Source organism: Neofelis nebulosa, chromosome 5 (genome assembly GCF_028018385.1).
Source record: "Neofelis nebulosa isolate mNeoNeb1 chromosome 5, mNeoNeb1.pri, whole genome shotgun sequence".
NCBI classification, from domain to species: domain Eukaryota; kingdom Metazoa; phylum Chordata; class Mammalia; order Carnivora; family Felidae; genus Neofelis; species Neofelis nebulosa.
In genome coordinates this window covers 25,171,491-25,413,206 of record NC_080786.1, presented here as the reverse complement: position 1 = coordinate 25,413,206, position 241,716 = coordinate 25,171,491, and the positions used below count along the sequence as shown (strand labels likewise).

General features: G+C 44.8%; 1 protein-coding gene and 1 long non-coding RNA gene across 4 annotated transcripts; one reads left to right on the top strand and one right to left on the bottom strand.

Moving 5' to 3' along the window:
* Window positions 1-10,746: 10,746 nt before the first annotated feature.
* Window positions 10,747-220,548, bottom strand: RFTN1 (raftlin, lipid raft linker 1). Of its 3 annotated transcripts, none has more exons than XM_058729815.1 (10): window positions 220,274-220,548; window positions 200,516-200,668; window positions 139,258-139,444; window positions 111,056-111,164; window positions 75,668-76,007; window positions 67,185-67,388; window positions 55,822-55,937; window positions 24,739-24,842; window positions 22,122-22,203; window positions 10,747-12,104 (listed from the first exon to the last, which is right to left on the bottom strand). In XM_058729815.1, exons 2-10 carry the CDS (start codon window positions 200,658-200,660, stop codon window positions 11,724-11,726), a joined length of 1,668 nt encoding a protein of 555 aa, XP_058585798.1. In that variant the 5' UTR covers window positions 200,661-200,668; window positions 220,274-220,548; the 3' UTR covers window positions 10,747-11,723. The 3 variants fall into 3 exon arrangements, with proteins under 3 accessions (XP_058585798.1, XP_058585796.1, XP_058585797.1); XM_058729813.1 differs by lacking the exon at window positions 220,274-220,548 and adding an exon at window positions 219,916-220,048; XM_058729814.1 differs by lacking the exon at window positions 220,274-220,548 and adding an exon at window positions 219,916-220,048 and having other exon boundaries at window positions 139,258-139,441.
* Window positions 27,203-28,455, top strand: LOC131511789 (uncharacterized). Its single transcript, XR_009261738.1, has 2 exons — window positions 27,203-27,747; window positions 28,296-28,455. It is a non-coding gene; the product is annotated as an uncharacterized LOC131511789 (long non-coding RNA).
* Window positions 220,549-241,716: the final 21,168 nt, after the last annotated feature.

Sequence of the window (241,716 nt, the reverse complement as noted above, 5' to 3'; positions counted from 1 at the left end):
CTCCAAAACTGGTCACCGGTGAGATTTTTAAAAGTATCAATATGAACTCATGGCTTTTTGAACGTTTGATTGTGTCTATTATGGCCAGATTTTTGCTGTTCAGCTTGTTTTGGGTTGGCCCCTGCTGTGTTAGTTGTGGGGGTTGCTGATATTTGCATCTCTGATGGCTCTCGGAGTTGCAAACAGTGCTCTAATAAACGTGAAGGAAGAAAAGGAGATCAGTGCAGTGTGGCGTCAGGACACTACATGAAGAAAGTGTTTCAAGGAGGACAGACTGGCCAGCTGTGTCATGTTGCCGGTAGGACGGGAAAGGTGAGTTCTGACGAGCGACCGTTGATTTAGCAACTGGAAGGTCCCTGGTGACCTCGACAAGATGGATGTTAAGAAAAAAAATGTGGGGGTGCCTGGGTGGCTCAGTCGGTTGAGCGTCTGACTTCGGCTCAGGTCATGATCCCCCAGTTTGTGGGTTCGAGCTCCGCATCAGGCTCTGGGTTGACAGCTCAGAGCCTGGAGCCTGTTTCGGATTCTGTGTCTCCCTCTCTCTGCCCCTTCCCTGCTCATGCTCTGTCTCTCTCTGTCTCTCAAAAATAAATAAACGTTAAAAAAATTTTTTAATAAAAAAGAAAAAAAACATGTGAAGAAGGAAAACCTATTGTAGTGGTTTCCTTTCCACAACTGGGAGGAAAGAAATTGTAATGAATGAGGATAGACAATAGTTTCGAAGAGTTTTACTATGAAGGGGAAAAAAAAGATAGGAAAGGCAAGTAGAGTCCATAGAACTCACCCACCACCACCTTTCTTTTTACTCCTTTTAAAAATTTTGTTTTGTTTTAAAACTTTTTCTTTTGAAATAACTTTAGATTTACAGAAGAGCTGCAAAGGGTTCCCGTATACCTTTTACCCAGCTTCCCTGAATACCGTCTTATAGAACCATGGTGTATTTGTCAAAGCTAAGAAGTCAACAACAGTATAGTTAGGTTGGTACAGTGCTATAAACGAAGCCATAGTTAGTTTTGTTTTTTTTAAGGTGAGAGAAATAACAGCCTGAAAAACTATGAAAGAATCATTCAGTGGGATACCACTTGGGATGCTGAGGTGATGGCGTTTTCTGGAGGGTGAGAAGTTAACTAAGTGTGATTTATTGAGCACCTAGTATGCGCAGTCACTGTGCTAGAGATTGTAGATAGGAAAATATAAGGTTATCCTGAGCAAGTTAAGTATTTGGAAAACAAAGTAGAAATGCTTTAGAGGGCAAAAATGGTTAATTTGCAAGTGTTGCCAATCAAAAGGGAAGCTATAGAAGGTGGCTGGCTGGACAGGTCACTGGAGGCGTGGGTGGAGCTATGGGAAGGGTTGTGCCCACACTGTGCTCGGGAGAGCTGTTACACAGGACGCAGAGCTGCTGTAGGTGTGTTCACATACGCTTGTGTGAGCAGCAATATGTATGCACAAGCCCGGTGATCGCCCAGCGTCACGCACCTCTGTCGGAGAGGTTTTTTTTTTTTTTTTTCTTTCTTTCTGATTGGAAAACAGCAATTTCCTTCATTCCTGGGTACTGCGGATGATCGTATGCTGATAATTTAACCTGAGCGCTGTTATTTCATTTTATTTTAAATGAAACTCCAAGAATTATACCATTCTCATCTTCGAGAAGTAGTGGGATGTCTTGTCTTTAATATTCTTCTTTCCTAATACGTGCCTCGGCAGCAGGCGTGGTGATGACATACGAAGATACCTTCTGACCCACCATCCACTCAAGGCGTGCATTGAAAATTATTTGTGTTCAGGAGTCCTGACTTCCTCGTTACTAAGCAGCCGTCTCCATCCTGTCTGTTCTGGGTTCTTAACTACCCCCCCCCCCCCCGCCGTCCCGTCCCCACCATCCCCCATCCCTGCCCCTGCCCCTGCCCCTACCCCTGCGCCTACCCCTGCCCCTATCCCTGCCCCTGCCCCTGCAGGAGCCCATAAACCTGACCTCCATGTCATCTCCATGTCCCAAGATTTTGTCTATTCCTTTGTTCTTTCTTAATTACCTGATGAATATGATTATAAAAAATCAAATAATATGAAAGCATGTGCATCAAAATGCCAAAGTTTTCTTCTCTCCCATCCCACTCCCTGGCCTAGCTAGCATGAACTTCTATATAAAGAGCTTGCTAGGTATTAGACCTTTTGCAGTGTATTAACCTTGGACACACAGACAGGTACGTGCACTTATGAATTTACTCTTCTTGCCTACTCCCAGCTGTAGATGCATGCCATCATGTACGTAATTACATCTCTATGATGGACGTCTACACTGTTCCCAGTTTGGGCCTATTACAAACAGTACTGCAGGAAACAGACTTGTTTGTGCAATTCTTGTGCATGTATCCTGTCATTTCTGGATCATTTCTGGATCAGAAATTGTCTGGTATTGCCAAATGGCCCTGTAAAATGCACAATCGATTTATATTCTAATGGAGTATGAAAGTACCCATTTCTCTGACGCTAGGTTGTTTAAGTCTTTAAAGTGTGTTTCCTAGTCACATTAATTAAAAAATTAATTTCCTGATTGCTCCCTAGCATTTTTTCCAAAAATGTTTTAGCCATTTTTTTTAGAATGGTGTGTTCACATTTTATGTCCACTTTGATATCTTATGGATTTGTAACTCTTTATAAAATAGAATGCATGCTAATCTTTTGTCTGTATATGCATTGCAAATATTTTCCCCAATGTATTATTTGTCCCTGAATTGTTTGTTATAACTTACACCAGAGTTTTAAATTTATATATAATCACATATTTTCCCTTGGCTTTTATGGGTATACTTTCTTCTGATACTTTGGCAGGTCTTTAATCTATTGGAGATTAATTTTTGTGCTTGATGGGGGATAAGGATCTGACTTTTTCATATGGCTCTCCAGTTGCCCATCACCATTTATCAAATATTCCACACTTTCCCCCAGTGGTTTGAAATGCCTTCTTTATCACATATGAAACTCCCACCTACAGATGGATTTTTTTTTCCCCTAGACTCCCCGTTCCATAGGTCTATTTATTTGTTCCTGCTCTGATTCAACACTGTTCTAATTATTATAGCTTCTTAGTATATTCTGTGTTTTCTTTACCTCCTTTTTTTCCCCCCCAACCTCTAGATTATTTAAACACAAAGGTCTTAGATGTAGCCATAGAGGTTCATTTTCACAGATAAAGTAATAAAGGAAAAGGGATGGGAAATAGTAACTCGGGAGTTCACCTGAATTCACTGGTGGTCTAGATTTTGGCTAGTTCTATTATCAAATGAATACTACAGGAGCACTTGGCATTTGACAGGACATTTGTTTTAGCTCATTGAATTAGCCACAGTGTCTGTGTGAAGTAGGCAGGATGATCAGGGTGAAGATGCTGTTCCATTTTACCAGTAAGGGAAATGAGACTGAGTGGTTGGATGGCTTGCCCAAACTTACATGGCTGACAGTGACAATGCGTGACTTAGGAGTCCTCTCCACAGACTCGGCCCTGACCTTGTTCCAAAATCCTCCCCACTCATTAACGGGGTAGACTTGCCTCCTTTTTTTTTTTTTTTTTTTTTTTAAAGAGAGACTCATTTAACCAGAACACTCCATTCCATTTTAGTGAGATTTAAAAAAAAAAATCCAACCAAGCCTGTCTGTCCTTAGGGACTATAGGCACCTAGAGAGAAGAAAGAAAGAATGGAACAAGTTTAGTTGGCTGTGTAGTAGGGTGGAGAGAACAGGGTGCCAGGCATCGAGAGACCTAAGTCATCCCTGTTGTACAGCTTCCTGCACGACTTACTATGTCCGTGACCTGCTCTCCTGATCTGTCAAGTGGGTAGGACTACACAACCTAGAATCCCTTTTAGCATGATCATTCTGCAATTTTCCTGATGGAAAAAAACGGGCCTTAGAGATCGAGTGGAGCGGAGGTTGGCCATTCTGATGAGAGATGACGAAGGAGGGTCTTAACTGTCTTCAAATACTTGATTCATTGTTGCAATTACTGTTGTTTGCATCTCCAGTGTCGACAGAATAAGAAGAAACTGCCTTGGGCCGAAGCAAGGGAAAAGTTTGGTTTGATATAGAGGACTTCTGCACTGTGGTACTGATTAAATTCTGGAGTTGGGGCTCAGGAGAAATGGTGGATTCACCATTAATAAGAAAGAAAACTGACAACATTTTCCTGTTGGGGCTTAAGGTGGGCTGGACTGAGACAGCGGCTGAATTGATAGCTCCCTGGCTTCGTGAAAAGAAGAGTTTTCTCAACAGTTAGCAACTTAGGCATTTCGGGATCCAGGCCCTGACAGGCTTGCCGGTTGTCCTTCCTTCTCAGATGATTTTCTTGTTCTCTTTGCTGAAGAATCAACAAGAGAAGAGGTACCCAGGATTCACAAACAGAGGTTCATTACAGGAAGCATTTTAATGCTCACCCTGATAAGTGAAATCTATTTCTTACCTTCATTAAACCTTCATATTATTTAGAGGCAGCAGAAAATCCAAAGCCATACTGAACTTTATGTCTAGTGAGCAACACATTTAAATACAGAAGTATTGATTACTAAAGACTGTGTTAGTTACAGCGAGGAAAGCTTGCTTCCTCTTACCCGTCAACCAACGTGGGATCCATGTTTTCAAAACGTCTCTGGATTGAATGAGTCCTTTTACTCCATTTCTAAGACACAGTTCCCACAGTGGACAGCCTTGGCTATAATTGTAGCATTGCCATTACAAATTGTTTTAGGCTCTGTCCTTCTGACCCAAGACAAATAGGTCCCGTTCTACAACCTATGACTTACCCATGGTACCTCCCCACCAGCTGCTTCTGTTTGTCAACAGCTTCCTCCCTCCAGAAATTAAAGACCTATTCTTTGGGTCTTAAGGGAAGTATCCAGACTCATGTTTTAGTGACTTTGTAGAATCATGTTGAGTTAGTCATTCAAATCCTGAAAACTAATCCACAAGAGGGTTTCTAGAAAAGTTTTGAACGATGACAGTATCACTGCAGTATTTGTTATTCCGAGGAAATACTTTTATTTCATTTTATTTTTTTAAAATATTTATTTTGAGCAAGAATGGGCAGAGGAGGGGCAGAGAGTGAGGGAGAGAGAGAATCCCAAGCAGGTTCCGCCATGTCAGCGTGGAGCCTGATGCGGGGCTTGAACACACCAGCTGTGAGATCATGACCTGAGCCAAAATCAGGAGTCAGCTGCTTAACTGAGCCACCCCAGACACCCCTATTCCGAGGAAATACTTTTAATAAGGACAGTCCTCATTGGTTTCTGGTAGGGCTGGTAGCTTCCATACCTCCCTCACCGGTCAGTGCAGAATCCAGTCGATTTTTGCTCCTAAATCACTCTCAAAGCTGACCCTTCCTCTCGCTCTCTACTGAGGGGAAAACCACCCACACTCCCACCTGCACTAATGCACCAGCCCCCCTCTGCATCCTCTCTGGGCCCCCTGCACACCTTTCTCCTTCAGCAGCCAGAGAGATCTTTTAAACATGCAAATTTGACGTCATCTCCCTGTTTAAAACTGATCAATGGCCCCCCATGACTCCTACTGTGAGGACGAGAATCCTTACCAGGGTTCATGAGGCTCAGCTGCCTCAGGCCCTGCCCATCCATCTCTGTCTCGAATCTCATCGTTGCTACTCCCCACCCCTACACACACACACTCTGCGAACCTGCTTCGATTTCTTTCAGTTACGTGGACATAAGCTGCTTCCTTCAGAGCCTGCTCTCACATTCTTCCTGTTCAGTCTTGCTTCCTCGTTGCTAACGTTTGTATATAGCACTTCCCTTGTGCCAGAGGCTCTCTAAGCACTTTGCATACACTCACTTCATTCTCGCTACGGCCTCTACCTCCCTTTTACAGATGAGGCAGCCGAGGCACAGGCGGGTTAAGTGACTTGCCCAAGGCCACCCAGCTGGTAGGCCGCAGAGTCCGGGTTCTAGCGGGGCACCGGGGCTCCAGTCTGTGCCCTGAGCTGCGAGGCACACTGCCACCCTGTGGACTGCTCACCTGACTGCTTATCCTTCGGCGAAGCCTTCCGTAAGCGGGTGACCTCTCCCTGTCGGTGCCTTGGCGGCATCCCGCCCTTGTCCACGCCACTCCCCACAGCTACGGCTGCCGGTGCCGGAACCTAGCGTGTGTCGTAAGCCCCGAGGGAGCCGGGATGGGGGTCGGTCTCGTTCACTGCTCTCTTCCCAGCACCTAGCACTGTGGTGTGGGCCTTAAAACCGCATACGTGGGGGCGTCTTGGGGGCGCGGTCTGTTAAATGTCTGACGTCAGCTCCGGTCACGATCTCTCGGTTATCAAGCTTGGGCCCCGCCTCCCGCTCCCTGCTGTCGGCGCAGAGCCCACTTGGGATCCTCTGTCCCCCTCTCCCTCTGCTCCTACCCGCTCGCTCATTGTCTCTCTCTCTCTCTCAAAAATAAGTAAACATGAAAAACAACAACTACCTGTGTGTGCGGAGAATGATCCCTCGTGCAGTAGAAATGCACCCACAGGGGGGCGCCTGGGTGGCTCAGTGGGCTGAGCGTCTGACTTTAGCTCAGGTCATGATCTCACAGTTCGTGGGTTCGAGCCCCACATCAGGCTCTGTGCTGACAGCTCAGAGCCTGGAGCCTGCTTCGGATTCTGTGTCTCCCTCTCTCTCTACCCCTCCGCCACTCATGCTCTGTCTCTAAAAAATGAATAAACCCTGAAAAGAAAAAGAAAAGAAAAATGCACCCACAGGTCTGCCACGGCCCGGCCGCCTCAGCAGGGAGATGCCACACCCTACTGTGTCGCAGCGGCTAGGGAAGCGAGCACCTGGCAGGTTCAGAGAGCAGCTCTCGACAACCCGGAGTGAGCTTTCTTAGTCTGGCCACAGAAATGATCTCTATCAACAGGAACCTGTGGTAAACATTGGCTTTGCTTCCTTCCCTGGCAACCGTCACCTCAGAAATCCCAGCCAAAGACTTGTTGGGTCCTGTCCTTAGATCTCACGTCCACGTGATTCCCTGTTCCAGACCCTGGGGACCAGGTACAGGAAAACCAGACTCTCCCGAGCTCATTTGGGCAGGTCGCGGAGCCGGCAGAGCGCTCATCACCCGAGGCGCAGCCGGCCCCGCCCACGCAGTCAGCTCCAGCACTTTCGGCGGGACCCTTGGGAGACCCGGCCCGCTGGCACGGCTGGGGAGTCGGCGCCGAGCCACCTCAAGGCTGCCGCCTACGGCCCCCGTCCTTTCTCCTGCCGCCTCCCACCAACCCTTTCCTGAGCCTTCATTCCCAGCTGCCGCTCTGGGCCCACTCGGGGTGGGGGCCCCGGAGCCCAGACTGCTGCCCCGCGGGGTCTCCCGGGGTCAGCCAGGCCCCACCCGCCCGCAGCGTGTTGCCTGAGTGAGGAGTTTTGGGTGAACGTGAACCTCCTGATAAGCACTGCGCCACCCGAGAGCTCTTCCTGAAACATGTCTTGTGGCTTAAAACCGGCCATGATTAATATGTTTGGAGAACTGATAAAATGTGCTTCATAAGAAGTGAATTAGAACGTCTCGTCCTAGTGTTTTCTTGAAGCTGGTCCCATCAAGCACAGCTCAAGTGAAGTACGATCAGCTTGGAGATTTGAAAACATTCAGACAAGGACTGGACCGTGCTGACCGTATTGTTACTTACAAACCACTAACAAATACGTGAAGACTTTGAAAAACGTTATTAGAGTATTTCTGTCAGGATGGGCTATGCTATGCTTCTGTAACAGATAAAACTTACATTGTCAGTGGTTTAGCATAGCTCATTTTTAAAAAATGTTTATTTTTGAAGGAGAGGGACAGAGCAGGAGTAGGGGAGGGGCAGAGAGAAAGGGAGACACAGAGTCTGAAGCAGGCTGCAGGCTCTTACCGTCAGCACAGAGCCCGTTGTGGGGCTCGAACTTACGGGCTGTGAGATCACGACCTGAGCCAAAGTCAAACGCTCAACTGAGCCACCCAGGCACCCCTAGCATAGCTCATTTTGATGTACTCTCACGTCATGGTCCATCTTGAACTACGCCAAGGGTGTTGGGAGGGCAGAGGTGGCATGAGGGGCTTTGTAAAGGTCAGGCCCAGAAGTGGCCTGCATCACATCTGCTCATGTCCTGTTGGCCAGAACCCAGTCACATGGCCCGGAGTGCAGAGAGGTTGGAAGTACGGGAGTCTGTGGGCACCGGCTGGGCATTGACAGCTCTGCCACCTTGTTACCGGCCGGCATTAGGATTCACGGACAACCACACCAAGCACTTTGCACACGTCGTCTGCATACAAAAATCTAACGAGGTGGGGGTTGGCCCCATTTCACACGTGGGGACACTGGTGCTTGGAGATGTGGAGAAATTACCTGGAGATTACATGTGTAGGTTAGCATCCTAACCAGCCGATTCCAAAGCCCAGCCGGGCTTTTCCACCAAGGGGAGCCCGATGTCGAACAGGCTCACTGCTTCATTAACATGGGTGTCCTTAGGCTCTCCGTGTGTCAATTCTTTGACCTTGTGGCCATGTGCACTTGAGAGCACCACACCTGAATGGCACTCCTCCCCACCCCACGACCCTCCCCTGAACCTCTGGAGGTGAAGAAGAGGTCTTGAAAAATACCCTCCTGGACTTCAGCTCAGGTCATGATCTCACAGTTTGTGAGTTCGAGTCCCGCATCGGGCTCTGTGTTGACAGCTCAGACCCTGGAGCCTGCTTCGGATTCTGTGTCTCCCTGTTTCTCTCTCCCTTCCCCTTCTCTCTCTCTCTCGCACAAATAAACATTAAAAAAAATTAAAAAAAAAAAGAAAAATAAAAATACCCTCCTGGCCTAAGACTCAGAATTTAAGCCACAGCTTCAGAAGAACTTCTCATTTGTTCCTGGGAGAGATTTTTTTTTTTCCCCTTCCAAAAACCTCTTTCCACAGGCAAACCAACTGGGCCGAAGAATAAACAGAACCCTCCACGGCACAGTCCCAGTCCTTCCCATGAGGCCAGACTTGGCCTCCCCTTCTCGTGGTGCCTCTGACTCTCTGGAATGTCCCATCGAGCTAGATGGCGGTGGCAGCAAGGCCATCAAAGTCACTTAGGGCCCCACTTAAGTCACCTGATCACCCCCAGAACTCCCCGTTCCTTCCAGACCTGCTGTGACAGATGCAAAGACTGACTGCCATGTGCACAAGCCTCCTACAAGCCTCTGCGGCTTTTCCTGGTCACGAGGCCTCGTCTGGGCCAACGATGGACTTTCACCCTATCGGCAATCATAGGAGAGTAACGTTTCCTTTGGGAATCCCGCTGCTTGAAAGACACATGGAGGATGTCGGGGTGGAGTGTCAGGGTGTTGGTTATTTACTTTTCGTAAAAAGCATTTCATTTCACAAGGAACAAGCTGTGATTCAGCTCACAGCAATCCTGTGGCCAGCGACTCTCACCCTTGGTTGCACCATGGAATCCACAGCGGGGTTGCAAACCCGGTACCCAGGCCACTCCCTGGAGCAGCCACTCCAGTCTCGAGTGGGACCCAGGTATCAGGAATTTTTAAAGCTCCCCCAGTCAGTATGAGAACTGCCTCAGGTAGACTAATATTTTGTCGGATGTCAGCACGAGCGTGGAAAAGCCAGAAAAGACAAGACATTCAGGAATTACTTGTTAGCCTGGCGCTAGGGTCAAACCCCCTGAGGAATTCAAATTAGCTACAGTCACTTTCAATTGTTTTCCCATAACACATGCAGCCAACATACATGTCATTTAATTATTGAAAAACGTACCTACTGCTGAGTGATACAGGCATCCACCTGAAGGGGTGCATGCTGGGACCAAACGCCTTCCAAAGTTGTGAGAGATGGGCATTGTTTTTGTCCCAGGCTCTGCGAACTACTGCATTTTTAAAAAGCCGTGACCCTCGAAGATATAAGCCAAGAGATAATTTTTAATATCAATGCTGTATAGATGTTCTTGGGTATAACTGCGGAAAATGTCATTTTTAAACTGTTGCCTTCTCTTTGAACAGAGCCTTCAACCTTTTTAGGGAAGCTCTGGGCCTCGGTGGTGGAAGTTTGTTCAAAAACCAAGAGGAAAACAACTGGGGCACCTGGGTGGCTCAGCTGGTTAAGCGTCCGACTCTTGGTTTCAGCTCAGGTCACAACCTCACAGTTTCATGGGTTCGAGTCCTGTGTCGGGCTCTGAGCTGGTGGTGCGGAGTCTGCTTGGGATTCCCTCTCTCCCTCTCTCTCTCTGCCCCTCCCCAACTCACGCTGTCTCTGTCTCTGTGAAAATATATAAACTTTATAAAAAAAGAGGAAAACAACTGTACAATATGGCTGTACAGGGTTTTCAATTCTGCCCTACAAAATATAGTGTAAACATGTATTTCAGCAAACTTGCAAACAGGGAAGAGACTTGCTTCATGAAATAATTTACTTAAAAGTCTGGAAACATGCATAGAAGCCGAGGTAGGGCTTTTTGTTTTAAAAGTTGTTTCCACCACCCCAGGCAATGGGGAGTGGCTGTGCCCTGCCTCACCTGGTGACACCTGAATCCCACTTTCCATCTTCTTTCTACAAATGACAGGAAAGCACAGCGTGTTTAGCTGGCTCTGCTGTTTTCTACAGGAGCTTCATTTTCTTCTCCAAAATCATCATGCTGCCAGGAGTCAGAAACTTATATAAAGAATGAATGGGGACTGTGGAGTTGAGTCCTTTGGACTTGAGGCTAGACAGGCTTTTCACTGTGACACAATATTCAATGCTCACAATGCACTAAACTCATAGATGATTTATTGCTTTAAGTAACTAAACAAGAAAGAGAAGAGAAAGGCTGTTGTTTGGGTCAAGACAATCGGCATTCTCTCTCCACGGTTCACCAGTTGCAACTACTTAAAGCCTTAACGATACTTTCTGGACAATATAAACACGTGATAGCATACATGGAAACAACTTGGCCAATGATACACTTATTAAAATAGCACATAACAAGAGCTCCCAACCAGTCGGGTTGCCCTGAAATGAAAGAAGGAACGTGTGTTCAGATAATGTGCTGAGTACAAATTCTTTAAAAAATTTTTTGGCATTGATACTAATACAGAATACCTTCTTGGAAACTCTGCAAGAGCAGGTGTACACACAGAATTACCTCTTCATTTTCAAATTACCAGTATCTATGGGAATACTTTGAGAAAAGCCAGGAGGTGGGGCACCTCCCCTCCCTACTGTCATTTTCCTTGTCAAAGCAGCAGGGCGTGTGGGGCTTAGATGGAGGAGGGCACCTGATGGGCTCCGGGGGTTGTTACATCACCAAAGAGCTGCAGAGAGCAGCAGCGGATGTAAAATGCACCCCCGGCAGGGTGTGGGAATGAACAGTCTTGGTTTGTAGCCAGGGAGGTCCATGGATGGACCTGACTTGAGTGCTCCCTGGGGAACCTGGCGGGGGAGGGGGGGTGTGTGGACACAGGCACTGGATGGGCCACTCCTTCCCATGGGACTGGGAAACAGATGAAGAAACAACCTGACCTCTTGCATTCTAACACTGGGGCATTACGACACATTTCTAATGGATGTGCAGAGACCAAAACTGTCAGGGACCCGGCCCTCAGAGGGCCCGGTGAGCTCACGAGAAGAGGTCAAGCCAAGCCAAAGGGTAACACGTGACGCTGGGGCAAACCAGCCCCCCACCCAGATGGCGGCACGGTGCCTCCGCTTTGCCAGCGCATCAGGCGTGCAACACCAACTGCTCAGGACTCAGTTGTCCCCCACTGTCTCGGGCTCTGCGGCCACTTCCTGGGTGCCTCCCTCCCTGGCATCCTCTCTGGGATGGGACTGCTCAGCGCAGCCCCCTTCCGGGGCCCCGCAATGACCCGCAGGACCGTTTTGCACAGCCCCACCCTCCACACAGAGCTTTCCTTCTGTGATCTCCTGGGCGGGGACCTTCAACTCCTCGGACACCTCGTCCTCCTGATGCAGGCCCGGCACACAGTTTCCCACGTCTCCGGCTTTGGAAAACTGGTCTTCTAAATTCTTCTCATTTTCTTCTGCTTGTCGCTTATCTCTGGCGCTGAGTTTGCCTTTGGACTTCCTCATCTGCCTGTTGTGCATGTCTTCTCGGGAGAATCGCCACTGGAACTAGAAAGCAGAGAGGATGGGGATAAATAAATGTTGTCTCTGTGAACCCAGCGCTTCACCCGACCGTCTGCTTGCGTGCGCAAGCTCTTGTCTGAGCAAGACACGATTCCCAGCATTCCTGGAGCAGAGCGTTACCAGCAGCAAACTTGAATCATGGTCCACACACATCACACCCACCATAAGAGCCTGTTTGATGCCCTCCATGCAGTGTATTTCATTTACTTATTTTTAAATGTTTATTTATTTGCTTATTTTTGACAGAGAGAGTCAGAGAGAGCAAGCATGTACACAGGGAGGGGCAGAAAGAGGGAGGCACAGAGAGTCCCAAGCAGGCTGTGTGTGCTGTCAGCACAGAGCCTGATGAGGGGGCTTGAACCCATGAACTGTGAGAGCATGACCTGAGCCGAGATCAAGAGTCGGACACTTAACCGACTGAGCCACCCAGGCGCCCCCATGCACTGTATCTTAGTTGTGGATTTCAGGGGACTCTGGGGATGAAGGGGTATGTCTTTCAGTTGGCTCTGGGAGAGGAGGTCCTGAAATCCTATTATTTGGAGAAGCAGAATGGGAGAAGACACAGGGGCCTGCCCCTCCTATGAGCCACGGTGCTGGCTACTTGCTTCCCTTCTGAGCAGGCCGTGGGCTACCAAGCACTGGGCCTACACTCTCACCAGATCTCCCGGATTAGAAGGGCATAGAACATGGGGCTGGCCCTGTGCCGTGTGCCCCACCCTCCTGTCCCAACTCAGAACAACTCCAAAAGGCCATCCCAGTTCCAGGGCTCCCCCGGGGGTTGGCTAATAAAGCCACTGCTGTGACTGCATCGTAGCCCGTCTTTCCCCCTGCCCACTCCTGTGCCCTCCTTTCCCCACAGGTGTTCCCCGGGGCACCCCCCCCCCTAAAAATTCCTCCACCCAAATCTATCAAAGGCTGGTTCCTGGGGAGCCTGACCTGCAGCAAAGCATTTCCCCATGTGGCAGGGAAGTCAACAGAGGCTTAGAGAGGACAACGTCGCACAGTCAGTAATAGAGCTGGACAAGAACGGGTCATGTGGAAGATGTGGCGTGAGACTTCCTGAAGAGTCTCTTCGCCATTCAGCAGCCATTCAGTGGCCCAGCGTTCTCATCTATACAATGGGACAGTAACTCTAACCTAAGTCAACGTCAGGCAACTGGGTTTTCTGTAAAAACAACGTTGGCGACTTTTTCTGGGAAAGTCAGATAATAAATATTCTAGGCTCCGCAGGCCATATGGTCTCTGTTGTATCCATTTGGCTCCACTGCTGTATCGTAAAAGCAGTCATAGCTAATATGTCACGAATGTGCGCGACTGTATTCCAGTAAAACTTTATCTACAAAAACAGGCGGTGGGCCACATTTGGCCCGGGAGACACGCCCCCATTTGTCAAGCCCTGCCTTAAAGGGTATTGATGTGGATTCAATCTGTGTGATGCGTCTTAGCACCACGACAATCCATGTAAATCTTAGCACACACCTGGGATATAATATACCAGATACGCTGCTGCCATGACTGACGCTAGAAATCAATTCCATCAGGTCAAGGCTGCCAGCGGTCTTATTTATACCCGTATCCCTGGAATACAGCATAGAGTCGGCACTCAAAACCTACTTGTGGGGTGAATGGATGGAAGGACGACAGAGCCCACAAGCCGAGCTACTCCTATAATTCCAGAGTCAAAACCTCGCTTGGGTGTAGTGAGGAAGCACTGGTGCATCTAGACATTATTTCTGGTCGCTTTCCAGAGAGAGAAACTAATTTAAGGAAGGAAAGAGGGAAAATTTTCAAAGTCCCGCTGAGCCTGCTGACTACACGAACTACCCCAGAGGAAGCCAGTTTGAGAGACTGTGTGCTGGGAATAAATCTGGGCAAATGAGCTTGAGCAGACAGGGAAATACGAAGGGTGTGGAAGAGAATACTTGGGTCACTGTGGTTACAAAAGAGGGATGTGTTCTGTGCGCAAACAGCCCAGCAGAGACTGTGGCCTTCTTCCACACCCCAAACATACGGGGTGCTCTCAGTCTTCCTGAGCAAAGATCCCTGTGACCTCTGCCATCCTGAGGGGTACCTATGCCCAGCATGGCCCCCACCTCAGGGAGGGGCAGTCCACTCAGTGGGCCCTGGGTCCCCAGTGCTCACAGAGTCAGATGCCAGAGACCTGTGCGTGGTAAACACTTAGGAGGGTGACAATCACAAAATCTTGAGCAGGTACCAAGCCCAGTTGTGAAAGACACTAAGGACGTGAGAGAAGCCCCCAAGGGAGCGAGAGCTGGGCAGGTGAGGCCAGAGTCAGGACCCCCAGGGACAGAGTGGTCTCGCCAGGAAGAAGAGCATCATGGGACTAATCTGGGGCAGGCACAGCTCTGTGACAACAGTACCATAGGGTGAGTTTTAGTTTAAGTTCCTACGATGGTCACTGCCTTCTATTTCAGTGGCACCACATAGTGTCACCTAATAGGGAGTTGAGGGTTAGGCACTCTGTGACTGAGAGAAAAGTAAAGGAGTTTCACTGCTGACTCCTTGCTAGGCTGGAGGGGGAGCCCAGGAATGCAGCTGCACCATCAGTGGAAAATGATTTCTTAAGGCTTCGCCACGTTGTAAACAACCTAGTGCTTTGCTAGGAGAAACCAAACATGTGCTACAGGAATTTTTTTTCTTTTTTTTTGTTTTTAATCTGCCACCTTTGTGTAGTTTTCAGTGGTGGAGCCCTATTTCCTCAAAATATCCGCTTACTCGCGGGGTTCTGAGATTGAACACATCATGGGGGTTCTTGGATTTAAGAGTTTGGACAACACTGGTAAATGTGAGTATTTCATCAAAGTAGAGACAACAGAAAGAAGTACCTGTTGAGGTTAGGCTTTAACATCCATCCTGTCCTCCTCGGCCCTGCCCGCCCCCCAAGTCCTCAGATGAGTTCACCTATGGTGTTGGATGCATTTCCCCGGACACTCCTGTTTGGGGGTTCTCTCATATTACACCTGACAGACTGACAGACTTCCCTCTGGGATGGTTTGAGCTTCCTGCACCCAAGCCATGAGCTCCCGCAACGGAGTCCTTTTGCAGGCGGGGTGGCGCCTCGGACCCCTGCCCCAGTGGTGCCCACTTGGGTAGAGACTGCCACGCAGACATCTCAAACCTCATACCCACCAGGGCAGGATGCTGACTCTGGACCTGAGGACCACTGATGCCGCCCCCAATGGCAACCTCCGAGGCTTGTGGGCACGGCACGATCGTGGTTCATAACTGCTGCCTTGTCACAGGCTGCTGCTGCTATGTTTTATTTCCAATCAAAACAGAAGAGCCTTTTTAAAAAATCAATGTCCCCAAATTATTACCTGCATTTTGCATGTTTTAAAAAAAAATTTTTTTTAACATTTACTTTATTTTTTTGAGACAGAGAGAGACAGAGCATGAACGGGGGAGGGTCAGAGAGAGGGAGACACAGAATCCGAAACAGGCTCCAGGCTCTGAGCTGTCAGCACAGAGCCCGATGCGGGGCTCGAACTCACGGACCGCGAGATCATGACCTGAGCCGAAGTCGGCCGCTCAACCGACTGAGCCACCCAGGTGCCCCTGCATTTTGCGTGTTTTTAGAAACAGGCCAGGTAAGCCTGCCTGTATACAGTATTGGAGAGGAAGCCAGCTATCAGGCAAGTCGGAGGAAGCTTCCATCCACGCTATAGTGGATGCCAAGAGCCCCCTCTGCAGCTGAGCAGGGCACAACCCTGGACGATTCTACCTGTGCCACATTCTAGCCTCGACTCTTGTCTTCTAACGCAAACCCAGCTATTCTCTCAGCGCTGCTCTTGGTAACTAAACAGAACTTCCATGCCTCTTCTGGAAGTCCAGCCACATCTAGTTTCCTGTAGAAGATCACATTTTGTTGATTTGCTATAATCCGCCAGGAGAACACCGGCCGCTTTCGCCGGGAACCAGCCGGGGCTGCTGGCATTGAGCTGGCGAGAACTCTCCCAGCCGTTTTCTGTCCTTCTTGGTCATCACAGGGAAATCTGTCAAGCCAAATGCCTTCTAGGACTACACTGTTTTCTGTGTCCCCAGATGGGCTGTGGTGATGTCACTTGTTCCCCAAGCTCCTGGGGGGGGCACCCCTCCACATCTGTCACGGGTGCTGCAGACAAGTCCCGAGGAGGTCCTGACTCAACTTTTCCCTTGTCCTTCTGTCCTTTGTGGGGGCATTCTCATGAAGCGGGGAAGTAGCAGGGGCCAAAACTCAGGGTCTGTATCATCTGAAAGCGAAACGTACCAAGCTGTGAAGGCAGACTGCTGCAGGGTACCTGCGGAGGAAAGTACAAGCACACACCGAGGTGCCTACCGCGTATCTCACGCGGTGGCAAGGTTCCCATTTCCCTGAATTTCCGAAGCACTCCTCTCACTAATCACTGTTAGCACTGTCGTATAGATGAGCACACAGAGGTTCAGAGAGGTTGAGCAACTTGCCCAAAGTCACACAGCTAGAAAAGAGCAGAGCTGGAATTCAAACGCAGGTGTCTCTGGCTCCATCCACACTACCCTTCCAGCTTCTCATTCTTGGCAGACGAGAGGCTTTAGGCTCTTGCTGTAGAGGTCAGGGAGGAGAGGAAACAAAGGGAGAGGACACGCACCTTTGGGATGGTTAGCCCGACACGTAAGGGCCTCAGCTTTCAGACAGTACAATGTTAAGATGCACCTGATGGGTCAGGCACTTGACTCATTAGGCCGAGTGGTTAGCTAATGGAAGTCAGATTTAACTGCCATTAAAGATACTTTGTTTTGACTTACTTAAAAAAAGATCTACACTGAAGCCTCCCTGACAGGCCTATTTCTAAAAAAATCAATAATGATAAAAATTGAATGGCAGTCCACAGGTGAGCCAAGAAAGGACCCTAAACTACTCCCCTAAGACATCGGCCCTCAGACTTGAGCAGACGTCAGAATCATCTGGAGGGCTCCTGAAACCCATCACTCACCCCATCCAGCATTTGCAACCTGGAGAGAGGAGGGAAATTTTGCATTTTTTTCTACCTTGTTTTATTTTTTAAAATTTACATCCAAATTAGTTAGCATATAGTGAAGCAATGATTTCAGGAGTCGATTCCTTAGTGCCCCTTACCCATTTAGCCCATCCCCCCTCCCACAATCCCTCCCATAACCCTCAGTTTGTTCCCATATTTATGAGTCTCTTCTGTTTTGTCCCCCTCCCTGTTTTTATATTATTTTTGTTTCCCTTCCCTTATGTTCATCTGTTTTGTCTCTTAAAGTCTTCATATGAGTGAAGTCATAGGATATTTGTCTTTGACTAATTTTGCTTAGCATCATACCCTCCATTTCCATCTGCATTGTTGCAAATGGCAAGATTTCATTCTTTTTGATTGCTGAGTAACACTCCATTGTGTATATATACCACATCTTCTTTATCCATTCATCCCTCGATGGACATTTAGGCTCTTTCCATACTTTGGCTATTGTTGATTGTGCTGCTATAAACATGGGGGTGCATGTGTCCCTTCGAAACAGCACACCTGTATCCCGTGGATCGATGCCTAGTAGTGCAATTGCTGGGTCGTAGGGTAGTTCTGTTTTTAGTTTTTTCAACGTTTTTTTTATTTTTTTTATTTTTGGGACAGAGAGAGATAGAGCATGAACGGGGGAGGGGCAGAGAGAGAGGGAGACACAGAATCGGAAACAGGCTCCAGGCTCCGAGCCGTCAGCCCAGAGCCTGACGCGGGGCTCGAACTCACGGACTGCGAGATCGTGACCTGGCTGAAGTCGGACGCTTAACCGACTGCGCCACCCAGGCGCCCCTGTTTTTAGTTTTTTGAGGAACCTCCATGCTGTTTTCCAGAGTGGCCGCACCAGCTTGCATTCCCAGGAAATTTTGCATTTTTAACAAACTCCCAGGTAAGGCTGATACTGCTAGTCCACGGGCCACAGTGTGAGAAGCATTGAGCTAAAGAGAAACACAGCCCCCAGCTCTGTCCCCCATGGAGGGGTTTCTTGTCTCCCTCCCATCTTCACCGGGCTCCCTTCCTAACCTGGGCTTCTCCTCCTCCTTTAAGCTGAGGATAATCTCGGGCTTTAACAAACAACTGTTGTTCCAGATCCCAAGGCTCAAAAAGGCCACCCGTGGGACAGTGACAGCTTTATGGGTTGCGGATCTGAGGGGAGGTGTGTAACATTCAGATGCTTAAAGGCAGGCGGCCCAGCCGGGAGGACGGATTCCTTATCTCGAGCAGTAGTGGGAGAGCCTCTGAACAACTTAAGCAGGCTTCCCAAGCCAGCGTGTCTGTGGCACTCTCGCGTGCCGCCTGCTGGTGCCCATACCAAGAAGGATCCAATGAGCCGTCCGTGTCAGCGATAACTGCAGAAGAGAAAAAAATCCCTCACTTTATAGCAGTGTGTGTCCAGAGCTCCGAGTGGCAAGGGCTAATGGATTTAATTCGCACATTTTAAAAACTGTCCGTTATCTGCCTCCACTTCAAGGAGCGTTAGCTGGAAGGAAGACTTCTGGTGTGGCAGAAATCACCTATTACCTTGGAAGGAGTTTAATTATTTGCTTTGAGAGCCACACTCACACACACACAAAGAGGCTTCTTCCAAATGCCGAAAAAGTCCTGATTGGAGAATTTCCTCCACTTTGCTGATTAAAAGAGGACTCAATATGCTGTGTCCTTGCTGTGCCAACCTTATGGTCCCTCTTCTTCGATTTCAACCCATACGTAATAAGAATGTCCTGGGCTCAGACGTTTCATTACTCATTTATTGGTTCAACAGATATCTGTAGAGTACCAACTAAAAGCCAAGTACTGGGCATGTAAAAGTCAGGAAAACAGGGCTTTGCTCCCATGGAGTTAATGTCTGACTCTATCAGCAGAGGATAAACTAATGATCACAAATAATTCTAGACCAAAAGAAGAGTTCTGCAAGACAGGAATGTGGTTATTCCCAACGTATTACAAAGGAAGAGAGCATCTGAAGCAGAGGTAACCGTCAAAGCAAAGGCCCTGTGGCAGGAAGGGACACAGAAGAGCATGAAGGCCACAGTAGGTGGAATGCAGAAAATGGGGGTGATGGCACAAGAATTAAGAAGGGCCAGATCACACACAGTCCTGTGGCTATCGCACTGTAGATTCCCACCTTTATCTTAAGACTCACACAAAGCTTTAAGCAGTGGGGTGACATGATTCAGTATGCTTTTTTCTTTTCATTGATTGATTGATTGATTGATTGATTAAGCGCGAGAGCAAGCAGGGGGTGGGCAGAGAGAGAGGGAGAGAGAGAATCTCAAGCAGGCTCTGTGCTGTCAATGTGGAGCCTGATGCAGAAGCTTGAGCTCAGGACTGTGAGAACGTGACCTGAGCCAAAATCAAGAGTCAGACACTAAAGTGACTGAGCCACCCAGGTGCCCTGCAATATTCTTTCTTAAGGATCACTTTGGCTCCTGATGGAGAATATAGTTGAAGGGGAGACCTGTTACCGAGGATTAGAGTTGTTGAGGTTTGTGATGGCAGAGAGAAGGGGAGGGATTCAAGTTTCTGTCTTGAGGATGGAATGACCACGGCAACAAGGAGACGAGGAGTCAAGGATGAGCCCTGGGTGGGTGGGTGCCTCTGGACAGTGGAGGTGCCCTTGTTCTAGACAGGGGGAGGGGGATAGCCAGATCACAAGTCGCTCTGAGATGCTGAGTAGTGACGGGGCACGTGGAGCTGGGTTTCGGGCAGAAGCGAGTCCTGAAAATGCAGGTGTAGGAGTCATCACCTCGGAGGTGGGGAGTCAGATTTTTCACTCTGGGGATGAGTGAGATTTTCTAAGGAAGAGATTAGGGAGTGAGAGAGAAATGGGGCTGGGTTTGAACCACCTAGTGGAAAACCAGGATGGTGTGGGGTCAGCGCCAAGAGAAAAGGTGCTTCAAGAGGCAGAAGGCAGCCAACAGCATCAGTCCTGCGAGGGCTCGATGGAGTTACTGCCATGAACGTGGGGGCACCCAGACCTCAGTGGGAGTAGGATGCCAACCTGAGTCAGCCGCGGGAAGACTGGCCAGGACGATGAAAGGGGGACAAGCCATCAGGCCGTAAAGTCCCCTCTCTGGGGCTCTGCCCGTGAGACGACCTCTCCAGGTCACACAGAAAACAAGCGCTGGACGTGACCCAACCCTATGAATGGGCAGGAGATAAATAAGTCCTTCAAAAGAGAAAGCAGCCGCCCAGATGATTGCGGCTGATTGGGGCGCAAGTTTCTCCTGATCACAAACTAGATGACTCCATCCTCAGGACTTTCCTGACGGAAGCTGCTCCACTTGTTACAGCAGCTTTAAAACTCTACCTCTAAAATCTCCTGCTTGTCGCCCTCTGTGAGCCCCACAGCCTTTGTACCAAAATCAAACCACACGTCTCTCCTCTGGGATCCAGAAAATGCAGCACCACCTCCCTCTCTTAAGGGCAGAGCTGGCGTGTTTCGGTGTTTGATGGAGGCCTCGCCTGTGCTTTTGTTGGATGTCACTGTGAATGCACGCGGTCCCCAGGAGCCTGGGGCAAAGCTGCAGCTGACAGTGGTCCCGGGAAGATCCATCTTCCAGCCGGCGGCTGACTGCTCCTGGTGGTTAATGGTGGCTTCAGCGGTTGCCTTCTGGTCCTCGGCTGCCGTCACCTGTCACATTAGCATCTTGGAGCGGAGACAGAGACCTTCCTCTGCATTCTACACCATCTGGCTTCAGGTCGCCGTTTCCTTGGCGTTCCTCCCAGGACCCTCCCTCCCGCCCCCCCGGGTTTGCTGGCTGGTGAGGGGCTGCTACAATCTGTCCGTTGCTTGCTGCTCCTGTCCAGGCTCCGTGTCCAAAGGACTCGAGGAACTAACAGGGGAGCACGGGACGGTGCCAAGCGTGAGGAGCGGGGCAGGTCCACCAGGCTCTGCCAGGCAGCGCTGCCTTGGCCAGCAAAGGTGGCTCAAGCTGGCTTCGGGTGACACCTGACTTGGGCTTTGACACACTGACTCGCTCATCTCTTCCTGAGTAAATGGTGAAACGCCCATGGGAGAATCACCCACCGGCTGGGGCTGGGAAGCATCAGAAGTGTCTGACACAGGGGAAAGACTTGGGTTTGACTTCTGGAAACGTGGGAGAATTTCTGAGAGCAGCCACAGGCTCTCAGCACGGCTGTTTCCAGGCCGGTTCACGCGACATCCAGTGAGGGAGAAAGGCCCCTGGCCATCCCCTGGACAGCCTAGCCCGAGGGTCCACTGCCACAGACTGCGGCTGGTCTCTGTCCACACCAGCCGCTGCCACTAAGAGGCCCTCGGGTCGGGCACGCCAAGAAGGAGCCCTGGCAGGGTCCCTCCGCCAAAATCACCAAACTTCTGATGTCCTGACGGATCCAATGGGCTGCGACCAGAGCTTGTAATGAGATTAAGACTCAGAGAAGCTGGGCATGAACTCAAGCCATCCTGCCCCCTGGTCAGATGGCAGCTGACTTCATGCCCCTATTTTTAGTTTACTGGGAATATCTGGCCTACATGAGTGTCCAGCAGAACTGTTCCACCCCACTCTCCAGCCCGACCACAGGACACGACCCTCCAGTGTCCCCATCTGTCCGGCTTTGGCAGCCTCGGGTGTGATTCAGTTTGCCGCAGGGCTCAGGCGTTCCTCTGAGAGCCCCTGGAAGTTGGAGCTGACTGCCTGCTCAACTGCTATAGAAAATTCACTTGAGGGGCGCCTGGGTGGCGCAGTCGGTTAAGCGTCCGACTTCAGCCAGGTCACGATCTCACGGTCTGTGAGTTCGAGCCCCGCGTCGGGCTCTGGGCCGATGGCTCGGAGCCTGGAGCCTGTTTCCGATTCTGTGTCTCCCTCTCTCTCTGCCCCTCCCCCGTTCATGCTCTGTCTCTCTCTGTCCCAAAAATAAATAGAAAACGTTGAAAAAAAAAAATTAAAAAAAAAAAAAAAAAAAGAAAATTCACTTGAGGATGGAGCCCCGCTAAGGAAAACTGGGGAAGGCAATCAAGGTCACTTACCTTTGATTCCTTCTTCTTGATTTTCTGAGGTAGACACGGTCTCTGAAGAAAGACAATCTGCTTGGTGGATACATTCCCCTCCCTGTAACACATGCAGAGTGGAGAATGAGTTGTTACACCTGGTGGCGGTAGGGGGGGGACCCCAAGCCTCACAGATGTTTCTGTCCCTAACTTTGTCAAGGCTGGCCACCCGCAGAAAGGAAAGCTGCCACCAGACAGTGAGAGGTCAGGAATCAAGCAGCAGCCCCCTCCCAGGCCATCCCCGTCTTGCTTCCAGAGGGTTATGCTGGAGGCTCAACAAAAGCTTTGTGGGTGTCCCTGCCATACCAGCTTCGTTGCTGGAAACTCCCCTTCCTTCCCTCGATGTGGAATAACAGCTGGCATCTTGGCCAAATGATGATAAACTGGCGTCTTTAGTGAATCTCAAGAGGTGGGAAGCCTCTTCCAAATCTGTCTTTGGTAATGAGCCATGGAGAGGTCAGATTGGCCCGGGATGGGTGGTGAGCTCTGCCCGCCGGCCAGCCTTTACCGAACAGCAGGCACAGAGCCTGACTGAGCAGAGGGGAGGGCCGTGCGCCCGATTCACCCTCGCTGGCAGCCCTCGCCAAGGCAGCCCGGCTCCTGCAGGCGCAGGTGAGGGGCGCTCAGGAGGGCCACTCTTGTTTAAGGCGCAGTGAGTGCGCGTTCCTCTCGGACCCCACAGAGCTGCCTTCAAAGATGGCAGACGTGTTTGTGAAGGTCACTGTTCTCAGCCCTGCCTCCTTCTTCTGATCACTTTCTTAAATCTCTCTTTGCAAGTGTCTTCTCTGCTGAGGCAAGCGTCACTGCGTGGAATGTCAGAGGGGAAGGTGGGAGGAAACGAACGTATTTTGTGCTGGGGCTGGGCTGGGTGGTTTCACACACCATGGCTCGTTTAAGCCTCACCACAGAGCTCCAAGGAGTGGAAGCCCACCGCCTTCACAGTCAGGACACAGAAGCTCATTTAAGGAGCGGGCTTGGGATCACACAGCGAGGCTTCAAGCTCAAACCTGCCTGGTTCCATGTGCCCCCCACTCCACCGCGAGGTGGCATGTAGGGCACAGGGAAGTAGAGGACTTGGGGGGGGGCGGTGACTGAGCAGGTGTGAGATCTGAGATGGAGACAGAGACACCTGTCAGCACCCTCTGGGTTTAGAGAGCTGGGGCTTTGCGTGCAAGTGCATTCTCATCACGACTCTTGTCCTCTGGAATGGGTGGTGGGGTAGGCATTCTTCCCTCTTACGGACAAGGAAACTGATTCAGAGCAGCTCTGGGACTTGACCAAGACGGACAGTTACCAAGTGGCAGGCTCAGGACTCGGGTTCAAGTTTTCAGGCCACAAATGCAGGGTTCTTTCCACCCCTCTGCATCACCCTATTCCCACAGGAGTCTTGGCCATGAGGCAGCATGGAGGCTCCCAATGGCCCAGGGCCCAAAGATGCTGCAGACTAGCTGCACTGCAGCATGCAGTGCCCCACTGTAGCCCAGTGTCAGGAGGGGGACATGATGAGAGCCCAGATGCGTTCAGGGAGGGACCCTGGAAGGCACTGATCATCACCATCATTCTCACCCTCAGTCTAGGCTCTGCGGCTGCACCGCCCTGCTGTCCCCCCAGATCGCCAGCCTTGCCTCACGCTGGCCATCACCCTGTGAACACGTAGCAGGACTCGGGGAAGGTGGGACACTGATGGTCACAGGAGGGGGCATCCCTACAGGTCAGCAAAGGGGCTGCCTGGCCTAGGAGAAGTGCCTGACTATGCAGACTGAGGTGCTAGTTAGTCCCAGGTTCTGCCACTTACTGTCTGTGTGACCTCAGGTATGTGACAGAGCCTCTCTGAGCCTCAGTTTCTTCATCTGCAAAATGGGAATCCTATCTATGCTTATAATCCCACAGGATAGTTAGGAGGATTAGTTTAGATACACCCAAAATACAGATGGAAGGCCTTTCAGGGTTAGTAACACCAGGACCAGCCCGTGAGCTGAGGGGATGGTGGGCTGAGCTCAGGTGGACAAGTGTCCCTAAATGTGAAACTGTAAGAAGTGCCTCAAGCAAGGGGCAAGACTGCAGGTCTTTACCTCCTCTTTGTGGGACTACTGACCAGGGCCCAGGGCTGTGATCTTGGCTGAGTCCCTTCAACTTCCCTGGTCATGTTGCCTCAGCTGTAAAATGGGTTTAATAAAAGGATTCCACCTTCTGGGAGTTTTCTGAGGACTAAATGAAATTTTACACGCAAGGCACCTATCCAGGCCAGCACAGGGCACACAGTAGGGGCTCAATTTCTTTTGCACCTCAAAGCCCTGGGGCCCCTCAACCCGGGGGCTCATCTTTGACATGCCTGGCAGTAATGATTCACTGGCCAAGGCTCCTCGTGTGGGAAGAGGGGTGCAGGGGAGTGCTCTGTGGGGGTGGTGGTTAAGAATCTGAAATCCTGGTTCTGTCACTTCCTAGCCAGAGAATACGAGTGACCCCACTAGCCTCACAGACTTGTCACAGGATTAGATAAGTTATGTGCATGAAGCACTTACTGGGAACAGTGTGCAGCACAGAGGAAGTGTTGAATAATGATAAGGAGAAGAACAACGATGACTATTATTTTTACCTGGTTGTCTTGACAACGGGAGTAGGTAGCACACAGGTGAGCTGCCAGCCATAGGCCGCCAGGGAGTTCAGCAGGGGCACGTAGTCTGTCTGCACCTCGACACCCTGGGGGAGAAAGGCCACTGTGAGGGCTGCGGTCGCACCATGTCAACACCTGAGTGACTGAGGGGGTGCTGTTCAGTAAAGAGGCGGGGGGCGTCCTGCAGCCTGGAGGGTCGGCTCCAACGATACTTAAAGATTTCCGAGCCAAACTTCCAACATGGGATTTCTTGCTGGGCCGCAACTCAGTCTGTGCAGTCGGCAAGGAATTGGAGCCAAAGGATTAATGCATTCATTTGGGTTTATTCTTGTCTGGACAACTAGCCTCCTGTGAGTTTCACTGGAGAAGTGCAATCACCTTGCCTCAAAGCCATATTCATGACACCACACACTGGTGATTTCGGAGTGTGTCGTGGGGCATTAGACGGCATTTCATAAGTGATCATGTCGTTAGCATCATCCAGTCATGGCAGCAACAACACACACACACACACACACACACACACACACACACACACGTGCTCACGCACACACCTGCACACAGGGAGCTTCACCTGTTATACATCCTGCCATAAAGGGATAAATGAGTGCTGCCTGTGTTTTCCGCGTGTGTCTGAGGGTCTAACTTGCCTCTCAATTTAAAAACTCAGTCCTGCCACCACGGGGTGGGGGGCGCCCTAACTAGAGGCCACTGCCTTGGGTTCCTCATGCTCTCTCAAGGCAGCAGGCCTGATGCCTTACTCCTGGCTCCTCGCTGACACTGGAAGGTCAGCCCCCACCCTGCCCTGTGTGTACAATGGATTCCCCATCCCTGTTAGGCTGGCTTCTTGTAGTTGGCCTCAGAACATCTCAAACTTGTGTCCAGACTCTTTCCAACTGAGGCAGCCGTGTGGATGCATCCAGCTAGTATTTCAGAGTGGTGGGTACAGAGGTGAATGAAGGCATGGTCCCGCTGCTAGAGGTCACAGTTCAGAGGCAACAGCACCCACATGCAAGTAATGGAAATACAGAATGGCCTACTGGCAGGGCCACGAGGCTTCGAAGGTCAGCAGAGAGGAAGGATACCAGCCATAGTCAAGGTGGGCTTCCTGGGGCCCAAGGGCCGGGCAGAGAGTTGACAGATGGAGTGGGGGAAGGGGCATCCGGGGGGAGAAAACTCCAGCATATACTACAGAAGGCCACACCGGGCCTAGAGCACCGAGGAAGGTGGGCTTCACTTGGGGGAGGCACTGCTCAGAAGGGAACCATTGGTGGGAGTGGCTGTCCTGCTGGAGGCCTTTTGGAAATAGGACCACTCATCTGGCTGCTCTGGGCTAGGGGGCTGGAAGACAGATGAGCCCTACCTCTTCAAATGGCTTTTAATTTTTTTTAAATGTTGATTTATTTTTGAGAGAGAGAGAGCGTGTGCGAGCGTGCAGGTGCAAGTGGGGGAGGGGCAGAGAGAGAGGGAGACGCAGAATCCCAAGCAGGATCCAGGCTCCGAGCTGTCAGCACAGAGCCCGACGTGGGGCTCGAAGTCACAAACCACAAGATCATGACCTGAACCGAAGTTGGGGTTCGCTTAACCGACTGAGACACTCAGGCGCCCCTCAAATGTCTTTTAAAACTCCTGTCACTGGGCACCCATCCCACCATGGCTACCAAGCCACCTGAACTCCTGGCAACGAATTTATCCTTTGGGAGCCTGTTTCCTCAACTGTAAAAAATAAGTCTTGGCCTCTGACAGTGGTTCTCAAAGTGCGGTCTCTGAGCCAGCAACATTGGGATCACCTGGGAACTTGTTAGAAATTCAGAGTCTTGCAGACCGCCCCCTCCCCGGAGACCCACCAGATCAGAAACCTGGGGGTCCGCCCTGGAATCTGTTTGAAGGAACCTTCTCAGTAGTTCTGATGTGGCAAGTCAGAGAGGTACTGCCCAGAGAATCAATTAGTTCTCTTCTGATGACAGTGAAGAGACTGCAATTCTATGGCTGAATTCCATCAGTTGTTACCTCTGAGCTAACGTTCCCCATCCTTCTCCTCTTGAGAAGGGAAAGCAGAGGGTTCTGAAAGGACCAGATCTGTAAGGGATTTGGGGTGAGGAAGGAGAGAGAGCAGGGGAGAAGGGGAGTGGAAGGATGGGAGGCTAAGGAAGGGGAAGAAAGGAAGGGCCTTAATAAAGGAGGGGGAGCAGGAAGAGAAGGATGGAAGGGAGGAAAGGAGAGAGGAGCACAGGTATAATCACTTGATGGGGGGAGGCGGTCAGGAGAGAACCCCATTCTGACCCCTTCTCTGAAGCCCCCACCCAGCCAAGGGACGGCAGATGACCCAGTGACACTCCTTTCTGCCCAGCCCCCTGGGCACAGCTAGCTAGCTGCATCCCTCCTGCCAGGCATGGCCCTCACCACCTGCTGTGGCTGCTTTATCCTGACAACCCTGCCCCCATCTCTGCATTCCCGATTTCGAGAGGGGAGGGAAAAAGTGTTAAATCCACACTCTCGAGCTTTGCGAGGTTATGATTACTTGGGCCTATCAAGAATAACCTTCCCACTTTATCAAGCACTGTGACAAACCCGCCACAATCAGACAGTAGCCATGGCAACCAGGACAAGCTTTGGCGCCTCACAAAGCCCTGAGTGGCAGAATGGAGTCCTTTTATTAGTGACTGTGCCCTGGCCGGCCGGGTTCTCTCCGGCGGGCACCCAGCACAGCAAGACAATGGACAAAACCCCTGCTGAAGCCTGCCTGACCTGCTCAGACAGGCCTCGCAGGGCGGCCTCTATTTTGCTCTGTTTTATTTCATTCTGTCACTATCTTAAAGAGAAAGACAGCAGGATTTCTCCCCAACAGTTTTTCCCCTCAGGGTAGGGGATGTCAGCCAGAGGGTGCAGAAGCAGAAAGACTGAAAGGAAAAGAGAAAACACAACAAAACATAACCCTGCTTGACAGAGCTGACGGTTCAATCTCAAGTGTTAATGTCTGGGCGTCACGTGGTGAGTTGAAAAGTAAAATACAAATGGTAGGGGGTGAGGTGTCCCACTCTGCCAGACTCTCCCACTCTATTGGGGATGGTCTTGATTTAATTAATGTTAAATGTGATTTTCTGTAAGCATCTATCAAAGCCTGTTTTCATATTATCAATACTGTACCAAGACGGCGTTTCTAGAATATGACATGAGCCCCATGCAGTCAGTGCAAGAGGCTTTCAAGTCCATTAGCTCAGAAAGGTGGTAGAAAACCTATCCGAATGGAGGCTCCCTTTGATCTGCTTTTCTGTGACACTCCAGTGAGGACAGAAAAGCACAAACAGCACTCCAAAGACAGCCTGCTTATCAAATGGAAAGGCATTTCTTTCTGGAAGTCGGAGCACAAATTTTAATTAACTCTCCACTCTCCTGTGTGGATCCGTAATCTCCGATCACACCTGGAGTGCTAAAAAAAAAAAAAAAATGGAGCATGTCCTGTGGTTTTTCAACGTGTATAAAAGGAATTCATTTGTATTTATGGCTCTTTTTTCCTTTGTTCCCTATAATTTCTCCAGTGGTCGCAAATCAACTAAGGAAACAGACATTGAACACAACCTTCCCTTACCCTCCAAAACTCGTGACAACAGAATGCCGAGTTTACTAAGAAATGCCTCTGTCTTTTAATCATTTTTAAAGACCTTCTGTGCAGGCAAGTAATCAGGAGGTAACACACTGGTCCAGTGAGAAAGTTTGTATCCTGAATGTCAGCCTGCTCTTCTCTTTTCTCCCGTTTCAATCTGTGGAAGCAATCTGGGAGAAACGCAGTTGCAAAGAAAAGACTTGGCCCCTTCTACATGACTGAAAATGAAGAGCGGAATTTAATTTCCCATAACTGAAAAGTGTGCAGGGCCAGCTCTAGGATGCTGTCTGTACCCGAAAACAGTGACTAAGGAATGTTTGCCTTTGTTCCCCAAAGCCTTTGGGCTGGGCCCTCACCTTTCATGGAGAGGGCACGTGAAGGCAGAGCCCTGCAAAAACACGTGTGTGTCTTTTGTAAAATTGCTGCCAAAACACTGATACCCAACGCTTATTGGCATGGTACGTTTATACTACCGTTTCTTATCAGTTTTAGATATCTTTTGATTTCCTACCATGGGAAATAAAGGCTTAGCATTCCCATACACTTCTCTTCCTGTTAGTGCCCCAAATGGTCATAGTGTAATTTTAATCAAATCAAAAGTCAGTGTTTGTGTTATTACAACTTGGCAAATATTGCTCAATGCCGGGTCAGGTAATGCGCTGTGACTATGCCTTCTTTTTCACACGAGCCTTCATTTTTCCTGGAGTTAATCATGTCCTCACTTTTTTTCTTCGTGTGTCTGGTTGTACATGAACCCATCACAAATTTATTCCATATGCTCAACACCTCTATTTTACGCCCATCAACAAATATCCCATGTGTCTAACTAAATACATTAGTTCTATTTTTTTCTCCATCAGAGACATCACTTCTGGAGCTTTCTGAACCTTTGCTCTAATCCTGGTCTGGCTGCTTTCCATGCTGGGTTCTTCTCCTACTGCTATCTAAGGCTCCTTCTTGGTTTCCTTCACATTTTGTTGGAGTTCATCCTCCAGTGGCTAGGAAACAATGTCCTGGAAGTCATTTGAATCCATGAGTTCATAAACATGTCTTTGTCATCACCCTTAACTAACAGTTCAAATACAGAAGTCTGGGTTGAAATCTATTTTTCTGTTCCGATTTTTCAGGGACTGCTCTACTAGCTTCTAGAGATCAGCCCTGCTATTGAGAAATCTCTTTTGATTGCTAATACTTTGTAACCTGTTGTGCTTTGTAAGATTTTAGGATATTTTTCCCCATGAAGTTTCAGCTTTTCACAATGTGCCTTAGTGTGCGTTGTTTATACACAAAGGGCTGTATACACTTGATGGCCTTGCCATCTGAGGATTCTTGTCCTTCAGTTCTGAAAAGTGTTCTTTTATTTCCCCTTGATAATTTTCCCTTTCTCCATTTTCTCCCTTCTTTTTGGATCTTCTAGAGGTCAAAATGGAGGATTGATATTTTCATTTTATTATCCCTCCCCATCTTCTTACTCTTTTTATTTTACCTCCTGAAAGATTTCCTTTACTTTATTTTTCAGCCTTTTTATTACCTTTTTAAATTTCCTGCAGCCCTACTTTTAAGACCCCAAAGCTGCAGAGATGGGAGCTAGGGACCTTACTACCACATGTAAGGACTTTAAACCAATGCCCCAAATTGTCAGCTCTGCAGTTCACTCTGCACCATTCCATGGTCATTTATGCTTTGGAAACCAGAGGCTTTCTCATGTTCTGCAAGAGAAAATGGCTCCTTGTACATTCAGGTTGTGGTTTCTTGTGCTTTGTTAAACAAATTAGCATCCCTCTACCCACCTTCTATTTTCTAAAAATGTGTTGAAATCATTCCTCTTCTACTTCTCTTCTTCCAATCTTTTTGTTCTTATGGATATCTCTATCTGTCTATCTATCTATCTATCTATCTATCTATCATCTATCATCTACAGTCAGTTTTCATTATCCATGGGAGCTTTGTTCTGAAATGCTGCCACAAGAATTACTGAATACTCTGACCCAATGCTCTGGGGGAAATACAGAGTTGGGTTCCTGTGAGATACTGATGACAATATCTCATCACCTGATCAGTGCAGAACCTTGTTTTATGTGTATTTCTGTTTAAAGACACCTTGTTTACTATATCTTGTTGATTACCTTTGAACTCATGGACAACAGTGCTAGAACTCAAGCCTGAACAAAACTTACCTAACACATGTGTTTGTTCTGTAAGCCACATCATAGCCTTCTTGTGCCTAGGAACACCAGATAGCACTTCAACATTAGGCTTGGGGCCACTTTAAACAGCAAAAGTACCCACGAAAAGCACAAAAATGTGAAAAATGTGGCATTAAGCAGACTCCAAAAAGGACACTTGTTTATAGTAAGAGAGCTGAAACAAGAAGGCAGAGATCACCTTAGCTGGGAACATGAATTTTGGCAACGCAAGGTTTTTTGGCACTCTCCATGCCTGCAAATGATAGTGAAAGCACCAGGAGTATTGATTTGGGGATTATAAATAAATTTAAGCAAGTAGGATTTGCAAATATAGAATCCATGAATAATGAGGACTGACTCTATCATCTGTCTACCTACCTATCTACCTATCATTGATCATTTCTTTCGTGTCATTTCACTGGGATTTTTCAGAAGAAAGCAAAATTGGTGCCTGTAGCCAACTCCTCACATTTAACACAATTTTATTATTTTAATTTTAATGGCCCTACTGGAAGTCTTGCTAGCTAGCTTAGAATCTGGAAGCCATAAAGTAAAAATAATAAATTTGGTGACATAAAAACTCTTCTGCATGGCAAAAGACAAACTAGGTAAAGTCAAAAGACAAAAGACAAGATGGGAAAACATTTGTAGCTCATATTACAGACAAAAAAGAAAGAGTTCCTTAAATGTGACAAGAAAAAAAAAATCCGGTAATCCAAGCTTTAAAATGCGTACAGATAGGAAGAGAGTCACAGAAAAGGAAATTCACAGGGCCATTAAGCACACAAAAAACCCACCAAATCTCACAATAAGAGAAATGCAAACTAAAACTACCAAGATAGATATTTTCACCTATCATATTGATAAAAACCCAGAAGTTTGACAACCACTTCGTTGACAAGACTGTGGGGAAGCAGGCATTCTCATACATCGCTGGCAGGAAGGCAAATTGATTCAACCTCATGAAGAACAATTTGACAGTGTCTCTCAAAACTGCAAATACGTTTACCCTTTGACACAACAATCTCACTTCTGGGAATCGATCCTATATGTATAAGACATGACAAATGTACAAAGTTATTCACTGGAGAACTGTCTGCAATAGCAAAACCCCGAAGATTACCCAAGTGTCCATCAATATTAGACTTGGTAAATTAAATTGTGTTTGATCCACATGATGGTTTGGGGGTCTGGGTACGGGCTGATCACGTGTTGAACTAAGGCACGCAGGACAAGGAGGACAATGAGAAGGAGTGAATTCTACTTTAGACATGCTGAGTTCAAGGGAGAATGAAAGGTAGGTTCAGGAGGGAGCTAGATGAGATGGGGCCTGTGGTAGAAAAGAATATGCCTATTCACTCCCCCAAATACGTCCACGTCCTAACCTGTGGGCCTGGGGATATGTCATCTTCCATGATAAAAGAGATTTGGCAGATCTGATGAAGTTAAGGATCTTGAGATGGGAAGATTATCCAGGTGGGTTCAATGTCATCAAAAGGGTCCTATGAAGAGAGAAGCAGGTGAGGGTAAGGGAAGGAGGTGGGGGGTTGGAAGCAGAGGCCAGAGTGACTGGCCTTGAGCAGGATGGATTCTCTAAGTTGAAAAGTCAAGGAACAGATTCCCTCCTACAGTTTCCAGAAACCACGCAGCTCTCCCAACACCTCGATTGCAATCTCTTAAAACCCATTTTGGATTTCTGATCTCCAGAAGTGTAAGAGAATACATCTATGTTGTTTGAAGCCACTACAGCAGCCACAGGAAACTACTAATACATCGTTAAAGGCAGGGAGAGGTAGGATGAAAACAAAGAACAGGAAGGGACACAGCTAACACTCGGATAGTTGCAAACTCAAGGAGCCTTGAGGTTGGCTGAGGACAAGCTCGCCTGGTGAGGAGGTGAGCAGAAAATAAATAAAACACAGACCAGATGGGGAGAAATCAGCTCTTGAGCACCCAGGGTGGGAGACGGGTTTAAGGAGAAAAATTCACACCATCAAACGTCATAAGAGGGCAAGCAACACAAAGCTTGAGAGACTATCTCTGGAGTAGACAGCGAGGTCCTAGGAGACCACAGCCGAGGACATTTCAGGAGGGAAGTGGCAGATGGCGAGAGGTCGAGCATGTGTTTGGTAGTGAAGATGAGACAGGGTGTAACCATGGTCTCAGGAAATGTGGGTTTACCTTGACTGTGCCTGGATGCCGCAGGGACCCCGGCCACAAGGGCGTGTGGGGAAGAGCCATCCCTCAAGTGATGGAAAGCAGCGACCCGAAGGCAGGGCCGGAGGGAAATGCCAAGGGACGGGTCATCTCTGTTTATCCAATGGCAAGTGGGCGCTATTAACATTGGGGGCAGTCTTGCAGAAAACTCAGCGAGTTCTTCAGCATTTCCAAGGGCAAGGCTATTCTCATACCGCTCTTCATTTACGAATCTCCACACTCAGTCAACCTGGTTCTGTGCTGAGCACCTGGGAAGCTATGTGAGCCTCTTCTCCTGCGGCAGGAGATCCTGGGCTAGGGGGCGTGGGGAGAGTAACAAGTTCCCCCACCAGATGGAAGCCACCATGAGCTGTGCTGGAAGGACAGAGGCGGGAATGACTTGCCCCTCCGTTCGCTCTGGAGAAAGTGTAAATCCCTCTGAGGCCAGCTGCAGCAGCCCTGCCTTCCAGGCCCCCATCCTCCCCCGGGGCCTCCTGCAGGACCACAGCCCCTGCCAGCGAGAGGGAGGGACAAGGACGCCAGGGCCGGCTGGAGATGTTGTTTTCCTCTTTGTTTTACACACAATGCCCCAGAAAAACATTTTCCTGATATGTAATTAGGCCAACATAATAGAGTCTAAGAAAGCAGTCGGTCTCATTTTAGACAACTTTGGCTTTCATAACGTTCAAAGAGAATACGTTAAAAAAAAAAAAAAAAAAAGCTTAGTTCTCAGATGTAGAAAAGGGGGCAGATGAAATCCACGCAGTGCAGAGTCGAGTCTTCCCATTCCAAGACTCTTTACCCACGCCTGCTGCTTAATTCACATCTTTGCCCGATTTTCTCCACCATGCAAGAAAGGCAACAAACTCTGGAGCCCTTGGAGAGCCCGACAAAATAATAATAGTCGTTATTGTTGTTTCAGATGCACTGTTTGCAAAAATGGCCTCAATTATTACCTCCCTGCCTCCAGGCCTCTTCACAACATAACTCTGCATAAAGACGTAGAGTCCATTTCTCCACCCCTTGAATCCAGGCTGGTCTTGTGATTTTCTCTGACCAACAGAATACGGTAGACGTGACATTACGGGAGTTCTGAACCTGCGCCTCGAGAGGCCTTGCTGCTTCCACGTGCTCTTGTGGAACCCTGCCTATGCTATGGGGACATGCCCGGGCTAGACTGCTGGATGATGTGAGACAGGTGACCCAACCAGTTGGCAGACATTTGAGAGATGCCATGTTGGACCTGCCAACAGCTGGCGAAGCACGAGTGAGCCCAGGTGGGGTTAGTCAGGCCTCGGCCAGATCACCGGAATCATCTGGCTGATCTGTGGACTCACCCGCAACAATCGTTACCTTACTTCACTAAGCTTTGGGTGTTTTATTCCACGGTAGAAGCTAACTGATCCACTAGTATTATTCTAGGAAGTGCCGAATGCCCAGACAAATCTCTAGAAGGAAGACCGTGGTGAAAGTCTCCTGGTCTAATTTGAGAGAAATAAAATGTAATAGCTGCTACTGAATGGAATTCAGTGCTCTTAATTTTTCGCCACGCTCAAAGCTGGCACACCCAGCCCTCATTTTCTCCATGCCAGACACATTGTGACCTTGCATTACACCTGGAGCCCTGAAGTCTAACTTATGATAACCTACGATGAGGCCCGGCACTGCCACCGGCATATCCTGGGAGGGAGAGATAAAAACCCCCACTGGGGAAGAACATCCCAGCTTGAGACACTGCTCTGGCTTCTCCTAAAGAACAACACACGCCAAGCTGGCAGGAAAACCAAACCTGCATGTACAAGATAACACTCCCCTGGATTCTCAGACCAGCAGGGTGATTTGGTCCTGGTATGTGTGGTTTTCTCTGAAGTCACAAACGCAGAAGGCAGGAAGGGGTTGTGGGGTGGCAGGAGACGGCACGCCGTACCTACTCTCAGAGCTGTGTGCCAACATGCGCCTGCCTGGGCAGAATGAGAACAAGACGCGTGTTACAACGTAGGACTTGGGGATTATGCCGGAGGGGATGAGGCCAGAGGTTTTGAGGTTAAGGGGGTGACAGCTGGGCAAACCCTGGCCGTTAGTGGGGACAGCCGCTGCCACAGTTCTGAGTGCAAACAGTTAAGCATCTACATCCTGTTGGCTGCTCAGCGGGACCTCATACTGTCGCAGCACGGGGCTTACGGCCTCCAGAAGCTGACATTTCACACACATACAGAATGCATCAGGGGTGAGCATATCCTCTCCGGCAGACCTGGAAGCAGCTTTGTTTGATAACAATTAAACGAGAAACGTTTTCTCCATCCAGGGACTTGCCAAGTGCCTCCCACTTGCGTTAATGAGTGAGGAAATTAGGCTTTCAGGAGGTAAATGGGATTTGCCACTTTATTACTCCCTCTTTAGACAATATGAGGTGGATGGAGGGTCATTTTCTAATCCTCTTTCTTTCTTGTTTTTGCACCTTATCTACTACCTCGAAAAGAGAGGATTTAAAAAGAGCTTTCCCACAGTATATCATTAAAGGTATTTACTTTGGAGTTGGGAGCCCCAAAGTTTGTCAGCAAAAACTCAAGAACTTTTAAGACTACATCATTTACCACCTTCCTCCACGGTAGAGTCCCGACACCTGACCAATAATCGTTAAATGCTAACCCAGAAAATGGCCCTGAACAAAGGTTGGTTCAAAATCTTAACAGAGGAGGAAACGGAAGGAAAGGATTATTCCACTGTCACTGTGCAAACTAGCAACAGACAGAGCTACACAAAGCTCCGTGTCTTGGCGTGTTGGGCTATGCTGGCCTTGGGCTCACTCTGAAAAGACGATGCTGCGGAACGCACAACACAACAGATTTTCTCTCCCTGACTATCTCCACCTGGTAAATTCAAGATGCCACATTCCCACTTCGGCATCCGGTCAATATTCTCTTCAGTCAATTTTCTCTTCACAGTGACCCAGTTGTCACCATCTTGTTGCTATGGTTACCATGATTCTAACTCAGCCATCTCTCCCCATGCTCCCCTCTCCCTCGGGCCAAATTATGTTGCACTAATCCCACAGCATGTCCTCTGAGGACCCTGCTCCTGCTAAGGGGACTTCTAATAGAGCTTCCAACAAGAATATACAACCTTCAGGACACGTCAGATCCCTTGACTGTCCACTACCCCCATCCCAGGAGTCCTTCCATTCTCTCTAGCTCCCTGCTCTACTACAGCCTAGAGGTAAATCCACCAGAGGCTGTAACAGCACTCTTGGGTTTCCACCAGCATCTGGGCTGTGACTCACCAAAGGATGAGCTGATGAAGAGCAAACCAAAATAAAAAAAAATTAAAGTGATCTCAGAGAGACTGGCCAACTCTATTTGGTGTCCTCTAAAAAATCCCCTTATCACCCGCTGTCCCCTGCCCATCACTTCATCTTACTTATCACTACTTGGCACAGATTTGTCTATCCATTTATTGCCCTTTCAGTGGAACACAATCTCCACAAAGGCAAGGATTTTATTTATCTCATTACGATGAATCCCAAGCATCTAGGCAAATGTCTGGCACAAACGAGCGCTCAACAAATAGTTGTTGAGTAAATGAACGAACGCATCCGCCGTTGCCTTTTGGGGGTAGATCCTGCTTCCGCTGTCTTATTATGTTCTCAAAGTCTTAGCAAAACATTTAACATTGATGAGATCTGAGTTTACCATGAAAAAATACAAGTCAATTTGCCAGGAGGGTGTTACACCCTTCTTCTGGGCATTCCATATGTGGAAGCTGGAAGTATATTCGTGTATGAAAATGAAACACACAGAGTCATATGCTGGCCACTGGAGTCATTAAGGCCACTGGATGTTTTAGCAAACACTATCTGGTAAATTACTAAAACTGGCCACACACAAATTTGTCCACTTCCTGTATCCGTGCCGCTACAGTGCAGATCGTCCTATCAGGAGATGGTGTCTATTTCCCCACCTTTTGAATCTCAGCCTGGTTTTGTGACTTTCTTTGGCCAAGGAGATATTAACAAATGTGATGCAGACCAAGGCATGAAATAAGGTAGCACACTGGGACTCCTGGAGCCCTGTGACTGGCAGTGAAGAAGCTCAGCTAACCTGGGCGTTAGAATATGCAAGACCCTGCTGCCCCAGCCAACAGCCAGCCAACCATCAGCCATGTGAATGAGGCCACCCTGGATCACCCAGGCATCAGCTGAGGCATGAGAGAGCCCAGGAGAGATCAGCTAAGCTGCTCCAGAGTAGAACTCAGCTGACCCAAAGAATCATGAGCTAAGCAAATGGCTGTCTGAAGCTACAGAGATTGAAATTGCTACACAGCAAAAACTGATCTAGATTAGAAAACAAAACAGCCGACTACCATTTAATAGAGACAAAGTTACCTGCTTCTTTCAAAGTGATTTTGTCCTCATATGGGAAGGGGACTCTACAGAATCTCATGGCCCAAATTAAGTTTTAAGTACAGCAATACTTCTGTGATGAACCGTGAACTTCACCTTCTTGCCCAATGCCCCCTTCTGAACACTATCAAGAACTTTCAAGGTAAAATCAAACGTAAAATTTGTTTCCGGGTGCCTGGGTGGCTCAGTGGGTTAAGCAACTCTTGATTTCAGCTCGGCCCATGATGTCATGGTTTGGGAGTTTGAGCCCCACATCGGGCTTTGTGCTGACAGCACAGAGCCTGCTTGGGATTCTCTCTCTCACTCTCTCTCTCTCTCTGCCCCTTGCCTGCTTGCATGCACATGCTCTCTCTCTCTCTCTCTCTCTCTCTCAAAATAAATAAACTTTGAAAAAGGTAAAATTTATTCCAGTGTGATAAAAATAAAAATTAGCTAGCTTAAAAAGTATGGGCCTTTAAATCAAAAAGTGATATGAAGTATAATGATAAAGCTGAAGAATATTCCTGGTTTACAAGCACAAGAAAATGGAAACCATCTAAAATCCACCAATGGATAACTAATGAAGTACATTAAAATATGATTGTTCATATACTGAAATACTTTTCAGCCATTTAAATTGATGAAGTAGAAACAGTATGAAGAGTACGATCCCAAATATGAAAATATAGACAGAATATCTATGAGAAGAAAATATACCAAGATGTTACGTTGTGATGTGGCTCTTTTCTCAGTGATGAGGAGAGGAGGGTTTTTGCTTTTTCCTTATTTGTATTTTCTAACCTGTCTTCAATTACAAGCACCACTTTTTGAAAACATCTTTACTGAGATGTAATTGGAATATCTAAATATTCACCCATTTAAAGTCTTCGACTCAATGGTATTTAACATATTCAGAGATGTGCAACCACCACCACAGTCTGAATATAGAACATCTTCATCACTCCCCCAAAATTCTTGTACCCATGAGCAACCACTCTCCTTCCTCTCACCTCAAGGAAGCCTCCGATCTAATTTCTGTTTCTACGGACTTACCTAATCTGGACATTTCACGTAAATGGAATCGTAAAACATGTGGCCTTCTGTGTCTGGCTTCTTTCACTCAGCATAATGTTTTCAAGGTTCATCCATGCCACAGCATGGATCAGTACTTCATTCCTTTTTATTGCCAAACAATATTCCATTATACGGATATGTCACGTTTTGCTTATTTTTTCATCACTTGCTGGAAATCTGGATTGTCTCCACCTTTTGGATATTATGAATAATGCTGCTGCGAAGAGCCATATATATAGGTTTCGTTTTGTTTTGTTTTAAGTAGGTTTCACACCCAGCATGGAGAACAACACGGGGCTTGAACTCGTGACCCTGAGATCAAAACCCTAGCTGAGAACAGGAGTCAGACGTGCAACCAACTGAGCCACCTGGGTGCCCCGTGTATAGGTTTTTATGTAGATACGTGTTTACATTTCTCTTGGATACGTGTCTAGGAGCCGTACTGCAGGTCACATGGCAACTGTTAACTATTGACATTTTGAGGAACTGTCCATGCGTCACTTTTGTAAAACGAACAGGCCTCTTGGCTTCATTAGACTATCTCCCGAGCCTTCTTAATCTAATTTGTCAAGTGATGTAAGCAAAGAGACATCCCCTTCTACCTTAGCTGAAGAAGATGTTAAGAATTCTGCCTCGGGGCGCCTGGGTGGCTCAGTCGGTTGTGCGTCCCACTTCGGCTCAGGTCATGATCTCACAGTCCGTGGGTTCGAGCCCCGCACCGGGCTCTGTGCTGACAGCTCAGAGCCTGGAGCCTGCTTTGGATTCTGTGTCTCCCTCTCTCTCTGCCCCTCCCCCAGTCAAGCTCTGTCTCTGTCTCTCTCAAAAATAAATACCCATTGAAAAAAATATATAAAAAAAAATAATAATTCTGCCTCAAAGAGGCCACTAACTTAAAAGCAATGGGCCAACCAAGCATCCCAGCTCGTTGAATCTGGAAGGGATCAGGGGAGTCCTCCAGTCCTGTGGCTCTTGGGCCGGTGGAATGTTTCACATGTGGATCCCTCATTTCCACCTCCAGACCTACTGGCACTGAATCTCCAGGGGTGATGGCTGGGAATGTGTATTTTTAAGTCCCCAGGTGATCGTGAGGGTCAATGTGATCTGGAACCACTGCTGTAGTGCTTCCTGCTGAAGGGAGGAGGCTCACTTACTGGCTGAACATCTGAATCACACTGGCACTTGGTTGTTGACAGCCTGAGGGCCCAGCCACCTCCACTGCGGAATAGGTCCACAGGGGTTCTTCAAAGGGATGGAGTTACTCCCTTGCAATCAAGGAAAACAGAGTCTACCTCCTTTATGACAGGTCAGCCTTTCAAAGATAGGGAGTCGGCTACCTGATTGCCCGTTTTTTTTTTTTTTCCTCTTTCAAGATAGATATGCATATGTCTCCATCCCTAGCCCTTTCTTCTGTGCCCCCTACAGTCTGTCTGTGTTTCTCATCAAATACGGTGGGTGTGGTAGGACACAGAGCTCTAAGTCAGCCAGCATCAGCCAGCATCAGAAGAACAGAAAGACAGGGGCGCCTGGGTGGCGCAGTCGGTTAAGTGTCCGACTTCAGCCAGGTCACGATCTCGCGGTCTGTGAGTTCGAGCCCCGCGTCAGGCTCTGGGCTGATGGCTCGGAGCCTGGAGCCTGTTTCCGATTCTGTGTCTCCCTCTCTCTCTGCCCCTCCCCCGTTCATGCTCAGTCTCTCTCTGTCCCAAAAATAAATAAAAAACGTTGAAAAAAAATTAAAAAAATAAAAAGAAGAACAGAAAGACAGGTACTTCCTGTGGGCATGTTCGTAAATATGGCCAGTCACCTCTTGTTAAATAGCAGCAACCGGATGTTCTGTGTTCATTCAACCAATGTTTGTGGAAAATTTGTAAAACGAGAGAAATTAATTTGGGACCAGGGAACATGGATATCAAGAACAGCTAGTCCTTGAGTCATGGACTGTGTGCAATTTTAAACATTTTAAAAATTTAAAAATTAAATAACTCTAGGGGTACCTGGGTGGCTCAATTGGTTAAGCATCTGACTCTTGATTTTGGCTCAGGTCATGGTATCGTGGTTTGTGGGTTTGAGCCTCATGCTGTTGACATGGAGCTTGATTGGGATTCTTTCTCCCTCTCTTTCTGGCCCTCCCCTGCTCATGCTTGCTCACATGTGCGTGCTTTCTCTCTCTCTCAAAATAAATAAATAAAGTTAAAAAAAATTAAATAACTCTAAAGTAAGATGGAACATATTAAGTGCCAAAAGGAAGGGAAGATGATTCTACAAAGAGCTGGGTCAGGAAAGGTGAGGATCCCCACGGTGAAGACTTGGGATGGGGAAGGGATTCAGCAGAGGAAAGGAGAGAACAAAATGAGGGGACAAAGATCACAGTTATGATCTGGTAAATACCACTTTGTCATAGCTTATAGCATTTGTCATAGAATTTGGAGGGGAGTAGGAGGTATACTGTTGAGCTGTATTAAATTCCTTTTCATTAGAATTGCTGTCAAATCAGGTACTCTCCCTTCTATATTATTTTTTTGAACTTAAATGCAACTGATGTTTTTTATACTTAAATGTATCTCTTTTACATTTTATTGGGATGGTCTGATCCAACAGTGATAAATTAAGAGATAATGAGATTAGAAGGGAATTAAGGAGTCAGGGAGACCTACTCCAAAAAGAAGCAGGATTAGGTAAGTAATTTTCAAGGTTTCTTGTTTGGTTTTTTTTTCCTTTTTTTTAAAGTAATGGGGCACTTTCCACAAACACCAACTGTAACCTAATTTAGACACTCAACGTGTAAAAACAGTCAGAAGAAGCAGCCCTTGTTGACACTGGTGTGGGTGGGTTGTCCAGAACCTTCCCCACGCCCCACTCTCAGACACCCCCTTTATCCTCTTTCTCCCATGCCCAGCCGGAATGTTTTTGGAGAACCCAAGAGCATCCATGTTCTTTATTCTTTAGCTACTCATGGCCACCTGGTATACCCTGGGACTTCCCAGCTTTGGGTCTCTCTCCATAGGCCCACCACCTTGTAAATCTCTACACAAACCATTGAAAAAGCTGCAAAAGAGGACAAAGCACAGGATGGCGTCACAGGGCACACAAGGAAAGATCTTCCTTGAACTAAAGCACACCTTTGCTGAGTATAGCCTCTCAACCAGTCACACTCCACCCATAGACCCTTCCTTTTTATTTAGTTGTATTAAAATACTTGGCCAAGTGAATTTCAAAAGGACAAATTCCAAGAAGTGGCAATGAATGACCACTTAACTACAAGAACACCCCCCAGCCCTCTATACTCACTGATTTAATATACTAAATTCTTCTTGGAGAACCATTTGCCCTGTCCTCATCTGTAGCCTGCAGACTGTCTATGCATCTAAAAAATTCTTATTGGGAGGCCACATGGAAAGCATGAGAAGGAATGTGACAGTCCCCAGGAGCAAAGACCAGCCCTTGGCTGGCAGCCAGCAAGGAAGCAAAGACCTTAGTCCTACAACTGCAAGGAACTGAATTTGGCCAACAATCTGGATGAGCTTGGGGGGGGGGGTGGGGGTGGGCAGATTCCTGTCTTAGAGGCCCCAATAAGTAACATGGCCCTGCTAACATCTGGTTTCAGCCTCCTGTGACCCTAGCAGTTTAACCCACCTGGATTCTGACCCACAGAATTGTCTGACCCATGGTAATTGTCTGTGCATGTGCTTAACATTCTCATAGAATTATCTTCCACCCTTCTAATCTCAAACATCCAAGAAACCTAAAGATCAAGCCTATTTTATCACATTGAGGGTTGCCTCTTTCTTGTCATTCTGTGACATACACTGGAGGTTTTAAGCATATTGTTTTTGTTGTTCTTTTTTTTTTTGATTTTTTTTTAATGTTTATGTATTTTTGACAGAGGGGGAGAGAGACAGAGCATGAGCGGGGTAGGGTCACAGAGAGAGGGAGACACAGAATCCGAAGCAGGCTCCAGGCTCTGAGCTGTCAGCACAGAGCCCGACGCAGGGCTCCAACTCACATACCGCGAGATCATGACCTGAGCCAAAGTCAGACGCTTAACCGACTGAGCCACCCAGGCGCCCCTTAAGCATACTGTTTTTTTCAAAAATGCATTTGTTACAAGATTCTGAAAACGTGCTGACCTCTTTCACCTTTCTCTTTCTCTGCAGCAAAGTTCTAAATTCACCCCATCCTGTGGTCTTTGCCAGAACACACGCTTGCCTCTCCCCTGTCTCCAGCTCTAAAAGGGTCCTGGTGATTTAGCACATTTCACTACTGTCAGGATGTGTGACAGCGAAGAGAAATTATTTATGGGCATGCAAAGGCCAGGGGGTGGGAATTCATTTTTAATGACTGTGCTCCTTCCTTCTAGTTAAAGACATCAATCCTTCCTGCCCAAATTCCCTCCATTCGTCATGTTTTCACAATGGCTGACACACAGTAGGAACTCAATATTTATTTGTTGAATAAATGTTTTAAAAGGTCTACCTTAACTTGTAGAGCTAAATTTTGTACAAGAAATGAAATATGGGTGTCTGAGAGAATAAGACCATTGAGTTTTTGGAAGAAAAACATCAAATTCTTCCTTTTCACCTTCCTGCTATCCAAGCTGTCACCAAGTCTAGTTTTCTTTAAAATGTTTCTAGGAGCATCCCTTGCCTTTCTATTCCCACTCAGTGGCAGACACTGTTGGTGCCAAAACAGTTACTTGTTAGCCCAGGTTCCCTTTCCTAGGTAACACACTCTCCAGCTCCAGCTAACCATGATTCTTGGCAATGATGTGGGTCTGTGACCCACGTCCCAGCTAAGGGGACCCAAGAAAACTCTACTGGAGAGTTTCTGGGAACAGTTTTACTTTCTAATAAAAAAAAGGGCACGTAGCAGGAAATGCCCAGTTCTTCCCAGCTCTTATGACGTTCACATGAGATGCGTGGAGCTGCTGCAGCCACTTTGGGCCTAGCATTCCAAAGAGAGACCTGGCAGGCAGGGTGAGGACCAGAATGCAGAAAGGTGACAGCACCTGGGTCCTCTGTGATGTCCTTAAGCCATTGAAAAAGCTGAGTCTGCAACCCCTGATTTTCCTCCAGACTTCCTGCTTGGTGACATGAGAAGCAACATACCTACTGTAAGTCATTTCTATTCATATGTCCCGCTGTTGACATGGAAAGCATCCTAACCGACACCATGGCCACCACCGTATTCTCTCACATTGGAACCTCTCCTCCAAATGTCTGTCTACCTTTCCCCCATTCTAGTCCATCTCTCCCAACAACACACTGTTTCAGGGCCAACTCTGGACTCCTGGCTCTCTGATGAGATCCCTACTGTAGCCTCCTTCAACCTACTGCAAACCCGGGCTCTTGCCTGGATGGCAGAGTTCTCCGCAGACGCTCTTCCCAAGCAGACATGCTGTCAAGAACATGCCACAGGCCTCCCTTGCAGTTAGGTCTATGTATGTTGTACCTGTTTCCAGGGCTGCTGTAAAAGGGACTGCAAATTTGGTGGCTTACAATAGTAGCTATTCATTCTCTTGCAGTTCTGGAGGTCAGAAGTCCAAAGTCAGTACAACTGTGCCAAACTCAAGGTGAAAGCAGGGCCATGCTCCCTCTGGAGGCTCTAGGGGAAAACCCATTTCTTCAGCAGCTGTGGCTGCCAGCGTCCCTTGGCTGGTAGCTGCATCTCTCCAGTCTTCAAGGCCAGCATTTCCAAATCTCTCTCAACTCTGCCTTCACGTCTTTCTCCTTGTGTGCAAAATCTCCCTCTGCCTCCTTCTCAGAAGGATATACGTGAATGTTTTTAGGACCCATCCATATAATCCAGGATGATCTCCCCATCTCGAGATGCTTATCTTTATAAATTTTTTTAAATGTTTATTCATTTTTGAGAGACAGAGAGAGACAGAGCATGAGTGGGGAAGGGACAGAGAGAGAGGGAGATGCAGAATCCGAAGCAGGTTCCAGGCTCTGAGCTGCCCAATGCGGGGCTCAAACTCACCAGCTGTGAGATCGTGACCTGAGCCGAAGATGGACACTCAACCGACTGAGCCACCCAGGTGCCCCAAGATGCTTATCTTTAATTATATCTGCAAAAATCCTTTTTCCAAATAAGGTAACATTTACAAGTTCCAGGGCTTACTTTTGGAGAGCACCTGTTCAGCCTACTCTCACATGTGTCTGCGTGTGTCACCCAACTCTGTTTATCTCTGGGAAGAGCTCCCTCTTGGAGAGAGCATGGAGGGCCGGTGGGTGGGAGGAAGATTCAGTTTTTAAATATATACACTTTTGGACCATAAGAGTTTTCTTTAAAATTATTATAAAACCCACAACAATTTTTTGTCTCAATTTGCAACATAATTCACATTATCACATGAAATTTTTGTAAAAGACATATTCTATCTTAGGCCAGTTTCCCCAGAAACAGTCCCTGAGAGAAGGATTTACGCGCAAGTAGCTTATTATAAGGCGGTGAGGGGGTGGGGGGAGGCGAACAACAGGCTGAACCCGAGTGAGGACACAGGTTTATGCAACATCCCCTGAGGCTTAGCCTCAGCCCGAGGGAGGCTCTGGGGGGTAAGCTGTACTCAGAGGTCCACACCTCTGACAATGGTTATGCGTGCCTTGGAATGGAAGAGTGGGAGGTAGCTTTATCTGTAACATCTTCATTTTAATAGAGAGAAGTCTTCATTTTACTTGGGTAATTAAAAACTTACATTTAAAAGATAACTAGGGGCACCTGGGTGGCTCAGTCAGTTAAGTGTCCAACTCTTGGTTTCGGTTCAGGTCATAATCTCGTGGTTCGTGGGATTGAGCCCCATGTTGGGCTCTGCACTGACAGCACAGAGTCTGCTTAGGATTCTCTCTCTCCCTCTCTCTCAGCTCCTCCCCTGCTTGCACATGCTCGCTCTCTCCCGCTCTCTCTGCCCCTCCCCCACCCACATGCACATGCTCTCTCCCTCAAAATAAAAAAATAAACTTAAAAAAAAAAAAGATAACTAGTTATGTATCACCATGTCCTTTCTTCTGTTCCGCTTTAGATATACTTGTTTTTTGCTTGTAGAAAAGGAAGCAAAATGAGGGTTGAATAATTCCACTTTCTTGGAAAATGTACAACTTCTTGCTTTAAACATAGTTTAAAAAGGTGTGTGTGTGTGTGTGTGTGTGTGTGTGTGTAGTCACGTACACCCAATCTCATTCTGGGCTTAACCTTCGTTCATTTTTGGAGTTCGCCTCACTCTTGCCTTTCATACACCCACCCTCCTCAGTCACAGGTAAGAGCTACCCCAGGGGCACCTAAACATCCAGGTATTTCCCTGCTCAGCTTTTGCCAAGAGCAACAAAGCAGGCTCCGGAGGCCCAGGTGCAGGTGTCAGCAAAGACACAGGTGCTGGCCTCTGGAAGTGAAAGCACATTGATCAAAAGGGATCCAAGGAGGGGCACCTGGGTGGCTCAGTCGGTTGAGCATCCGACTTCGCCTCAGGTCATGATCTAGAGGGTGGTGAATTTGAGCCCCACAGCGGGCTCACTGCCGTCAGCCAGTCAGCGTGGACCTGCTTTGGATCCTCTGTTCCACTCTCTCTGCCCCTCCCCCACTCACGCTCTCCCAAAACTAAGTATTTTTTTTAAAAATGGGGGATCCGAGGATCTAGAAAAACTCTGACATTAGCCACTAATGTTCTAATTGTGAAACTAAAATGTACAGATGTGCTTTCCCTTCTGGCCTGCCTCGGCTCTTGGCACTTCCCACCGGCAGGAAGCCCCTTTCCCAACCCCCTTGGCTCATCCACACCCTGTCGGAGCCTGTTGGGAGCCCACGGTGTCCAGTGGGCCTTGGTCAGTCTCTACTTTCCCCCAGAGCACTTCCGGTCAGCAGGATGCCATCCAGCACTGAGTGCCTTGCTACTTATTCTGCAGGAAGTCTTCTTCCCTCCTGGATGCTCCTTGCAGGTAGGGGCCTCAGCGAACACCCCTTTACGTTTTCGTCCCAGGGTGGCACTCTTGTCCCAGTCCCTTTCTCTGACCCTCTGGGGCCTCCCAATTCCCTGGGAGTTTTCTGTCTCGTATCCACTAATCCTCTTCCACCAACTGCCAGCCATCCCATGGGAAAGCTGGAGGGCCGATTTCCACCCAAAAGCCCATCATCTATCTCTTCTTGGCAATGCCACAATCCACGTGACATTTCATGACCCCCAAGTCAAGAAGCTGCTGTCCAGAAGGAGACAGAGGGAAAATTCTGCCCGAAAAAGACGAAACAGGGACAGCCAGCCACCCAGGGCCCCACTAACTGAGCACAGGGCCAAAGACTCAGATCAGAAGTCAGGACTCAGTGACCTGATAAAGGCTTTTTGGGGTCACTGTTTTTTAAAAAAAAAATTTTCAATGTTAATTTATTATTTTTGAGAGAGAGAGAGAGAGAGACAGACAGACAGACAGACAGACAGCAGGGGAGAACCAGAAAGAGAGGGAGTCACAGAATCCAAAGCAGGCTCCAGGCTCTAAGCTGTCAGCACAGAGCCTGACGCGGGGCTTGAACTCACAAATTGTGAGATCATGACCTGAGCCAAAGTCAAGACGCTTAACAGACTGAGCCACCCAGGCGCCTCTTGGGGTCACTGTTTTTAAATATGATCTCCATCATTTGGGGAAGAGGAGTGACTTATCTGGTAGAACACATATCATACAAACTAAGCTGTCCTCTGCCAAATTCCTAATAGCCAAGTAGCACTAGAGACCCTCTCCAGGGACAAGAAGAAAAGGAATGTTAAAAGTTCAGGGGAAAGTTCAGGCCAGCCCCGTGGCAAGAAACACCCGAAGAGAAGTTGACTCCTGGTGGAAGTGTCGCTCTAGAAGAAAAGTTGCAGGCACTTAAGGAAATCAATGTCTTGCACAGGTTGATGAGTGTGGATTTACAAGGACAGAACGGAGGTACCTGACCCTCCAGGGATGGTGACTAAAGTGAGGCAAGCTCCAAAAAAGAACAAAAGTTAAGCCCAGAATGAGATTGGGTGTATATGACTATGTACACATATACACAGACACCTTTTTAAGCTATGTTGAAAGCAAGAAGTTGTACACTTTCCAAGAAAGTGGAATTATTCAACCCTCATTTTACTTCCCATTTCTATTTTACTTCCTGCCTATTTTCCATTTTACTTTCTTTTCCGAAGTCTACAGGAAAGGCGTATTTTTAAGGCCCTCAACTGATTGGACAAGGCCCACCCACATTATGAAGGATTAGCAATCTGCTTTACTTGAAGTCTGCAAATTTGAACGTTAATCATATCTAAAAACTCCCTCCACTACAACATCAAACTGGTGCTTGACCAAACAACTGGGCACCATAGCCTAGCCAGGGTGCCACATAAAATTACCCATTACAGCATCATTCTGCAGCTTGTTTTTTCATTTAACATTTCCTGGAGTTCCTTCCCTGCCAGTTTATACAGAATGACTGCATCCATAATAAGGATGTACCATCGTTTATTTAATCATTCTCCTACTGATGGGCATGTATGCAGTTTCCTTTTTTCTAGTACTAATCATGCTGAAATAATGTTCTTGTGTGTGCCTCCTTGTGAACAAATGCATGTGTTTCTCTGCAAGAGGTGGATGTGAGGTACGGGCTTGCTTAGTCATGGGTAGGAGTGGGTATTTAAGTTTTAACATTAAAAAAAATTTTTTTAATGTTTATTTATTTTTGAGAGAGAGAGAGAGAGAGACAGAGCATGAGCAGGGCAGGGACAGAGAAAGAGGGAGACACAGAATCTGAAGCAGGCTCCAGGCTCTGAGCTGTCAGCACAGAGCCTGATGTGAGGCTCAAACCCACAAACTGTGAGATCATGACCTGAGCCAAAGTTGGCTGCTCAACCGATTGAGCCACCCAAGTGCCCCCATTTTTAACATCTTTTATTATTTATTCATTTATTATTTTAAATTATTTATTATTACTGTTTTTAGTTTAGAGAGAGAGAGCGAGCATGAGCGGGGGAGGGGCAGAAGGAGGGGAGAGAGAGAGAGGGAGAGAGAGAGAATCTTAAGCAGGCTTCACGCTCAGTGCTGAGCCCAACTTGGGGTTGGATCATGACCTGAGCCCAAACCAAGAGTTGGACGATCAATTGACTGAGGCACCCAGGAGCCTCTAACATTTTAAATAGAGATTAGCAACCTGCTTTCTAAAGCAAACCCTCAAGCTTTTAAATGATGAATTTATTTTGATGAGGTCCCAACAGTTCATTTTTGCTTTTGTTTCCCTTGCCTCTGGAGACGTGTGGAGTAAGAAGTTGCTGTGGCTAAGATCAAAGAGGCTTTTGCCTCCTTTCTCCTCGAGGATTGTGATAGCTTCCTGAATTACATTTAGGTCTTTCATGCATTTTGAGTTTATTTTTGTGTATGGTGTAAGAAAGTGGTCCAGGTTCCTTCTTCTGCATGTTGCTGTCCAGTTTTCCCAGCACCACTTGCTGACGAGACTGTCTTTATTCCACTGGATGTTCTCTCCTGCTTTGTCAAAGGTTAGTTGGCCATACGTTTGTGGGTCCATTTCTGGGTTCTCTATTCTGTTCCATTGATCTGAGTGTCTGTTCTTGTGCCAGTACCATACTGTCTTGATGACTACAGCCTTGTGGTATAGCTTGAAGTCTGGGATTGTGATGCCTCCTGCTCTGGTTTTCTTTTTCAAGATTGCTTTGGCTATTCGGGGTCTTTTCTGGTTCCATACAAACTTTAGGATTATTTGTTCTAGCTCTGTGAAGAATGCTGGTGTTATTTTGATAGGGATTGCACTGAATATGTAGATTGCTTTGGGTGGTATCGACATTTTAACAGTATTTGTTCTTCCTATCCAGGAGCATGGAATCTTTTTCCATTTTTTGTGTCTTCTTCAATTTCTTTCATAAGCCTTCTATAGTTTTCAGTGTATAGATTTTTCACCTCTTTGGTTAGATTTATTCTTAGGTATTTTATGGTTTTTGGTGCAAGTGTAAATGGGATCAATTCCTTGATTTCTCTTTCTGTTGCTTCATTGTTGGTGTGTAGGAATGCAACTGATTTCTGTGCATTGGTTTTATATCCTGCAACTTTGCTGAATTCACGAATCAGTTCTAGCAGTTTTTTTGTGGAATCTTTAGGGTTTTCCATACAGAGTATCAGGTCATCTGCGAGGAGTGAAAGTTTGACCTCCTCCTGGCCGATTTGGATGCCTTTTATTTCTTTGTGTTGTCTGATTGCAGAGGCTAAGACTTCCAATACTATGTTGAATAACAGTGGCATGAGAGTGGACATCCCTGTCTTGTTCCTGACCTTAGGGGGAAAGCTCTCAGTTTTTCCCCATTAAACGATGAATTTAAAATTCATCAAGTATACATACATTACATTTTAGGGAAAAGATGCTCAGTCATACCACTTAGTGCACTGATGTGTCACTATCAAAACCGAGTGGGACGCGAGGAATCTGACCAAGTGAGAGCACCCAGAGCTGCTAGAACAGACTCAGCGTTGCCCTGAACACCTTGTGGGCCTCCTCTGTGCCGTGATTTGCTCTGGGTTGGAAAAGGGGTGGAGTTACAGCCTGGTAGGGGAAGGGGATGTGTCTGCAGTCAAGGTCATTCAAGGCAGTGGTCACTCATGGGAAAATCTTTTGAATCACAGGAAAAAGACAGAGAACTACTATCTTTGGCACTCAAGGCTATGATCTCAGAACCAAAATAATTATCCTAGAGAAACCGTGGCAATGAAAGAAATGTCAGATGGTTTAATAAGAATAAATACTGGCTCCCTTGTCACAGCAGAAGGTGGTGGATTGTAGATACCACAGAAATTGATGTTACTCCCTTAAAAATCCTGTGTGGATTGTTCAAGAGATGGCTGGGAGCCCCTAGAAACAAAAGATGGATCCCCAGAAGTCTACAGAATACAGAAGTTAGTGCAGAACGAGTGGGGCCTGTGTGTTCCCAGGGTTAGGGGACTGGAGGGGTGGAGGCGTACCCCAGAGTGGATGTCAGTTACAGAAATGCATCTCAGCGAGCCTCTCATGATTCTTTCAGGGATAAAATGGTGACATGTTAGGTGGAACAATAGGGCCATCTGAAACTTCTGGCAAAAGGGTTTGGCGTCGAGTTAGAGACTAGAGGAAAAACCCCCCAAACATGCCAAAGGACCATGTCCTCCATCTAGTGTGTTTGACATTGGACTGGAAAGGAGCCATCCTACAAATGAAACCTTCAGAGAAGCCAAAGCTGAGATGATCCTCCAAAAATGCAGGACGATATAACCATGATCAAAAATGTCTCCATAGGCTGGAAGAATGGGCAGAAATTAATAGGATGAGATGAACTGGGAGTCGGTTCAATAACAGATTGAATACACAGGGAGCGGATGGGGAGAGCTGAGTATGTGCCACCCTACATGATGCAATCTGTCATGGCTGCCCCAAAGTTGATCCAACCACCTGCTGGACGAGCAGAAGCCCAAGTCCAGCTGTCAGAGGACCAAGCGCTCACAGGTGGCAGGCTCCTCTCCAGCTTGCTCACGGCCCCCTGATCCCAGCCACCGAGCACATCAGGCTGAGTCCCACAGGCTCCCAGACCCACGTAGGTCAGTTAGACCCACTGTCATCACTATGTGTCTTCATTTACATTATTTAAACTGATGGTAAAGGCAAAAGAAGTTGTTTCTGGGAAAACTAAGTAGAATGCTTTGAAGAGATTTGACAAAGTGCAGTTGCCTAAAAATAACAACTGTGGCTGACTTAGAAGTGGTGGGGGCTGGAAAAGAGTACGAAAAAAATCATGAAATCGAGGATTCGGCAGTGAGATCCCTTTCCTAGACTTTCAAGACACTGCCCCAGGACACTGGTGATCGCAACACCTTGGGTGTGGTTTACACAAGAAAGGTGAAGTGAAATTCCAATCAGCAGACCTCAAACTCTAAAAGATGGGCAAATGGATGCGTATTTATATATTTTACATTAAAATAAAATGTGTGGGGGTATGAATATGATTTTCTTTGGTTCTTTTTAATTGGCTTTTCAATTAACTCTCTAACCACCATACCAACTGCATCAGCTAAAGAGTTTTTACTGTTATCGCATGGTCAGTTCTGGCAGCAAATTTCACAAGGGGCGCGGAAGGCTCATTCCAAGGAGAGGGGTGAAGACAGAGAAGGCTCTAAGGCCTCAAGGGCACCTGATGGTGTCCATAAGCAGTGATGGGCTCCCAGGCTGAAGGACATGCAACCTCAGAATGAAAAAGAGGGTCCCTGTCTCTCTGTCTTTCTGTCTCTCATCCATATGACCTATTCATCTCTGTAGTTTCCCCCTTTCTTTCCAAGAAGGACCCTTTCTGCTCACACTCTAAATTGTAAACTCAAAGAAAGTAAACAAAATACCCATTACAGATGCTGTGCGGACGGGCTTTCATACTACTCAAAACTGCCACAGGTTTCCAACTGAGAAACACGCAATGCATTTGGCTCCACACTTTTCCCTTGCCCAACCTCTGGTGTGCTTTCAGAGCAAGAGCAAGGCAACTGGGAGAGGATCTTTCTAGCCGATGACACCAGGGGACCAATAAAAGAAAGTACTATTTCCCTACGATATGCCAAGAGCTACACTCACAACTTTTGAATATATCATTTTTTAAATTCTCAACTTTGAGAGGCTGACAGTGTTCCCACTCATACAGCTGAAAGAAGGAAAAACAAAGAGGGGGTACACTCAGTCACTTGGCTGGGAATAAGACAGCCAGGATGCATTCCCAGACCAGACTCCAGAATCTACCTTCTCTTTCCAACACGCTGCGGTGTTTGCAGAGCTGTGAAGAGTTAGGTAGGTTTTTTCATGAAAGCGTCCACGTGTGCACGTGCACATGGGGACAGGGAAGCCGGGAAGATGTGGCTCAACTGGAATGGCACGTGTGTACTGCGAGCTGAGGATACTAATGTGCGCAGGAGGCAGAAAAGGAACAGGGCAGTCCCAACTGTGAGCAAAGAGAACAAGCTGGTCAGCAGTGTTTTGTGGCCAGAGCCCAGGAGTTTATGGGCTGGCCTGGAAGGAGAGAGGTTGCCAGAAAGGCAGGGTCAACCACAAGCCAAGAGGGATCTGCCCAGGGCTTGAACAGGAAAGACCCTTCCCAGAGGCCAAAAGGGTGAAGAGAGGAAGCAGGTGGGTCTCAAGGGTGAAAGGTGAGGCTGCTGGACAAAGGCCCACACACCTGGAGGGGCCAGCAGAAGGGGGGGCCGTCAGTGGGGAGAGGGGGGACTTCTGACACAGCCTCTTCAAAGAGCTGAGCTGTGGGTTCTGCCCTGGACTGGACACCGCTGGGCCATGCTGGGACACTGTATCCATGTGGTTCTGCTAAGGCAGCGATTCCCAAAGTGGGCTTGAGAAGGAACCTCTGTGAGGAGGGCCTGGATACCTGTGTGTTTAAAAGCTCTTGAGGGATTCACGCTTCATTCTGAGAAGTGTATGTGTACCTAACACTGAACCAAAAGGCCTGCAACCCAATTCAGGAAGCATTTACTGGAAGCCTTAGAGAACAAATATGAACGCGCCCACGCCGAGAAACTCGCAGTAAGGAAGGAAAGTGGATAAAGAAATCATAGTGATCATAATAGGAGCTGACAGACTTATGCACAGAGAATTACGGAAACACAAAGGAAGAGTCTTTCACTCTGAAGGAGTCTGAAGGGCTTCCTGAAGGAGGCCACCTATGAGCTGACCTAAAGTCTGCCAATACAGCCGCAAAGAGGAAGAGAAACCCATATGCCCAGGGGTACAGTCTGTCCAGAAGAGATCTCCCCTCCTTTAGTCCTCAAGAGATGGCACTCAGAAGCTGACGCTGCTAAAATGGACGGGGGTCTGTTTCCACTATGGGGAATTTGGGAATGCTCCAAAGGCACCAGAGAAAAGAGTGAGACTGAAGACTTGTGCGGGGGGAGAACTGGCTGAACACCTACATCAAAACCATTAATTCACTTGTCACTATCAGGAAAATTAAGAAAATGTGTTTCTGCCCAACTGGATGCCAGCCACACCTGCCTATCATAATGTCAACATGTGATGGAATAAAGGCCTATCTAGTGATGTGCTGGTAAATGCTTACAACTGGCTCTCTGAGGCGTGGTGGGGGTGGGAGGGTGGAATACTAATTTCTAGGCTTTGCCAGTTTTCATGGTGCGGTACTTCCACAAACACAATTTCAAGCTACTAATGACTGAATCCGTCACTGAATACGGAGTTGGAAAGAGAGGCACAGAACCAGCTTCACAAGCTGGTGCACACCACTGGGCCCATTGTGGGTCTTAAAACCCTACGCCATTTCCCAGGATCTCTGGAGAAAAGCCACAGCATTCCTGAAGTGTGTGTGTGTGTGTGTGCGTGTGCACGTGTGCGTGTGTCCATGAGGGAGAGAAGGGGACGAGGGACAATGAGGACATGACCCAACACCAATAACACCAAATAAATTAATGCACAAAAATAGGAGGTCAAGAGAAAAAAGTTCAAACATCTGAGAAAGAAATAAAATTAACAAATCAACCTAACGGAAACCAATCTGCACAGCCAGGAAAACTTTCTGAATAAATGTTCATCTTTCCTGACCTAGCCTCTTAACCCATAAAATTGACCTCTTCTAATTAAAAAGACAATCATGTCCTTATTTTAGTTTGTAACTTTAACTTCCTCTCACAAACATTTTAGATAGGATGCATTCACTCCAGTTACCCATCAAGGTTACAGTTAATTTCAAAGGCTGAAGAAAGACAAGCCACTGGGGTACTTTTCCTATCACAACTTTCATCAACTAACACACAACCACAGACATCTGGTGAGAGTGGCATCTATCCTGTTCTTTTAGACACTGGCTCTTGAAACCGTGAATCAGGATCTCCCTTGTGAAAAAGGATTGCTGAGGCCCATCCCCAGAGTTTCTAATTCAGTCCATCTGGGGTGGGGTCCAACAATCTGCATTTATAGCAACTTCCCAGGTGACGCCAATGCTGCTGGTCCTAGGACCACACTTGGAGACTTTGGATCAAAGCCATCAAATCACCTTTCTTGAGGAAACCGTGGTGCCCTCCCTTAACAGCCATTTTAATGTGCTGATGGCAAGAGATGTTGCACACGTCCCGTGACCCGTCAATCACTTCCACACATGCACCTGTTTTTGGTGCAGCCACATGTGGCTTGCTGTGAAGGCTAAGTGTGACAGAGCAAACAGAGTTACTGAGTGTTAAAGCCTGTGGGCTGTTTTAATAGGGTCCTTAAGATCCTCAATTGGCACCCTTGTTATTTCATCTTTCATCTGACCACATGAGGTGGGCTGGATGAACAGCATGGCCCCATCTTAAATTCAGGATGTTTAGGGACCCGAGGCGGGGTGTGTGTGTGTGTGTGTGTTGGGGTGGGGGGACATGAGACCAAGGTCAGGCAGGGGGAGCTGGCAGAGCCTGATGGCAAACCAGGTCATGACCCAATTCCTTACTTTCCTTTAGGGCTCCTGGCCCCTCATCTAACTGGGCCCTGGATGCTGTGTTTTTGGAATTCCAACTTCTGATTGATTAGTACAGTTTTCCATTGTACTCTGTCCGCTTCCTGGCAAGCAGTTACTGCACATCACTGCCCAGATGCAGGCATGCCTGCTCAGAACTGCTGCCAGCGTAGAGGACAGGGGACAGACCGCTGGGGTGCCCACCGCCCTCCAGCAACTAGGTGAGGGTGTCGCCTGCCATCAGGCTGCAGAGGGCACAGCCAGAGGGCACAAAGATGTGGCAAGCACCCACTGTCTGGTGGGTCCCGGCACCCCATGCCCCTCACAAAGAGCTGAACCCACACCTGTCTTACTCTGGCACAGAGAGCCCGGTTTGGCAAGGCCCCTCCGAGCGATGCTAACCCTGTGTTTTTCCAGGGCCTCCTCAAGAAATCCTTTCAGAAATCAGTCCCGCATGTTTAAACAGCTTGCCCGTTTACACCCAAGATGCTGGATGGACCAAGAGATGAGTCTGAGAAGCCCACCCTTCTACAGTGCCCTCAAAGTACACACCGGCGAATCTCAGAAAGAAATCAGGTCTTAGAATGTCCCAGTGGGACGTGGCTCAAGGAATTACTCTGCCCACAGCAGTTTGGTGGCTTCAAGGGTCAACATCTCTCAAGGACATCCTTCAGCATTTATTGTGTAACCTTGGGCCAGGGACCTAACCTCAGTTTCCTCATCTGTGAAATAGGGGCAGTCATATACTTGCCTCATGGGCTTTTTGTCAAAGATTGAGTGTGTATGCACCAATTTCTTCCAAGGATACTTGGCAGAGGGAGGCATAAGGTCTAACACCAACAATCATGTTGCTCTCATTCCGGTGGACACAGACTCTATGTTGGCCTCACGTATGTCACTTGGAGTTTCCAGTGATATGCAAATGAATGAAAGAAGAACCTCTTTCCACCCAATGGTCCAGCACGCACACTATTTTTCCTACAGAAAGGGAAAGTGGGGCCCATGCCCCAACTGGAGGGCACAGAAGCATTTGAAAGGGGCCTTGTAGGTCTACCCAGGTCAAACTGCCTTTCAGAGGAAAGCCACAGCAGACACGGTCAGACCCAGCAAGCAGATAAAACAATCATTGTCCAAACAAAGGAAGCACCACTGCCAATCTCACACTTACTTCCAGGACTGTCCATTGTTCGACAACAATAGCATCATAGCCCTGCATGGTTTTGCTATCTTCTGTGGAAACAGCTTCAAAGATGAATACTCCATCTGTCAGGCTGTGCAAGGAATCTGTGGAAAAAGAAAAGAGGCGGGGGGAGTTCTGTAAACCGTCTGTGGCAGAAGCCTTACAAGCAGCAAAAATTTTCACTGCATTCATTAATAATCCCAATCAGAACATCTTTTCAGCATGTTAATTAAAGAAGGCACACACAGCCATAGAGTCTAGCCCCATCAGAATGAATGAGACTAATTTACCTCGCAGTTCTGAATAATATCCTTGATTTTATGAGCCCAAATTTCATTGTTAGCAATCACCATTTGATTTCACGCGTTTACCTTCTTTTTCACGCTCCAACGTCAGGATGCACTGGGGAGAACTTATTCAGGGCAAAACACAGTCATTTAGAGACAGTTTTTAGAAGAAAACTATATTTAGGTGGAAGGTTTTTTTAAAGGGGGGATAGATATAACACAGCAGATCTGAGTTTGTCGGATGCACTCTAGATGCGCTGATTCTTGGAAGTTCTCATCATGTGGACAGCTGTACAGATGATGCTTTAGCTCTTGTCAAGAGGCAGAATTTGAGGGAAAGGGGAATTTTCCCAAATGATTTACCACTGAAAATGTTTCCTTGGGCATTGCTCTGGTCAGCGTGCCAGGTTCTGAGTTCTATATGATTCAATAAATGTACGTTAAACATATAACAGGATTCAAGAAGGATTCATTGTCTTAGGCAGTGAGAGTATAAAGAAAATTACAACAGAGTCCCCGCCACAGCCGAAGACATTAAGGGAGGTGTTTTCTGCCGCTCCTCCTTTTTTTAATATGGCTTTTAAATGCCCTAAATTCATTTAGATAAGAGATTGTGGGAAAGAGGACTAGACAGAGAAGCAGGTGGTTTGGATCCATGCTCTATCATGAAAAGTGACGTGACCCCTTTCAGGGACTGGGTCTCTCATCTGTGACATGGGAATGTGTACACAGAATCACTCCTGGTCCCTAGATTCTAATCTACAAATCAATCACACCATTAGGTACTGAATTGTGTCCTCCCCCCATCCAATTCATACGTGAAGCATTAACTTCCAAAGTGACAGTATTTGGAGGTAGGGCCTTTAGGGAATTAACTAAGGTTAAATGAGGTCATAAGGGTGGGTCCTAATCTGGTAAGACTGATGTCCTTACCAGGAAAACACCAGAGGGACCCCCCTCCCCTCTCCCTGCACAGAGGCAATGCCAGATGAAGAAGAGAGAAGGTGGCTGTCTGCAGGTTAGGAAAAGAGGCCTCAAGTAGAAACTGAATTTGCCAGCACCTTAACCATGGACGACATCTAGCCTCCTCAACTCTGAGAAAATAAATGTCTGTTATTTAAGCTATCCAGCCTGTGGTATTTTGTTATGGCAATTCACATTAAAAATATCTTTAGTGATATACTATTTTTATTTTAGAAGGATAATTCACATAATAATATGATTTTTTTTTTAGAAGAAAGGGAGATAAATTCAGAAAGTCCTTTGTATTACATTGGAGTTCAGGAACTGCCAGCATTTTCCAGAAGCCACAAAGAAAAAGACAGACAGATGTAAATACTTAACAAATATTTAGCTTCTGTCTTCCACTAGACCTCATAAAGACAATTGAAAGGCCATTAAATGAGAAAATTGTTTGCAACAACAAAAATAAATAAATAAATGGCTAAGCTTAACATTCTTTATACGTGTATAAAAAGCTTATGGTGGTTAAGGGAATTTTAACTGTACAATCTTTTAGGAGAGCAATTTCACAAGGTCTAAAGAGCCTGAAACAAAAAAGTCCATCTTCTTTGACCCAGAAATTCTACCTCGTTCAGTCTATTCTAAGGAAATAACCACTAAAGCCATCAAATATTTATCTACCAGCATGACTTATAAATTCCTGAAAAACATAAACAATCTAAATGCTCAACAATTCAAATATTCAACCATGGAAAAGTAGTCGAATAAGTTAGGAGACTTCCATATAATTAAATACTATGTGGCTACAAAAAAATCATGGGAATGTAATGATTCAGAAAAATTCCTTAGAGACAATGTTATAAAGAAGAAGAAAAAAACAGGATACAAGCCTGCGGTATGAGCTGTATGTGAATTTTTTTTATGTTAAGAAGGGTTAGACAAACTTTAAGGAAATACATAAAATCTAGCAGCACTTATGATTGGTGGGATTAGGTATAATTTGAATTTCTTCTTATCCTTTTCTACAAGATTAATGCAAGAGTTAACACAAGCATCATACAAACAGACAACACAGATGAAAATGAATTTTCTTTTTCTCTCCTTTACATGGCTCTTGAAGGCAGAACTCGAATCAAAAAGTTTTAGGAACTATGGGGAGAAAATGTGAGTACAATATAAACAGAAAGTACCTTCCTTAGAGTAGTCTCAAAAACGGAAGGTAAAACCTCAGAAGAGTGAGCACTGTGTTCCTGGAAGCATTTAAGCTTATACTGAAAACACTTCTAGCTGCTCATTCATTCCAATGCCTACCTAGCATCTATTTTGTGCCAGGTACTCCTGTGGTCACCGGAGATCTTGCAGGCAGCAAGACATATGAAGTCTCTGCCCCATGGAGCTTACCTTGCAGTGTGGGGAGGGAGACAGTGACATAATGTTAGAGGTGATAAATGCTATAAAAATATCAAATGGGCTAAGGGGAGAGAGTGCAGGTGGAGGCAGTAGTTGGGTATTTTTCAAAACGGGTCTCCTCATTTTGAGTAGAGATATGTACTTAACCATGCAAGGAAGGCTTTTGGATCTTCAGGGTTTAAGAGTTAGGTAGAGGATACAGCTGGAGTAGGGATGCACAGTTAATGAGGGGTAGCCAAGGACCACAAGAGCAGTGGAATCAGGAGAGAAGAAAGTCAAGACTAAGATGATGGGTGGGACGACCAGCTAACTAGGCACTTATCCATGTGACTTGTTTGGCCAATGGGATATTAGCAGGTATGATGCAACAAGGGCTTCGCAAGCCCTTGTGGTTAAACTTAACCTCTTCTATCTCTGCCACCACTTTGAGAGGACATGCCTCAGCTGCCCAAGAGCAGCTCAGCTTAGATCAGCTGACCCACAGACCTGAGAGTGAGCCCATCTGAGATCAGCAGAACTGCCTCATGGAGTTGCTCCAGCCAACCCACCAATGTGTGAGAATAGTACTGTTTTTAGCCAATGACTCTGGGGTGGCTTGTTACACAGCAGTACTGTGGCAATAGCTGACTAATACAATGCCCAACCTAAACCTAAGAAATATGAGACTGGTGTACTTTGGTTGGCTTGGGGATATTCTTGATTATTCCAGAATGACCAGCTCAATGACTCACAGCCGTGAGACTAATTCCTGGAGCACAGCAGCCTTGTCCAATATGACGAGATAATACTCCATTTTAAGTGAGATCAATCTAAGTTCATCAGCACCATGCTCCAGTTTCTTATTTGTTTCCTAAACTGAGAGTGTGTTATCAAACAGCCTTAGCAAAAGTACTAAGGTTGCCTCTCTCATCTGCTCTGCTAAAAAGTTTTCCCCAAGTGTTTGTTTGCTGCCCTCCTAAGAAACGTTTTACAGAGATAACCAGCGAAGAACAGGGCTTCTCTTTAAACCACATTATAGGTATTTGGGGCCTCAGGACAAGATGAACCATAGTAAAGTTCACTTTTAAAGTTCTGAAGAATAAAGATCCAGCTGGAGCTCCTGCCACAGTAGGAATACCCTATAGAACCACTTTGAATAAAGCTTTCCCAAGTCCTGACCTGGGGATGCTTGAGACCAGAATACATTCAATGATTCCCTCAGGATTAGACCAACACAGCACAAATCCCCACAAGACTCCTACCAAAATATGTTATCTCCAATCTCCAAAGTCTTTACGTACAAATCTCAATGGAAAACCTCCAAGACCTTAAATTGTGCCTATCATTGCTTTAAGTAATAGAGTACCCAATTTGGCATAAATATTACGATGGTATTTAGCCTGCCGACAGTACCGTGCAGTGGAGCTGAGGTCCAGAAGAGGGAATGAGACACCATAGTCCATCCAGACTTCCTTTCCCAGCCGCTGCCTGGCTTTCTCTGCTTCCTCCCTGGTCACAGGCCTGGGAGGAGGGCTGTGTGGTCAGTGGGGAGACGTATGGCCAGACTTGGGGTGTGCAATAGGAATAAACCAGGTCCTTATTTACCAGCTGCTTCAGCCACCGTCTGCCTTCCAGCCCCTCAGCCCACTGCTCTGCTATTCTGAATCCGGAGTGCTGATTCACCTACTTAACTACAAAGCAAGTTCGGAATGGCTGTCAAAATTTGATCATCTGTAACAGCAAAAAAGTCAATGAACCACGGAGAGCAGACAGCTGGGCTTTTAAAGAGCCCCTTGTTTTGGCGGCCTCGTCCACTCCGCGTCTTCTCATTACCTTCCTGGCTCAGCCTTGCTGTGATGCGCACCGAGCTGGGTATAAATAGGTCTTTCTTACAGCGAAGGCTCCCAATGTAAAAGGTTAAATCACCCTACATCTATGGAAAACACTCCATTATCACTGCATTTTTTATTAAAGTAAAGATGCTTCCCTACTGTGCACAGAGAGGTATTTGCCCCAGTACTGTATAAATATTTGATGCCAGTCTTTTGGCAAAAGGCCACCTTAACATTCCAAGCTTATGATTTTATAAAAAGGAGGTGTGAATAGGAGATTTGCCCCATTATTCCAAGAGGTAAATTCTGGGAGGGCAACTGTTCTTTCCCTGCAGCCTCTGAGACCTAGCAAACTAAGCTTCAGGCTTATCCTCGGTGCTGTTCCCCAAAGTCCAGCTGGAAATGTGCACACCATGACAAATGGTCAACGTATGTGGTCTAATTATGCGAGATGAAAAAAGAAAACGTCACCGTTCTCCTTTTAACAAGCTAGATTGGACTAAACCGTCCCCACTGAGGTAGCTGGCCTAACAGATTTCCTTGAGTCTCTGAGAGCCCCTTCTCCCCATCAGAGGCTACATGGTGCTCACGGCACCCTGTATGTGCCAGGAATGGCACGTCCTGATTATATAACCATAACTGCACATGTGACTGCTGTCACGATGACCTATGACCCCACCATAAATGTAATCGCCGTTTAACCAATCCTGGCTAATGGTGCCATGTTGCTCCCCGATCATACCGTGCCTAATTGACTGATATTATCAGAAGAGTGAGCAGGTCTACTGCCTTCTCCTTCCTGAGCACTCACAGCTGCTGTTGGCCTGCCTTCACTCCTGCATTCTAACTTTGAAGTGGTGAGTGACCTAGAGGAGGTACAACCCATCTTCAGTTGCAGCAAGGTGAACCCGCAAGTTCAGAGCCATTTAACCAACCAGACGGGGAAGAAACACTCTGATTGGGTGTTTGCTGGATGTGAGGCACACGCCCAGGCACAGTTCATAGTTTCTCCCTGAATCCCTCCCCCACATCTGCAAGGCTAATCATTCCCTCTTAGTAGGTGAGAAAATGGAGGTCTCAGAAGTTAAATCACGTGTCCATGTTCAAAGGGAATGCAAAGGGCAAAAGAGATCAAAAGTATGATTTGTTCGATTCCGAAGCCTGTGCCCTTTCAGTAACTAACAGGTATTTACTGAGCTAGCACTCTGTGTGCTGGGCGCTGCGGCTCCAGCTAGTGGTGGCGATGAACATCTCAGGTTCCCAGCCTGACCACTACACCATCCTCCATGTCTGGTGTTTTGGGTGCCATCCCAGGGATGTCACAGTGAGACTGGCCTTAGGGCTTCAGTTTGGGGCCAAATCTATGCAGACGCCATGCTTTCCTAGATGGGACAAAAAACACACTTGGAAGCGGAGTAGTTGTATCTATCGACCTAAAGGAGAGTATATAGCAATGAGAAGAAATGATCTGCAACTACATGGAAAACTGTGGATGGATCTCACAAATACAACGAGTGAAAGAAGCCCAACACAAGAAGGGCGTTCATTCACATACTCCATTCATATGAAGTTTACAACTAATCTATGGTGTTTCAAGTTGGGACTATGGTCATCCCCTGGGAACCAGGGACTATGAGGGGCATGAGGGGGCTTTGAGGGGGCTGGTACACTCTGTTTCTTGATCTGGTGCTGGTTACAGAGACGTGCTCACCTTGTGAAAATCTTCTGGGCTATATCCTCATAACGTGCATAGTTTTCTCAATATGTGCTATACTCCAATAAAAGGGTCATTTGAAGATGTGCCATGAATAGAAGGGAAAATGCATCTATGGCATAAGGGAACTCTACCCCCACATTAGTAAGTGGCTCCTCTGAAACAGAGGCCATATCTGTAATCAGTAGGCCAAACATTCCCAGGCAGTGGCTGCTGGAAGCACCTGGGATTGCCTCATCTCTCTTCCTTTCCATTCCGCCTACACCTAGCTCTTCAATTCCCCGGGTTCCTGTGATACACGCCTGAATACCGGCTTTTCCCCTCATTGCCATCGGCACTACCGAGCGTCGTCCAGAAACCTTCATTAGTCACCTTCTGTATACAGCACACGGTGTACAAACACTGGGGTGCTAAGAAGTACAGATGCAGAATCTGCCCGAGGGTTTGTAGTCTCCACGTGAATGTAGCTCTATGTGTATTCTACTTGAAACTGGTACACTTTGAACTTGTGTATTTTGCAAATATAAAGTAATTTAGGTTATGCTGGGCATCAAAAATGATGATATAAATACTGAATGTTATTTGGATTTACATGTGGCTGGGGTATCAGGGACAGTCTCAAGGAAGACAATCTATCAAAAGGATAGGAATGGAGGAACATGTAGGTATAATGTGTCTCCTGATGAGATGCAACTTTAAAACCCAACAGCATCTAGAATGTACTGTGGTCACAGTGCTTAATTTATCAAGGCCTTAGAACTAAATTCCAGTGTACAGGATACAGAGGCTAGAGAAATTAGGTAAATGACATCACAAGGCACCTAACACAGACAAATAATGCAGGACATTCAGCAGTGTACGAGGCTGGGTTTATTTCAAACAGCGAGGCTTATAAAAAAGGACTCTTTTAGGTAAAACTTGAGAAGTGAGGATATGGTCACCATATGCAGTGCATAATGCTGGACTGGATTCTGGTTCAGACCATCAGACCACTTGCTGCCAAGGACATTTTTGAAACAAATGAAAACATGTTTCGTTTTTTAAAAATTTCTTTTGAGAGAGAGAGAGAGAGAGACAGCGAGCGCAGGGGAGGGGCAGAGAGGGAAGGAGAAAGAGGATCCCAAGGAGGCTCCATGCTGTCAGTGCAGAGCCCAACGTGGGGCTCGAGCTCACAAACCATGAGCCAAAATCAAGAGTCAGACGCTTAACCGAACGAGCCACCCAGGCACCCCCAACTGAAAACATTTGAATGTGGGATGGATAAAGACGATACTGCCAGGGGTGTAAGGACTGTGGGGCTAGGAGAGGGTGAGGGGAGGGCCACTGGAGCAGAAGGAGAGCCAGCACAGGGCCAAGGGAGGGAAAAGGGAGGTGGGAACAAGGATAGGGCAAGGGCAGAACAAACGACAAGGCCAGCCAGGGGACACAGGGAAGACCAGGGCAGGCAAGGAGAGTTGATGGTGGCAGCCGTAGCATCGATGGCCAGTGATAGCAGCAGGTACTCTGCAGGCCTGGAGGCCCTTGGTGAGAAATCAGGCTCCTGCTGGGTCTTTAAGAGGCTGGGCACCCAGCTCCACTTTGCCCTTACCTTGGACTCCTGTACCTACTCAACTCCTCACCAACGGCAGAAAGATTCCCCTCCGGGCCTCTCCCATCTGCTGACAACACAGACTCTAGCTTTTGCCTCATCGGGTGGCGTTTCTGTGTGCCTGTCTGCCCTGCTGTCTGACCCACCCCTGGACGCAGCCACACAGGTGGCTGGCAGTCCAGGCCCTGCTACTTTCCTAAGGGTGACTCTGAAGCTCCCCTCCCTTCTCAAGGATCACCCAAGGCCTCACTGGGAGCCTAAACCTCTTGCCAACACGGCCACCTCTTTTACCCCCTCCTCACATCCATTTTCCCTAGCCTGACCCTTCTTTCTTCCTACTGCTTTCTTGCCACTTACTAGCTGGCAACCTTGGCAATGACTTAACCACTCTGTGCCTCAGTTTCCACAGCCGTATCACAGGGATAACGATGGTATCTACCTTACTGAGTTGTGGGGATTAGATGAGTTGCTGTGTTTGAACTGCTCAGACCAGCACCAACCCATAGTAACTGCCACGAGACCATCAGCATCATTATGCTTCTCTTTTATCTGTGCCGCTGCTTGCCAGGGCCCAAGGGCACAGCCACCCCAGCTGAAGACACCTGGTCCTTCTAAGGCTTAATAAAAGGTTCCAGAGGAGGAGCTCTGGAGACTCAGCAGAAGCCCAAACTTGAGGACCGTTAAAGTCTTTCCATGTCCCCGAGGGGTAAAGGCTTGAAAACAGGAGCTGGAGTCTTAACTGAACGATTCAAGCTAAAACATCACCCTGTTTATGGGACAAAGTTCTCATGAGTTTTATGACTCTGTGGAAAATATTTCAGAGTATAAATATCCATTTAAGAAGCAGGACTGGTGTTTTTCCAGGTGGCAAACAGCTTAAAGATGTGCTTCTAGCTCTGCCAGGTTTACTTGTAAGGACACTAATTATCTTATTAGAAACAGGTTCCTTTTTATAATTATGATTAGCTTGCCTCTTTTTTTTTTTTTAATTCTGGGAAAAGAGCATATGTATATTTCATCCCTGCCCAACGGAAACCTTGGGCTTTTCCAGAGCAGAAACACCCTGGCCACTGAGCATTACTCCCAAGTCACATTCCCCCCACATCGAACCAGACAGGGCGAATTGCGCTTGAAGTTTGAGTGGGTTTAAATAAATTTTGTTCTGAGAAATTTTGCAGCCATCCCCGAGACTGAGACGTGCAGCTGCGGCCGAGCCGTAGACATGTCATAGGCTTGGGGCTCGGCTTCAACAGTTGCACTTGCCAGGGGAAATTTCATGTTCTGTCTTCAAGGCAGGAAGGCAGGATTTACTGCAGCTAAAGCCAAGGGAGGATATAACAGCATTTCCGACACTCAAGTCAAATCTGAAGAAAAAACTGTATGAATTCTCTGTGCTTTTGGACTCAAGGTCAGAGAATGGTGTAGGAAGAAGGAATAGGAAATTATCTTGATTGCCAAAGCCATAATGGCCCAAAAGTTCACATGGCATTGTGAACTTTCAAGGTGTCCTCTCTTGAGGCTCAGCTTGCCCCAGACATGCTGGGCAGTAGGACCAGAGAAAACTTCCCTTTTGATACCCTAATTCTCTAAAGTGGGGCCACCTGTGTAGCTGTTACCTTCAGTGCTTTCCTGAACATTTTTAAGATGTTAGTATAACTGGGGCACCTGGGTGGCTCAGTCGGGTAATCGTCTGACTGTTGATTTCAGCTCAGCTCATGATCTCATAGTTCGTGAGTTTGAGCCCCAACATTGGGCTGTCTGCTGTCAGCATAGAGCCTGCTTTGGATCCTCTGTCCCCCTCTCTCTCTGCCCCTCCCCGACTTGCTCTCTCTCTCTCAAAAATAAATAAACATGAAAAAAAAAAAGATGTTAGTGTAACTAACTATAGGTTTCCCAGGGTTAAGGATGTATGGCCACAGAGACCCTAAGAGAAGATAAAAAGTGTGGCTGCCACAACCCAATATGGGTGATGGGGTGTCCTTATAGGAAGCAGGAAGCGAAGGGCTCCTCTCTGGACTCCTCTAATACCAATGAATCAATCAGGGCTGTAAACATCTGCCCCAAGTAAATGCAACTCGTGTTTTATGCTGAATCTCAAAACAGACCGTGATGTTCTCTGGCTTCTGGGACCTCTGCAAGTATGCAGGGCCTCCTCAGGTAGAGGGAGGTTTCCAACCTTGCCGTCAGAGAACTAAATGGACTCTTCATTGGTTGTATTCATGAAATGTATACTCTAGAACTGCATAATACACTACTAGCCCCTAAGCATATATAGTGATTTAAATTTAAATTAATAAAAATCAAATAAATTTTTAAATTCAGGTCCTCAGTCATCCTAGCCACATTTCAAGTGGTCAATAGCCAGGTGTGAGTCGTGGCTACCATACTGGACAGCACGGATAGAGAACATTCCCATCATCACAGAAAGTTCTGCTGGATGGTGCTGCGGGACATGTATTCTTAATGAGCCAACCACCTTTCTTAGGTCATTCATCCATTCTACGAATGGTTGCGACCCCTTACACTATACAATGCCTGCTGCTACTGTATTAACACATTAGCATTAGATATTGATATTTAGACAGGAACAAGGGACTCACATCCAATTTAAGACCCGGCTGTTCTGTACAAAGTTCTATGACTTCCAGATGATTTAAAGTATGTACATTCAGAACTAATACTGATGTCTCCAGTTCTAAAGATGTTTGCTGGCATTTCAAGGATTGAATCCAAACTCCGTTCCTGACTCTGCTAATTCTTGGAGACAGAACTGCTCAACAGCCAAGACGGCGGTGTCAAAGCCCCCTGCCAGGTTTTGCTGGGATCAACAAATTTGGTGTTGTGTTGCACTTAGAAATCCTGCTGACTGGCAGCCTTCAGGATCTTTACGTGCTGGCATGTTAGCCCCACTCCCCAAACCGCCTCCCGGCTTTGACGTACCCTAGTCACTCAACCTGCCGTTGTGTTAACCCCAAACCCTTTCTCCGCTTGACGAGTTTCCCCATTGTGGGCAGACCTTCTGCCTTAGAAGGGCAGCCATCAGCAGTGCTGTACCCCATGTTATCTCCCTCAGAGACGACGCCTTACTGGGGAGGGGGTACCAGTGCCGTGAGACCCAGAAACAGTGTGTATCTCTACAGAGCTTACAGAAACTAGGCAGTTCAATTCATTTCTCAGTGGTTAATTCCAAGGTGCTGCTACTGCTACTTCAAACGGTAATAGTGTCTACAAACAATTTGCACTTTTGGAGCGGCAGGATCCCAGGGGGTAATTAACGAACGGGGAATAATCTTTTTAAAAGTCTTTAAAAGCAACATAGATTGAGGCCACCATCAAAACCAGAATCCCTTTGTTTTCTCTGTCGTGCTAGAAGATACCTGGCCGACTGACTCCTAGAGAGGTTTAGGGAGCACAGGTGGTGGTTTTTGTGGAAAATTCCTCAAGATGTTAATGAGAAATCAAACGCAGCATGTTCATCAGCTGTGGGGCTTTCTGAATGGGGCAGGCTCTAAAGATGGTCTAAGATGAAAAGAGAAGCAGAGTTCGTGAGGGCTGCCCAAGGTTTGTAACTTCCATACCATTGACCATGCCAAGGTAGAAGACTGCATTCACCAGCATGCCTCCTTTCCGGAAGTGGTCACTCATGTGCTCCAACCAGTTGGCATCCAAACCGCTCACCGTCTGGCCATTCTTGGAGACCCGGAGAGGAATAGTGACCGGATAGTATTGCCGGCACTTCTGATGGCTCTTCGGCTTGTTGAAAAGGGCGAGGATCTCCATTTCTGTTGGGATTTGTAAAGAAGGTGGGAGAGAAGAGGTCAAAGAGTGATAAAAACCTGCCTCATCGAGTGTAGTGAATCTCTTAGGAGCCTGAAGAAATGATATCAAAGGTAAACTTTCTGTTGGGTGGCACTATTGCCAAATAATAAAACCTGATTTCAGGTAGTAAGTTAGGGAGCCTTGAAAGTGACATGGACGTCAAAGGTTGAGCTTCCAATGGCGGGCGGGTGGCACATGGGTTTTGAATCTGGCATGTAATGAATAGCTGTTATCTGGGATCAATTTGTATAGTCAGGTGTTTGTAAGGACATGGTAGACATTTCTAGAAATTCATACAAAGGTGTTTTGGAAGAAAAAAGTGGACGTATTTGGGTAAGAGCTGGTCTTTTTTATAAAAAAAAAAAAGGTGAATATACAGAGGCACATAAAAATAAAAATACTACTCTAATTCCAGGAACCTTGTATACCCTTGAACTCACTATTTATAAACTGCAGGGGTGTTTCCTGGGGCCGAACCCATAATACTTAATCAAGTACATCGAAAATACACCACTGATATGTAAAAATAAATATGTTCCCGTAAATGAGGGTTCCTGCCTGGAGTGGTAGGTAGGTGGCACTGGGAGTGGGGCTCTGAGCTTTCCCTTTCCTTCATTTATAGCTCAGTTCTTCAAAAATCAATACTCACTAGCACCCAGAAGCTGACCTGCGCCAGCTGTACGTGCTGCTGGGCCATGAGTGAACAGTATCAGCCTCGAGGAGCAAATACCTGGAATTTCAATCTAAGTCCTGAAGGTCTTTTTTTGTGTTACTCATTTAGTCAAGCAATCAGAGTTTACCCAGCTTAAAAAGCTTTGCTAACACAGGCTAGTCAGGAATAGGCTTTGGTTTCCAAAAATATCTATTGGAATAATAAGAAAATCCCCACCCTTCTTTCAGAGAAATATTTTAAAGGTCGTAAACAATGGCTGACATTAGCAACAAGGACAAAGTATGCTCATGCTCCCCTCAGGAGAGACCTGGCCTAGACCCACGTTCCGGGACCCTGTATCCCCTACTTCAGTACTTCACAATTTTGCAGTGTCCAAACACTTGCTGAATTATTCTTCTTTTAAACAGAATTGCTTTCCTTTATTTAAATAAATGAATTTAAAAAGGAAACTTTGTTTCATGACCATAAGGGAAACAACTACCACTTGCTATAAACAGAAGGGAATGATGAGGCACATTAACACCAAATATGTCCATCCACACAACATCTAAAATTATCCCACACAGGTACTGTATTCCGGGCAAAGGAAGTCTTTTACAGCTCCATCTGAGCAAACACCAGCAGGGATCTCTGGGGAGCAGTGCCAGGCCACGACACTTTGTCATCAACAAGAGTTAAGCTACCAGGGGGGCCATTTCTATCCATCGGATAGAACCAAATAGAAAGAAAGAAAGAAAGAAAGAAAGAAAGAAAGAAAGAGAGAGAGAGAGAGAGAGAGAGAGAGAGAGAGAGAAAGAAAGAAAGAAAGAAAGAAAGAAAGAAAGAAAGAAAGAAAGAAAGAAAGAAAGAAAGAAAGAAAGATGCCCATCTTCAAAGATGGCCACCTGGATTTTAAACAACCAAATCTGGCCTATTTATTATTTCCACCCCAAGTTACCTTTCTCAGTCCATTTGCCTGACTCCCACCAGTAAATGCTTTCCCACAAGAAATTAGGGCTTGGTGTACAGAGGTGGCAATCAGACTATTTCATGACTTTGAAATACACACTTGAGGAATGGAGTCATGCAAAGAAAGGTTTGCCATGGAGGGAAATCAAGCATTGGACTGGAGCTGGCGGGGACAGGATGTGAACTACACGATCAGGCATTTTCCAGCCCAAGGTGCTAGGTGTCCAAATAAAAGCCACACCTACTGAGGACAAGAGGATAAGCAATGCTTTCGTGAATCCCTGACTTCACCTGGATTTCTTCCAAAGCAGACCCTGTAAGTTTTTGAGTGCCAGCAGTTTATTTGGGAAGTGATCCCTGGAAATCCCTCCCAGAGAGGGAGTAGGGGTAGGAAATAGGGAAGAGAGGAAAGCCAGGGAAGGGTGCATTACCGAGCAGGTTACTGCTACGGCCATTGGGGCTCACTTAACTGCACAGAACATACCTCCGATTGCCTTGCCACGGGGCAAGGAAGCCTGGGCATTTCTCTTCAGGGATTGAGGCTACTCCTGAGGTATGAATTCCCTGGGGCAGTGGCCTGCCGGGGCCTGTTCCCATTCCAGACAACGCCTCCAGGCAGAGGCTAAGAAAGCTGTCCTCAGGTGACCCAAGGTGGACCAGAGCACCAGTCACCATAATCTGCTATAGTCAAGCATGAATATATATAGATCAAAAAGAAAAAGAAACCACAACCTCTATATGGAAGAGGTGAGTAGAGAATTTGACAGTGGCCGAAGTCCAAAAATACATGACAACACTTGATCAACCAGAATTCCCCACTTGCATGGTAAGACAGAAACACAACTTTCCCAAATGCGTAAAGAAACAGAAAAAGGGGAAGGCCAAAAGGGGAAGGGAGGGTGCTGGGCGTGAGGTGAAGGGAAGACAGACTGCCGGACGGACGAGGTAGACAGTGCGGTGCTGACGGAGCCCCAGCTCTCACATCAGGATCCTCCCCAGGGAGAAGGGCCGAAGCCAGAGACAGAAATAAATTTTTCAGGAAGGAAACGCTGCTGGAATCAAGAGCCTCCAAAAGATTAGTAGTGGTGAAATATTGGGAGAAACCTGATTTCAGATGTGTAACCCTTTAGTTAACTCCCCTGTCCTGCTGTATCCTTGGCCATGCTCCTCCTTCTCATTACTTACATGGAAACCGGCCAAGAGAAACTGTCCCCAAATGGTGCCTTTTGATGTTTTAATATTCTGATTCTCCAACACACATCATCACATGAGCAAGCACCGAGAGTTCCAAAAAGAAGTCCCAAGTTTGTTTAAATTTTTTCAGCTGCTCTGTGACTCTGCCATGACCCCAGCTGGAAGATTTTTCCAGACATGGGACAGAAAGTCCCAAAGGAGGGGGAAGGCATTGTTTCTGAGAATGTTCTGAGAACAGCCGAAGAATTGGACTGACAGAGCACCCAAGGAGAATCAAGGCTGTCTTGCTTGTATTTTTTAATCTTCTGGTCTTTCTCTTTCTCCCTGACACGGGGGGCTTTGCCTTGTGCCATTTGGATCCCCTCTGTCCAGAAAAGTCCCTGTAATATGATAGGGGATGCAGGTATGTTGCTGGATTGACCTAAGCCAGAAAGTGCAGTAAGCTAGGGGAGGAGAAGGGGGCGCTGGGCTTACTGGGTGCTGCCAGCCTGATAGCCAGACCCACGAAGGCCTTGCTAAGCTCCTCAGGAGCAGGGAAGAAGGAAATAGATGCCCAGTTCTGAGGCCCAGGCCAGGCAGTTGGGATTCAGGCACAGGATGGAAGTCTGTGGTCTGTCTGCAGAGAGACAGTCTCCAGAGAGTCTGTGACTGGCAGGTAGCAGGCAGGCTGGTTGGGTCCTGATGTTCCAAGAGACCTCCAGCCTGGACGGAAGGGAGCGTGCAGCATCTGGCGTAAAGTGTGACTCCCAGGGCTTCACTAGGAGGAGGAGGAGACTGGTGAGTTGGCTGGGGAAGAAACATGTGGGAGTCAGACTTGACCCGGTAGCTGCACTGAGTCGGGGCTAAGTTCTGCTGAGGTGACAGGCAGCGGGTTAAGATGGAAGGTTTGCACTGGGAAGCAGGGCTGTGGGCCCCGTGATGGGATGAGAAGCCAGAAGGGCCTCAGTCCCGTTTGGATTCTTGAATCTGAGAGAAACTGCTTCAGACTTCCGTCAGGCTTGGGTACTAGCAGCAGGACACCTCTGGGCCGGGTGGGGCTTGTTTGTGGAGGCAAAGTGGGGAAATCAGGCATATACAGCGCTCCACGGGAATCCCCTGGTCAGGACAGCAGCAGCTATGGCACTTTCACCTCCACCATCTGATGGGACTCTCCCAACCCCCACACGAAGGGCTGCCTCAGTTCTAAGCCCAGAAGCCTTAAGTGGATCCCCCAAACATCACAAGCTGGAAAGTGGCAAAGCCAAGAGTCTTTCAAACCCCCAGCCCTGGGCTGTTTCCAAATCTAACAAGAGGCTAATTTCATCAGTACACAGAAAGCAGGAGCTGTGGACCACGGGTGGGAGCTCAATAGCTGTTTGTTAATGGACTGAGGGAAAGGCCAAAAGATGGCGGCAGGTGGCAGATTTGGGAGGAGGAGAGCCACAGGGTAGCGCCATTCTGGGGGCGCGGGAAGGCGGGGCCACACCTCAGAAAAGCCAGACTCAGGAGGACACCTCCTCTCTCTCCCCACACAAGGAGCTGGCTGCCAAGGAGGACTTCTGAATAAAACCCCCTCGGCCAAGAAGTACAGTTGAGGTCACTGGCTTGGGTTTCTGGCTGGCATTTCTGAGCATTTTAAGTGACGAGGCACAGGATAGGAAGGGCAGCGCTTGGAAGATGTTTCAGTATTATTCAGTGGCAGAACAATTTGAATTTGTGTGAACCTTCCTGGAAACAGAGACGCCCAGGGAAGGACAGAAAGGAATATTGGAAGCCAGGAGACAAGGGACAGGTGGATGTCTGGGTATACCTTCCTAACCTTTCCCAGCACCGGCCTTCCCCACCTGGCCTGTCCATGCTCCCCATCTGCAGAAATGCATCACGAGGGGCCATTCGGAGCAGAGCTACTGGGGTGCTCTGTGTTCACCATAAGGCAGGGGCAGGAGTGGGAAGGGCAGCGTCCAGGAGTGAGGCATGGGGCTGTCCCTGTACCAGCTCAGGCTGTCTCTGCACAGCAACGACACCAAACCATCAGGGAAATTCTCCCCGACCAGGAAATAAAAGTCAATGATCAGGAAGAGAACCACATGATGGGTCCCCAGAGAGACCTGTATGGGCGAAGGGGAGCATAACCTCTGGATCAGAGAGGCCGTTCAAGAGTCCACGGGGAGGGGGAGGGGCAGCCTGCCCTGTGTCTGGATGGTGAATTCACTGGCAAGCCCCATATGAGCAGTCGCAGCCTAGACCCGGCTCCCCTAGGCCTCCTATAAAGGAAATAAATTAAACGAGGAGAAGGAGGGGGAAAGAGGGTGACTCCCTCTGGATTTTTTTTAATTGTCTTGCTGTGATTGCCTATTTAAGCCCACCTGGCAGAAAGAGGAGTAAAAACACTTCACCCTCCTTAGGGGGCCCTGTGAGAAAGGCAAGCTGAAAGCTGAGCAAGCAAGCAGCAGGGAGGGGAAGCTGGGGGGATTTGGGAGGAAGGGTGATGGTGCAAGGAACTGGTAAGACTTCTCAGGAAAAAGATTTAGGAGAGAGGCTTGGGTCAGGTGAAGGCCATGACCAATGTGGGCAGGGTCCCTACATGTCCGGCCTTCGGGAGGCTGAATGCTCAAGCTAGGAGATAAAATGTCACTACTTGAGAGCATGGAAGGTGACTTTCCTCATCTGTGAAATGGGCTAATAATAGCATCTGCCATCATAAAACTGTTGTTGTGAGGCACCATCAAGATGGCTCATCGGAACTTAGAACAGTTCACCCAGAGAGTTACCACCATCATGACTGTCCATCCCCAGCAAGGCCATATATGTGGCCAATAACCCCTGCGTGTTCATTAACTGATGAAAAAAATCCAAAGGCTCATTTGTTCCACACGACAAAGAACAAAGGATAACAATAAGCTGCCTAAGTTTCAGAGAGACCCATGGCCTCATGAGCAGAGAGATAAGAGCCCAGCTTTGTGTGTAAACAACAGCCAGCCAGCTGCCCACTGAGTGAGATTAAAGTGGGGTACTGTAACACGCCCCTCCCCCATGGCTGAAATTCCCCTCCACTGTTGGCCTGACCACTTCCAGACACATACTAACCCATTATTCTTTAGCAGGATCTGGTTTGCTAGTAAAGAGAAGGGACTTGAAGAAATGAGGCACAGGCCAGGACACCTTGGGTGCTGAGGGGTCTTTATGGGTTCAGCAATGGAGGGGGCTCTTTGGGTGAGGGAGACAAACAGCCATAGGCCAGCGGGAGGCACGTGGGGGAAATGGTCCTAGGACAAGTCTCCCCAGTTTAATTCTCCCTGGAGTCAATCAAAGAGGGCAGGAAGTCGGGAAGGAGTCTTGGAGAAAGGTGGATTCTAGAGCAGGAAATCTCAGAAAAGTCCTGAGGGGAATTTCAGTATTGAATGCCTCCTTTCTCAAAGCCAGGGCTCCATGCAAAGGTGGAGGCCAGTGGTCAGGGCTACTGAGCCTGTGTGCCAATAATAACAGCTCACACTTAAAGTCAAGCAGTGCTGAGTGCTTCAGATGTACATCTCGGGGTGCCTGGGTGGCTCAGTCAGTTAAGCGTGCAACTCTTGATCTCAGCTCAGGTCATGATCTCACGGTTCGTCAGATGGAGCTGCAGGTCAGGCTCTGTGCTGACAGTGTGGAGTCTGCTTGGTATTATCTCTCTCTCTGCCTCTCCTCTGCTTCTCTCTCTCAAAATAAATAAAATGTTTTTAAAAATGTACATCTAACCTTTCAACATGAACCTATTGTTCCATCTCTATTTTCCAGGGTAAGAAACTGAGGCACAGGAGGGTATCTTGTCCAAGACTGCTTAGGTAGAAGGTGGCAAATGGAATGTGAGTGGGGTCTGGTTTCTTAACCACAGTGCTGCCTGTCTCCATGACTCCTGGCCCCTTCTTCGGGGGTGCTGGCTGTGCCTGCCCTGAACTCTCACCCTCACATGCTCCTCCAAGGAGGTCGGTCTTCCTTCTGGGGATTCAGAACAACACATGCAGCCTAACAGCAATGGGAAGATGGGAGGTTTCTGGAATAACACCTGGACAGTCATCAGGAGGCACACACAGGGTCTAAATGTGCTCTCGGCTACTCTGGAGGGAGAAGTCTACCTCAAACAGTGTGAAAAGTTCCATAGCTGAAAAGCCCTACTTTAGAACATATTTAAGAAGGATCCAGCCATAATATTAAACAACAGCCATAATATATCCCAGAATGGAGGCAGTGCCAATCTCTCGCTCTAAATCAACGTTGCAAGTTAAGTCCAGAATGACGACCCACCCCGCAATTTTCTTTCCAGGAAGTACTGACCTAACATAACAAAAGAAACTGTTCCACCTTCTTCTAGATTCTCAGTGCATAAACTGTTCCTCATCATTAAGAAGAGGCTAATTTCAAGAATCAGTAAATGAATAATAACATGAACTAGGAAGATGACCCAGAAGGCCCCCTAAAGCCTGGGGGTCTCCTGGAAGTCTTGTTACCAGTGCACCTTCTGAAGGCTGGAAGAGGCCACGCAGCTCAGACAGGTGCCTGGCTCTTGGGAAATGGCTGGATGCTAGATTTCTTGGAGAAAGAAAAGGAAAGGGAATTACAGGGAAAGGGAGAGAAACTTCACTCACCATAAAGTGAGGGCCTCAGTAAATCTTATTAGTCTATTAGAGTAGAGAGGTATAACAAGATAAGTTCACAGACCAGATCTGCCAATTTCCTAGCCTGGGAGAAGATTTACTCTCTAAATTTCAGTTTACTCAGCTGTAAAATGGGCAATGATACTACAGCTCACCCACATTACACACATCACCACAATTAAGAAATGTTGGCTGCTATTAATAAGTGTTGTTCTTTGAATTTGCCAACTTAAAATGCCTGCTCTAATGGCCGTTACAATGTGATTAGGAGGATTCACGTATTGGTGGCCTCTCTTTGGCAGTGTTCTCTCCACACTGCTGATTTGTCAACTATACACCCTGCCTGAAATCGGGCTGTTTACAGTACCTAGTGAGTTGAATCACCAGTTTCCTGCACAATTTGTCCTTAACTGGTTTTCTTGATTTCTTTCTTTAGGCAGATATTCAAAATGAGGGGACCAAAAGGGAGCACACGTTCAGCATTGGTGCCCAGCATCTTAACACTTTTCCTGTGCTAAGAGCAGGGCAATTCAAGGGTAGCACAAGAGCATGGGGTGAAAATCCCTTAAGTTCTAGAATCTACTTTGAACGTGACATGTCAGAGCGACCAGAAGGCAATTCCGTGTGGTTCTGCTCTCCTGGAAGTCACAACTTCAGTACACAATCAGTCAGAGGGCCCGGAAAAATGCCTGATGAAGAATGCCTGTGTGATGGACTGCTGTCTCTACACTCTAATTCCATTTCTTTTTCCTAAAATGCCATGGGGACTACTGAAAAGCCGTTAGCTTCTCTTTTAAGTGGTTGCTGACATACTTACTTCCCGAGAGTGGCTCCTCACTCACTTCCAGCAGGTCACCCTCCGGCCCATCCAGAGTCTTGCTCACCCCGTGTGGAGAAAATTCTGCTCCGTCCCCCTCTCCTGAGGGCAAGCTGGGTTGCTCAGCGTTGGGCGTCTCCCTTCCTGGGCCCTGGCCTGGCTCCCGGCTGCCGTCCATCACCACGGGAGCACCCGAGTTCTCGTTATTCTCACACCTGCCCGGCTCCTTTTCCGCATCTCTGGCGTCCACTGGGGGGCTGCTGCCTGCCGACCTCGCAGGGCAATGGTACTGAGGTATGACGCCGACAAATTGCAGGCCCTGACTTGCAGCCTCCTGGATCTGTAAGGCAAACAAAATGAAGGGGACTGAGTGAAGGGAACTTTATTCTTTTTTTTTTTTTTTTTAATTTTTTAAATTTATTTTTGGGACAGAGAGAGACAGAGCATGAACGGGGGAGGGGCAGAGAGAGAGAGGGAGACACAGAATCGGAAACAGGCTCCAGGCTCCGAGCCATCAGCCCAGAGCCTGACGCGGGGCTTGAACTCACGGACCGCGAGATCGTGACCTGGCCGAAGTCGGACGCTTAACCGACTGTGCCACCCAGGCACCCCAAGGGAACTTTATTCTATCAAAGGGAGACACGGGCAACATCCAAAACATCTCACCGGAGGATTCTGAGGATGATTCAGTTTGAACACGAAGTCTCTCAAGGTGGCAGGTGTCCCATGTTCCTCTAGGCAGTGGCCTCACCCTAACCCTGGCCCGCCTAGGGACAGACAGCATGGGGCTTGCTCTTTTTAATTATGAAGCATATTGGGGGCGCCTGGGTGGCTCAGTCGGTTAAGCTTCCCACTTCGGCTCAGGTCATGATCTTACAGTTTTGTGGGTTTGAGCCCCACATTGGGCTCTGTGCTGACAGCTCAGAACCTGGAGCCTGCTTTAGATTCTGTGTGTGTGTCTCTCTCTCTGACTCTCCCCTGCTTGTGCTCTCTCTTTCTTTCTCAAAAATAAAACATGAAAAAAATTATGAAGCACGTGGCTAAATAGGGCTGGGGTTACCTCTCTTCGCAATACTGCATTAGTCCCTACTGGTTATTTTTTCTCTAAGAGGCTGAAAGAAGGTTCCAAAGGATGAGTTGAAACAAAGAGTTTGAAAGAGGAAGTTCATTTTGGTAAGAGTTTATTTTTTCGTTATTATTATTATTTTTTTTTCTGGTGAATCGCCTACTTCCTGCCAGTCAGGCTACTGTATAATCCAGTATGTCTATATAGCCATATACTAACTACCAGATGACATTTTATGACCCAAAGAGCTTCCTCTTTTAAACAATTGTTTTGGCAAAGAAGGGCGGAGGTGGGGGAAATCATCACTGCGTGGAGGCTGGTGTGCACATTCCCCACAGCAGGGAAATCTGACGGACAGACACCTGTTCCTTGGTGCTCCGCCTAAGCCAAAGGCACCTGAAAGCCATGCTGGGCCCACAGGTGTTGCTACGGCTGTCTCATGACTCTGCAGGCTACGGGATACAACCATCCAGTCTAGGTAACAGGTAACTTGCTTCTCACTTCTTGAGCCTGCAAGATGGGGGTGGGGGGGGGGTTGGGGAGGCTAATGACCACACAAAGTACTAAGGCACTTTAACTCTACCCTCCCTGACAGATACCCCTGGGCAACTGAATGTAATAGTTGTATGTGAAAGAAAAATTGAAAGTAACAGCCTAATAAAATCAAGCAAGAGCCGACCCAAACTGGAAAATCGGCTTTAAGAGACATCCTGGGCAAGGATGCTCAGGTCATTTTACAGATAAATCAGGAAGTGAAGACCTCAGAGTTGTGTAAGTCTTAGTCACCAGCCTCTGAGTGGATGACCTCAGAAAATCTTGAGGCCTCTGTAGCGATCATCCACTGTCATTTGAGAATTAGTAAGAAACACCAGCATGGAGCTACTCTTTCTAAGGGAGAAGTAAGCCGTGACCACCCTCCTTGGATGAAACGCCCTAACTTTAAGCTGAAGGTCATTTTAGTTCAACAGTGCACACTCTAGAAGGTAATCTACAGCAGTTACAAATATACCATCCAGTCTTTCTATAAAGTCTAGCTTTTTCTAGAAATAATGACAACAACAGTAGGGATTACCATCTACTGTAGACCTACTAAGTCCCAGACACTGTACTAGGCATTTTACATAAATCGTCTGTTTAATCCTTCAAAGACACCACATGGTATCATTATCTCCATTTCAGATGAGGATACTGAGGCCCAGAGACATTACAGTCATAAAGTAAGCAGTGAGTAGCTGAGGTTCAAAGCCAGGTCTGACTCAGACCCAAGTTCATTCTCAATCACTAGACCAAGTGGATGCCTCTCAAGGCATCATCAAGTACATATGTGTTCTCGGACATGTATGTGTCCACACATATGCCCGTGGCTGGCTCAATTCACTCTTCTTTTTTTTTTTTTTTTTTTCATGAAATTTATTGTCAAATTGGTTTCCATACAACACCCAGTGCTCATCCCAAAAGGTGCCCTCCTCAATACCCATCACCCACCCTCCCCTCCCTCCCACCCCCCATCAACCCTCAGTTTGTTCTCAGTTTTTAACAGTCTCTTATGGTTTGGCTCTCTCCCACTCTAACCTCTTTTTTTTTTTTTCCTTCCCCTCCCCCATGGGTTTCTGTTACGTTTCTCAGGATCCACATAAGAGTGAAACCATATGGTATCTGTCTTTCTCTGTATGGCTTATTTCACTTAGCATCACACTCTCCAGTTCCATCCACGTTGCTACAAAAGGCCATATTTCATTTTTTCTCATTGCCACGTAGTATTCCATTGTGTATATGAACCACAATTTCTTTATCCATTCATCAGTTGATGGACATTTAGGCTCTTTCCATCATTTGGCTATTGTTGAGAGTGCTGCTATAAACATTGGGGTACAAGTGCCCCTATGCATCAGTACTCCTGTATCCCTTGGGTAAATTCCTAGCAGTGCTATTGCTGGGTCATAGGGTAGGTCTATTTTTAGTTTTTTGAGGAACCTCCACGCTGTTTTCCAGACCGGCTGCACCAATTTGCATTCCCACCAACAGTGCAAGAGGGTTCCCGTTTCTCCACATCCTCTCCAGCATCTATAGTCTCCTGATTTGTTCATTTTGGCCACTCTGACTGGCGTGAGGTGATATCTGAGTGTGGTTTTGATTTGTATTTCCCTGATAAGGAGCGACGTTGAACATCTTTTCATGTGCCTGTTGGCCATCCGGATGTCTTCTTTAGAGAAGTGTCTATTCATGTTTTCTGCCCATTTCTTCACTGGGTTATTTGTTTTTCGGGTGTGGAGTTTGGTGAGCTCTTTATAGATTTTGGATACTAGCCCTTTGTCCGATATTTCATTTGCAAATATCTTTTCCCATTCCGTTGGTTGCCTTTTAGTTTTGTTGGTTGTTTCCTTTGCTGTGCAGAAGCTTTTTATCTTCATAAGGTCCCAGTAATTCACTTTTGCTTTTAATTCCCTTGCCTTTGGGGATGTGTCGAGTAAGAGATTGCTACGGCTGAGGTCAGAGAGGTCTTTTCCTGCTTTCTCCTCTAAGGTTTTGATGGTTTCCTGTCTCACATTCAGGTCCTTTATCCATTTTGAGTTTATTTTTGTGAATGGTGTGAGAAAGTGATCTAGTTTCAACCTTCTGCATGTTGCTGTCCAGTTCTCCCAGCACCATTTGTTAAAGAGACTGTCTTTTTTCCATTGGATGTTCTTTCCTGCTTTGTCAAAGATGAGTTGGCCATATGTTTGTGGGTCTAGTTCTGGGGTTTCTATTCTATTCCATTGGTCTATGTGTCTGTTTTTGTATCATCAATTCACTCTTCAAAAGTTAAACAAAAAAACTTAAAGTCACTCCATCCCATTCCGAAAATTCATTTTTGACCCATTAATTTGTGATAGCTGCCTGCTTTTAGAAACTGTTTTGGAAAGCTTCTAAAGGAAGACACAGGTACCAAAGTTTTAAGAGAAAAGAGTGAGAGATCATTATTACCAAAGAACCTTAGGTTAAGGGAACCTACTGCATATGAAGGCTTGCTCTGAGCCTCCTGGCAACATAGGGAGAGCCATGGATTTTTATAATCCTTAAATGAAATGAGGAAACATGCCAGGTCAATAAGAGAAGCATAATTTGCTGGTAAGGAACAGAGAAATTTGTCGTATGACTCTTGCAGAGCTATGGAGTCAAATGGGTCTTCCTTAGTTTTACAGAAAACGAAGAGACATTTTTCTTACATCATTTACATATTCTTAACCCTTGATAGAAGGCGAGGACATTGTGCTAAAGCACAGATCTTTGACAGTCCTTCCGTGTGGCACTAACGTGATAGAAGCCAGATAACTGAAGGCAGCTGTGGCCGATGGCAGCCCACTGAGATGTGTCATGCTCGGGGACGGGGCCACTTCAGCACTAACTTCCCCAATTCCCACCGTACTGGAGTCAGGTGGCTTGTTCTCGTCTTAAAAGTTTGTGAAATAATTTCAGAAATCATTTGCCTATGCTTCTTCCCAATGGTTGGGAAAGTGGCTTTTTAAAGTTTTGAATGTGTTATGCACATTCTCAGGGCACTGAATTTATAGTAGAAGTAAACGAAAACCTAATTGCCACAATTTTCATACGTGGGAAAACACCACTAATAACTTCCAGGGGTTGCTCCTACAGGAAGGACAGTGAGCCAGCTCCCCTCAAAGCTGCACACCTCTGTTTCAGCCAGGTGGCGTTCCCTTTCATGAACCGCGAGTCTGAGCCTCTCCATTTGCGACCGTGCTGCAGGAACAGGTGCACTGTTGGCACCGCCTTGCACATGCCCCCCTTGCACACAGCCCCTGCTGCGGGTGTCTCACCACACACAAAACAGCTATGACTGTTGAAGTATTAAAAGCTGGTCCCACCGGGGGCTCAACCACAGGCCAGTCTCGACTTGAGTCATGGGGTTTGGAGGCAGAAAGGCTTGGCTTGGAGCTCCAGATGTACGACTCTGGAACCAGAGTATGTTATATCACTTTCTATGCCTCAGTTTTCTCATCCACAAAAGGAGGGAGATCCTACTTCTCTTGCGGTTGCTATGAAGGTTAGATGTTACATACGGCAGGTGTGCCGAGGGACAGGCACAGAGAAGGCACTCCTGACTACCACTATTGCTCTACCCTCTCTCCTCATTGGTCCCAGGCTTCTGTGACCCTGCTGACTGCTGACAGTCATCCAGAAGAAGGAGGAGAAGACTCTGGACACAGGGTATTATCCCAATCCTCTCTTTCCTTACTGGGACTTGAAATTGTGAGAGGCTTTGCATTAATCAGACATGTCCCTTCCCTCCCAACTAACTGGACAACCATACTCCTTTGCCCTCCTGTACCTCAAACTTATCCTCTATGCCAGGGGTTCTCAAAGTGAGAACAGCATCAGCATCACCAGGGAACCTGTCAGAAATGCAAATTCCAAGGCCTCGCTGACTTCAGAAACTCTGAATCAGAGCCCCTGGGGATAGGGCCCAAAGCCTTCCGGGTGATTCCAATACACCCCAAAGTTTGAGAATCACTATTCTAGAATACACATTTCATGAAGTCTGGAGTTGTGTGCGCTGCTTTGTCCCTGGTGCTAGAATGATGTCTGACATACAGGAGGTGCTCTTTAAGTATCTGTGGAATGAATGAATACATTAAATAATGAGTGAATATGTATGTCTCCTCTCCCAGAATGAGCTCCTTGAAGGTAGAGATGGAGACTGATTAATTTTTCAGCTCCCGAATTCAACTGTATTAAGTCCCAACACTGGCCTAGACCAACATTGCACTTAGGTGCTGGGGATACAAAATGGGGCACCTGGGTGGCTTAGTCAGTTAAGCATCTGACTTCAGGCCAGGTCATAATCTCATGGTTCATGAGTTCAAGCCCTGTGTCGGGTTCTGTGCTGACGGTTCAGAGCCTGGTGTCTGCTTCGGATTCTGTGTCTCCCTCTCTCTCTGCCCCAACAAAAACAAAAACAAAAATAGAAATCCTTACTCTCAAGAAGATTCAGCTAACTACTGTAAACAGCTTTGAAAAACAATTACAGTAATGTGGCACAAAAATGCTTATTTTATAATGTTATATTAAAAAATCAAGATTCTGGGGTACCTGGGTGGCTCAAGTCAGTTGAGCTTCTGACTCTTGATTTTGGCTCAGATCATGATCCTAGGGTTGTGGGATCAAGCCCTGCGTCAGGCTCTGAGCTAAGCCACTGAGCATGGAGCCTGCTTAAGACTCTCTCTCTCTCTCTCTCTCTCTCTCTCTCTCTCTCTCTCTCTCTCTCTCTCTCTTTTCCTCTGTTCCTCTCCTCCACTCACAGGCTCTCTCTCTCAAATAACAAAAATAAAAAATAAAACAAGATTCTAAATTTTATAGACACAGTATCATGACAGCTATGTCATATTTCTGAAGTGTGTAATTTTTCAAAATTTATCTGATGAGTATGCATATTACTCTAAAAATTTTTTTAATGTTTATTTTTGAGAGAGAGAGCATGCGAGAAAGAGAGAGAGAGTGGGGGAGGGGCAGAGAGGGAGACACAAAATCTGAAGCAGGCTCCAGACTCCAGGCTGTTAGCATAGAGCCCAAAGTGGGGCTCAAACTCACGAACCGTGAGATCATGTCGTGAGGTGAAGTCGGAGGCTTAACTGACTGAGCCACCCACGTGCCCCTGCATATTACTTTTATGCAGTAAAGTAAATACTGGAAAAATTTCTCATAGAGCATGTTAAATGTAGGAATGGATATAAAGGTATAGAAATGACAGTGATTATTTCTGCCTTCAGGGGAAGCAGGAAAGTTTCTGACAGGTCAGGGCTATAACAAATGAAATAATGTAATACAGTAGGAAGAGGTGAGGAGTGTGACAGAATCAAGAGTGTGTACCTCTCACTTTACACTTTCAAGTTCAATTTTTTTCTCCAAAATACTATGCTAGACAAACTCTATTTGGGGACCAAATCTGCAGGAGGCTTTGAAGGATGAATAGGAGTTCGCCAGACAGGTGAAATAAAGGGAGAATGGTAATGCAGGTAAAGAGAAAGAAGAATCATCATGGGCAAAAACTTGATAGTATGCAACAGCCTGATGTATTGAAGTGACTTCTATAAATATTTCTGGATCACGACAGGAGAAGCCAGGAATGAGGGTGAAATGGAAATCACAAGGGCCATATGGTGGATGTCACTGAATACCACGCCAACAAAGGCTCTGACTGCACCCTGCAGGCCAGCATATCCCCCACATTTCACACTATAGTAACTCCGAGGGCAGAGAATAGGGGTCTGAGGGCAAAGCACAAGATTTCTTTGAATGCTCATCTTTTAGCTTAAACATTAATGAAAATTTTATATCCTGCACCATAGTACTGTAGAGTACCAGAACGTCTAAAAAGATGGCAAAGGTAAATGCCTCCCTCCCCCCGTCCCCAGCCCTTCCAGAGAAGTTCGCATCTCAGGCATATGAAACATCTTTGTGCATAAATCTTTGCAGCTCTGCTTACTTCCTTCAGGTGGATTCCTGGAAGAGGAATTAATGAGTCAAGGGATATTAACTTTTCAAAGGCTGGGTACAGGCTGCCAAATTGTTTACCAGAAAGGGGGAGTAGTCCTTTTTAACCAGAGGAACCACATTTAGATTTTATAAAGATCAATATTTGGCTAGACCCTGAGGGTCTTGACTCTTCTTAACTCTAGGACAGCACTCTCTTTTCTCTTTTTCTCTCTTAAAGTCATTTGACTGTGTTTGCCAAACAGATCCCTGTTTGTTTCGCATTTACTCATGTATTCATTTGTTCATTCACAGCCTTTCTTGAGCAGATCTCATGAGCATACTAATGGCAGGCCCTAGTTACTGCTCATCGGGGTTCACCCTCAGCCACCTGGTCTCCTCGCGCTACACTCCCTGTGGTAACCTTCTCCACTCACTTGGGTTTAGCCACTAGTTATGTGTTAATTATTCCCAAATTCAGACTCTCCAGCCATGACTTTCCTCTGGAGTTCAAACCTACACGGCCGATGATCATGGCTGCTGGGCCCACCACTGCCCTCATCTCTCCAATTGGAGCCACAGGCATTTTCCTTAGCTCTTGCCTTTCTCTAACCTTGTGTATCTGCTCACCACATCCTGCCAGATTTCTCTCCCAGTGTTTCTGAAATTCCGCTCCCATTCTCCACACATCTAAGATGGACTTACTTCAGGTACTCATCATCTGCTGCTGGACACCACTGTTCCTCCAAGCTACACCAAGTCTTCATGAGCATGGGGTCAAGTCAATATGGAAGATCAAATCACGACCACCCGGGTCACCTTGTTAGAGAATTCCCTGCAAATGAAGTGTGCCTATAAAATTTCTCTAACAACTGTGATTATTAAAACAATAATTGTTAACATTGTACAACTCTTCCACAAAGAACTTTAACGTGCATGATCTTAGGCCCCAAAAGAATACTCTACAGAAAAGGAAACTGGTTCCGAGACAGTTATGTGACTGGTCAAACCACCCAGGGATAATCACTGGCAAAGTCTGGATTCAACTCAGTATCCTAAAACCAACGTGATGCTCCTTTAATGAGACCACTCTTTCTACTTCATGTCATCCAGCCTGTGTCCAAGATACCAGTTTAAACTGAAACACAGCTTCACCCACCTTCTTATTTCTGCTGCATTTAAGAACCCCCCCCCATACTTAAAGGAGTAACCCTTGCTGAGTTAGGCAGCAAAAATTAAGTAACACCATTTTCAACTGGTCCAAGACTTCATTCAGCTGCTCTGTAATGAGTAAGCACAAATTTGATAGTTAACTCTATTTTCCCAATCTAAAATCAGAGATTATGATGTGAAAAAGATCTTTCCTTCCTTTTTAAAGACTTATTTCTATAAAAAATCTCAACTCATTGTAAAAAATTAGAGCTTCTATTTAAAGAATAGCTTTCATGAAAAATAACAACATGACATTGGAATAATCTCAGAAAACTGAGACAGAGAATCTGTTACTCTACTTTCAAAATGAATACCATGCTGCTAAAGATAAGTTCAAGTATATGCAGGTCTTAGCCCTACCATGTGAAAGTAGAGCGTTCCTACGAAAACTTTTATAAGCCTGAATGGCATAAAGTGAAGAAGGAATTATCATTAATTTCTATGGAAAAAATTTTGAGCATTCCCAGATCCAAAAAATAACCTCTCTTAAGCCTTTCTGATACCTTAGGAAACATTTTGCTAACAGATACACAAAATAAATCTAGATAAAGCACAGATGCTCATAGGCATAGTTCAAAGCTATGGAGGCTGGATGCTGAGATGCTGAGCGTCGTTCCCCAGGGAAGGAGCTTGGTGGGGCCACTGTTGCTGCCTGGGGTACATGCTGCCTCTGTAATGGCTTGCTGCAAAACAAACGCTGAATGCTATTTTTGCTTTTTGCCTTTTTTCATAAAAGCAAAAATCCTCATTGGATTTCTTCCACTTGGTGAAAACGGGTACTAAGGTAGGTTTTTGTACAAGGGAAGCTGCATAACATGAACTCTTGAAAAGCAGGGGATACCTGCACTCTATCTAGTATGTGTGTTTGTGTTTTAGAGAACAAGGATCGGTCAGGGTGAAACCAGTTACAGAGAAGCGGAACGTGGATCGGATTTTGTAAAAATGAAAGCTATATGTCACACGGAGAAAGGAGCAGAATGGGCTTCTACTGACAGGTCAGTAGGAACTGGAGTGCCCACAGACCATACCAGATGGCATGGGTGAAGGGTGAGAGACAAAGACCATTCTGTCTGAATCTAGTGAAAGAGTTGCCATGGGTCAAATGGCTAAACTATGATGACCAGTTGCTTAGTCAAACTAGTCTAGACGTTGCTGTAGAGAGATTTTAAACATGTGACTGACATCTATAATTAATTGACTAGAACTAAAGCAGGTTACCCTCCATAATGTGGATGGGCCTCACTCAATCAGTGGAAGGCCTTAAATGCAAAGACTGACTTTTTGTCAGGAATTCTGCCTTTAGACAACAGCATAGAAAATCTGCCTCAGTTTTCAACCTTCAGATTCCAGACTGCAACATCACTCTTACCTGAGCCTCCAGTTGGCAGGACAGCCCTCCAGGTTTCGGACTTGTCAGTTCCCAAGACCCTTAAACTCAATCAATTTCAATCCCAGTATCTCTCTCTACAGACAGATCAATCAATAGACAGATAATCCTATTAGGTCTGTTTCTCCAGAGAATTTGAATTCAGGAGGAAAACAGGGAAAGGGAGTGAGGTGTAGAAGACAGCACAGGGCAGGCTGATAAAGGTCTTTAAATCTAAATCTGACTTGGTGTGAAATGAAGAGATGGCTAAGAGCTCCCAAAAGGCAGTGAGAGAGCATGTGCCCCAAACAGAAACACCACCACGAGGACTTAATCTGGCATTGAATCAAGGTCCCAGGGGAGAGAGTGAGGTATGGCAAGAAGGTTACCAGTGGTCACTGTCATCAGGTAAAGGAAATTTCCCCACCACATTTTGAAATGAGGGAAAGTAAATCCTTAACTGATAGATTTAACTTCTACAAGTTATAGGCAGTTTCTAACTTTATGATGAACTTAATGGAATGGGTATAATTCATTAGCTAATTTATGCTGGAAATCAGAAACTCACTGAATTTTTAAAAATGTAGAGGGGCACGTGGGTGGCTCAGTCGGTTAAGCGTCCAACTTCAGCTCAGGTCATGATCTCTCAGTTAATGAGTTTGAGCCCCATGTTGGGCTCTGAGCTGACAGCTCAGAGGCTGGAGCCTGCTTTCTGTGTCTCCCTCTCTCTCTGACACTCCCCAGCTCGTGCTCTGTCTCTCTCTGTCTCTCAAAAATAAATAAATGTAATAAATAAATAAATAAATAAAGCAAGCCAAGAGTGACTATTTAAATTTAAGTTAATTCAAACAAAATGAAATTAAAAGTTCAGTTCCTCAGGCCACATCTCAAGTGTTTAATAGCCATTCATGGCTAGTGACTATAGTATAAGACAATGAAGATACAGAACATTTCCATCATCACATAAGAAGTATTATTATGAGCATAATAAACCATATAAAATGCTGAATAATAGAGGGGTGCTGGGGTGGTTCAGTTGGTTAAGTGTCTAACTTTGGCTCAGGTCACGATCTCATGGTTCGTGGGTTCAAGCCCTGCATCAGGCTTTGTGCTGACAGCTCAGATCCTGGAGCCTGCTACGGATTCTGTTTCCCTCTCTCTGCCTCTCCCCCGCTCACACTGTCTCAAAAATAAATAAATATTGGGGCGCCTGGGTGGCGCAGTCGGTTAAGCGTCCGATTTCAGCCAGGTCACGATCTCGCGGTCCGTGAGTTCGAGCCCCGCGTCAGGCTCTGGGCTGATGGCTCGGAGCCTGGAGCCTGTTTCCGATTCTGTGTCTCCCTCTCTCTCTGCCCCTCCCCCGTTCATGCTCTGTCTCTGTCTGTCCCAAAAATAAAAAAAAAAAAAAAAAAAAAAAAACATTAAAAAAAAAAAAAAATAAATAAATATTTAAAAAATAAAAAAAAAAAACTGAATAATAGAAACAGTTTTCAACAATGACTTCAGGGGCATGTAACAATAGGGAAAAGACCAAGATCCACACTCACACTCACACTCACACACACACACACACACACACGCCCCAAATTTACCCTAGACCAGACCACTGCCCACTCTGACCCCTCCCCCATAATTCATGGGCCACCGTTCTGCAACAGCTGACATTTTAAAGTCTTTGGGGATTTATGAAACAGAAAGGCAACCTACAGAGGCATGCACTTATGTCAAGACCAGGCACAAAAATGCTGTTCTGAGTTGCACAGTTACACATGAGTCTTTACGGTGAATATTTTATCATACACACACAACCCTTCTCATCTTTTGTCACCTAAACTCTTGTACAGCTTTCTGAAAAGAAAGGTTCAAAAATAGCACGGATTTAAGCTCAAGTCTGAAGATGCCCTGAGTTCAGATGTGTTAACGTTTAGCTTTAGAAATTGAAACCTTTACTAAGCACTGCTGGGAGTTTAGCTCCATTATCCTATAAACCTGCTGGTGTTGTGGTTTTCTCCTTTAATGACCAGGAGGTCTTAGAATGAGCCCTGAACAAGAAGTCTGAGACATACAGCTTCAGACCCAACTCTGCAACTCACTAGTTTAGTTACTGGTCAACCCAGCTTATCTATCTGAACCTCAGTTTCCTCATTTATAAAATGGGGTTAATAATACCCATTCATTCATGCCATAATGCGACACCTTAGTATGTGCTAGGCACTAGGAGCTTGGGAAACAATAGCGAGTCAAACAGGCACTATCCCTACCCTCTTTTTTTTTTTTAATTTTAAAAAAAAATTTAATCCAAATTAGTTAGCATATAGTGCAACGATGATTTCGGGAGTAGATTCCTTAATGCCCCTTGCCCATTTAGCCCATCCCTCCTCCCACACTCCCCCTCCAGTAACCCTCTGTTTGTTCTCCATATTTATGAGTCTCTTATGCTTTGTCCCCCTCCCTCCTTTTATATTATTTTTGTTTCCCTTCCCTTATGTTCATGTGTTTTGTCTATTAAAGTCCTCATATAATGAAGTCATATATGATATTTGTCTTTCTCTGACTGACTCATTTCACTTAGCATAATACCCTCCAGTTCCATCCACGTAGTTGCAAATGGCAAGATTTCTTTTTGATTGCCGAGTAATACTCCATTGTATATATACAACACATCTTCTTTATCCATTCATCCATCGATGGACATTTAGGCTCTTTCCATATTTTGGCTATTGTGGATAGTGCTGCTAGAAACATGGGGGTGCATGTGTCCCTTCCAAACAGCACATCTGTATCCCGTGGGTAAATGCCTAGTAGTGCAATTGCTGGGTCGTAGGGTAGTTCTATTTTTAGTTTTTTGAGGAACCTCCATACTGTTTTCCAGAGTGGCCGCACCAGCTTGCATTCCCATATCTCTGCCCTCTTGAATTTAGTATGTGTCCAACTCAAAGGGTAACTTAGAGACTCTGGAAGAGTTAATGTGTTCAATCCTTCTCAGACTATCTATGCTCAGTTTGAGGGACCACCCCTTGCCCTGGCAGGGCTGGGGTTGGGGGGGAAGAGGTGTCTTTATTCTTCCTCTGCTATTAGGGGTGATTTGGTGGGAGGCTTGGAAAATTCTGAAAGAACCCAGAAAACTACAAACTCCCTAAAACAAAAGGAAGAGGTGGAGCCCAGTGTGCTGGTGGTAGTAGAGAATGGATCCATCCTCTTTGGTGGCTCCCTTCAGGGCAGGCATTTCTGACAAAAGGACTTTTATTGGCCTTCATTATCTGTGTTAATTGACTCCTTTCATTTAGAGGGTGCCTACAAATTCACAATTCATTAAAATTATAGTGCATGGGAGTTAGAAATCAGTAGAACAGAGAGATGTGCTGTTTAATGCCTATTCCTCAAAGATCTTCAATTAGCTATTGGTGCCTCCTGAAAACCAACCCACTAGAAGACTCCAACTTGTCAAAAGTCTAAGTCAAAGATGCAAAAGGGAGGTACACAAGGAAAGGCCTATATACGAGGAATGACTCAGTGGTATCTCAAAGAGCAGCCAAGTGGCCTCAAATAGGGCCAGAGATGGACCTTAGGAAGACCTGGAGTCAGTGTCTTCAGCACAGTCAGGAAACTTTCTCCAAGTTTTCTCCCTACTTGTCTTTATTTGTTAGCATCATTCTTCTTTCTTATTTAGGACAGATTTTCTCCGTGTGGCAGGAAATAGGATCATTGTCAGATTCTGAGTTTTCTGCTTACAGTCTAGCAACTAGAGATGAAATGTCCAAACTTCCTAGTTACACACTGCGGAAGATCCCGGAGAAGGGCTCTGATTGGTCCAGCTTAGGTCAAGTATCCACTTCTGGGCCAATCAGCTCTGGCCAGGGGCAGGGTAGCTCCCATGGAAGTAATACAGCTGGATTGTTGGAACAAAGGTTAGCAACAGGAAGAGGTAAGAAAGTGTCATAGGTCATGTAGAGAAGAGCAAATGCTCATTATGCCTGCACAGAAAATCCATAATTACAAAAGCTTACATTTATTGAGTGATCACTGGTGTGCCACAGACTATTTTAAGGGCCTTACAGGAGTTAACTCATGTAATCCTTATAGTAACAATAATAGTAGATTTTCCTTTTTAGCCCCATGTTACAGATTAGAAAACTGAGGCACAGAGAGGTTGCACAGGTTGCCCTCGGTCACACAGCTAGTAAATGGCAGGTAGCATTCAAATGCAGGCAGTTTGGTTCCAGACTCCTACCTATTATACCGTTCAGCATTATATTGTCTATACTATATCCTATACTCGAATCCACATTTTGAAATACCAGGGCTAGGTCATGAAGAGTGTTGAATCTTTAGAGTCTGGACTTTTTATTCTGTAGGCAACGAGGTACCATCACGGTGTCAGAGCAGCAGTGACATAATCAAGTTTCTCCCAAGGAAAATTAATCTGTCCACAGGATGTAGTATGAATCGAGGCAGGGGTTGGTGGTAACAGAAATGAGCAGACAGGAGGCAAAAAGAGTGGCTGAGGGCCTGGGAGTCACCGCAGAGGTTGTGGGAAAGGTCATTAAGAGCTACTCTTGCCTGGGAAAGGATGTGAGTGAAAGGTGGATGGGAGACCGAAAGTAGAGACAGCAGTCTGTCGACTAAAAGGCCTTGTACCACAGGACTCTGATGTGTTAAACAACTGGCAATCATCCAAACAAGAACACTTTGAAAACAAAAGGTGAAATTATGAATAATAATGCTGTGATAACAGGGATGAGTTGGAACTGTCCAAGGGAAACGAGGCACATGGTCACCTAAACACGACCAGCAGTGAAGACCCAGAAAGCTGCTTTAAAGAAGACTCGAATGACCTCTTTCTCATCCTTCCCTGCCCAACATGTGGTCTGCTTCTTCCATCACACTCCTGGTATTACATCCTTGGCTTCCTCTGCCTGGCCCCTCCCACAATGTCAAATCCATCCCATCAGTGCAGGGTCACAACAAGGAAGGCTTAAGGTCTTCCATCTAGACCACAAGTGGACACTGTGCTGACCTGTAATCCCTCCTTCCACCTCTAGCCAGCGCTCCTGTCCTCCCCCTGGGTGACCACCCCCCCACCACCCCCCCCCACCCCCACCCCCCACCCCCGCACCTTGTTCAGACCTCTCTACTTTCCCTAGCCTTTGTTCTTTTACCATTCAAAGTTCCTTCCCTTTCGGTCTAAGCAGAACCTTCTGTTTGAAATGCTGTTCCACCCACTCTCCCCACGACAGGATTCTCCTTGCTACCAGGATCCCCTCTTCCCATTTATGGCCCTCCCTGAAATCCCAGTCTAAAAATGGTCACCTGGACATATTTCAGCATTATCTCTTTCCTTAATTTTTATCATATCCCTTATTTCTAAATGTTTTCTTACTAACTTAGTGTTTTTCCCAGTTGAATGAGAACTCTGTGAGGGCAGGAATGAGTTCTCTGTGAGAACTCTATTTTGTTCCCTACTATGTCCCCAGCATCTGAAACAGTTTCTGGTACCTCGTAAATCCTCACCAAATGCCATTAAAGGGAAGAATAGGAAAGAGGTGAAATTTACAGCATCTCAGGTTACTTCTAAGTGGAGCGTCTTTGACTCTACAATTTCAGGAACTATCCATCTGGGACTAATATTGTTTTACAAATAACACTCATTTGAGATTTCGAAAATCTGCACATCATTTGTTACTCATCTCATTTTAACAGTGAAAAAAACCTGAAGCCTAGAGAAATTAAGGGGTTACAAGTCCAGGAGTACATCTTAAGAAAGCAACTGTTAAAATAAAATTACTTGCAAACCTTGGGTTTCCAGTCCCATCTCTTAACAAACCAGGTCAATCTTCCCCTCAGGCAAAAGAAAATATATAGTAACAAACAATTTGTTCATATCAGTGCTTCTTATCAAGGTAAAAAATGCCTCATAACTGGGCATTCCTTGGAGCCTTCTTTCTTAAAGGAACTACCTAACACAAGATCGTGCGTTTCTTTAAAAAAACAAAATGAAACAAAACAGCTAGAATTCAGAATCCTGGAGCCGCTGAGGTTGACAATCCCAGTTTTATGCTTCGGTAATGCCAGTGATCCTGGCATTTTAGGCTAGGGGCAAAGAACTTCAAAGGCTTATTAAGACTCCTGAGAATGTTCTGGAAAACCAGTTTTAGAGTCTTCATGGAACTCAAATCTCAGCACCACAGTTAAATGACTGAGGCAAAAGAACATAAGTTTAAAGAACTTTAACCAAGAACAGATGTTTCCTTTCACACCACACTGCTTTAACATCCAGTATTTGTGATTTTTTTTTTCCCCCAACCATTCCCTGATTTACATAGGCCTTCAAAACATTAATGAAAGGCACTTTAACAAAATGTTGAGATGGTGTGGTGGGACAAGTGCTATCCTAGTTTTACCTCTTGGTTAAAAAAAAAAAATCCTTTTCTATTCCCATGACTTCAGACCAACAAAAATATAACACGGTCCTAATGGCATTTGAAACCCCCATGGTAAACAGAGCAGTTAAACTCAGTACTTGGGGATGGTTTTCATTACAATGTGCTAAAGAAATGAATGTTTTATTGTTCCTTTGTAAATACCCTGGAGAACCTTGGGACGGTTCTTCTGGAAGATGGAAATGATTTAAGAGAGTTTCAGATCTCACGAAGACATGTGATCTCTGTGAGTAACAAATAGGATTTATTTTGAAGGGGGAGGAAGGGAGCTTTGCATTTACAACAGTTGAGAATTACACTTCAAGATTATTTTCAATGTCCAATGACCCTTATATTCAATACTCAACTCCACTTCTTGCCTTCCTTTTTATTTTTTATGTATTCCATATTTGCCCTAGCATGGTCTCAAAGTTCTCTCCCAGTAGAATGAAAACAGCATGTCTGAATTCATGTATGTGGCAGATTGTGCGTTCTATGCCACAACAGTATTTCTCATTCCAAACTATCTGCTGGAACCTTGCCCCTCCCCCATCAAGAAGTAGAGTCTATGCCCCTCTACTTGAACCCGTATGGTTTTGACCAACGAGTGAGGTGAAAAGGGTGCTATGTGACTTTTGAGGCCCGGTCGTAAAAATTCCATGAATGTCCACCTTGTTCTCTTGGGATGTCTGGTCTTAGGACCCAGCCATCCTGTTTTGAGGAGTCCAAGTCCAAGAGTCCAAGAGTCTGTGGAGAGGCCTGTAGCCAGCAACAACTGGTCAGCCATGTGAGTGGCTTTCTCGAAAGTGGACCCCCAGCCACTGCCAAGCCGCCCGGTTGACATCGCATGGAACAAAGATTAGCCACCCCTGCCAAATCCGGCCCAAGTTGTAGATTTATGAGCAAAATAAAAGACTTGTTTTATATCTCTATGCTTGGGGGTAGTTCATTACACAGCAATTTACAACCTCTTAAAATACAGCAATCCTCACCAACTCATACCCATGGGAAGACACCAGACCATAGTAATGTCTTAAAGTAAAATCTCCATCCTTCACGAAGGATGCAGTTGGCAGCACTCTCAATACGCAGAAATGTAAACAAGGATAACACGAACACTTCCAAGGAGTGGGCCTCGAGGGATATGCTTTAGTCGAGAGGTAAGAACAGTTTGTAATTAGCTTCTCAGTTTGTGACGATGATGCCTCGGAACTGCTACCACTAGCAGGTACTCTGAGGTAAGCATCGCCCCTGCAGCGTGCCTTACATTATTAATCGGCTGAGCAAACCTACAGACACAAGCTCCGTTCTTGTTTATCACAAGTTACAAATGGGCAGAATGTGAATTAATGATGATGTTTTACCATTCAAGAGCGACACAGACTAATGCCCACATTCCCGGGCACCATCAGAGTCGGAAGGGGTTGTAGAGACCTCTGTGCTTGAGGCGTAGGAAAAAAATCCATCTGTGTTATTCTTAAGGCGCCATAAAGAGAATCCTCCATTGCCCTCTGGGGAGTGTCTCAGAAGGGAGTCAGAGTAGCACTACATCTCTCATTCAAAACGGGAAGTCATTGAAATCAAAGTTTCTACACCAACTGAATGATAAAGAGTTCCAACAAAAACTAACTTTACTTCTACCAGGAATATATTTAAACATTTTCTTTTAAAGTTTCTTCCATGTTTTCAGGTATTTTCTTGTGATTTCTCCTCCTTGTATCCTCCATATCCCAACCTTCTCCTCTGTGAAGAAGCTTTCTTTACAAAAGCTTCTTTGACTGCCTTCTGCTCAATAATATCCTTATCACTCCACCAGTAACATCCTTACTGCCTCCACCAATAACCCTACTTAAAGAAACTGTCTCAGTTGGTTGGGTGTCTGACTCTTGGTTTCTGCTCAGGTCATGATCTCATGGTTTGTGGGTTCCAGCCCTGCATTGGGCTCTGCGCTGACAGCTCAGAGCTTGCTTGGGATTCTTTCTCTCTGCCCCTCCCCTGCTCACACACTCCTTCTCTTTCTCTCTCTCTCTCTCAAAATAAATAAAAACTTTAAACAAAGAAAGAAACTGTGGTATATGTATACAATGAAACATTACTCGACCATTGAAAAGAAGGAAATCCTACCATTTGCAATAACATGGATGGACCTTGAGGGCATTGCGCTGAGTGAAATAAGTCAGATAAAAGAAGACAAATACTGTATGATATAACTTATATGTGAAATCTAAAAAAGTCAAACACACAGCAACAGTAGAATGATGGTTACCAGGGGTTCAGGGGGAGTAAGGGAAATGGGGAGGTGGTGGCCAAAGGGTACAAATGTACAGTTATAAGCTCAACCCATTCTGGAAATGTAATCACACCACGGTGACTACAGTTAACAAAACTGTACATATTGTATAATTGAAATTTGCTGAGAGAAAAGATGTTAATATTCTCATCACAAAAAAGAGTTTCAGATCTCATGAAGTGATGTGTTAAATAATCTTAATGTGGTAACCATTTCACAATATGTAGGTATTTCAAATCATCATGTTGTACACCTGAGATTAACAAAGTATTGTCACTTATATCTCAATAAAACTGGAAAAATAATAATATCCCCACTACCCCCACCAATACACCATCTCTGTCACTCCCACCAATAAGAGGGCTAAACAATAACATCCCTAATACCCCATCAAATTACCTACCCATCATCCCCAGCTACCTTTTCTTTTTTTTTAAGCTTATTTATTTATTTTGAGAGAGCGAGAGAGAGCACACACATGAGGGTCAGCAAGAAGGACAGATAGAGAATCAATCCCAAGCAGCCTCCGTGCCATCAGTGCAGAGCCTGATATGGGGCTGGATCCCACAATCTGGGAGATCATGACCTGAGCTGAAATCAAGAGTGAGACCTCAACCGACCAAGCCACCCAGACCCCCCCACCAACTACTTTTTCAATACCTAAGAATACTACTGTAAGGCTAACAGAATGAAAATACAGATTGGGAAGTAACTAATTAGATGGGAAACTTTGGTTCTATCTATTTTCACTTATTGCGTTGACTAGATGTGTAATAACTGGTTATGAAAGTACTTTGGCCTTTTGTCCAAATATACATATCTTGTGTTACTTTTATAGATTACAGCACCACCCACAGAGTGATAATCTCTCTTGTTCTTTAGTCCTGTAAACACTTAAGTCAGAAGTGATCCAACAAGTGAATCATTTGAAGTTTGGATTTTCCTCATGACATATTTTCTTCACTGGAATCTTAGAAGGCAACTTTTATTTCTAGCCTCATAAAAAGAAAAAAGAACGTACAAAAATAATAGCCCTGATTTAAATTCCAATCACAGTTATTAGTAAAGGGGGCAAGACGAAAATAGTTATCACTCAACAAACATCGATTTACTGGATGAAGAGCACAGGGAATACTAAAATGAGCCCAGCAGAATTTACAAAATGAGGATGTGTGGTGCTAAAATCCAGCATGCCACCATCATAAACCTGAATTAGTCAAACAAGCCTCTTTGATGAGGGAGAAATAATTCAAATAATTCTATGGCTTTACCATAGAATCACAGAATATTAGCGATTATCCATGTGCAAAAGCCTCATCCGACAGAGAAGAGAACAAAGAATTCAAGAAAGTGATGTGCCTTGCCTAAATGACTGTCAGTTAAGCAGCAGATTTCCTTTACTGGAATCAGGAGAAAATTCTGGAATTTTTGTGTCCAAGTGCTTCCCACCACCACCACCACCCGTCCCTCCCCATACCATGTTCCACTGCTGACTAATCCTAACGGGACTGGCTCTCTGAGCGGAAATTCTCCCCAAAGGCAGAAAGGAGAACACCTTACATGGGTTGTGATCCTATCGTACTGGCTCTCAAAGACCCTCAGAAAAGATTCCACATAATCTCAAGCAATAAAAGCGAAACCTTCCAGTTTCGGGGGAAGATACAGCAATCAGCTTAACTGCTTGCCAGGATAAACCCCACTTCTCAGATGAGACATCCCACCCTCCACATGCCGTGAGGTTAGTCCAAATTCCCACGTTCATTGTCTGTGCTGGATCCCACACAAATCTGGCAGACAGGAGGTCTCACTGAGCGGGGACATTCAGCACCTCTGAACAACACAGACGGGGAAGTTCAACCTGTGCTGTGAACCTGTCAGCTAACCACATGTGTTCACTGACAGTGCATAATTAGCACTCAAAACATGTTCCATCTCATAAAGAAAGATATATATATATATATATATATATATATATATATATGCACATATATATGCATGCATGCCACTTTGGAAACTTTCCTGGTGATAACAGCAATTTCCATATTTGTAAACGTGTCTGCTGAGAAGTATGAGGTAGAAATGGGTGACATATAACCTTCACAAATCACTTCCAGAAAGAGTTTACTCAACAGGTTTCAAACACCCTGAACTCTGGAAAAAGCTACTGCAAGTTACAGGAAAAAGAAAATGTATGAACGTCTGTCTACTTTATCTTCATCACGTTACCTCTGAAAGTATCTGTCTACACAACTCTGATACCGTTCAAGCCTCAGAAATCCATGGGCTTTCGCTTTTTCATTCCGTAAATATTCACTCAGCATCTGCTATCTGACCTACACTCTTCTTGGCATGGAAACAAGAGACAAGAAACAATGAACAGAATAACTAAGTAACAGTAAGTAAAATATCTCTAGGAAGCAAAAAGAGCTACAAATGAGAGAAATAGAGAAGAGTGAGGGGAATCACTTTTAAAAAGAGTGTAAAAAATCACTCTTTTACAAATGGTGGGCAGGGTGGTTGGGCTCACTGAGAAGGTGAACTTGAGCAGAGATCTGAAGGAAGTGAAGAAGTTAGCCAAGCGGATATCTAGGGGGAGGAAGGGCCATACAAATGATCTCCCCTGCTGAGAGTTAAACCAGTATGCAATAACATGATGATCCCCCTCCAAAGGAGGCTGGAAGGGGAAATACACAGCCCCACACATAATCACATGCCATATCTCCTGGACATATCCGGGGTTTTATGCCCGCAAATGTTATTTCTCAGGAAAGAGGGAATTACTTCACACACTGACATAATTTTACAGAGTCTCTCACAATCCAAGGACTCTCTGCCACTTTGTTTTGAACAACAAAGTGCTTATTAGGGTTTATTAATGAAAACACATTAATCTAAGCTGGCTTGGGACCTTTATTAAAGTCATCTGATGGACTTAATTTTTTAAGAGGAGGGAAAGACATTTAACAAAAATGTAAAATAATTCCTATGGAGTGAAATAAAATTTTGGGTGCTGCAGTAAGCATGCTTCTTAAAGAGTGCATTTAAAAAAGCAATATAAATATTCTATACACAAATGAAAATAAACAAACTGCCGGGACACTGATGGAGCTCATGGGGTGTTGAGTGTTGAGCAAAAAATGCCATTTATGAGAGATTCTACTTGTATAAAGGTCAAAACCAGGTGAAGCTAACTTTTGGTGTTAGAAATTAGAGGCTATCTCTGGGGAGGAAGTGGGGGCAGGTGAGGGGAACGGCCCCAAGGAGGGCTTTGGGCTGTTCTATTTCTCGACTTTCGGTGCTGGTTACCGAGGTGCATTCATTTTGTGCATACTCACCGACCCTTATGATTTATGTTCTCTCCTGTATTTATGCTATCTTTAATAAAAAGAGACTTTTTAAAAAGGGCAATGCAGAGTAAGGGGTTGCTACCAAGATTTCTCCCGCACATCTGAGCAGGATAAGAAAACACAACTATCCTTGTGTCAGATGGATGAGTATTTTTGACTTAGGATAGAGTTTCTAGCGATAGCATCGTTCATGAATTTTTAAAGTGCTGAATTCCAAACAATTTGGATGAAAGTACATACGATGAGCTGAAACCTTAGTTTAGATGCCCCAAAAAGTCACTCTGGTGATGATAAAGACACTGAAGGCAAAGATGCATGAAAAGCGTAGGAATAAAATTGTTTCATGAAGTGTAAACACGGGGAAAAAAGTCTTATTCCTAAGCTTATATATTTTATCTATTTTTAAAAATGCAGGTACAACTAAATTAATACTTCATTTTATAAATAGAAATTTAATTTTTCAAATATATTCCTAAAAGGCTGTAAACTTGGCTCCAAACTGTGTTCTAGATCTTTCCACAAGGAAAATTTTCTTCAGTTATACAATATATGCTATCAACTGATACTGCTCCTTGCTCCGTGTGGCTGACAAGACTCATAACCACATTTTTTTGGGTCAACTAAAAACACATTAATCCATGCTAAAAACACATTAATCAACTAGAAAACACGGAGAGCCAAAACTGTTTAAGTATAAATGAACCCTACAGAACCATGCTGTTCACGACAGTAGCCACTAGCCACTGTGACTATCAAGCACTTATAACGTGGCTAGTGAACTAAGTAGCTAATTTTTTAATTTTATTGAATTTTAATGAGCTTCAATTTATTATTTTTTTTTAACTTTTATTTATTTTGAGAGAAACAGCACGAGCAGGGGAGGGGCAGAGAGAGAGGGAGAGAGCAGGCTCTGCACTGTCAGTGGCGATCTGGATGCAGGGCTCGAACTCACCAACCAAACAGTGAGATCATGACCTGAGCCAAAATCAAGAGTCAGACACCTAACTAACTGAGCCACCCAGGTGCCCCAATTAACTTCAAATTTTTTTTATTAATTTTATTTTTAATGTTTACTTAGTTTTGAGAGAGAGAGATAGAATGTGGGCAGGGGAGGGGTAGAGAGAGAGGGAGACACAGAATCTGAAACAGGCTCCAGGCTCCGAGCTGTCAGCACAAAGCCCAACACGGGGCTCGAACTCACGAGCCGCAAGATCATGACCTGAGCCGAAGTTGGACGCTTAATCGACTGAGCTACCCAGGCACCCCAGCTTCAATTTAAATTTAAAAATTGAAGCAGTAGAAAATATTTTTTTTCTGTTACACAGAACTTTATTTTGTTAAAAATTTTTTTAACGTTTATTTATTTTTAAGAGAGAGACACAGTGTGAGTGGGGGAGGGGCAGAGAGAGAGGGAAACACAGCATCCAAAGTAGGCTCCAGGCTCTGAGGTGTCAGTACAGAGCCCGGCATGGGGCTTGAACGCACAAGCTGTGAGATCATGAGCTGGGCTGAAGTTGGACGCTTAACTGAGCCACCCAGGTGCCCCTGCAGAACTTTATTTTGTAGGACATTTCTCTTTAACTGTTAGTAAATGTAGCACCCAAACTGACATGTGATATAAGTGTAAAATACACACATTTCAAATATTTCATTTGTAAAAAATATATAAATATATAAATATATATATATATATATATATATATATGACATATATAATATCTCATTACAAATTGAAAACAGTATTCTGGATATATTAGGCTAAATAAAACATATTATTAAAATTAATTTCACCTTTGTTTTTACTTTTTTTTAACATGGCTACCAGAAAACTTTAAATTATATGGGTGGCTGACACTGTATTTCCATAGCACTGCTAAGGGATAAAATGCCAGTTTTGATTAGTGACAATAGGGGAGAGATAAAAGAATGAGAAATCAAAGCTGGAAAAACCAATATATTTGAAGATCTGATTAACAACTATGGCAGAGTGCAGGGTGGGGGTGGGGGAAGAAAGCAGAAAAGGAGAAACATGCCCAGGAAACCAGTCCTTTTAAAGGACCGTGGTCAGATAAGCTGGGACTGACCCAGACAGAGCAAACACTATCTATGAATTCCACAGCTGTCAACAAATCCAATGACCTAGTTTTTGCTGACTACGTGTTAGAAGATTGCTATGTCTGTTACTAAAAAAGCAAGAGGAATGACAGAGGCGCTGAGCACGTCTTTCTGGAGTGACAAAAGAGAGGAGGGAGTTTTAAATTGCCCTGGTCCAGATTTCCCCTTCTTTAGAGGTCTGGTGAGGATTAGGAGACACAGTTGCTACACCAAGTGTCTGGGCTTACACACTTATTTTAGGAGAACCAAAAAAGTGCAGTAAAGTCCTTCACTCCTGCGAGCAAGGGCCATTGTGTGCAATGTTAGGAGACAATCAGTGTTAGGAACCCACCGTATAAAGAGAGGAGACTCACCCCGCTGCTGCTAACAATCTGTGATTGTCAACGGTGGTATAGAAATAGGAATTTGGGAAAGACAAGAAGCAAGGGGAAAGTTCTTAAGTTATAGCCGGGAAATGCCGAGGTAAAGTAAGCAAAGAAGTTTCTTACCACAGACCTTTTCAGAACCTTGACTCCCTTAAGGAGCATCATGACCCTCCAACAGGATTACAACATGCATGTTTCTTAAACACATTGGGCTACAGAACCTCTTCTGCTGAGGAGTATCGCAGGAAGAGCACATATCAAGAAACGCTGGCTTAGAAGAAAGAAACTCCAGATCTTCGGCACTTTTTGGCTTCACCTTCAGCCCCAAAGGAACATTACTGTCTGCTATAAGCATGGTTCGCAGGCCATGGGAGCTAGAACCTGGTGGTCATTCGGATCACCCGTCACCAGGCTCCTTGTGAGGCCTACTTCAATACTGTGAGAGCAAAGTACATCTCAGGTGTTCCGTGGCCACCACTATGTCCTAGAGAGGCGCACATCTTCCTCACCTTCAGGAGCTCCCAGGCTTGCCTGCAGCCAACCAAACATTTGGCCTCAGGCAAAGTTATGTGTGCCCCGGCATCACCAACCTCCTACCAACAAGTGGCGATGGAAGAGATATTAGCCTCCCAAGGTGACAAATGCGAGCCAGGAGGGTAGAAAGGTATCGTGAAAAGTGTTAACACCCAGGCTGAATGTCTCCCTAGAACAAAACAGGGAGATATCTGGTATATCTGCCAGGCATATATCTGCCACCTCTCTCGGTATACCTTCTGTTTTCCCTCCAGTCTTGTCTGCTCCACTAGCACCTAGAATATTTTCTGATTCCTTGGATTTGGGCAATTTCTCTGCAGAGACCACAAAGGAATGCAAGTCTGAGGGCCACAGGCTGCCCACAGAGCCCACAACAGACGACTCTCTGTTCTATGCACATCTAAATACCATTTTTAGGAACCCCAAGTTAATTTTGTTTCTGATTTAACTACAAGTTTGCTTATTGTTATTATTTCATGTGATATGTGCTGCAAAAGCTAAAAGTTACATAGAATTGCAAGTTCTAATCCCCTAGTCAGGTATTAAAATTCGGTTGCTTAATAAAAATTACATTAAGGAGAACAATGAAGATGATTCAGCAAGCCCAAGGAAAGAAAGAACATCTTAAATTTAAAAGTGGAAAAACAAAAGCCCACAAGACCAGAAATCTCAGAACCATCCTAGGAATAATACAGGAACAACATGAGTTCTATGGAATAAATGGCAGTGGTTTTTAATTATAAACCAAAGACATTTTGGAACAGGCTTCGTAAATTATGTGCTAGAAGGGGTGAGGCCACCAAAAGAGCTTCCGCAGAGGCTACCAATGGCCTCATGACTACATCACCAATGACATTATCAGTGGTTATTTCTGATTTTTAGTCTTAGGGTCACTGACAGAGTTGACAACCCCTCCTTGCTTAGATACCCTCGACCTCCATCGCCCAATGTTTGAGTTTCCCAGGCCCTCTAGCCACTTCCTTTCTGCCTCTTTTCTTTGCATGGCAATCAGTGCTGGAATTCCCCGGGGCTCAGCTCCCTTCCTTCATCAGTGATTTCATCCATGACCACAGTTTCAATTATCATTTTCCAGCTGGTGTCTCCAGCCCAGATGGCTGCCTTGAGCTCTTGTACCATGGAAACAATGTCCTGGCCCACTGTCTCCCTTATCTCAGCAAAGGACCCCATTCATCCAGTTGCATAGCCAAACCAGCTTGATCCTCTCCGTCTCTGCCACACCCTGTTACTCACTCTGGTGAGCTCTTAGGCTCCATAGTTCTTCTTTTTTCCTTTTAAATGTTTATTTATTTTGAGAGAGAGCGAGCGTGCGCACACACAGACAGGGGGGGAGGGGCAGAGAGAGGGAGAGAATCCCAAGCATGCTGCACACTATCAGCACAGAGCCCGAAACAAGGCTCAATCTCACTAACCGAACCATGAGATCATGACCTGAACCAAAATCAAAAGTTGGACGCTTAACCACCTGATCCACCCAGGCCCCCCAGCTCCATAGTTCTTAATTCAAATCACTTCTCTACATCTCCACTATGGTGATACTCTGACTGTAAGCTTAGCTACAATCTCTAACTGTCTATAAAGAGATACTCCAACAGTGTCCTAACTGCACTGGCTCCTTCCTCCAATCCAATCTCTACATCTCTTCCCAAAGTGCACATTTGGTATCATTCTTTAGCTCCTCCTTAAAACCCTCCAATAGTTTTCCATTGCATTTGGGATAAGATCCAAATCCTGAGCCTACGTGTGAGTCCTAGCCACCCCCAGAACTCATCCTCCATTCTCTGCCGCCAAATCACAATGGTCTCCTTCTTGTTCCTTGTACCAAACATGCTCCCTCCCACCTCATAGCCTGTGTCCAAGCCATTCCAATAACCACTAGCCCCGACTCTCCCTCACCTGATTACCCATTAGATCGAAGTGTAAACCCCACTTCTTAATGGACCATTCCCTCCTTCCACTGCCAGCCTGGGTCAGGGCCGCTCACAGTGTTCTGCTCTGGAACGCATACCCATTTTGTCACTATACTTCCATCATGTGACTATCTGCTCCATGTCTGTGTCCTCAGCTACACTGTAAGCTTCATACGACCAGGGGCATTACCTGTACTGGCTCACTAAGGTATCCTGGGACACTACCACATAGGGGTCCTCAAAGATCTGTTCAAAGAAACATGAATGGATCTTGGCCCACACTACTAGATCTTGGATTCATGCAGAGAGACAATGAACCACAACAATCTGTCTTGTTTCTTGGGGAGTGATCAAGACAAACATATGATCCCTTCCCTCCCCTCAGGCTAAGATTAACTTCAACTGTGTCCCCTGGACAGAACAGGAAGGTCGCAGGCCAATGAAAATAGCAGGGGGACAGAAGATCAAGAGAGGCTGGGGTAGGAGAGGAACTTTGTAAGAAAACAGAGGCCTCCAGGCAGGAGGGCCTACATTTTTCTCTCCACTCTGAGCATCAAAGCCTATAAGTGGCTTCCTACCTCCTCTCCAAGCCTGAGGAATGGGCATCCAGTCCCCTGTATGCAGCCGATGTCCACTCTGTGGGCTCACCCCACCTGGACCTGCCTCTACCTTTAACTCACCTCTGACTTTCTTTAGCTTTCTCCTCTCCACTGGTAGCTTTTAACTCCTACTGGGAGCAACCAAAACTTCCTCCACCTGTACCTTAGCCACCACTCTCACTCTCCTTCCAAACTTATTTACTCTTAAACCCATGGAAGGAGGCCTCTGCCTGCTCCACTCTTGAAAACTGCTCTTACAGGATTTACCAGTAGCCTCCAGTGGCCAAACCCAGTGGGCCACCCACTCAGTGGGTTCTAACTCAACCTCTTTTCTGCTCTTATAATATTCTCTTCCCTCAGATTCTGTAACATCATGTTCTTCCTTTTCTCCTCTTGCTTCATAGAACTTCTTTCTTTTGTTTTCCTTCTCTGGGTCCTTTCCAGAGCTCCAGCCATGGTATTCTAGTCTCTTCCCTCCACAAGCACAAGTGAGTTCTCAGGTCATGATTCTATCCTGTCCCATGGCGTTGCCACCTCAAACAGTGGCTACTCAAAGTGTGGTTGGTCCTCAGCACACTGCTGGTCCACCAACTTTTTGTTAACAGTCCATGACAAGATAGGTACATAAAACAAGGGCAGGCATGTAGACACTTTTCTAGCCATTTGACACTGCCGCCATGTTTTTATTGTATTTTACATAAGTATCACTTCTTAATGGACTGGAAAAAAACTAAAACCAAACAACAAAAAACTGGTCCTTCAGCACAGAAAATTTGAGAAACACTGATCTAATTCTTACAGTTTTAAACTGATCGATTGGCTTACATTGAAAAACCAAAAGACGTCACAATAAGAAAACAAAAACATTGTCAGCTTCTCTAAATGAGACAAAACCAACTAGCCAACCAAAATACAACAGAAGATCTTGTGGTACTGGGTTCGTATTTCCACCAGGCAACAATGAGTGGATGCTAAGTGGTGGCTGCCCCCTTGAGATGGGCATGTGCCATCCAGATGACCACCTGAACTTCTTTCTCACTGTCATTACCTGCCTGGCCCCTCTGGGCCTCTGAGTCTACCCCTCAGATAACTACAGCTCCATTCCTAGCTTCCTCCTGAGTTCCAGCTCAAAAATCACAACTGTCTTCTGGAATGTTCCCTTGAGTGTCCCACCAAGTCCCAACATGCCCATCCCCAATCTCATTACCTCTCTGGCCCCAAATAGTTCCTCATGCCATGTGTTCTCCGTCCTCACAAGGGACCCTACCTCACACTTCAGTCACTGGAGTGTCATTTCAGACTTCTCTCTCCCCTTCTACGACACAATCTTAACGATTTTTCCTCTGCATTCGTCTTTTAATTTGTTCATTCCCGTGACAAATGTTTATTAAGTTCTGGAGACAATAGCAAACGGGATGCCCTCATTCTCCAGCAAGGCCTCGCTTCCACCACCAGCCTCTTCCCTGCCCACCCCCAGCAATCTGTCTTCCACTCTGAGGGCATATGCTCATTCACACACCATTTTGCCTCCACTCCTCCCCAGCGCCCACCAGATCCCTTTTGAAATGTCACAATTCACTTGGCTTGGGGGTAGGTGGGGGTGTAGCGAGGTAAGGGAAGCGTTTTAACATTTCTTCTTTCATTCTGAATCAGCATCTTGCACTAATTAAAATTAAACTCTCTGCACCGCACTTGTAGAAATGAGGCCCTAACACTCAGCAATCAGACAGAAAGCAAATGATGAGTCATTTATATACTATGGCCAAGTTTCATAATCCTGGGAATTTGGGATATTCTGTTTCATTAAAAGGAGACATTTCTATTTTAAAGATCTGTTGGATTCTTCTCTTTAGGTCACGATGTTAAGAAGCACCATTTGGTTTTTAATTTTTTTTAATGTTTATTTTATTTTTGAGAGAGAGAGAGAGAGAGACAGAGCGTGAGCAGGGGAGGGGCAGAGAGAAAGGAAGACAGAATCTGAAGCAGACTCTAGACTCTGAGCTGTCAGTCAGTACAGAGCCTGATGCGGGGCTCGAACTCACAAACCTTGAGGTCATGACCTGAGCCAAAGTCAGATGCTTAACTGACTGAGTTACCCAGGTGCCCCGCACCATTTGGTTTTTGAAAGGGCAACACATCTAGCTTAATCTAAGCCACTGAGTTTCTGACCATGAGCTGTTCCCCACAGGACAAGGCAGGGGTCTGCCTCGCCTCCCCTCCACTGCTACATTCTAAGGTCTCTGTGGTCCAGTGGAAGACAAACCTAGGTCTGAGTAGCTCGTGCAGGTTAGTGCTCACCCTTCCATCATAAAAGGGAGTGAAACTATGGGGCAGAGCCCAGAGTTGAGTACCTGAGGGCAAAGGCCCTGAAGTCTCTTACCTGGAGAGTGGCAGGGAGTGTGGCTTTCTCAGATGGGCAGCGAGGCCTAGAGACCCAACCTCCACAGACGGGAGGCATTCAAGAGGTTCTAAAATCTATCTCTATGTACCAGACAAAGCTTCACCTGTCTGCCTCCCATGCCATCTCTCCTCCAGCTGGGACAGCCCCCTCTCCATTCCTGAGGATGACACAGAATAGGCAGCATGGCCAAATGGTTAGGAATGCACCCTTTGGGTCAGATGGGTTGGGTTCAAATCTCAGTCCCGCCTTTCACAGTTCTAACTCTGGGCAAACTGCACAGCGTCTCTGTGCCTCAGTTTCTCCACCTATAAAACAGGGATGAGCCTCCAGAGGGGGTGAGATAAGGGTTAAGAGTATAGTGTGTGTAAAGCCTATTAGCACAGGGTCTGCCTGGCACACACAGGGATTCCCTCTGTGGAGTGAAATCCCATTTAAAATTCAAATAAACCTACAGGTACATAAATATGGGCCAGCAGCATATAATATAGCCAGAGAGCCCAACCTTTTCCTTTCCTTTTCTTCTTCTTCTTCTTCTACTTCTGCTGCTGCTGCTTTTTTTGGGGGGTGGGGGATGGGGGAGGGCTTTTCTGTATTCTGTCACAGGGGCTCCAGGCCATTCCTGAATCTTTGTAGTAAACCCCCCTGATTAACCGCACCTGAGCTGGCTTGAGGAAGGCTCTGTTTTCACACAAGCCAAAGAATCCTGCCCAGAACAGCCTTCCTCTTTCCTTTGTTCATCCCAAATCCCAGCTAAACAGAACTTGACTCTCAGCCTTGAACTTTCTTTCCATGCTCCTCTCTTTACCAAAAACAGCGCCATCCGCCTCACCCCTCCATCTAGCCCTCACTTTCCGGGGCCCTCATTCTATACCACACCTCTCCAAAACCTTCCCCACTTGGCCGCAGAAACTTCCTGCTCCACCCAAATCCCACTGCCTCCCGCTGGGGCCGCTCCTGTAGAAAGACCTGCCCAGGCTGCATCCGTGAACAGTCCCAGCCCCTGGGCAAAGTCCTCATCTTCTCGGAGCCGTTTCCTCGTGTCTAGAAGAGAGACACCGCTGCCGGTGTGGCCTCTTGCCCAAAATTAACCGTGAAGCACATCCCAGAATGACTCTGAAAACTTCAAAGCATTTTCCAAACGTAGGAGCTCTTTCCCAAGAAGCTCCAAAGAATGTAAAGGAATGTGAAGATGAACATGTAAGCCCTTTGTTTGACATCATTCTGTCTCCTTTACAATCCTCTGGGAACTCTGAAGAACAGGAAATTCCAAGGGGCCCCACAAACCAGCCACACAAGACAGGCTCTGGAGGTACCTGGTGGCGGGACCTTTGTTTCAAGGCAGCAGAGGCATCAACTCTGTTCTCAGACAGCCTTGAGACTCTTTGTCCCTGAAGCATTCGGTTCTAGGACTTGGAACACACAGTCTCTCCAAGTCTGATCATAAATCTGCCTTTTAAATGTTCTGTGGTCCATAATAAATAATTTACATAAAGGGCCGGTTGGATGGAGCACAGCAGGATACAAGAGGGGAAAAACAAAATGCAGTAGCCCAGATTTAATTTGAACAGCCAAAGTGCTCAGAGAAATCATTAGACCACACTGAAAGGAACAGAGTCGTCTTTACAGAATTCCCCCTCACCCTCTGCCGAAAATCATGATGGAGAGGGGCTGTGAATTATGGCACCTTCAGCTTAATTTTACATGACACAGATACAGATGATTATATTTTTCCCATTTGTGAGAAATAATGAAATCTCCTTTCCCTCCTTCCATCCATGTTCTCTATCCAAAAGTTCTGCTAATTTAAAACATTCAGTGGAAAAATAATACTGGGCCATTGTTCTTAAGAAAAAAAAATTTAATCACTTTGAATTTAATTCTAATAGGCAGAGAATATGAGCTTATCCTGTATGATGGTACAATGACAAAATGAGTTAATTACCATCTCATCGTAAGACGGATCTGCTTGTCACAGGAACAGGAGCCATTATTTCACACAAAATAATGACCCAGATAAAAAGTAATGACTGTAAGCTGTAGCCGCCAGTGACACAGCTTCATCTTGGCCTAAGTGAATGGCAATTAACAAGTGTCACCACTCTCTATATATACAAATAGGGACCAGGCTATTCATTAAATATTTACTGAAAAGACACAAATGGTTTTTAGTGTATTTCTTCCCAGGAAGCTCCCATGGTCTTCTACCTGCGCGATGACATAAAAATTTACACGTGTGTAAAATTCTGCCATCAGCTGGAAAAGCTGTTGATCCTACAGAGGGGTATTCAGTTCCCCTCTGCTCTTCACACACAGAAGTGGTGTTTTCTCCAGACATCTTGTCCAACAACAGAAAAAAGGAACAGAGGGAAGGAGGCCCAGACCCATTGTTTTGTCCCTCTTCTCCCGGGTGTCACAGCCATTGGCCTAGAAACTACAGCCACAGCCAGCACCAATGACCAGAAATGCTGGATCCTTCCAGGTCCAGCTCTCGGCTACACTGGACGGCGAGGGACAAATGGCAGGATCTCAACACCCCTGGGTTGTTGGCAGAAACTGTACCTCCACCTGCTGACCATGACCATAAACCACCTCTCTAGAGACGAGCAGAGGTGAGAGATTCTGGGATACACATGAGGAATCTTAGTACTACCCTTGTGTGCAAGTTATCTAGTCTGTCTGGACCCAATGCTTTTTGTTTGAAAACCAGGGGTATGGCAGGAGCAGGATGGCATGGTGGGCTTTTTAAAGTATGTAATATTCAAAATGTTAAAAACATAATTCTTATATTAACATAGAATAAGCAGGTGTCAATGATTTACTATGAAACGAACCATCATATACTGATACGCATGCATGCATGTACACACACACACACACACATACACACACACAGGTAGAAAGATGTCTACCTACACTCCAAACACTACACACACCAGTATCTGAGAGCCCACTAATTAGGCTGCTGTCTCCTTAAGACCTGATATTGGCACAATGTAACAGTCATGCAAAGATCCGGTTTGGTTAAGACAAAAGTACCAAATCATATGTTTTTTCATTATTTTTTAAAAATTTTTAATGTTTATTTTTGAGAGAGAGAGAGAGAGAGAGAGAGAGAGCAAGTAGGGGAAGGACAGAGAGAGAGGGAGACGGAATCCAAAGCAGGCTCCAGGCTCTGAGCTGTCAGCACACAGCCCGATGCAGGGCTTGAACTCACGGATCATGAGATCATGACCTTGGCAGAAGTCGGATGTTTAACTGACTGAGCCACTCAGGCACCCCCCCCCCCCAAATCATATGTTTTTAAAAGAGCATATGTGAAAGTATGGACAGAGCCTCACGCCCTCATCTTACCCAGTTACCTACAAACATTCCAAGTATCCGAGTCTTGATTACAAGCCTATTTCTAAAACAGTTTTTCCCCAGTACTCAGATCATGGGGTAAGTTTCACCTCTAGCATGTCCCTACTCAAGTTTATTAGAACATTTTGTCTGCATCAATCCAGGAAAGAGGGCCCTATGTGTACAGACATCTACATAAGTTACACAAAAACTCATGTTGTCAGGCTTATGCACATGCAAACAAAAATTGCCTTTCTCCCTATTTCTTTTTTTTTTTTTTTTCGAGAGAGAGAGAGAGAGAGAGAGAGAGAGCAAACAGAGGAGGGGCAGAGAGAGAAGGGGGAGAGACAATCCCAAGCAGGCTCTGTGCTCTGTGCTGAGCCCTATGTGGGGGCTCAATCCCACAAACTATAAGATCATGACCTGAGCTGTAATCAAGAGTTGGTGGCTTAACCGACAGTGTCACCAGGCACCTCATCCCTCCATTTCTTAAGTAATGACCTGAATTCCATCAGAGAAGAGTCTGCATCGTTCTAGTAAAATTATCAGAAATTTTGACCTACGAGGTCATCTGACTCCCAGTCTCCAGGTCTTGGCCACCACACATGAGGGGTTATTCCTAAGGCCTCATTGAGCCTGAACACTCAATCAATGTTGAAGGAAGGGAGGCAGGAAGGAAACAACAGCAAAAGGGTCACTGGGTGTTTAAAGGGACAATCTGATTATTTCACTCTTTTGCAAAAATCCTCTGAGCAGCCTCCATTGCGTTTACAGCAGAGTCCTGGCCCTGCTCTCACCCCTGGCACTCTTTTTCTTCCCCAAAGCTCCTCTGATCTCTTCACTCCCCTCACTTGCTCCTGCACAGGGCCCTCACACACGCTGCTCGCTGTTTGGAGGCGTCCCCGACCTTCCCCGTGCAGCCCCATCACCAGGTAACTCCTCATCCTGTCTTTGTGTGAGATACCCCCCCCCCCCCCCCCCCACTGATACCCACCCCACACGGTGTCTGCTGCTTCCCTGCTGGTAACGCTCATCACTCTCCTCCGGGGTCCGCCTTCCAGGTGTGAGGACCTGAGGGCCTGAGAGCGGGGACCACGGCTGTTCTCTGTGTCCCAGCACCAAGCAGGCATGCGGTATTTCTGGCCCAAAGTTGACGGCCAACACTATTTATTAATGAATTCATTAGCTGACAGATGAGGTCCCAAACAAGCCATAATCGCCTCTCCAGAATGGGGAATTGTCAGTTGTTGTGGGAGACTGGGCGAGAGAGAACAAGGTAAGCACTAAGGAGTGAACTTAGCCCCAGTCCGGGCAAGGACATTCCTTCTGCAGTGAATGTCCTATAGAAACTCAAGTGAACCCTGCAATTAGGCAGGAAACCTCGTATGGCATGATGAGAAATTCAAAACCAGACACATTTCTGGGCAGAGAAGGACTCCCCTGCAAGTAGGCAATTTTCCCTTGTGTAACTGCATATGCCAGTGGTCACGGGGCTCTGGGCTGCTCCCACACTAGGAAAGAAAGGCGGCTCGTAGCAATGAGGCCCCACAGGACAAGTGGAAGGTGGGATCCGGGCTGGCGGTGGGGAGTGGCCCACCACCCTGAGGGTTTGGGAGGAGTCTCAGCAGTGGGCCCACAGGCCTGTTCGCTGTGAATGCCGCTCCAGCCTTAAAAGACAAGGTCCAAGGTCTCGGAGCCTGGGAAGGGGGGAAGCCATCTTGTTTCAGAGTCATCGTCAGCCCAGCTATGTGTGTGTGGGGGGGGTGGGGGGGGTGGGGGTAGGGGGCGCTGCACCCCTGTGGGGCCGCCCAAAGGCCCAGGTGTGAGGAGACACTGGCTGCTACCCTGGCCTATGTGGTGTGGCTGAACTGCCCTCGGCCAGCCCCCGGCCGGCTCGCGCTGCACAACTGTTCAACTGTCTCCTGACCACAGGGCTCACCTTCTTAATGAACTCCGGGATGAGCTTTTGGCCCGTCAGGTGGTCTAAGGAGGAACAACAATCTAATTCCAAGATGTAGCGTTCGTTGTGGAGATCATTTTTCTGAGATCTGAAGAGAGGGGGAAAAAACAACCAAAGGTTACGATTTTCTAATATACTTATGTATGAATCATTGGGTATTTAATAAAACCCCAAATTCTTTCCTGAAAGTAAATACCAAAAAGGCACTGCTGAAAAATAATTTATGGTAAAAACTCAAATTATGCATAGATGTATAATTATACACATCATGGAAAGACCTCCAAGACATAGCATTAAGTAAAACACAACATTATAGAATTTTAGTACAATATGGTTTATGTGTTAAACAACACACACACACACACACACACACACACACACACACACACGCTCCCATAATATTTATTTCCCATGGGTTTATATCTGCCAAGGCATAGACAAAAAGGCACACCAAACCAACAACAGCATTTAATTCTGGGGGAAGGAGAGGATCTGTCTGTAGGGGAACTGGGTCTAGGGCTGGTGGCGGTAACTGAAATTGACTTTAGCTGTATCTTTAATTTTTTCCACTTTTTCTGAAGATTGTATATTCTTATAGCACTTGGAAAATTAAAATTAATTTAAAAGAACTTTTAAAAGGTTCAATCCCTACAGAAGGCAATCTGGCAAAATCTACCAAAATTAAAGATGCATTAAAGAAAGAATATAAAGCAGGGCGCCTGGGTGGCTCAGTCGGTTAAACACCCAACTTCGGCTCAGGTCATGATATCATGGTTCGAGCCCTGCATTGGGCTCTGTGCTGACAGCTCAGAGTTTGGAGCCTGCTTCAGATTCTGTGTCTCCCTCTCTCTCTTCCCCTCCCCCGCTCACATTCTGTCTCTGTCTCAAAAATAAACATTAAAAAAATTATATCTATCTATCTATCTATCTATCTATCTATCTATCTATCGAGATATATGGCAACTAAAGTCCTGGGGAAAGAGTGGATATAAAGGGTTGTTTGTGGCAAACAATTTCGGTCTTCTGGTCGGTGCAGAGGCATCCAGCATGGCCCTGTCATTTCCCCACCCAGGTTGTGTGGCTGCTTCTGTCCTTCCCACATGTAACTGTGCACATCATGTACATCATGCAACACTCAGGAGAACCAGCAGCAAGTGATGCCAGAAGGAAATTCTACCACTGCACACCATGCCTTTGAAGAGCTCCTATAGGGAGCTCTTGTATGGGGGCCTGAGGAACTCCTGAAAGCCACGTGATCATCAGAAATTGAAGGTGATTCCTTGGCCCACCCAGCCAGGGATAAGGCAAGAAGAAATGGACTGCAGTTAAGTGTCAGCGGGGCGTGTCTGCTCTCTCTCCGGGTGGCTGGTCATGGGGATCAGGACTTAGGGACCTGGGCGCTGGACTCTGTCCAAGGGCTTACAGCACACGCACAGTCACTCCCCACTGGCCGAGGGGTGAGCAGGGCTCTCCCGGCCCACTTATGAGGAGCTCTACCTAAGAGGGGCCCATGCCAGCCTCTGTGAGAGCAGGGGTGGCCAGAAAATTCTTCAAGTGGGCACTTTCATACAGAACTCTGAATACACACATATCCTACCAAATCAATGGTTTTTGAATGCATATTTGCTATATTTTAAAAAATGATTTCTAAGATTCTTATATATCATGAAAAGCAATTTATGCTACCATTAACCATCTGGGTATGATTTACATGGAATTCAAAAGTGAAAAATTTTTAAAGAGGATTTGGTTTTTCCCAGGTGTGCAATTATCATTGGGTAACCAAAGGTCAATAGCATATCTTGATTTTATTTTTCCTTCTAACATATCCTTTCAGGCATAGGGACTGAGGCACATACTTTTGAAATGTGAAAGAATAAACTGATTCCATACTGGTCAAACTGGAATAAACTAACTCCAAAAAAGAAACCGATTCTGCGCTCCAGTCTTCCTGATTTATAACTTCATCAGAGACTAGAATCATGTTCTCATTTTTCCCCCACATTCTCATCCTCTATCCCCCCCCCAAACAAAAGACCTATTGAGAGGAACTAAAGCAGAATATTTCAGACTTTTGAAAGAGAAGACGTGGTCATGACATCCTGTCATGCGTATCGTGGGGTCTCCAACAACAAAGACAGGCGTGGGAAGACAGTGTTCTAACATGTGAAATCCCAGCTGCTCTGTCATATGAAGACAAAGGTCAGATTGTGTGAGGTTATTTATAAACACCCACTGGAGGGGCGCCTGGGTGACTCAGTTGGTTAAGTGGCCGACTTTGGCTCAGGTCATGATCTCATGGTTTGTGGGTTCGAGCCCCGTGTTGGGCTCTGTGCTGACAGCTCAGAGCCTGGAGCCTGATTCAGATTCTGTGTCTCCCTCTCTCTCTGCCCCTTCCCCGCTCACACTCTGTCTCTCTGTCAAAAATAAAATTGAAAAAAAAAACAACATAAACACACACACACACACACACACACACACACACACTGAGATTTTAAATGAGTAGGCTGAAAAACAGGAATCATTTAAAATAAGTCGACACTGTATCCACTCAGTAAAACACTCATAAGATGAACAGAGGGAAGATGAGTCTGTCTTTCAGCAGCTCAACAGCCCAGGTTCATAAGGAATAACCTTTAATAGAGGACCTCATAGCTACCATCTTTGGTTCTATAACAAGAAGTGCTATAAGAAGGGAGGCATCTCTGGTTCATTTCATCAGATAATTGACTCAGTTACATCTGAACTGAAAGGAGCACAAAAGATCAACAAAAATAGGCATTATTACAAATTTTCTAGATGCCACATGAAAAATCACATCCTGACCTACAGTCTTGGCAAAGCGAATCCAACATCTGCTGAGGGAATAGATGAGCAACTAATAGGTCTTCCCTGGCTTCAGGGATTACCTCCACAACTTAACCACATTAAATATGGTTGCTCTGGTGAACACACGCTAAGGTGACCCCTTCCTCCCAATCACCTCCACCTGCTGGTGTTCATGCCTTTGTAAAACCCTCCCTTTGAGTGAGGACAGGTACTGAACCTTGCTTCTAACCATCACAATATGGCAAAGAGGATGGGGTATCACTCCTGTGATTACACTATGCTATAAGATTCCATTTCAGCAGACTGGAGCTACATGCTCCTCTTGCTGGCTTTGAAAAAGTAAGCTGCCATGTTATGAAAGAGCCATATAGCAAGGAACTGTGGGCAGCCCCTGGATAACAGTTCGCAAGAAACAGGGATGTCAGTTCTATGACTGCAAGGAGATGAATTCTGCCAAGAACCTAAGGGAAGCAGTGGAAACAGATCTTTCCCCAGTTGAACCTCTGTTGAGATCACAGCCCCTGACAGCACCTATATTGCAGCTGGATGAGACCTGATGCAAAGAACCTAAATATGCTACAGAATCTGTGAGATAATGAATGCATGTTGTTCTGAGCCATCAAATTTGTGGCAATTCATTACAGAGCATAGAAAAATAATACAGATGCTGAGTAGGAAGATATTATAACTTCATGCTCAGAACAGGCCTCCCACTGGTGAGTAGGTCCAAGTCCAGGCCCAGGCCCACAAGATCTAGTCAGACAGCTGACAGCAGCCTGAGAGTGGCCGCTGACAGGTGACGAGTGTTCCACATCTCTGAGGACAAGGACTACCCTGGGAGAGAGAAGCAGACACCTGCCAGAAGTGGCTGCAGGGGCCTGGGCGTGGCCCTCCAAGGGATCACATCAGGAGGGAATAGTATTCTGCAGTCAGTAAAGTTCCTAAGGAAGAAGCATTAACATGAAACTCTCAGCTGAGGAGATATTTGCCCTCACAGGAGGGGGAACACCATTTATCTTTCCCCAAAGGCCATTCTGGAAAAGGAAACGAAAAACCTGGAACCAAACTTCACCGGACTGAGGCTTAAATGGCTTCCAGTTCTGGAAAGGACAGAGACCTGGGTTTAAACAATAAGAAAAAGGAAGAACACAGACTGCATTTTTGGAGATGTGGGATTAACTACAAACTAAAGCCTCCCTCATCTGGAAATTAACACCGCATACTCTGAAATTAAATGTGAGCACTCTGACAAGAGCACTGTTAACAACGAAATATGCTTCCCCCTCTCCCTCCATTATCCATTCCATAATTTCCTCCAGACTTACTGGTTATAGGCTACAGGTGCTAAAGCAAACTAGAGATGGGCCATTTACAATTATGGACAATTTATTTAAACTTTCTGTGTCTCAGTTTCTTTCATTGTTAAGTGGAAATATTATGAATAACTGTCTCTTAACATCATTGTAAGGATTAAATAAGACAAAAGCCTATAAAGCCCTTACTATAGGCCATGGCAGGAGGTCTGGGCTCAGCAAACATTAGCCATTGCTGATTTAGTGACTATCATCTGTAATTGCGTTAACTTTCCAAACACCCTTCACAGTTAAGAATTATTCATTCAATAAAAACTGACTGTAACTACTATGTGCCAGACATATATTTTTAAGCATATATCAATAGACAGAAGAGACAAAAATCTCTGCCCTCGTGGAGCTTACAGTCTAGTGGAGAGGGACAGGCCAAAAACAATAAGCATACATGAGCACATAAAAGAGTATGTTCAGCAGTAGTTTAGAAGAAAAAAGAAACAGCAAGATGAAGAGAATCAGGAGTATGTGGGAAAGCTGCAATTTTAATGAGGGTGGTCTAGGTGGCCTCACCGAGAAGTGACATTTAGAATAAAGATCTATGGAAGTGAGGGAGTTGGCCATGCTGATATCTAGGGTAAGAGCCTCCAGGCAGAGGGAATAGCCAGTGTCTCACCCTGAGGTGAGATAACACAGAGGCCCTGTGGCTGGAGGCCAGTGAATGAAGGGCAGAGGAGGAAGAGAAAGAAGACAAGCCAGAGAGCCAATGGGGAGTGAGGTAATGTAGACCGTAGAGGCCACAGTGAAGACAGTAGTTTTTACACAGAAAGAGGGGAAGCCCTTGGAGAGTGTTGAACAGAGAAGTAACATGATCCAATTGATAGGAGGCAGCTAAGAGAGACTAACTCAGTGGTCCAGTGGGGAGATGATGGTGGCTCAACGTGGGCTGTTAGCAGTATAGCAACAGTCACAAAGGCTGGATTCTGAATATATTTTCTAAGGTGGAACTTTCAGGACTTTCTTGTGGAGTGTAGAGGGAAGAAAGCAGATGAGGATGACTGAGAATTTTTGTCCCAGTAACTGGGAGACGGGAGAAATTGCTACAGCTGTCATGGGGAAGGTTGTGGGTGGCACAGGTTTGGGGGAAGGTCAATAATTCAGTTTCAGATGTTCTGAATTTGCCTTATGCAGCAGACATCTAAGTAGAGATGTCTGGTCGACAGTTTAATACATATTCCAGTCTGGATTTCAGGAGAGGGGCTGGAGATATAAATATGAGAGTCATCAGCTTTCAGATGGTATTTAAAGCACAAGACCAGCTGAGATTTCAATTAACATAGAGAAAGAATAGTCAAAGACTAAATCTTGGGACCCTCCATCATTGAAGACATTGGGAGAAAAGGGAAGAAAGCCCAAAGGAGAAGAAGGAGAAGCCAGGGAGGAAGGAAGAAAACCAAGAGACTATGTTGTCTGTCCTGAAAGTCAAACCAGGGAAGCATGTCAAGGAGCAAGGTATGGACCATCCTGTCATCTGCTTCAATTAACAAACTCACAATCTTCTCTTCAATTTACCAGTAGTCTTGAAATCCCCAAAGGGAAATAGGATTTAATCCATCCTATGGAAAAAGTGCAAAGAAATCTGTTTACATTTGATATGTGATTAAAATGTGTTGATTATCAAATTAATCCATTGACTTTGGTCCTGAACAGTTTGGTCCCTTGAAAAAATAAAAACATCTTCATGCTGTTAGGTCATTTCTCAAAAACTTCCTGGGGAAAAATTAACTGAAAAAACCTCTAACCCTGTCACATCTTGAGGCCCCCACTTGTATGCAGCATTGGAGAGTTGGTGGGGGGGGGGGGGGGTTATTTCCATTCCAAAGGGATTTTCTGAAAGGAAGAGGGATAAAAGGGATACTACCGGGCAGAGATGTGATGCCCTAAAAGCCAAGAATACATAAGAAAAAATGCATTCAAATTCTTAGTGTAGCAACGTAGTGGTAACAAGGCACATACACATGGCAGTCCTTGACTGCTCAGGACACTGGAGAAGTAGCTAAGACTTCACAGCCCAGCAAAGTTTTAAAAAGCCATCATAACATGACAACTAAATGTATTGTGGTACCCTGGCTGGGTCCCATAACTAAAAGAGAACATGAATAGAAAAACTGATGAAATCCAAATAAAATCCGCATTTTAGTTAACAGTAATGTACCAGCGTCAATTTCTTAGCTTTGACACATGGACCATGGTAATGTAAGATAGTAACACTTAGGGAAACTTGATGAAGGGTATAAGGGAATTATTTGTGATTTCTTTGCAATTTTTCTGTTAAATATAAAATGATTCTAAAATAAAGTTTATTTTTATAAAGAGAAAAAAAGCCATTCTATACTTTTGGGTATTTGTGTTTCCTGTTTTGACTCTTTAATATTGATTCTCTGGGTCAGCATCTCTAAACTAAACCTACACCACTGCCTGGCCCTACTTCTCATATCGGAGGTACTTCAAATCATGTGAAGGCAATGTCTGAAACAACTGGGTATGGAGAAGAAAAGGAAAATGGCCTTTGACGTGCCCTGACTTCAGGCACTGGAATGGGCTCTTTTAATCAGACGGGGTTTCCTACAGCGCAGGCAACTTCAGCCCTGGCTGCATTCAACACTGGAAGCACTTGGGGAGCTCTCACAAATTCAGATTAATTGGTTTTGGGTATGACTTGGGCAAGGAGACTTTGGAAACTCCCAGGTGATTCTAATGTGTAGTCAGAGTGAAGAACCACCACCCAGGCTGGGTATGTTGTATCTGCCACTCTCATAGAGATCTTCCCTGGGCAATAACTGAACAAGCCCGTGGAAAGAGAAAACACAGAATGAATGACTTGCAGAGACCAATAATGTAGACTCCGGAGAAAAACAAACCTTCCAAAAAAAAAAAAAAAAAAAAAAAAAGACCAGAGATTAAGGAAATGTAACATAAGAATGAGGACTTTTCTCTATGCCTCTTTTGGTCAGAAAAACTCAAAAAGTATATCCAGCTTCTTGCCCCCCTCACTTCTTCTTTTTTTAATTGTGGCTAATGTATACATAACATTTACCACTGTAACTATTTCTACGTGTACTTTCAGTGTCATTAAGTACATTCACAATGTCAGGCGACCATCACCACTATCCATTTCCAGAACTTTCTCATCATCCCAAACAGCCCTCACTTGTTTGACACCTTATAAATGGGATGTGGGCCAAAAGTGAGTAGAAAATTTTAAATAAACGCTTACACAACAAACACATAAAAGCAGACTTAGATGCTGAGCACTTGTGCGCAAACCTTTCCTAATTGTAGGGCAGGGGAGCAAAGAGCCCCTATGCTGAAGTACCTCAGACGTCAGCACAACTGGCCACAGATGTCAGAGTTGCTTAGGACCGTAAGAAAAGACCACCTACTCTGAGTCGTGTTGACCTCATGACATGCAAACATCAACTATAATAAAAACTGCGCAGATCAGAGCTGTGCTTGTTACAACGATCACATCTGCCCAGGGTTGTGCAGTCACTCCCCAGGCAGCCAGGGGATCAGAAGGTCAAATCAGGGATACAAACTTAAAGGCCCACAGGTAATGAGTGGAAGAGGATATTTTTGACCAAAAACACATAATCTAGACACTTTGTTCTCATATAAAAGATACAGGAATGGTCTTTATGTCCACCAAGGCTCTCTCTGCTTTTCATTCAGACACAGAATTCTACTGGATGTCCTCTCACAATGACATTTCTTTTTTTTTTTTCTTCTTTAAAAATAAATTTTTCTTAAGTTCATTTATTTATTTTTGAGAGACAGAGAGAGTGGGGGGGGCAGGGGCAGAGAGAGAGGGAGAGAGAGGATTCCAAGCAGGATCCTCACTGTCAGTGCAGAGCCCGATGCAGGACTTTGAACTCACAAATCAGGAGATCATGATCTGAGCCGAAATCAAGAGTCAGACACTTAACTGACTGAGCCAACCCAGGCGCCTCTCACAATGCCATTTCTGAGGGCAATGTGGTTGCAGAAAACTTGTCTCTCCCATGAGAGAAGTCACAGTGCTGGAGTGACATTAAATAGGCAAGTGCTGTGTCACTACGGTATTGGGGAGACAGTGGGAATAGTGGAAACCATGGTAACCTGGGCAGTTTACATCCCAGCCATCACTAGAGATTCCAGACCAGGGCTGCCAAAACTTCGTTTTGTTTTTTTTAAAGAAGTCATTAAATCGTGTTTTTATATCAGCCATAACTGTCAATATTTTTTAATGTTATGCTGGCCAACATCTTGGGATTGAATTTGACCTCTTGGCCACCAGCCTCTGGCCTCTCAGTTACATAGACAAACTTCCCATTTGAGTCACAGAAAGCTGGATGCCACGGAAGAGATAAGAGTGAGCAGATTATCTAACTATATCATAATCAGAATAACCAACCCATATACTCAATTCAGATACTTCATTCCTTGTAATGACTTAACAGATTCTTCCCTTCCATGATTCTGGCTAAACCATCATGATCTTGGTCAGTGCATTCACACAGCCCCTGTTAGCTCCACAGTGGCTGGGACATAACCTTTTGCTAAGCCATTAAATAAACATGTTTGCAAGTAAAGAAAAAGACCATGTCTATGAGTACTTTAAATACTCAAAATTAATGTAGGCAAAAGGGCTAGTCTTCAAATTATACTGACAAAGTGCCAAGCAGTTAATTAAATACCCATTTGGTTTCATGAGCAGATCTGAAACAGTCAAAAAACTGTTATAAAAATAAACATGTGAATAAAAACTACCATACACACTACTTTTACTTTTTTATTATTATTATTTTAAGTAGGCTTCAACCCCAGCACAGAGTCCAACATGGGGCTTGAACTTATGACCCTGAGATCAAGACCTGAGCTAAGATCAAGAGTTGGATGCTCAACTACCAAGCCACCCAGGAACCCCCATACACACTACTTTTCAATAATAAACACGTAACATATCTCACTTCAACTCTTAAATCCCTTAGATAACTTCAAAGACCATGCGTTTAAACAATATCTCCTTTTCCCAGGACATTAAGCACAGACTGAACTTGAGTTATGGAAAGAAAGGAGAGAGAATGTGCAGTTCATCTGTAGAACTATTTTTGCTTCATTTAGGAATAATCAGAACGAAATGGTGATAAACTCAAATTTAGACTACTAGGCACTTCTCCAACTAGAAAAAAATTACTAAATGTCAGTTGACAGAAACAAATTCTCTATGTCTGGGAAACAGGAAGGATTTTTAAGATATTTCCCCCAAGGCAATACCAAGTTCAAGTAGAATAATCAGAATGACTTTTTTTTTTTTTTAAGTAGTGGTAGAGAGGGAAATGAACTACAGATCTGAAGATTTGTCAAGGAAAGAAAAAAAAAAGGCTTTTTCTAGTTTCATTAGCTAATGTAAAACTAAAGACAATAAAAAGATCTATGTATTATTCATTTATCTGTTCATCACCTTCTTGACCACAGACCCCATGTAAGGCACTAAATTAGATCCTGCTTCAAGAAACCTACAGTCTATGGGCATCTAACTACCCAATACTGCTGTTTACTATATGCAAACCACATAACAACGTAAGTGCTATGGGAGTTCAGTTACTTTCAGAGTCAGGGATCAGGAAATAAGAAATTTTTTAAAAAGCAAGAAGTCATGGGATGCCTGGGTCCTCAGCCAGCTGAGCATCCAACTCTTGATTTCAGCTCAGGTCATGATCTCACAGTTAGTGAGTTCAAGCCCTGCATCAGGTTCTTTGCTGATGGCACAGAGCCTGCTTCAGACTCTCTGTCTCCCCCTCTCTCTTTGCCTCTCCCCTGCTTACGCTCTCTATCTCTCTCAAAATAAATAAATAAACGTTAAATAAATAAGTAAATAATAACTCTGTCAGGGGAGTCTGAAGCTGTATGAAATTAGTCGTGGAACAATGGATGAAAGGATATTCCAGGCACTGAGAACAGAAATTAGTAACGATATTGATGGAAAAAAGCATGAGTTACATGCTAGAAATAATAAATAGGTCAGTTTGGTAAAAGGTGCTTGAAGGTGAGGGCTGCCTATTGGAATCAGCGGGCCCAGTAAACAGGACCCCAGCAAACAGGTGAATGAATCTGCTGTTAGGAAGGACTCGAGCCATGTCTGCAGTAGGCAGCAGAAAAGTGAGAACCGTGGTTGGAAAGAAAGGATGGGGTGTGTTGCTGCAGGAGGGGGCTAGACTTCATTTCGAGGGAAAGGCAAGTCATGGATGGTCTTAGATAAGAGAAGATAGTAAAATACAGACTTTAAGAAGATTAAGCAGGTGGCATTGTGTGTGATGGACAAAGAAGGGAAGAATATTTTAGAACAGCAGTAATGAACTGAGCTAAGATTTTGCAGAGGGAGTGGATGGGTGGGAGAGAGATTTTAGGTATTCCCTGATCTCTGCAACCGGTGGTAGTTGGGGTGAAGAGGAGGGGAACAGATGCTGCTTCCCAGAGATGCTCACAGAACAATAGGGGAAAGATATCTGATTATTTTATGACTCCTCCCCCTTGCAAAATAAATCAAATCTACCAAAATAAAATACAAAGCTATTGGGGTCAAAATTTCCCCTAATAGTGAAGCTTAAGAAATGCTTGGGGGGGGGGAAGTAAACAAATCCTAGCAAATCTTTAAATAAAGTACCTACCTGTGTAATCTATCAGGGGAGTTCTGAAACAGGAAGTAGAAAGAAAGAGAAGAATGAACTCATAGATGGGTCACTGCTTTTTCTTCTAATTTCATCTTCCTCTTTCACCAACAGACATTCACCACTTCTGTCGATAAGGGTTTGGTATCACCAGGAACATTCCGGAAATGATGGGGGGGGGGCGTGAAAATGATACCCTAACCACAAGCTCTCCAAGGGAGCTGTGCACTGCCAAGTGCGTGCAAGTCACTGTGGGCATCTCACTATTCAGTACTGCTGTTTATTCTAAGAAATCTTGCCACATCCTGTCTCACTGTTTACAGTCAGAGCCAGCTCTCTGGTAGATAAACCATCGGTGACTGCGCAACCCAAGGAGTTCACCATTAATCTTGAAAGCAACAGGAAAACAAACAGCCTTTACCCCATTGGTCCCTGTATAATGTAGCTGTGAAAGAATTTCAATCCCCGCCAGGCTGGGCTACAGAAAAGAAAAGAAACACAAGGAATGGGATTTGGGGCAGGGTCCTGCTTTCTCTGGGGTCCTTAGTAAGGCTCCTCATTTACACTGAAAGTTGTGGAAAGGACTAATATCAGTATTAATGCACAAATAATATTTTATCACAAATGTAACACTGAATAAAAACAAGTCTGCCTGATATTACTAGTTCAGAAAAGTCACATTAGCTGCAAATCAAACTAACAGTAATATCTGAATGCTCTCCATGACTCTCTCATGGGCCATGTCCAGTTGAGTGACAAGAAGTCTCTTCTTGTCTACATGTAATGCACATTTTCCATGTTAAAGTCTGTTTATTGTTTCCTTCTTTTCTTCCCATCTACACCCTCAAACTGAATTAAGATGATGGAAATGTCCTATATCTGCACTGTCCAGTATAGTAGCCACTAGCCACATATCGCAACCAAGCCCCTAAAATGTGGCTAGTGCACCCAAGGAACTGAGTTTTTAATTTTATTTAACTTTAATAAATTTACATTTACATCACTACATGTGGCTAGTAGCTACCTAATAGGAAAGCACAGCTTAACTCTGTTCTCAAACTTTAATGTGAAAACAGCTCCCCCCGGGATCCTGTTAAAATGAAGACTTCCAGGGGCGCCTGGGTGACTCAATGGGTTGAGCGTCCAACTTCGGTTCAGGTCACGATCTTGTGAGTTGGAACCCCGCATTGGGTTCTGTGCTGACAGCTCAGAGCTTGGAGCCCAATTCGGATTCTGTGTCTCCATCTCTCTCTGCAGTCCCCCCCCCCCCCCCAATTCTCTCTCTCTTTCTCTCTCAAAAATAAATAAAAACATTTAAAAAAATGAAGATTCCCATTTAGCAGGTCTGGATGGGGCCTGGGAACCTGCATTTCCAAGGAGCTCCCAGGTGATGTCAATACTGCTGGTACTGGGACTACACTTTGAGTAGCAAAACTCTAACTGCTTTGGGAACCATCCGAGTGGCCCAGAAGTTCCATGAGCCAATGGTCTCCAAATTTTTGGATCACGTAACTAGGTCAGTCAAAACTCCTGCCTACTACCATACCAGCATCTTACATATGTTATAAACCGATACCTACAAAACAAGTTTTAAGAGATGAGAAGCAAATGAAATGAACAATATTTTAAAATTATAATCACAGTAAGTTCATATTATGAATAGCTGATATTTCAAGACTTAATATACACTTGAAATGAGATTCACTGTTAACAATAGTGGAAGTAAACCTATATTTCAAAATGCCTTCTTGATGATTCCAAATTTCTTTGGCTATCTTCTCTCAGATCTGAATAGGTGGGCATTGATTTTTTTTTTTTAATCTCACTAAGAAAGCTCTTACAAACAGTGAGAGATGGGTCAGTGTGGCCATTTCTCTGTGTGTGGGTGTGAGTGTGTGTATGTGAGAAAGAGAGAGAGACAGACAGGGACAAAGGAGAGACAAAGACAGAGAGAAGGAGAGAGAGAAGTATTTTACATTTACGTTCCTGGTATTTTCCTCAATCTGCGATCGTGTTATAGGAATTTTTTAAGCCATGTGTACATTTCATGAGGGCTAATTAGTTAAAATAATCCACAAAAAATAATCCACAAAACCACTTCACTGAGTTTTCAAATGAAGTCGTCTTCTTAACCCTGCCTTCCTCAGGACCCCTCCTGCTTCATGCAGACAGGTGGTCTCTGACATCAGTACCCCGTCAGGGTACCACCTCCAACCCGAATGTTCAATATTAGTAACACATCATTTCTCTCCTAATTTTTCAACATAAATAAATATACACAGAAGCCTCAGAACTCCTTCAACATGGGCACGTTCCCCACTTTGGTCATACTGGTTTAGATAGTGCATAGAAGTTTCAGAATTATCACAAAGCTCTAAAATAAAAATTTACTTCCAACAGTAACAGTGAACTCTACGTTCTTCAAAACACATGGTGGAAACTCTCCTCAAATTATTATGTAAATGTAATTACAATTTCAAAAGGATTCTCTGGGAGCTGGAGAAAATAACTTTAGACTTGATATGGAAAAATCAACATGCAAAAGCTACTAAGATTCTGGAAAAGAAGAAGAGTGGCTTAATAAATATTAATATACATTACAGACAGATTGTAATCAAAATGGCATGGCATGGCACAAAAACCAATAAAGAGATCACGGAAACTAAAGAATCGGGAACAAACCAGGGTATGTACACAAGTCCAAACTACAATAAAGGTGCCGCTTCATTCCAATGTAAATATAGGTAAATGCAATAAATGCTGTTGAAAAAGGTAGCTGTCCGGAAGACAATAGAGGTGGACTTCCTACTTCCTGCCTCACGCTCTAACACTAACCCGGTGGTTCTCAACCGGGGGTAGTTTTGCCTGAGGACATCGGTAATGTCTGGAGACATTCTGTCATTAACTGCAGGGCTGGGGGTAGAGGTGCTGGGTGATTGCTCCTGGCATCTAGTGGGTAGAGGCCACGGATACTGCTAAATAGCCTACAATGCACAGGATGGTTGCAGCCCAAACTGTCAATAGTTGAGACACTATGAAGGCTGAGAAATCTTACCTTACCCCTAACCCTAACGGTTAAAAACCCGAGGAGGAGCAGCGCTAGTAGTAGACCGATTCTGATGTGAATCCTGGCTCCTCTGCCAGGACTCTGGCAGGACTATCTACCAGGACTCTCTCAAAAGTGTGACTCTGGACAAGTCACCACTCTGAGCCTTGGCTTCTTCGTCTTGGCTTTCAGGAGTAAAGATAATGTATATCCTGAATCAATGAACAAGAGCTCTGACCAGACACAGCAATTAACAGATGGTGGCTCTTATGGCTGGTACCGTAAATGATGGATCGTATTAACGATTACTTGCAAACGTATACATGTTCTTCACAAGGAAAGTGGGCTTTTTGTTCCTAATAAGATCCAGGTTGCTTGACAGAGCCATTTTGGGGATTTTAACTATAAAAGTTTGAAAATAAAAATTTCAACAAGTTGGGTATTGTTATAAATGCCACCCCCCCTCCCCCACAGAGCAGGGATTGTGCTCATCTCATTCTAACAAAGGCTACTACCTTAGAAGATACAAGACACCTAATAAATACATTTATTTTATTTTATTTTATATTTTTCGGAAACAGAGGAAAAATAATTCACTAAGGGCCTCAGAACCATTTGCACAGAACTTTTTAGTGCAGAAACTGATAAGACCCAGCCAGTCTGCTGAATGGAGCCATCTAGGGTGGTCCAAATGGCTTGCAGTGTCAGCCCTGTGTCCTGAAACTAGTCTGGGGATAACCAGGCCTCTGGTCCCAGAGCCCAGCTATGGGACCGACAATGTTGCAAAGCCCAGAGGATTCTGGGAATGCTCTGAGGACTCTTCTGTAAGCTCCAGGACCCCTGAGCTGAAAGATGGTGTATTTCTGAGCCATGAGCCTCAAGAAAGAATTAAGCCCCACACCCACCCCACAGTCCCACTCACCCACCCCACACTTCAACACCAAGGAGTCATTTATACCTTCTTTAGGCTAATTTTCCTAGGCTATGAAATGGGAGGTGGGGAATAAGGGAAGAAAATGGTACCTTTCAGCTACAAAACAGAATTAAGTCTAAAACCTCCACTGAACACACGATAATGTTTTCAACAAATACTAACAACAAAAACAGCCGTCATGAGGACATAGTGAGAATAGATTATAAGACTTAACACATATAGGAGTGAAGCAAAAGTGCTCTCAGACTCTCAAAAACAGGTGTTGTATGAATACAAGTTACTAATTTGGTTTTTAAAGACTTTGGAGCCACTTTCAGTTCCAACTCATGGTTGATGAATGGAAGGCAAATGAAATGATGTACTCCACTAAATCATATTTATAGCTTTTATCTCTTTGTAAAATGGCTCCATCGTTCAAACACTTAAAAAATTATACGAGACAGTTATATAGATATAAAGATAGTCATTATATCAAAATCCTAAGAACACAGAAATCACTAATAATATATTTATATGGACCTGACAGTTACTTCTCACCTGCTGCTGCATTCATAGCTAAATATGTAAAATTAAGTCCTTTTTCCAGGAAGCAACACTGGTAATGCCCATGTCTTTCTCAGCTTGAAAAACACACACAAACTAATTTAAGTCTGATTGACAAAGAGAAAAGACAAAAAAGACTGCCAGGAATATTTAAAGTAAGACAATCTGAGTTCCCAAATTTAATATGCAATAGGCATATAAAAATCTAACACTTCAGTAAAAGTATCTGCAACTCAATTACCTACATTGTGTGCACAAGGCCTTCAAAATAGTGTGTAACTATCTGTACAGCCCACCTGTAATGCCACAGAATAAATCTTCCATTGTTGTTGAAAGATTGTGTGTTCCGTGGGGAAAGGGGGCCTTATTTATTTGATTTTAAAACAAATACAGACATTTCATGGTACTTTAGTATTTGCATAAGCTTTAAGATCAACAGGATATTTCAAAGAAATTTAGTGCTTGTGTTTCTGTGCTTTGGGTACCGGTTTGCTATTCTCCGCCATTCTAAACTACTGGGGAACAACTGGAAATCACCAGTATGCTAATTCTCTCTCTCAGAGGAGACAAAAATAAATAAATAAAAAATAAAACACGGAGAATAACACAGGCAATCAAGGACAGCTATAAAACGGGGAGCGGGCGGGAGGAATGAGTTCTCACTGAACAGTACATGTCTGTCTCCCTTGTTCTCTCCACTGGGACAAAGGCCGACACTTTGGAGGTGGAGAATAAGAGTAACTAGGCAAGCCATTAGGGGTGTGGATTGAAGAAAACTCTCTTTCCCCAAGAGAATGTGGCTTTACACCAGCATATTAGATTGGAAAGTGCAAACACAATAATTAACAGTGAATCCTGATACTTCAACACACCAGAGAAGGGTGTCACTCGAGAGTGAGATGGGAAATAGGAGGAATAAATTAAGGCAGTCTTCGGTGATGCTGGACAGCTCCTTGGGGGGTACAGTGGCAGCCCAGGAGAGCTAATCAAGTCCTCCAAATACCTCAGGAAGCTTGAGAAAACTGATGAAGGCTGATACCACGCCAACAATGAGGGGCAGCTGCGAGCACAGAGTGGGGGCCCTTTCTATATCTGAATCTAAAATAACGACCTCCATGCTAAACAAACACCTTTGTATTCCCTGCTCTGATTTAAGAAAAGAACTTTGAATTCACCTTCCTCAATTTCTGCTGTCAGGGAATAAACCAGCTGCTGTGGTTTCCCCACCACAGTAACACATGTCAATCACTGCTAAGCCCAGCGTTACTTTTCTTCCCCACGTGTGATTCCAACAATCAGCACGCTTCAGGGCTGAACCTCAGCCTCGTGTGGGAGCATTTTCTAGGGCACACCCCTGTAGGCTACCACCCCCTGTGTATTTCGTTTAATTATGAAACCTCTTTCTAGAAACCCTATAATTCTCCCAAGAGTCAAAGTAATTGGTAGAAATTAGACATGAAGAGACATAAGGCCACTTAAAGAGGACACTTTCGATTATAATTTGTAAAAGAACTTTCTTTTTAGTTCCAGTATAATTTTGTACTTTCCCAATTTTGCCCTTTGCAAATGCCAAAGAAAATGCTCATGTTATCTTGTGGGCTATAAAAAAAAAAGGCAATGTAATACATTTGTACTCCACTTAAGGTCCACAAAGATTTCCTTTCCTTTGAAGGCCATCCTTTGGATATTTTTAAAAAGAAAAAAGAAGAACAAAAAATAACATACATATACCCTTGTGGCAAATCACTTTTATTTGGGCAATGAAAGGATGTGTGTGTGTGTGTGTGTGTGTGTGTGTGTGTGTGTGAGAGAGAGAGAGAGAGAGAGAGAGAGATCCATTACTTGGGGTCCATGTTGTGTGGCTACATTATCAAGATGCACTTTTGGTATGGTAAATATGTAAACCGAAGACAGATCCATTTTGCAGTGAATTTATGGTCTTTTAGCGAATGATGGTAGCAAAATTCCAGGGCACAGTTTTATTCTACTCAATTCAGGAAAATTCTATTGAGCAACACCTACTCACCACCTGGCACTCTAAGTAATGGGAATCCAAAGATGAAAGAAGATTTAACAAGGGGGAGAGGAGGTGGGCAGACATACAGAAATGGTAACAAGAGGGTCTGAGAAGTCTGATGATTGCTGGGTGTGAAAGGGAGACGAGGCAGCTCAAAGGGTGAATGATTAACTCCACTGAAAGAAGCATCATACAGAAATCTGAAAGATTGTAAGATGGCAGCCAGTGGGGTGGGTGAGGGCTGCACAACGTTATAGGCATACCTTGGAGATACTGCAGATTTGGTTTCAGACCACTGCAATAAAGTAACTCGTGCAATAAAGCAAGTGAAATGAATTTTTTGCATAGCAAAGTTATGCTGACACTATACTGTAGTTCATTAAGTGTACAATATCATTACGTCTAAAAACACAAAATACCTTAATTAAAAATACTTATTGCTAGACAATGCTGACCCTCATCTGATGGTCCTCATCTTTCAGTTAGCCCTAATCTTTTTGCTGGTGGAAGGTCTTGCCTCCATGTTGATGGTTGCTGACTGACCAGGGTGGGGGCGGGGGGTTGCTGAAAGTTAGGGTGACAGTGGCAATTTCTTAAAATAAGATAACAATGACATTTATCACATCCATTGACTTGTTCTTTCACAAATGATTTCTCTGTAGCATGTGCTGATGCTGTTTGATAGTATCTTACCCACAGAACTTCTTTCAAATCAGAGTCAATCCCCTCAAACCCTGCTGCTGCTTTATCAACTAAGTTTATGTGGTATTCCAAGTCCTTTGTTGTTATCTCAACACTCTTCCCAGCATCTACACCAGGAGAAGTTTCCATCTCAAAAAATCACGTTCTTTGCTCATCCATAAGAAGCAAGTTCCTATCTGTTAGTTTTATCATGAGATTGCAGCCATTCAGTCACCGTTTTAAACTCCACTTCTAATTCTAGTTCTCTTGCTGTTTCCATCACATCTGCAGTGACTTCCCCCACTGAAGTCTTGAACCTCTCAAAGTCATCCATGAGTACTAGAATCAACTTCTTCCAAATTCCTGTTAATTGATATTCTGATCTGTTTCCATGAATCACGAATGCTCTTAAAGGCATCTAGAATGGTGAATCCTTTCCAGAATGTTTTCCATTGGTTTTGCCCAGATCCATCAGGGGAATCACTATCTATGGCAGCTAGAGCCTTACAAAATGTATTTGTTACATAATAAGACACAAAAGTCGAAATTCCTTCTTGATCCACGGGCTGCAGAACGGATGTTGTTAGCAGGCACAGACACAACATTAATCTCATTGTACGTCTCCATCGGAGGTCTTGAATGACCAGGTGCATTGTCAATGAGCAGTAATATTTTGAAAGGAATCTTTTATTCTCAGCAATGGGTCTCAGTAGTGGGCTTAAAATATTTGGTAAACCATGTTGAAAACAGATGAGCTATCATCCAGGCTTTGGTGTTCCATGTACAGAGCACAGGCAGAGTAGATTTAGCACAGTTCTTAAGGGACCTAGGATATTCAGAATTTTCCATGAGCATTGGCCTCAACCTAAGGTCACTGGCTACATTAGCTCCTAACAAGAGAGTCAGTCTGTCCTTTGGAGCTTGGATGCCCGGCAATGACTTCTTTCCAGCTATGAAAGTCCCAGTTGGCATCTTCTTCTAATAGAAGGTTGCTTTGTCTCCACTGAAAATCTGTTTATTGTAGTCACCTTCATTCACCGTCTCCGCCACATCTTCTGGGTCACTTGCTGCAGTTGCTCCATCAGCACCTGCTGCTTCATCTTGCCGCCTTCTGCTAAGGAGGAGGCTTCTTTCCTTAAACCTCATGAACCAATCTCTGCTGGCTTCCAACTTTTCCCCTGCAGCTTCCTCACCTCTCATCCCTCATAGAATGGAAGAGAGTTAGGACCTTGCTCTGGATTAGACTTTGCCTCGGGGGAATGTTGTGGGTGGTTTGCTCTTCTCTCCAAACCGCTGAAACTTTCTCCTTAGCAGCAATGAAGCTGTTTCTCTTTCTTATCATTCATGTGGTCCCTGGAGCAGCACTTCTAATTTCCTTCAAGAACTTTCCTTCGCATTCACAGCTTGGCTCACTGTGTGTTAGTTAGGTCTAGTTTTCAGTCTATGTTGGCTTTCAACATGGCTTCCTCGGCTTCCTCATTTCTAGTTTTTGATTAAAAGTGAGAGATGTGTGACCCTTCCTTTCACATGAACACTTAGAGGCCATTGCAGAGTTCTTAACTGGCCTGATTTCAATACTGCTGTGTCTCCAGGAATAGGGGGGCTCCAAGAGAGGGACAGAGATGGGGGAATGGCTGGTTGGTGGGGCAGCCAGTTCACACCTTGATCTATTAAGTTCACTGTCTTATTACATGAGTGTGTTTTGTGGTGTCCCGAAACAATCACAACAGTAACGTCGAAGATCACTGACCATAGTCTATGATAACAAATATAGTGATAATGAAAAAGTGTGAAATATTGCAAGAAATACCGAACTGTGACACAGAGCCATGACGCGAGCAGCTGTTGGGGAAAATGGCACCGACAGACTTGCGTGACACGGGAGTGCCACAAACCTTCAATCTGTAAAACATGTAGTATCTGAGAAGCGCAATAAAGCAAGGTATGCCTGTATTTTGGAAAAGTGAGGCAATCTTGAAAAAAGGGAAGTTTTCATGTAAAAATCCAGATTTCTGGCTTTTCTCAAGAAAACGGACAAGATCTGGTGACACCTGGCAACAACAGGCAGAGTGAGGCAGTGGTTCTCTGATACCCAGGAGCCCCAACCCAAGATCCTGGCCCCTGGAGGTATCTCAGTTTGCTAGCCTTATCTTAGGGGGGAAAAAAAAAGTCAGTCTTCAGGATTTCAGATTCCCAGCCCCCAAAAAGGAGTAAGGGGTAAAGGCTGGGCACTTTCTGATATTTGCTTTCCTGGAAATAAAACAGCAAAAAGCCAAAAGTATCATCTCTCACTGCATCACATGACACTGGGCGGCCAGAGCTGACTCATCCAGCAATGTGGGCTGCTCGTAAGTACTTGGGAGTACAGCTTGCTGATGCGGTCTGAGAGGAAAAACTTCTCAGACTCCAAGCATATGGTCAATTTGGAACCGAGCAGCTCACTTAGCGCGGCTTTCGGCAAGCCACTGCGTCTTTTCTAAGAATTACCGGAGGCATCTGGTGTAGGGAATGGGGACCACGACGGGCTGGGCTCAGTCAGTGACGCAGCAGTGGGCCCGTCCTCATGGGCTTCCCGCGGCCTCACACAGCCTCCCATGACCTCACTCAGCTCAGACTTCTCTCCTGGCTCCTGACCGCCCGGCACACACCTGCCAGTGGACATCCTGCCACCGGCAACTGCCCGCAAGCACAACGCGACCTAACTGATGCCATTCACATTCCTTCTGCGGTGGATGCTGCCCATACGCACCCAGACGCCCCCCAAAGCCCCTCTTGGTTCTGTGCGTCCCCCCAGGATCTGCATGTTCCAGGTCTTCCTCGGCTATCGTGACTGCCTCTCCGGGATGTGCTCTGGATCCGGAAGTGTCTAGGGTGGCTCGCGGCAAAGGGCTCCTCGGTGCAGGAGTACGTAAGCCGCTTCCCCAGCCTCAAGGTACACTCGCTGCTTCCTGCCCAATCAGGCCAAGGTTGACATCGTACTCTTGCAGGCTTCCTTCCCTTCCCCGTCCCGCGTCCCCACTTCTAACCGAGGCTTCCTGGGAACACTTCCTTGATCCTCTCAGGATCTGTTTCTGGGAAACCCCACGAAGACACAGCCCGTCCTCGTCCCCACTCCCCCCCTCCTCCAGTTACCCCTCCGGGTCACTCAGAGTCAAAACTGCACTCGTATCTCGATTCTTCCTCTACCCTCATGCTGTCCCTTTTCAGCTAAATGTTAAAATCCACTATTTCCTCCCATCAGACACATCTCCCATCCATCTCAGCCTACTTCAGTTACCATCTGGCTCCCTCCATAACTGACAGCCTCCATTTTTTCTCCCTCTTAGGTTTTTTTTTTTTTTTTCTTTTTTCTTAGTTTTCTTTTCCTTCGCCTCTTACACTTTGAAAACTCAGCACGACTCTAAGGGTTGCTCCTCCAAAACAAAACAAAACAAAACAAAATAAAACAAAACTATTGCAACGGTTCCCCACGGACCTCAGGGTAAATTCGAAGTTCTTAGCCCGGCTGTTGGAAGCCTCCTGATCCAGGCCCTGTGCTTCTCATGCCTCTTCTCCCTGCTTCCCTCTGACCTCGTGCTCTGGTCACCCCACACCATCCCTGGTTTGCTTTTCTGGGTTCTGGCTCTTCTAGAACCAGTCCGCCTGCCTGGGAGACCCATCTCACCACTTGTTTCCCTGTTCAAATCCACCCATCAGGGCGCCTGGGTGGCTCAGTGGGTAAGCATCCGACTTTGGCTCAGGTCATGATCTCACAGTTTGTGAGTTCGAGCCCTGCGTCGGTCTCTGTGCTGACAGCTCAGAGCCTGGAGCCTGCTTCAGATTCTGTGTCTCCCTCTTTCTCTGCTCCTCCCCTGCTCACACTCTGTCTCTCTCTTAAAAATAAATTAAAAAAAAAAAATTAAATCCACCCATCATTCCAGACCCAGAGCAAATGGGAACCACAGAGCCTCCTTTTCTAAAGCACCTCCATTAATAAATTCCGGGTGAGAGGTGAAAACCAAGACCTATTGATTTAGCTGGGCATTCACATAATTTGCATATATATCTGACAACTCCCAGCCCAGCAGAGAAGTTTTTTGAGAGCTCTTTAGAGCCATCTTTGCATAGTGAAGCTATTATCTCACATGTTTATCTCAGAGAAATCTGACTGAAGGACAGGCCTGTTTACCACTTAAAACGGCCCAATTGTTCTCAACGGGCAGATGTGTCCCAGAATGGATGTGAGCCGGGAGGCGAGGCGCGGAGACCTTTCCCTCCACCCAGGTTCCCACAAACGCCTCTGCCTCTGCAGGTGCAAGCACCTCACCCCCCTGTCCCCAGGTGTGATTCTAACGAAGGCTCCTTCTACACGGAACCAACTTACTTCCCCACGGGGTTCACTGTAGGAGACACCGATCTAGTCTAGTCCTGCAGGAAAACATGCACAGATCAGGTAGAGAAATGCTCCAGTATTACTTCATGGGCTGATAGAGATTCTCAAAGGTAGTTTCCTTTTCTTTTTTTTCCTAAGGGCAGTGTTCATTATATGCATTTTCCACCCTCCACAAGGGTTTCCGAATCCCACCCTTTGCATTAACGGCGTCTGGCTGTGTGCCCCAGCCCCTCACCCTAGACCAAAGGGCACCTGATGAATGTGGACAGAATTCACCAATGTTTGTGGTCCTCTGTACCATATAAGGCAAGATCCCAGGGGACTGGGACCCAAATGGCTTCAATCATGGCTCTACGTGTGAACAATGACAATTCAGCAGCTGAAAAATGGGGCAGCACAATGTGTTTTTGTACTCAAGTCTACAACCATAAAATGACCTAGAATTAAACCCATACTCACGAAATACCAGAAGTGACATTGTAATAAGTGACTTCTCTTAGCCAGCAAGTTTTGAGATCTTTGGCAACTCATTCTAAGGAAAGCTGCCCCCAAAAATTGAAGGACAACTTAACTGTATTTAGAATTCAGTGAATGAAACTATACTAACTATACCGTCCATTAAAAATCACTAAGTGTTCCAAAGAAAGAGCTTTGAGAAAGAGTACAAATTCTCTTTCTACTTATTCATTAAATATTCCGCATTCAGCTATTCATTCTTGAGTCAGTTTTCAAAGTAAATTCAACACACCTAGGATCAAGAACAATTTGTACTTAGGTGTATGGGTTGGCCTGACATCTTAAAATGAAAGGGTGGTTATCAGAATTTTCAAGAAAAAAGATCAGGCAATCTTTCGTGGATTTAAGTAAGGTTTGTCAAAATGGTATAGGGCTCAGAGAAATACTACTGTGCTGAGCCTTTGGAAAAACTCATTAATGATCCAGTTAGACTGTCAATGATGCTCACAAATTACCCAAACTCCACGAGAAAACATTTCATTATAAGATTTAAATACACTCCTCTACCTCTTGCACATTACTCCTATTTTTGCCCCAAAGAAATCAGGACCACGTTAAAAGCTCTTTCTTCCAGAAACACTTCCTTGGTTTCCTTTCCAGCAGGAGGTGACTTCTTTTTCCAAACTCCCATGGCATGCCTTATTTTCTCAGTTGCTTTTTAAGTGTATTTATTTATTTTGAGAGAGAGAGAGAGAGAGAGAGAGAAAGAGAGAGAGAGAGAGAGAGAGAGAGAAAGAGAGAAAGAAGGGGGAAGAGAGAGAATCCCAAGCAGGCCCTGTGCTGTCAGCCTGGAGCCTGATGTGGGGCTTGAACTCACAGACTATGAGATCATGATCTGAACTGAAACCAAGAGTTGGGACACTTAACTGACTGAGCCACCCAGGTGCCCCCTATTTTCTCAGTTAAATCGCAGGTATCTGGAAGGCAAGCTCTGTGTCCAGTTGAACCTCACACCTTCTACCTCCCCACCAAGTGGAGCTCCTAGGAAAAAACCTTACAAAGAATACGTGTTCAGTGAGTGTTTGCAAATGAATGAGGGAGTGAGGGAGTGAAATGAGTGCAAGCTTGCATGCTCTATTCTTTTTCCTGGTCTGGCTACAGATCCCAAAGGCCAGTTATTTGCTAAAAACATTATGTTCACCTTTCAAACGTATTAAGATTCATATCCAAGTTTCAAGTAGTCATCCCACGGTAATTCTTGCAAATGAACTTGATTTGGACTGATGGTACTCTAAAAAGTTTACCTACAGCTCTATCAAGATGGTCCACTTAGAAAAAATATTAACCAGGCATTTACTTCATCTTTGAGACCTAAATTATTTCATTTAACAGCATCTACAGCTGTCAGAACTTTGGCAGACTTTATGAAAAATATCATTTTAACTGTCTTTATTAAAGATTAATCATGTACGTCCTTTGTTTCATTTCTACTACATAAACTCCCTCCTGGTACAGGAAAAGCTCCATTGGTTTTTGTTGGTTTGTTTGTTTGTTTATAGCACAAGTGGGGGAGGGGCAGAGAGAGAGAGAGGGAATCCTAAGCAGGCTCTGGGCTGCCAGCACAGAGCCTGAGCAGAGTTCAGTCTCATGAATCCTGAGATCGTGACCTGAGCTGAAATCAAGAGTCTAGGGGACACTTAGCCGATGGAACTATCCAGGCGCCCCTGTTTGTTTGTTTTTAATAGTGTGGTGTCTTTTCTCAGATGCAAACACACATGGTTATTGTGTTTGTTATGAGAAAATGCCTGTCCTTTAAAATGATATCCTATAATGATCCTGCTTCTCACCCCCACTCCTCCCACCCAATACTAATGGGGAATGGATGTGGGGAAATTCTGTCATTTTTGCCAAGAGAATGGCAAATTACCACTGTCATTACCATGGCTTTGGCAATTTCCTTTAAAAAAACAAACACGACAGGGTGGGGGTGGGAGCAGCTTCAAAGATGCAGCACAAAGTTATCCAAGGAATTTCTTGCTCTGATGCTGCTTGTTAAGAACCTGGAATGTTCCTTAAAGTCATCCAGGCAGGTGGTCCAGGCACTGTAGACCAGAGTGAACTCGAACCCAAGGAGAATGCCATCTTCTCTTACTTAAAAACCCTCAAGCACACCCGTGTCTCATTCTTCTTAATAGCTTGACCCATTTTCCTTTTCTGGAAAGTAAGTTCATTAGCTCAGGGACTGTCCTCAGTGGAAGTAAAAAAACCCCTCTTGAACACTTCAGCTCCACCACTGGCTGATAATGGACTATTCCCAAAAGTGAGGGTTCTTCATCCTTAAGAGGAGCTTTCTCACCCACTTCATCTGATCAGATAATTGAGAGTAAGTTCGGGCCTTGCAAATCATTTAGTACCAGAAAAATCTACAAATGTGCCCCTGACACTACAGCACTCACTGACAGCCAGGTCAGCATAGAGCACAGGCCCTCCAACCACAAGCATGTTCCTTCTCATCTTTTCCAGTTCTCAAAACTCTCCCTGGCAGTGAAGGGGCAATCCCCAGGAATGCAGGTGACTGTCAGGCATGGAGTGGGACAAGAATTAGTCAGGTCCTCTAACCCTTTCTGCTCTAAGTGTGATCCTTGGACCAGCAGCATCGATACCATCTAGGAATGTGTTAGAAATGCAGTCTCCGAGCGCCTGGGTGGCTCGGTCGGCTTAAGCAGTTAAGCGTCCGAATTCAGCTCAGGTCATGATCTCGTGGTTTGTGAGTTTGAGCCCCGCGTCAGATTCTGTGCTGACGGCTCAGGGCCTGGAGCCTGCTTCAGATTCTGTGTCTCCCTCTCTCTCTGCCCCTCCCCGGCTCATGCTCTGTCTCTCTCTCCCTCTCAAAAATAAGTAAACATTAAAAAAAAAGAGAAAGAAATGCAGAGTCCCAGGCCCACCTCCAGACCTGCACTTGAACAATATCCCTGGAGATTCACAGGAGGCACATCAAAGTTTGAGAGGCGGTACTCCACAGCAGGAAAAAAAAAAACAACAAAAAACGTATCTTCACATTTAGAGTCAAATTCATTTATGATGTGCTGACTTCATGGCAAATCCCTGACAGTGGAATTACACAAGAGGGATGCTCTTGTGACCTGACCAAAGTGGACTTTTCCCTCTAAACATCAAGGCCAGTGGCATGAGGTAAGGAACAGAAACACTGATGCCCAGTGTATGCCTTGTGTAACCTGGAAGGTACATGGTAGGTTGGTTTTATTTTGTTTCCTTTCTGAAATTCTGACTTCTTTGAGATTATTGAGTGGTAAAAATGGAGGAAGGTGGAATGATGAAATTACTTCATCTAAAAATCAAAGGTATCTTCCCCACTTTTGTTGGGAAGGAGTTGTCCACAAGAATCCTGGGTGCAGAAACACCTCAGGTACCTCACATCAGGGTTCAGATGCAGGTTTGGGAGTCAGCCTGCCTGGGACCAGTCAGAGCTCTGCTTGCTGCCATTTGTGTGACCTTGACAAAGAAGTCAACGCCTGGGCCTCAGCTTCCTTACCTTTAAAATGGAAAGAAAAAAAGTACCTGTTTCAAAGGCTGCTTACGGGAATGAAATGACACCTATAAAGCCCGGCACACAGTGAACACTTGGTACAAGGGACCTATAAATAATCAGGCATATCCTATGTGTCGGTGGAACCTAAAACCACTATGGCTCCCAGAACAACGCTCTCTTGTGACTGACCCAGATATACAGCAAATTGACATAAAGAAACCAATACTCAGAAAAGACAGACTTGAGAAAAGTTTTACTCTACACAAACCATGGTAATTCTGGACATTAGCAAAGGTGCCTGCCATCTCTCACTTCAAATTCTAATGCATGTTGACTCCGACTAAGAGCCCAGAGCTTGATCAGCCATGAAGAAATGAACTCTACTGGCCAGGAAGGAGGAGCCCATCTTAGTCACTCAGCCTTCTGCCTCACAGCTGGCCTTGGTGAGCTCACTAGCCAGCTGTCTATCTTCCAGGCAGAGAGAAAGAGAAGCAGTCACTCTGCCCTCTCGCTTTTTAAACTATACCTCATGTCATCATTCCTCCCATGATAGTTGGCCAAAGGACAGATCTGATTCCTCTCGCCAGACTTTATTTCACAATGAAGCACAAAAACGTAACGTGTTTACTATCCCACCTTTGTTGTTAAAAACAAAAAATCACTTAAAATTAATACTGCTCCTTTTGAGAAACCAACCTCAACCTCTCTTTGCCTAATGAGACTCAATAAGAGCATAAGAATAAGCATTCAGCTGGGCAAGCCATACTGGAAAACATCCTCAAAGTCTTGAAAATCAAAATGAAGACCAAATCAATCACAGCACTTGATTCAAGTGGCTTTTGTTTCTCCTCCCTAGTGACTGACAGAACTTATGGTAAGTTTAAAATATCCAATATCTCTACAGTTTTGAGGAAGATATTAAGTTTGTATATAGCCTCTAAAAAAATAATTTTGGGGAGCCTGGGTGGCTCAGTTGGTTAAGCATCTGGCACTTGGTTTCAGCTCAGGTCATGATCTCATGGCTTCGTGGTTTGAGCCCTGCTTGAGATTTTCTCTCTCTCTCTCTCTCTGCCCCCTCCACCCCCCCAACTCTTGCTGTCTCTGTCTCTCTCAAATTAAATAAATAAGTAAATAAACAAACAAACTTTTTAAAAAAATTATTTATTTTTGAGAGAGAAAGACAGAGAGAGTAAGCTGGGGAGGAGCAGAGACAGAGAGGGAGAGAGAGAATCTGAAGCAGGTTCCACACTGTTAGCACAGAGCCTGATGTAGGGCTGGAATTCACAAACCGTGAGATCATTACCTGAGCCAAAAACAACAGTCAGACACTGAACCAACAGAGCCACCCAGGCGCCCCTACAAATAAATAAACTTAAAAAAAAATACTGTGTTTTGCAGCCATGCATTTGAGATTAATAGTATGATGCTTTTACCAGCTACATCATTCTGGGAGTACACCTCTTCAGAGGAGGCATTTTTCTAGTGGAGTGTAATCCAATAAATTAAAGGGGGGACAGGATGTGATACGGAGTCAGGCGTGGACAGTCACAGGACACTATGAAACTCCTCTCTGGTTGTCTAACACTTTGCCTTACCTGTCAGAGGGCAGAGGCCCTGGGAACGTCATGCAAATTTCAAATATATTCTCCACCCCTCGTCTTCTCACTTTCCCTCCTCCATTCAACACACAACAGCCTCAGAATGCTAAGCTAACCATTGACCCTCAGAAGACTTACCTATCAGTTTTCTTCATCAGGATGGCCCTGAAGATGTGCTCTAGGGGTGTTTTCTCCCGCTCGTGGGTTGGCTGCACGAAGGGGTGCAGGGCCACTAGTGAGAAGCCTTGCTGATACAGTTCCAGGAGCTGGGCGGGCAGGTCGTGCAGGGAGGCCAGCCTCACTGCTGAGGACCGAGGGAGCTCTGCTGTAGATGGAGAGAGGAGAGGCTCATCAGGGACCCAACAAAACTGCCCACTCTCCCCCACCCAAGTCCCTCTCCCCTTGCCCTTGCAGAGACCTCCAGGTCACCTCTTGCTAAGAGCGAGTTTATTCCTGCCTTAACTACTGCCTTCAAAGAGAACTTAAAGCAACAGGTTATTCCCCAACTCCTCTCAAGGCATTGCTGACTGGATGTCTTAAACCTAGAAGTCAGTCTTCTCAGAGGTCACATTGGAAGAGTCATTTCCATCCCCTCCAAAAATTAAAAAACAAAAGAAAAGAAAAGAAAAGAAAAGAAAAAAGAAAAAGAGGAGGAGGAAAAAATGAAATTGCACGCAAATATAAAATTTCCAGGTGGCAAAAAGCAGTATTAACAAAGTCAGAAGACAAACTGGAACAAATTTCTGTGACACTTAAGACAAAGAGGTAATTTCCTTAATTTGCAAAGAAACTACAGAAAGAAAGAAAGAAAGAAAGAAAGAAAGAAAGAAAGAAAGAAAGAAAGAAAGAAAGAAAGAAGAGAAAGAATGAAAAAAAGAAAGAGGAAAAGGGGGAAGGGAGGAAGGAAGTTAGGAAGGGAGGGAGGGAGGGAGAGAGGGAGGGAGGGAGGGAGGGAGGGAGGGAGGGAGGGAGGAGGAAAAATACGAATAGGCAATTGCCTAAAATTAGACACAAAAAGCTAGTCAATATTTGAAAAAACACTCACATTAACTCAACATTAGAATTATGAATATCAAAACAAGTATTTTTCACCTAGGGAATTATTTTAAGATTTGGATTTAAAACAATTCTTTGAGAAGGACAGACAAGATTCAAAAATCAAAAGCTGTAAGCATATACACAATTAAAAGTATACATCCCAGCCCGGTCCCCCTTCAGGCTTTCTCCCTAAAGGCAATCAGTATTATCCATTTTTTTTGTATACACATTAACAATTGCTGAATTCATACACAAGTAAAGTCTATATGTCTCCCTCTCTTTTTATACAAATGGTAGCATAGTGTCACACATTTCATTTTTTATTAATTTTTATCAATTGACAGTATACTTTGCTTAGAAAGCATTCAGTAGTAGCACACAGAATTCTTCTTCATTCCTCTTACAGATGAACAGTGTTCCTTTGTATGATGTACCACAGATTAATCAAACTTTTGCTTTTATAAGTAATGCTGACGAAAATTACGCTCCTATGTAATTTCACATGTGCTCATGTATAATACATCATACCTAGGAATTCCATACCTAGGAATTTGCTAGACCAAAGATAAATGCATTGTAATTTTCTCAGATATTTGCCAGATTTCTTCCACAGGGTAACATGGATTTACCACCTCCCCCCACCCAGTGATGTACAAAGGTATTTCTTTTTCCATGCCCTGGCAAATCTCATAGTGAAAAAATGATCCCTGTGGTGGTAATCTGTATTTCTCTCATTATGTAACTTGTATTTTTTTTTTTTTTTATTGAACATGTCATGTTTTAAATACTGTCTGTGTCGCCTTTTCTGTTAACTATAATCTTTGCCCTAGTTTTCTGTTGGGCTATTGGTCCTTTTTTCTATAGGTTTGTAGAAACTCTTATACATTAGGAGATTTAGTTCTTATTTGTGATATCACTTGCAAATATTGTTCCCAATTTATTGTTCGTTTTTTGACTTTGCATAAAGTGGGTCTTGTCATGAGGAATTTTTTTTTTTTTATGAAGTGGAATTTCTCAATCTTGTCTTCAATGACTTCTGAGTTTTGTATCAGAGCAGAGACATCTGGTATTATAAAACGATTCTCCTGCTACTACATATTTCATTTTTTGGATATGAATCTTTGATCCAGTTTGGAATTTATTCAATATGAATTCAATATTCTACCCCCCCATGTTTATCCATTTTTTCCCATTAGTTTGAGATGCTACCTTTATCATATATTATATTTCTGAATATATTCAAGTTTATGATTGTCCTCTACTTATCTATTTTAACAATTTTAACGTTACATTTTAATATCTGGTCAGGCTATTTCCTGAAACTTATCTTCCTGTTTAGTTTCTGAATCTTCTTGTCTGTTATTTTTTTTTTCTAAATCATCTTTTAAATCAGCTCATCAAACCTTCCTTCCAAAAAAAAAAAAAAACCAACTCCTAGTGATATTATTTTTGGATCATGTTCAAATTATAGCTTAACTGAGGGAGAATGGATATTTTCATCATATTACAAGTTCCCATCCAAGAACAAGGCATAATTTTTGTTTATTCAAGACTTCTTTGGGGTCCTTCAGGCACTTATTAAAGTTTTCTTCACATAGATATTGTACACTTAACAAGTTTATTTCTACTAATATTGCTATTGGAATAGAATTTTTTTCTTTTTACTTCTATGCTATCCATTGTGGGCAAGAATGTTGGGGAAACAGGCATGCTCATCATGGTTGATCAGGTAGACTTTTTTGAAGGGGAATATGATGCTTGCCTTCCAACCTAAAAGTACACACACCCTTTGTCCAACAACCCCACTACCGGATACTGCATCTATGGCTGGACTCCTAGATGTTTTTCAGGCTTTACGGACAAAGATACTACAGATATGTTCACATAGCAAAAACGTGGAACCAAGTAGTTCTTCATTGGAGAGCTGGCTAAATAAACACTGGGACACCCAGTGATGAATCCTATGGGCTATTTAACAAGTTTAAGGTAAATCTGTTATGTGCTGATGGCAATGTGTCCGAGATAAATTATTAAGAGGCAAGGTGTCAAGTGTTTATCCTATGCTAGTCTTGTATAAAAATAGAGAGATAATCTTTTTTAGAATAAAATTTTTTTTCTGAAAGAAATCACAAAAATATGAATATTGGAGAAAAGGGTTGAAGAATAGAGGGAAGGATGGAAAGGTGGCTTTTACTTTCTTTTGTACTTGGAGTAGGTACTGTTACCATCCATCAGGGTCATTGGGTGGAGGGTTGATAAGACATTTAAAATTTTCTTTTTTTTTTTTAAATTTTTTTTTCAACGTTTTTTATTTATTTTTGGGACAGAGAGAGACAGAGCATGAACGGGGGAGGGGCAGAGAGAGAGGGAGACACAGAATCGGAAACAGGCTCCAGGCTCCGAGCCATCAGCCCAGAGCCTGACGCGGGGCTCGAACTCACGGACCGCGAGATCGTGACCTGGCTGAAGTCGGACGCTTAACCGACTGCGCCACCCAGGCGCCCCGACATTTAAAATTTTCTGATTTATATGTAAAAACATTATCTGAAAGTTCTTTATGTATTTTTTAAAATAATGTGTTATTTTAAAACACAATCTTAAAAACAAATCTAGGGGTACTTAAGAACACTACTTAACATCAGCCACTGTAGCTCTCATTTCCATACATCATGCAAGAAATTTACAGGAAAAAAAATCTATAGCAATGATTCACTCTAAAGCAGTGCCCAGCATCCTGGAGAAACCTTCATTAATAACAGTGACAAAGCGAAGGTTGGCCAGGAAAGCAGAAAAATATGACATCTTTTCCCTTGAAGGGTACATTCTGGACATGCTGCTCCACCAAAGATCTGAAGACAAGTCTGGTAAAGAATGCTGAGCCCCTCCGAACTCCTCGCACAGAAACCTGAATTCCACGCACAGAAATCTGTCAAGCAACTTCTTAGACCCAGGCAAGGAGACCCCCACCGTGGATCCCTGCTCTAAAGTGTGCTCCTTGACCCACCAGCAGCAGCACGGAGGAGCACATTAGAAATAGAGACCTTGGGGCCCCACCTCAGACCTGCTGAATCAGAGTCTGAGTGATCTATACCTTCCCAAGCCTTCCAAGAGACTCTGAGGCTGAGAGCTACTGTCCAGAGGGTTCCTTTGGCCCTCCTCCAACCACTCTCCTCTCCCCTCTGAGAGCAAGGAAACAGTGGACCTAGGGACACCTACCCACCTGTCATCCATAGCCCAACTTTTCACAGCCAAGACCCTGGAATTCTCTGCCCTTAGAGCCCAGGGCCCACTTTGGGGGATTGGACAGGCTTCTCCAATCTGCAGCAAGGGTGGATGGTGCCCCAATGTGTGCATCCGCAAGCCCAAGGGAGGGCAGGGAGACACCCCCACAGCCGCAAAATTTAGGGGGCACCAAAAACTCAGTAAGAAAGATCAATAAAAATTTAATGCAATATGTTACAAAGTGAAAATTCATGCAAGAAGTCTACAACAAACAAAATATCCAAAATTTTAATAAATACAGGATCAGTATTATTGATTTTTCCTTTTGCCTCAAGCTCCAATATGGCTTAGCACCACACTGTTACTGATCTTGTCTTTTTAAAAAATGTTGCCTCTCGGGCGCCTGGGTGGCTCAGTCGGTTAAGCGTCTGACCTCAGCTCAGGTCATGAACTCGCAGTTCGTGAGTTTGAGCCTCACATCAGGCTCTGTGCTGACGGTCAGAGCCTGGCACCTGCTTCAGATTCTGTGTCTCCCTCTCTCCCTGCTCCTCCCCTGCTCGCACTCTGTCTCTCTCTCTCTCTCTCAAAAATAAATAAACATTAAACAAATTTTTTTAAATAAAAATGTTGCCTCCCTCGCCTCACCCTAGCGCTGGCTCAGGCCCAACGTGTCTTGCACTTTTTCTCTTGGGCCCTGCAAATGACAGGAGCAGGTCTGTTATGCAGGGTGTCAAGGGAACAGGGGCAGGTTTCTTCTGCTATCAAGAGATTACAAAGCAACCGAACTGAACGAGCATAACCGTGTGTGGCACAGATGCCTGTGGTTTCGTCTGCAAAACGTAATGGACTTTTGGTAGGAGGGCAGGCCTTTTGGGGTGGGTAACTTCACGACAGTGATCAAACCCCAAAATGCTAGGCAGCACTAAGCTCCCCTCCTCTCTGATAAGAGTGTGTAGGAAGAGCATCTGTGAGTCAACCAGTATGAGACCCTCCCACTCAGCCAGTCTTCACAGTGTGGTGTTTTGTGAACGCGCCAAGTATTTCAAGCTCTTACTGCTATAATAAAATAAGCCTTTACTAAGATTCTGATAATTTATGTATTTGTTCCCCCTTACGCATCACGCTCTAATAAAAAGAAATAAAAGCAGTCCGTACGTTTGGAAAATTTGGGATTCTAGCTACATTCCTCCCTGGCAATAATCCTGGGCATGTGAACACACGGTTTCCTTGTTTAAAAAATGGGGATAATGACATCGTACAGCGGCTGTAAGAATCAAACGGGATGATGTGTGTGTAACGGATAAAGCTCCAAAGTATCGTTCTCAGTGGTGCTGGCAGTGGTGGGTGGGGAGTTGGTCAGGGATATAGGTCAACTGAGGCTGGTGATGACAGTACAGTGCTGGGCCACTAAATTGTTTCCCATTTCCACCCACACCCCTTACCCTCCAGGCTTGCAAATCAGTGCACTCAAAACGTTAGGCGATCAACCACTTTATAGTTAAATGCTTCCTGAATAAAACATAGTATCTTTAAAATTTTTATCTTAAAATCTAAAGATGTATCTCTTGTCAAAACTCAGCAATTTTATGGCTTTAATTTTTGGTATGCATGCTGTCAAAGTAAGTTTAGCTTCATGGTTAAAAAACAAATAAAAATTAATCTCAACAATCTCATCGCAATAAAATAAAACCAGGCTCTTATTGTAAATATGATTAAAGGCCTTAATTTGTTTCTGTTTGAACCTTAACCTTCAGAAAAACCCTAGTTCTTATAAACTGACCAATTCCCCACTATTATTACTAGAAAAATAAAGAAAGGAATGACTTCTCTGTGTGGATGGACATACCAATTGTAGTCTCTTGGTCTCTTTCTCACCCCACCCACCCGGATAACCTCTCCATTATTTTTGTTTTGTGAGATTTGCCTGACTTCGTTTACAAATTATGTAACCTTGGACAAGTCATCTAACTCCCACCCCATCTCCTGGGTCTGTTGTTTATAAAATGAAGACCCTGGAGAGGCAATTCTGAAAGGAACTTCCAGCACTAAATGCAATGATTTCATTATTTCAGTTTGAAGAGTAACGTACCAGTTCCTAATTAAAAGGTGATACTGAATAATATAATAAATGTCTGCAGTGCAAACCGAAAGAGTTCCCCTAACCTAGAGCCAAAATGGGAATACGGAATACCCACACGTGCGAGTGGGTGGAGAGATGGATAGAGAGGCAAGAAAATAATCTGTTGCCACTATGACCGAATAAAAATCACTGCTGTCTTTGAGGGTCCCAGTCTTCTGCCTATCCCAGGGATTAGAAAGGATTCTGCCTGTTCTGACTGTCCCTGGGAGATATTCAGGGGCATTCCAGGGAAGAGATGCCTGCACAGTCATAGGAGAGAAAAGGGGTATTCTAAGAAGTATATCTGGGGACAATGGGTTCCCTCTTTCCTAGTGGAGAGCTATAAAGAAAACAGTATCCGTTACCTGAAGTTACTTTGACTTCCTGGGCTTTTATGAGGCCACTCCAGGACTGAAGCCATAAGCCACCTCATCATAAATTGAAATTTCTAATTATAATCCTTCATATTCTGAAGATGAGGGGCACTGATGATGCTTTCTTGGCCAATGTTACTCCAGTCTAAGGAAATGCCACTGTTAGGGCCCAATGTCCATCTGAAGATCATACTTTCCTCTCTCTCCACTTTCCAATCTGTCAAGTTCCAAGGTCTTTTTTATCTACTATGGTCAATCTGCAAACCTGAGGACCAGGCTGGACGCCCCGGTGCTCCCACTCAGGGAGCCGCGTCTTCATCCCATACAAGGACTTGGATGCCACTGCTGTACAAAGCCCAGTTCTCCAGCTGGCTTCTCCCACTAGCCTGGGTGGGGGCTGGCTCTTATCTCATGACCTGGTAGAGGGCCTGGGGCAGATCGCAAGGCCAGGGCCCAGATGGACAAACAAACAAAAGAGACACAGCCATGGGAGGAACAATGGATACTGAAGCCCCCTCTCACCCAGAGGGCAGTATCATGCCTTTCAGCCTGCTTATTGCCAATGGGAATGTGGGCCCAATGGTGCCAAAACTTCTCATTCTTACTTTCAAGAACTCAGAAATCTTGGTCTTCATAGAAACTCTCCTAATCTTTAGATTTGGCAAGTAATTCTCATTTTATTTCCAAGTCCATATGGCCTAAAGCCAAGGCATGGTAGGTTGCAGACTGGATGGGGCATTTGATAAATGTAGGGGGATAGATGCCCCCTACTCCTTCCTATCCCTGATCATAGCGTTGTCAAGGCACGCTGTAAGCCTCGGTCACATACTGAAGAGCTTGTGATTCCGTTCATTCCCACATCATCACTATTTATATCAGTTTTCAAGGATACACCTGCAGGTATTTGACACAGCCCTCTATTTCCCAATTCTCCTCTCCTCTCCACTGATGTAAAGATGAACAAAATGTTTAGAACTATATAATTTTTTGGGAACTATACAATTACATTTTGAATTCCTTGGAAATATTTTTTTCCTCACTCAATTACCAATAACAGGCTTTTGATTAAAAAAAAATATCAAAATATAGAAAGTACTGCCGGAAAGGTATTTTGGGTGGCATGAGAGTCCCAAGGTCTTTTAGAATAAGTGTTCTGTTTTCCTTTCAGAAAATAACTCCATATAAATAAATAAACCATTATTCCAGGACTTAAAAAAAAAAAAGGGAATGAAAACGGGGGGGGGGGGGGCTAATCCACAAAACCACACATTTCTTAACACTCCTGGGATGAAGGAGATTTTGTTTTTGCTATGACTATGTTTTGTTTAGCAAAAACATTCCGCAGCCCCACTTATTCCCCGGACACGAAGCCCTGCAGACATCTGCAGAAGAGCCAAAGGGACGGCTTTGCTCCTTCAAACTTTATTGCTGGGAAAGTGCCAGGTTCCAAGGCAAGAACAAAACCACTGGCATACAGCAAGCAGCCACTCATTTCTCTCCTCTGTACGGCAGGCAACGGCACACTGAACTGCAACAGCTTCTATTATTTTGCTCAGCAATCATCTGTGACTTTAACCTAATTATTCAAAGTCCAACTCTGCTTTTCTAATTACATCTGCTAATGGATCTGTCAATACCGGAGAGCGAAACACAAGAGGACCGACACCATCTCCCCCGGGTAATTTCCCTCACAGGTAAAGCTGATAATGACACTGTTCAACCAAATCTCTCCCTCTTTTTTTTTTTTTTTTTTTTTAAAGTTCCTTGAAGGCCGTTATTTCTATAACATCAGTCTGCCTGGGCTTTGCAGTAGATCCAATTTAGCGAAACACTAAAATCAATCATTTTTCAAATGTGTTTTTTTTTTTTTATTGTATAGGTAAAGAATAGGAATTCAATTTTTTAAAATAATGTGTGCAGCCCGAAGGCTTCTATCTGTGTCATTTCTAAATCTGAAGAATAAGTTACAACTATCGTTTTCAGGCTTTCCAAATTCAGATTTCTGTCATTGTCTTATCACATAAATTCATGGCCAGGCTCAGGAGACCACACTACTAAAACACTGTGTATTCTAAAACACTGTGTATTCTTTTTTTTTTTTTTTAATTGAGGTGAAATTCACATAACATAAAATCAACCATTCTAAAGTGAATAATTCAGTGACGTTTAGTACGTTCGCCATGTTGTACAACCATCACCTCTGTTTCTAAAACATTCTCCTCACCCCAAAAGGAAACCCCATGCCCAGTAAGCAGTTCCCTATTCCCCTCTCTGGCAACCACCAATCAGCTTTCATAAAACACAGCTCTTAACACCTTACCTGAATCATGGATAAAGTCAAGGGGAAAATCTCAGTACGACTAAAAGCACTTTTTAAAGCTTATTTAAATCTAGGGTTCTACAGGCCAATCATGGAGGAGTTGGCCAAGCAACAAAGGCCTCATCAAATGAGTTCTTAAGTGCATGCCACCAGACCACAAGTGACTGTGAAGCATCAGACTGTCAGACTGCTGTGACCACAGGGGTGTGTGTGTGTGTGTGTGTCTGTGTGTATGTGTGGGGGTGTGTGTGAAGGGAAGGGTGGAGGGAGAGGGGGAGATCAAGTTGTTATTGGCTTGCTTGTCATTTCAAAGGATCACACACAGTCACTGGATCACACACATGCAACATCACACTGTAAAAAATTCAGTGTCTAGGGCTTTGTAAGGAGAGTGCTGAATAATTCCCGTTGACCGTGCCCATTAATCAAACTCAAAAGACGGCGTTCCCGCTCATCTCACTGGTCCATTTTGTCAGAGAAGACACAGGGTAAGATTCATCAAGAAAGCTTTTCCAGAAACACCAGGCCTCAAGCTGCTTGGACTTCACAGTGGGGTATTCAAATATTAAAAGCAACCGGCTAGAAACTGAAGTTGGAGTATTAATAAAATATATCACACGCTTAAAAATACTTTTTATGGTGAAGGGGAGAAGCAAAGGATCACCGAGTCTTCAGAATTTCTATTCAAACTGGTCCATGCCAAATCCAAGGAGAGCTTAGCATGAGGCGGAAGGGAAGCTACTTGTCAATATTTTATGCCATTTTCCTAATTGAGCACGATATCCTGAGAGCTGACGCTCCGGGTAGTTCTCTTTGATTCTGAGAGTACAATAAACTGATTGCATCCAAGACCAGCCACTAATGAATATGTACAAACAATATGGAAATGAAACTGTTTAGAATGTAAATGGGACCCTATATGGATTTCTATGATAAAGTCTGAAGACTCTGTATAAAAGTAATCAGTACTGAAAATATAACGCCACTGTGGCCAAGTTCTCAGAGTAGGCACAGCAGAAAAATAATGCATCTTTGCAAGGAGCTGTGGGGAATCTCAGTTTCAACTAAGAAGCGTGATTGCTCTCGTACTTTCTCATTCAGGTGTGCTGAAAGCCAAGAGGCTAAAGCAAAGGGGCATCTTAAATGGGTAGCACACTGAGCCAGCAAACACATTCTGACTCTGGCTCGTCACCCCACACATGGTCTCACCCATCCAGCTCGTGGGGCAGTCCCATTAGAGCCAGGCAGTCAGTCAGCTCTTTCGGAACAAGAAGGGACATGGTGCTTTTTTCAAGTCTGAAACAGCCGAGGGCCATTTTAATTCCTTCCCTACGTGCACATGATGAAATCCACCAACAGCAGAATGGCTGAATGAATACACTATGGCTCATCCAATACTATAGACTATTAAGTAGCAATTTTAAAAATGAGTTGGATCCATACCTCTGACCTGGAGGAAAAATCAAGGGTTGATACGACAATGAAAGCAAAGGAAGTATATAAAAATTCCACTTTGCGGAGATGGCCAAATAATGACAGGACAAAGTCTGTGGTTATACACAAGGAGTGACGGGGAATCTTAACCCCAGGCAGAACAAAATGGAAAAAAAAGAAATTTCCCAAAAAGTATCGTGCCCCGAGGGTACGTGCACACTTCAGTTTGGCATTTATGCAGAGCACAAGGGAATACTACTATTTCTGTTTACCTTGAGTTATTATCACAAGGATCTCAACTCTGTAATAGAGTTTCACACTGGTATATCAATAAACTCTTTACTTAGGAGAATTTTTTAAAATTTCCGAATATAGTAATATAAACAATATATAAAACAATGCACTATGGAAACTGTTGGAAAGCACAAAAATGCCCCATGTACAGGAATAGTTTCAAGATCTTATGGCAAGAATAAATTCTATCCTCTGTGGGCTTTGTACAACTCCTACCCACAAAGGAAATCAACTTGTTGGTTCAAAGGCACTACCCCCAGACAAACCAGCAAATTCAACTCAGTAGACTCTCCTTGTCCTCGCTCTAGCGGAGACATACCATATGTTCGGTGGCACAGTCACAAAAACATTCGTAAGACTTACAAAAAGCTCCATATATTGGAAATGTATTTTAATAAATAATACTTACGCATATGACATCACGAAAGATTCAACAAAACTCAAATGAGAATGGGGTCAGACAGTTCTCTTACTCTAAAAAAGGCTTCCACACCTGCATTTTCAGCTTTGCATGAACAATTACTGCGTTCATGCGCAAACTCCCAAATTGGTGCATGGAAATAGAAAATTGTACACACAAGTTGAGCAGCCCCGGGCTCCACTAACCAATTTGCATGCAAAATTGTCATCAGCACTCTCTGGTTTATTTTTTGCCTATGGAAGAGATGGGGGTCTATGATGCCTCAGGAGGCCAATTTTAAGAGGCATTTTGGTTCCCACTATAAAAATGGAGTCCCAAATAGTATCTGAGGTCTATGCACGCATGTGTGTTCCTCCAGCTGCCTTCTCACAGATTCCAGTGGAGGAAGAGAAAAGCTGGAGGGTGAGATCAAGCAGAATACTTACATGAGAGTAAATGGCCAAGGAAGGTTCTCCAGAATAATAAAACAGAAAAGAAATGTAAGGGGGGGGGGGTTATTTACATCCAGAAACATGTCTACCAACAACAGTTGGCACAAGAAGGGAAAGATGGATTTTAACCAGGAAGGAGAAAAGATTTTCCTGACTTGCCGGTGAGAATTTATGGAAATGGACCACCAGGAAGTGTGGCCTTTGGGATTGCCGAAGAGGGTGTGATAGGCATCTATTTGCTTAGAAGGCATCTTCAGGTTTTCACTAACATTTCCTCCCACCCGCCTCTCCCTCCTGTCTTTCTTCCCTTCACACATCACTGCTGAGCACCTGAAATGTGGTTAGTGTGAACAGAGATGTGCTTTAAGTGTAAAACACACATAATTTCAAAGACTTCACATGAAAAAAAGAATATAAAATATCTCGATACAAATCTGGTATTGATTACATGTTGAGATGATAATATTTTGAATATACTGAGTTAAATAAAACATACTAAAATTAATTTACCTACTAATTACTAATGAATTTACCTATTTTAATTTTTTAATTTGAAATTTTTACTGGAAAGCTTTAAATTACATCCAGGGCCCACATTATATTTCTATGGGGCAGGTCTGTTCTAGAATCTTTTGTTTTACATTAGACTCATTTTTTTTCAGTCCAAAAAGCATGCTCCCTTCTCCACCTTTATTAAGGTGTCAGTTTAATTCATTACTAAGCATCCTTTAGCTCCAATTATGAGTAAGGTCACTTCTTTTCCCAAAATAAGCCTGTAACACCAAGGAGTGGGGGGAAAACTGCAACAGTAAGTATAGTGTGGGATCAAATGGGTAATCTTCCTTCACGTATACTAAATTTTTTTTCACTAGTTATCACTATTCGAAGTTAGAGGAAGAAAGCAAAACTTGGTACTGCCTTCCTGTTTGATGTTTTGGTCCCTGAGACCCTTAAATCCCTGCTCTTCGAGAATCTCTAGTAACACAGTCACACTTCCAAAGTGTTTACCTCTCTGGAGCAAGTGGGTTCTCAACATTTTTCTGTTCTTACTCCGTCAGCAGATCGCACGCCCTCCTGAGTCACACCTTTTACCCCATGCAGGAACTCTCAAGCAGGGAATCACTGCTCTGGCCAAACTGGAAATAAGTGCCAGAGGCCCCCAGCCAGCCGGCATCCCGGCTAAGATGATTCGGATCAGAAATCTCAATAGACAGTGGACCCTCCGGTCTGTTTTGCTGAGTCCCTGGCAGTGCTTTGTACTGGACTTTTCTGGATGATTTATGTTACATTCCGGAGATGCAAATTCTCCCTCATACCCCTAATAAACTCATTTGTGTGGTCTTAGTGTTTGGACTTAACAGAACTGTCTCCCTTCCTGTGCTTCCTTGCCTGGTTTCACTGGGGGTAGGATGGGCGGCTTCGTGATATTCAGAATTCTCACGTATCCCAAGAAGTATTATTATTTGTTATAACTGCAGTGTAGTTTGTCTTACTTCTAAACAATGCAGATCCTATTAGGCAAATAGAAAACAGAAATCCAGAATTGAATTATAGGGTAGAAAGCTGGTGATGTATCAAATCTGGCTAAGGCAGAAAGATGGATGGTGTGGAGGCCAAGGTTCACTCTCTGGAGCCAAATTACTTGGGTTTATTTTCTATTCGATTATTATTTTTTAAATTGAAGTATAGTTGACACACCATGTTATATCAGTTTCAGGTGTACAACCCAGTGATTTGACAACTCTATGCATTATGCTGTGCTCACCACAAAATGCAGCCATCATCCGTCACCATACTGCTATCACAATAGTATCGACTGCATTCCCTGTGCTGTGCCTTTTATCCCCATGACTTACTCATTCCATAACGGGAAGCCTGTGTCTCCCTCTCCCCTTTACCCATTTTGCCCATCGCCCCACCTTTATTTAAACTCTCAGTTGAAACTCTCAGTGCCACCCCTGAATAGCTTTATGACTTTAGGTGAGCCCTAAGCCCTGATGGGCCTCAGTTTGGGCTATATCATACAAAAGTGATGTTAACCACGTCGGCCGGCATGAGGATTAAGTGAGATAATGCAGACAGCGCAGTAGAACTGGACCTGGAACCTTTAACTCTTTTGTATATGGGAACCACTAAAATCATTATTGTCAATATTATAATAACCCTAATCATCTCCCAACTTGTCACCGAGCATGACAGGTCTTCATGTCTGCAAGTGGATCCTTATGTCTGAAACCATTCCAGCTGTACATCAATATTCTTTAGTTTTCACATATGACTTTAATTTCTCAGCCTAAGCCACAGACCCACATTTTTTTTTTCCCTGCAACCCTCTTTTAAATGTTGGTTTAAACTTCTCTTTCTTTTTTTTTTTTAATTTTTGTTTTTTAATGTTTATTCATTTCCTGAGAGAGAGAGAGAGAGAGAGAGAGAGAGAGAGAGCACAAGTGGAGGAGGGGCAGAGAGAGAGAGAGCGAGCAAGACACAGAATCCGAAGCAGGCTCCAGGCTCTGAGCTGTCAGCACAGAGCCCGACACGGGGCTTGAACCCACAAGCTGTGAGATCATGACCTGAACCGAAGTCAGATGCTCAACCAACTGAGCCACCCAGGCGCCCCTAACTTCTACTGATTTCTTAATGTGAACCCCAGATGGGTCTAGGACATCAGGACTCAGAAAAGAAAGTGAGGCGAAAAGCATGTTGAGGGGTTCCTACCTCTGTGATTTGCACCAGACGCTACCACAGACTTCCGTGGTATCGCAGAATGAGGAAGGGGGAAGGGCCCACAGCTGCGATGGGACTGGAACGTCTAGGGAGCCAGTTCTAGAAAACGGCACCATCCGTAAAAGTAACGAGGAACCAGAGGAAGGACAGCAGAAGGTCCCAGTGAGATACATAAACCACACTCCAAAAAGAGCAAGAGAATAAAAGAGAGGATCGAGAAAAGAGGTGGAGCCACGGTGAGAACACATTTAGAGCCTTTAACACACAGCGCACCAGGAAAAGGCGGATGACAGACGAGGGGATGGCCAAGAGGAAGGCATCCAGCAGGAGATGGGACAGGAATATGTCACCACTGCCCTGACCGCTCTCCGTGTTTGTCTTGAATCCATCCCAGATTTGTGAAGTTAAATGTGCAAAGAGAAAATATTTCTTGAAGGAGGCATGAAGCCAGGGGTAATTCTAGTCCTGTACTTCCCTTCCTCACCCACACGTCCTAAATTCCTCTACTATCCGCCACCGGCAAGGACTCCTACCCTAAATTCTCCTCCCACTTCAGGCCTGCTCTGCCAGCAGCTCCACTTGGAAGCATTTCAGGCGTAACATTTAAAGTGAAAAAAAAAAAACAAAAAAAAACCATTTTATTTTAAAGCCCAGAAGTTGTCCTCAGCTACCACAGAGAAAGGGGAGGCTGCACACATAGTGTCTGTCCACCCCCGATCACACGCGGGTGGCGGCCTCAGGGAGGGTTGGGTGAGAGCTGGAAATGGAAAGTGAGAAATGTAACTGGAAGCAGGCTGTGGGGGGTCAGTGGCCACCTGACAGCTTCTCTGCCTGTTCTTCCCCCACTGTCATCCTCTCCCCATTTAGTGTTCTAGACTTCAAATACTGCCTTTGAATTGCTTTTCTGAGAATCATGGTTTCAGAGGGTTTTACAACTGAAAGAGCCCTTAAAGACGAGATAAGAGAAGTATTACAGAAGTACTAATGATGATAGCGACAGCTCACTTCCCCTGAACATAAGCTCTACATAAGGCATTGTTTTACGTGTGTTACACACTTCCTCATTTAATCCTCGAACCACCTCTCTATAAGCTCCTTTTCAAGGATGAGGAAAACTCTCGATCAGAGAGGTTGAGTACTTTCCCGAGGTTGCACAGCCAGTAAGTGGTGAACCCAAGACACAAATCCAATCATTCAGAACCTATGCCCTTAACTATGAAGTCTTCCTAATGACCTAAACTAGTCCATTCATTTTCATCGATTGTAAAGTGATGTCCACAGGAATTAAACAATTGTCTACAGGCATATAGTTAGCAGCAGAATCAGGACTATAAAAGACCCCTGGACTCTTAATCCAGTGCTCTTTTACCATACCACAAAACTATAATGAGTGCGGGAGGATCAGAACAAAATAACTCCTCAAAACCAAAACACGCTCTCTGTTTCTGTACAACTGTGTGCCTCCCTGGCAGTCCTTCCTAAGATCAGTCAACTCCTTGGATCAGTGTTTTCCTTGAAAGGCTGATTACACGTAGGTAAACGAAGCCTTTCTTCAAAATGTAATGTTTATTTCTTCCATAAATTTCATAGTGTATTTTCTTGATTGGAAAAAAAAAATACAGCCATGAGTGTGTACAGCATGTTTACTGCCACAAAAGTCTATAATGGGAAAACCAGAGAAATAAAGATAGCTACGCAGTGATTATAAATAACCATCGTAAATCAGACTCGCTTAATTTCAGGGTATGACACGAGAAAATAAACAAAGCAAATGTTTAAAAGCAAATCCAATTTTCAAATTTAAATGTTAATAGTGATATTCAAAGACACTGATAAAGTGGGGGCCAATGTATTTCAGTTGGACAAATGCAAATAACTTGTTATCAACCTTCTCCACATCACTGGACTTCCTGCCCACAGTGCAGAGGTGGGGACAGAGGACAAAAGTCAAAGCCAGATTAAAACGGTGTTGTGTCAGACCTCTACAATACCTGGTATGCATTTCCCCTAGTTGGGGGGGGGGGGGGCGTGGGGTGCCGCCATAACAAAGCTTCCTCGTTCACCTCTGTTCTCCTAATGGTAGTCATTTTTAATGCTTTTCTAGAATCCCATGTTCGCACATCTCACAGGCACAAGATTTGATAGGAATTGCCTGACTGCCCTACAACTGTCTTACCAATCCCTGGAGCGAGACCATGCCTATTTCCCCACAGTACCAATCTGGTTGGTGAAAAATGACACTGTTGCTTTATTCTAAGTTTCTATAATTAGTAATAAGGTGAGAATATTTTTAGACATGATACATACAAATGTAATTCTTTATTTCTTGCTCTTCAGCCGAGATCCCATTTGCCCATTTTTCCATAACGCAGCTTATCTTTTTTCTTACTGATCTGTATACAATTTTCTATTAGATGGGTATGAGTCCTTGGTCTGTTACATGCATTGCGATTTTGTTTTTCTTTCACTGCAGTAGCAGCCCCTTATCTGCGGGGGATACTTTCCAAAACCCCCAGTGGATGTGTGAAACCATGGAGAGTACCAAACCCTAGCTATACTATGTTTTTCCTGTACATACATACCTATGATGAAGTTTAATTTATAAATTCAGCACAATAAGAGAGTCACAACAACACCTAATAATAAAATAGAACAATTATAACAATCTACTATAGTAAAAGTTATATGCATGTGGTCTCTCTCTCAAAATATCTTATCATACTGTATCTGCCCTTCTCCTTCCTGTGATGATGGGAGATGATAAAGTGGCTTCATGATGAGATGGGGTGAGATGCATGGCACAGGCACTGCGATGTAATGTTAGGCTGCTACTGACCTTCTAATGATACATCAGAAGAAGGATCATCTGCTTCTGGATTGCAGGTGACTTTGAGCAAACCATGGATAAGGAGGACTACTGTCCATTAAAGTTGTAAAGCTGTATGTTTGTCAACACTTCCCAAATTTTTAAGGCCTTTGGGTTCCATGGCATATTTAGAAAGGAGTGCACTTTACATTTACATTGGTCTTACGTTGAAAACCCCTTCAAAAAAATTTTTTTAAAAGAAAAAAATGGAAAGAAAAAAAGAGAAAACTTCGATAATTAAAAATGGTATCAGTGACTCCTAAGATAAGCAGATGCTCTGAACTAGGTTTCCAACTATGATGGCAGGCCTCTAGAACAGTCCTGGTGAGCTGGTTGTACATGTGTGCTGAGGTCCAGGAACACAATATTTGTCTGAGCAGGGCCAAGAGCCCCATAAGAGAATGAACTAAATATCCAGGACCCCCTTCCTCTGAGGCTACTGAGATATCTTACTTTTCCCCCCATTCTATTCAAATTTAGATCAAATTTAGGTTATGTTCATGCCTAATATATTGCTTCTTTTTTTTTTTTAATGCTTATTTATTTTTGAGAGAGAGAGAGGGAGACACAGAATCCGAAGCAGGCTCCAGGCTCCAACCTGTGAGCACAGAGCCTGATGTGGGGCTCAAATTCATGAACTGTGAGATCATGACCTGAGTCGAAGTTGGACGCCCAACTGACTGAGCCACCCAGGCATACCTAATATATTGTTTCTTGACAATTCAGAAACCATACTGTTGGGAATTTAGAGCTAGAAGGGACACTCATTTTATGAGATGGGGAACTGAAGCTTCTCCCCTGCTGGACCCACACTATTTGGGTACTGCTGGGGAGAATCACAATACAGAGGCACACGGTCTCCAACATCAGCAGGGCCAGCACTGTGTAACCTCTGTGACCCCCTCTCCTAACTAGCCCAGGAGGAATTACAAGCCTGCACAACATCTCATCCATTCCATGACCCCACCACCATTTCCTTCCAGATAATTCCATGTGTCCAACTCTCCTAAGTCTCTATCTCCTGAGCTCCAGACCCACATCTGCAGCTGGTTCAGAAAAATCTCCATCTGCAAATCCCACAGGCAATTGGAACTCAACATGTTTGGAACAAAAGCCTGCCATCTTTCCAACACTTGCCCTGCCTCCTGCATTTCGTCATGGCCCATAGCATCACATCCAAGAGCGGCCAAACTCAAACCTTGGGCAACAACAGATACCTCCCTCTCCCTCATTCTTCTCTACGTCCAACTGGCTGCTGCATCTTGTCAAGTCTCTTCCTTGGGACTCTCCTTTCTAAGCCTCCTTCCTTTCCATGGCCACCCTCTCAGCCTCCTATGGCTTCCTGATTACCATGCCTGCCTCCCAGCTACACACTGTCTACACCAACAGCCCAGTGGTCTGGCTAAAACACAAGGCTCGCACACCTTCCCCCTTCCAAAAACCCAGGGCCCATCATCTGGCTCCGTGGTTCTCACAGGGGATGGTATTGCCTCAGGAAACATTTTGGAAATTCGAAGGGGGCACTATTAATTACTACTGTGATTGGGAGGTCACTACCGTAGCCAGTGAAGGCCGGGCAAGCAAGACACCTACAAGGCACAGAGCAGCCCCGCAAAGAATTGTCCTGATTCCTACACAATTTTTGAAAATCCAACATGACATGTTTTGTAGGTGGAAAGACTGTCTATAATTATCTGAGCCTAGAATTTCAATTTGCTTCTGATATGAATGAAAATAATATTGCTGGAATGTACTCATGTAATCAAGAGATCAACTGCCAGAAAACGATTTCTCAATACTATTGCTGAGCACCTCTGTATCAGGGCCGCCTGGGGGTAGGGTAGAGCAGGTCTGCTTAAAATGGATATCCCCAGGCTATGTCCCAGATCTACAAAATCAGATCTGCAGGGGAACAACCAGGGCCATTTACTTCTTTTGCTCATTCAAGTTTGAGGTGGATTGTGAGAGAGGCTGTTGGGAGCCATGTTCTGAAAAAGACTGTGAGGCTGAGGGTGAGCTCACCATGAAATAGTTCCCAACTGATTAGTAATGCTTGCATGGCGGCAGGAACGGAGGAATACTGGGTCCTGACCTCTCCTTCTTCCCCTCCTGCTCCTTCCCTGTCTGCTTAGAAAATCTCTACTCATGGGAAGCCTGGTGGCTCAGTCAGTTAAGCATCTGACTCTCGATTTTGCTTCAGGTCATGATCTCAGGGTTGTGAGACTGAACCCCACATTGGACTCATCGTGGAGCCTGCTTGGGATTCTTTGTCTCTCTCTCGCTTTCTCTCTCTCTCTCTCAAAAATAAATAAATAAGCATTAAAAAAAAAAAAAAGAAAAGAAAGTCCCTACTCATCCTCCACAACGTTTTCTAGAAGAGGCCTGCCAAAGGCCTCCCTCCATATCTGAAGGCACCATCTAGCACTCTCGTTAATGTAACAGTTTACTGGTGCGTCTCTCCTGGGCAGGCAGGGACTTCGTCTTGCTCGTTTTGTTCTCCTCACAACTGGCCTCCTCTTTGCCTGGCTAATTATCAGAATTCAATAACTACTTCGCAAATGAATAAATGATTAAAGAAAAAAAAGGACAGAGTAACTACACAGTTACTGGGAAGGACAAGACCGCAAAACCGTCTCTTCCTCTACACCTTGTAGTTCCCATCAGGATCCCTGGCTCCTCTGAAGATGAAGAAGACTGGCAGCCAGCAAAGCCTCCCACTCTAGCCCCAGACTTTGTCTGCGCGCTGTGACGGGAGCCTCCAGGCCATCAAGCCTTCCCGCGCACGTACTTGGGCACTGGGGATTAGCGAACAGCTGCAGAAACAGCCGCACGGAACCATCCCAGTTTGCTTAGGTGGTGTGCGTTTGTGAGAAAAGCTTGCTCTGTGGTGATTCTCTTTAACTACCACTCGGAGGACGGATGTTATTTTTAGGGGCTGGGGGACACCAAAGAGGCTTATTTGGCGAATGAACGCAATTTGTCCGCCTGAGCTTTGCGTGTGTATGTTAAAAGCCTCACATCACACTCCTAGCCTGCAGTTCTCAAATCCACTGAGAAGAGGCTCCATAAACAGGTTGGAAGCAGGGGAACAAAAACCCCAGGATGACAAGCGTGCAAATTAACCCTGGAACCAGACGAAGAACCAGTGTTGACAGACAGAAAGCAATGAAGCTGGCCGTATGTAAGGATTAGGGAAATTCTGAATAAGAGAACATTCTGCAACAAAAGTTTTATTAGCAGAAGACATTAACACCAGTCATTTATGGTCCCCAAAGCCTAGTATATTATCATCAGGGAAGGAGGTATCCGCTGTGTTCAAAGGGCCAGAGGCACTGAAAATTCAGGACGCAGAGATGTACACTCCTCTGAGTTCACTCCTCCAGCTCTCAGATAATCAACTAATAGAGACAAAATAATCTAATCATGAAGTAATAAATGCACATGGCAAAAACACAACGGATATACTACTCAACAGAATTATACATCAGCTGTTCTGTCAAGATGATAATGAAACATCAGACAATCTGTGAGAATAACATGCCAAGGAGGAGAAATACAAATTGGGCTCCTCCATTCCTCATGGAAATTAGAAGATTCTAAACTAATCAATTAGCTCAACATCCCCCACTACCTCCACCCCATCTCTGCATTATCATTGCTCTTCATGAAATTTCCTGGGAATCCACTTACTATTCTGTGATCGCAGATATCAAATGAAAATCAAGTTCTCTGCTGAACACAAGAGAAACTTTACATTGTAATGGAAGATGAACTGATTAAGGGCACTTAATCTTTGAACAGCTAATTCTTAAAACCTCGGAGCAGAGTGGGTGAAATGACAGGAAGGAGAAATGCAGCTTAGTTTTGATCACACAGAAAAAATGGATTCTGGCACTCAGCGGGCTGCCTTATTAACAAGTACAGTAGCTGGGGCTGTTCTTTCTCAAATAGTGCTCAGCAAGTTAGAATGAAGACCCAATCTTTGGAGAACCAAGATAGAAATAACACCTTTTCTTTCAGGAAATAAGTTGCTCAGGGCTTTGGGAGCACCCGAAAAGATGCAAGGTAGCTCAAAGAGAAGAATGGTTTATCTTTCTAAGGCAAATTTCTTTTGTTTTTTTTTTAATTTTTTTTTAACGTTTATTTATTTTTGAGACAGAGAGAGACAGAGCATGAACAGGGGAGGGTCAGAGAGAGAGGGAGACACAGAATCTGAAACAGGCTCCAGGTTCTGGGCTGTCAGCACAGACAGAGCCTGACGCGGGGCTCGAACTCACGGACCGCGAGATCATGACCTGAGCCGAAGCCGGATGCTTAACCGACTGAGCCACCCAGGCGCCCCTCTAAGGCAAATTTCATCTTACCCAACTTCTTGCACATTGGAAAGGGATTACAAACTCAGGTGTATTTGGAATACAGCTATTATTTAAAAAAAAAAAAAAACACCAGTAAACACCATCTATTGAACAAACTCAGAAAAAGGGTCTCAGAATGGCTTTTCACGGAAGAAATTCTTGAGGACTCCCTAGAAGGTTTGTTTACGTGGGTTATATCTATTGATATTTATTTTATTGGAAAACTTAAAACTAAGACATTTTTATTTTATTATTTTCTTAATGTTTATTTATTTTTTGAGAGAGAGAACGAATGAGCAGAGAAGGGGCAGAGAGAGAGGGAAACACAGAATCTGAAGCAGGCTCCAGGCTCTGAGCTATCAGCACAGAGCCCAACACGGGGCTCAAACTCAGGAACTGCGAGATCATGGCCTGAGCCGAAGTTGGAGGCTTAACCGAATGAGCTACCCCAGGCGCCCCCAAACTAAGACATTTTTAAAGCCAGTATATCCAAGCACACATAATTAGTGATACATCATACATCACGTAGCCTTTGGAAAACTCCATTGCGCGCTTGTGAGAGAATAAGACTGAAAAAAAGCAAAAAAAAAAAAATCTTAATATTACTTTGAAAAGAGTTTTGCCCTTAGGAGCTCCCCGGGGTCCGCAGACCACACTCTGAGAACTGCCAGAGTCATGTCTGGCTGACACAGAGATGTCGACTGTTTCAAGCACCACTTCCCTCATAAAAACAAAACACTCTATGTGTATTATGAGTCAATAAAAAGTTTACAAATTGGCAGATGCCAGCTCTATAAGAACTTCGACAAGTACGTGTGAAACTTTCTGGAAGAATGACAGGAAAACTAGCTCTTTAATCTTTTACAGTTCACCACATTTGTTTTACGGTCTCCACTAGTACACATGACTTACTGCTTCTACCCAGGGTTATGCCATGTCTCCACCAAGGGACGGGCCTGTCTGGTTCAACTCAGTCCGTTCAACAAACACTGCGTGCAGGTCAGCCACTCCCTCCCAGGGGCAGTGTAGCTTAGTGGTTAGGAAAGCAGATGTGGAGGGAGACTCCCTGGGCTCAAACCCTGGCTTTGGCCACTTGCTGAAAGACATCGGGTGAGTCATTTAAATCTCTTCGTGTCTCTGTTTCCCCAAGCACAAAAAAGGACAATAGGGGCGCCTGGGTGGCTCAATCAGTCAGGTCATGATCTCAGAGTTCGTGGGTTCAAGCCCCAGGCTGGGCTCTGTGCTGACAGCTCAGAGCCTGAAGCCTGCTTTGGATTCTCTGTCTCCCCCGTCTCTCTGCCCCTCTCCACCTGTTCTCTCCCTCCTCCCTCTCTCTCTCAAAACAAAATAAACTTAAAAATAAATAAATAATTTTTTTTAAAAAAGGGGGGGACAATAACTGTATTTGCCTGGTAGAATCTTTATAGAAACCGAAAGAGTTAGATGGCTAAGACAGAGTAAATGCCCAATAAATATCAGTTATTATTATACCTTCTTTTATAATACACAAGGTGCCTCAGAAGTCTCAGGGCAGTTTTAAGCTCAAAGTTCAGAAGTAGAAGCTTCATAAACTTACAAAAAAAAAAAAAAAAAAAAGCCCAGAAAAATAAAAATGTCACCCATTATTTAATTCTGTGAATTTAAAATAAGATTTTACTTTTTTGTTTCAGTCCTTCTGATTGAAAATGGTAAACGCTGCCTGAAACAAAAATTAAACTACTAATTTCATGGTGGGATGAAATGTGCAGAATAAGATGAACACATAAATAATTCTTACAAAAAGAAGTTTTTTATCATTAAAACTTAATTCATTGGACATTTTTTGAGCGCCTACCATGTACCAGGCTTGTACTAGGTGCCAGGAAGGGAAAAAAAGCAGCCTGACAAGGTGCCTGGCCAATAGGGGCTTACACGGTCTAGTGGAGGCAGGAGGCATGGAAATAGATCGATACAGCATGCATTCTACTGTATTAATTAATACAGCATCCTGCTGAATTATTAAAGTCCAGTCATGTTAGGGTGCCGGGGCCTCAGGTCCTTAGCCCAGGCTAGGGCACAGGGAAGGAAGAAAGTACTGTCCTTGCTGACATTTGGAAATCATTTTCCCTACCAGTGAAGTGAATTTTTCCTTTCGCTTGTCATTGATTCTGTTCATCCACAAGAAGCCCATCTATCAGCTTTCCTATTGCACCAGCTCTTCAATACAGATCTTTATTGAGCTTTTCCGTCTTTGTAAATCGTAAATTGTCCTTTCAACATCCATAATGACAAGCATTTCGACCCATACATTCTATTTACATATCATAGTAACAGCCTCTTATTTAGATGTCAGATTCCAGTAACTAAAAACTCAGATGCATACAAAACAAACTAAAAGCACAAAGACGCCAAAATAATTCTCAAAACCACAGCTAATTTCCATAAACTTTAGTTTCCTTTGGAGAGTGTCTAAGGCCAGAGTTACCCTTATTTTATACAAAGGTATAGTGAGTTTTTTCACTTTTTTTTAAAGCACATTGGAAATACAAAAATCTGATGAAACACTGAAAATATAATGCTCAGTTTCATAAATTCTCTAAAGTTACCAACCAGGACTTCTACTAAATGAAGTAAGTCTTCACGAACCAGAAAAGTCTAAGAAATGTCCACAAAGTATTTCAGACATCTAAACTCTTAGAGGAAGAGACTTATTCTTATGAAAGACTGATTTCATTTTCCCGTATGTCAAAAGAGTGAAAATTAAAAATCAAACTTAAATCTATACTCAGAATTCTCCTAAAAATTTTCTTAAAAACTCTAGTCCATGCCCAGAATTCCCTTGCCTGAGTAGCTATCCATTATGTCTATAATGACTTTGTTAGACAAAGGACGAAGAGTGAGCACATTACTATAGGAATGTTGGCCATTGTTTGTTTAAATGCTGGAGAAAAGTAAGCTCTAAGATTTATAGCTAATAGGTTTTGAAAGAGGTTTAACTTTTTTTTTTTGTTACTGCAACTTTTAGTTGTTTGTCAAACAAAGAAACAAATTCAATGTGATTCTTTTCTTCTCAGATAACCAAAGCCAAGATATTTTTGAGAATGTGAACTTTCCAAATGATCGGTTCATTTCAATACTGTATGTGGACATGGCTTTGGTCTGAATGTTTATTAGTTTTAGAGATGATCCGGGTATCACACATGAAATATTATACACAACCAGATAATGCAGTATGTAATACATACGTTGCGGAGAAAGTAAATTATGTGGATTCTTCTGGCCCTGTAAAACACCAAAATTGTCTCGATTTCTCTTTTTCCAATGTGATTTTTATCTAATGAGTGTTGTTTTGATATCTGTACATTTACTGGAGGCTGGGAGGATAAGTTGCATGCAGCTTTTTTTTTTTTAACCATATTTGGTTTTCATTTGAGGAACAAATTCCTCTTCTCTTCATTTTTTCTTCCCCCAAGGCCCATTAAGTTTATAAATCAACTCACAGCCCAGAGGGAAGACTTCAGGAGGCACAGGTGGACACTTCATCTGAATTTGCTGAGCCCACTTTTGTCTGAACAGCCCTCATCCTCTCTGGACCACATCTGGGCAAGGGACATGAGGCAGGAAATAGAATAATCGGATCAGTGATGTCAACTACCAACACCACTGGCCAAGATCAAAACCTCACATTTCAATCAGAGGTTGGGTGGGGATTACATTTTTTTTAACTGAAATTTTCTTCCCAGTTTTCTCCTTTTTTGGCTTCAGTGAAAGTATCATATCAAAGGCCTGTTACACAAATAACAAATGTGAAAGACGTATGAGCAGACCATCTCTTAAGCCTCCTTTTCCAAGCCAAAATGCAGGAGGTACAGTCTAAAGCCAGAAAGAATGTTTAAAATCAGGAGGTTTCGGAACATCTGAGACATGTGGCCTCTGCAGCTGTGACCCTGGTCCACTCCCTCCCACCCACTCACCCCAGAATTTCTTATCCTTTGTAAGGCAGCCCCTACTCTAGAATAGCCAGACTTCTCAGACAAAATGCCAGACAAAGCAGGCTTGGCCCCAGTATAAATTGGAGAAGTCTAAGAACACACTAGTCAGTCATTTGGAAAGGGATCTGAAAAGGCCCATGGAGGCCTTTCAGGCAGCCCGGTACAGCGACAACACAGGCCAGGGCAAGCATACGTTGGATCGAGTCAAATGTCTCTGATCCCATGGCAAAACCACAACATAGATCCCATTAGGCAACGTTTAGGCAGAAGCTGATGAACTGAACCAAGTTTTCCTTTGACCATATTTGATGAGGATTAGGCTCTGCCATGATAACTTACTTGGGTGATTCCAATATAGACATTACAGTAAGGTTCAATGAAAAAAAACCTCTTATAATAAGGAGAGACCATCTCCTCAAATAGACTCTAAGGTGATACCTTTGACACACACATTTCTGTAAAACTCTCGCATGAATTATCACAAATAAACCTTAAAATACTCCCTATATTCCCATTTTTAATTAAAAATATATACACCATACACACACAGAAATAAATACACACACATATATGTATGCATTTTTCACCAGGCAACCCAAGCTACGTGCTGGGGTTTGTCTGTAATAATCTAATACACTGTAACCCAATGGCCAGGCTGCAGACAATAGCAGGTGCTTCAAGAGAAAGAATAGAGAGAACGCTTTCAACCAATTATAGAATTACACAATGTGACCATGTTTACATTATAGAAGGGAGGCAGACCCAATTACCTAGCTACTTCAAATTAATAACCCCATTTACCTCAATTATCTGGCAGGCAGGCTCTAAATAATCTGAGCAATTACCTCAATTCACTCAGATGGTATAGACTTGGCCTGGGAGTCCAGAATAATTTTTCCTTCCAGAACACCTCCACCATCAGCAAATATCAAAATGCACAACAGCAAATTCACATCGGCTTCTTCTTCTGTGAGCATAATAAGCAAATTCTCTCCATTGTCTGCCACATTAAAATTTGTTATACTCTAAATAACACAGGTTTGAAGTGTTTTTGTTTTTTTCTGACAAAATCTCAGAGGACCATACGATTTTAGAGCTAGAAAGTACCCAGTCTAAAAGCCATTTACTGGAAGCAGTCTAACTGAAAACCCAGCTACTGACTCAGAGCAGTTACGTGAAGGAGCTCCAAAGCCCAAATGGTTGGGTTCAAATTTTGGCTCTCCCAATTCATAGCTGCCAGGTGACCTTGGTAAGTATTCATTTCTCTGAGCCTGAGAGTTTTCATCTGTACAAAGGTAGTAATGATGGCTCCTACCTTATATACTTGGTATAAAACTAAATGAGATAATGCATGAAATGTACTTTGCAAGTTCTTGGCATACACTATCATTTTTAAGCACTTAATATTATTACTGCTAGAACATCACTGTGTTTAATGAGCTCAAAAAGATATGTCCCCCTTCTAATCCCCAGGACCTGCGTATAGTACCTTATATGGTGAGATGTGATTAAGATCCTGAGAAAAGGAGTTTATCTAAGTGGACCCTAAATGCAATCACATATGTCTTTATGAGAGAGACGCAGAGGGAGTTTGGAGACAGACACACAGAACATAGCACAGACACACAGAGCAGAAGCAATGTGAAGACAGAGCACAGGGAGCTGCAGTTCCAAACCAAGGAATGCTGATAACTGCCAGAAACTGAAGAGGGAAGACACAGATCTCCAGAGGGAGACTCCAGAGGGAGTGTGGCCCCGTCCCCTTGATTTCAGACTTCTGGCCTCTGGAACTGTGAGAGAATACATTTCTGCTGCTTTAAGTTACCATGTTCAGGGGCGTTTGTTACAGCAGCCCTAGTAACTAATATCCCACCCAAACGGATATGGCTCTTGTCTGACCTTAAAACTGTGTCTGGATAATGTTAACAATGACCATGACTAGGTAAGGGTGCCCAGAAGTGGGAAATGGCCAAGGGCTGGTGTTAGGGGTTGTGCTTGACAAAAACAGAGAAGCAGGAAAACGCGGGAGATAAAAAATAAACAGGTTTGGTTGGAGGACAGGGTTTAGGAAAACAAACGCATTAAGCCTGAGGCTGGAGGTTCATCCTGTAAATGGGTCTCATCCACCAGTAATAGTAATCTAAAATGTCAGTGGATTGAGGGGCGCCTGTGTGACTCAGTCGGTTAAGCGTCCGACTTTGGCTCAGGTCATGATCTTGTGGTCTGTGAGTTTGAGCCCCACATTGGGCTCTGTGCTGACAGCTCAGAGCCTGGAGCCTGTTTCAGATTCTGTGTCTCCCTTTCCTTCTCTTCCCCCACTCATGCTCTCTCTCTTCTCAAAAATAAATAAACGTTAAAGAAAATTTTCTTATAAAAAATAAAATGTCAGTGAATCCTTAGTTTTTGGTATGTATGTATGTATGTATGTATGTATGTATGTATTTATTTATTTTGAGAGAGAGAGAGAGACAGCGAGTGACCAGGGGAGGAGCAGAGAAAGGGAGACAGAATCCCAACACAGCCCGACACAGGGCTCAACTCAACTCCTGAACCATGAGATCATGACCTGAACCGAGATCAAGAGTCAGACACTTAACCGACTGAGCCACCCGGGCACCCCTAAATCATCTGTTTTTAAACGACATCCTTAGCCATTCAGCACCTTATGTTTTTTTCTTTGTATTTTCACATCTTCTTGAATCTGTGGGTAGCTAGCTCTGGTAAGTTTGGGGAAAATTCTTAGCCGTCTTCTCTTCAAATATTGCTTCTGTCCCATCCTCTCCCTGTCGCCTTCTGAGAATCCCATTATACGTATAGTAGACCTTTCATGGTATCCTACTTCCCTTATGTTCTATTTTGTACGTTCCACTTTTCCTTCTCTGTGCTTCAGTTTGGAAAATTCCCATTAACCTTCCTTCCATTCACTCTTCTTTGTCCTCTTCTATATAGGCTCTTTCCACTGAGTTCTTATTTCAGGTATTTTCCCACTAGTAGAATGCCCACTTGAGTCTTTGTAGATTCCAATTCTCTGTTGAAATTTTCCATCTTTTCACCTATTTTCCCCACTCAAAAATTTTCTCAAACATATGAATCACAGTTATTAAAATTGTTTTTGCTAAATCTGGCAAATTCTGGATCGCCTGTGAGTCTGTTTATATTTTCTGTTTCTCTCTTGTTTTTCTGGGTGGCATTCCCAAAAAATTGGCATTCCCAATAATTTTTAAATGATACTAGGCACCACTAAAACTATAAAACAACTGAAGAGACTTCTGATGAAGTTGCCCTCCTCAGGAGACGGCTCTCTCTTCTGTTGGCAGATGGAGCTGGGGTGGAGGATGAGGTTGAACACCTGAGCCAATGAGGGACGGGGACGGGACCAAACTCTCCCCAGTTTGCTCCTGTTCCCAGGACGTGGCCCACCAAGGCTTTCAACTGAGAGCCTGGTATGTTCACTCTCCCAACTTCCCAAAGGAGGTTTTGAATGCTCTTCTTTATCTTCTTAGCACCATGACTGCTCAACGTCCATTCTGCCATTCAGAGGCTTTCTTTTCATACTATTTTATTTTATGTTATTTAAATACTTATTTTAAACTTTATTTTGAGAAAAAGAGAGAGAGAGAGCATGGGGAAGGGGCAGGGAGGAGAGAGGAGAGAGAGAGGAAATCAAGACTGGGACACTTAACCGACTGAACCACCCAGGTGCCCCTATTTTATTTGAGAGAGAGAGAGCACACACACGAGCAGGGGAGGGGCAGAGAGGGAGAGAAAGAATGTCAGATAGGCTCCACACTCAATGCAGAGCCCAACATAGGGCTCAATCATATGACCCTGAGATCATGACTTGAGCCAAAATCAAGAGTCAGAGGCTCAACTGACTGAGCCATCCAGGTGCCCCTAGAGACTTTCAGATTAGCCTTCCAACCTCCTAGTTCATGCAGCTTCAGAATTCAGCAAACATCTTGAGGGGAAAACTTAGCTGACTTCCCAATTTTGTCTCTCCAGTCCCATCCGAGGAGACCAGCAAAAGCTCTGCCAGTTTTCCTTTCCCAGAGCAGCAATGCTCCAGCCAGGCAAAGCCTGGATTTCCAGTCCCTTGCCAGCACTTGGCACCAGAAATGCCCCCAGGGATACAGTAGCTACAGGTCTGTCTGCTCATCTCCTCCTCAGCTCCCCTTCCTGACATCTCAGCACTCCCCACCCAGTCCTCATTGTTTCAACGCCTCTCCGGTGCTTTTAAACAGAACGTTGTGTGTATGTCGTGTGTGTGTGCGTGCACACGCGCACGCATTTTTTTACATGGCTTTGCTTTTCTTGTTCTTCTTGGGATCACCAGTATGCTTCAAACTACTCAATCTTACCTAGAAGCAGAAATCTCTCCTTTGTATTTTTCAAAGTGCTTTCACTACAGTATTTAATTTCCCCCTTATAAACCCATGGGGAAGAAAAACAGGGAAGTATTTATTACTCCAATTTTTTAGACTAGGGTTGGCCAACTATGGCCTGCAAGCCAAGTCCAGTCCCTTGCCTGTTCTGGTGAATTTTTATTGGATCACAGCCACACCCATTCACTTACATATTGTCTGGAACTGCTTTTGCATGACAATGGCAGAGTTGAGTAGCTGTGAGACCACAGTGCCCCCAAACCCCAAAATATCTACTATCTTTCCCTTTACAGAAAAAATTTGCCAGCCCCTGTTTTATATAGAGGAAGCTGAGGCTTGCACACTTTCAGTGACCTGCAAGTTAACTTGAGACAGAAGACTGCATCAGTTTCCCTGATGTTTACCCTAGCCACCTTGCTACTCTTCTGCTAATTTGCTCCCCATCACAAGATTTATTATAATCATTTTTTAAGATGAATACAACAAGCAGAGGGAGAGGAGTCTGAACCAGACAGTCCCAGCATGGCAAAAGGAGGAGTCCTACCATATATAAGTAAGGGCCCTTTTATCTCTGGAATATTTGGGGGATTTCAGCAGTCACCTTGGAGATCTGCTGAAACAAATAAATACTAGAAGGCAAGTATTCAAGGATGCCACTGTGAGGTAAGAGGCCATAATATTTCATAGAGGGTATCTGTCATTGCTCAGAAAATGAACATGTAAGGCCAAATAATGAAAAGAATCCTGGAGAATATGCTCAACTTTTATCCATTTGATTGCTAGACATTTTCATCATGGCAGTCCCTGAGCTGGAGGGAAAATGTCCCCAACAAAGGATGGCAACTCAGACAGACAGACACACACATACATGCTCTATATTAAATAAGACAATAAAAAAAGAAATTCAGTTCCAAATTTAACAATGACTTGAAATGCCATCTTTCTTTTTCCCCTCTTCTGCTTAACACAATGCATGGCAATTTGCTTCTTTTTCACAAAATTGTACAATCTGATGAGGGTTGCAATTTACCACCGATGTCAATTATGGATGCTAGAAGTTTCACAATCATGAGGTCACCAACACACACACACACACACACACACACACACACACGACCTGTTGGGGCAGCCAGCCTTTCATTACATCTTATGCGGAAGGCTGTGCAGGGACACATCCCCATCTTGCCAACTCCGGAGCCCCATTTTTCCACAGAAAATGGGTTTATGGCTGAAGAGGGCAAAGCAAGGTGTAAGAGAGAGGATAAAGACTAACTTATAAAAGTAAGGAAATCATGCCTTTAAAAAAGAAACACGAATTCCCCTGAGGAGAGGAAAGCAAACTCAGGAGGAAGGAAAGGCTCCCCCGGCCTCCCTGAGATGATCCCACAGTTGGTTCCCCCAGGGCTAAGATTTTTTCAGACACAGAAAGGCAAAAGCAGAATTTAGCTCACATTTCCATGAGTGAACAATTTAAATGTCCATCATTCCATGTCACTGATGCTCTGAATTCTTCAATGGTCCCCATCACCCACTTTTAGAGCTCAAGGCCCTGGACACAGCATATGTGCCCCCACAACCTCTGGTCTCCCCTCAAACTCATTTTCCAGCCACACTCTGCCTTCTCTGTTCTGCTGCTGCAGTGAAGAATGCCTTCAAGGGACATCTGGGTGGCTCAGTCGGTTGAGCGTCTGACTTCAGCTCAGGTCGTGATCTCATGGTTCGAGAACTTGAGCCCCACATTGCACTTGTTGCTGTCAGACTGTCAGCACAGGGCCCGCTTCGGATCCTGTGTCCCCTTCTCTCTGCCCCTCCCTGGCTTGTGCTTTCCCCCCACCCAAATAAATACATATTAAAAAAATAAAAAGAGCGCCTTCAAAATGCATCACCCCACCACCTCGACTGCAAGGGAATAAACTTTTGCTTGAGGACCACATTTCTCCTTCAGAATTTCACATGAAAAAAGTCAGAGTATTTCACTTTGCTTTAAAGTTGTAATATCTATAAAATCTCTATAGTCATTTACTGATGATATCACATAGGAATATTGCAAAAATTACTGAATTATAAAGCTTGAAGAGATCTCCTGCATTGTCTACTCCAAATTTTCCAACTGGTCATTTCACGGAGCCCGTAAAAGAATTCAGAGGATTCTTTCTGCTCATTGATAAAACCACAAAGGGGGCATTTCCAGGAAACCAGTCATTCTCTCATTTCCTTCTGAGCCTGACCTCAAGCTCATACTTGATTTTTAAGTAAAACACCAAGCATCCTCAGAAATCAACACTTTTTACAGCAGGAGTCTCTTCCATCTTGTTAGCTGAGAATTTCAGAAGCATATCCCCTGATTGCCACACAAGGCTTGCAGCCCCACAAAGCAACGGTTACGCTGAAGTAAATACGTGTATACACACACTCCCTTCTTACAGCTGCAAACAAGGAAGGCAGTTCAGGGCTTACTGTGAGCACCTATAAAACACGAGACTATCAAATATAAAAATGAGTTTCTGAGCCCAAGGAATGTATGATATAGTTGAAGAATTAACACGACAGACATACATGAAATCTAACCACTGTAACATATATTATTTTAAATGGTATTTTAAATATTAAAGGTTATGAGAGTAAGAAGTTAAAAATCCTCAACATATATAAAAAAAAAAAAGCTTTAAAAACTGGTAAGGAAAACATATGCATCCCAATAGAAAACAAGCTGAAGAAAAAAAAACTTCTTTTTAAAAATCCAAATGATTCATCACCAGATTTTTAAAAAGTTCAGCCCAGTTACTCAGCAGAGAAATGTCACCCAGGGGAGGGAAGGGTTCAGGGCAACAAGGATTTTTGTGGCCTCCTGCAGGTAGATTCATCTCCAGCACATTTCTTTTCTGGAGGACAGCTTTGCAAAATAAATCCTCCCAGGATCCAGTAAGTATTCAGCAAGCCCACAGTGAATGAATGAAAGCATACCTCTGTTCCTCCTACAACCACGGGCATTGTGGGCCCACTTACTGGCATATTCTTTTACAAAACTGCCTGCCCCAGCTCCTCACATCTCTGTATGTGCATGCGACTCTTCCCATCAAGAGGCAGGGTCTACTTCCCCTCCCACTGAATCTAGTCTGGCCTTGTGACTTGCCTTGATCAACAGCATGTGGCTGAAGTGACGCTGTGCCATTTCCAGGCCTGGGCCTGGAAGCATGGCAGCTTCCACTTTCACCCTCTTAGGATCCAGCTCAGATGAGACAGAGGGGGAGAGCAAGACCAGGGTAAGATGCATCAAGATGCCCCAGCCAACAACCACCTCCATGTGCCTGAGAAGTGAATGGAGCCATCTTGGGTCTTCCAGCCAAGCTCCCAGCTGGTGCAGCCACATGAGTGACTTAGGTGATACCACATGAACTGAAGAACTGTTCTGCTGAGTCTGGCCAACTGACAGACTCATGAGAAATAAGGCATTAAGCCACCAACTTCAGGGGATTGTCTGACACAGCAAAAGATAACTGAAACAACATGTATCTAATTCTTTCTAGACAGTGAGCTACCTAACACAGGTCAAGACACAGTAATTATGCTACAGAGAAAGGCAGGGAGGACAAAGGGAGGCCACTCTGATTAAAGGGGGGAGAGCAAGAAAGGAGGGGAAACAAAATGGCAGACCTCAAGGCCAATCCTTGTTGGTATGGAGAAGAATGAGTTTTCTGGTAAGAGGCACAAGACAAGATGGGGGTGAGAATGTCAGTAGAAGGGAGTCACTACTGCTGTCTACTCCTGCAATACAGGCCTGGGCCAGGGGGACACGGGAGGAATGTGACTGAGGGATGAATAGCAAGATGTTGGAAAGAAGAATCAAGTGGATATGATCGGAAATGGCAGGAAGGGAGACAAGAAGAAATTACAGCACCTTGATCTTTGAATTTGGCGGGGGACAAACAGTAAAAGGTCAGTAATACCTCACTTACACAGCGGCCACGCAGCCTACTGCCACGTGGCCACACTGCCACAGGCCCTACCCCCAGGCCGGGCCCTGCGACCCGCCATCGCACTGCCTACCACTCCCCCCTTCTCTACTTGGACCCCGACACAGACTGCGTCCTGTTCCTCAACATGCCAGGCACACGCCTACCCCAGACCTAAGGGTGAGGCAGAGGAAAGCACAAAGTCGACTTGCCCAAAGAGATGGAAGGGAACCTAGGGATTCAAAAATTTAACTGCAGTTCATAACATCAAAAGCTTCAGGAGATGAAAGCGAGAGGAAACAAAGTTCGGTGGAAGGAAGGAAGGAAGAAATGGATGAGAGCTGTTCAGGGCAAGCAGCCTTGGCAGTCTGAGCGGGGAGTGAACCCACATGGGAAGGCAGTCGTGAAGCCCCACCACGCACACACCCCACCACACCCGCGTGTCAGGGAGCTGGGAGAAGCTGGCTCACACCCACTAACCCGAAATGAATTCCTCGGAAACCTCTTCCATTCATTATCGTCTTTTCTTCATAAATCAAGCCCTCTAGACTCAAAGACTGGAGCATTCAGGAAGTGCTTACTCAAAGCACAGAAACATCAATACGGAAACTACAGACCCCGGAACGATAACAGGGTGAGATATATTTATATTCCACGGTTGGCAATGCCTCAGCACACTTTTCGCTTTCCAGAAATCCTGTCAGCTTAATTTATGTGGCTCATACCTCATTCCCTTTCAGGCGACAAGCTTTTTATCTTTTTCATTTGGAAACTTATCTTTAGGATTTTCCAAATCCTCGCTGTTGTTAATTTTTGATGTAGTGTGTTCTGTCTAGAGTTTCTTGTAGATACGCAGGGCTCCTTTAGATGCCGTCTGTCTACACCTCATGGCTGTTGAATGTGCCCCACCCTGAGATCCAGCCTCAGATCCTAATAGCACTGATGGAATGAGGGGCAGGGTTCCCTCTTTCATGGTGTTTTCTCTTCCAAGCCACTAAAACCCTCCCCGATGTTTTTTCGTGTCTTTACCATCTTTAGATTAGATGCTTAATGCATAAGTCAGCCCAAGTAGAGTGACAGGGTAAAGAAAAAGGCTGAACAGACAACCCAGCATTTGGAGTTTAAAAAAAAAAAACAACACTAAAACAAAACAAACTTTACTCAGGAAAAAAGATAAGGCTAAAACCAGATCTCAGAATAAAACCGGTAAGGAACTAGGGGCGCCTGGGTGGCGCAGTCGGTTAAGCGTCCGACTTCAGCCAGGTCACGATCTCGCTGTCCGTGAGTTCGAGCCCCGCGTCAGGCTCTGGGCTGATGGCTCGGAGCCTGGAGCCTGTTTCCGATTCTGTGTCTCCCTCTCTCTCTGCCCCTCCCCCGTTCATGCTCTGTCTCTCTCTGTCCCAAAAATAAATAAAAAAAAAAAACGTTGAAAAAATGAAAAAAAAACCGGTAAGGAACTGAAACTAGCTGAAGCCAATTCAAGCTGGGCCAATTATCACCAATCATAAAAGATGACTTATACGAGGCCCCAGTGCCCCAGTACAACGGAGCGATTAAATCTTTATAACCAAAACAGAAAATGCCACATAATTAGACACAGCCAGAAAAGGGTATGTTCGCTTCTCCTTCCTGTGACTGACCCATGAAGGCAGGCATGCATCCATCTCCACACTGGCAAAAGGCTGGTCCACTCTCCCATCACTCAGCCTGCCCGAGCCACATCTGACAGCAGGCCAGTAAGGTGGAGTTTCCTTTCGCAGCAGGCCACTAACAATCTCTGGGTCCCCTGCCTACTCCAGGTCCAAATAAACAGAAGAACAACAGTGTCTCTAACCCCACAGGTATCCACCTGGTTACATATTAAAAAAAAAAAAAAAAAATCTGGCTGTTCATCAAAGTGTTCGAGCTTCTGGAGCTAGGCACCTAGGTTCAAATCCTAGCTGTGCTACCCCCTAGAAGTGTGCTTATCTGTAAAATAGGGATAATCCTAGTACAAACCTCACTGAGCGTTGGGAGGAGCAAATGAGTTCGTATACATGAAGGGTTTTAAACGGTGCCTGGCGTCCAGCAAACGCTATGTAAGCTGGCTGTGGTTGTAGTGCCCTGGTTGTTGTTACTATTAAGTATTCCACAGTGGTATCATCACTATGAAGCAGTCCACAAGAGCAAGAGTTGCCATCGGAAGCCAGCTGCAAGGCTGCTACACTTATCCAGGCAGGACAACCCCAGGGCACCAGTCTTGGGAATAGAGAGCACAAGCCAATGCTGAGAGGCATCGCAACAGCAGAGCCACAGCCTTCAACAAAAGCCTGGCACAGGCAGCAAGGGAACTAGAGATGTGAAGTTCCAGGAGAGTGGCAGGGCAGGGTCCCAGAGGGAAACAGGGAGAAGACCAGTTGCTCTGAGACCCTTCAGACTTCCAGGGAAGATGGCCTTGGGCCTGGCAGATGCTCGCTCACCTTGAACATGAAGCTTATTCTTTTCCCTCCTCACCCATCAACAGTGACTGGACACAGAGCCAAGGCCGGCCCCATAGGAAGATAGGACAATGAGTCACAGAAAAAACACCCCCCAAGGACTCTTTCTGTTGACACAAAGACATTTCCTGAAGGTCTGCTCTGTCCCAAGCACTCCAGATACGTTATCACATTTTACCCTGACAATGACCCCGTGTTGCTGTGGGCACAGAAAGGTTAAGAAACTTGCTCAAGAGCACAGGGTTAACAAGAAGCAGGGTGAAGTTTGAACCCTGATCTATCAGAGACTCTAAAACATGCCCTCTTCACTGCATCCCAAAGTGCCTGCCCTCTAGTAGTGATCAGTTTATCAGTGTCAGCAGGAGAACCTCAAGTGTATTGTCAATGGCATTGAAGTGGAAAAGAAACTTCCCTTGTTCAACTACTAAGCAAATCCACGTGAGCGGAGAGGTGGAGGGGAAGAGACAGGAGAAAAGAGGACCAGGCTACAGACCCAGGGACATATTCGGTCTCTGTTAACAGACTCAGAGATGTGGTCCCTTGGTACTTTCACTTGTCCGTCTATAAGATAGGAATGTTAATATTTTTCCTTCCAGCCCTACTTCTGTGGCTGAGGAAGCTCCTATAAGATTGATTCTCCTGCAGATGACAACTATAGGCTCTGCACAAAAACCAAAACAAAACCATCTGAGGGCACTGGAGAGTGTGCCAAGGCAAGTAGCCACACTGAAGCAGAGTCAACACTTAGAAGAAAGGTACTAAACTTAGTAAGTTTACGTATGGCTCTCTGCCTAAGAGCAAGTCCTGGTCTGCACCACAGAGGAGGCTAAAGCTCAGACAGGAACCTACAGTATTACTGGCTTGGACAAACAGAATCCAGGCAACTTCAGCTGCTGGAAAATGCAGGGGGGGCGGTGGGTCCAGGAAAAGAGACAAACCAGAGGTGAGGTGCCTCAAATAATGTGTGTAAGCTCTGTCCAAATCTCTGGCTGACCCCTGAACCATGCATGCATAAAGTACTCTCCAACTAGCCAGGCTGAGATTGAGCCACGCAAGGGAGGTAGTTTGCAATTAGAGTCAAATCAAGGAAATGGCCTGCTAAAACAAGCAAACAAACAATCAACTCTCACCAAAGGAATGTAACAGAACCCAGAGTCTCCACAACATGACAGTCATAATGTCCAGGATATCATCTAAAAATCATTCCAAAATGTGATCTAAAATGTGACTCGTTCTCAAGAAAAATGATGATCAGTGAATACCAATCCCAAGTTGACATGGAAGTAAGAATTTACAGACAAGGATTTTATTTATTTTTTATTTTTTTATTAAAAAAATCTTTTTTAATGTTTGTTTATTTTTGAGAGAGACAGAGACAGAATGTGAGTGGGTTAGGGGCAGAGAGAGAGGGAGACACAGAATCCGAAGCAGGCTCCAGGCTCTGAGCCATCAGCACAGAGCCCGACGTGGGGCTTGAACTCACAGAGCTGTGAGATCATGACCTGAGCCGAAGTCAGATGCTCAACCAACTGAGCCACCCAGGCGACCCCAGACAAGGATTTTAAAAGCGACTTTTATAACTACACTCAATATCTGTCCAGCCTACCTCACAGAGCTATTTAAAGCTAAAATAAGGTGAGGTGAGCAAACAGTGCTTTGAAAAGCTTCACATATGCTACACCTACAAAATAAAAATACAGGTACTTCCCACTTTTCTCGTCTATTCCCTCAAACCCCACAATAAAGCAAGTTTTTCAAATATGCTTTACCTTTCCTCTAGGAACAAGTGATATTCAAGAACTAAATTTCTGGTGAAAACCCTCTTTATAAATATATAACAAGTCAAATAATACTGTGTTATTATAAATCAAGCCCTATGATGCCCATATAACAACTTAAATCATTTTAAAAAGCAAGATTGGGCCACATGTCATAGCTGATTTTATGCAGACGGAGGGGGCAGTATGTATAGAGGTTACTTACTTGGATGTCAGACAGCCTGGGCTCAAATCCCAGCCTCACGACACAAAATCCATGTCTCCTTCAATGATTTACCCAGGTGCTTTGCACCTGAGTTTCCTATTGGAAAATGTCAATTACAATAGTACCTGCCTTGCAGGTCAAATTCACATTCAAGGCCTATGCGGTGACATGGTACACAGTCAAGTGTAGAATAAACAGGAGGTGAGAGAGGGGAGGTGGCTGGACCAGCACTGCCCAGCTGATCAGTTACAGACCTGGGAGTAGAGCCCAGAGCCGTCCCTCTTTTTAAAGTCACTTCTTTATCAAAGGTCTTTTTTTGTTAGGTACAAATGTACTGTAAATTGGTTATTCCAAGTTCCTAAAGTTTTACAAAATGAGCAAAATACATAAAAAGTATAAGTCTGCCATCTCACACTGTCTAAAAATTAGAGTATTTTAATTTCAAATTTTCTTTTATTCCTTTAAATTTGAAATGTCTTAAGATGTGGTTTAGAAAGGCGCCATTCTTTTTAAAAGGTGACCCTGGGAGATTTACGCGAGTGCCTTATTTTTTTTTTTTCCAACCATTTTCATCAGCACCCACACAGAGCCTCAGAATTCACTGGACACATACCCACCAACAACATCTTTATACAGGGTCTCTGTGCAGCTGTGGAAGATGGCATGGGTGTGGGAGAACCAAGCACCTCTTGCTTATGTTTCTTGTATTTGCTGTTTTTCTTTTCTGTCCCTTTTCACTTCCCCAACAGCTGACAAAGCATTAAGCCATAAAAAAAACAACTGCCTAGTTTAGGAGGGAAAGTCACATTTCTTTGCCTGAATGACATAAGAAGTGTTATAACCTTATGAAATTTGGGATTTTGCCTTTAAAAAAACAAGTGTTAGGGTGCGGAGCCACTGAGAGAGATGATGTGTCTCTCCCCACAGAGCTCTCCTTCCTGTGACAGAGGACAGAGTTTGAGAAATGAGATACGGGAATTCATTAAACACTGGATATATAAGAGCAACAAAGATCATCTACACAGGTAGATACAAATCTGAGCTATGAGCCAACGTCCTGGGCCTCATCTGGTGAGGAGAAGAAACTAGAACCTTAAAAAATGTCTCAGAACAAGACTCCAGTCAAACAACTGAGGCAAGAGACAGAAGGGAGAACATGGAGAAGCCCAGCGGTTATAGCTTCTGACAGATGTATGTGGGAAGACTGGCCAGAAGGAATCCGTGAGAGAACAGCTCGAATGTTCTGGAATTACAAGGAACCCCTGGCCTGACTGAGGCGTAGAACCTCAGCAAGGCAGCCATTCTGTTATGTTTCCAAATCCAGGAGAACGTGATTTCCTATTTGAAAGAGGCAGACTTTGTCTCAACCCGTAATGACCTTCACAGGATTTTAGTTGGTTCCCTAACAACACAGGAGGGGACATCTGAACCCTAACTGATTAACACAATGTTAAATGATGAAAAGGTGAGGTATGTGGCCAATCTGGGGCCATGGTGAGACTGGGAGTCACCAAGAAATCTGGATTCTTCCAGGGGCTGGCATGCCACCAGGTTGGTCTCAGTTCCTTCATCTGCCCAGGGTCACACTTGGGTGGGGTGATCTGAGAGCCTCCTCTCCCCTTTAAATGCTGTTAGAAAATCACTGTTGGTGATAAATGTCCTCATTGCTAAAACCTAGTTCCTACTGTGTGTGAGTGCACACACATAAGATTTTCAGAATGCAATTACCTTGTCTATTCCTTTAGCACAAGCCACTACAACACTGTTGGCCAGAGCAACCTACCTCAGCTCCAAAGTTGGGCCAGATGCCGTGACACCAGGTCACTGGAGGTGCTGCAAGGTACCAAATTTCAACAAACTGATTTTCTTCTTATCTCACCTACACATAAACCTTGTAAGACCCAGAGTTCCGTATTATCAAATGATTAAATAAGGTAAGAGCCACAAAAGCACTTTGCATTCTTCTGTAATCCCTCTGTTAATATGAAGCACTACTATTTCCCCCAACCCAGTTGCCTTCAACCTCTGAGGGGGAGCTTTTCCTCAAAGTCACCCCACTTTTCTCCATCTTGCCCTGTCCTCAGGGGATATCACCCTGGGCCTCAGGGCTGCCCTCACCCTTGTGAACCCCACCCTCTCCTCAACTGATGCCTATGATCCTCACGCCCTGGGCTGTGCCACATTCCACACTGTTGTATCTCATAGTTACTCACTCAGTGCAGTGAACCACTGTCTGTCAGCATCCCAGCAGTGGATGGGACCTTGGAGAAGGATCAATTAGGACAAACAACTTCATTTTTCAGATGAGGGAATGAAGGTCCAAAGAATCATTTAAATCATTCATGTCTTGGGCAGTAAATCCTGTCAGGCCCTCAGGGACATGATTCTTCCTTGACTCTTCCTTGCATCTGGTATAATACCATTTACTGAGTCTTATCTATGGGCCTACCTAATGCCATGTCTGATGACTTCATTCAATTCCAACAACTTAGGAGAAATACACTGCCATTTTACAGATAAGAAACTGAGACCCAGAGGTGCTGAGTAACTTACTCGAGGTCAAAGAGTAAATGAGACAGGTCTCCCACCAGGTCTTCTGGCCTCACCCCAGATTTGTGCCCACCAAAGTCCCTGCTTTTAATCACCCAACCAGCACTATTCCCTGATGTGCAGGGGGGATGGACTGATAAATAGCTGTTGATTAGTTAGTTAATGCTGCTGCTATTCTCCCTCCTCCCTCCAAGATAAACATGGCCCTGGGGCCATGAGAAAGATGCCAGCACACCCCCAGAAAGACAGCCAGTCCCATGGTGATGAGTGATACTGGGAACAATGGACTGGACATCTCTGGGCATCCGATGGCCTCTTTAAAGCACTCAAGGAGACGTGGCCAAAAAAATAGGCTTCTATCCAATGCAATTTTTAAACCACTGATTCACCATGAAATGCACAGTTGAAGTTGAAAGAGCCTAAGACACCACTATGTTTGGAAAAATTTTACATGATTTGAAATTAAAAAAAAAAAAAAAAAAGCACCAATTATTGGCCCAACATTCCCTGTGGAACCAGATGGGGAGACAACGTCCTGACAAGTTGGGAGTTCACTCTCTCAGGACAAGGAATGTAAGCAAAATCAGTTCTATTTCATTGTAACAACCAAGGGGTGGAAGAAGGAATGGCTCCTCTTCCTAATAGATTTTTTTGCTTCCTGGCCATACAACTCTTGGTGCTGCTGGTGTGAAGGTCTTGGTTCTCAAGGAAGGAATACTTCTACCAGACAATTTAGCAATGGTTTCAATGAACTGGCAGGTGACTCTGCCCCTTGGCCATTTTGGATTATGAATGCCACAGAACCAAAATGTACTGGCTGGGGCAAGTGATCCTGATTTCCAAAGGGAAACTAGATTATTGCCAAAAAATGGAACCCAAGGCAGTCTCTGGAGTGCCTCTTGTTACTTCATGTCCAAGAATAAATATTGGAAAACTAAGGCAACAGGGATTCAAGGCCACTAAGGATTTAGATTCCTAGATTATTCTACCAGGTGATAAACCCCAGTCAGGTGAAGTGTTGGCTGAGGGCAGAGGCCAAGTCCTAACAGTCAAGGCATCCATGTCTGAGCAACACCGAAGCCTCTTCTAGCTGCTCCAGTCCCATCTGAGCACTCTGTATCTTACAGACTCAAGTAGAAAATTCACTCATGTCACCCAGAGAAGGACACTGTGTCTCTCCTTCTTGGGGAAAGAGCAAGAGCACTGTACGAAGAGCAGTTACGTCTTGTTAGGCAGAAACGAAGTTGTTGTGTTGTCCTGTCGAGTTAAAAATGCGCAGAAAAGACACCTGGATGCCGAGAATCTGAAGGGGTAGACTGTGCTGGTCATTCGGTCACTGTCACTCAGGTCCATCCACCCTTCTAGACCCTGATGTGTTGAGAGCCAGCACTCTGAAAATGGCATTCCTTCTTGCCCTTTAGGTTCCTATTAGGTTCTACCAGTGGGGGCTCCAGATGGAGATTAGCTGGCAGGAGAGGGGAGAAGGGGCCTCCTTCTCTTTGTGGCACTTCCTCCTGGTGGCAGCAGCTGGTTCCAGCCTCCAGCATCTTTCATTACTCCCAGAAGCAGCTTCATGTAGTTCAGTAGTAGATGCAGAGGATAGAGAGTTAATGAGATAGAAACAGCTTCTATCCTCAAGGTATTTAAAATTCAGCAAGGGAAAAGGCACAGAACAAATAAGAAATTGTGACCACTGCTGTAAGGATATACATTTCTATAAGAGCATATTACAGAAAAATGATACCCATGGAATGACTGCATTGTGGGACTTCTGGCTATTGGCACAAATATATAAGGGTAATGGCACCAATCCACATTCAGGGGATCAACTCAGATTGTGTCATCTACCTGAAGTGAATATACCTTAAAAGAAGGCTGGTGTGCATATCCAAGAATTTTTTTTTCACATCCAAGAATTTTTAAATTATTTTGCATTATGGAATTTTTACACTCATCATTCATTCACTCACTCAGTCATTTAACAAGCACCCTGAGCATCAAGGCTCTGAGGGCTTAGCAATACACAAGGGAAGTCAGGTCCTCCTGGAGCTCACACTATGGTGTAAGGGATACTATAAAAAATTATGGTGGAAATTATGGTATACCATAAAAAATTACCATTATGGTTGGGGGATACCATAAAAAATATCAAAACACTAAAACAGATTCAGATGATGGCACGTTCCATGAAGAACGTAAAGCAGGGAGTGAAGGATAAAAGTGAATGGGGCAAGAGAAGTGGCTATTTTAGCCAGAGTCCTAAGAAAAGACCTCTCTGAGAAGGTGGAATTTAAGCAGAGACAAGATAAGAAGGAGGGATAAGCCGGGAGAAGATGTGGGAGCAGAGACTTCCAGTAAGAGACTTCATACTGCCATCGGAGAGAAACCCTCTGGTCACGAGATATCAGAGATACTTGAGCAATGCCATTGTGGAAGGAGATGCTCCATCTTGAGGAAAAAAACTGTCCACTCATTTCCAGCAAATCCTATAAGTCAGACATAACTTAGTAGTTGAGTTCACATCCCCACTCTGGTATGTGGTTATTTTTCTTTACTTTCAATTTACATTGCAAGCTGGAGAGAAATGAATTAAATCCCCCTGGGTTTCTCTGTTCCATACAATTAAGAAAAGCTATTTCTTAGTCGCAAGGCGGATGACGACACCAAGATTTCCCATTTTCTCTCCGCAGGGAGGCTATCATCACTCAATATTAATTGATCCTACTTTTCATCCATAAAGCAGGGGTTGAAACAAATTTTTGGTCACAAAAACAGCAACTATTACACTATTAAGGTAAATTATTAATGGGTCTCTATTAAAGCACACTGGTGTTCACATGGCATCAGCTGCCTCAACTTTTATGGTGTTTCTTTAATGGGGAAAAAATGAGTAAATTATTATATTCCTTCCCGATTCTGGATAAATCGCTGGTGTCTATCTTATTTAAGGTTGCCAGGGATTTTCCACCATTTCATCACAACTAGGAACACACAGAAAGGGTGTAATATATCTTGGGTTCCCAGCAGGAGAGTATGTCAATCGAATGCAATTTTATTTTCCTGCTAGAGAGCAGATAAAATGAAAACAGCAAGAAGACACAAGAAACTCTCAAAAATTGAGGACAGCTAGTATCATTCATATGTATTTTTTTTATTTATTCAGACAAAAAATTTGATACTAATTTTTAGAATATGTATCTGAATTACAGGGATCTAGTGGAAGGAAGGAAGGAAGGAAGGAAGGAAGGAAGGAAGAAGAGGGAAGGAGAGAGAAAAGAAAAAGGAAGAAAGGAAGAGAAAGAGAGAAAAGAAAAAAGGAGAAAAAAAATCTGGTTGCATCTACAAGTAACCAGCCCACAGTGAACTGGGGACATTTGGGAGGAGTCAAACATTATTACTACTGATGGGGGTGACCAGATACTAGAATCCTGTAAAGAACAATTTGCAAATTTAAGAGAGGGCTTTGGATGCCCATCTCTTCCAGCTCCTTCTATGTCATTTACTTATCTAAGTGCTAGGGCTTTGTGGAAGGGTATCCACAGGGCATTTACATTTCATCAATATGTTTAAATGCCATAAATCTTGACTTTCACAATTCGAAGGTAGGCTTAGCAATTTACATCCAAGCTAATGAATAACTGTGGTCAAAGCAGAAGGCTTTTCTTAAACATATAATTTAGTTTTGAGAATAGATATTCTCTGCTTAACAGGGCCTATGGCATGAAATGGGAGAGATGCTACAGACATGGCTCATGGTATCAAAGAAAGGGCAAGGACAGAAAAATGAACACTAATCATTTGCTTCCACACTAACAGACCCGTGCACCTATCCCTCAGGTGCTGTGTGCTGGCTGCCCCTTCCTCTGGAAAAATGGCCTCAGCTAAATGGCAGCCACCTGATCTGGGAGTCTAAGAGGTACAAGATCACAAAAGCCACCAATATGGCCCCTTCTTTCTGCTCACTGGGCAGAAACTGTGGATTCTGTCAATTAATACCCATTTCCACCTCTTTCAAGCTAGTCTTCCTGGAATATAGGGTCTGAAATCCAAAACTATTACATTTCCTGTTTACAGATGAGGAAACTGAGGCACAGAGAGGTTAAGTGACTTTCCCAAAGTCACATAGCTTAGTAAGTGGCAGAAACGGAATTTGAAGTCTGTGCTCTATCAACAATAGCCAAAGTATGGAAAGAGCCCAAATGTCTGTCCATCAACTGATGAACGGATAAAGAAGATGTGATGTACACACACACACACACACACACACACACACACACACACACAATGGAATATTACTCAGCGATGAAAAAGAACGAAATCTTGCCATTTGCAACAATGTGGATGGAACTAGAGTGCATTATACTAAATGAAATAATAGAGAAAGACAAATATCATATAATTTTACTCCTATGTGGAATTTAAGATACAAACAGATGGGGGTGCCTGGGTGGCTCAGTTGGTTAAGTGTCCGACTTTGGTTCAGGTCATGATCTCACAGCTCGTACCCCATGTCAGGCCCTGTGCTGACAACTCAGAGCCTGGAGGCCCCATGGCCCCATGTCAGGCTCTGTGCTGACAACTCAGAGCCTGGAGCCTGCTTTGGATTCTGTCTGTCTGTCTGTCTGTCTCTCTCTCTCTCTCTTTCTCTCTGCCTCTCCCCCACTCATACTCTGCCCCCTCTCTCCTTCTTTCAAAAATAAGTAAACTTAAAACTTCTTTTAAGAAGTTTTTTTAAAAAAAGATACAAAACAGATGAACATAGGGGAAGCAAAAATAATATAAAAACAGAGAGGGAGACAAGCCATAAAAGACTCTTAAATACAGAGAACAAACTGAGGGTTACTGGAGGGGCATTGGGTGCGGAGATGGGCTAAATGGGCAACGGGCATTAAGGAGGGCACTTGTTGGGATGAGCACTAGGTGTTATATGTAAGTGATGAATCACTAAATTCTATTCTTAAAAGCGTTACTATACTATATGTTAACTTGGACTTGAAGTTAAAAGAAAGAAAGAAAGAAAGAAAGAAAGAAAGAAAGAAAGAAAGAAAGAAAGAAAGAAAGAAAGAAAGAAAGAAAGAAAGAAAGAGTCTGTGCTCTCCACCACTCTACAATGCTACCTATCCTAGCAGAACAAAGCTTTTCACATGAACTGCCTATATTAGTTATGTAATAATAGATTACCCCTAAATTTAGCGGCTTAAAACACAAACATTTATTACCTCACAGTTTCTGTGAGTCAGGAATCCAGGTGAAGTTTTGCTGGGTGTCTCTGGCTCAAGGCTTATCATGAGGTGGCTTCAGGGCATCATCCAGGGCTGAAGGGATCTCAAGGTTCCACTAAGGGAGAACCTACTTCCAAACTCATGCATTTGTGCGTCTGTAGGGCTCAAGTCCTCCGGGGCTGCTGGACAAGGGCCCAGTTTCTCACTGGCTATTAGCAGCTGGCCTCTCTAAGTTCTTAGCCATGTGGGTCTCTCCACTGGGCTAACTAACAAAATGGCAGCTGGCTTCACTCAGAGGAAGTGAGGAAGAGAGCAAGAGAGAGTCCACTGTCTTTTTGTAACCTGATCTTGGAAGTGACATCCCATTACTTTTATGGTATCATATTCACTAGAAATAAGTCATTAGGTCCTTCCACACTCAAGGGAAGGGGATTACACAAAGGCTTAAACATCAGGAGGGTTGTTGGAGGCCATCTTGGAGGGTGTGCACCATGCTGTTTAATATCATGCAACTAGTAAGCATAAAATTTGAGTTTAAAGTTTTTGTTTTTGTTTTTACCTCTGTTAACCTTGCTCTCAACTCATATTACTCCCAGTTTGAACAACAAAACCTTGGTTCCTTCACCTGTCTGGGGCACTAGCCCCATCGCTTGCCTTAAGCCACATCTGAATTCTCACTTTATAGCAAAGACAGTAAAGGCTATTAGGAGAAAAGACAGTTGTTGTTTTTTTTTCTTAGATTTTAGTTATTTTGGTCTAATCCATTTATGTAAAGTCCACAGTAAGTACTGCCAAGTAGAAATAAGAATTAATTTACAGTTACCAGATTCATAAGAAACACTGGTAAGAAAAGGAGCAGATGGGCCATCAATTTGGGGGATAAAACAAGGCAATCCTCAAAACCCTCAGTGCCCTTCCCCCTGTCCCTAGTCCTGGTCCTGGAATTAACTCAGCCCAGGCTATTGGAAGAACCAGCAGTAACTTTTTTTTCATAAGCTTATCTCAGCCTGGCCAAGCAGACCATTGCTTACAAAGAAAGGCATGACAGACTAAAACCCAGGGCATCCTGGATACATCTACTAAGTCCCCAGAAGCTCAGATGTGGGCATGAGCAGCCCAGGCAAGTCCCTCACTTCCAGGAAGCCGGTTTGGTTGAGGCACTAACCCAGGGGTTTTCCCACACTGCAGCTGGTGGGCCCAGGGATCAGACCTGGTCTGAGATTTCCAGGGCCTTCCTGTGCCCACCACACAGTAGACAAATCTCCAGCCATGTAGCACCCACCAAGTCAAAGATAGATCATGGTAAGTCAAAGCAGATGCTTTTCCAAGATAAAACACAGACTCTATAAAGGCTGTGCCTGCATTGAACTGGTTTCCAGAGAAACCAGACCCTGGGGTAGGACATTAATAATGTAGAACTGGATGGAATGTTTTAGACATTGGTTCCTACACTGAGGGACCCCGCCCTGACAAAGAGCAAGTAATCAATAAATATCCAATGAATTAACTTTACTGAATAAGCTTATCAGAAAAGACTGATTTCTCCATTAAGGAAAGTCCACCCCACTAAGTATGCCAGCTCCCGTAGGAATATGTTACCAGTCTTGGATCAAAAACAACATTCACTCCAAATTGTGCCATACTGTGTTCATGCTTACTACACAATTCTGAATTTACACCTGGGATACCCAACTGAAATAATCCCCTTCCTCTCTGGAGAAGAAGACTATCAAACTAATGTATCCTCCTCCTAATAAATCCTATGTATGTACCTGAAAAGTATGTTTATGCAATAAAATGGGAAAACATCTCAGCTGCTGGTAAGTGTAGCAGGTACCCATCACCTATGTAATCTTTATTTATCAAAAGATCTGGCCTGTAAATAAAGAACAGCTTGAAATATGTCTAAAACACAGAACCGAGCAAATGACTTTCTAGACATGATGACAGTGACATCCAACTCGAAGCCAGAATCCTCTACCTTTTCACACCAGAGTTGTTTTCAAAAATATTTCATAGACAACATTCAACAAGCCTCCTTTCTTTGAAGCATCAGTGAAGTCTGGTCAAAGTGCTGGAGAAAGCTTCTTTATAAAAAGCCTTTGAAGCAATATTGCTAGTAACATTAGTAGAACACATAGAACATTAACTTGTTTTCTGTTTCATTTTAACCAAATTTGATAAAAATTATTCCCACTACTACAGCGCTGCTTTTATGAATTCTGCAGAAAAATAATTTGGTTTTGCTCTGACAGATAACAGTCATCACCAAGAAATTTCATTTCACTGAAGGCAGACTTAAGTCGCTGAAATTTACTGCTTGCACACAGACACACACATACAAACCTGAGCTTTTCCTCACACAACACTGAGTGTTGTTTCTTGGTCTGGCTTCAGACTAGCTGGGAAAAGAGCAGGAAGGACTTTTACATTAAGAAAGGAATGCAAAGAATGCCTTCCTTCCTCTTAAATCTAATCTTATTACCCCCATTAGTGAATATTTAACAATAACATTAATACTAATAGACTTGCTTGCATTATCAAAAGCAGCAATAATACAGAAGACACACGTGGTAGCTTTGCTCAGAAAAGCTTAAAGCCATGTCATGCATATTATCTCATTTATCTTTAAACATCCCCACAAACTCTGTAAAAGCATATTTATCTGCAGTAAGACATGTTTTATGGGAACCGATTTCCTTACCACTCTGCGTCTTCAGTATAAAAACAGGGTCTGTTTTTAGCACACCTCCCAACCAGAACCTCAACTCATAACTCATGCTGCTGACTTCCTTTCATGAGTCTTAAAAACAAAACAAAAAAAAAAAGCAACCGACTCAGAGCAATTACAGAAACTGAAACAAAAATGAAACACAGGTAGGAAATTAAATAAATTCACAGCACCCAACAATTGCTGTTGCCCAAACTGAAATTAAATAAATATACACACACGCTCTCCACGTCTCCACGAACACTCTGCTACACAATTTATTAATGAACAGTGAAAGGAAACAGAAGCCGAAAGTGGGTCAGGAGAAACTGTTTAATCTAATAGTCTGGAAATTATACTGGAAGGAACAGATGGTTTCACAGAAGTCGATGCTACCTAGAGCAGCAAGGAGCGATTTTCTAGGAAAGAAAAATGTTTCCCTACCCTATTGCACATACTATTTTCAGCAAAGGAGGAGTCTATATTCAGCACAGGATAACCTCTGAGCTTGGCATAGTGACAAAACTGGGACTAAGTGGCAGCCATCCACACGTACCCGAGTTCAGACTTGGCCTTCCAAATCTGAGCTAGAGGTCAAACAGCCCTATTTTAAAACCAGCAGCGAAAGGAAGCCAACACTATACTCTAGTGGGTTATTAACCACATTCGTGATTTTGACAAAGAAGAAAGTGGTTCTCAATAGGCGATGGACAGTGTGATCTTCACACGGCTTCCAAGCCCCAGACTCTGAAAGTCCTGGGCAGCAGCAAGATCACAGGTCACATGGAGTCAGAAGACTGAAGTTCAAGCTGTCCCCTGCACAACAACCCTGTGAATGAGCCTCTACATCTATATATACCACAAAACTGAAAAATCACCTATAGAGTTGTAAGGATTACTTGAGTTCAAGCATATGAACCTGCACGTTACCCCACACAGCATAACAATCAGTTGCCATTTTCATCCCCACTACATCATTCACCAAAACATTCAGTTCTTCCTAGAGCAGGGCTCAATTGAAGGGAGGGCTGTCACAATGGGGTCTTTCAATGACAGGCCACAGTCTACCAAGCCTCAAACTGTACCAGAGAAACCTATGGTACAGCCAATGCTACTTATGAGCAAAGGATTTGAAGAAGGCAAGTCTGAGTTCTGATTCTAGCCTTATCACATATTTGCTGTGTGACCACAGGCATCTTGGGTAACCTCTCTGAGCTCTGTTTACTCGTCTGCAAAATCAAGATCCTGTGAGGATTAATTTGCACTGAGCAAGGTACATGGCTGATTACCTATTAGTACTGTTGTTATTGTTACAATAATGATAACATCATCAGTCAGGTCCATTGCTCCTGTCACAATCTCATCATCTGCAGGGATCCTCAGAGGGTCAAGAGATGGCACAGGAGTAGAACAGTCTTTCTGATATTAAGATTAAGGGCTGCAGCAGGAGGACCCTCCCTCAGGGATGAGTGTAAGGTTTAGGGAATGCAAAAAGCCATTACCCCCAACTCAGACCAGGGGACTTCCTGCCTTATGCTGTAACATCAAGGGCTGCTTTGGGCCTGCCTTCTATCCCCACCCCCCGCCTCCTTCATGGCTTCTGACATTTTGCTTCAAGGTTGGTTGGTCTATTTGTTTTACCCAGAAAAAAACAAAAACAAAAAAACAAAAAACCTGACATCAGTGACTTTATGTTCAATTCAGCTGAAGAGCTGCAAATATTATAGATGAATCTGTTATGTTCTAAAGCTGCAGGTATCATATTTAGAGAGAGGTAATAAATACCTCATTAAGGATGGAAAAACAAACACTTCAGAGCACTTAAGGCTCCATCTAAAGGAACCCCATGATGAAACCCACTTTAAACCAAGAATCCTCCTGTAATGCAAATAACCACCCCATCCCCCAGTTCTTTTCCTTACTTTCCATACTTTACCATGTTGGGCTTCCCTGTAAAGGGGGACCCACACCTGTAGGCCCCTGCAGCCAAGTGTCACGCCTGGCCAACTCCCTGATCTATCACAGACTCAAGCTCATCCATTCACACTTGTTCTAGGTTTTCAACTTGAGCTCATTTGTATGGGGCCTGGTCAGGCTGGGAAGGGCAAAGCAAAGGAACAGAAAAGGGGCACAGGGAACAGAGGTGGTGGAGACTTAATAAAGGCAAAGGCTTCCAGAAAAGAGCCAAGGAAGAGGCTGGGACACATGACTGGTGGGGCACAACCACAGCCTACAGATCTTCTAAGGTGGCATAGTTAGAGCTAAATGTGATGAGCCATGCAACTGAAAATAAAGGTCAATCGAGATGTTGGGGTTGTAACTGGGCCCCCAATACACCTGGCCAGAGCATTACACCTGTGGCCAGAGCCACAGTTCTGACTGTCCCGAGAGCCTGGCTATGATCTCCTGCCCTCAATGAGTGGGCCAAGGCCTCTGAGCCAAGGAGGGGCTGTCTGCAGACCCCAGGCCACTGGCTACAAACCCACTAGGCAGCAAGAAACTGGCCCCTAAACCCATCTCTCACTTCTCTTCCTTTCACCTGCACCCAGCAACTGCCTTGTAAACCCTCATAACCCATCAATGCAGCTTCCCATCCTCAAATCCATCCTTCCCTCCTGTGTCCTCCTCTGTACCCCTCCACAGTGGTTGGTCAACCCCAAGGGCTGGGCTTTCAGGGAAAAGAGCCTGGAGGAGGGGAAGCTTTCTCTGGACCTTGCAGGAGAGAGGACCCAGCCTTGGAGTATGGTGGAGAGCCGGCAGCGCTCCACATGGCCAACGGTACATGCAGGGGCAGAGGGGCAGGAATGTGTGGTTCCATCTCAGGAACACCGAGTAGGTTCATGGAACGACTGTCAGGAGGTGAAGGTAAGATAAAAGGAAGCCAGTCTGAGAAGCGTTGGCTTTTCTGATGGATAACCATTTAAGGTTTTAGGGTGCCCTGGGGAGGTGGGGTGTCCACTGGGGACAGCTAGTTTTCAGTTACAATTGAAACGTGGAGAACTCAGGTAAGACGGATGTTTCTGGCTGCTGGGGGGGTGGGATTCACTGCCCATGGCCTAACCCAGTGGTTTTCAATGTGGTCCCTGTAGCAGCAACACCCAAGAAGAAGCATCGCCTGGGAACTTGCTAGAAATGCAAAATCTTGGGCCCCACCCCAGAACTTCAGAATGACAAATTCCAGGGGTAGGGGTGCAGCAATCTACATCCTGTGATTCTCGCGTTGCTAAAGTTTGAGGACAACTGTTTATTCCAGGGCCTCCCAGTCTACACCATGTCACACAATCGCTCAGCACTCTGGGGAAAGAAACCAGTCATCAGGGAACTGGAGGCAACCTGCAGAAGAATCCATCAGTCCAAAGGCTGAAGGGAAACAAAATCTCAGCACACGTGACCCACCTGAGGGTAACCAGTGGGAGTACCCACACTTACACCAACGATCTAGCACTTTATACCTGCTCACTCATTCTCAGCCATAGCTGCATACTGGCCTCACCTGTAGTTGCAAAACATACTGACGTCTGGGTCCCTTCCCCAAGACTGACTGAAGTGGTCTGGGGTGTAGGGTGGGCATGGGAATTTTTTAAGCAAAGTCTGAGAAGCAGTGTATCCACTGGTACTAATTTTTGTTTTAGGAGTACGGCCTCTCCTTCCAAATACATTACAAGCTACTTGGAAATAAATTATGAGCAGGTGACAACAGATAGTTAGGTATGTAAGGATTTATTGACTTTATTTTCTGCTCTAAAAAAATACCTTTTTCTTTCTGCCATCTCCACTCAGATAAAAGACAATCAGCTGGAAACTTGTTACAAATGCAGGTTCTCCAGCCTTGCCCCAGACCTAAAGAATCAGAAACTCTGGGGCCGGGGCCTGGGCTTCTTCTAACGAGCCCTCCTGGTGATTCTGATTCACCCTCAAGTTGGAGAACTACTATTTTAAGAAAAGGATACGTTCTATAAGCTTTCTCTGGAGGTTAACATTATTTTGATTGATATCTTAGACCCTGCTTATCACCTCCCTTCATGATCCATGAAATCGGACAGGCTAACAGTGCTGGGACATATAACCAGCTATTAGGCACCCAATAGCCCCCAAACACTTTGATCTGTAATTTTTAGGCCTCAATATAAATTATGATCCATCTTTTTTAGATTAGCTTTTTTTCTTGGTTGTAGAGACAGATTAAAAGGACAACTTAAATAGACAATGATTATCAGCTGCTTCTGCAGTTGCAGTGAGGGCTAAGGTGACCCAGACCGGAAGTTAAATAAAAACTGGACCCTAAAATGATTCAATGCACAATCTGCATGTTTTGAATAATGAATGTCATCCTGTGTTATTATCATGACCACCCAAAATTTAGATACAGAGCTTAAGGCTAAAATGCTGGCCGCCAAAATCCTAGTCAGCACAACGTCAAAGAAAAATCCCAAAGGTCAGTTCTTAAAGACCTGTCAGACAGGAAAACCACAAAGATGGGAATTTTTTAAATGTGGCAATGTGAACTAATCTTAGAAATTGTAATGCATGTCATGGGACATGCTTTATTAGCAAGAATTTAAGAGGAGAAATAAGATGAATTGAAGAAGATATGCAACGGAGCAGGAGATACTTTTCAACTTTTTCAGGTCGAAGCACTTCAATTTTGCTTCAACCCAGCCAGTGTGCAGGAGACTCAGCAACTAAGAGAGCCCAAAGTGATGGATCCGCTGTGCCGTAAGATGGCGGGATATGCTACAAACACCCAACACCTTTCTGGCCTAGAGCAAGTAGCTTTTACAACCCCTTGAAACTCAAGATCTCAATTTACTCCTCTATACCACAAAGGTAACCACCTACCTCCTGAGATTGTTGTTAGCTTTTAAAATGGACTAATACGACATGAGATACCGAATACGTAGTGGCTCTCATTATCACATATAAAAAATGAAGCTACTAACTCTTACCTCCCATGCATTGTTGTTGGAAATGTTGAATGGTGCAACTATTTTGGAAAACAGTTGGCAGTTCCATATAAAGGTAAACATACATTTACCAAATAATCCAGCAATTCCACTCCTCCTTCTTTACCCAGCTGAGATGAAAACGTATGTCCACACAAGACTTGTTCACAAATGTTCATAGCAGCTTTTTTGATAACGGCTCCAAATTGGAAACAGCCCTAATGTTCAACAGAAGAATGATGAAACCAATTGTGGCACAACCAGACAATGGAGTATCATTCACAAACAAAAGGGAATGAGCTCTTGATACATACAACGGCACCGATGAATCACAAAAGCAGCACGCTGAGTTAAAGAAGTCAGACACAAAAGACAATCCCACCCCTACATTATTCTATAAGAAGCAAAACTAATGGTGACAGAATGCAGATCAGCAGTAATCTGGAGCACGGGCTTGGGGGGGCGGGGCATGAGAGGATTTTCTGGGGTGATGGGAAAATTCTGTATTTTGAGTGTGGTGGCAGTTCCATGGGTGCTTACATTTATCAAAACTCATCAAACCACACGCTTAATATGGATGTATTTCATTGCTCATAAGTTATACCTTTAATAGAGCTATTTAAACAAATACACAGACACCATTCAGCAGGCCAGACAGGTTGGCGCTGAACTCTTTCATGTACAGTTGAAAAATCCTATGTGAAGAGAGTTAAAACACTGGGTTCTGGTCCCACTTACTACTTACTACCTGTCAAGACCATTTCCTCAACTGAAAAAAGAGAGGGAGAGAGAGAGAGAAACCCTAGATTCCCAGGGCTACTTGGATGATAGAGTGAATGTGTTATTTGAAAATACTTTAAAGCAGAATCTGAGTATCCAGCTGGGCACGCACCCAGCATGCCATCCACTCTGCCAGTCCCTCACTCCTCCTCACCTGCCATTCAGTCCCTGGGACCACCTCCTAATCTCTCTTGACCCCACCCACTCCTCTTGTCCCCACTGCCACTCCCTCAACAGAGGCCACTTTCTCCCCTTGCCTGATGACTGCAATGGCTTCCAAATGGTTTCTCCTTCCCCAGTTTTACTCCTTCCATTCTCCTTCATTGTAAACCCAGACCAGGCTTTCCAGAATGTGAATTTGACATGTCACCCACCCTTTTCCCACCTTAAAAACCTTTCAGCACTCTTGAGAAAGCTTAGACTCCTCAGTCCAAGACCCAAGATCTTTACTCATTTGGCTTCTACTTACTTTTCCCAAAGGTCACACTCCAACCAAATGGAACTGCCTACAGCTTACCATTTATGCAATGTTGTCGTCAGGTTCTGACCCTCCCATAGGTTGTCCCCTTTGTCTGAAAAGATCATCTCCTTCCACCCTCAATCTTCTGTCTGGATAACTCTAAATCCACCTGTGGATCTCAAGTCTTCCTCAACACACACACCCTTTCAACATGACTAGGGGCTACCACGTCTCCTCTATCATCATTATGCTAGCATCAAGTCCTACAATTGCCTGGCTCTTCGTCTGTAAGAGATTTTGAACTGATCTAGACTAGCGGACTAGACTGATGCTATGGACTGAATGTGTCCCCCTTCAAAAGTCAGATGTTGACTTTTCAGTCAACATTCTGTGTGTGTCAACCAGTGTGACTATTTGGAGTAAGGAATTAAGGTTAAATGAGGTCATAAGAGTGGGGATCTAATCCGATAGGATTAATGTCCTTATAAAAAGAGACATAACAGAGCTTACTCACTGTCCCTCTCTCAGTCACGTGAGGACACAGCAAGAAAGTAGTCCTCTGCAAGCCAGGAAGAAGGCTCTTACCAGGACCCAACCATGCCAGCCCTCTGATCTCAGACTTTCAGTCTCCATAACTGTGAGAAAATAAATGTCTGTGGTTTAAGTTGCCCGGTCTGGAGTATTTTGTTACGACAGCTGAGCTAACTAACCAACTCGGAAAACCTCCTGTCTGGTTCACCCATATGTCCTCAGGACGCAAATCTGGCCCCAGGTCAACATTCACTAAGTATCTATGGAATCAATGAATTATCATCTTATGGTCCCTAGCAGACCCACGGGCAAACTTTCATAATGAAAATGGCACATTAGTTTGAATTAGAGATACAGATTCAGACGTGGAACCAAGTTATCCTCCCTTGAAAACAGACTAGAGCAGCATGGCCCCCACAGAACTCACCATGATGATGGATGTGTTTTGTACCTTTACTGTCCACATGTGACTGGTGAGCACTTGAAATTGTGGCTAGTGTGACAGAGGAGTAGAAGTTTTAATTTTACTTAATTTTAATTACTACATTTAAATAGCCACCTGGCTGGTGGCTCCTGTACAAGATGGTTGAAGCAAGAATAAAGCCCTGGACACTAGCCTCATTAGGCAGGTGCCAACCTCCCTGGCACCGAACATGTACAAAACACAACTGATTCTCATGGAGCTGACATAGGTAGCTCTCAAGTGGTATTAGAGTGGCCTGGCACAGAGAAGCTGGCAAAACATATGTACAAAAGGGATAATGAGGCACCATTTTGCAGAAATTGTGGCACTTTATGGGCCTCTATCTGTGATGAAACTCTCCAAAGGGCAGGTTCATCCCTTGGTGACCAGAGTTAATTGAAAATTTAAGACCCAATCAAGTCACTCAGAATTGAGATTTTTGGCAGCTTATGTGCTTCACTTTGAGGATCCTGCTGCTTTTCACCTCTGTCAGCCCAACAAGTGGGGTTTCATGTTCCAATATCATCTACAGTAGCACTGAGATCTGAGCAGGGGACAAACAAAACAGCGTTCACTCTGATTCTGACTTTCGTACAAGTGCACGACTCCTTCCTGCTTAAGCCACCAGGTGGAAGTGGGCCCACACCCTCCCTCCAACTTGCAATTTGTTAGAGTCAGATGAGCATCTTCTCAATGATAAATAAGCCTATCAAGCGCTACTTAAAAATCTTCGATGGCCAAAACAATATGGGAGAGGAATATCCTTACACCCTCCTTCCCGATAACACCAGTTTTCTAACAAGAATGTTCTATTTGGTGTTAATGCCTACTTGTCTAGCACCTTGCAGTATTCGAGGCATAAGAGCTCTGAGGCCCAAGAGATCTGAGTTCAAATTGCACCCCAATCACTTCCTAGCACTGCATCTTTTTTTTCTTTTTTTTTAAAGTTTATTTATTTTTGAGACAGAGAGAGACAGAGCATGAATGCGGGAGGGTCAGAGAGAGAGAGGGAGACACAGAATCTGAAACAGGCTCCAGGCTCTGCACTGTCAGCACAGAGCCCGACGCGGGGCTTGAACTCACAGACGTGAGATCATGACCTGGGCCAAAGTCGGACGCTTAACTGACTGAGCCACCCAGGCACCCCTAGCACTGCATCTTTAGAAAAGTTACTTAACCTCTTGAGTGTTGGTTACCCATCTGCAGAAAAGGGATGTGTGTACCCATACACCTCGCTGTGTTTCTGGGAGAATAAAATGACATAAGATGCCACGCAAAGATGAATGCTAATTGGTAATAGCCCAATTGGTAACAGCCCAAACCAGAAGCGACCCAAAGGTCCATCAACACATGATGGAAAAACAAACTGAGACACACCCAGATGATAGAATACTACTCAGCCATAAACTAAGAATGAACTACTACACGTAAAACAACATAAATGACTCTCAAAATAAGCAGGCTGAGTGGAAAAGGCCAGACCAAAAAGGGTACATACCACATGGCTCCATTAGTAGAAAATAAAATCAGTGACAGAAAGCATACCGTTAGTCGTCTGGGGACAGAGGGCTGGAAAAAACGAGGGGTTACAAAGGAGCAGGAAGAAACCTTGTGGGAGATGGAAATGTCTTGCCTCTTGAAGAGGTAATGGTTTCATGGGTCTGAACACTTTAAATACATGCAGTGTGACGTGCTTAAATTATATTTCAATAAAGCTGAAAAAGTTGGGAAGATGTCCCATCACAGGACTTGGCACATAGTAGGCTCTCAGCAAACACTGGCTCCATTCTGGAGCAGTAACAAAGGATCCCATTAGAACTTCTGGAAAAGAACTTGAGGGGCTGCCAGGGAAACGAGTCGGCATACATAACATGTACTCTGGTTTACTAGAACCCAGTTATGTAGGACACGCTATTCTCAGCTAAAAAGTGTGAACAAGAAAGACGAAGAGAAAGATAAGCAAGGCTTGATCTCTGCCCTCAAGGAAACACAAATACGTTTAATATATGATGTAATAAAAGTGTCATAAGGATGCTACCGACGAATGGCAGGCGTGCAGAGAGGAGTAATTGTGATGGACGCATGTCGGGAGGAACAGTTTCGGGTGAGTGGGACTTTGGCAAGGGCTGAGGGGCGGGGCAGGCTCTGTGAGGCTGGAGGAGCAGAAGCTGGGGTGGGAGGGGGCGGGGCCAGGCCCGGTGTCCACCAAGTAGGGGAGGGTCCACAAAGGGCAAGGATGAGCTGAGGAAGGTCCTGGGCGCCGGGCGGAATCTCCGCAGCATTTTTCCAAGGGAACCCGCCAAAGGGCTCAGCATAATCAGATTTGTGTTTTACACAAATAGGTCCTATCTAGAGGGCAATCTGGCAATTTATCAAGAGTCCTGACATTCATATCTTTCAACTCAGTAATTCCTGAGGAAATAATCAAAAATGCACACAAAGATTTATGTATAGCACTGCTTATGCCAGCATTATTTGTAATAGCCCAAAGCCCGAAATAACTTAAATGTCCAATAAAAGAAGACTGTTAAATAAATTATGGTATGCTGAGTGATTAAATCATATATAGCCTTTAAATCATATTCTGAGAACATATGGAATGACAGGGAACTGCCTCACTATCCACTGTTAAACTGAAAAAAAAGCAGGACACAAAAATATACATTAAGTATTCATTCAACAAATATTTATTGATTATCTACTATGTGCCAGGCACTGTTCTCTAAGTATTGAGGGTACCACAGAGGCTAAAACAGACACAATCCTGAACTCATTAGAGGAATTCTATCTTCTAACGAAAGAAGGCAGACCACAAGGAAACAAATAACAATAAACAAAATACACAGCAATTAAAATTTTTTTTATGTTTATTTATTTTTGAAAGAGAGAGAGAGACAAAGCATGAGTAGGGGAGGGGCAGAGAGAGAGAAAGACAGAGGATCTAAAGCAGGCTCCAGGCTGTCAGCACAGAGCCCGACACGGGGCTTGAACTCACGAACTGTGAGATCATGACCTGAGCCGAAATCAGACACTTAACCGACTGAGCCACCCAGGCGCCCCAATATGTAGCACTTTAGATGGCAAGAAGTGTTATGGAGAAAATCAAGAGGGCAAAGGGATGGGGAGTCGGGGATTAGGTAGAAATATTATATAGGTGGTCAGGGAGGGTTTTACAGAGAAGGAGGTTAAGGGTTTGTGCCAAGGGTATATCTGGGAGGATTTCCAGGCAGAGGAAACAGGTAGTGCAAAGGCCCTAAAGAGTCCTGGAGAGTTCAAGAAAGAGCAAGACCAAAATGGCATAACATGCAGGACAAACATCTGGAGAATGAGGGTGGAAAGTAGATGGTACCACTCAGGGTGAGGGGGAGCCATGGCAGGGCTTTGAGCAGAAGAGTGGCATGATCTGCAGGGGACATGGGTGGACGTAGGGAGATCAGTTGGGACTTGTCCAGTGTTTTCGTAACTTTTTAATAATGGAGGTATGTTCATTTCATAATCACAAAACGAAAGGTCATTCAGTCAAAGAAAGCACAATGCAGCAAGCAGTGTGGGTGCTCTGAGCAGAGTACAAGGTAGCAGAGAAACTAATCAGGAGGTTAGGGGGATAACTTAGATGATAAGTCATGGAGCAGTAGGTACACAGAGGAGGGCACAAGTCTGTGGAAGTATATATACGTATATATACATATATATATATATACGTGTGTATATATGTATATATATATGTCTATAAAAGAGAAAAAGAATTACCCCATATTCTCAGCTTCCTAACAATTTTTAACATGTTGGTGTATTTCCTTGCAATCTCTTCTCCTATACATGCTTTGGTTTTCTCCTTAATCATTCGACAATGCCTAAACCATTGTAGGCGCTCAAATATTCACTGAACAAATAATGGATGACCAAATACTCCAAACACTTTTGTGTTCAGATTTGCTCGTGTTAAGTTAGCTATATTACAAGCTTTTTCATATTAATATGAAATAGCTATATTAAAGCTATTTCAGAAATAGCTTTAATAGGCTTGGGTGATGCAATGGAAATGGTGGGCAAGGAGAAAGTATGGTCACAGATGCCTAAGGTGTCAAATATGACTGTTTAAGAGGATGGTGGTGACATTATTCATCAAGGGTACCAGCAGGAAGCCAATCTGATGAGGAAGATGCTGGGTTCAGTTTGGGGGACCTAAGGGACCCACAGAACGTCCCTGCAGAGAGGCCCAGCTGCCCATATCTCTCGGGGCTCAAGAAGCAGCGGGAGCCTCGGTGCAGAGGTGGTCTCAGCAGGAACAGAGGTGGAGGCAACACCAGCTGCCCTACTAGGTGCTGAGAATTGTGCTAAGAGCTTCTCGCATCTTCCCTCTTCCAGTCTACACAGTTGCCCTGAGGGGCGGGTATTCACGTGCTCATGAGACAGAAGAGCACACTGCAGGCCAACTCCACAGCAGAGCCAGACATGAGCCCCCAAATATGAGGGCTTTCCCCACTAATTCTCTTTTCTGTTAACAGAAGCCTAAAATGTACCCAGCAGCCCAGGGAGAAAGCGGCAAGATGCCTTAGTTAGTGCCTGTGTTTGGTCACAACTTCTAGGGACTGCCCTCCACACCAAAAGAATGATCTCTCCTCTTCCGAAAACATATCTTACGTATTTTCTTGCTTACAATTATAGCCTGTTGAGGGTTTTGTTTTGTTTTGTTTTTCATGTGTATGAGTCTTCTCTCCCACTGGGTAAGAAGCTGCAGGAAATCAGGACACGCTGCCCAACTGCCCCACAGCTCCAGCCCGACACTGTGCACGGTCGGGGCTCAGCAACTCCTCTGGATGAAAATGCTACCTCTTGCCCGTCACCCCAGAGCCACCGGGACACTGTTAGTGAGGTGACCTGGACGCCCTGCAGCTTGGATGAGGCAAAGCCAAGCCCAGACGGACAAGAACTCTTGAAAGATGCCAGACAGCAGGCAGGTAACTTTGGAGGGACAGACACAATAGGAGATGAGGCAAAATTTCCCTTCTCCACATGGCTCCCTACGAAACAGTCTGCAAACTAGCTGGCCCAGGGGCCAAACGCAGCCCACCAGCATGTGTGTGCTTTTTGTCTTGCACGTGGTTTTAACGTTTTACAATTTAATTTAGTTGCTATCTTTTCAAAAGTGAAAAGCTGCACATACAAATCTGGACTTCTAAAGGCAGTATGTTTTCAAAGGCCCACTTTTACAAGTTGCCCACAGCCCCTCACCCCGCTCACCTCCCAGGCGTGTCCTGTCAGGCCCCACCAGCCCTGCCCTGGGTGTGGGGTGGGGGGGACACACACCTCGGGTGCAGGGCTGAGCTGAGCTCACCCGCCTCCAGGGGGGGCAAGGCCGCCTGTACTCACCCGCACTCAGGGTAGTGAACTCCAGGAAGCGGTATTCGTAGGACACATCTATCTTGGTTTCCACCTGAGGCCTCTTTAAAGTTGAATAGATATTTCCAGGCCGTTTGTCATCACGTTTCTCTAACTTGTTCAATCCGCAACCCATTTCAGCAGCTGCAGCAGAAGCCAAAAAAAGGACAAGGGGGGGGGGGTGATTTTTTTTTTTTTCTGAGATTTTGTTTTCAAGCACCATAGTGTAAAAGACCCCGTACTTCCCTGAAGACTACATAAAGGACCTCAGCCTTTAGGACGCCTAGAGTATAATTCAGTGGATGACCTGAACACCTGAGGAACTGTGCTCAGTACCCAGGCTGGCTTCTCTTTCTGTGAGGACACCATTACCAGGCATCCCGCACTTTTGTGATGACACCAAAAGCCTACTTGTCTTCTATCTTTTTCCCCTGAGTTAAATAATACCTCAGAGCGCCTCAGTTCCACTATAATCTGTACACAGGATTAAAAAATGAGATCTTAAAAGCAATGTGGTACATTATGGTGTCGGCCCATCTGAAAAGAAAAGACAAAACAAGAGACATGTCGCTTTCGCTGTGGTTGCTAAGAGAGAATGAGAAGCTGTTGGTACAATTTCTAAACTCCGGAGTCCTTTCTGCCCTCACCAGCAATTATTTAGACAGGAATTTATATTCATAAAACATCTCTTAAAGTAGACGGTGGTATTTTTATCCGCTTCATCTAAAAGTCCCCCTTCCATTCTTTTTTAGACCAAACCACATGAAATAACAGGACGCTTCCACTCTCTTAGAGAGTCGTTTTAGACCAAAATGAAGACTGGCTGAACACTAATAGCAGGCCAAGAGACACTGGAAGCAGAAATGCACGTGTGTTAGAGTGAAGATCTGTGGCTATCGTTGGAAGGGAAAATGGAGAAATGCTAGAATAATGTGCATATTAGGGTGGGCTGAGCTCCCAGCCTTTCGAGGCCTTAAAAACAACAAAGTTCTCTGTTTATTTAGGCAGAATGACATTCACGAAATGACTTTTTATCCACTGCCCAGACTTCAGCAGAAGATATTTTCCTTTTGTGCGCTGAGCATGACCAATAATTCTCCCCCCTTCTCTGGCGTAGTGGAGCTGCCATTAGAACATATTTCACAAAAATATTAACTGGCCAAGAATATCACAAACAGAAACGTGGTGACTGCTTCCTTTTAGAGATAAGAACGTCCTTTAGCTTAATCCATTCACAAGGTACCCAGCTTCCTAAGGCAAACTGGCAAGCTCCAGAAAAACACAATGAACCTCAAAAAAGCAGTAAGTGTGTGGGGGAAGGGAAGAGTGGGAGAGGGTGGTGTCGTGACAACCAGGCTATACTTTTTAGTAATTAAAAAAAGTCTGGAAGGATGGATGAGAACAGGAAGGCTTACTTATGCCTTAATAAGGGAACATTAGTGTCCAAAGGGCCAGAGCAGACATGATTTATGTGCAATCTGCATGAACTGATTACTTGTAAAATACTCTGTAGTTCTGCAGATATAATAGCTGATATGTACAGAGGCTGCATATTTAACTACTAAAAAGCAAGCCAAGGGGCATCTGCTGAGGCAAAGCAGAAGAGAAGTGGACAGGAAGGCTCCCGTGTACTGGGGAACAGGTAAACCTGGCAAGATGAGCACTGTTACCACCAGAACAGACATGGAAATAACCCAGAGACTCACCAAGTAAGTCACTCACACACCTACCTCCCTAGGAAAGAATGTGTGTTTGGGGCTGAAAGAAAGAAAGAAAGAAAGAAAGAAAGAAAGAGAAAACTCTTTCGAAAGAAAGAAAGAAAGAAAGAAAGAAAGAAAGAAAGAAAGAAAGAAAGAAAGAAAGAAAGAAAGAAAGAAAGAAAACTCTTCCTCAAAAATCCTCCCATTCTTGTTATCCTAATAAGGTAAATTCTAGCATTAGAGATTCATTCCTTTGAAATTAGAATCACTCTCCCTCAGGATCTCCTTTGAAACCACAAATACCTCCATGGGAAGGGCAACAAATTAAGCTTGTGGTAGCCTAACACTTTAGTATGATTTAACATCTTCTAATAAAGGACAGGTTTCCTGACAATAGAGAAAAAAGAGGAGAGAATTACCAGGACGAGTAACAAGACTCAGAAAAAGTTAAGGAGGTGGGGGATGGCATGCCAAGAAGCATCAGAAAAATTCTCCCAATTTACAACTGAAAGGTTTCAGTAAGACTGTCTCAACTTGAGGTCTCTGCCCCAATTCACTCCAAAGGGCACAGTGCTTATCTCATAGGATATGACAAGGCTATGGGTAAATCATCTATGTGGTCTGACACAGAAAAGATAAACAGTACCAGCCAGCAGCAAAACTATAATATCGGTGAATCCTCAATGTCTCAAACTTTAGAGATTAATTTCTTTGGAATATGCACAATGCCAGTTAAGCAACTGCTTTTATAGCATGACTCTCTTTGGGAAGGAAGACATATGAAGCAGTTGTGAGCCAATAAAACCTTAGTGTCAATTTGTTTTTCTTACTCTCTTGTGTTGAGGACCCTACCTTATTCACACCCAGCACACCTGTGCTCTGCCAACCCCCAACCCCTGTCAAAATGGTAAAGATTTTCACATCATTCTAAAACTCTCTATTACAGTGGGGCGCCTGGATGGCTCAGTAGGTTGAGCATCTAACTCTTGATTTCAGTTCAAGTCATGATCCCAGGGTCGTGAGAACAAGCCCCACATCGGGCTCTGTCCTGAGTGTGGAGCCTGCTTGGGATTCTCTCTCTCTCTCTCTCTCTCTCTCTCTCTCTCTCTCTCTCCCCCTCTCCCTCTGCTCCTCTCCCCTGCTTGAGTGCTCTCTCTAAAATAAAGTAAATAAATAAAATAAAACTATCTATTACAGTCCCTACAATGGCTCAAACCAGAAAAATCTAGCTTACACAATGGAGGAAAAATAAGATAGAACAGTGCCTGATGGTACTGTTTACTATGTGAGGTTTCAAAGCTCGTATTAGAATCCCACAAGGGGCCTGGGGCAGGGATGGGTATGGGCCTTTAAGGGCAGGGAGACGTTGGAGGCAGAGGGAAGAGAGGAGGGAACAGCTCTGCCAGATGCAGGCATCTGGTGCTTGGTGTGGCTGCGCATTCCCTCCAACGTTCAGGGAGCATCTCAGTGGAAGCACATCGGCCTCAAGGGTAATAGGGCAGAAGGTAAATGGTAAGTGTAATGGTTTCGAAATACGGCCCCCAAATCCTTTGACACTCCTGCCATTGAAAGGTGGGGTCTATGTCACCTCCCCTGAATCTGGGCTCCATAGATGCCTGATCAATACAATATGGCAGAACGGCACTGTGCCAGCTTCTGGACCCGGACCTTCAGAAACTAGGAGCACATACTTCTTGATTCTTGGGATGCCGACTCTTGGATCCCAGCCACCATGCCATGAGGGAGCCCAAGCAGCCCCACAGGGAGGCCCATTTGGAGAGGAACCGACAGCCAGCACCAACTTGCCAGCCATCTTGCTGGTGAGCCATCTTGGAAGTTGAGCCTCTGTCTCGGTCAAGACGCCGACACTGTGTGAGGCAGAGACACGCTGTTTCCACCAAACTCTGCCCAAACTGCAGATCCCTGAGCAAAATACACCATTGTTTCTGTTTCAAGCCTCTAAGTCTGGGGATGATTCATCATGCAGTATATAACTCATTCACCAAGTTTGTTCAAAAAGACCATGGCCTGCTGCCTCCTCAGTAGACTACCAGTCGAGATGGCCTGCATTTAGAGGTTCTGCTTTAGCCACTCACCCTTGGAAGGGCATTTCGGTTGTTTCCAGGTGATTATGAATAAAATGGCTATAAACATTCATGCAGAGGTGTTTAAGACGACCAAAGGTTTCATCTCTCTAGGGTAATACCTAGGAGTGGGATTTCTGGGCTGTGCGGTAAGTGCAGGGGTCCTGTTAATGAATGATGCTTCTCTTTCCACACTCAGGGCGGCCAGATGCTGACCCCAGGAGAGGCCTGGCGGAAGTGAGACCCTCTGAGAGACTGACAGATTAGCCCCTCTACCTCCTGCTCACTCTGCACCATCAGCTCACTGGGTGGAATCGTGAGAGCAGTGCTATTCCTGGCTCTTTCTCCTTTTATTGTTGTCTATTTCTGTAAAGGACACATGCTAAAAATCACTTATGTGTGATGAGATTCTCCCGGTACTTTATCTGTGGTCCATTCAGCCCCCACAGCTCCACCCTTCCATATTCCTACGGTCACGTGAATCAAGTTAGTCATTTCATGTGTGAGTGGATCACTGACCAGCTTTGATTATATGACAGTCATACAGGAGATTTTTTCTTTTGTTTCCACCTTTGTCTTCCCAGGAGACATCCCTGCACCTATGAGTATGGGTCTCTCAAGCATCAAAGAAAGTACCAAGAAAGACCTTCCAAAAGCTCTTCAAAGGTAAAGCAAAGAGAAGTCTTCCCCATTCCTGTGGCGAGACAGTGGGGAAAGAGCCAAAATAAACATACAGTTCTCAAGCAGAAATTGACTAAAAGTAATTAAGAACTGGCTGCTGATTATGGAGGAAAGTAAGGTAATCACTGGGAGGTTGAGATCCTAGGCTGCAAGGAGAGGACATTAGACATTGCAAATGACCAGAAAGCAGAGATCCCTCAAATAGTGACACTCTGGAAAACCAACGCTTTCTGGATCAAGCCCAGCATGAGGTGTGCCTTTGACACATGGGAGGCCAGCTTCATGCAGAAACTGTCAGCTCCATGAGGGAGGGAACTTTTCCAAATTCATGAGTATGTGCATGCATTCATTCATCACGCGTTTATTAAGGTCTGCTTTGAATCTGGCCCTCAATTAGGAAATATAAAAATGGGAAGACCAGGCCCTGCTCTCAAGGAGATCGGAGGTAAAATGAGTAGAAAGACAATGAACAGAGCACATGGTGCAGCGGGCTGGCTGTTCTGGAAGTCTGGGCAGAGTGCGGGACATTAACCGAAAATCTCTGTGACATAAAACAGAGAGTACAGGGGCGCCTGGGTGGCTCAATCAGTGAAGCGTCCGACTTCGGCTCAGGTCATGATCTCACGGTCCGTGAGTTCGAGCCCCGCATCGGGCTCCGTGCTGACAGCTCGGAGCCTGGAGCCTGTTTCGAATTCTGTGTCTCCCTCTCTCTCTGCCCCTCCCCTGTTCATGATCTGTCTCTCTCTGCCTCAAAAATAAATAAACGTTAAAAAAAAATTTTAAAACAGAGAGTACATCGCCAGAGACTTGGTTCCAGAAAAAGCTGATCAGCAATGGGGCATGATATCCTGTGTCATTTTAAATGTTAAAATCTTAAGATTTTTATTTTAAAGTATTTCTAATTTGTTTCTGAAATGCTTCCCAACATGCCCATAAGACAACTAGAAAACCACTTCAAGACAAATCACCACCTTGGGGTACCTGGGTGGCTCAGTTGGTTAAGCGTCCGAGGTCAGCCTAGGTCATGATCTTGCTGTTCCTGAGCTCAGGCCCCACGTCAGGCTCTGTGCTCACAGCTCAGAGCCTGGGGCCTGCTTTAGATTCTGTGTCTCCATCTCTCTCTCCACCCCTCTCCCATTTACACCCTGTCTCTCTCTCTCTCTCTCTCTCTCAAAAATAAACTCTAAAGGGGCACCTGGGTGGCTCAGTCGGTTAAGCGTCCGACTTCGGCTCAGGTCATGATCTCATGCTTTGTGAGTTCAAGCCCCATGTCAGCTGTGTTGACAGCTTAGAGCCTGGAGCCTGCTTGGGATTCTGTGTGTGTGTGTCTCTCTCTCTCTCTGCCCCTCCCCAACTTGTGCTCTGTCTCTCTGTCTCTCAAAAAGTAAATAAATGTAAAAAAAAAAATTTTTTTTAAATAAACTCTAAAACAAAAATAAAAAAAAAAAGAATCACCACCTTAAGAGATTTTTCAGTGAGGGCTTCTAAAACCTCAGTTTAAAGGTTCATTTTTACTATCAACTGATGTACATGCATTTAAATAATGGGGCAATAAATGTAGTTATATTTTCAAATACAAATTAGTTTCATTAAGAGTGAGCCCTCATTTACCACACTTGCCGCTAATCTGTGGCAGGACTGTAAAGCTAATTTTTACAATTGCCAACAGCTCATGACAAGCAACCAGAGATGGGGCAATTACATGCAATGATGCTGGGTCAGCTGGCAAACTCATTTTTTATTTCCACACTCAAATCCCGTATTTGAAGCCTCAAGCATGTTTATTACATCACTCAGTCACCCAGAGTAAGAACTGATGATCCAAATTAAGACATTTTTACATGACAGAAACATCTCTCTTGCCCCAGAAATGTAAATGGAAACTTGAAAATTCAGAGGGTGTCAAATCTTGATACCCTAGAAACACAGTCTACAACAGAAACCCAAGGATAACTATAATTTACTCGTTGAGGGACGGGCGAAATAGGTGAAGGAGGTTAAGAGGTACGAACTCCCAGTTATAGAGCAAAAAAGGCAGGATGAAACGTACAGTACAGAATACAGTCAATAACACTGTGATAACACTGTATGGGGACTACACGTATTGTGATGAGCACTGAGTAATGTCTGGAGTTGTACAATCAGTATGTTGCACACCAGAAAATAATACAACACTGTATGCCAACTATACTTCAATAGAAAAATGTACCTGTTCAAAGTGTTCCTGATTGGATGCCAAATATAAAGAATAATCTATATGAAACAGTATTATTTCCATGGTACCACTTTTTCTAGGTGTGGGTGTGTATAAATATATGTTATCTATATTATAATATATATTAATATATAGATATGTACATATATATGTCTCCACCTTAAAAAAATTTTTTTATATATTTATTTATTTTTGAGAGAGAGACCGAGTGTGTGTGTGTGGGGGGGGGGGGGGGGGGAGGGGCAGAGACAGAGGGAGACACAGAATCCGAAGAAGGATCCAGGCTTCCAAGCTGTCAGCACAGAGCTCCATGCGGGGCTCAAACTCATGGACTGCAAGATTATGACCTGAGCTGAAGTCGGACGCTTAACCGACTGAGCCACCCAGGCGCCCCTCCACCTTCTTTTTTTAACTGGTAAGACACAGACCACAATGTTCCCAGAAATGTCCTCGGGGTCGTGGGACTATGGGTGACATTCTTTATGGTTCTGTATATTTTTCAAGTTTTCTGTGCTGCATACACATTATTTTCCTCATTGAAAACAATAAGAGGTTCCAAGATGACCCTGAATAATCCTCCCGGCATTCACGAGTGGTCCCCACCCACAGTGACTAGGGCTGACCCGTGTAGCCAGGAGGGCACTGCAGAAATGATGAGTGTGGTTTCCAAGGCTGGGTTACAGTGTTGTGGGTTCTACCTTACCCTTTCTGGGATCCCTCACTCTGGGGACAGCCAGCTGCCACAGTATAAAGACACTCTAATAACCCTATGGAGAAGTCCCAGGACAGGGAACTGAGGCCTCCACCCAAGAGCCAGCACTAACTCAACACCCAAGTGGAAGCAGATCCTTCAGTCCCAGAATGGCCTCCAGCCCAGCCCACATCTTGACCACAACCCCATGAGACACCCCAAGTCAGAACCACCCAGCTCAGCTGCTTCTGGATTTCTAACCCACAGAAACTCTGTGAGATAATAAATGTTTATTGATGTTTTTGGCTGCCAAGTCTGGGAGTAATTTGTTATATATATATAGCAAAAGATAAGGAATACAAAGAGTATTTACATCGTCAAAGGAAAACACTTGCTTACCATCCCCCACCCACACATCTCAGTCTGGGTCTGATCCAGACCACCTTTCTGCCCTCCGCAGTCCCCATCACAAACACCCTTCTTCACTACGCACAGCTCTCTCCCAGAAGAACCTGCTGCTCCAAGTGTGGAGCACTTGAGCCAGCAGCACCAGGATTTCCCGGAACTTATGAGAAATCCAGAATCCCAGGCCTGCAGAACCAGAATCTACATTTCCATGACAGGTGATTCATTAACTTCTGAGCGGCAGTAAAGTTTGAGAAGCCCTGGGCAATGGGTTTCCCCAGCTGAAAACTCTAAGGGATTCTAATCGGCAGCCAGAGGTGAAAATCAACAAGCTAGGAACAAGTCCGGTTTTCCTCACTCCGAACCCTCTCCAGTCTCCTTCACCCCAGCCTCAGCCAGGCCCAGAATCCTTCTTAAGCCTCTTGGCCAGGGCTGAGAACCCCAGTCGAAAACATGGCCCTGCTGACCCCCTTGATTCCACATCTCCATCTCTTGAACCTCTTTGTACCTCCGATGCCCTCTTCCCAGCCTCACTGCTGTCCTCCCAAACACAGGCACACCCCTAAATTTCTATCCCCAGCCCTCATTCTGTCTCACTCTCTTAAAATCACTTTCAGTATAAACCACTTCGGACATATAGATGAAGATAACAAAATGAGACATCTCTGTACCCAGCACCAAGATTGAACAAATGCTTACATTTTACTTTATTTACTTCACATCTTTTATTTTTTTTTTTAACATTTTTTTTTTTTTTTTTTTTTTTTTGGGACAGAGAGAGACAGAGCATGAACGGGGGAGGGGCAGAGAGAGAGGAAGACACAGAATCGGAAACAGGCTCCAGGCTCCGAGCCATCAGCCCAGAGCCTGACGTGGGGCTCGAACTCACGGACCGCGAGATCGTGACCTGGCTGAAGTCGGACGCTTAACCGACTGCGCCACCCAGGCGCCCCCACATCTTTTATTTTTGAAGAAATGAGACCTTTTTTGAGAAAGAGAGAGAGAGAAAGCACGTGCGTGAGTGTGGGAGGGGCAGAGAGAGAGGAGGACAGAGGATCCAAAGCCGGCTCTGGGCAACGCAGGGCTGGAACTCAGGAACCCAACTGTAAGATCATGACCCGAGCCGAAGTCAGACACTTAACCGACTGAGCCACCCGAGTGCCCCAGAAATGGGACTTTTGAAATGCGGTCCCCATGCCCTTCCTTTCTCCCCTCTTCTAACTCTGCTTTTCCTGTAACACCCACAACAATACATGGCAGAGGTTCTGAGACTTTCCCGTTTCAAGGCACCTTTAGCGTCTCCGTATGTTTTCCACGGCACCCCCCCCCCCCCAGCTAAAAGTAATACTTACAGTTCCACTTACGAGGTAGTTAGGTGCAAACAACATAATAATTATTCATGTCCAAACAACTTATTAGCCTTTTGGAAAAAAAAAAAAAAGCAGCACACAAAAACTGTAAGAATAAACCTTTTTCTTTCATTCCTAAGTCATCACGGGATGTGTGCATCTCTTGGGCACCACACGACCTCTCAAACCCTGTAGTCACACTGGCCGCCACCATCTTCATTTGCCTGTTCCACAAAGCGGTTTCTTGGCAACCACCAACACGCAGCTTCGTAGAGATAGGACGTCATCAAAAGGAATGCGGTGCTGTCTAACCTCATACTGTAAACTACCCACAGACAGCAGTTAGTGGGCTATCTAACATGTCGAGTGCCACTGTTCCCCTCATTAAAAGTAAAAAGCCTTTTTGCCCCGCCCTCGCTAGTTTGCTGTGGTGCCTTGGGGTGCTTCAGTACAGAGTTTGGGAACCTCTAATATGTGGTAGTGTTGTATATGTTCAAAAAGGGCACATAACTGCCGTCGTCTCTGCCTTAGCCCGCATACCCCTCTCATGGGCCTTGCTTTACCTGCTCTGGGCAAAAACCTTCCAGTCTCCCTCTCAGCCTGGTGAACTCCAGGCGAACATGCCCAAGGACCTGTTTCGGTACCTTAACCTAGAACTTTGCCAACACTCTCAATGAATATGCTCCACAGGGAACTCGACGCCTTGCCCATCAAGGCCTGTTCTCTCTCCTATGTTTCTTGCATCTGTGGGGAGTCCCTCTGTCCTCATAACATCCAGGCTCAAAACACCAGGCAGCAGCCTGCTCCTGCCACTGTCCTCACTGCCACAGCCAGCCTGGAGCTGAGTGCGGGTGGAAGCCTTTCACTCCACTACCTCATTCTCTGCGCCGACCCGCCCATGCCGAGGATGGTCGGAGGACTTCCTTGGTCTCTCATCCACTAATTCCTATCCTGGGCTAATGCTAGAGCAACCATTCTGCGCCCTACAAGTGGCTCACAGAGCATAAGAAACATATACTGCCCAGCCTGGAGTCCTTAGCCTCAACCTCACCCCTAACCTCCTTCCTCCCCAGTCCCTGGTTGTTCCTCTTCAAGTACCATGGAGTCAGGTTATACGGGGCCAGTGCTACCTTTTGTACACACTGAACATTCTCCAGATACCATTCCTTTACCTCCAGTGGAACCTCCCCCTGACATTCTTTTCCCTTCCATCTCGACCCTCTGTCTTAGGGCTCTCCATAGAAACAGAACCAACAGGATAGTGTGTGTGTGTGTGTGTGTGTGTGTGTCTGTGTGTGTGTGTGTGTGTGTGTGTAGGGAGGGGGAGAGAGAGAGAGAGAGAGAAGGCAGGGCAGATGTGTTTTAAGAAACTGACCCTCAAGTGATTGTGGGAATTGGCAAGTCTGAAATCTGCAGGGCAGGCCAGCAGGCCAGAGACCTAGAGAACAGTTGATGTTACAGTCTTGAGTCAAGCAGTCCAGAAGCAGGATTCTTTCCTTCTCGGGAGATTTTAGACTTTTCTCTTAAGTCCTTCAACTGACTGGGTGAGGCCCACCCACATTATGGAGAATAATCTACTTTACCCAAAGTCTATTGCTTTAAATGTTAAAATCACATTAAGAAAGAAAAATGGCCCACAGCAACACTTACACGTTTGACCAAAAACTGGGTACCACAGCCTAGCCAAGATGACACATAAAATTACCCATCACATCCTCCTTTATTAAAGCACTTACTACACGCAAAGCACTATTCCAAATGCTGAGGATACTAAAGCGATACAAAAGACATTAAAAAAAAAAAAAGGGGGACAACGCTGCCCTCATGAAGAACCTTACCTTCAGGAGCAGAGAAACAGACGATATACAAATAAAAATAATACATGAAATTCAATTTTAAAAGTATGTTAGGTGTGCCTGGATGGTTAAGAATCTGACTCATGGTTTTGGTGCAGGTCATGATTTCATGGTTCATGAGATCAAGCCCCATGTCAGGTTCTGTACTGATGGCACAAAGCCTGCTTGGGATTCTCTCTCTTCCTCTCTCTCTCTGCCCACCCCTGCTCATGTACTCTCTCTCTCTCTCTCTCTCTCAAAATAAATTAACATTAAGAAAAAAATTTTAGGGGTGCCTGGGTGGCTCAGTTGGTTAAGCGTCTGACTTCGGCTCAGGTCACAATCTCACAGTTCCCGAGTTTGAGCCTCACATCAGGCTCTGTGCTGACAGCTCGGAGCCTGGAGCCTGCTTCAGATTCTGTGTCTCCCTTGCTCTCTGCCCCTCCCCCATTCACACTGTCTCTGTCTCTCTGTCTCTCTCTCTCTCTCTCTCTCTCTCTCTCAAAAATAAATAAATATTAAAAAATTATTTAAAAAAGGGAAGAAAAAAAATTTTTAAACTACATCAAATAAAGAAAAATAAGGCAGGGAGGAGGGATAGCAAGCATGGGGGAAGATGCAATTTTTAAAAACAGGATGATCAGGGAAGGCCTCACCCAAAAAGTGATGTTAAGCGAAGTCCTAAAGAGACCATAAGATAAAGGGGATGGTGTACCAGGCAAGGGGGTGGCAAGTGCAAGGTTCCAGGACCTGCCTGGGGAAGGTGGGAGGGGGTGGCTGCTGGTGGCACATGAAATCAGAGAGGCCTGGGAAGGCAGGTTGTGTGGGCTATGCAGGTGGGGGTAAGGACTCCCTGAGATGGGATCCCCTTGAGGGTTTCAAGCCAAGGGGAGACACGATCACTCTGGCCATGACTAATGGTGGAAATGGAGAGACCAGATGATGATGGGGTATGAGCAACAATCAAATTCTGGATATATTTTGAATGTAGAAAATGGGACTTATTGGTAGTTTAGAAATAGGGCATAAGAAAAAGAAGGCATCCAAGCCACCTCTAGGGCCTATGTATGACCCGAGCAACTGGAAGGCTGCAGGGGCCCCTTCTGATCTGGGATGGCTACGGGAGGAAGACACGGGCTTGTTTTAGATGTGTTAACTCCACTGGGTAGAGGTGTGGGGTAGGCAGCTGCAGGGACCAGTCCCGAGCTCAAGGGAGAGCTCTGGGGCTTTCGGTAATGCCTCATCTGTCCATGTGACATCCAACTTCCCAAAGGGAGCAATCATCTCTTCTTCATCCCCAACAGCAGCTATCCCAAGGCCCTGCTCCAACAGATGCACAATAAATATCTACTAAGCCAACATCCTTTAAGACTAGGACAGACACTTATCATCTGGTAAAGGATGGAATATTTGGAATATCTGCATGTCTCTCTCAAGTTCACCTTTTTTTAAGTTTTATTTTTTTAATTTACATCCAAATTAGTGTATGGTGAAACAATGATTTCAGGAGTAGATTCCTTAATGCCCCTTACCCATTTAGCCCATCCCCCTACCCACACCCCCTCCAGTAACTCTCTGTTTGTTCTCCATATTTATGAGTCTCTTATACTTTGTCCCCCTCCCTGCTTTTATATTATTTTTGTTTCCCTTCCCTTATGTTCATTTGTTTTCTCTCTTAAAGTCCTCATATGAGTGAAGTCATATGATATTTGTCTTTCTCTGACTAATTTTGCTTAGCATAATACCCTCCAGTTCCATCCACGTAGTTGCAAATGGCAAAATTTCATTCTTTTTGATTGCTGAGTAATACTCCATTGTGTGTGTGTGTGTGTGTGTATATATATATATGTATATATATATGTATATATACATATACATGTATATATATACATACACATACATCTGTGTGTGTGTGTGTGTGTGTATATATATATATATATATATATATATATATATATATATATATACATTTTCTTTATCTATTCATCCATCTAGGGACATTTGGACTCTTTCCATACTTTGGCTATTGTTGATAGTGCTGCTATAAACATGGGGGTGCATGTGTCCCTTCGAAACAGCATGCCTGTATCTCGTGGATAAATGCCTAGTAGTGCAATTGCTGGGTCATAGGGTAGTTCTGTTTTTAGTTTTTTGAGGAACCTCCATACTGTTTTCCAGAGTGGTTGCACCAGCTTGCACTCCCATCAAGTTCACCTTCTTCAAAACATAGTACAGGGGTTGGGTGCACACGGTCTGGAGCCAGACCGCCTGGGTTCAAATCCCAGTCTTTACTTGCTAACTGGGTAACCTTGAGGAAGCCACTCAATTTCAGGTTTCCCAATTATAATATGGGGATATACACACAATCCACTGGCAGGGTGAGAATTAAATAAGTTAATGTTGAACAGGACTTAGAAGAGCTCAGACACATAGAAAAGGCAGTATAAATGTTAACCATTATTAATATTATTACTGGTATCAGTTGTTATCCTTTGTAAAGATTCCTTTTGACCTGCCTATGGCCAAAATTACACCTCACTGCAAAGGGTGCTTATACAGTGTTCCGACAAAGTGGAAAAATTCCAAAAGCCCTCTCTAAATTACAGAAGTGTTTAAATGAACAATCTGATTTCTTGTACTTGGTATTCCTGAAATTTGGTAATACATGATTCAGTCACATTCCATTAACCGCCCTCTGTGATTAGCCAACTCTTTTCCTTTTTAAAAAAATTTTTAAATGTTTATTCATTCTTGAGAGACAGAGACAGAGTGCAAACAGGGAAGGGGCAGAGAGAGAGAGAGAGACAGAATCCGAAGCAGGCTCCAGGCTCTGAGCTGTCAGCACAGAGCCTGATGTGGGGCTCGAACCCACTAACCGTGAGATCATGACCTGAGCTGAAGTCACACGCTTAACAGACAGAGCCACCCAGGCACCCCTAACCAACTCTTTTCTTATCCATCTTTATGGATAAGGTCTACTATAATAATTTCTTCAAACTTAGCAATTCGGCAGCCATTCCATAAAACTTGAAGGATTCCTCAGGAATCCACAATTCCTCAAGATGAAATACAAAGCAGGAAATTTCAACACACACACACACACACAGATGGAAGCTGAAAATCCTCTGTGAAAAATAAATGCTCACCATCAAGGGGGTCTGCTTACAGAACAACAAAAGGGGACATTTTAGTTATAAAAGCCAGATGCGTTTCCTGGTTGAAAAAGTGTGAAAACATCCAATACGGTTACACAAAGTAACTTAAGAGTTGGTCAGTATCAGACGAGCGAGGCAACACACAGCTGATATGGACTTTCCACCACTGGCTCGCCTTGGTGCCCCATGACACCTGAGGGCTAGAGTCCCCTCTCCTTTGAACCACAGAAGAAGGGCAAGCCAGGGCACTATCCCTCTCATCGTCTGGTGCAACCAGGACACGGAAGCTGCCGGGCCCTCTCCAGCACTCCCTATGCCACAAAGGCAGTCAGACCCAGGAAAACTCCAAAGCAAGCCCTCAATACCCCCAAATAGTGTCTCCTCCGTCTCAGTCTTGGCAGGTAGCCATCTTGCGTAGAATGTGACCTGATTTTCTAGCTCTTTGGTTCTGGCCCCGCTGAGAGCCAATTCTTCTTCCTGAATTCAGCCCAGGTGGGGAGTAAGTCACACAAATGCATATTTAAAAGCTCAACCGAATTCTTATTTGGAGAGCAAGGAATTAACAAGGCTCAAGCAGTGGCCATCACTTGCTTGCTGTACCGATCTTTTCACAGAAAGCATCCTAGTAAAATATGCAATGATAATAATGAAAGCCCCTTTGGGGGGCCAGGAAAAAAGGGAAACTCAAATTTATGTCGAAAACTGAATGTGAATGGGAAAAAAGATCACACACATGCAAAACCTTTAAAAGGTAAACATAAAAGAAATGTCTAGCTAAATTTATCTCTTTGTCAGTGAAAAATAGCCTAAGCCTTAGCCAAGGGTGTTGCCAACTCTTCAACTAAAGGAAAAGGGAGAAATGCTTACTGTAGAGCGGCACTATCGAATAGGGCTTTCAGCCATGGTGAAAATACTCCACCTGTGCACTATCCAACTCCAATGCCAATAACCACGTGTGGCTCTTCAGTACTGGAAATGTGGCTAGTGAGACTGAGGAGCTGAACTGCAATTTTATTTCATTTTAATTCACTTTACATTTAAATGCAAACAGCCACATGTAGCTGGTGGCCACTGAACAGGACAGCTCAGCTACAGACCCTCAAACTCAACAGCTGGCAACATCTTTCTTTTCTTCCAATAAAACTAAAATCGTACTCAACGGACAACCTCGTAAATTGTCACCAAAATAATTAGTATCTCTATACAGGCCTGGCTGCCCCAAACCCAGAAAGCAGAAAAGAAAAAGAAATGATTCCAGTGTGTCATTTCTTGCAATGCTGTTGTGCCCTACCCAGTTTATGTTTCTACTATACCATGGCCTCACGTTTTTGGAAATCTTTGCTTGTGGACGTAATCTCCTTTGCAAAACCAGAACATCCCAATCTCTTCCCTACATCTAGGAAACACGAAAAAGCCAACTTAGGGCAAGTTACTTAACCTCACTAAGCTTCAGTTTCCTCAAGGCTAACGTGCAGATAAGAATAGTATTTGCCTCTCACGTGGATTAAATCCAAAGAACGCACGTAAAGTGCCTAACAGTGTTGGCAAAGAGTAAGCATCGGGGGGTTAATTATTATTTTGTTAATAATACTGTAAAATCTATAATGAAATAAGAACAGTGCTACTAGAATGGAAGTTTATGGTTGGCAAGTCTTCCGAGGTGGGAACACTTTGAACCTGTTTCCCAGGCTATGGTAAAGTAACTTCTACTGAAGTACATCTTGGGGCCCTGACATCTTGGCACTCACTGTCAACCTCCAGATGGGCAATCACCCAGACGGGTACCATCATGAGTCACCAGTCATTGTTTAGCCAATGTTTACTGTGCCCCCATTCTGTGGCAGGCACTATCCTAGGCTGTCGGATCAGAACAGTCCCCAAACGGGGCAATGTCTTGAGACTCTATACTATCTGTCATCTGAGCCCATTGAGACACCTTGGCCAGATGCAAATATTTCATTCTGGGGTGGCAAGCAGTCAGGGAGGCTCAATTCCTGTTCCTAAATCAGTCCACACTGGGTTCGGCTGCTGGTCCACAGAATGGGACTAATGGGTAAGAGGACCTGAGGGGAACCGACCCATTTTCTCAGCCAGGACGACAAGAGGGTGTCGATAGGTCATGTTTCTCACTGACAGTCCAAATCACTTTAACAGGAAAGCTGTTTTCTGAGCCTTCAAAAAGCCAAATCTGATCTGCCTCACAAAGCAAACACAACCGCGTTCAGCAGCCAGCTGCGCGAGCCGGTGAAATCCAACGGGAATCTCCTCCACCAAGTTCACATCAACTAGACCAATACGTCAGAAATCCCCCAGGAGTTTCTAAGCAGAAGTGTACTGGAATTCTGTGGGGTGTGGGGGTTATTTTTCTTTATATAGAAAGCACTCAATCAATCTTCTTTCACAACCAAGGGTACATTCCCCTGTGGAATTCCCTTCTCTGAAGATCTCTACAAATAAAATATTTGTCTGATCATCTGCAATAATTTAAGTGTAAACTCATTCACTGGCAGAGTCAGGGATTTCTTACAGCTGCTCCACCTATGAAAACAACGTGTTTCGCACTGTCTCGAGCGTCCAATTTCTGTACCCTCTAACCCCCAAACACTGGTCAAACCATGCTCTTGACTTTGGGATAGGAAAATAGGGTTGTCGTATCTGGACTCCCATACTTGTATTCTTTGCTGGTGGGACTGTAAAATGGTACAACCGTGTTGGAAAAAGATCCCGCAGCTTCTTACAAGGTTCATATCCATCTCTTCTATGACCTAACGATTCCACTCTTAGGCATTTACCCACGAGAAATGAGAACATATGTCCCTAGGAAGACTTGTCCACAAATATTCATAGCAGCTTCATTCACAATACCCCAATAACCTGGGACTGACTCACGTGTCCATCAACTGGGGGAATATGTTAGCAAACTGTGATATGGACATATCCTGGAATATAATTAAGCAATAAAAAAAGACCAAAATACTGACATATACAACATGGATGAATCTCAGAAATATGCTGAGTGGAAGAAGCTTTACACAATACTGCATAATTCCATTTATAGGAATTCAAGAACAGACTAAACTAACAGTGGGAAACAATCAGCAGTGGTTGCCACTGAAAGGGGGAATGGGGATGAGGAAACTTTCTGAGGTGATGGTAATATTTTCTATCTTGACAGAAACTAGGATTATACAGGTGTACACATCTATCAAAACATTATGTAAGCAGGACACTCAACATTTGTGCATTTCATTATATGTATATAAATTTTACCTTAGGGGTGCCTGGGTAGCTCAGTCAGTTGGATGTCCTACCATCCGTCTCGCCATCCGTTAGTTCAAGCCCCGTGTCGGTCTCTGTGCTGACAGCTCAGGGCCTGGAGTCCGCTTGGGAATCTGTGACTCCCTCTCTCTCAACCCCCACCCACTCACGCTCCGTCTCTCTGTCTCTCAAAAATGAATAAACATTAAAAATTTTTAATTTTACCCTAAAAAAATCACGAACATATAATGAACCCTGAATAATAAAATGTGCACTGAACTGTTTAGAAGTGACCTATGCCAATGTCTGTAATTTACTTTAAAGGGCATAAAACAATAAGCTGGGACTGATGGAGGGATGAATAAATCGCCAGATGTGTAATAAAGCCAATATTGCAAAATTATACCCTAGATATGTGTATTTGGGTAGTTACTGTTCTTGCAAGTTGTTTATATTTTTTTAAAAATGAGATAGGTCAGGGAAAGAAAAACTCACAGTGCCCTCTCCTTAGCCCACCAAGTTAGAAACTTGACAAGATACCCATGCCCACCAAGCCATGGGCCCACATAGTTTCAATTCAATTCTGCTGCAGAGTGAAGATTGGAAGAATACAAGTAGCTTTACAGGAACTCACATCACTCATGCCAAAGATTTTCTGCCTGTTTCCCTACAGACAAAGCAATTATTTGAATGGAAGCCAAAAATTCCTACTCAAGAGGGAGAAAAAGAACTCATTCCCAATTTGTTCTCTTTCAATTCCTGCACCAATCTATTAGCAAACTGCACAACACTCCACTTCCATTCGCCCCAAGTCCATTAAGTCAAAAGACTAACAAAGAAAAACCAACCCAGCCACATGATATACAGAGGATAATGCCCCAGCTCTCAGGGCCAGAAACCCCACTGAAGGCAAAAGAGGATGCAGAGTCAGTCTGAGGTTCAAGTGATTTCAACTGAGGTTAGCACACACGCACCAAAGAGACCTAAACAGCTTGTTGCTTAACCCCTCCGTGGGATTTGGTGACATCTGGGGTCACTTGAACTTGGTAGGGAATTCAGCTGTTCAGAGATACAAATTAGGAATCCCGGCAGCCAGGGACACGTGGGGTGCACAGCGTGCCCTACCCACAGGCCCAGAGGTCACCCACATTACTCCCGCCTTCCTTCCTGGCATGGCCTCGGTTATCCTGAGATGACACACGATGGCAGGGGCTGAAGACACCTAGTCTGACTGCGCGCCCAGCATCTGAAAACAGCTGTGCCAATTACAAGAAGGGACTGTTGCTGGAAACCCAGGGCAGCCACTCAAATATAGAGATTTGGACCGGATTAAAAAAAAAAAAAAATATATATATATATATACACACACACACACACACACACACACACTTTTTGTTTAAGTCTCCCAACAAACTCTCTGCCACTTCTCAGTGTCCCTGGGGACCACCCACAACCACATAGGGCAGCTAACTAAGCATAAGCAACTGGAGGCAACAGGGAGCGTGCCTGGGTTTAGCACTTTGGCCTCCACGCGGTTCTCGCTGCCAAAGACAGCGATATCCTAGGTCAAGGGCACGGGCTCTGGTCAGGGGGAAGGGGGAGTGTTGCATGCCTGACAATCGGTTTTCTGAAATGTACGTCACTATCACCCCGCCAAGACCCGACCTACCCTGGAGTCCCTTGAGCCTAGGAAAGCGGGTTAGGACGAGGAAAGAAGTCCCCTTACAGAAGGGGAGATGCCGTTTTCAGCGCTGGGGACTTCCCGTGCCCCGAGTCTCTGTGCCTCCAGTGGCTGCGGCGCTTCCCCTGGACACACGGCAGGTCTGCTCCCATCTATCCAGAACCCCTGCGCCAGGAACAAACCCACCTCCCAGGGCGCACGCAAAAGGGCGGCTAGAGGCGCCTCCACCCCCTACCCCCACCCCACCGCAGCCTCGTGCCTTGCTGAACCTGGACTGCGTAGCCGGCTCCAGCCAGATCTTTGCCAAGGACCCCCTGCAGCAGTGTCCCAGACCCACCTGTAGCCTCGAAGCTTCCCCTCTGCTTCCTTCTTAGGCACCCCCGAGCCTGCAGAGTCCACGACCCCTAACAAACTGCTCTAGGGTGCCTCTCCCCATTGCGTGCCACGGATGATTTTTTTTTTTTTTTTTTTTCAAAAAAAGTTGGCCAAGAGCGTTGCGAGTCGTGGATCGCCGCTGACCCATCCAACCCCGGTAGGGGATGTGGTGGTGGGGGCGGTGGCCCTCTGGCAGCCCCGGCAACCTGCAGGGAGGCGCCACGCAGAGCTCCTCCTGCCCGCCCAGGTCCCGGTCCGCGGGGCCAGATGGCAGGGCCTGTGCCCGCCTACACCCCAAATCTTGCCGCGCGCCCACCTACCGTTAGGGACCGGCTGAGGAGAAGGCGCCGGCGCGGGCTCCCTGAGACAGCGTGTTCCGTCCCGGGAGGAAAGTTTGTGCCATACAGAGCAAGCGGCAAGGGGAAGGCGTGGGCACCAGTGGGTGGGGGCGGGAAGCGGCTGCGCAGCGTGCGCCGGTATATGTCCCTCCCGCGATCTGTGCGTCCGTCCCTCCGCGGAGCCCGCGGCCGCCGCGCTCCCGCTCGCTGCGCCCTGAGCCCGGCGCGCTCCGGCTCCAGCCCCGACGCGCCGCCGCCGCCGCGCGTCCGCCGGCTACACTTCCTCTTCCTCTGAACTCATGTGCAAAATATGCTGCGCTGCATCTTCGGGGGAGCCGCCGGCCCCTGACAGCCGCCGCGGGAGCAGCGGGCCCGCCCCGCGCCCCTCGGCGCCCTGCACCCCCTTGACGCCCCGCGCCGCTGCCTCCACGCGGCGAGCCACCTGCGCGCGGCACACGCCCCGTACCTCACTGGCGACCCTAATGCCCCTCCGCGCAGAGGTCCAGGCGCCAAGACCACTCCCTCGACCCCTTCTAACCAAGGTTGTATGAGGCTAGAGTGCGCCTAGGGGACTGGGTTCCCTAAATATTTGAGCTGGAGTGCTGGATGGTGACAGCCACCAAGGTGCTGAGGGTGTGGCAGGACCATTGAGAGTGGACTCTTCCTCCTCCCCATTCCACAGGTGGGCCATCTCAGGCGTCTAAGGTATTTGAGAGTTAGTGATTAATGAGAGGGATAATGCCGCCCACCCCTTGCCACGCCCGCTGTATTCTGCCTACTTCAGGTGTCCTTAAGGTTTCAGAAGATCTGGGGGACCATCTTGGCCTGCAACTTTAGGTTGCCCAAGGAGACAGTTATATAAATAAAGCACCAGGTCAGGGCTGACTTAGTAAAGTGAAGATGTGGGCAGAACACTCATTAAAAAGCATTTTTTTCCCCTTGGAACTTTTTAAACAAAGCAGAATTACAGTGTAGGGGTTAAAAGCAGGAATCATAGCACCAGTTAGGGTTGGCCTAGCCTCCATCCTTACTCCCTGTGTGACTTGGGTAAGTGACTTAACTGCTCTGGGCCTGTTTCCTCATTTGTTAAATAGCACTTCCTCATGAGTTTTATGTGTAAAGTGTTTAGGAAGCACTCTATAACTTAGCTATTGTCATTGTTATTATTAATACTATGAAGAGGACTGCAACAAGACAGCTGACATAATCTAATTAACTATCTACATTTTCTGATTGGGCAAAGAGGGGGCCTTAGGCATTGGAGCCCACAGAGTGGTGGGCAGGTTGCAGGCCCCAACAGTGTTTTAATGAGGTCCTTCTGGTACTGATAACACCCCCCCCAAGGGGTAGAGAAGCGCTATTTTCTTTTCAGGAATGCCTGTTCAGCACAGCTTCTTAGATATTTTCTTCCTTGTTTTCTCTTTCCATCGCCATCCCACTTGTGTCCCTCCCTCCTGCCTGCCCCCACTCCACTGCCCACCATTTCTGTTTGTGTTTTCTGTTTTGCTCCTTTCTCTTTCTAGCTCACCACTTATGGGCATCACTCACCACCACCAACTCCAATATTCCCCGCTCTCTCCCCAGCTTGGCTTGCCCACTGGGAGACTACAACAAGACCAGGTGTCAGCCCAAGTCCAGGTTCAAACAGTAGTGTGTGGGGACAAATGTTCACTGGCACCACCCTGGTTTTGAACACCCATCTATGAGGCCAAAAGGAGGGATCTTTATGTCATTTATCTGCCAAGGCCTTGAGTTTCGCAAGTCAGGGCCCATCTGAAACCTTTCTGATCTTTTCTAATCCTTACCTCAGAGGGAAAAAAAATAACATTATGGGTGTTAACCAGAAGTTGAAAAGTAACCATGGAGTATTTAAATGAAGATAAAGAGTAAAGGGGGGAAATGAAGCATAACCTGGTTGCGGCTGGGGGGGAAGAAGTTGATCTCTTTTAAGCAAATCATTTTCATTCTATAAATTTTTGCATATAAGTGTGTGTTTTTTTTTAACACCAGATCATTGGGGTTAATAAGTTATTCTTATAATGGTTTCCATTTTCTTCTACTCAACATCTTCCTAAGTACTGTTTGTAAATGTCTTAAATGTCTTTTTTCCCTGCTTGAATCTGCCTTTTTTTAGGGTTTTCTAGAATTCTCAACTTTCCCCCCTAGATATTCTGACACTTCCAATCTGGTACCTAGTAGGTGTTCAATAAACATTTATGGAATGAATGGATGAGTCATTAGCATCCAGATCTTTCAAGGCTCCATGTAACCTACACTGAAAAGCTATCTGAAATATTCTAATTCTCTTTCACCTGGAATACCCAATGAAGAGTCAGTGTTGGGTTCACTTGTGCTGTGTAGAGGTCAACCTCGATTTTCCAATTGGCTGCCATGCACTGGCCAGCCAGGGGATAGACCCTGGGCAGCTGGGACTCACCTCTGACTGACCTCGCCTACCCAGCGTCAACCCCAAAGATGCTGGATCTATATCCTGGTGGGTTACCTTGGCAACCTCACAATGTCATCTGTTAGAATGTCCTAGGGCGGCAGCTTTTAATTCTATCACAGCGGTCTCATCGGGGGTCATGTAATAGTGCTGTTTTTCCTCTGCTCACATTTCCTCCCCCTATGATTTAACACTAAGTACTCAGGGAGGGAGCTGAACACGGGGAAAACCGAGCTGTTATAGCACGACAGGTCACAGATGGCCCCAGAACTGGGATCCTGAGTGTTCGCAGTCAATAAAATGCAGGCCCCAAGTTAATGGGGAAGCTGGTTCTCTCAGCACCCCTCATGGAAAGGAGGGGAGTTAAGCCAGCCTAGGCAAGCATAAGCAGCAGCCGTGGCCAGACTGTACAATTCTTGCAAAAGCTCAGTTAAAGGAACCCCCCACTGGAGCAATTCTCTCTCTTGGCCTCTGCAGCATCACCCCACTCCGGAGAAGATGAAGGCCATGGGTACCAGCAGCCGGAACAATTTTGCTGCACCCCAGCTACACTGAAGCTTGGAGGGAAGGAGAATCCCAGCTAATCCTCTATTGTGCCCTCCTTCTCCCCACGGTGTCACCAAACTCAGCACCCCCAACTTAGCTCAAAGTAACTCAGTCCCCGTTATTCTGTAAAGAGCAGTAACAACTTATGCAGAAAGCAGACCCATCAAAAACTTGGGAACCTGAAGTGCTGTTATTCTATTTTTTCACATGGCCATGAAACCCAGCTCTTGTACAGGGCAGCTGAACAGCAGCATTTCAGGACTGACAGGAAAGAGAAGTAAACTCCTATGTGCCCTGGAGGTACAAGAATTATGCATCTTTATCAGCACGGTTAATATTTTAAGTGGGTTTGCAGTCACAGTGAGATCACAGTTTGGCCAGCTGCTCCACACTAAATGGCTGCAGGAAGCCGGCCCCATGTAGAGTGACACTGGTTTCTATGAGGAAGCATGGTGGCAGAGGCCACAGTTCTGCGCCCCAGAGCCAGTGGCTTTGGAGGAACCCGCTGCCCTTTGTTTATTGTGAGAGGCACAGCCTTCCCAGACATACCCCCTGCCAGTCTGTGGTGCCCCTGGTCACAGTGGAGTGGGGCACACTCGTGCCAGCGTCCAGACATGCCCTGTAACCCTCAGCTGTGTGAAAGTGTGAATTGGGGTGGGGACAGGGGGCTTGTTAGGATGTTTTATATGTATGCACTGATTGGCCAAGGCCAGGGGCTTTTGTCCAAAGTGTAGTCAGAGTAGCGCTCTGCAAATGCCCCCATAGACATCACCAGTTTGAGGAAACGTATGATTGCCAAATGTTCCATTCACACCATCACAAAACCCATGGATGTATTGTTATTTGGCTCCTGAATCTACTCCTCATTTTTCCTCTGAATTCCCAGGCTGTCAAACAGGCAGTTCAGGGGAGCAGGGGCCCTCCTGTGGCTGAGACAGAATTTGCTCTCTAGAGCAAAAAGCCGTGAGACTGAATTTCAGGAATATTGTGTGAAGCATGTGGCTGTTTGCAGCCTTGTTTTCCTCATGCAGCTTGATGAACCTTCTGGCTTTACCAAAAGCTACCCACATCCATAGCCCTTCACTGGTTATTCCATTTATGGGACAAAATGGAATGCTCTACTGACTTGCATTTGTGGACAAACTTTATTATCAGAGATTATATATATATTCATATATTTATTGATGAATATATAGAAGCCTATATATGCTACAGGAATAGAAAAGAAGGTTGTGGAAATAAATCATTAAGTAAATGGTGGAATAAGATTTTGATACATTAATTGATACGCTTTTCCTTCTACCACCACTCCTTTCCCTCTCCCACTGTATTTCTTGTCATGCTGTACCAAGCCTCTTTTCTTCAGTTGAGACTAGAGAAGACCCAGTGTGCCACAAGAGAGACTTATCATGGCAATACAAGGGAAAAAAAAGTAAAAATCTTGGCTTTGGGGTTTCGAAAGTCAAGGTTAAAATATAAAATTTAAAAGATATGGAAAAATATGAAATCAAGTAGAAGCATTGTCCCCTATCACATCTTCTTTCCTTCCCTACCCACCCGTTATCACACACACACACACACACACACACACACACACACACACACACACCCCTTCCAAGAATAGATCAAAGTTGCCAAACAGGAGCAAGGGAAGCTGAGAGAAACAGAGGGCTATGCCAATAGGGAACATTTGGTAGGACTCAGGGACTGACGACAGTCAGAGTCCAGAAGCCCACTTCCCTCTATTCAAGTGAGAATCATCCACATAACACTTGGAAACCCTGTAGACAACTAGACAACAGTTCTTAGAACTTGTCCAGGAGCACTACAGATCTTCAGCAGAGGAAGGAAAAGCGCTGTTCATCCTTCCCACTGATATTTGGCAATGAACTCCCATATAGAGCAGCCAGAGCATGACCTGTGGGTCATCCAGAAGGACTAACTCCTATTCCTCAAGTTCAACCCTCATTTAACTGCCTAAGAAGCCATTTAGCCCTTGAGAGTGTGGCCGTTCAAAACCTCAGGGACAGTGAAAAGATCCGAGTGTAAAAGATGTTCCTATCTATTTCTGTTAAGCCTGTACTTAGATGGGCCCAAGTGGACCAGCTCAAAATCCTGTGGTGATCATCAGTGCTGTTCCCCAAATATTTCTGGTCCTTTCCTGGTCCTATGGTAGAATTGGTATTCATAGCTCCTTGTGATTGGAAGAGGTTATATGACTAGTTCTGGCTGGTGAATTGTGAGCAGAAGTGATGTGTACCACTTTCATGAAAATGACTTAATTGTCAGGACGAGACCTTCCAGATTTCTCTCTTCCCTCTAGCAAGGCCGCTGGCAACATTCGGTCCATGCTGAGCCCTCCATCTAACCTGCAATGATTATGTAACATGAAGAGGAAATGACTTGCTTTACGCCACTGAAACTGTAAGTTGTTTCTGCAGCATAAGCTAGCCTATGCTGACTGATATTACCTATTAGAAGCCACTAGATGTTCTGAAAGGCATCACAAGCATATCTGGGAGCTGTTAGAATAAAGGAGGGATCCAATTAGGAATATTTCCCTCTTGGAATCCTAGTAATTCTCAAGATGATCAAAACACAATAAGAGCTATTATTACACATTTAATGTTAACCTATTTATTGAGAACATACTATGTGCCAACACTACACTAGGAACAGAGATCGGCAGGGAAGGAACAGGCGCTGTTCCTATTCTCAGAAAGCTTTCTGTCTAGCAACATGGGGCAGTTATCTAATGACTGAAAAGGAGATAAGGGCCTAGAGAAATTGACAGACTTGCCCAAGGCGATGCAGTTAATAAATGGTGAAGTGGGCTTAAACTTGAACTTTTTGCCTCAAAATTCTTGAGCTTTCCTCACTGTCCCAAGTCACTTTAAAACCACAAAATCGGTATTGCTTCAAGGCTGCTCAAAAGAGTAGGTAAAATTTAATCCTAGGCTTGCCTTACGCTTCCCTCCTAATATTTGCTGACACCTGAAATTTCTGTAATAAGCACACTTTTCATTCCATAATTAGTACTTAGCACAGGGCCTGATAAATAATAGGCATTCTCTAAATGGTTTTTTTTTTTTTTAATGAGTAAAACATACTTGAATGAATGGATGAATGAAATAAGAAGGCTTAACTACTTAAAACTACTGACTTAAATATCAGATATACTGAATTTCGCTCATACTAGGCCACAACTAAGTAATCACTCAACGCAGGTGTTATGCCTAAGATGGACAAACAGGTTTTTTGAAATACTGATGCTCTTTCCAATCCCAACACATCCTGTCATCTCACCCCTTATCTTTATTGGGGAACCAGCTAAACTGTGTGGCATCCGTAGCTCAGGGAATGGTTATTTCAGCAGAAAGACAAAGAAAAGTCTTGGGGGTCTCAAAAGCTTGTGAGTTCAATTGTCCAGGGAGATTCAACATTAAAAAACAATTCTTAAAGAGGCAGATAAAGGTCTCTCCAACCTCCCCCGAGGGCATAATATCATCCCATACTGCAGGGAGGGAGAAAAATGTGAGGAGGTACAGGAGTGAATGGACATTTTAAGTCCCTCAGAAAGAGACCCAATATCCTGCCCTTACAGTATATGCAAAAGGAAGCACAGCAAATCCCACTTCAGCGCAGTAAAGTAGCTTGTATTGAACCAATTCTCTGCAGAGAAACTCTAGACGATATCTAAGAAACAACTCTCTGAAGGCAATGAAAAGCAACTGAAAATAGGTAGAAACTGGAAGGGAGGTGACATTTGAAAAATGGAAACATCCGTGGGTGGGTTTCCCTTTTTTTAAATGGCTTTTCATCAAGGCCCCAGTTAGCACCCTGCAGGGCAGCCCAAACTTGAACCAGAAACCTACAATCGCACCAGCCAAGGAATCAGACGACAGATTTCAGAGTGATCACAGCAGCTGGAAAGTGAGGGGACAGAAGCCCAGAAAGGAGAGAGCCATAGACGGGAAGCACCAAACTGTATTAAAGGTCTGTATTAAAGGTCTGTATTAAAGGTCTCCTGCAAAGGAGACCAAGTTTGGAGTTGTAGCTCAGCATAGTTAATTTCCTGCTAAGATGTTTTAAAAATCAATATTCTTGAGAGTAACATAGCAGAATCCAGAGTCTTGACAATGTATCACTCACAAAGGTCCACAGTACCATCCAAAATTACTAGACGTTCAAAAGAAAAAGGAAAATGTAACCCATATCCAAGACAAAGATTAGTCAACGGAGACCACCCTCAAGATGAGTCAGGTGTTGGAATAAGATTAAGATCTTTAAGCAGCTATTATAGCTATTCTCAAGAATATAAAGAAAATATCTCTGATGAGTGAACAAATAGGCAATCTCAGCACAGAGATAAAACCTATAGAAAGAAAAGAACCAAATGGAAATTCTAAAACTGAATATCTGATATAAAAGTGAATAATAATAATGGTGGGTGGTATAATAATAACCTGAGATGTGTTTGGGAGAGCCCAATTCCAGAAGGAATACTGATGAGAGTCCAGAAGGGACTCATGGTTCCTGTCCCAGGTAGAGCTCTGGCTGGTACTCAGCATGGTTTGTCTGGGCAGCTGGGTCTGAGGAAGCCTCCAGGTCCACTGGACCGTACCACACTATGGAAGAAACAGAACAACTCCTGAGCACCTGAGGGAAGCACAAAAGTGGTAAAGGGCTGTAAATCCCTCAAAGTTTTCAGTAGTCAGTAAAGGCACAGGAGCCACAAAATACTCTCATGTGTTTAATATTTTTTTTAATGTTTAATATTTTTTTTAATGTTTAATCATTTTTGAGCAGACAGCAGACGAGCAGGGGAGGGGCAGAGAGAGGGAGACACAGAATCCGAAGCAGGCTCTAGGCTCCGAGCTGTCAGCACAGATCTTGACGCAGGGCTCGAACCCATTAACTGTGAGATCATGACCTGAGCTGAAGTCGGACGCTTAACTGACTGAGCCACCCAGGTGCCCCTCTCATGTATTTAAAGCAGCCGGAGAGTTAGCTGAGAGACCTGGACCAACAGGAGGTTGTACCAGATCTTACGGCTAATACAGCAGAGAGCAGTATGAAACAACAACAGAAAACCAGACACTGCAAAGATGTCTCTGTGGATGGCATCCTGGATGTTGATGACACAGATCAGGTTGCTAAATCCTGCTCATGCTTTGGCACAATGTGACCCCCCCCCACCACCAAAACTTATGCATAGTGGGGGCCAATCCTGAAATTGGGAATAAGTTTCTACCACCTCTGCACCCCCTCTGAAATGTTTTATTTTTAGCACACCTGAGTACCTACTATGCTAATATGAGATAATGTGTGTGATATGAGATTAGACAATTGAAGGTTGACATCACGATTAGCAAACAAACATAGGGGCCTCCACCCACTCTTCCTGTGCTGTATAGAAGGAACTCTGAACAGTTAAGAGTCATTTCCCCCTAGCTGCTAGCATATGGTTCATGCTCTACAGTATGAGCATAGCTTCTCAAGGTTTCTGGTTTTTGTTCCCTTCCAAATATGATTTTGTATAAAGGGGCTTCCTTCCAAGAGATTTTGTTAACTGAGATTTAACTGTATTGCCTGATATGCAGCCATTTACTCCTTTCCTATTTTCCCAAATACATGAGGGTTCTGATCTAGTCATGTCTCCATTTCCTAGGATTCCCTGGCTTATAAAATAATATGAATGAATACATACACAAACAAAGGAATGAATAAACAGGTGAATACCATTTGTCTTAGTCTGTTCAGGTTGCTATAACTAAATACCATAGACAGGGTGGCTTATAAACAGCAAACAGTTATTTCTTACAGTTCTGGAGGATGATAAGTCCAAGATCAGCAACCCCGCCCCGCCCCCCCCCCCCCCCACTGCTGCCCACGCAGATTCAGCGTCTGATGAGAGCCCACTTCCTAGATGACATCTTTTCAATATAACCTCACATGGTGGAAAGGACAAGAGAGCTCTCTGGGGCCTCTTTTATAAGGGCAGTAATCCCATTCATGAGGGCTCTGTCTGCATGACTTAATCAGCTCCCAAAGGCCTCACCTCCTAATACCATCACTCTAGGGGTTAGGATTTCAACAGATAAATTTTGAGGGGACATAAACACTCAGACCATAGCACCATTCATACCAGGAGCTAATGCCTATATGTTGGATTAATAATGTTTCTTGCAAAGACTGTTCTTCCCTCCTCCTAACTCACTCTGTTCTCATCCCTTTTGAAACACATTTCAAGGGTTTAAATGTCAGTGGCTGCAGGCCCACTTTCCTCCCTCCTGTTGTCTGTCGTCTCTCTACTCGGCTGAAATGGGAGCTTTGGAATAGAGCTCTCTGTCAATCACCACTGAGGCCTTTTCTCTCAGCCCTACTGACTCCAGACCCAAGTATCAAGAGTCGGGCTGACAGGCCTGACAGTCTGGGGAAAGAGCCTGAGAGGCTTTTTAGCAGGCCTAAATCTTGCTTTTGGCATGTGGCCTCAGCTAAGCAACAGCTGGATGGCAAGAGGCCAGACTCCAACATCTGCCTTCTTCTGCAGGCGTTAGTAGCAAGCATCTTTGCTAATGCTATTATTAAGGAATTATCAATATTTTACAACTGTTAATCACTTTTGGAAAAAAAAAAAAACCAGCTAGTTAAGTCATGTAGGGCAGGACCTGGATAGTCAAGATATAATAAGGCAGGTCTTATTCTTAACTGTCCTATCCTCTCAGGGTCATTATACTGATTGAATGTTTTAAGGAGGGAAACTCTGATTCCAAAAGCCATCTCCACTCTTGTCTTTTCTTTTATCCCAGTAAGAGGCTCTAATGAAGAGTCTGTAAGTAAACTTTATTTTAAATAATAGAGAGTGTGCACATCAGGGTTCTAGAGAGATGGGCTCTGGTTACCTTAAGGTGTAAAGAAAATTAGGAAAAAGCTTTTAGGTAGTTGATAAAATCAACAGGAACACTGAGGAATGAGGCTTGGGCAGTGTGGCTAATTGTGTTTTCCAAAGATGGCCTGCAATGATATCTCCCGTCCCGCATGCTCTTCCGGAGCCAATCCCCCATCAAAAAGTGGAGTATAATTTCCCTCTCCTTAATCTGAGCAGTTTGCTGCATACTCATAACCAATGGAATGAGGTATAAGCATAAGCAAAGCTATGTGACCTCTGTAGATAGAAGATAAAGCATTTTCCACTTAGCTGGTGTTCACTCATGAAACATTCAGCTACCAAGCAAGTGGTCCAACTGCTCTGAGGCTACCATGTTTTGAGGAAGCCCAAGCCAGCCCACATGGAGACCACAGGAGAGAGAAACAGATGCCCAGCCAGCCCTAGGCCAGCACCCTCACTGACTTAAACTGATGAGAGACCCGACCGGAACCACCCTGTCTAGCCTCCCCCTAATCCTGATCCATAAAAATCATGAGAAATAACAAAATGGTTTATTGTTTGAAGCCACTAGGTTTTGGAGTTACTTGTTATGCAGCAATAGCTAACCAGAACAGTCAGAAATAAAGGAATGTAAGAAAAGGATTAGAAACAGTTTGTTCAAATGGGATCTTCTCACCAGCTAGATTTCCTCCATCCTCTTAGATTTCCCACTGCTGAGTTCCTGGTTTTATAGAGATAGATAAGAAAATTAGCAATGAACATAAGTCTTGAAATTTCAGTGGCATACAGATTGTTTTAAGTATAAAGTTAACAACCTGAAGCAAAACTCCCCCGAAACAGTCTTCTGGCCTCCCTCCTGCCTTTCCTATTTGTCCCTAGTACAAAATAAAACTAAGCCAAAGATATCAGGTGGTGTTTTGTCTAGGTAGGCATGCATTTTGTGAGTACATCTTTCTAAAAATGGGTCTATATTTTTCAGATGTTCATGTTCAGGTTTTAAAAATGTGGGCTGAAATATGTAAGAGAAACACCTCTGAGCTCTTAAAAATCTACACATACACATGCACTCTCTGTGGGGCTTGCACAGTGAGACTCATGCATCCTCAGATGATTTGAAGGGAGAGCCCTTTGGCCCACAAGGGAGACGACGACAAAAAGTACTCTTGTTACTTTTTGAGAACCAGCAGCTTACCTCACCTTTGAGTTCCTATTTTTGGTTCCCATTATGATACTCAAAAGAAACTTTCATTAACATTTTTACTTAAACAAAACCAAGATACAATTAACAACCACTTCGGGATTTTCAAGTCCTGACATTCGGGAATTTCCCAGAAAGTGTTTTTAATTTTACAAGTAAAATGTGTTCTGGAGGTGCAATATAGCCCCTGACTCATCTGCCTGACCACACAACAAGTAGTGTGTCATCTATTCCTGATACATAAGCCCCCTGGGTGTTGGGGGAATGACCATGATCACTGACAAATGCCAATGCTGTCCCATTTCCAGATGATGGAAACCTGGAAAGCTTTTTCCAAATGTGTTTGCCATCAAGACTAACAACAGAGGATACCAGAACTTGGCTTGTTTGGGCTGCCAAACAGGACAAGTGAGGACCAGGCCACATAACCCATTTGGATAAAGGCTAAGGACTGACGTCCTAGGTCGTGTTCCAGATTCCATTGTTGAACAACAAATCATTCCAAAATGCAGCTAACCTCATGGCCACATAATGACACTTTCACCATACACATCCTCCCCAATTCAAGGGGATGGACACAGACACCCACCCAGTGAGACAAGTCACATTGTAAGAAGAGCATGTGGGATGAGAGACCCTGTGGTTGCCACCTTTGGAAATTACAATTTGCCACAAGTCAGGTTCTCTAGAAGCGGAACTTGAAATAGGGATTCTTGTGCCAGTCATTTATTAAGGAATAGGGAAGGAGAAGAAGCTCAATAAGGATGCAGTTTCAAGTGAAATCTACTCTCAGCCCAATCTTGCAAAGAGCTCTGGAGCATACAGCGTTTTGCAATGTCTGTCTTTCCTTGAGGCAAAGAAATAGGGCACGTGTACACCCACATCAGTCAGCCATTAGCTCAGAGAGGCCCCGGGGTAGGGCGCTGTAACTCCCAGGTACCTCAGAGAGAGTCAACTCCAGGCACCCAAGGGTATTGCACAGGCAAGGATTGCCTTGTGAGCCCTCAGCAGCACCCAGTAAAAGAACCGCTGTGAACCTGGGTGGGTACAAGGGTTTGTGCTACAATAGACATGTGAGGACATATTCAGGGGGTAAAGTCTATAGGGAATAGCAGGTTAGGACCTGAGTCTCAGGTAGGCCCAGGAGGTTAGTCCCCAGGATGGAAGATGTTGAAGTGTTGAGTGGGAGGTGTGTTCATGGCACATCCAAAGTATCTAATCTAAACAGGATTTGGAGACCCAGTCAGAAGACTTGTCAGATTCAGGGCAGGAAATCAATTTAAATTGGCTTAAGCAAAAGGAGAACGTATTGGATCATGAAATAAGAAAGTCAATAAAAAGTGCCAATCCAGGCTGGATCCAGGGCTCAAACAGTATCTTCAAGATTTGGCTTCCTCTTCTTCCCACTCCACCTCTCTCTTCCATCGCTCTATCTCTCTCTCTCTCTCTCTCTCTCTCTCTCTCTCTCTCTCTCCCTCTCCCTCCCTTTTTATGAGCTCTATTAGGAGCTTGTACCTTTTGGGGAAAAGATGGCTGCCAGAAATGCTAGGGTCATATTCCCCAGGCTCAGCAGCCCTGTGAGGAAAGAGCTTTCCTTTCCCAAACATTCTTACAAAAGTCCCATCATTGAGCATCACCAGCTTTGAGTAGCCTGACTTGGTCACATGGTCATCTCTCAACCAATCACTGTGGCCAAGATGATGTGATCCTCTGGCCAGAACTGAGTCATATGCTCATCCTTGGGGCTGAAGGAGTCAGTTCCACTAGAACCACAAAAATTGGAAGTAAAGGAGGGACAATTTCATAGGGAAAAGTAGGGAACAGTTACCAGAAGAAGAAGGTTAAGACAAGACAGGGAAAATACCCCTAGCAGAGGAAATTAAAGAATGTGTGAGGAATCTAGTCACTGGTGAACGAGGATAACGTGCCTACAATGATCATGGCAGACCCCATTCAGAGTCAGGTGCCTCTGAGCCTAAGTTGCATCTGACTCCTCTGCTGAGGGGCAATCTTGATTCCAGAATTTGGGGCCAGAGTCCCACATGTGAAGATTTAACCACCAGGAGATGTTATGATTCTCCAGCTTTGGGGAGGGGGCCTCAAAAACAGGAGGCCAAAAAGTCATTACAATCTTATCCTCCAGTTAGATAAGAGATTCTTAGTGACCATGCAAGTTTTTAAAAACTCTAACTGTAAATTTTGTTTGATCGAATATCACATGATTAGAGGTTTGAAAAATAAAATCTATGAAGAAAGTCAAAGAAATTGGTATTAATTAACCAGGGAAAATAAACAGAAATACACACACACACACACACACACACACACACACACACCACAGAGATGGAAGAGTATTTTTAATTAAGTCATCTTCCTTATTTAAAAAGATGGTAACTAGCCATTCTTGAGCTCTACTGAGGATGAAATAAAAAGCAAATGGGCTTAATTGCAGCATTGGGGAATTAAACATAAGAAGGAATTCTTTGTTCAACACTGGCCTAAATTTTAAGCTCTATTTAATTGTAAGCTTCCTCTGGGTAAAAAAAAAAAAAAAAAAAAAAAAAAAAAAAAAAAACTGTGTCTTCTTTATGTTCCCCAAAGTTTGAAAAGACGGAGAACTGAAAACTCTGAAAGACAGAGACCTATACCAGACTCTAACTTTTAAGATTTTATTTATGGCTACATATGAATCTGATTTATCCATTGTATCAGGAATATTTTGGCTGCAACTAAGCTAACTTTCATGATTTAAACAAATAGTAATTGTTTTTCTTACATAACAAAAAGTCTCAAGGCAACAGCTTGCTGGCTCTGGTTTGCAGCTTACAGACTTCTTTTGGTCCTTCCCTCGTGGTTGCAGGATGGTTACTGCAACTCCAGGTATCACGTCCATCTTCCATCAGAAAGAAGAGGGAAGGGACAACAACTATATCTGGAAAGTATACGCCTTCCCAAGAACCACAGAGACAACAGGAACTTAGGTCTTATTGGTCAGAATTATGTAACTTGGAACCTCCAGTTAAAAGGTAGGGCAAGGGATTGAGAACAGGAGTTAGATCAGCCATGGAGTTAGATCCACGACGTTGCATTATTTTTGCAAATATATAGCTGTAAACATGATATGAACCAGTAAATATTTGTCCCAAGCAATGACTTCATTTCTGGAATTTAGGCAGACCTCTTGTCTCTCCTGGACAATCTCAGCTTTCCAAGTCAGATAACCATTCATGTTTGGCTCTTTATTTTGTTGTGGGAAGTGCTTCTCCCCAGGCTTAATCATCAGAGCCTAGTGAGACTGTTGATCCAGAAGGAAGTTCTGACATAGGTGTGTGGGCACATGATCTGGGCCAAGCCATTGATAGTAACCCAATCACCTGTTCCCAGAGATTGGTCTATGGGTGGTCATGAGTCCCTAGCAGGGCCAGTCAGTCATTCCCTAGGATTTTTTATTTTGAGTTAGAGGAAAAAAGAATCCTTAAGTTTGGTGGGAGAGCTGGAAATGGGCTGCTGACAAACATCTTCCCCATGTGGAGAAAGTCTATCTTGAGGAGAAAATGAGGCCACAACCACACAGAGATATAGAGTCCAGATAGCATGTGAGAGCAAAGGAGAAAGAACTACTTACAATCTTGTTTAAGTCTCTGAATCTAATTGTGGATGACCTAACACTCACATGAGCCAAAGTTCCCGTTTTGTTCAGATTGGTTTTGCTGCATTTCTATCCACTGCACCTGAGAGTCTTGATTAATTAAGAGGTTGCACAAACACCCACTAATGCCGATGCCATTTATTTGGAATTAAGAATTCCCCTTCTGCCAAGGGGAAATGAGGAAATGCTTCATGTACTTATACTGAGCTAATAAGATTTTTTTAAAGCACTTAGAAATACCATAATATGCAAATGTTGCTGTTAGACAATTACAATTTCTATAGTTGTTTCCTGTCCTTTTTTTTAGAGCCCATTTAAAGGCCTCTATGATGAGAAGTGTTTGCCATCTGCTCCTCTACAATGATTACTTTACGTACTGGAAAACACTGCTATAGAAGGGACCTTAGGATGACAGCCTGGCCAGATGGGAATGGGCTACAATAGGAGCTAGACATCTGAGTTCCTATCTGTGCTTATGCTACTGAAGTGCTGTGTGGACTAGTATAAGTTACTTGGCCTCTCTGGGCTTCAGTTTCTTCATCTGTTCACTCAAAGTCATAAACTAAAGGCTCTGAGGCCCTTTTCACTTCTGTTCTGTGTCAATGTGATCATTAGGACTAACACCTGACTTTACCCATAAGGCCCAGGTGTTTGCCCAAGTCTTACTGCGAGGACACAGTCTAGAACAGAGACATCCCAACTCCCAGACTGTCCTTGAAGTCAGACTAACCTCCTTGTCAGTTATAGGAGAATGGCTGCATTCTGTTGGGCTGATAGGAGTTACTTTTATTCATTGCAGAGCACCTGATCATTTTACTCCACGTGACCAAGCATAAAGAATGAGGCCAGCTCATAAGCTCAGTCCCTATGTGGGCCACTTAACTTCCTTCTCTTCATGGCCCAGGAGTTACCCCAGGGACAGGGTGTTTCTTGCAAATGCGTGCACTTGGCAGAGAAGGACCAGGAAAGATTAGGCAAATGCAACCAGGAGGCCTATTGGAGGATAATGGAAAAAGGCACCTATGTCTATGTCTGAAGGAGTGGGTCTCTGAGTGTATGAGGAAGGTGCATTCAAAATCATCACCCGAGTGGGAGGTCAGATGCCAAGGTGAAGGGTCAGCCACCTTCCCAGACCCACCATCATACCAACAAAGACTGTGCAGTGAGGTCCTTGAGGCAGGGGTCAGTGTGTCTCCGAAGTAGGATCTAGGGAGAGAGTCAGAGGTATTTCAGGGTGATTAAAAATAAAAGAAGGGGGAGATATTCAGTGCTCAAACATGTTTGGAAAGTTCTATACTCAACAGATTTGATGATGCAGACAGACACAGTCTTTAACATCTTTGACTCTTGTGCATCTCCCAGCCAGCTGAGATCTATGGAGATTTTTCTATCCATGAGAGTCAGTGGTTTGCTCTGAGTTACTCTACTGTAATTGACTAGGAAATCCCTTTTGAAAGGAATTTTTGGCTGATGAAAGTGTCCTGGAGAAATACTTAACTAGATCCCAGCAGACCAGAGTTTTCCAAACATTTTTGACCCTGACCTATGGGATACGGGGAAATATATTTCATCCCATGGCCTGGTACAAGCTCATTTATATGAAAAAAAAAAACAACAACAACAAAAAACAGCAAACAAACAACTGAAACAAAACATTCAGGACACAAAACTGACCCCTTCTTTCTGTGACATATCCTGATAGCTACACCTTGTTCTGTTCTAGTCTGTTTGGTTCAGTTTCCTTTAAAAAAAAAAAAAAGGTGGTGGTTGAGACCCACTCAATCGATCCAGTAATGAATCACAAACCACCGTTTGGAAAACATGGCTTCTCATACTTCCCATGGCTATTTGTTGAGTGCCTGGGACTTTGCTTCCTCTGTGTGCAAGGTGTTGTGGGTGCTGCTTTCCTGATCTGGAAAAGATAGGTGGAAACTACACAGGAACAGAACTGGGTTTAAATTCTGTTGGACCCAATTCCACCAGATGATGTAGAAAAACTTACTGGAAGAAATGCTCCCAAGTAGAGCCCGTTGGAACAGCGGCAGCTGAAAATAAGGGGGCTGGGACCTAACCAGAGAAGGTGTCCCTGAGCCGGTGATGTCGATCTGCGAACTGAAAGAACAAGAGACATTAAGTGAGTGAAGAGGGAACAATAGAATGTGCCACAGCCATGCAGCCAGTGGGAGATGGCAGGAACGAAGCTGAAATGCAGCCAGGGCAGGTTAAAGGAAGCCAGGCTGGTGGAGTGCCCACGGGGGTGTCCTAGTTCTGGCTGCAATCACACAATACCACAGACTGAGTGACTTACAAACAATGGAAATTTATTTCTCACAGTTCTGGAGGCTGGATGTCCAAGGTCATGGCCCCAGCAGACTCCATGTGATGTCTAGTTAGGACCCTCTTCCCAGTTCAGAGATGGCACCTCCTGGCTGTGTCCTCACACAGCGGAAGGGGTCAGGAAGCTCTGTCAGGCCTCTTTCATGAGACCACTAATCCTATTCATGAAGGTTCCATCCCCATCCATGACTTAAGCACCTCCCAAAGGCTCCACCTCCTAAAATCACCTCCGGCGTTAGGATTTCAATATATGGACCAGGGTGGGGGTCACACAAGCATTCAGCCTGGCTGAGAGGGTAAAGCAGTGGGTGGGACACACAGAACCCAGGAAGGTTTCCTTTCATCCCCTGGAGGTTTCGGTAGGGTGGACAGGATCAGATTCACATTTTGAGAAGCCTGTTCTGCCAGCAGTGTGAAGGAGGGGTCGAGGGAACGTGTGGAGGTCGGGGCACTGGTCATCCAGATAGTTGACGAGGCAGGTGTCCCAAGGAGAGTGATGAGGGGTTGAACGGGAGGTGCTGTGGAAAAGGGAGAAGATGGCAATGTGGGGAAGACTTCCGAGGCTGCGTGGAGAGAGCCGAGGTGGCAGAAACGACTCCCTCGTCTCCAGCTCACATGGGCACAAAGCCTCCTATAAGAACCAGTGTCGGCAGTGAGCTGTTAAACAGAGCCACTGCTCGGCCCTGTCCCCGGTGGCCCCACATACTCTCTTGCCCATGCACCCTGTACAACACTCCCTCTTGCTTTCTGCCAGCCCGGAGATCTCCGCTCCTCTCTCTTGGTGTCCCCTGCCCTATGCTGCAGAGTCCAGTGCACTCGATTCAGCCCACAGGGAGTCTGCACGTTGCAGGAGTCAGGCCTCCCCAAAGACCTCACGTAATTCAAGATTTACATAATCCAAGAGCAATCCTTCCAGAAGCGTGAGGGGTAATTCTGCTTCGTGGCTGTGACTCCCCTACCTGCCAGCAGCACAAACCTACCTTTTAACCCGCTCAGTTTACAGCTCAGAAATACTACCTGATTCTTGACCAGCTTTTAAATGTAAAAGGTTTGAATTATTTTGTATCTTGTATATAAAATGAGACTTCCTAGCTACCTAGAATACATATAATGTGAATTCAGATCGACTTGTCACTTGGGGTTTCTGCTTTCCTGAGGCCTCTGCAGTCGGCAGGGGGCCTCCAATGCCAGAACCAGCTGTTCAGGCCCACATCTGTCCAGATCTTGGACTTCCATCCCATGCCCTGGCCCAGCTGGCCCTTCCCAACTTGGTCAAGAGCCATGAGCAGACCTTGAGAAGAAAGATGGAGCTTCCTGAGCAGAAGCAGGCTCAGAGGACTGTTGGGAGGCAGGAAAATAGAACAGAGGCTTGAAAGATGCACTTGGTCAATGCAGTGGGGCTCAGCACAGTGTGTTTGGGGGTCACTGATCAGGTAGTCTCAGGTATGACGGCAAAGGGTGGACTGTCTAGCATATAATAGGCGTGCAGTAAAAGTGGCTTTTTTAACGTTTATTTATTTTTGAGAGAGAGAGAGAGAGAGAGAGAGAGAGAGAGTGTAGGAGAGCGGCAGAGAGAGCAGAGACAGAGAATCCCAAACAGGCTCCATGCTGTCAGCACAGAGCCCGATGTGGGGCTCGGTCTCAGGAACCAGATCATGACCTGAGCCAAAACTAAGAGTCGGACGCTCAACGGAATGAGCCACCCAGGCATCCCTGCAGTAAAAGTTTTTTGAATCAGTGAGTGAAGGAAAACATTACACAGGGTCAGAAGTTACTTGTCCTGTTTAAGTACTGATTTGTTTTCCAACATTTCATTATGAAAAATTTCAACTGAAAAGTTGAAAGAATTAGACAGTGATCACCTATATACCATCCACCTAAGTTCTATATTTAACACTTTACTATACTTGCTGTATCACATATCTATCCATCAGTCCTTGCCAAGCTGCCGACACAAGTATACCTCACCCCAAACATTTCAGCAGGCATATTAATAACTAGAGCCCATCACATTATTGTTTGCATCCCTTTTTCACATCTGAGGTGAGATTTACATTCAGTGAAATGCACAAAATTTAAATGTGCCATTCAATGAGTTCTTCCAAATGCATCCCAAGTCTCTACCAAGATACTGAACATTATCATTACACCAGAAAGTTTCCTCTAATCTTTTCTCATTCATACCCTGCCCTGACCTTCCAGACGCAACCGCTACTCTGTTTTTCTTTTGTACCTTAGATTAATTTTGCCACAAATAGGTGGAGTCATACATTATGTACTCCTTTGTGTCTGGCCTCTTTTCACTCAGCAGAATGGTTTTGAGATTTGTCCTTGTCGCAGGTGTATATTAGTTGCTTATTCCTTTCGATTGCTGAGCAGTATGCTTTTGTATGAATAGGCCACAGTCTGTTTCGTTTATTCACTCTTCTGTTGATGGGCTGTGCTGTTTTCAGTTCGGGACTATTATGAATAAATCTGCTATGAGCAATCTTGTTAAATACTTACTTTTTATTATAATAAAAACTAAAATGCCATGAACTGGAAACCTCAATAAAAATCTCCAGCTATGCCTGACAGTCCTTTGGATGGAAAAATAAACAAATAAAAGCTATCCTTTGTGGTAGACTTCTATTATGCCAGGCCATCTGCAGAGAGTGTTCCTCCGATCAATCATTCCATGTCATCTTCACGGCCCCATTTTCCAGATTAGCAAATCGAGGCTTAGAGCAGGGAACTGACTTGTCCCAGCTCTTACAGCTTGCACGTGGCAGACCCTATTGTGCCTTTTGGAAAGTGGCGTGAACATCAGTAGTAATCTCAAAGCCAAGAAAAGATGACTATGATGTTTTGTTTTTTCAGTGATCACACTTTATTATAATGCTGACATCGTTTTTATTTGCCTTCTGTGATGGGCCTTAATTACAATAAGGGAAAGCGAAAAGCCAAGGATGACAACATCAGAAAGAAAGGCCATTTCTTTACTAAGAAATCTTCAGGAACAGCAAGGAACTTAAACAAAACCCTTTCCTATTACAAAATACTAAAGAGTAAGAGCTCCAAAAGATACATGCTCAGCCAGCTTTTCATCCACATATAAAAACAGATCTGACCAAATTGGAATGTTTGCCAGGAAACTTGTAAAGGAAGGACAGATTCACCACTACTGTTTATCTAGTCTACACTAAGTGCCAGGAAGTCCTGCTGGATCACTTAACATGCATTTAACTCATTTCATCTTCCAGCAACTGCAATACGTATTCTCCCCTTCTTCCTTAGTAATGGAGCTGCTAATGTTTAACTGGGTATTTGGATTCACAGAACAAAGACATTTCTCAGCTTCCTTTGCAGCTAGGTTTGGCATGTGACTGAGTTGTGGCCACTGGGATGTAAACAGAAGGGGCATGGGCAACTTCCAGAAAGAGGGTGACCTTAAAGGGAGGTGTGCCCTTCTTTGCCCCTTCCTCCTTCCAGACAAATAGAAGCAGATGCAACGGCTGGAGCTAGAGCAGCTATTTAGGACAATGAAGTGGAAGAAATGTGGTGTGAACGGCAGAATGAAAATGTAGAAAGCCTGGGTATTTGACACCCATGGAGCCCCTAAACAGGTCTGGACTATATGTCGCCAGAGTCTGTTTATGTGAGAGAAGAATACACTTTTCTTGTTTAAGCTACCATTAGTCTGTGCTTTCTGTCATTCTAGTTGAATCTAAACCTGGTACAGGAGGTACTGTCATCTCTGTTTTGTAGATGCAGAGACTGAACCTCAAGTTTGCACAGCTTGAGAACTATGCCCCACCTCTGGAGTTGGTTGATTCCCCGACTCCGTAAGCTGATAGTGGTGAAGTGCCAAAAAAAAATATCCCCTTCGGGTTTTGCTCCCTGGAGCCACGCTGCGTGTCCACAGAAAGGGACATCATGTCATGCCTTCCTTAAAGCCTAGCCCTGGAGAGGCTTCAGATCCCTGGGAGTGAGGCCAGGTTTCCAAGAGCCACAGATCTGGGTATCTGACTCTGAGAAAGTTCCTTAACACTCCAAACCTCAGTTTCTTCTTCTCTAAGATGGGAGGATGGCGATGGTATCTATGACAAAGTTGCCGGCAGGATTAAGGAAGAGTATGCACAGTGCCTGGCATTGACTAAATACTCAATAACTGGGCGTTCTGATTATTAGCTCCTGAAGCTGGGATGGAGTCAGGCTCTAATGATCTCTTTTTCCCTATCTTCCTTTCTTCCATTGTGAGGCCTATCCCCTCTTACATTGTGAGCCTTCCTCCCCAAACAAGATTAAACCAACACCCCCTTTCTCCTTGCAGACTGGGCTCCCTCCCCTCCCCTCACCTCTGCCCGCATAACCCCTC

Coding starts and splice junctions, on each gene's coding strand:
- RFTN1 (XM_058729815.1), bottom strand. CDS start 200,660: ATGGGTTGCGGATTGAACAAGTTAGAGAAACGTGATGACAAACGGCCT. Junction 55,938..67,184: donor CTACCTTGGCATGGTCAATG/GTATGGAAGTTA, acceptor CTTTTTCCACAG/ATTCCTTGCACAGCCTGACA. Junction 24,843..55,821: donor AACAATGGACAGTCCTGGAA/GTAAGTGTGAGA, acceptor TTTCTCCCCCAG/GGTGTCGAGGTGCAGACAGA.